Source organism: Manis pentadactyla, chromosome 4, assembly GCF_030020395.1.
Source record: "Manis pentadactyla isolate mManPen7 chromosome 4, mManPen7.hap1, whole genome shotgun sequence".
In the NCBI taxonomy this organism is placed as follows: Eukaryota; Metazoa; Chordata; class Mammalia; order Pholidota; family Manidae; genus Manis; species Manis pentadactyla.
The window spans coordinates 169,296,635-169,584,992 of record NC_080022.1 but is presented as its reverse complement, the minus strand read 5'-3'; the positions used below and the strand labels follow the sequence as shown (position 1 = coordinate 169,584,992).

The following is a 288,358-nucleotide window of genomic DNA, read 5'->3' as shown; positions in this document are numbered from 1 at the left end:
TTGATCACCTTGAGGCAATGTAAAGAATAAAAAAGGATTGCTGCTTCGAAGAGGTTTTAATCAATTCAGGGAAATGAAATATACATTTTAAAAAGTCAAATAGTACATAATATAAGCAATACAAGTATAGAAGTTATGCCAAAAATAGTTTAAAATAGTTGAAGTTTGGATAGGAAGAATTAACATTGTCAAAATGACCATCCTGCCTAAAGCAATCTATAGATTCAGGGCAATCCCTGTCAAAATATCAACAGCATTCTTCAACAAACTGTAACAAATTGTTCTAAAATTTCTAAAATTTATATGGAACCACAAAAGACCCCAAATAGATAGAGCAATCCTGAGAAGGAAGAAGAAAGCTGGGGGGATTATGCTCCCTAACTTCAAGCTGTACTACAAAGCTACAATAATCAAAACAATTTGGTACTGACACAAGAACAGACTCATAGATCAATAAAACAGAATAGGAGCCCAAATATAAACCCACACATACATGGTGAATTACTATACAATAAAGGACAATGGACATACAATGGGGAAATGATAAACTCTTCAATAACTGTTGCTGGCAAAGCCAGACAACTACATGTAAGAGAATGAAACTGGATTATTGTCTAACCCCATACACAAAAGTAAACTTGAAATGGATCAAAGACTTGAATGTAAGTCATGAAACAATAAAACTCACATTAGAAAACATAGGCAAAAATCATTTGACTACAAACATGAGCAACTTTTTCCTGAACACATCTCCTCAGGCAAGGGAAACAAAAGCAAAAATGAACAAGTGGGACTACATCAAACTAAAAAGCTTCTGTACAGCGAAAGACATCAGCAGCAGAACAGAAAGGCATCCAACAGTATGGGAGAACATATTCATAAATGGCTTATCTGATAAGGGGTTAACATCCAAAATACAGAAAAAGTTCACACACCTCAACACCCAAAAAACAAATAACCTGATTAAGAAAATGGGCGGAGGATCTGAACAGACACTTCTTCAAAGAAGAAATTCAGATGGCCAACAGGCACATGAAAAGATGCTCCACATCACTAATCATCAGGGAACTGCAAAGTAAACCTCAATGAGATTCCACCTCACACCAGTTAAGATGGTCAACATAGAAAAGACTAGGAACAACAAATGCTAGCGAGGATGCAGAGAAAGGGGAACCCTCCTACACTGTTGGTGGGAATGTAAATTAGTTCCACCATTGTGGAAAGCAATATGGAGGTTCCTCAAAAAACTAAAAATAGAAATACCATTTGACCCAGGAATTCCACTCCTAGGAATTTACCCAAAGAAAACAAGATCCTTGATTCAAAAAGACATATGCACCCCTATGTTTATCACAGCACTATTTGCAATAGCCGAGACATGGAAGCAATCTAAGTGTCCATCAGTAGATGAATGGAAAAAGACGATGTGCTACATATACACAATAGAATATTCATTCAGCCATAAAAAGAAAACAAATCCTATAATTTGCAAAACAACATGGATGGAGGTAGAGGGTTTTATGCTCAGTGAAATAAGCCAGGTGAAGAAAGACAAGTACCACATGATTTCACTCATTTGTGGAGTGTAACAACAAAGCAAAACTGAAGGAACAAAGTAGTGGCAGACTCACAGACTCCAAAAGGCACTAGTGGTTACCAAAGGGAAGGGGGTGGGGAGGGCGGGTGGGCAAGGAGGGAGAAGGGGATTGAGGGGGATTATAAGTAGCACTCACAACATAGGTAGGTCATGGGGAAGGCAGTATAACATGGAGAAGACAAGTAATGAGTCTATAGCATCTTACTACACTGATGGACAGTGACTGCAATGGGGTGGCAGCAGGGGGGGAGTTGATAATATGGGTGAATGTTGAAACCACAATATGGTTCATGTGAAACCTTCATAAGATTGTAAATCAATGACACCTTAATTAAAAAGGAAAATAAAAGAGATTAGGCAACTTGCCTGAGGCCACAGAGCCAGAGCAAAAGAGCTGTGCTCTAAAATACCTGTAGGCCTGCTGGGAAAGAGAATACAGGTATGCATAGGCACTCCCCATTCTCACACTCACGTGCTCAGCCAGGGTGGCTCCAAACTGTACAGAATACAAGGTCCCCTGCATGCTGTGAACAGGCCACGGCCTGGCCCTGACACCACCTCTGTGTCTGTCGCCTCTCCCGTCACTGTCCCATCTGTGCAGTGAAGGGCAGGATTTCTCTGGCTGCTGGGGCAGCAGAGGCTGGAGAAGGGCAGGTGGGAAGTGGAGAGACCAGTGAGGAGGCCATGGCAATGGCCCAGGTCAGTAAGATGGTGCTGTGACCCAGGGCGTGGCTTAAGAAGAGAGAGGAAGTATTCAGATTCTGGACAGGTTTTGAAGGAGGAGCTAACAGAATTGGATGTGTGGGTGTGAGAGAAATTGGTATTGTATGTAATAAAATATATTACATACATTCTGTATTAAAAAATAGCTGAAGATTGTAAACTTAGGAAACATCATGCAATTGTCTTGTGATATATTTAAGTAAAAAGTAAGTATGCTGTAAAATATTAAACTATTTTGTAAGGAGAAATATGTTCTGTGTGTCTATGTGTATTTATGCCTAAGAAATTATGTGGGACATCATGCAACAAAATCTAAGAGTAACTGGGGATAATATTCATTTGTTAAATATTTTTCTTAATACATAGTTTTTTTAATGAACATATTTTATTTTTAATGAAATGGACTTTCTAGAACCTACATCTATTTTGGGAAAAATATTTAAACCTTTCTCACAATTATCCTCTGCTTTTAAAAGCCTACCTATCAAAGTCTAAATGAATTTAAAGCAGATAGATAGCAGCTATTGGTATACCCCTAAAGAAGTCTTTCATTACATATAGAAGAGCATACCATTGTTACATATAGTGGACTTCTCTGATATCCTTCAAATGTCATCAAATTATATTTTAACATTTTAGTATCATCTCAATTGCTTAAAATAAGATGCCCTTTGGATGTGTTTCAAATTAAGTATTTTTTAAAACCAGTAGCTGTTTCGGATTACACATACCATTGTTTTTGTCCATTTGTACAGATAATTGAGAATTGAGAACACAAACAAGACAATATCTTTCAAGTTAAAACCTTTCCATAATGTTGAATACTGTTAAATAAAGCCCTTTATGCAAACCATGTTGCCCGTTACCAGTAGGAATCCATCTAAATTAGTCGTAAGCCTTTTTGTTTTTAGGAATATTTTCCTAAGATCCCACTCTGTGTTGCATGGGCTATAGAATTCAGTAGGGCTCATGCCAATATCCACAATTCTAACATTATCCTCCTTGTTGGTTCTACCGCAGCCTGACTCCTCTTTCAGAAGTTGGACTTCCTCCCAAAAAGTGGGGGCTCTCTATCTTCCTTCCAGATATTTTTATTTTATTTCATGCTATTAATGAAAGTCCTCACTGAACAGTCCTATTTAATATGTACTCTGGGGTGACTAAGCAAAGAACTGGCTATCTGCCATTTCAAATACACTCATCTTTGTTCTAAATTCAAAACTTAGAGTTTATAAGGCACCAAAGTAACATGACCTTTAAAAATGTATTTATTTACTTAACAAATATAAGACACTTCCTAAGAGCCAGGCACTGTTCTTAGTGCTTGACAAATATTAGATCACTTAATGCTCACAACAACCCTAGTATATATTATTATTATCCCCCATGGTACAAAGATACATGACCAGTTATGTGGCAATGTTTTAATGAGTGTTGTCTGGTTTTAGGATAAGTGGTGTCAGAAAATAGCATATGACTTGTCACCAGTGTCAATCACAGAACCTTGTGGCATGTATTACTGAAACATGACCAATATTTTCTCTGTCACGAAATGAAGTTTGGCTAAAGGGGGGATGAGTGCCTCAGCCTGAATAAATGCTAGAATTGCTTACTGAGGGACTCACGGATTCTCTGTGTTTGTGGATCTTTAAAAATTGGAGAGAAAAATCTCTTTGGAATGATTTCATATCAGAAGTGTCTAGAGCAGAGAAATTAGACTTGTTAACTTGAGGTTTTATCTATAATCTGAAGAGGTTCCCTCTGCACACAATGTGGTCATCATAAATACCTGTGGCAACATGAAAAATTGATAATGGGACAATGTGCCTTGAAAAGAGTAAAGCATGATGAGCAAAAGCAAAAATCAACAAGTGGAACCAATCAACATCAAACTGAAAAGCTTCTGCACAGCAAAAGAAATGACCAAGAAAATAAAATGGTAACCTACCAAATAGGAGAAAATATTTGCAATCCATATATCTGATAAGGGGGGGTTAATACCCAAAATATATAAGGAATTCCTACAAGCCAATAACAAAAACAAACCAAAAACAATCCAATTAAAAAGGGGCAGCAGACATGAACAGATATTTTTCCAAAGAAAACATACAGATGGCCAATAAATATACAAAAAGGTGCTCAACATCACTCACTGTCAGGGAAATGCAAATGAAAAACACAATGTGTTATCACCTCACACCTGTTAGAATGGCTATTATCAAAAAGCTAAGAGATAACAAATGCTGGTGAGGATGTAGAGAAAAAGGAACTTTGGTGCACTGTTAGTAAGAATGTAAACTGGTGCAGCCACTAAGGAAAACAGCACGAGACTTCTCCAAAAATTAAAAATCGGACTACCATAGGATCCAGCAATTCCACTTCTGGGTATACATCTGAAGGGGATGAAATCACTCTCTCCAAGAGATACCCCATGTTCATTACAGCATTATTCACAATAACCAAGAGGTCGAAACAACCTAATGTCCACTGATGGATAAATGGATAAAGAAAATGTGATGTCTGTACATACACAGTGGAATATTATTCAGCCATAAAGAAGAAGGAAATCCTGCCACTTGTGACAACCTAGATGAAACTTGAGGGCATTATGCTAAGTGAAATAAGTCAGACAAAGCAGACAAACATTGTATGATCTCACCTATAAGTGGAATCAAGAACACTGAACTCACAGAAACAGAGTAGAGAGGTGGTTGCCAGGGGCTAAGAGGTGGAAGAAATGGGAAGCTGTTGGTTGAAGGGTATAAACGTAAAGGTTTAAGATGAATGAGTTCTGAGGAGCCAGTGCATAGCATGGTAACTACAGTCACCTCACTGAATATTTGAAAGTTGTCAAGAGAGTAGAGCTTTAGTGTTCTCATCATAATAACAAAATAGTAGTTATGTGAGGTGAAGGATGTATTAACTAACCTTATTGCAATAAACATTTTGCCATATATATGTGTATCAAACCATCACAATGTACACCTTAAACTTACACAATGTTATATGTCAGTTATATTTCAATAAAGCTGAGGGAGGAAAGAGAGAAATATGCAAGTTTTTATCTACACTCTGGTTCCTGCTCTGAAAAAATCATGTGCGTCCACGGACAAGGGAAAGAATGTGAAACATGAGAGTCAAAGGTACCCACTGATGAGACTGCCCTTGATTTCTCTCTCCTCTGCTTCCCCAGTTGTGACTATACGTTCAGTTCAGTCCATTTACATTCCCTTTAAAGTTTTGAAATAATGTTTGAAATTCCATTTGGGGAGACTTAGCTCCTAGGGCCTGAGGCATATTCTTTTGAATGATGGGAATGATCCTAAAATCCTGTCTGGTAAATAACTGGAGGGGTAAAGCTGAAAAGTAATGAGACCATTTCCTCCATGCAATTCTTCAACTGCCTTGGCAATATTCCCTGAAGAAGCACATCCATCACGCTTCTAGCAATGCCATTGCAGAGCAGCTCTGCGGCCTCTGAACAATGTACTGTATTTGTTTGCAATGTTGGTTGGAAAAAAACCTCCATCTTGTCACTTCTTACTCATAGCCCCTGCACCCATGTCAAGGGATATGTTAAAAAAAAAACAAAACTTATCATTACATGATTCTTTATCACATATACAAAAAAGGTAAGTATAAAAAATGTCATGTCTCAGAGATAAAATCATCATTCTGTGACCAGAAGTACCAGAGTTGCATACAACCTGAACAGGAGAAGAGAAAAAAGAAAATGGATGGCAATCTTGGATGCTTTATTCCAATGTTTACAAAAATGAACTTTTGCCTTTCGCATGCAAGTATATAAGATGCAGTCATATTCAAGGCCTATGCATTCCATTACATCAGGTGATAAGTAAACATATTCCCAAGGAATCCAGCCCGAAGGACATGTTTGAAACCTGATTCACTTAGAGGCTTTTCAGGGGATCTCTTGAGGGTCAAGGATAGGACCTTCTCAGGGCTCTAGACACCCCTAGTTGTTTAACTTACTTTAAAAATTTCTGTTCCTTTAAGACCATTTTGCCCAGGACTCATCAGACTCTATCTACCAAAAATTAGTGTCAAGAGCTGCTATCACCTCAAATGGCTGTGAGAGCTTAGATGTTGATGAGCAACATGAATATATCCATATTTAGGGATGCAAGAAGAGTTCTTTAATGAGATCATGAGTATGTCACATGCAATACAACCATTAGTCAAAACAAAATTCTATTTAATTGGCTAAAAGATAAACAAGAGAGGTCATCAGCACCAGTGCAGAGTATATAAAGGGCCCAGAGCAGGAGGAAGACATTCACACCCAAGAACACCCAAATCCTCTCACCAGCCCAGCCCAGCCCAGCTCCAGACACCACCATGATCGACTCCTGTTGCGGCTCCGGCTTCTCCTCCCTGAGCTGTGGGGCAGGCTGCTACCGCGACCCCGGCTGCTGTCTCCCCGTGTCTCACCAGACCACCGTGTGCCGCCCCGTGACCTGCGTGCCCCGCTGCACACGCCCCATCTGCGAGCCCTGCCGGCGCCCCGTCTGCTGCGACCCATGCTCCGGGCAGGACGGCTGCTGCTGCCCCATCTTCTGCTGCCCCACGTCCTGCACGGCCGTGGTCTGCCGCCCCTGCTGCTGGGCCTCCACCCGCTGCCAGCCCATCTCTGTGCAGGCTCCCTGCTGCCGCCCCCCCTGCTGCCAGCCTGCCGCCTGCCACAGCACCTGCAGGACCTCCTGCTGCTGAGCAGTGCACTGACTGCCTAGAGCAAATAATCAACCTTCTGAAAAAGTCATACTCCCATTTATCTACCTAAAACACCTTCTGACCTGAGCCATCAAGACCCCAAGTCAACCAGGATTGAATGGAGGTCCAGACGCATCTTTGTAGCAGTAGCAACTTTCTTTTTCCCATCTTAGACCTTTAAACTTGTAACATGTTTATTTTCTAATAAACAAATCTTTGGCCTAGCAAACACAGATTTGGTATTACTTATTCATTGCAATAATTTTCATTAAATTTAAACATAACAAAAATTTATTGATTGCCAACCATCTTCAAGTCACAGACTGTGTGTAGTATACAATTGAAATTAAAATTGAGTTAAAAATGTTCCCCTCCATAAGAAACTCCTAAGGAGATGGATGAAATTCACAATAACTCAACTAAAAGTTAGAATATGAAAAGGAGACATACAACTTTTCCCCACTATCCTGTCAACAGAGAAGTCACTATTAATTGGGAAGAACAAGAAAGACTGAAAAAGAAGCTAGAATTGTATATGGGTTAAGATTTTGGTGTGCAGATCTAAGGGAAAACAGCATTCTCAAAAACAGAAACTATATACACAAAGGTATATAGAGAGGGGTTATTCAGAGGATAGTTTGGCTGGGAGCACTGTATATATGTAGAGTAACAGTGGAAGGTAAATTTGGGAAATGTGTATGCTTTGAATACTAGCCAAAGGAGTATGCCTTAATGCAATAGCACAAAGGAGCTATCAAAAGCCTCGGGGCAGGGGAATGGCATGACAGGCATCAGGCATGAATGGCTCGTATGGTAGCTAGTTATAAAAACAGAACGCCAAAGGTTAGACATATAACAACTACACATGAATAAATCAGGAGGCCATTACCCTGGTCCAAGCAATATACAGTAAGGGCTGGACTAAGATAATGGCCATAAAATAAAGAAAACGCAAAGAGTGTGGCAAATACAGAAACCCAGATGGTATATTAACTAATATGAATATAGGAAACAATTAGGAACCTAATGCGATTTATTGTAGTTCTAGGAGAAACTCTTCTGACCTTGAAAGAATTTTAACATATTGATGCTTATTTACTGTGTGTTTAAAGTCACTATTCTACAGTGTATTCTGCCCACCACTAATATCTCTATTCTTGAGCTACTGTAAATTTTTTTAAATATAAGAGACAAAGAGTTTTAATAACTCTAATTGATCTTGGAAAGCAGCATGGTATAAAGTAAAATGAACTGATCTAGGAAGGAAAGATAGGAGTTTTATATCCAACTCTTCTGGCTACATACTGTATTAATGGAGGAAGTTGCTAACCTCTCCAAAATGCAGCAATTCCTAAACTCAACGGTATTCTAAAATCAACTGATGCTGATAGGAAATTGAAAGTAGTACATACCACATCAGTGCTCCAATTGAGAACTCTGAAGCCAAATGGTTCTATAGTCAACTCTTTTCTTTCATTAATCCCTATCAGTACTATACTTATTTGTGCACAAGGGAAAGATATGAGGCAGACAGACCTTTAGTGCTTTGTATATAATAGAATTCAACAAACATATACTATTTATAAAAAGAATATTATCAGTGTCTACACTTACAAAATTAAATAGCTGGATAGGATGATTTATTAAGTTTTTTATCTCCAATATTTGATGATTCCTTTAACCATTTCTCAACTTCAAACCTATAGTCATGGTTATCATATAACATCAACATCTTTATGAATCATATTCTAATGTAATTCTATCACTGTACAAACCAATACCTCCACCTCATAAAAAAATTAACTATGTGCTTCCATTCATGATTGAAAAGGAGGAATAAACCTCCCATGAGTGGCAATAATATGTTCTTTTGGCCACCACTTTTTTTCATTCCTTCAATGTAAACCAAAATTCCAAATGGAAAATCACATTCTTTCTTTTACCAACCACCAGAAATTGTTTCAATTTTTGTTTTGCTGAAATTTATACCCAGCTCTTCTGGCTATGTACCATGTAAATGGAGCAAGTCACGTAACTTCTCTACAATGTAGCCACTCACAGATTCAACAGTATTTTAACATAAACTGATGTTGAGGGGAAATTAAAAGTGGTCCATACCATAACATCAATTTTCTTATACCTTAAGTATAAGATGTACTTAATCCCTTTGCACGTATGCCTATTGAATGATATCAGTCATCCTTTTCCTAACCTGCCATATAAACACTGTGATCCAGAAAATTATTTCCTAACTCCGTTTTCGTTTGTCAGTAAAAGAATTATGAATTCCTCTTCATGATTTCAATTGTCATGCTCTTCGGTGTAATATCTTCTCATAGGACACATAATGTAGTTACATAAAATGACATAAACTGAAAATAAATCTCATCTTTGAGAAATGGATACTGGCCAGGTAATCCATATAGCAGTGATTTTTATCTTTCATAGAGAAATAAAAATTACATAAAAATTTTTTGTGATTCTTTACTAATTACTGGATATAATTTTAAACACTTATTTCAAATTTGTGCTAATAAAATATCTACAGCAAATTGGAATGGAACAGTTTTTGTTCCCTATATCCTCCTGAGTGATAAATATTTCATCAAATTTGAATATGCGAGGCTCAGGGGAGATCACAGAAATCAGAGATACAATTTCTGGAAAGATCTGTAAGTTTCCATGAATGTGGAATTTATCAGAGTTTCTGTCTATCTGATTATACAGACTATAACCTTATTATCCTCAAAAATATAAAGATAGCCTTACATGAAGAGCAGTTAATGGTTAATAATTTTTTTCTGGAGACTTGAGTTTGGATAAACATGACTCTAAAGCAGTGTTGTCTTATGAGTGAGAGTCACTTTGTCAGGTGATCTGATCACAAGAACAGAACAGAGGCTTGAGGGGAAATTACAGCATTGTTTGAAAATGAAACATCAACATTTCTACCAAAGACAAACACATTTACGGAGTATTAGCTGAGCAATAAGGAAAAACCAATTTGGAGATATATTTAAAACAATTCACTATTTGAATAATCCGAGGGCCACAGAAAAGCTTGCTTAAAGAGTAACAGGATAAAAATGCTGTCCGTCACAAACACAGGCACTGGCCAAGGCCTATAAAAGGCCTGGGTAGAACAAGCAACCCTAACTCAGAAACTCCTCCAGCAACCCAACTCTCAGCCAGCTCCCCACACCATGGCCTGCTGCTCCACTAACTTCTGTGGGTTCCCCAGCTGCTCCACCGCTGGGACCTGTGGCTCCAGCTGCTGCCAGCCAACCTGCTGCCCGACCAGCTCCTGGGGAACCGGCTATGGCATCGGCTGTGGCACTGGCTATGGCACCGGCTATGGCACCGGCTATGGCCTGGAGGGTGGCTCCGGAGCTGTGAGCTGCCGCACCAGGTGGTGCCGCCCTGACTGCCGCGTGGAGGGCACTGTCCTGCCCCCCTGCTGTGTGGTGAGCTGCATACCCCCATCCTGCTGCCAGCTGCACCATGCCCAGGCCTCCTGCTGCCGCCCATCCTACTGCGGACAGTCCTCCTGCCGCCCCGCCTGCTGTGCCTACTGCTGTGAGCCCACCTGTTGAAAATCTCCTTCTGATGGAAATCCTGACAAAATGGCACTTCAAAACTAGCCCATGTAAAGTCCCCACCAACTTCTGAGCTCCAACACCCATAACTCAGCTTGCAATCTCTTGTCACATGGCTACATAATTTCCCCCAAATGTAAATTAATTTATAATGGAAGATCAAAAGTATTTCATAGAGCTGGATATCAACAGAAGTCCTACAACGTGAAAAGAGATATGTAAAGCTTTACTCTAAATATCATCTGAAATAGCTCAACAATTCACTGGATTTTGCATTTTTCAGTGACAAAGTCATTGTTAGAGCTTTCTTTTCTTTGGAATTTGTTATGGATATTGGGGTACTGGGGTTTTTTTAAGTATCAATAAATGTGTCATGGTACTATGATGTTTCTTTGTTTTTGTCCTTTTAATAATGGTCTTTAAGAAATGGCTTTCTTTTGTTTTGCCATTAAATGGTCCAATATTTTGCAACTAAAATGTATGATTAAAAAATACATCATACATTTTATTTAGGAACTATTTCCCAAGGTCCTCACATGTACAAATTGATTCAAAAGATCAATTGTACAGAAAGGATTTTTATGTCATTTAGCATCTGAGATATTGCCAAATCTATTCATTTCATTCACATGATTCTGTGTGCAATCCTTTCAATCATCAGTGGTATAAAAGGATAATACATAATTGGAAAGACAGTAAATACAAGATTTAACGTAACAGCATAAGATGCAAAGGCAGCCTGAGTTCTGGTCTCTACTTTGTAACTAACAATCCATGTATTCTTGAGTAAATCCCTTCACCTGCCTGTCACCAGCTAGAAAACCTAGAAAATTAGAGAGTTGAATTTTATTTCTTACACTCTCTCTTCCAAGCAGAGGATAGGAGATCAGCATCGTTTCCTACACAGGTGACTTACCAACAATTAGTCACTTCAGATGCCCAAAGGGGAAAAAATATTCATTGGTCAAATAATGTTGCATGCATTTTCACCATCTTGAAGTCCTGTAAACACATTAGAATATTAAAGGGACTAAGATGTCCTGCAATAAAGGAACCTCTATACCAATCACTCCCAAACTGATGTAATCAGGGCATCCCCTGTTCCTTTATTACCAACTAACAAAAGTGTTCCTCAAAATATACTTTAGAAAATGATGAAAGGAAATTTCAGCTGATCTTTTTATAACATCTATACAATTCCCTCACATACTGTGAAGTAGAAAATAAATGTTCATTATAAGGATGGATTTAAATAAATGATGTCAGCATACACTATCCCCATTCTTATTCTAATCTCCAGAGGGAGTTCTAGAATGAAGTAAGGATGAAATAAAAGACATAAGGGAGCTTCCACTCAAATGGATAAAATTTTTGGTCATAAAACTGAAGTGGTGAGCCAGTAGCTAGAGGTCAAGGGGAGTGGGGAGTGATTACTTAAAACTCATTAGATGCTCTTCCAGAGTGAAGAAGTTCTGCAACTATAGCGTGTGTGGTGGCTGCACAACATGATGAATGCACTACATGCCATTCAGTTGTACAATTTAAGATGGTTTGTTGTATTTTATGTGAATTTCACATTGGCTTTAAAAAAATCAAAGGACTGGGGTCTCCACTAGCACTATTTTATGAGAATTAGAAAAAGGCATCACCGCTGTGGGAGACACAGTCCAAGCCGTGCACGGCTGTTTGAGCTTCAGCGTCTTTTGTGTGAAGAGAGGTTCTCCTTCTCTGAGTGGACAGAGCCCCCCCGTCAGGGCACAACCTACACATTCATAGACTACGTCTCTAAAACATGGTCAACATTCTATTCCCCATCACAAATAAATCTCTTGTGAAAGATTAGGAAGATTTAGGTTGGATGTACCTTAGGACTTCAGCTCAGAAGAGCCAGGTTTGCATTCAGGAGACAAACATCCTGTTATTTGGTTTTGGATAAAAAGTTGCAGGTGTTTGATCAGTTGCTGCATCAACCATGTCTTATCTCTCAGGACTCTAAGGCAGATACAACTGAATGAGAGAGCTAGTAAAATGGAGTTTAAGGAATTGAGAGAACCCCCAAAACTAATAACAAGAAAACTAGAACCCTGACATCTTAAAGAAAGATTAACTTAAAACATTAGTATTTGTAAACAGAAGGCAAACATTCAAGAATTACAGACAAAAACATCCTGTCTTCTTATGGCTCTAGAATGGTCTGGGCTCCATGGCTTAAACAAAGTAAAGAAAACCAAAGAGAATAAGCACAGTAATAAAATAACTTTAAATGTAAAGGTACTGATATTTTTTTTCCCAAAGAAGATCACAGATAGAGGTATCTAGCATTTAAACAGGATAAGAAATCTACACAGAAAAACATCACAAGTAATTATAACTTCCTACTCTGTTTGTATGAGAACCAATCAAGAAGAAATGGATTTAAGTAGTAGAAGGAAAGAACTTAATTTTCTTGATTTATTTAGGGGAGGTAAGGGAATGTTCAGATTAGTCTTTATTCTGTGACAGAAGAGTAGAATTCTCAAATATTTACTGTCATACCTTATGTGATGGTTAATTTTATGTATCAACTTGACTGGGCTAAGGGATCCCCAGAGAGCTGGTAACATTATTTCTGGGTGTGTCTGTGAGGGGATTTTCAGAAGAGATTAGCATTTGAACCCACAGACTGAGTAGAGTGCCCTCACCGCGGTGGGTGGTCATAGTCAAATCCACCGAGACACCAAATAGAACAAAAAGGCAGAGTGAGGGAGAATTTGCTACCTTGCTTGAGCTGGGACACCCATCTTCTCCTGCCCTCAGACTTCAGTGCTGGTGGACTTCTCAATCTCCATAATTACATGAACTAGTCCCTCATAATAAATCTCTTCCTATGTATTTATACATAACCTATTGATTCTATTTCTCTGGAGAACTCTGACTAAAACACCTTATTCTTCATAATTCCTTAAGAGTAACTAAGGACCAGAAACGTGAAAATTGAGTTAAATTTACACTGAGATACTGAAAACACAGAAAGGGAGATCTGATAGCTAATGCTACTATCTCTAATGTCCTCATCGGTATGTATTGCAACACCTCAAACACCTGAATTTTTTGCAGGGAAAACTTTTTAGTATCAAAGATTCTACTGAACTTCGATATGAATAAACAACTCCTGAGATTGTAGTAATGACAAATCCACACATTTCAAACATCCATGGTAGAAAAATTAGCTAATTAAAGAATCGGTGATGTAGATTTGCTTAAGGAGAAGAAGCGAAAATTTCACAGAGAATCTTTTCATTCAAATTTGATGTAGGATTTGAAAATGTCTTAATTATGTCTTAGGAAGAGTTACGATCTAAATTCAAAACTGTCATTTCTAGAGCAGCAGCACCATTCTGGCTTAAACCCTGTAAGTGGCATTTTAACTTCCATTTCCCTGTAATAGAGCCCACACTCCACGGAGACCAGGTCACCTCTCATTGTACCTAAACAAAATTTTCATCTTCACCCTCAATCAGTTGCCTTATTTAAATTATGTAAATTTCCCAGTGAGTTGGACTGGTTTCTAACACCTGCAGTGAATGCATACTGCAAATCTAACGCATGATAGTGTGCCACATACTCCACTACTAATATGAGTGTGGTTTTTATGCCGTTCAGAACATTTCAATTTATAGGACATCCTAAGATCAAAGATTAGATGAAGTCACAAGTCAAGTAGGTTAACCTTTTTAGCACTTGAGATTTTCTTGAAGTGCAATTATGCAGTTAAAGAAAATAAAACATCCAGAGAAGTCTCTAATAAATAGCATTACTACCCTAAACTCTATTTTCCTTCCCTTCACTCTCAGAAAAGTCTGTAAGAAAGTGAATAAATTTTCACATCTTGCTCTTACCCTCTGATTTTCTCTAAATGGTTTACCTGGAAAAGAGGGAATTCACTGTAATGGTAAAAAGAGTTTAGTCTGGAGTCAGATGGCATGGGTTCAAATTTCAGATTCACCACTTGAATCTTAGTGTGAACCTGGGCAAATGACTTAAATCTCTTTGCAGCTCAGTTTCTTCACATAGATGATGGGAGTAGCAATGATACCTACCTGATAGGATTACAGTGAAAATTAAATGAACTGATACAAGCAAAGTAGTCGAAACTGTTTGAGCATATACATAGTGCTCCAAAAAGCTTATCAATAACAGTTTATTCACATTTCTTAGTCCCAAAGAAAGCATCCCTTTCTGGCCAAAGTGAAGATGAGGAATGCAAAGGGGCAGCAGTCAACACTGGCTGGGATCCTGGGAAGTAAACTGTCATGTGAGACCCAGGACCTCAATTATCAGGGTCAACATTGAGTAATCCTGACACTCCTTAAAGGTGAGGCACAAGGCAATTATTTTCAGGGCAATGAGCAAATTTTACACATACATGTGACAAGGGGTCAGGTAGTCAATGAACACTAATGACTACTTCACCACGGTCAAGACTCCTAATTGAAGACCATATTAAATCAACTTTTAAAGGCTTTTGGAGGTTCAACAAATAACTCAGGGACAGGTAATTATCATTCAGAGACAAATTTCTTAAACACAAACAAGGAAGAGACTTTGGGAATTATGTAAATAATAGCTGGTCAAGGCTTATAAAAGGCCCATTGTGGAAGTCATTGCCAAAACTCAAAAACTCCTCCCAGCAACCCAACTCTCAGCCAGCTCCCGACACCATGGCCTGCTGCTCCACTAACTTCTGTGGGTTCCCCAGCTGCTCCACCGCTGGGACCTGTGGCTCCAGCTGCTGCCAGCCAACCTGCTTCACTACCAGCTCCTGTGGAACCGGCTGTGGCACTGGCTATGGCACCGGCTATGGCACCGGCTACGGCCTGGAGGGTGGCTCCGGAGCTGTGAGCTGCCGCACCAGGTGGTGCCGCCCTGACTGCCGCGTGGAGGGCACCGTCCTGCCCCCCTGCTGTGTGGTGAGCTGCATACCCCCATCCTGCTGCCAGCTGCACCATGCCCAGGCCTCCTGCTGCCGCCCATCCTACTGTGGACAGTCCTCCTGCCGCCCCGCCTGCTGTGCCTACTGCTGTGAGCCCACCTGCTAAAAGCCAGGTTGCTGATTTTTAACTTGAAGTTTCAACTTCTAACTCAACTTATGAATATCTCAACTACCCTGGACCATTAGCAAAATCTTGAACTTTTACTGGGCTCTTTGTTGTGGGAGTTACCAAATATTTGGGCTTCACAGAGCTATCTGATTCCATTCTACACCAGAAAGACTTTGATCTCCCCCACTAAGGCTGCCAAAATACAAATTTGGTGCCAGAAATGGGAAAAGCAGTTTGCCTTGGAATTGACCTTCAGCAAACATTTGCTCCTACTCTCCGTGGTTCAGTGCTGCGAAGGCCATAGAAGAACCATCTGCCCTTCTCAGATACATTCACCTCTTATACTCCACTGTCCTGAAAATTGCACTTCCTATGAAAAAGGAATAAAATATCAATACCTAATAAACTATATATACTTGATACAGCAAACATATCTCTTTTTCATTGATTGTGTTCATGATGTATATTTCACAGAAAGTCACACAAAAGATTTCAGTTTGTTTTTGATATCCCACATGGCTCTTATATCATATGGAAATTTGATCAGATTCAGTGGAGGTTAATTCGCATAAAATGTTAGCACAAAGGCAGTTATCTGGGGCCTCAGAAGTGGTACGGGCTCTATTACTATATCTGACCTCACACAGTGCTTCACAACCAGAAAGTTACAGAAGTCAGGACCTCTGAATCAAGGGCCACCATATGACCTATTTTTTCATGTCTGTTAGAGGAATGCTTTTTTGGGCAATCTCCAATCAATGACAATGTATGCTAATAAGTTATTCTTTTCCATTTACATGTAGTCTTGCAGAGTAAAGCAAGAGAAGTGTAAGTTGGGGATGCATCTCTGATGAAATATGTTTTCAATTAAATGGAGATTTTTACTCCCAAAACTTTTTCTCCCAATTTCTCACCTGGAACTGAGGATAATAAATATTTTGTTCTATTTTTAGAATCAACATATCTACAGTTGATCCTTGAACAACTGGGGGCTTAGGGGTACTGACCCTTGGTACAGTTGAAAATCGACATATAACTTTTGACTCTCCAAAAACTTAATTACCAATAGTCTACTGTATTGTATAGTTCTGTTGGAAGCCTTACTGATAATGCAAACAGCTGATTAACACATATTTTGTACATTATCTGCATTAAGTGATATATTCTCACAATAAAGTAAGCTAGAGAAAATAAAATGTTTTTTCCAATTGACACAAATCCCAAAAAATGTTTCCAATATATTTATTGAAAAAAAATCCACATAGAGGTGGACCCATGCAGTTCAAATACATGTTGTTCAAGGGTCAATTGTACTATGTTTATGTTTTCACTTAGAACTACACACATGTTTACTATACATATACATGCATTTATATATAATACACATATACAAAGAATTTAAACATATTTAAACAGAAGTATCAGGAATGCTTCATAACTAAGGGTATTTTTTTAGACAAGGATCAGGATTAATTCCTGGCTCAGTGGACTTAGAACTGGAGGGTATTGAAGTTACTCTTTTTATTAACACTGTTACTTTGGTTAAAATTACAATTCATTATTCATTCAAGGGTTAAGGAAAATTAAGAAATTAGAAAGCATGAGTAAAAGATAATGTGTAAGCAAAGAACTGATTTTCATGACATATCTTCTAGAGACCTGATCCAATCCAAAAGACACTACTGACCACTTTCAGGTATCACTACCTAACAGCTCCTGCTGAGAAGAAAATATAAAATCAAATGGCAAGTGACTTTAGTAAAATGCAAATTTGGCTGCTTATCATTACCATATGCTACTAATCATTCATTCCCCCTTTTATTTAACAATCATTTACTGAGTGTCTAATGTAAGACGGTGCAGCAGGCACTCTGTAGGATACCCAGGTAATTCAGACACAGGCAGATCATGCCCTAAAGGAAGAATGATCTGGTAGAGCAATTACACAATTTTAGCCTTGGAGGTGTCTGGGAGGCCCTCTCATTTCAGAGATGAATAAACCAGTGTTCAGAGGAATTAAGTGACTTTTCTGAGGTCACACAGTCACTTAATGGTAGAAGCAGTTTGAGAAGCTTACTTAATTTAATTAGCTTAATTTAGTTCTCAGTTAAGGTCTCAGTCCCTTATACCATGTGACCATCCATAATCACCTAAAGCTAGTCCCACTTGAAGTCTTTTCAGCTTAAATTTTTTACTTTTTTTTTATTCAAAAGCACTAACTAAAATCAAGGGAGGATTTTCAACAGAGGGATGACTGAATGAAGTGTGCTTTGATTAAACCCCGGAATGTTTGCATCACTATTAAAATAATGAGTAATATGTATAGAATAGGCAAAAAATTTAGATAACTTAGATGAAAGGGATAAATTCCTAGAAACACACAACCTATGAAAACTCACTAATGAAGAAATATAAAGTCTAAACAGATCCACACTAACAAGAAGACTGAATTAGTAACAAAAAAAAACTTCCAAAAAAGAAAATTCCACTACTAGGAGGCTTCACTGGTGAATTCTACTAAATATTTGAAGAAAAAGTAACACCAATCTGCCTCAGACTCTTCCAAAAAAACCGAATAGGAGAGATCACTTCCAAACTCACTATATGAGATCAGCATTACCCTGATACCAAAGCCAGACAAAGACACTACAAAAAAGAAAACTACAGACCAATATCCCTGATGAATGTTGATGCAAAATTCCTCAACAAAATACTGTCAGACATAATTCAACAGCACACTAAAAGGATATATACCTGACCAAATGGGATTTTATACTAGAATGCAAGAATGTTACAACATATGGAAATCAATGAATGTAATACATCATGTAAGCAATGAAGGGAGGAAAATGCCCATGGTTATTTCTATAGATGTAGAAAAAGTACTTGATGAAATTCAACCTTCATTTAATTTTTTGAATTTCAACTTTCATGATTAAAAAAAACCCTCAACAAACTAAGAATAGAAGGAAACTACCTCAGCCTAATTAAAAGCCATATATGACAAGCCCACACTAAAATCATACTCAGTGGTAAAAGGCTGAAAACTTCCTCTCAGATCAGGAATAAGACAATAATACTCACTTTCACCTTTTCTATTTTTCACAGTACTGGAAGTCTTAGCCAGAGCAATTAGGCAAGAAAAAGAAATAAAAGGCATCCAAATCAGAAAGAAATAAGTAAAATTGTCTCTATTTGCTGATAACATTATATTATATATAGGAAACGTTAAAAACTACTTCAAAAACACTGTTAGAACTAGTAGACAAATTCAGTTAAGGCTGCAGGATAGAAAATCAGTTGCATTTCTATACTCTAACAACAATCTATCAGAAAGAGAAATTAAGAAAACAATCCCATTAACAATAGCATCAAAAAGAATAAAATACTTAGATATAGGTTTAACCAAGGATATGAAAGATCTGTACACTGAAAACTATAAGATGATAATGAAAGAAATTGAAGAATGGAAAGGAATTCTGTGCTCATGAACTTGAAGAAATAATATTGTTAAAATGTCTTTACTAGACTCACAGACACTAAGAAGTGACTGTTGGTTACCATGGAGGAGGGGTTGGTGGGTGGAAAGGGTGAGAGGGATAAAAGAACACAAAAATTCTCAATCATAATATAAGTTGGTCACAGGGATGGTAGTACAACATAGAGAATATAGTTAATGATTCTGCAATTTCTTCTTATGTTGACAGATAGTAACTGCACTAGTGGAGGTAAGGACTTAAAATAATATGGGTACTTATTGTACCACTGGGTTGTATATTTGAAACCAATATAAGACTGTATGTCAATGATACTTCAATTAAATAAATGTCTCTACTGCTAAAAGCAATCTACAGAGTCAGTTCAATTCCTATCAAAATTCCAGTGGCATTTTTCACAGAAATAGAAAAAACAGTCCTAAAATTTTTATGGAACCACAAAAGACACTGAATAGCTAAAGTAAGCTTGAGAAAGGAGAACAAAGTTGGAGGCATTGCACTTCCTGATTTCAAACTATATTACAAAGCTATAGTAATCAAAACAATACGGCACTGCCATAAAGGCAGTCATATAGACAAATAGAAGAGAGAGCCCAGAATTAAACCCTCACATATATAGTCAAATGATTTTCAACAGGGGTGAATGGAAAAGGCCAGTCTTCTCAATGAATGGTGTTGGTAAAACTGTATATACACATAAAAATGAATTATATTAGACTCTTACCTCATACCATATATAAAAATTAACTCAAAATGGATCCTAAATATAAGAGCTAAAATTATAGAACTCTTGGAAGAAAACATAAGGAAAGTTTAATGACATTGGATCCTGCAATGATTTCTTGTATATGACACCAAAAGCATAGGCAACAAGATTTAAAAATAGATAAATTGAACTACATCAAAAATTGAAAACTTCTATGCATAAAAGGATACAATAACAAAATGAAAAAGCAATCTATAGAATGGGAGAAAATGTTTGCAAATCACATATCCAGTAAGAGGTTAATATCCAGAACATAAAGAACTCCTAAAACTCAACAACAAGAACAACAAGAACAAAACAATTAAAAATTGGGTGAAATATATAAATGGACATTTCTACAAAGATTTACAATGACCAACAAGCATATGAAAAGATGTTCAATACCACTAATCATTAGGAAAATGCTACCAAAACCACAACGTCACCACCTCACACGTTTTAGAATGGTTACTCTCAAAAACCCAAAAAGTGTTCACAAGGATGTGCAGAAATTGGAACCCTTTACAGTGTTGATGGGAACATAAAATGGTACAGCTCTCATGGAAACAGTATGGCAGTTACTCAGAAACCTAAAAATAGACTTACCATATGATCCAGCAATTCCACTGCTAGATATATAGCCAAAAGAATTAAAAGCATAGTCTTGAAAAGATATTAGTATACTGATGTTTATGGCAGCCTTAGGCACAATAGCATAAAGGTGGAAGCCCCAAGTGTCCATCAGCTGATGAATGCATAAACAAACTATGGTATATACATACAACAGAATATTATTCAGCCTTAAAAATGGAGGACATTCTGGTACATTCTATAACATGCATAAACCTTGAGGACCTGATGCTAAGTAAAATAAGTCTACCACAAAAAGACAAGTACTGTATGATTCCACTTGTATGAAGAACCTAAAGTGGTGAAATTCATCAAGACACAATGTAGAATGGTGGTTGCCAAGGGCTTAGGGGGGACTGTGGGAAAATTGCTGTTTAATGGATACGGAATTTCAGTGCTGCAAGATAAAATGTTCTGGAAACTGACTACACAGTGATGTGAATGTACTTAATTCTTGTGAACTGTACACTTAAAAATGGTTAAGATGGTGGTTTTTATGTTATGTGTATTTTACAATTAAATTGTTAAAAATAAATATAGGAGACCCCAACTTTACTGAGCTAGAAGATGTATGTGTATATTTGCTGGTTCATATTTGCAAAAGCAGGGAGAGAAGTGTCAGATATATGCACCCAACTGTTAATACTGATGATTTCTGAAGTACTAGTTTGGGGAGGGATGTGTGTATTTGGGGCAAAAGAGGAAAAATATTAACTTTTCTCTATATGCCTGTGTACTGTTTGAATGTACTGTTAAAATGTGTATTCATAACTAGCATATATTTTTAATTTAGTAGAGTCAGAAAACAATCTTGTAGCTATGGAGGGAAGGAGGTTCCCTGCCCAGAGCAAGTTTCCTATGAATCCAATGAAACTGAAGGTAGACAGGGGAAAGGGCAGGGTGGGTTAAAGGGTTTTATTTCTCACAGCTCAGTCTCTCGGCTTCCCTTGGTGCACTCCCAAGTCTTTCCTCTCTGGCCCCCAACTGGCAAGCCTGCTGTGACCGTCCCTCTGGTCCCAGCACCAGATCACTTCCTCCTGCTTGCCCCTTCCAGGTGGAACTCCATGGGCAGGTCCTTGGTGACTGATGAGCACCAGACCACTTACATACCAGGAACGGAGGGGAGTAGAGAATGTCTATTTTCTCTCCACCCTTGGCCCAGCTGCAGTGCTGCCATGGCCTATTGATACGCAAATAGGGTGTGAAATTCTGGGGGCAAACTTCCGTTTACCCCACAACACACCTCTCCAGAATTCTTGCCTTACAATCTATGCACCCCCAGTCTTCCAAAACGGGCCCTGTGTGAGAAGGCTGATGCACTGTAACCAGAGTTCAAAGTCTGACTCGGATTAAACCAATAGCTTGCACATTCCACAGGAGGCCAGCAGCTGAACCAGCAGAGGGCTCCAGGCATACTCGGTAAACACCAGCTGTGGCTAGGGGGTGTGCCCAATCCGCAAAGACAGTAGAAGAGAATAACCTTAATGGCAATAAGATATATGTTTAATGACACCAACATAAGCAAATTCTGTCCGTCAGGTAGGATGTGTGCAGAGTGGTCCTGTGACAGGACAGTGCAAGTAGGATGCATGCAGAAAGGGTCCTGTGATGGGACAGTAGCAGGAACACGTAGATGTAGTGCTACTGGAGGCACAGGCACTGGCCACAATAATAAGACAAAACTTCTCTGTAAAGTGCTTTTACCTTCTGGCTGTTGGGTGCACTACTGTGATTATTGGGAGCCACTCTGCAGTTGCTCCAGGAACACACAGGAGGCCAGCTTCCAGGCCTTGTCCCCAAAGTGCCAGAACTGCCAGCCATCACTGCTGCATGTGCCGAGATGACCAAGGTCACACAGTCTCCGGGCTGCTGTGGGACTCGATCACACAATGCGTTCCTGCCATGCTCTACTGACTTCTCCAAATGTCAGAGGCAGGCCTCACTGATGGGCTACAGCCCACACTGTCTTCTTCCCTGGACCAAGTTGGCTGCTTCATCATTCCCTGGGGATGCCAAAGCAAAGGCCTGCAAGGTGCTGCCAGAGCCCAAGCCTCAAAGACACCCAGCTTGTCCATTTTGCAATGGCAGTGGGAAATGTACATGTTTTATCCCAGCCCCACCTGACACCCTTGCATGCCAAGGGGCACAGAGCCTCAGAATTTGTGCCAAGTGTGGGATAAACACTCTCCAGTAGCCTACAAGACCCAAAAACTCTTCTAATAATGCCACAGTTATCTCTAAGGGAATCAGAGGTGAACATAACATCATACACAACATCAGATTCCCCTATTCCCAAGGGGGTTCAGGCTTGTTCCACTCTGACAGCCCCACTCCTGCAACCATTTATAACAGAGGGAACCCAAGATTCCACTCAGAGTGACAGTAAATCAGGGAACATCCAGCTCCTGCGTCCACCAAAGCCAGGATATTACACATTCACTGGGGACTGATCTTTTACTCAACATGGGGTCTCTGTCACAAGAAGCCCCAGCCAGCCCCCTAGGGCAGGTGGCTTGACCCTCCCCTCAGTCAGATCGTAACACCCAATCATTATTCAGCAGGGGTCCAGCTGGGTTCTGCATGTCCTTCCCCAGGAAGTCCTGCAGACACACAAGGCTGGACATGGGGCTTTGCCTCTGGCTTCCATGTCTTGGACCTCAGTAGCTGGAAATGCTGCTCTGGCTTTAACTGGTGCCACAGCTCTAGCAAGATTCTATTGGGCTGTCTATCAAGTTTTTCTTTCACTGCACCTGCCTTTACCAAGTCAACCCACATCTGGGTCCTTGAGACCTTCCTGGGGCCCTTTGAACGTCTTCTCTCAGTAGCAGGCCGTATCTGCTTCCATGCTCTTATTGTTTCAACCTTCCCCAGATCTTCTATAGTATGAGTAACCTCACTTATGGGTTGTTCTAAGTGGGGGACAAGAATAGTCAGTAGGGACCCAAAAAGGGACTGGGGAGCTGTATGGAGCATCAGATTTCTCATCCCCACAGTGAGCAACTCCTCATCAGGGCCCATACTGTAGATGATATTTTTCATTCTCAACTCCCATAAAACCTGCAGGAGCTCTGCATACATTTGCCAGCTCATGGGGAAGTGTGGTAAATTGCCCTGATTCGGCCGTAGCATGCAGAGGGCCACAGTCAGCCAATCAATAAGCACGTGATTCCCTGGAGTCTGATGGGCATTTTGTAACCTCAGCCAGAGCAAGGGGTGAGTCATCAGGGAAGCCACTTTACCCATTTCTGACACAGACAAAACAATGCCATCTACTCCTGAATCCCAAAGACACAAAAGCCACGTGGGCAGAGGCTCTGAGGGCCTCTGCCAAAACTGGGGGCTCAAATTCACAGGAGCAGAGCATGGAGCACTCCACAACCTGGTGAGGGGGCTGCTACTCTCCTGAGGAACCCGTGGTTACTGTGTCTTTATTTTCTTAACTATAACCAGGCGGTCTTTCAATACAGGAGGGGCTGGTGCCTTAGGCAATGGCCTCAGGAACAGTTCCACCCTCAGCCTCACCCCCAACCTCCCCTGGCTCCTACTCCGCTGACTTTCCCTCTACCATTTCCAGAGCTAAAGGCATCACTCCTTCCTTCACCTCCTCCACAGACTCTTGCAGCCTGCGTCTTCCTGCTGTTCCTTCTGCACCACTAGCATGTCTCTGAGCAGTGCAATCTATTAAGCTTTCGTTCATTTTTCAGAGCATCCCACAACTTGTTCTCTTGTTTTGCCACTTGCTGCCAAAGTGCATCTCTCTACTTGGTAACTCTTTCCAATGCTGTGAGAAACAGCCCCACATTTCCCACAGCGCCACAGGCACTCAGTTCCTGTAAGGAGCCCCTGATTTTGCAGAGGGCCAACTCCACTGTCTCTGGCATCCCCATCCTTCTCCAGTTCTGAGGAGGGGCCCACTCCTCTAGGAGGCATCTAACCCAAGACCAAATCCCCACTGAGAAGTCTCAGGGTGAATCCCCACCACCCATAGAGAGGTCCCAGGGGGTCTCCCCACCACCCATAGGGGTGTTCAAGGGTTATTTCACCACCATCTATAGGGATATCCCATTGAAACATCATACCCATAAGAACAGATGTTGGGTTCACCAGATCCTGCCAACTCTTGCCAAAATGTAGCTCCAGAAGGAAGGGAGTTCCCCACCCAGGTAAAGTTTCCTATGAATAGGATGAAACTAAAGGAGGACAAGGGGACGGGCAAGGTGGGTTAAAGGGTTTTATTTCTCACACCTCAGTCTCTCGCTCGGCTTCCCCTTGGCGCACTCCCAAGTCTTTCCTCTCTGGCCACCAACTGGCAAGCCTGCTGCATCCATCCCTCCAGTCCCAGCACATGTTCGCTTTCCCCTCCTCACGCCTTCAATTCCATGGGTGGGTCCTTGGTGACTGGTGAGCACCAGACAAATTACATACCAGTAACATAAATGCGGTGCTGCAGTGACCTGCTGATATACAAATAGAGCAGAAATTCTGGGAGCAAACTTCCATTTACTTCACAAATCTACAGGTAAAAGTCATTAGAATTTCAGCTAGAAATATGTACCTTGACTACTGAAGGCAAAAATACCCATCAGAACTCTGAGGATCCTATAATTTGCACGAACTGATCATAGAAAGGCATACTTCTTTTGGATGTTGATGATTTAGGTGACAGCTCATGTTCTGATGACACAAATGTTAGTTATTCCAAGTCTGGACAAATTTGAAATGTATGAAATCATGATTCCTAATTGAATGACCACTTAGGAAGAAAATGTTCAGCTTAGATAAAATCTGCCTAAAAGTTATCAAAGGAAAGGGATGACAAACAAGCCGGAGCAATGGTTAGTCCAAGTCTAGTCCATCATGTGACCTGCATAAAAAGGTGATGTTGTGATTGGCCTCCATGATGAGCCTTTACTTGACCCAGGTAGCAAAGAATAAACAAAATGAGATTTAATTGAATGATGAACAAAGCAAGCTTTTGAAATGCTATTTATAACTTTCTAAACAACTCATTTACTAGCCAATCAGAGACTGACTTTGCAAATTATATCAAGGAAAGATGCTGTCAGGGTAATATGCCGCTCTAGGGAATATATAAAAGGCCAGATATGGAACGTGCAATCCAAAACTCAGAAACTTTTCTTAATAACCCAACTCTCAATCCAACTCCCGACACCATGGCCTGCTGCTCCACTAACTTCTGTGGGTTCCCCAGCTGCTCCACCGCTGGGACCTGTGGCTCCAGCTGCTGCCAGCCAACCTGCTTCACTACCAGCTCCTGTGGAACCGGCTGTGGCACTGGCTATGGCACTGGCTATGGCACCGGCTATGGCACCGGCTACGGCCTGGAGGGTGGCTCTGGAGCTGTGAGCTGCCGTACCAGGTGGTGCCGCCCTGACTGCCGCGTGGAGGGCACCGTCCTGCCCCCCTGCTGTGTGGTGAGCTGCATACCCCCATCCTGCTGCCAGCTGCACCATGCCCAGGCCTCCTGCTGTCGCCCATCCTACTGCGGACAGTCCTCCTGCCGCCCCGCCTGCTGTGCCTACTGCTGTGAGCCCACTTGTTAAAAGCCAGGTTGCTGATTACTTAAGAGTGAAAGGGGAAGTACAGCAAAACTACACTGCTCTCTAAAGAAATGTCCAATTTTGCTTAGGTACTAAGTGTCATGATGTTTCTAAGCCACTCAGAATACTTAGCCTTAGTCAGGAGCCTCTTGGATATGCAAAATTAGCACACTGAAAACATGTATCAGTTACACTGTAGATATCCTGCCTTGTGTGAGCAGATGCCAGACTGGGGTAGCTCTTCATTTCAGTGACATCTCTGGTCTCCTCCCTATCTCTTGGTCCCCATATTTTCGGACCTGTTTTCCCCCGAATATCCTGTTAATTTGAAATAAAATGTTTAAATGTGCAAAGCAAACTGAGTTATTTTTTCCTTCTACCTTTAATCTTGTCTATTTTTAGCTGGAACTCAAGAAGGGTGGATTTGTATTTTCATAATAATCCTAAGGCATAAACATAAAATCTAAACTAGAAAGATTAAAAACAAATTATATTATGCTTGAATCCATCAGTTAATACAATGCTCTGTGTGTTAGTAATCTGTGTGGTTATTCAAAACTTACATGCTCTAATGTTATGATTGGGTCTAGACCAATAATGCCACTTTCAGCTAAAATCTTCAGGTTGATCAAAAGTATGGGATTTCTACCCAGAGGTATTTCTACCAGTTTAATCTCCTCCTGTTTAATATTCTAGATGATCTCTTTCAGGTGTGCCCAATATCTAAAGATTGTATTACCTATTATGATTTTTAAATATCTACTGATACTGTCTATCAGACACTATTTATTTTCCAAGAGCATTTAGGTTTAATTCATATGCCTTAGCCTGTTAAATTCTTCCCATTGATCCCCAAATTGCTCTCTAAGCTTCAATTCCCACCACTCACTTCCATTTACTCTAAGTATGTATAAGGTTTATCTAAGGTCTAAGCAAGAGTAGAAAAAGGAGCTATGGAGATACCCAGTCATTTCCAACATTACCATTTGACAAACACATATATTAGAAATCTGAAACTGCTATTATTTTGCATTTTGTAACCCAATTTGAAAGATGTTCTCTTAAGAAGTTAACACAAATCCAGAACAAGAAATACATTTACCATTTAATTTTCAATTCTTCATCAAGTATCTGACTGCAATATACAAAGTACAATAGGACAAAATATAGAAAACACTTTAAGAAAAATATTTTCAGAGTTACAAGTTCTCAGCACTTACCTCTATCATTTAATTGGTATCAATAATAGATTCAAGTTCTCAGCACTTACCTCTATCATTTAATTGGTATCAATAATAGATTACACACAAGATCGTGTGTATCAGAGAAGACTAAAGTAGATGACGGTACATTCCTCAAAATGTAACTCTCAGATGTTCTTCCCTGAGCCTTGTCAACTATGAAATGCAGGGGGAAAATTCAGCATTTCCTAACCTCTTTTGACAGTAACAACGACTCCTTCGTGGGAGGTACTACAGCTTGAAAGTTCTATTTAGTCATTTATAAGTGGTACAGGCATCTATGAATCATACCTTTTACTCCACCCATTTAAAATCTGATTCAATAAACATTTATTAAGGTTCTCCAGAAGCTAAGCACTCTCCTAGATACATCCTATGCCCTTTGGGTCACAAGAAAAGGTTTCTGGACTGGAATATGAATAATTTACATATTTCAAATTGGTTGAAGTCAAAGGAACTATGATGGTAATCTGATTTGATGTTGGAGTAAATGACTTGGAAGATTTAACTATGCATGTCCAAAGGTACTCTTTCAATTCAGTGGATATCCTGATGTCCTAAATTCGAAAGAATTCAGTCTATAAATCCAGAAGGAAAAAATAATAGTTATAAATTAGGACACAATTATCTTTAGCCTTAGAGATTTGGACGGAGTGTCAGGTAGAATAACTACCTCTACAAAACGAGGGTGTTGACAAGGACTAAACCGGGAGGACTCTTTGAACAGGGGAGACCACAGACATTCCAGAGAGCAAAGGGCCAAGATGAGCAGTCCGAATGACACTATAAAACAAATTACTAAACTGTTGCTCACAATGTGTCATAAGTATTTCAATGCAAGCCAATCAGAGGACCACTGAAGAACAAATTTAAACAAAAACAAGGAAGATATGTTAAGAATTTTATAAATACCAGCTGGCCCAGATATATAAAAGGCGCCACATAGATGTCACCACCAAAACTCCTCCAACTACCCAACTCTCAGCCAACCCCTGACACCATGGCCTGCTGCTCCACTAGCTTCTGTGGGTTTCCCAGCTACTCCACCGCTGGGACCTGTGGCTCCAGCTGCTGCCAGCCAACCTGCTGCCCGACCAGCTCCTGTGGAACTGGCTGTGGCATTGGCTGTGGCACCGGCTATGGCATCGGCTATGGCACCGGCTACGGCCTGGAGGGTGGCTCCGGAGCTGTGAGCTGCCGCACCAGGTGGTGCCGCCCTGACTGCCATGTGGAGGGCACCGTCCTGCCCCCCTGCTGTGTGGTGAGCTGCATACCCCCTTCCTGCTGCCAGCTGCACCATGCCCAGGCCTCCTGCTGCCGCCCATCCTACTGCGGACAGTCCTCCTGCCGCCCTGCCTGCTGTGCCTACTGCTGTGAGCCCACCTGCTAAAAGCCAGGTTGCTGATTTTCAACTTCTAATTCAACTCATGAGTTAACTATCTCCTCAACCACCCCTGGACCACTAAGAAGTTCTTAGACTACAAGTTGGGTTTCTGTTATGGGACGACCAAATATAGAAGTCCTATCTGGTTCCATTTCTACAATGAATACCTTGAGTATGCACTATGGACACAGAAATGCTGTGACCCACCTGGTGATCATCAAATTGCTTTGGATATACTATGTCTGTTCTTCCTGCAGGGCTGAAGATTACTGACACATTATGGAATTCATCCTTGAGAACTGTCCACAAGTCTAATTTTTCCCTGCTTTATGATCTATTTTTAGCTTCTGTTTACCTAAAATTTTTCCAACATCAAAGTCAACTGACAGTCTTTAGATGTCATCAGAGAGAATGGAAGCTCCTTCCCCAACATTCAGCTTCTAAGAAGTAGTCTACACTTTTCCATATTTCAACATCTGATTCCATCTCTTTTCTTTGGATCATATAATGATCTTATCTGTTGGCTATTTCAATTATATCTGTGATACAGTGTCTTCTGTCATTTCTTAATAAATGTAATTTACTGGGCAAAGAAACAATGGTCTGTGTTCCACTTGTACATAAAATGGGTTAACTGCTGGTAATTCAAGAATGCCTACTTGAAAGAAATACATTTATTTCTTTTAAGAGATTGAAGACATATACAGTATATTCATTCATTTATTCATTTATTATAAGCATTTATTGACCACCAGTTCTAAAGCAGGGACTATGGAGATCAGAAAGTTGAAGAATTCTTATCCTTGATGATATCCTTATTAACCAGATAGAAAAAGTGTATTTGTGAAAATAGCTACATGCAATGTGACCAAGTAAGTTTTACTCTCTTAGAAGTTGGGAAAAGAAACATACTTCTAACTTAAGGATAGATGCCGTTGTGGCAATATGCCTTGATAGGTGCATCCATATTGGACATAAATGGTGGCAACCCCAAAAGGCTAAGAAGAGAAGGTTGTGAAACAATTACACATGAGATAAAGAGAGGAATATTTTTTACTCCAGAGAGGGAGTGACAAGAAAAAAGAAGGGAGAAGAGATCTACTCAAGAGGTCAAGAATAATACTTTATAATCCCTCCCCTCAGAAAAGAAAGAAATGCCTCAGAAACTCTCAGAAATAGTGGAAAGGCTTTGGATGGCTCCTACCATGGAAAGTAATATCTTGGTTATGTAGACTGCAAAGAAGATAGGAGGGCCAGAAACAGAACTTGGAAAGGGAAGAGATCACTTTAGGACCAGAAGGGCACATGCTGGGAGCAGCATCAGGGAAGGCTTTGCAAGGGAGGTTATCTTTGAAGTGAGCTTTGAAGGTCATTCTAAATGGAAAGAAAAGAGTGAGTAAAAAAATGTCCAACATTCACACCTATTAGAATGGCTAATATCCAAAGCAATGCCAACACCAAATGCTGATGAAACGTTGGTATAGCAAAAGGAATTCTCACTCATTGCTGGTGGGAAAGCAAAATGGTTTTGCCACTTTGGAAGACAATTGGGCTATTATTTACAAAGCCAAACATAAGTTTACCATACAGTCCCGCAGTTGTGCTTCTTATTATTTACCCAAAGAAGCTGAAAACTTATGTCTACACAAAAATCTGCATGTTTATAGCAACTTTATTTGTAATTGCCAAAAGTTGGAAGCAACTCAGATGTCCTTCGATAGCTGAATGAATAAACACACTGTATTACATCTATACAATGGAATATTATTCTGTGATAAAAAAGGAATGATTTACCAAGCCACAAAAGGACATGAGAAAATCTTAAATTCATATTGCTAAGCTAACCTGGAAAAGCTACATACTATATGATTCCAACTAGATGACATTCTGGAAAAGGCAAAACTAAAGAGATGAAAAAATTCTCAGTGCCTGCCTACTGTGCCCTGCAGACGTCTATAGTCCAACACTAAAATATAAGCTTATGAATAAAAAGAAATAAAGCTTAGAAATAGGCAGAGGACTGGCCTATGAAACCTAGACAGAAGCCATCTGAGGGCTTTGAAGAAAGCATTCCTTTGTTGATAAAAGGGGCACACATTGATGGCACTCCCCCTTCCTCTTCACCCTGACTCCTCTTTTCACTTTAAACACAGATTCCTGGAGCTACAAAACCCCAAGAGAATGGAAAAGACACTGATCCTGACGCAATTGAGCCCCTGAACCAATGTTAACAGCTGCCAACTTGTGAGAAAAATAAGTCCTTTGATCAGGTCAATAATTGTTGGCTTTTCCAAAAGTGAAAACTTAGAACATTCCTCACTGATACACTACACAATAAACTGCAGTAAGCTCTCGACTTAGGGGGGAAAAGATGGCGGCGTGAGAAGTGAGGCAGAAACCTCCTCCCAAAACCATATATAACACAAAAAGACAGCAAATATAACTAATCCTGAAAGAGCAACCTGAAGACTGAAGAACAGACTGCCTACATCTGGGGAAAAGAGAAGACCTCACAGAAAAAGGTAAAGTAGCAAAGCCATGATCCCGGAGGGCACAAGCCCTCCTCTCCCCAGTTCACAAGTGGGAGGAAGAGAAATGGAGTGGGGAGGGAATAGAAGCCCAGGGCTGCTAAACACCCCGCCCTGCAGATCTGCTCTTGTAGCACAAACCCACATTACATGGCACTCTGGAGATTAGTGGGGTTGCAAAGCAAAAATGGGCAGAACACTCAAGAGAGATGAGATTCCAGCTGCTTGTGGAAAACAGGAATACACAAACGGCTGCTCTGTGACAAAAGAAAGGCAGGCACTTTTAAAGACTTCCTAACAGTGAGAGGGGTGCTAAAGGGGCAAAGATTACACAGAGCTTGCAGATCAGGAGAAAGAGCAGGTGCACAAAAATCAAGTTACCAAGGGAAGGGGCTGGGGAGGGTGCGTGGGGAGGGAGGGAGAAGGGGATTAAGGGGCATTATAATTAGCACACACAATATAGGCAGGTCACAGGGAAGGGAGTACAGCATGGAGAAGGCAAGTAGTGACTCTTACAGCATCTTACTATGCTGATGGACAGTGATTGCAATGGGGTGGGGGGTGACTTGATAATATGGGTGAATGTTGAAACCACAATGTTGCTCACGTGTAACCTTCATAAGATTGTATATTAACGATACCTTAATTTTAAAAAAAACGCAGTAAGCTCTCAAAATGGTGACTTCCTATATATGACATTAAAGAGGACTTGAGGTGCATAAACAGTTCAGTGATGGCAAGAGGATATGAATTACAAATTCTAAGCAAATGTGGGGAGCACTTTTTATTGACATTCATAGACCATAATATGAGTTGATGGATATCAAAAGGGATAGTAGCAAATTGGGGGGCATATGGTAATAAATGATGTAGAAAAGAATGAAAAGGAAGAGAAAAGAACAAAACAGTGGAGAAAAAAACAGGAAGGCACAACGACAAAGATTAGGGACAAGAGGCAGAAATGAAGAGGAGTAATGATGGGGAAGATGCATGTAAAAGAGAAAGATGGGAACCAACATGGCCTTGTTTAGTCCATATGATGTGTCACACACAAAACATACTTCATGTGAACTTTACTTCATTTAACACTTAAGACAATCCTGTGAAATAGATATTGTTATTCTGGCTTGTCGATAGGAAAGCTAGTCAAAGTGAAACTAAACAACTTGTTTAAGACACATATTCTCATAAGTGAAAAACAAAACAGCTGAAACCTGAATCTAATTCTGACTCCAAAACTTATAAAGAATGAAATTAAGGAGCTATACATAAGGAAAAATATGGGGAGTTTCATCAGACTTAAAGATGCCTATGTAGGAAACTGTGGCCTTTGAATAAGTTCCTCTTTGTGCCAGTTAAGTTACTGTCCTGGCACAGTACTGTGCCCACCTGGATAAGTTAGGGTATTCTCCATATTTTAAAGTCCACTGATTAGTAACCTTAATTTTATCTGCAAAGTTCCTTTTGTCCTGTAAAATAACACACTTATAGGCATGACACCAGGGCTCAGAGGTCATAAGAGCCAAAATTCTGCCTACCATAGGGACTGTTGACACTGAGTCGGCATAATGCCTAAGACCCAAAATGTCACTCCAACCCACAAATGAAAGTGGTGGCTTATGGTGGCCAAGTGATAGTTGGGAATTGTAACCTGCATTTTAATTACAACAGACCCAGTAGGTCCAGATCAATTCCCCAAATTGTGAATGTATAATTGGAATAATCATGTTTAATAATTGGCAGAATCCCCATATTAGCACGCTGGCTTGAGGAATACTGTTCATATGATAGGAGGGCCAAGTAAAAGCCCCTGGGAGTGCCCCTCACTACAAGGGTAGCAAACTAGTAATGATACTATATCCCTAGGGGAATTTTAAAGGTAAGTGCCATTATTAGAGACCTGAATAAAGCTGGGGTGGTGATACATACCATTTTCCTACTTACTCACTTATTTGTCCTATGGAAAAAGCAGAGAAATCTTAGAGAATAACAGAATAATTATTCATTATTATCTTAAACTAATTTAGGCTGTGGAGCTGATGCTCCAGACAGAGTATCTTTAACAGAGGAAATCAGTATAGCTCCTGGTACCTGGTATGCAGCTTTTGACATGAAAAATGTCTTTTTCTCCATATCAGTTTGCAAGGACAATCCAGAATAATTTGCTTTTACCTGGTATGACTAACAGTAACTTTCCAAGTTTTGCCTCAAGGCTATGTCAACTCTCCTGCTTTCTGTCATAATATACTCAGGACAGATTATAATCATCCTGAAGTTCCACACACCCTCACATCAGTTCACTACACTGATGACATCATGCTAATTGTTTCTGATAAGCAAGAAGGAGCAAGTACTTTAGATGTCTTATTAAAACATATTTGATGCCCTCTTACAGCACTAAATTATGTTTTCTACCTTTATCTTGCATCTACCTACCACTTCAGTATTTTATTAAAAAAAAAATACAGGAGAAATGTGGGACTCATATAAATCAAGTATAAAAATCAAACGAATAATCATATCTGACCTGATTGTTTATAGTTCATGATGCGTGATCAAAACCGAAAGTTTCTGTGATGACTGCCCTTGCACTGTTCACCATGTAAGAACTTATTCACTATGTAAGAACGTGTTCACCATGTAAGAACTTGTTCGTTATGCTTCAGAAGATTGGAGACTGACGAGAATTAGGCTTGGGGTTGATTAATGATTGTGCATTGAGTCCTCTATACAGAATTTTATTGTTGTTAACAACCATTTGATCAATAAATATGAGAGATGCCCTCTCAAAAAAAAAAAAACATATTTGAATTCCAGGATAGGAGATAAACCTCACAAAAAGTAAGGAGTTCACCACCTCAGTGAACTTCCTTAGTGTCAGGCTGTCCAGAATGTCCTGAGATCTCCTTTCCAAGGTGAAAGAAAGACTGCTGCCCCTCGACCTATCTTCAGCTAGAAAAGAACAACTCTTGGCAGACTTTTTGTATTTTGAAGTCAATATATACTATATTTGAATGTGCTTCTTTAACCCATTTACTAATAATCTGAAAAAGATAAGACCAGTGCAGATTCAGACATCTCAGGAATGAAGATTTAAATCACTCACACCAGGTAAAGAGCTCCAATCAGGTGAGGTCCTGGGTCAGGGAATAGAAAACATGAAATGGGCAGAGAGAGAAGCAAGTTATAAATATCAGCTATAACTGATTGGTCATATATAGCCTTGTGACCAATTAGAAAGAAGGACAATAGAAACTATGTGTATTTTCTTCCTTATTTTTCTTCTTCCTTTGTGTAGTACCACATGTTGTACTATCGGCTTAGTAAACTTCATATGAACCCAATTTCATTTAATACTTACATCAATTCTGTAAAATATAATTGGTTTTGTAGATGAGTAAATTAAGTCTAAAAGAGGTTAAATTAACTGAAATCAGTATCTTCAAAAGATATCTATACTCCCATGTTCACTACATCATATTATTCAATATCTAAGAACATGTAAGCAAACTAGATGTCCATCAATGGATAATGGATAAAGAAAATGTGGCATTTACATACAACTGAATATTTTTCAGCCTTTAAAAATAAGGAAACCATGCCATTTGCAACAACATGGATGAACCCAGAGGACATTATGCTAAGTTAAATAAGCCAGACACAGAACAACAATTATCTAAATAGGCAGTGGGAGTGGTTAGAACAACAATGTGGGGCCCAGTCCACTGAGGCTTGAGGGGTCTTTTCTCCAATCTTTGACCCAGACTGAGTCCCCTACCTGGAAGGAATGTATTGGGGTCCCCAAGGAGATTGGGGCTCTTTCTATGGTATATTGTTGTAGCTCATTTAGGGTGGCTCCTAAGGCTTGGATCTGTTCTCTTGCCCCTTTATCCCCTATTTGGTGTAAGTTCCCTGAAAGGCTCCCCAGACATGGGGAGGAAGGGCGTCCATACACTAGTTCAAAAGGGGAAAACCTTTGTGCTCCGGGTGTGCAATGGGTACGCAGAAGGGCCAGAGGGAGATGAGTTTCCTGACAGAACTTGGCTAGGGTTCCCTTGAGGGTACGAGTCACTCACTTCACTTTCCCTGAACTCTGGGGCCTGTAGGTGGTGTGGAGTTTCCAGGTGACATTGAGAGATTTGGTTGAAATCTGTACTGCAAACTGCTACAAATGCAGGTCTGTTATCACTATGGATTGCAGACAGTAGGCCAAACTGGGGTACCATCTGCCTCAGGAGAGCTTTGGCTACCTCTTGACTACATTCTGTCCTGGTTGGGAAGGCTTCGACCCACCCAGAGTATGTACACACATCACTAGGAGGTATCTGAGTCCTCTGCTTGGCTGGATGTCTGGGAAGTCTATTTCTAGGGCTTCAAAGGGGGCAACTCCTGCTCTTTGGACACCTGGCAAGGGTCACAGAGCAGATCGAGCATTATTCCTGGCACAAGTCACGGTGTGACTGACACACTTGTTGCCTGACACAGTGCTGGCAACTGGCTGATGTAGTATTGCTTCTTGAGGCGGGCTTCCAATGCAGTCTTTCCTAGGTGGGTGAGCTGGTGGTACTTGCCGACTAGATGCCTTCCAGTTGCAGTTGGGACAAAGATGCGTCCATTGGGCAGCATCCACCACCCTCTCTTGGTTAGGGTGGCTCCTTCAGGCATGGCCCAGTCTTTCTCCTTTTCAGTGTACTTGGGTGGAGGGGCCTCCACTGGGGGCAGTAGGGTCGTGGGGAGGGAAGGAGCTTCACCTGTCTCCTTACTGGCTGCTGCTTCAGCTGCTTCGGCTGCCAAACCATTATTGGGTCATTTCCCTTTCGGTGTCCTCTGCAATGTAGAATTGCTACTTTTTGGGGGAGCCAAACAGCCTCAAGGAGTTTCAGTATCTCTTCCTTGTTCTTGATTGCTTTTCCTGCTGCAGTGAGGAGACCTCTTTCCTTGAAGGTTTCCCCATGAATGTGTACAGTGGCAAAAGTGTATCTGGAGTCGGTGTAGATATTGGCTCACTTGCTCTCGCTGATGGTGAGGTCTTGGATTAAGGCGTGTAATTCGGCCCATTGTGCTGACCATCCGGCCAGTAGGGCTTTAGCTTCTAAGATCTCAGTGGCAGTGGTCACTGCCTAATCTGCTCTCTGGATACCTTCTTGTAGGTAACTGCTGCCGGCACTGAATAGCGTGAGTTCTGGATTCTGTATTGCTTGATCCTACAGATATGGGCGACTTGCATAGACTTCGTCAGTTACCTCGGAACAGTCATGATCTGGTTTCCCCTCTTGGGTGGGGAGGAAGGTTGCTGGATTCAGTGTCCATACTGTTTCAAGAGGGACCTGCAGGTTTTCACAGAGGAGCAACTGGTACTATGCTAGCTGAGAACTGGAGAGGAAGGGGTGCTCCTATGTGTTCATGAGGGACACAACAGCATGGGGGACCTTGACATTCAGTTCTTGTCCCAGGTTAAGTTTGGCTGCCTCCTTAATGAGTAGAACTGTGGCTGCCAGAGCCCTGAGGCAGGGTGGCCATCCTGCCACAACTGGGTCCAGTCTCTTTGACAGGTATGTGACCAGCCACTGCCAGGGCCCAACAGTCTGTGTGAGAACCCTGAGGGCCACCTTTTCCTTTTCATGTATGAAGAGATTGAAGGGCTTTTCTTTATCTGGCAGGCCTAGAGCTGGTGCCTGTCCTAAAGCAGCCTTTATTTCCAGGAAGGTGGCTTTTGCCTCTTCTGTCCAGACAGGGGGCTCTGGTCTGGTCCCCCAGGAGGCTGTAGAGGGGTCTTGCCATTGCCGAGAATCCGGGAATCCAGATTCGGCAGAACCCTGCAGCCCCCAGGAATTCTCGTGGGCCCTTCTTTGCCTGGGGCTGGGACAAGGAGGTGATGACTCTTTTCCTCTCCGGCCCTAGAGCCCTTTCTCCCTGGGTGAGAAGGAAGCCCAAGTACCGGACTTGTCGCTGGCAGATTTGTGCCTTTTTCCATGAGACTAGGTATCCTGAGTCTGACAGGAGTCACAGGAGGGCCTTCATGCCCTCTGTACAGTTCTCTTGGGTGTCGTTGGCAAGGAGGCGGTACATACCACAGGAGGGCGCAGCGCATGGCTCCCCTCGGAAAGCTGGCAAGGGCTGCGGCCAATGCCTCTCCAAAGAGAGTGGGTGAGTTCTTGAGCCCTTGTGGAAGCCGCGTCCATGTTAACTGCATCTGCCGTCCCATATCCGGTTCAGTCCATCCGAAGGCAAACAAGAGCTGCCTCTGGGGGGCCAGCCAGAGGCAGAAAAAGCTATCTTTTAAGTCTAGGCAAGTGAACCATTTGGCAGATCCCAGGATCTGGCTGAGGAGGGTATATGGATTTGGGACCACTGGGTGCAAAAAAACCATCGCCTTGTTGATGGCTCACAGGTCTTGAACTGGCCGGTACCCTCCTCCTGGCTTTTTGACCGGTAGGAGCGGGGTGTTCCAGGGTGACTGGCACTCAACTAGAATGCCTGCTTTCACCTCTTCTGAAAGGGAGTATTGCCACTGTCTCTGTGGCTGCACCTCTGGAGTTAATTCTACAATGACAGGGGCTCAGTTATGAGCAAGTCCGGGTGGGTTGTCTTCAGCCTATACAGAGGGGAAGGCAGCTCTGAATTCAGGGGGGCTACTGGAGGGGTCCCGGGCACAAAACAGACTCCATTCCTCTTCCCTGGGTGTGGTTACTGCCAGTACGAGGGACCCTGGCTCTTCTTGCCCTGGATTTAGTTTCAGGCTGGTGCGTCCAGTTGGTTCAAAAGTTATTTGGTCTCTGAGTTTTGAGAGTATATGCCAGCCGAGGAGGGGAATGGGGCACTGGAGTAGGTAGAGAAATTCATGTCGGACCTTGTGGCCCCCAAGTTCACATTAACAGGGTTGGCAAACGTGCTGCTGGACTGCTTTTGTCCTGGTGGCTCCAAGAATAGTTGCAGTCCTTCCACTGAAGGGGCTACAGGGAGGGTGACCACAGAGTGCCCTGCCCCTGTGTCGACCATAAAAGTCATGTTTTGGTCCCCCACCTTCATTTTGACTGTGGGCTCATGGGAGCTGAGAGTGAGAGAGCCTGGTCCTTGTCGATCTGAGTCTGTTCCTGCCAAGCCTATGAGCTTCTCCCCGTGAGGCTCTTCCTGGCAGCGACTGGGCTTCGGGGCTTTCCCTCACTTGGGGCATTCGTTCTTCCAATGTCCCTTCTCTTTACGGTGAGCGCACTGGTCCCTGGCTAGGGGTGTCCCAGGCTTACCCCCTCTCAGCAGCCAGTTTCTTTCTACCTTTGGTCATCGCTTTCCTTTACAGCGACTGCCAGGAGGCTGACCTTTCTCTTCATTTGTTTTTCAGCCTCCCTGTCGGCCTGAACTTCTCTGTTCATATATATTTTGTTGGCAATTTCAGTCCATTGGGTGATGTTCATTCCGGCGAAGCCTTCAAGTTCCTGGAGTTTCTGTCTGATGTCCCGGGCAGCTTGGGCCACGAACGAGGTGCTGACCATTTGTTGGCTCTCTTGTGGCTCAGGGTTGAAGGGAGTGTAGTGCAGTAAGCTTCACACAGCCTCTCATAATAGTCCCCAGGAGACTCTCCTGGGTGTTGAGTGACTGAAGATGTTTTAGTCATGTTCATGGGCCTTCTGGACCCAGCTTTGATCCCTTGGAGGAGGGCTTCTGACATCGGGGGCGCTGTCCCTCAGTCATGGTGAAATCCTACCCGGAGTGCTCTTCAGGGACAGCGATTTCAGCCCACGCACCCTGATCAAGGACCCCAGGTGGCGCATGTTCTTCCAGGTATTCTGCCAGGTATTGGCAGGCCCCTCTGATAATCCACCTTCTTTCTTCCGGGTAGAATAGAGTGCAAAGAAGCTGCTGGCAGTCTTCCCGGGTCGATCTATGGGTTTAGAAGAGAGATTCCATAAGATCAATCAGGGCTTGTGGCTTCTCCGAGTATGACAGGGTGTTGTGTTTCCAGTGGAGGAGGTCAGTCGTGGAGAAGGGTTGATAGTAAAGCAGGGACCAGCCGGGCTGGATGGTCCCATTTCCATCATGCCTCTCAGGCTCCTGTGTCTCTTGTACTGGCATATGAAGGGTGCTTGCGCCCAGTCGAGGGGGCAGTCTGGCTGTTGGTCTGGGGGAGAGTGAGTCCGTGAGACCTAGAGGTGGTGAGGAGACTGACAGTGGCAGAGTGTCCGGGACCAAGGGACTGGATGCTGATGGCCTTGGGGGTGCATAAGGTGGGGTCAATACTGGTTCTTCCTCTGGATCACCAACAAGAATTTGTGGAGGCTCAGGCTTCTGTTGGTCTTTTGTAGGCTGTTTTGTTGAGGCAACTAAGACCCTACCTTGTCCCTGCCTGGGGGAAGGGTCTGGGCGACTCCTAATCAGGAGTCAATATACAGGAACTTATCAGGGTGACCTGGATCTCCAGTGATGACCCGCCAGACTCGGCGAACCATTGGGGCATCTAGAGTTCCTTCCCAAGGCCATCCTACACCAAAGGTGGGCCAAATTCAGATTCACACAGGGTTTTCAACTTGCCGGGGGTCATTTTTACTCCGTACTTCCCTGGAAATTTCTTCCCTAAATTTTTGATCATGGTTTTGAGAACTGTGGGTTTGCTGTGTCCTGACCCCATGACATATCTGTGAGACGGTGCCACGAAGACAGACAAGGGAAGGGGTGCCTCCTTAAGAGAGGAGACCAATCAGATGCCTTGTATTTGCTCCCCTTTCTGAGAATTTGGTCAGCTGTGACTAAGGTGCACCCGTATAAGTCCCGGGCCAGGTTAGCCGAAGCTGAATCACCATTATGTCGTGGTGGCCAACTGCAAATATGGCAAAGAGCCCACTCAGATTCTGTAGTGCAGGCTGTGGAATCACGGATTCGGTGCAAACTGAATAGTGTTAGTCACTCTACACAATCACACACACACTCAGACCAGATTGTAAACATTTCCCCCCGGCAATCCCTACCTGTGAGACCTCTAAGAGGTCTCCGGGAGGTGATCAGGCTCCCCTTTCACCCCGAAGGTGGTCTGACTGGGTCAGGTGCCCTAGGCCTTACCATAATCCGATGTCAGAACCGGGTCCTCACCTGCCAAGTCTCCTTGAGTCCGGCAGGAACAGTGGAGTGGGACTGGTCTGAGATTACCGGGTGGGAGACTGCCAAGAGATTAGGCAGGGCGCACCTTCTCCGTTACGATTTCTCATTCTTTCACTGCCCCACCATTACCCCAAACTGGTGGTAACAATGGGCCAGCGCAGTTGGGTTTCCCGGTCAGGGAAACAAATGTAACAGAACCTGGACTGGATTGCTTGACAGAAGAACCAAGCAGCACTCAGAGGTCTTGAAGGTGGGAGATTTATTTCACACCGGTGGGCTCAGAGGAGAGTGATCTCCAAAGATCTGAGCCCTGATGACAGCCAAAGGGAGCAATTTATACTTTTCTACTTCCGAATATGTGGCATTTTGGTGCACACAGCAAGCAGGGAGGAAGAAGAACCCAGAGGGGTCCCAAGGTGGGGGGGCTGAGATTCTCCTGTTAGCCCTATTGGCCATGTTGAAACATACTATTTTCCTTATCAAAATATGCACAGCTTTCTCTGTCAATCATATCTCTATAAAGTGATTTTTATAAATAAACAAATAAATGAGGTTAAGTAGTTCGCATATAGTTACACAGCTCCTAAGTAAAAATTGAAATATAAACCCAATTCTAACTCTAAAATCAGGAAGAGACAATGAAGTTAAGGAACTGGAAGTAAAGAATGGTGTGGGGAGGGTCCACTAATTTAAAGGTGGCTACCTTGGAAGCTGTGGGCTTCAGCATAAGTTTCTCCTGGTGCCAGCTGTTAACTTACAGTCTCACAGCTGCACACACTCCCTTCGGTTCTCGGTTTCATGATGTTGTGCTGGTGCTCTGCCAACCATGCTACAGCTTTGCCAGACACTCTGTTAGGCTGTGCCACAAGGGGGTGACAGAGGAAAACCACAACGCTAGAGGAGAAGAAGCCGCTCGTTTCTTACTTTTTGCTTCCTTCTACTGCATAGGGGCTTCCGTATGCTGCTGGTTCCCGGGATTATCACCACAGTAACACTTTTGACTCCAGCTGCAGATCCTTTCCACAGAAGCACTTAAATTTAGTCTGCCGTTTTCTCAACAGTTGTAGAACTACACAAACGCATGCACACACACACACACATATGCACACATGCATACATTCATGAGTTACCAGCACCAGCCAGGTTGCCCTAAAACATCTGAATTTCAGCTCTACAGAGCTACCCCCTCTCTAAAGTTCTCAGCGTGTAATTCCTTCCCTCTTGCCTTTAAAGAAAGGATCACTCCTAGGGCTTTCTGCTGTTCCTACATTTGTAATGTCTTTGGGTTCCCTTCTGTCCTTTTGGTTGCTGTGGGTAAAATTGTAATATTTCCAGAATCTCTTGTCTGGCCTTAGTGCATCTCCATGTCAATAGGTGTTTTCAAGGGGTGGAGAGTGTCATCTCCATTTCAATAGGTGATTGCAAGACGGTGGGGAGCAAGCGCATACCTGGACCAGAGAGGTTTGGGGGGTCTTTGCAGCCAGGTCGGGAGAGACATGAATGAGCAGAAGTGGGTGACTGCTTGTAAACAATAAATGGGTTTCTCCCACTTTATTTCTCCCTTTGACTGATTTCAGCTTCAAAGGTTTATCTGCCCTGGGCTGGAAACACATTTCCCCACCCACCCACCTCCCCCAAAACCTACCACCCCCATGCTCCCCCACCCCAGTGAGTTACAGTTACCTAGCTAACAAGTCAGTTTAAAATTCTGCCCATAAAATTCATTCAGTTCAAATACTGGGTGTGTCGTCTCTTGATGGAACCCTTACTTATACACTTGTTGCTTTTAAAAATTCAAGTCATTTAATCTGAGCCTTTCACTTACTCCCTTTGGTTAATCATAGAAGCTGACTATGGAAAGAATTAGTCTCCCGGCTTTGGAAGTGACAGTCAGAGAAATTACAACAATTTAGGCCTGCAAGAATCTGGCTGAGGAACTAGAAAGATATACTAAGCACCATTTAGCTCTGTAGTTAAGAAAGTTCCACCATTTCCATTAAAAACCTTCCAAAAGTTCCACCATTTCTATTAAAAACCTGCAAAATGGACTGTGCAGGAGACCTGACAGCAGACAGCCCCTTGTTAATCACTGACTTATCCCCAAACACCACAACTCTGGCTTAAGAAGATGCTTTCCCTCCTGATTTTTCTATTAAATGCCAAGGGGCAAATCAGTTTTAAAACTCAAATGATACAAAAGGATTTTGAGAAACTTCAAGGAAGAAAATGTTGAGTCATCCAATCAACTGAGGCATGAAAGCTTTGGGTGAGGCAGGTGACCTGGGAGTCGAGTAGAATTGTTTTTATGAGGTTGAGAGAGACTAACCCAAAGCACCACGTATTAGTCCATATTGGGACTAGTCATTTCTAAGCACATTCTTTTTTTCTCTTCTTTGTTTCTGAATTACAAATATGAGACAGAGAAATAGGATTGATACACTTGTGATCCTAAAATAAAAAATGTCTGGCTCTTAATAAACTAATGTTTAAAACACAGAATTTCAAGACTTTGGGTCTCTCAAATTTTTAATATAGTATTTATTTCAGGTTAGAAGAGACAAACCAAATCTTTTCCCAAAAGGATTAGAGAAATCTTGGTCTTAATGTGTACAAAGTAATATAATTATGTTATCTGTAAGAGAGCATTCATTTGTTCAAAAGATGAGGCCTGTAGACATAGAGAAAAGATTCTAATAGCTTTATAACATTGTAGGATGAAGTGTAGGATGAAATGATTTTCAGAGCAACTGAGGCCAGGAAGCAAGAGAAAAATTGAGAAGAGTCAGAGGTTTAGAGTAACAGCCACAAAGTTCTCAAAGCAAGAGGAATTCATGGTTCTCCACTGGAGGGCTGTGGGAGGTGGGGGGTGGCAGGAGACAATGTAATAGAATCCTAAATATAGAACTCAGAAAACTCTGAGTTAGTATTTTGAAACTTCACCCCAATGTTTATGCTTTATTGAACAGAAGAGACAAAAATGAGAATGGCACAAAGCTTAGGAGTGGAAATTAGTATGAGCCAGGAGCTGAGCCTGGAAGTAATACTAACACTCGTTTTATGTGTTAACATGTACTAAGCCAAACAAACAACTTGTTATGTTGCATATGAGTATATATTGCACACTTTGACCACTCTATAGACTTTTTAACTATAGGAGGGGACAGACAGTAGGATGAGAAAAGGAATCAGAAGACCTGAGTTGAAAATCCCAAATCTACCCACTGACTGACTGTGGCTACAAACAAATCTTGTAGCTTCTCAGAAGCTCAGTTTTTATCTTTTCTATCAAATGGGATTTCTAATATCTCACAGTGACCTGTGGGTATCAAATAAGTTTATCAATAGTACTATGTGTAAGATAAATTCTAGCCGAAATAAGCAGGCGAAGAGAGGCAACAAAGGGCCAGGTAGTTTATTTGAATGCATATTCCCAGGTGATGTTCCACAGTCTGGCTATCACAGGCTGGGGAAGTCACACTTAGCAGGGCAGGCAGCGAGTTTTTAAAGAAGGTAGGGGGAGGCAGAGCTTAGATTTACAGCGGCGCGAGGATTGGCTAGCCTAAGGCACATTTTTCAGGTTGGGAGCGGGCAGCAGCCGGGGACTTTGGCACATCATCAGGGTCTGATGTGCTCACTCCTGTCCCCAGTGCCTTCAACCTTACACTATGCCTGGCACATGGTAGGTGGTTAATAAATACTTTTTCTCTTCTTCCTCTCCATTCAACTGCACATCTTTAGGAGCAGAAATCCCGTTGACTCTTGGGAGGATGGCAATACCCAGATACTCGAGTGTGGGGAAAAGCTGAGAAAACTGGAAAGAGGACTGCCAGAGTGATGTTTTACTCCATTTGGGTCATTGGTCTTTTTCTTTATCCAATTCATCTGCACTCTTAAAAATCAAAGCACTCTTGATATATACTTTTTTGGTATCATTAATCTACAATTACATGAGGAACATTATGTTTACTAAACTCCCACCATCATCAAGTCCCCCCCCCACATACCCCATTACAATCACTGTCCATCAGTGCAGTAAGATGCTGTAGAATCACTACTTGTCTTCTCTGCATTGTACAGCCCTCCCTGTGCCCCCCAACATTATGTCTGCTAATAGTATTGCCCCCTTTTTTTTTTCCCCCTTCTCCCTGCCTTCCCACCCATCCTCCCCAGTCCCTTTCCCTTTGGTAACTGTTAGTTCATTCTTGGGATCTGTGAGTCTGCTGCTGTTTTGTTCCTTCGGTTTTTTTTAGTTTTTTTTTATTAAGGTATCATTGTTAGACACTCTTATGAAGGTTTCACATGAAAAACAATGTGGTCGCTACATTCACCCATGTTGAGTCTCCCCCCCACACCCCACTGCAGTCACCATCCATCAGGGTAGTAAGATGCCACAGAGTCACTACTTGTCTTCTCTGAAAACACTCTTAGTATTGGTGGGGATTTTTTCCTCACGTCATGCCCCTTCCTTCCTGTTCTTTTCTTTTCTTCACATAGTTATTCCCAACTGGACAAGAAGCCAAATTTCTGCTGAGGAATGCTGAACAACTGTGATTACAAACTGATCTAATATATCAGTCTCCAGCTAAAACTTCTGACTGGATTAAATGTAAACTTCCTCGTTTCACATAAACCACAGTTGATAATGACAAATACAGAGTGGGGAGAATCCCATACCCAAAGCTAACAGAGACTTGTTTTGGTCCCTCTACACGTAAATCTTCCTGGGAGTTTGTGATGCCTCCACGAAAAGGCACCTGGGCAGAAGGCACTGGAAAAGCAGGAGCTGCTTCCCAGTCACCTCAGAGTTGCAGCAAAGCAAGGCCGAGGGCCACTACTCCTTCCTTCATGGCCGTAGGGTCCCTACTGGTTACAAAAGTTATAGTGAAAACTATGAACAGGCAGAAGCCTTTCTAGGCACGACAGCCTAGAAAGCTGCACTCCTGGATTTACCCCTAGATCACCCTATTGCTGGATAGAAAGAAAACTTTAAATGATGGACAAAGAGCTCAACTCATTTAATAACTACCACATCTATTAGAACCATTTATTGAGCACGTATTATGTCCCAGACACTGTCTTAAACATTTTTAATGCATTATTTAGCTTATTCCTTCAACAACCTATCACTGTGATAGTAACATTGGCCATGTTTCACAAATGAGGGGCTTAATGAAGGAACTTCTCTGCTTTAGAAAACCATATACCAATGGCTTTCAATGGTACACCTAGTGAAGGCCTAGTGAAGTTCAAACTCCTCATCCTGGGAGTCAAGACTATGTCTAGTTTTTATTTTGGGTGATTGTTCTCTAGACACAGTGCACTATTCATCGCTTCCAAATGACAATTTGTTCTTTTCCACTTCACTACAGTGGAAATGACCTTCCCGCTTCTCTGACTTGTGTTCCAGTCCCTTGTGCCCACAGTAGAATCAAAACACTTAAGAGTGGGCCTGTGTCCTGCTCATCCTTGAATTCCTCAAATCTCCTAGCATGGTGCAAGGCAAATAGCAGGTGCTCAGCTCAGCAAATATTCATTGAAATGAACTAAATATTTTCTCTTGAAAAATATAATATTCAGTAATGGAGAGATTATGGATTAGTGTATACTGATTCAGAACACAGACCCTGGAGCCAGACAGCCATGGTTCAGATGCCAACTCTACTAGTCATCAGTGCTGACCTTGGGAAACTTATCTAACATTTCTATGTCTCAGTTTGCCTTACATGAATAACTTGTAATAATTAAATAACACATGTAAAACAACTAGAACTGTATCTGTTACATAGTAAATGCTGTATATGGATATGCTGTTATTATAAAACCAGCTGTATTTTCAGTAAACTAACAACTCAAAATCTTTTTTAAAGTCGTATTGTCAATATTTCATATATAAACACTTAACTCTCTTAATTTAAAATAAATTTCAATTGCTGCAGGAGCTCTTTGAAAATCCAGTAGCTATCTAATTCAGTCCTATAATCAGATTTGTTTAACTAATGGACAAAAACACCTCTGATTCGAGACAAAATTGTTAAGACACTACTATTGAGAGTAAATAATTCCAAGGATGAAAAACCCAAAGGTAACAATAAAATAATTAAGTTTAAATATCTCAATATTAGATTTCACAGAGTAAACAGCTGAAATTTTTATATTCCCAGTGCGTGGCATATAGAATGCATTCAAATTTTGTTGAACATCCATTTTCCCAAGCAGGTTAATTCTAATTAATACATATATTTCATACCTTACTTAACTGTGCATAACTCTCAGTGGCTATCTGCAGGTTCCACAGCCTACAGTAATCCATGAGGAAGAAACTGAAAGGCTAGGTTCCCCAAGAAAAATAGGCGACACTTCCAGCCAGCAGAAGCTGGGCTAAGCTTGTGGCTGCCGTACAGCTAAGTACTGTGAGATCCACTCTGGCATGTTGCAATGGGATCATACATGTCCACGTGAGACAGGGCAGAAGAGGTCACCCCATTTAGGTGATAAAAACGTACAAAACTACAACCGATATCAGCTGTCCTCAAGAAGCAAAATAACATTACTTCTGTTTGAAAGAGATCCAAGTTGAGAGTAATTTTCAGCGCAGGCTACTAAGCTGGCAAGAGTTATATCAGTCTTGACTATAACCACATTCTGGGAAGAAAAATCTCTTGATGCCACTTGGGAAAGACCCCCAAAATCTGCCACTCAACCCAAACCCAGGATCCTGTGCCTGCACGCTCAGCAAAGAGCAAAGTGGACATACTGCCATGGAAAGACTGATGTCAATGAGAGCAGCTACTCTTCATCTGTATTATAAAGGAGTTCACCAGAAATTGAAAGGATCGTGCAATTCAGGAAATGAAGACCAAATATTTTTACTTACAGGCATTTTTATTAGAATGACAAACTGAAAAGGCTCTCACAGCCTGCAGTTATAAAGGGATGAGGGCTCCATGAGGCTGGAAGAAAACTGAGTTGCAGTCAAGTGCGACGCCTCCTAGCAGTGGCCTTCCTGCTGACTCAGGAGGTGCCCTCATGGGAGGGTTTTCCCGACAGCAACCCTGAAATCCACTGAGTTACTGGGAGATGGACGCTGGTGAGGCACAGAGGCTTACAACAAACTGTGACTAACACACATAAAAACGATCTTTTATCTCAGTCAAGGAACTTGGCAGTGAGCACATGTTTCACCTGTGTATTGGAGCCTCCCAAATTTTCTGCCCTGCTCACACTCATGGGCTTTAGGCTGCTCACTCTCTACAGATCCTATACTGAACTCACCACCGACCCCTGCCATACCACGCCTCATGGCAGCTCTCTGGCTTGGGTGCCCTTTCACCTATGAGTACATCTGAGACCTCAACATGACCCTTGACCTCTCTCTCCATACACCCTCTTGATCAGCATGACCTACCATCTCTATTTTCAAAAATCTCCCAGACTTTACCACCTCTTACCAGGTCATCAACCATCGACGTCCCTGTCTGCCCCCTCACCTGGGCCGCTCCCACGTTCTGCCTGTGTGCACTTTGGCCCTGCTGCGGTTGCTTTTCCGTGGAACACACCTCACATCCTATCGCGCCTGCTGCAAATCATCCAGTGGGTTCTCAGTGCCCTGAGAATACAGCTGAAACACTGCCAAACAACCTACAAACTCCCCCATGGCCTGGCACCTGCCATCTCCTTGACCTCATCTCATTCCACACTTCTCTTTCACTATACTTCAGCCACCTGGCAAAGAATGTCCCTGGCCACTCTAACCAAAGTACGCACGCTCCCTGCACCACCTCCTAATCCTTCTCTGTCACATTACCCCGCTCTGCTTCCTGCTGGCACTTGTCACTGTCTGAAGTTCTTATTTATTCATTTGTTTACTTTTTTTAGTGTCTGTCTCCCCCACTAGAATGAACCCCTTGAGAACAAGGACCTCAACTGATGTTTCTTTTTTTTAACTTTTTCTAAATTTTAGTGTCATTAATATACAATTACATGAGCAACATTGTGGTTACTAGATACCCCCCATTATCAAGTCCCCACCACATACCCCATTACAGTCACTGTCCATCAGCATAATAAGATGCTGTAGAGTTACTACTTATCTTCTCTGTGCTATACTGCCTTCCCCGTGCCCCAACTACATTATGTGTGCTAATCATAATGCCCTTTATTCCCCTTCTCCCTCCCTTCTCACCCATCCTCCCCAGTCCCTTTCCCTTTGGTAACTGTTAGTCCATTCTTGGGTTCTGTGATTCTGCTCCTGTTTTGTTTCTTCAGTTTTTTCTTTGTTCTTATGCTCCACAGATGAGTGAAATCATTTGCTATTTATCTTTCTCCACCTGGCTTATTTCACTGAGCATAATACCCTCTAGCTCCATCCATGTTGTTGCAAATGGTAGGATTTGTTTTCTTCTTATGGCTGAATAATATTCCATTGTGTATATGTACCACATCTTCTTTATCCATTCATCTACTGATGGACACTTAGGTTGCTTCCATTTCTTGGCTATTGTAAATAGTGCTGCAATAAACATAGGGGTGCATATGTCTTTTTCAAACTGGGCTGCTGCATTCTTAGGGTAAATTCCTAGGAGTGGAATTCCTGGGTCAAATGGTATTTCTATTTTTAGTTTTTTGAGGAACCTCCATACTGCTTTCCACAATGGTTGAACTAATTTACATTCCCGCCAGCAGTGTAGGAGGGTTCCCCTTTCTCCACAACCTCACCAACATTTGTCGTTGTTTGTCTTTTGGATGTTGGCCATCCTAACTGGTGTGAGGTGATATCTCATTGTGGTTTTAATTTGCATTTCTCTGATGACTAGCGATGTGGAACACCTTTTCATGTGCCTGTTGGTCATCTGAATTTTTTCTTTGGAGAACTGTCTGTTCAGATCCTCTGCCCACTTTTTAATTGGATTATTTGCTTTTTGTTTGTTGAGGTGCATGAGCTCATTGTATATTTTGGATGTCAACCTCTTATTGGATCTGTCATTTATGAATATATTCTCTCATACTGTAGGATGCCTTTTTGTTCTACTGATGGTGTCCTGACCTCTTTATTTCTATATGCATAGTACCTAGCCTGGTGCTGGCATTTTGCTGAAAAATTTAATAAATTTTTAAAAAGAATGAACACAATTTATAGTCACATAAAATTCAACTCCAGAAAAATACTGAGTTTTATTGGTGAGTGTGAAGTACTACTGTTTGATGAGCCATATGACTTTAATCTATTATTTAATATCCTTACTCTCGGTTTGTCATCTGGGAAATGGGTATAGTAACTGTTTTTATCTTACAGGGCTATAAGAAATAAGGAAGAAGATGGGCATTAAATACTTAAGACCAGCTGGCATGTGGTGTGTAGTCAATAAATGCTAACTCTTAGTGGAAGATAAGATTATCATGCTCTAGGTATCTTAAAAAGAAGAATGTTAGTTTTATTGTGGAAACTGATGCACCACCAGTGTCCCCGGGAAACTGAATGATGTGATGAGATCCCAGTATGTCCCCTCTTCTCTATTCCCGCCCAACTACGATAGCCTCTAAGACAGAAATTACACTCTTCTCATCACTCCCATAAAATACACATCACATCCAAATAGTTTCCCAACCACTGTCGCTGCCTTCAAATTATCTCCTTCCTACAGCATAGTATTTTAGTAAGAGACTAGGCTTTAGATGGTAACTAGGCTTATCATGGGGATCATTTTGTAATATATGAAACTATCAAATCACTACAATACACATCTAAAACTAATAGAATATTGTATATCAATTAGACTTCAGGAAAGGAAGAAGGGGGAGGGGGGAGAGAGAGAGAAAAGAACTGAAGGAAGGACGGAAGGAAAAGGGGGGGAATGAGTGAGGAGAGAGAAACGAAGGGAGGGAGGGAGAGAGAGAGGATGGAAGGAAAAGAAAGAAAAAGAGAAGGAGGGAGGGAGGGAGGAAGGAAGGAGGGAAGGAGGGAAGGGAAGGAGGAAGAGAAGAAGGGAGGGAGGGAGGAAAATTGGTCGTAAAATCAATCACCTTACGGCCTCCAGACCTTCCATGACCTAGTCCCATCCTTCCAGCCAATCTTACATGCAGCTCATCTTGAGGGTCGTCTTCACTCTGGCCGCAGCAATTCCCCCTTGTGGTGTTAGAGAGGGTGTATGACATAGCACTTAAGAGCACAGGATCCGGAGCCAGGCTGCTTGGCTTCAAACGCCAGCTCCGTCGCTTACTCGCTTACTAGTTACTCAGCCTCTCTATGCCTCAGATTCCTCACCTGTAAGACTGCAAGGCACAATAAGCTGTGGTGAGAACAGCACAACACATAAAAGCACTCAGCACAAGGCCTAATACTTAGTAAGTGGCGGTGACGATGAGACTCCACTAAAACACTAGCCATCTTCCTAAATACAAATCTGATTGTGTCACATATCTGCTCAAAAACCCTCCATTAGTGTCCACTGCCAATGAGATGACCTTCAAAATTCTAAGCACAGAACAACCAAGCACAGTGCAAACTCTCCCTACTGCGGCACTGAAATGCCTTTCCAGCTTCATCTCTCATCATTCTCTTCCTCAGCCTCCCCGAGAGAGATCCAAAATCTGGCCTTAACCAATCAGCACTTTGACCGTCCCATCTATACTCCATGCCAGTTTGTATCTGCGCTTCACATGCTGAAATTCCTCTCTTAGTCCTTTCTACCTGCTGAGCTTCTGTTCATCCTTCAAGAACTACATGAATGTTTCTTTTTCATGAAATGTTCCCCACGTCAGTGGGGAGTTAAAGTCAGCGGCACCTTCCTCTAAGCTCCCACATCTTACCAGAAAACCTCAAAGGACAACCCTGTATTGCCATTTGCCAGTTTACTTGTCTGTGTCTCTTCTTCTCTATGACCTCCTCAAGGGCAGGAACATAATTGCTTCTGTTTTGCATTATGCCTGACTTATAGCAGATGCTCAACCACGAGTGCTTGACTAAACTAAGAGATATCTATTGAAGCAAGATGGACAAGTACAATTCTAGCAGACGAATCCAAAACCACAAAATCGTTGTAGCAAGAAGATGGCTGAAACGAGTGCAGTTTCAATGTTAAGCATCCTTTGGTTCCATCACCTTGTTGATCTGCATCTCTTGGCATCTGACTCCACTACACTCTGCAATTTTCTACATGTTATTAGAGCCTGAGCCATTTTATCTGCAGATTGGTCATGAAAACATACACATTTTTAAGACTTTCTAAGTAAGATGTTTCTAAAGGTTTACCAGTTTAAATGTTTTCCTACTCTAACATACTCTAAAATATCATACTAGGTTTTATAACTTTATTTACTTAAATAATTCTGTTATTAAGGTTTCAGTGGTTTAGATGTAATTTGGAAATCTCCACAGGTGTGTTCCATAGAACATGATCTATGAACACTAACACCAAAAAAATTATTCTATGGTCAAGTTTGGTAGAAAACACATAGCATATATCTTTGTTGAAAAGTCACAGAGCACTTTAGTATATTAAGGGCTCTGAAATGTCCACGAATGAAGAATTCACTGTTTCCCAAACTCGTTTACCAGAGAATTCTTTAATTGTTCCTTGGAGTGGGCATTCATGGAACTCATTTTGGGAAATACTGAACCATACAGTCTCTAATGGCAAAAAAAAAACAACTGGTCTTTAGGTCATAAGTAATTTTAATTTGTAACATGGTTGGACAGAGTTTTAAAATGCACGTGTCTCTGTCACCCATGCCGTTCTAAACTGCCATCTGTGGACCCTGCCAAGTTATCTTTCAAAGCATGTATAAAGGGAATGGAGAACAAATGATTTGTTACAGCTCTGTAAGAAAGTGCTTCTTTACACAGAACCAGAATCTCTTGTTCTATAGATTCCACCCATGCATCTAAGTTCAGCTTCTTGGAGCCACAAGGAATAAATTAAAGATATTATCTTTTTTTTTCAGCCAAAAGGCCTAAATTATCACATACAGTCTTTGGTTGCTGATAGAATAGCAGTTAAAAAGCCTACTTATCTCTTCATCTGAAAAGTGGACCAAAAATGTGGGGACGACTTGCAGATACTTGGCATACCAGGCCATCATCAGTGATGTGTAATGATTAGGGGACAATGACTTGGTGCCTTTGAAGACTGAAATGAAATGGTTGTGCAGTGACAAACAGCCAATGTGAGGAGTCCTGATTTGACAAAACAACCTAAACCCCTTTTATGAGGTAAGGAGTGTGTCTTAAGTAATAAACACTTAAGTAATTAGATGGTTTTTATGGAGATAACTATAAACTGAAACATGGGGGAAAAAAATCTTGGTAATAGGCTGACGCCCAGGGAGGCAGGTATATAAGAGCCAGAGCAGAAGGCAGAAGCATCGAGACACCAACAGACTTCTCTTCTCAACCCCACAAAAGCCCAACTCCTGACGCCATGGCTTGCTGTGCTTCCTACTGCTGCAGCGTCCCCACCGGCCCTGCCACCACCATCTGCTCCTCTGACAAGAGCTGCCGGTGCGGAGTCTGCCTGCCCAGCACCTGCCCACATGGGATCAGCCTCCTCCTGCCCACCTGCTGCGACACCTGCCCTGTGCCCTGCTGCCAGCCTGACACCTACGTGCCAACGTGCTGGCTGCTCAACTCTAACTACTCAGCTCCTGGCCTGAGTGGAATTGAGCTGAAGACCTTTGTTACGCCTTGCTGCCAGGGTCCCTGTGAGCCCGGCTGCTAAGCAGCCACATCCCTGCACATCTCAGCGATGGGCAGGTCAACATCCTGCCCGTCCTCACTGGGCCTTCAACATTCCCTACTACCTACATCAGGCTGAACCAGTCCCAGGTCTCCAGGCCATGTTTTCATGAACTTGCCCTTCTTAATTCTTTCCTCCTTTGGGTAGAGCTGGAGACCTTCTTTCTGTCTTTTAGGCTATTTCAGTGCTCTTTGAGAAATAACTGTTTGGACTATTCATTAATAAACTTCATTCTGGCTTAGCAAACAGCCTTGTGATTCTTTATTCCCCTATTTCCTCATAGGGAAAGCGGAAAGCCTACTAAACCTAATAGTGGGTCATTATACTGAGACTTACCCTGGCAGAATGAGAGCTTCTGTGGTGGAATCACTGAAAAATTATATGTGATAAGTTTGAAAAGCTCTTTGTGATAAGTTGAAAAGTGAAAAATTCAGTAGATCATTTTGTATCTTTTTATTCAATAAATATTTTTTGAAGACAACCGCTGTGCCAAGCATAAACTACAGTCTAGAGATTAATGCACCTTAAAAATATTTTAATTTCCACTACTCCTGAAACTGATTTTTTTTTCTCCCTTGGTTGACTAAAGAAGTTGATCACTTTGCTGGTGTGTAGAAATAATTTTGACTCCTTTGGTCATAGTCATCAATGAAATTCCAAGCTCAAAATGTGATGCAATTTTGGGAAGTACAGATATTCGTTTGATACACACTGACTTCTAGGGAAATCTATTTTAAGTGATTAGCATTTATTGAATGTCCCTTGCTCCATCAAATAAGACTTGGTTTACATTACTCGTAACTATGTTTAGAAGTTCACTAGCTCAAGTGACATATAAAATAACAGCAGTGAAATAAACTGAAAATATCAGGCTATAGAGCAGTATTATCTATACACCGGAAACAGGCACACGGTTCTTGGGAGCAAAAACATACAGTTCCTCTTTGAACAAAACTTTAATGATGACCATGAATTCATTTCTTTAGTTGCAAAAGGTTTTTGCAGGAAGCACCAGAAAGAGTACAATCTAGTTGTATATTTTCTCGAAATTGCCTTGGAACTTTGGGCCACTTACTTCCCTCTCAGCCTTGGTTTCCTTGTTATTACAGCAGAAACAATACTGCCTTCCTCGCTTACGTCTCAGGATTATGATGAGAATCCATTATAATGACCCAAACGCCAACGGTACTGCTCTGGACGTGAGAGTCTTGTGCCGTTACTGCCACACGGTGGTTCCCAGATTCCTCACCAAAAGGCACCCTTGTATTTCTTGAAATACGTATTTTTCCAAGTGAGTTTTTAAAATAATTTATTCATTCCTTCCTTTTTGCTCATAAAAACATTTATAAGTATCAGTGAGAATTTTGGGGTTAATGTAAGATAAACATTGTTACCATCCCAAGTTACCTCTTTTTCAGTCAAAAGCAAAGAAGTTTGATGTTTTCATATGTACTTGTAAGGTGTAAATGGACTTTATTTTTAATACTGAAATAACTGGAAGCATCCTATTACTATCACTGTGGGCCTTTAGACATGCATGGACCTAGTTAAAAAGCCCCAAATGGAAACTGGGAGATGTGCGTTCTAATTCTGGCTCTGCCCTAGGCTGCCTCTGTGACTCTGAGCAAGTCACTTGAGCCTCTTGGGTCTCAGGTCTTAAATCAGCAAAATGGGCTGGTGGACCAGATCCTCTGTAAAGTCACTTTCACTTTTAATATCCTATGGTTCTAGATTATCTAGAAACATTTTAACTAAAAGTACTCCATCCCGCTAACCAACCCCACCTCACCTTAATACTCTGACCTCTTTCATTCGTAATAGCTACCATTCAGTAAATATCTACTGGGCACTCTAATATGTGCTTTATGTGCCCTGTCTCCTTTACTTCTAACAAAAACACAAAGAGGTGGTTACCATTATTCTCTCCATTTTACAGGTGAGAAAACTGACACTGAAGAAGTTACTTGCAGAAGTTACACAACTAATAAGTGACAGAGGAGTGATTAAGCCTAAAACTGCCTGAACCCCAAATCCCTTTTCTTTCCACTACACCGAAGTGCCTGCCTCCTCTGGACACAGCAATGTGTCCGAGAGAATTATGATTACAGGTGCTGTCCTGATCCAGGAGAAAGCATATACCACTTGACCGTACATCCTCTACTATCTCTCTAAGTTGTATATTTGGTTATACATAGTGACTCAGCTTTCTCTGTGGTGATCATAGTTTAAGACAAAATGAGTGTGAACACTGAGTCTAGGATGAACTGTTTACATTTCTAAGGTGAAAACAAATCACCTTTTTTTAAGTCAGACTTTAAATACTGATTAGCAGCATCAGCCCAGGACAAATACTGACTGGGTCATCAACCTTGCATTGAAATGCAGAATGTTTGGCAACTCAAACATATTTTCAATTTTCTGATGAGCTTCAATAACCTAGTTCACAGTAAAAATAAACTACCCTTAAAGTTAGAAACTGTTTACCCTTGATAACAGCATAGAAAGCCAAGTCATTTCATTTCTCTTTCAGATTGTTCCTGGACTCCAGGCCTTCCCTTCCATCCTCACTGATTCTAGCCTGATTTAACTGCTGATCACCACAGCCCTAATCACAGCCAGTCTCCTAGATGACCTAGAGTCAAGTATCCCCTGCCTCTCTCTCCACCTAAACTCTACCACTGTCAGACCAGGCTTCTATCCCTCTAGGAATACTGGTTAAATGCAATTGCTCAAAACTCCAGGATAAGATCAAGATTTTTGTTTTTACTAAATCAAGGTTAAAGTCTTCATAGCGGCTCTCAAGACCCTCAATAACCTGGGACAGTCATTTTCACCAACTCCCATGCTACTGATCTTGGGGCAATGTGTCATCTACACTCTAGTCAAAGTGACGTCCCCTATACAATGGGCAAGAGAGTGGCCTCTGAAACTGGACTGTCTTGCTTTAAATCATATCTCTGTCACTTACTACTTATGTGTCCTTGGTCATGTCATTGAACTCAGGTGCCTCAGGTTCCTCAACTGTTAAATCAGATTACAATAGCATGCAACCTATAAAACACCAGCCCAGTACACCACCAAACTGTCCAGATCATGAAAAGCTAGGAAGCACTGAGAAAAAACTATCACAGGCCAGGGGAGACTAAGCAGATGTAACGACTAAATGTAATGTGGTGTCTCAGATTGGATGCTGGAACAGAAAAAGGACCTTAGTGGAAAAGCTAGTGATATGTGAACGACATCTTAAATTTAATGAATATCAATGCACCGGTGTGGGCTTCTTAGTTTTGACAAATGCACAATGGTATTGAAAATATTATTGTTGAGGGAACTTGAGTGAGGGGTGTACAGGAATGCTGTATTATCTCTGGAACCTTTCTACAGACCTAAAATTATTCAAAAATTAAAAGCTAATAAAAAAAAATATATTCCTCCTAAAACTGCAGTGAAGATTAAATTAATTAAAATAGGCACAGCCCTTACAACAGTGTGTGCTGACGGTCAACCTCTAAGTCCACCACTTTGTGCTCTATGATGCTGGGTAAGGACTGTTTCTCCTTCAGCTTGTTTTCTACTAGAGTCCAACAAAGGGCACTGGAAGGAGACTGCGAGGCCTGAGGAAGAAAGGGTCTTGTGCCCCAGCAACAGCCCTTTACCTGGCAGCAGCAGTAAGTTCTAGTTTCTAGCTTCTTCCCACACTCCATAAAACAGCCCACAAAGGTCCAAACCCTGGCCTCTCCTCTGAGTTTCTGAGGTTCGAGCACCAGCTGGCAGTACCTAAGGACCACTCTTTCAAGCTTCCAGTCCAGCTAACCTCTTCTCTTTGCTCCCAACAGCAGCCAGTAGCTGCTGCTTGTGTTCGTTACCTGAGCTGTCCTGTTTTACTTTTTCAGTCCTCTAATTCCTGTTTAACCAATTCCCTATCTTAAAATTCTCTGCTGAAATACTTTGTATGAGAATTTCTTTGTTTTCCTGACTGAACTTGAGTCAGAAGCATCCCATGAATGCTGGTTATCATTCTTGTCCAACCTTAAATATTTATCCCATGTGTCCCAGCCTCTAGGCTCCAGCCTAGGATCCAGGCTCTATGGCTAGGTACTGGAGAAACCAAGAAAAATAAGATACAGTCCCTGCTTCAAAGGAGATTACATTCTAGTAAAGAGAACCAACGTGTGTACAAAAATGCAGCAAAGTTTTATGGGTGGATATGGGATACAACTGAGGCACAGAGGAGGGCACGACCAGTTTTACTAGAGGCGGGGCCTGAAGTAGGGACAAAACAGCGTCACAGAGGAAGTTATGGTTTTCTTCACCCAAAAGGCATTTACCTCTTTCCTAAGCATTTGTAATTAAAACGACTTAACCCAAATCCTCCATGAAGGCTTCTTTGGCCATTTCAACCATCTTTCCCTCTTGTGGAAGTTCTCACTGTACCAAGAGGAGAAACTGCCATTTATTAGATAACTCCATTGTGCTACACACAATGGCAAATGATCTGAATAAGCAATTCTCATTTAATCTTTACTTAACTCTTACAATAAGATTATAGTAGGTGATTATCACTTTTCCCAAATTTGTCCTTGAGGAGATTTAAGACCCAAAATGATTAAGTACCTTGAGCTAGATCTCACACTGTATAAGTTTTAATCAGGTTTGAAACCTAGCTCTGAAGCTCTTCCCACTACTCCATCATGTACTTAATTCTACGTTGTTTGAATCCCACACAAAGGGATTCTAGCCTTTCCCATCAGACTACATACTCCCAGAGGACAGGCACTGTGTCTTCTCTTTTCTTATCTCTACCACACTGTTCACAATATGCTAGAGAGTCAATAGATACTTAAGTGGATTTTCTGACCAGTCTCCTTTACTGTTCTTATATCCTAGCTTTGGCCATGACATGTTAACACTACATGAATGAAAGTGGAAGGAAGGTACCTGTCTAAAGTTTGATAGGAGGTGATTATCAGCTTTGGCAGCAGTTTTGAAAAGTGGAATAGGCAGGCGGGCAGTTTGGTTTTACTGAACTGAAAGAACTTTTCATGCTGTTTTGCAAAGAAATACAAATTCATTTTTAATCTCATGAAACTATGTCTTAGTATGTTCTGACTTGTGGTTAAAGAAAATCATGTCCTTTGTCAAACTGAGGACTTACTTATATTTTCACATAACTGCATATATAGATAATGTAGTGGTTTAGTAAAGACAAACATCTAGCAGGCTCTGAACTTCCCAATCAAGATCATATTGCACATCTTCAATATTCATTCATTCCCTCAGCTCCATGAAAAAACAGCAAGGTTAATCTGGTAGAAAACAAGTCACAGATTTTGACTTCCCCAACATTTTCAGGGCACACATTTTCAGAGGGATCATTTCTTAGTGCTCAGGGAAATCACTCTTGATTCTTTATACTCAGCAGTGATTGTTGTAAGAACAAATTCTAGTTGGTTAAAAAAAAGGAAAGTCAGATTACATATTGATATATTTTCCTGTGATTGAGTAAGTGGAGAACCTTATACTGACACCATTTGGAAACTGCAACAGGAAGCAAGTTTGAATGCAACAACACAACCAAATAAAACTGAAGAGGAGCGCATCCTGTGGCTGATAAATAAGAAGTTAGGGAGGTATTCGTGTGGGATTATACAAACAACAACAGAGAACAATCTGTGTAAAGAAGCCACATTCCCTGAGACAAGTGTGTATAAAAGACCCACAGAGGACACTTAGTAGAAGAAAACCTCCCCAGGCAACAGATATCTGCCTGCTCCACAGTCACCATGTCATGCTGTCAGTCTGGTCCCCAAGGATGTGGCAGCGTCCCCACCAGCCCTGCTGCCACCATCTGCTCCTCTGACATATGCTGTCAGCACGGAGTCCGCCTGCCCAGCACCTGCCCCCATGAGATCAGCCTCCTTCAACCCACCTGCTGTGACACCTGCCCCGCGCCTTGCTTGGTGCCTGATTGCTACGTGCCATCATGTTGGCTGCTCAGCAGCTGCCACCCTACCCCAAACCTGAGCGGGGTTCCTGTCACAACCTGCGTCCAGCCCTATGAGTGTGAAACACCATCTGCTAGCCAAAGATGATGATTCAAGCAGCTTGCCTACATTGCCCTAAGGCTCTGCAATTGCCATTAAGTGCTGCGCAGCACATGGCCTGTAATGAGAAGCTGTGTAAGAAAATGTTCTGACCTTGGGCCTTCAGTTTTCCAGACCTATTCTTTCTATGTTTTGAACAGTATTTCAATTGAGAAGTGGGAAAAATGCTATCATGGGCCTCCCTACTTTAAAACTAAATAAACACCACTGTTTCCCAAACCAGGTACTGTCCCAGTGTTCAATGCTGTAATTACCAATGACTCCTCACACATGCATGCATCACGAACCTATAAATATGTCCAGTAGAATTACACTTTCTGATGACATCAACATAAATCTCATAGCCAAAAGGAGGCCTCACAGGGTTATGTAAATACTTGAAGAAAATTGCCTGGATAATAAAATACATTAAGCTCTAAGCTTAGAATCATTTTAAATTCCAAGATCAGCACCTACTTTTAATTTTTTTCCTGTCTCTTTAAGTACTTCACATACATCCTTAAAGAGGCTAAGAAACTGGCAATTGGACATCAAGATACTCACAGAAGGGACCCCAATGACTGATCCGAGCCATTTTTTTTCATTGTATCATTTAGGTGAAGATTTTACTGTAAAACTGTTTTGATAACTACAAAGCCCTTCACAAACTAAATAAATCACTCTGTGTATGTAAAGTGTTATTATAAGAAGTTATTCTAAGTACTATTCTAAAAGTAAATACATACCTTTTTTTAATTCTAATCTGTAACTCAATCCAATTCAATAAACATTTATGAACTGTGTACTGTGCTCCAGGCATTGTGCTACTGGTTGACAGAGACAAAGGTTAAGACATGATTGCCACTTTCAAGAAGTTTGCCTTTAAAGTGAGAAAGACAAATATAAATGATCAAGTATAATATACAGCAGAATGAAGTGAGGTCTAAGTGAAAAGACAGGCAGAACATTTTGTAAAAGCAAAGAAGGAGAATATCAAGAAGAACCACCTGAAGTTTCTTCATGGTCATCTGAGCTGAAACCTGAAGGGTGAGCAGGATTTGAGAGGTAGAGAACCAGGGAAGAACATTTTAAGAAATAATCTGATCACAGTCACAGAGGTGGAAAACATATAGAAAATGCTAACCTTCATTTTTATTTGATGTGCTTTATCTCACATATCGATATTTAAGTGAGAAGAAAGCCAACTTCACTAACAAGTTCTTCTCCTAACATGTAGGAGGCTCACTCACCAGTGACAGTTAGGATTTCCTACTGATTTGTTTTAGCCAGTTTTCTTTGCTTTGGAGCGAAGTCCCCTTACAAACAACCCACAAGGACTCTACACTTTGTTTATTCAACAGCCATTTGCCATCCACCACATTACACAATTCAGATCCTACTACCTGAATAGTTTTGTGCTGATCATACAGAATTATGTAAGGATGTGGAAATCATAGAATATGACGCACTGGGGAGTATTTGTTCCAAATTCCTCATCGGCCAAGGCAAATCAAGCCCGAATGAGGTGAAGAATGTTGTTCAAAGCATTCCTCAAAGGAATTTACAGCCTAACTGAACACTCGAGATATGAAAACAATTAAATATGCAAAGTAGGGAGTGAGTCAGTGAAAATTGATTTCCATAATGCTATAGTTCTAAGTCACATCGGGTCAGATCCCTTTCCAGAATCCACTGTTATTTTGTGTATCTTATTGTTTCATCTTTTAGTTCCTACTTCATCTTATTTTAAAATAAGTATATCATTCATGTGAAAATTAATGAAGACTAAGGTGACTTTCTTTTAATGGAACATTTAACAAAAGATAGCAACTGTGTGGACCTTTCCTTCCAGTGAATTTACACTTTGACTCACTACAGGATTGGCACAACTTTGAGAAATAGAAACTGTCTTTTATTTGAAAAAAAAAATAGAATAATACATCCTTTGGAAACTCACTATAGATATATCAAAGGTAACAAAAAGGGGTTTCCCTTTATTCCATTCTAGCTGTCCTTGCTTGCTCAATAGTACCTGAATTATATCATCAATAAATATGTCTTAGATGTATATAGTCATTTGCAACATTCATCTGTAAGTAGCCATGTCCTTGTTGACTTGAGTAGAAACAGTCCAATTATTCAGTGAGTTGCATATTAGTAATTAAAAATCACATCATGTGATGCTTATTATTTAAAACTAAAAGGAAATAAAAAATAAGGAGAAGAATTTAACTCCTGAAACTATAGCTGAAAGTATAAACTTGGCCTGATTATCCATAATTCACAAAAGGGTTGGCATTCCAATATCCTGTGAAAACAAAATGTGACCATCTTATGACAAAAATAACAAGTCAATGAGTCAAAAGCCTGATTAGTTAATAAGAGAAGAAAGTCTCAATGGACAAACAAATACCAAACTGATTAGAGAACCCAGTGGAAAAGGGTAGCATAAACAAAAAGGAGAGGAAGCCTTCTGGTTGGACCAACACCCCACTGGGGAGAGTATATAAGAGCTGCAAAGCAAGAGGAGGCATTTGCATCCCAAAAACCTCTCCTCTCTTTCCAAGGAACCAAAAGCAGACCAGATTCCCGACGCCATGGCTTGCTGTGCTTCCTACTGCTGCAGCGTCCCCACTGGCCCTGCCACCACCATCTGCTCCGCTGACAAGAGCTGCCGGTGCGGAGTCTGCCTGCCCAGCACCTGCTCACACACCACTTGGCTACTGGAGCCAACCTGCTGCGACACTTGCCCCCCACCCTGCTACATCCCTCAGCCCTGTGTGCCCACCTGCTTCCTGCTCAACTCTGCCCAGCCCACCCCAGGCCTGGAGACCCTCAACCTCACAACCTTCACCCAGCCCACCTGTGAGCCCTGCCTCCCAAGCTGCTGTTGACCGACGGCTGCTCTGCTCAGAGCCAGACCATGAAGAACCCAGAAGCTGTCTATTCAGTTTTCACTTGGCTCAGGCATAGATCAGACGTGGAGGCAGACCAAATGGCCTAAATAAGGAAAACCTACCTTTCATTATAATGGAAAAGAAATCAAGACTTTTTCACATTTATTTTGCTGAATGTCATCTATTATCAAAGTATTACAGAGAGCTGTAAGACCTCAGACTGCATGTTCTTGGTTATGTTGCTTCTGGGGTCCCATTTCTTGTATTGGGTATTTTCATAGAGGAAAAAAATTTCTTGATGGGTTTTCCAATAAACTTTATTTCTCTGGCAAGATGTGTTCTTTGTTTATGTTAGAGTTTTTAATATATGTCTTTCATTTAAAGAAAGGTAAAGATCATTATGTTATTTTTTTTTTAAATCTATCGAAGGAATGACTGGAATTTCCTTTGCTGCTTGAAATTGGTTCTTTTTTATGTTCACCTCCTCTCTTCCTCAGACAAATACAATGTTGGGGTGAGTCAACAGTTATTTACCTACACTTTGCCAGGTAAACCACATGAATTAACTCACAAAATCCTTAAAACAGCACTAGAGGATGAAAAAAATGAAGCTTTAAGTGTTTTTCAACATTCTCAAAGTCATCAAGTTAGTATATGCCTGACTTTAAAGCCCAATTATTTCTACCACATCACAGAGCCTCCACTACTAATGGAACCAGAAGCTTAATAAACCCCATTATATTAATTAAAAATATGCAAGAGAAACAAAGCATAATAAGAATCTTAACAAAAGCATCACATTCAGTTTTAATAGAAAAGGATATATTGGCTTACAGATTAAAAGTGGCATGTATTCAATTCTAAGATCTGGGTCACTTAGCAGGCATACCAATTTTAGCTTCATTTTCCCTTCATGAGAATTTAAAGTGGTCAACTCTTAACAGCAGGGCCCTAGAAATATAGCTCTATTACCACCATACCAAGCACAGAAGTTCTACCCAAGTAATAAATAGAATTTTGGGGTGATAGGCAGAGAACTGGAGCTAAACTCTGATTCAATATGATTTAATCTACTGCTTAATTTTACTCATATTACCAACCTACTTAGTTTAATCTTGAGCAGGCTGTCCTTTACACAGCCTTAGAGAGATTTTATACACACACACACACACACACACACACACACTATATACATAATATATATATATTACACCAATATGTAATATCATATGTATTCAATGCACTATATGTATAATACACATAAAAAGACAAGTCAAAATGTGACAAAAGTCAATGAGAAAGCATCAAGCTAAAACCAAAAGAATGCTGTGAAAGAGAAAAAGCAGGTCAAGGAAGGGGCAAAACAAATGTCTTTACACAAACATGTTTTTAAATGTTCTCCGTGTACCTGTCAGTCTCTCCAGAGAGGTTTCTCAGAGGATCTCATAGGCTTGTCAGTAGTTCAACTTTGAATGAACAGAACTTAGAAGCCATGGGGTAGATGGGATGCAACCTAGGATACTATCAACCAGGGATTTCATCCATCTAACTCATTCATTTGGCCAATGTTTCTCTAATTCTTGCCGTGTACCAGGCACTATATCTGTGCTAGGAGAATAAAGATAAAAGAAATGTTATTACCTAAAGCGCCCTCAAGTTTCTCTCAAATCTGGTGAAGAGGACAAGTTACTGTCATCACAACATATGTGCTCTACACAGGTCATGTGAATGTTACTGTAACGCTGTGTGATTTCCATTGTGGCCGGGATGGGGGCAGCATGCCATGCAAGCAGAAAAGGTAACTTAAACCCAGATGAAGTGATTCAGAGTCAGGGTGGGAGATGGTAATGAAAGCCTCCAAGCTGTCCCGGCTAAGCATTCAAAGGTGATGAGGCAGGAGAGGTGGAGAACGATTCTTCCAGACAGAACAGCAGTTTACGAACCACAAATCAGGGGCACTGAAGATGGGGAGAGAGGATGCAGGGAAGGGAAGAGAAGAAATGCAAAGACCCTGAGGTGGGGTCCCCAGGCAAAAGGAATTTAAACTGCAACCTCAAAGCAACAGGAGATTTGAAGCAAGAAACAGAGTCATATTTTGCTTTTAATTGTTTCTTTTCATTATCAATCTTTTAATTTACATCTTCCCCGTCACAGACAACCTCACTGGCTATAGAACTATATAATTAAAACTGGGCAAGTTCCTAGGTGTGTGGGTAGACTTTCAGCACTTTGAAAATCTGTCGTCTAATCAAGAAACACCATGTTTTTCCCACATTCGCTTAAAAGAAAAACATACCCTTTGTTTCTAAAAATAAAATGTTTAGTCATCTCTGACACATAATTTAAACTTACCTTTTGAACCACATAACAGGTAGCTCAGTCTCAACCAGTCCTACATTTGGTTTTTAACAATAATCTTCTGAATGGAAGAATGTAGACATCATTACCCTTACTTTGCAGAGGAGAAAGATGAGGCTCCAAAAAGTGAGTTACTTGCCGTGACGGGGAAGTTAGTCAGCAGCACTGGGACCACTAAGAGCTCTTCTGATTCTTAACGGGGTCCTCTGGAATCTATACATCCCCCACAGAAAACCACACAGATACGCCCACCATCAGGCACTGATGCACAAGTACCCTTAAGGCAGGAGGTGGGAAGACAGTGAGAAGAATCATAGCTTGAAGGACAAGGGAATCAAAGTTGAGTGGAAATGGTTTGATGCAGCAGGATGATCCTAGACAGGAGCCCTCCATGTTCCTTCTTAAAAACTGGGCCATGACTGAAGCTCAAACAGGGTACTGGAACTGAAGTCTTTTCTAGGGCAGACACATTTGATTTGGGGAGAAAATGCACTACATTGAGCAACAACAGAAAAACACTGAAAAAATCAAATGTGGACAAATTAGCATCAGCACACGACTTCACTTTCCACTGGAAGCGATTCATTTGCATAGAAGTATCATGGTCCTAAATTGTTCTTTGAGTTTGTACATGGACATAAGCTAAAACTTCAACTTTCCCACACTTAGCAGTGAAGAAAACAAAGCAGCCACTTTGTGGCTTGAAAGACAAAGGCCAATGGACATATGAACGACTCTTTTAACCTAACTACTTGTAAAAGAACTACAAATGCAACACTAATGAAATTCCATTTTTCACCCACCAAATTGGCTACCACTTTTCAAGTAAAATACACATCAAAAGTATAGGGAAACAGGGATTCTCAAACACAGCTGGTAGGAATAATAAATAGAAAGAAATAGGTAAATGGAACCATTCTGCAGTATGGCAAGGAATACTAAAGGCCTTAAAATATTGTTAAACAACACTTGCTTCAATAATTACTTCTGTGTCTGAAATGGTCAGAAATGTGCATAAAGATTTATATACACAATTGTTACTATTGTCAAAATTATAGGAAAAAAGGAAAATAATGTAAATGATTAATAACATGAAATTTTTAAGTAACTTAGCAAGTACCATTACATGATAAATGCTAGGAAACATGAAAAATAACATGCTTAAGCAAATTGCTAAGTTACAGAATAGAATGTAAAATATGATCCTAGAAATGTAATAAAATGATAAGTAATTTATAGAAAAATGACTAGAGGGATATTTATAAATATTAACAGAAAATTTCTCCTGATGATAACATTATGCTTGAGTTATTTTCCTTGTTCCTTTGTACTTTTCTATATTGCTCAAAATTTTAATGAATACATAATATTTTATAGTCAGAAATGGAAATAGGTGTTTTTTAAAATATGCCCATATTTCTCAATAGCATATGTCTCCATATTAATGCAAGTTTGATCTCAAAAGCCCCAAAACTACACTAATACAATGTTGTGTGTCAATTATATCTCAATTTTAAAAAGGCCCAAAGCTAAGGGACAGTTACTAAAATTAAGTTTAACACCTTAAAACAAGAATACTTTATCAGCCCAGTTAGTACAGATAAAAGTAAAAAGAATGAACACTGACAAGTGCTGGGAAGAGACCTGCATACTATAGTGTACACTTGTGCAATATTCCCCAGCATGGCTGCTGTTGGAATTATAATAGCACAAGCCTTTGGTGATAGCTCATAAAGCTTGGGTTCCAGTGACAAACAGCAAAAGTAATCAGTTCAGATTTAGCAAGGAACTCAAATAAATGTTAATTAGGAGAATAGAGACTCTTTAAAAGCATCTAAATGTCAAACCAATCAAAGGTTAATGGGCACACTAACATACACAAGAACCAGGAAAGAAGCCTTCTGGTTGGACCAACACCCCACTGGGGAGAGTATATAAGAGCTGCAAAGCAAGAGGAGGCATTTGCATCCCAAAAACCTCACCTCTCTTCCAAGGAACCAAAAGCAGACCAGTTTCCCGACGCCATGGCTTGCTGTGCTTCCTACTGCTGCAGCGTCCCCACCGGCCCTGCCACCACCATCTGCTCTGCTGACAAGAGCTGCCGGTGCGGAGTCTGCCTGCCCAGCACCTGCTCACACACCACTTGGCTACTGGAGCCAACCTGCTGCGACACCTGCCCCCCACCCTGCTACATCCCTCAGCCCTGTGTGCCCACCTGCTTCCTGCTCAACTCTGCCCAGCCCACCCCAGGCCTGGAGACCCTCAACCTCACAACCTTCACCCAGCCCACCTGTGAGCCCTGCCTCCCTAGCTGCTGCTGACTGATGGCTGCTTTTGACAGAGCGTGACATTGAAACAGTCAACCCAGAAGCTTTAGTGTTCACCTGTCTCAGTACCGGCAACTAATTAACTCAGCTTTCAAAACTGGAACAAGGATGGCACTCTCACTGACAACCCCCCACCAAAAGAAACCAAGAGATTTTCAATGGCCATGTAGTAGATATCAGTAACCAAGGGCAATTTGAGCAGGTAGACACCCATTAGCTTGCCAAAGTTGTTCACCTCCTTCATATCAAAGTATATCTTTCTTTGGGTGCTTTGGGAATTCTGTTTCCAGCTTTGGGTGGTATCTTTCTGGAAATTGAAGCACTTCTTCATGATAATCCTAATAAATTTTACATCTCTGGCATAGCACAAATGTCTATAATTATTTTATTTCTGTTAATTCATTCAATGTATTTCTTAATTCCAAAAGTCAGCATTTTAAGAAAATTTGAAAACACCTGCAAAACTGAAAACGGTGGTAGCAGTACAGATAAATATTTCTTGCTTTTGTTGTTCTTGCTGTTTTAATAAAACTAAACCACCTTGCATATAATATGGTCCAGTACATCAGTATACTTCAAAGTAGACTTTCCCTAACTTGTTCTCCCCCAAAAAAATGGTTTAAGGCAGGTTGGGAAATACTAAACATGATCCAGCGACTAAATGTGACATATATATCAAGTAATCCAGATGATCCGATCTATTAATGCAAAAAATTAACATAACACCATATTCATTTAGTATTTATTAAATGCTTATTATGTGCCCATATTTTATTTTCCTTGCTCTAAATAAGCTGACTGGCCGGTCAGGTGGATACATACAGTATATATTCATTGCTTCATAAAATTAACAATTATTTATTGAATGCTAGGCATTGTATTAAAATAAGAAATACAAGTATTCTGCTAGTAGTTTACTCAAGTGCTGTGGTACCACAAAATTGAAAATAATTAAGAAACTAAGATTGCTGCCATGCTGATAAAGAGGAGAAAGACATAATCAAAGATCAATTGACTAGAGCTCCTGGTCAAAAGGATATGAAAGGGAGAGACAGATTAGGCAGTAGGGCTATGGCACAATTAAGCATGGAAGCAGAGAAGAAAGAATTAAAAAAGGAAATACTGTGTTCTGCTCTAAATACATCATGTTTGAGGCACAAGTGGCATATTTAAAGGGTGTTTAGGCAGCTGGAATTTGCACAACAGTGTTAAAGAGTGGAAAATGTATGAGGGAAGGTACAGAAGTCTGTATAAAAGTTCTTACAAAGTACTTTTAGAGGGTTTGGTTGCATGCACATACTCATGTCCATGAGACTAGCAAAAAGGGGGATAAAGAGCTGAGTAGAGATACCAGAAGTCATTCAATTGAAGACATTGAAATTCTAACCCATCCAGAATGGAAAAGCTCTCTGAGGACCTCAGGTATTCAGTTGATGTGTCAGACACACCAAAAGAGTAAAAGATCATAACCTTGACTAAAGAACACTCCAAATTATACCTGCCCTTAAAAAGTCTAAAACCAAGCATGAGAGGACCAAGAGGATCTTCCAGTGATTATATTCCTGTGAGAACAAAACTCAACACTCAAAACACTCTTCAACATAATCAAGACTTCCTAAAATATATCATCCAGAATGAACAGCATACAATTGAAAATTTAAAGAGACATATGAAGCAAGGAAAAAAAGCACCCATAATCAAGAGAAAAAGCAGCCAATAAAAATAGGTCTACAGATACACAGCTGCTAGAATTGGCAGACAAGGATTTTAAAGCAATTATTAGAAATATTTTCATGGATATAAAGGAAAAGATGAACAAGATGTTAAAGGGAAAGAGTGGACAAGATGAGTAATCACACCAGAAAAGTGGAATTTTAAGTTTTCATTTAATGAATTAATGACAAATTAAATTGAGATTGAAATTATTTAAATTTAATAAGAAAGAAACAAATGCAAATTCTAGAATTAAGAGTACAATCTGAAATAAAAATTCAATAGAATGGCTTTAATATCACATTGGAAACTGCCAATTAGAGGTGAGGTCAAGGAATTAAGAGAGCTCAAAATAATCTTACTAGATCAAAATTATCAAAACTAAACACTGAAAAGGAAGATTGAAAAAAATGACCAGATCCTGAGCAGGCTGTGGGACAGTAGCAAGTGGCCCAACATACAAGAAATGGAGGTCCAGAAATAGGAGAGAGAAAGTGGGGCAGAAAAATTTGGGGAGAAAAGGCTGAAAATTTTCCAAATTGAATGATACATTTCTTTAACCTACAAATTCAAGAATTTCAACAAACCTCATTAAGGATAAATACAACCTAAACACAGACACATGTACCACCTAGACATATATCATAGTCAAACTCAATAACAGAATAAGTGAGTAACAAAGATTAAGACAATAAGGGGGAAAAATACACATTAAATCAAGTGTAGCAAAGAGAAAAAGGATATCTGACTTCTTTTCAGATGAAATGGAAGAGGACATTTTTAAGGTCCTAAAGGAAAAAAAAATATTAGCCCAGAGTTCTATAGTTTGCAAAAGAACTTCGAAAACTGAAAGGAAAATGAAAATACTTTTGGGTAAACAGAGCTGATACAAAATTGTCTGAAAGATCACTTCTGAGTTCCAGTTCAGAAGCGTGACTAGAAGATCCTGAGCTTACCTCCTCCCATGGACACTCTAAGTCTACACGTACAAATAGAACAATTTTCTCTTTAAAAAATGTAAAGTTATGGCTGAGTGACAACTACACATAGAGGAGAAACAAGAAGAAAACCACCTCAAAGTGGGTAGGAGAGCTGGGACACAGTCTCCCCATAAACTCCAGCCCCAGTCAGTGAAGCAACCCACAGTCGGGAGGAAATTCAAAACTCAGAGTTTCTCCCTGAGCAGGGAAGGGTTCAGACCGCACAATGGACACCCCAACTTTTAAAACATACATAAGAGCAAGGACTAACTAAAGCCCAGAGGGGTTGCAGGACTAGAAGACAATACAGTTGGTCAGTAACAGTATTGGAACTAGAATGTAAATATTATGACCACTAGGACAGTATTCTTTGTCCACCAATTTTCCTTGTCCTTCAGTGTTAAAGCGTTTTTATAAGAGTCATGTGTCAACACAGAAACCTCTGTAAGCCAAGTGGTTATATTTTTAGCAAACATTTATTAAGGGCCTATTATATTATGTTCCAAGTAGTGAGGGTAGGAATATAAATAAGACACACATGTCTGAAAAAGGACATTGTCCAAAAAGAAGACCAATAAACATAAAAATACTGAACACGTTAAAAGCAATGTAACAACTGCTATAGTGGAGGTATGTGCAAAGTGCTATGGAAAATGCCCCCATCTCAATGTGAGGTGGTTAAATGCCATTTCAGCTGAGCCACTTGACACCTGAGTTCATTCAGGAAAGGGATGGTAAAAGGGCATTAGACCAAGAATCAGCACCGACAAAGCCTGAAGGATGGCTGGAGTCTCGGGTTTGTGAAAGAAAAGATCCAGAAATTAGCCTAGAAATGTAAATTGGCACCAGATCAAGGAAGGCTACATTTACTAAGCCAGGAAGTTTGTATTTCATAAGTGGAGAGTGACAAACAACAGATGTGTATTTACAAAGACGGTCTGCCAGCAGTAAGTGGACCTTCTGAGGTAACAGCACATTATAAAAAGAAACAACCATGTCTTTGTACCATGACCTTTACGGCATCTTTTAATTTTTCTCTATTCCCAATGTTCTCTCTTCTTCTTAGGATGGTATGCCATAAGAATGAATTCTGGACAGTTTCCATATTCTAAGATGGAAACACAGTTTAGATCACCATACAACGTACTACTCATTAATTAAGCCCTAAATAAACAGTCCTGCCCTATGTATACATACAACCAGTAATGAACATTTTACGAATAGAAACTAGCTCAAGAAAAAAGGAAATTACCTGCACTTGCTTTAAAACAAAGACATATAGCTGCATCTTAAAGAACTGGAACATATGATGGACAATCAAGACACTGCTTCTCGTCAGAGAAATCTTTCCTTTGACTCACTAGGTGACTGTGGGATCATAAGGTTCCTTCAGAAATCTGTAATTTTCAAATATGTTTTTGAATCCTTGAATTCATGTCCTTTGCAGAACAACATAGATATAACATTGGCACTCTTAAGAACTTTTAGTCTAAATGTTCAAATGTAAAGAGAATCACTGAAATCAAACACAGTCCCACTCAACGAATAATAAATCCCAAGAGACAATTTTAACCCATGTACGGGTTCAAGGTCTCCTGGTTTGATTTCAGTTTTAGTTTGTTTTTGTTATCAGCTACCTACGGAGTCGTGCTCAGAATTAGAAAACAAAAAACTAAGTTTATTCTGAATCATGAAAATTTTAACTTTGTAAGAATAGGGGGGTTTTAATCTTGAAGATTCCAGAGGCAATTTGCTCTGCACACCTTTGAAAATGAAATAAATACCACAATTAAAGCCAAGCAAAGAGAAATGGATTCTGCTTCATAGAGGAGATGAAATTGAAGAGAGACCCCAGGAAGTTACATTGCAAATCCCTACCCACTTGGCACTGCACCAGGGATTTCATCCAATGGAACTACTGTTCTGGAACCCATATTGTAGAATTCTATTCCCCAGTTCTAATATTACTAATTTTCATGAAATTGGGACCTTCAAAAGTAAATAAGAGAAAACACTTTCTATATCTCAGAAGAAAAGTCTTCTGTCCCTTCCTTACCCCTAACCCTGAACTGTGATCAGTGAGGGTTTAGTTTCCCAAGAGACTGAAAGATTTTAACTTAGAATCTGTATTTCACTCTTATTAAAAATACAGGTAAAAAGTAGTATTGCTGATCTAAAAATGAGCATATGAAGGTGGAGAAAACAAGTTTCAGTAAATCAAAGATCAGAATTCCAGGTCTTGATAACCAGTTTATCAATTTATATTTTGGCCTGGAGGACAGAAATTATGCCTATCAGTTATGTATAGTGAATTGTCATTTTGCACACAGGCGGATATGGTACACACACACACACACACACACACACACACACACACACACACACACTTTAAGTCTTGTCACACCTCTCTCCTCCACCATGTGAGTTACAGCAAGACCACAAAAAGCATTGCAAAGATTGCTGATTCCATGGAACACTTTTATGGTGATGGCATGAGCAAATAAACGGCATTTAATGACTTGTAATATTCATTTTAAAAGGAGACATAATGAATGTTCAATGTACAGGGTCAAAATCTGTGGGAATATTATTTTCCTTATATATAATCAGTTGTACCTGTAATAACCACTGATTGGCCCAATTTTTCCCTCTTTCCTTATTCTGGTCAAAAGGACAATGCTTCCTATGAAGGTTTTCTGAAACAAGCATTTTATCCTACTGCACATAGAAATTGTGTCCTTATTTAGTAACCTGAAGTTATGCCTCTTTTATGAGGCATAAAACTCCTGCTCAACAAACAGCACTAATGAATGCTCATATGAAAACTGGCACCAACAGTGATAAAGAAAACATCTGGTGCATTCTGTAAATACCCATTTTGGGGGGCTATATAAGTCTCAGGAAGGAAGGAGATTTTTGGAGTTGGGCAACTGTAGTTTTCCAACTAGTCTTTGTTCTCCACTTCTAATAGGATGACTTCTGACCGTCCCCCACAATGCTGTTCCTCTGAATCCTGTTCCAGGGCTTCCAATTGTGCATTTGCTTCAACCTGTTCCATGGAAAACATTTGTCTCCCCAGCACCAGTGCTACATCCAGATGCCACACCCCTGGTTTCCTATCCAGGTCTCAGTTGCCAACCAGTTGCCTCGCACCATCCTCCTTTGCTGGGAATTGTAATGTTCCATGGTTGATGGGAAACTGTGCTTGGTATGAAGATGGGGTGTTCAACAGCAACGAGAAGGAGACAATGCATTTCCTGAATGACAGACTCGCCAACTATCTGGAGAAGGTGCGTGACCTGGAGGAGATGAATGCAGAGCTAGAATGCAGGATCCGAGAACAATGTGAAGAGGAAATCCCACTGGTGGGCCCCAATTATCAGTGCTACTTTGACACTATTGAGGATCTCCAACAAAAGGTTTGGTGTCTCACTGCCCTAATGCTTCACCTTCCCAATCTGTGCTGTGCTTTATCTTTATACTAGAAGAGGCTGTTCAATGGAAGGAAACCAGGGAAAGGGGATTTCCAAGAGGTCATGTGATGTAGGGGCACTGGTCTAAAAGTTAGGAAACAGCACTAGCCCCACTGCTGCCATTAATTACTGGGTGACCATAATAAACTCACTTACCTAGACTTCACTTTTATCATCTGTAGAATGAAGAAAATCTGTACTCTATCTGCTTTTGTATATAACACTGTCAATTTATATTATTTTTAACATAGATATGGAAATGTCATTTTTTAATCATATATATATATAATTTTGCCTAGTAATCACTGTCCTTTCTTACTAATGAATTTTTATTATCATGGATGGAGATAGCATCATAATACAAATTACTTATGGAGAAAAATCTGAGTTCAAATGCCATGGAATATTGCAAAATGTCTTAGGTCATTAAAAAACTAAACCTTTTTATTTCTCTATTTCATTTAAAATTGATACTGCTTTTTTCTCCATGAAGTGACATGGTTAATAAGAAAAGCAGGCTGCAAGCTATTTTACGTTTTCTTATAAAGACTTTCTAAAAGATAAATAATGGCATAGTTGTTAAATGAGTAGATAGATAGGTTTATTTCAAAGAGCCGTTTATTACATAATAACTTATTTCCTAGATCTTGTGCACGAAGGCAGAGAATTCTAGAATTGCTGTACAGCTTGACAACTGCAAACTGGCTGCCGATGACTTTAGGTCCAAGTAAGTTTAATTTGAATTTGAAAATAATCTATGGTTGCCATTCTCCCCACCACCCCCCACCCTCTCTCTTTCTCTCTCTCTCTCTCTCTCTTATACACACATACACACACACATACCACAAATATTCTCTACATAGTATTTTTTTCAAGCTAAGAATGTTCACACAGCTCAAATTTATCATTATCTGGGATGGGGAAGGAATTGCGGTGCGTGGCTTCCTTGAGTCCATGTAGCATTCATCAGTACGCCCAGCTCTTCCCACAGGGTCTAGCAAAGAAAGCACTGACTGCATCTCTTTTGCTGTGAAAGGTACGAGTCTGAACTCTCTCTTCGCCAGCTGGCAGAGACTGACACTGGTGGCCTGCGTGGGATCCTGGGTGAGCTGACCTTGTGCAGAGCTGATCTGGAGGCCCATGTGGAGTCTCTGAAGGAAGTTCTCCTTTGCCTTAAGAAAAACCATGAAGAGGTGAGAAAGTAGCGAAATCTCTGAAAGAACAGAAGAGTGACAAAGTTAAGCTGATAGATTTTGGGTTGTGTATATAAACTGAACTTGGGGAGAGGTTGCTAAAGCTAGAACAAGACTTCTCCAGGCACGATTAGTCTTCAGCCTGACCATTCTGGTGTGTCTCTGAAGTCGACATGAAACGATCCCTGGCCAGGGCCCAACGAAGGAACCAAACTCTTCACCTGCCATTGCTTTGCAGAGGAGGTTAACTCCACAAGTGGCCTACCTCGGGGCTTCGTGCCGTGCCTAACTCTAACCCGTAATGTATGAAAATCAGGCTGATGAACACAGGTGTGAAGGCCATTTCAGAAAGGGCATAAAAACTCATGCAAATTAGTCAAATAATTTGGACCAATATTTTTAAATATTCTGCATCTATAAACTTTTCAAAATCATAAAATATGAAGTGTATGATTATCCCATATTGATGAAGCTAAAAAGTGAAAAGCTGAATGGTGTATATTTATAGTATATTTTCCCTTTGAACATCCATTGATGGTAGTAATAGCTAGCTAGCATTTATTGAGACCTTACTGTGGGCCAAGGATTTTTATAAGTGCTTTGAGTATATTAACTCATATCTGTCACAATAACCTTCTGGAAAAGGTAAAATTATACTCATTTTGCTGATGAAGAAACTGAGGGATAGAAAGAGATTCAACCTAAATAATCTAAATCTGAATCCCACTTTTACTCACTACTCAAAAAAACAGAAGTGGGATGCCATTGGGATGTCAAATTGATTTTTTTCCCCATGACTGTGACATTCTTTACTCCATTTTCACTTTCAGGAGGTCAGCTTGCTTCGTGGACAGCTTGGTGACCGACTCAGTGTGGAGCTAGACACTGCCCCCACTGTCGATCTCAACAAGGTCCTGGATGAGATGCGCTGTCAGTATGAAACAGTGCTCGCCAACAACCGCAGAGATGCAGAAGAGTGGTTCGCTGTGCAGGTCAGCAACTGGTGCAATAAAATGACGGGCTTCCAGAACAAAACAGCAGCAGACTCACAGAACCCAACAATGGACTAACAGTTACCAAAGGGAAAGGAACTGGGGAGAATGGGAGGGAAGGGAGAGATAAGGGCGGGGAAGAAGAAAGGGGGTATTACGATTAGCATGTATAATGTGAGGGGGTGCATGGGGAGGGCTGTGCAACACAGAGAAGACAAGTAGTGATTTTACAGCATCTTACTACGCTGATGGACAGTGCCTGTAATGGGGTTTGTGGGGGGGACTTGGTGAAGGGGAGACCCTAGTAAACATAATGTTCTTCATGTAATTGTAGATTAATGATAACAAAATTTTTTTAAAAATTTAAGGCTTCCAGACTTCCACCTTACTGTGTTCTCTAATCATGCATGTGTTTCAGGCAGAGGAGCTGAATCAGCAGCAGCTGTCCAGCACAGAGCAGTTGCAGGGCTGCCAGATGGAGATCTTGGAACTGAAACGCACAGCCAATGCTCTGGAAATTGAGCTCCAAGCACAGCAAAGCCTGGTGTGTAAGGGCAAGACAGTTGTTTTGTCACTGAAGAATCAGGCCCTGAGATGTTATCCCTCTTCCTATCACACAAAAGAGAGAACCACAGTTCATTGGTAGAAAGTCTGAATGTCTAGTGTGCAAGGGTCACACATCCTCCCAAATACTGGTGTTCACCCAGCTAGAAGCAGAAGTAATGGGTCAAGAGCTTGTACTATCCGAACAGGATGCCCTGACCTTCCCTCCGGGGCTTGAGCATGATCCTCAGCACTCCCCAGAGACAGGGAAGAGAGGGAAGGGGCCAGAGCAGAGCAACAGAGGAGCCTCTGGGCCAAGGGCACCCAGGCACACTCCGGTGGGTTCTAACTCTTATGATTCAGGCCACTTTTCCAAGCTCGCCATCATATCTGAAACAAAGAACGGCATTCAGACTTTGCATTCTACCACTGTCTTACACTTTCTGAGGATCCACACCACCCAGACCTTTCACTGCATCCTACACCACCAAAGCAAAAAGAACACCACGATGTAAGATTACATTAACCAGTTCCAGTCCATCTGGAATGTGTGTGTCACATTATGCTCTGGAGAGAATACCTAGGTGACAACAGCTGAGCATTCACCCCAAGAGGGGCACAATGCTTATTGAAGCCTCACAATAACTTGATGGGTTAAATACCTCTACTAACCCCATTACACAGATGAGGAAAACTGAGGCTCAGATTAACTAATAGGGGGTCATACAATTTTTAACAGCAAAAGTAGAAGATGAATCCAGGTGTTTCAATCCCAAAGCCTCTTCTAACCACACTATACCACCACACCCCTCAACTCCATGTCACAAGCCCATATTTAACACTTCCTCTTAAATACACAAGTGATCCAGTACTGGTAGCAATAACACTTATATAGCTCCTAAAATTTTTCCAGGCACTAACCTAAGTGCTTTACTCATATTAATTCATTTAACCATCACCACCATCCTATGAGATAGGTACTTTACATTGGCCACTTCTTACTGAGTAAGACTGAGGCTCAGAGAAGCTAAGTAATTTTCCCAAAGTCACATTGCTAGAAAAGGGTAGACTAAGGATTTGAAAACAGACCTACTGGCCCCAGGGACTATGCTACAAGGGCCCTTTTTCACTCTTTTCTTTCTATAGACAGAATCTCTGGAATGCACTGTGGCAGAAACCAAGGCCCAATATAGCACCCAGTTGGCCCAGATGCAGTGCCTGATCGATAATGTGGAGAACCAGCTGGCTGAGGTCCGCCGCGACCTGGAGCGGCAGAACCAGGAGTACCAGGTGCTGCTGGACACAAAGGCCCGGCTGGAGGGTGAGATCACCAGGTACCAGGGTCTCCTTGAGAGTGAGGACTGCAGGCAAGTTCTACACAATTACTCTCAAAATAAGCCGAGTCACAAAGAGGCTCTCGCAGAAGAATCCTGCTTCCCCAAGATCTGGCCAAGGTCAAATCTCCCAAATGCATCAAAGGGTCTTCTTAAAGAGTACTGAAAAGCAGCTGAGGCTAATCACATGACAACAGAAATGTTAAAAAAAAATACATAGATATACCAAAGTTCTAAAGCAGAATAAACATCATATATAGCATTTCACACTGGGTTGGGGGTGGGGTGTTCCTTCGCTCCTATTTTCCATTAAAGTGAAGTCAGGTATGGACGTAAGATGGCACTGGCCAAGTGAAGAAAATACATAAAATTTTATTCACCTGCCACCGCTGCAGTGAACATGAAGGTTCAATGCTGGCTCCTGCGGTGACAAAAGCTTAGGCCCACTGTTATCCTACAGAACATAATTTTAGGGCAATTTTGGCATAATTTTTTTCTAGTTGTTATTTTATCCAGCTTTCCTTTGTTAAGCTTAGCTCAAAATGGATTTTCCACAGGCTTCCCTGTAACTCATGTTGTACAACGAGCACACCAAGCAACACCTGTAAGCCATGTGCAGCCTATGTAATCTGCACAGTCGAAAACTGCTGTGCATGAATGCTAGGCACCCAGCACAGCAGATGGAGGACTGAAACCAGCAGGATCCTGGAAGGAAGGTGGCGCTCCAATCAGGGACATCCAAACTGAAACTCAAGTGAAGAAGGCTTTCCTATCCTAACATTTGCCTCTGAACCTCCTCAGTACTTTTCTGCTTCATCATTTCGTCTCTGCCTGCCTATTTATAATATTCTAGGAGTCTATCAAACTTTCTTGCTAATCTCCACATAGAATGTGTTTCATTCCCTTTAGCATGGTAAATACAGCCTTTGGTTTATTGATATAATAACCATTTGGTATGAGGGTAATTGTCGAAAACCACACTGACAGTTTGATTTTGCATAAATACAAGCTAAAGATATTTTTAACTCCTTAAATAAAAAATACATTAACTAATCCATGAAAAATGTCATATATTATAGAAGATAGCTTCATGTACCTTTCTGAGATGAAATTTAGGAATAAAATGTATTTATTTTTAATTATAAAAGTACAAGGCCTTCTTTTTAATTTGGCACATGAAAGGGGAAAAAAAAATCAGTCATAATTCCATGCCTCAAATACCCATTGTCAGTATTTTGGGAATTTCCAGATTTCTTTCTTATAATAGGCTTTTCCATTTAGCAGTATCATAGTTATATTTCCATATAGTTGTTAACCTAACTTTTTTCATTATGTCATCTAAGCATTTTCAATCCTAATAAACATGTAAGATTGTCTTCTGACCATTATTTCAGTGGCTGTATAAAATACCAAAGGAACATTGGTTTGTTACTAGACATTTAGGGTATAATTATTCTCACACATTTAAAAAACAAAATAGAGAACTTCCACTTCGAGAAAGATGAAGTAGCTGTACATTTCCCCATTCTTTTTCCTAAGTATAGCTAAAAACCCTGGAAATCGGATATAAAACAAACATAAGTAGACTCTGGACGGTGGCAGGAGCAGCCAAACCGACAAGAGTCCTTTGACATCCAAGAAACACCACAGCGGTTCGCTCCCTGGGTTTTCTTTCTGCCTCATGTGTCCTGCAGTGGGAGCTGGAGAAACCAGCGGCCCGGGAACACCAGCAGGAGCAGACAGCGGGGAAGAAAAGCCCCAAGAAGAGAATAAAGAAACATCAACGGGGGTAAGGTTTCTGTACTTGACTTGAAGTGAAAACATGTCAACACTGGTAGTCTATGATAAGTTATGTACATTTAATGTTATACCTAGCACGACTACTTAAAAGCTATGAAATACACTTAAAAATGCTGTATCAAAATGGAATTCTAAAACATATTCAAGGAACCCAAACGAAGGCAGGTAAAGAGAATAGAGAAATGGAAAAACAGAAAGAACAAACAGAAAACAAAAAATAAAATGCAGATTTCAACCCCATCATATCAATGATTATAGCAAATGGAAATGGTCTAAATGCACTGATTAAAGGACAGAGATTGAACATAAAAAAAGCATGTCCAAATTATATGCTTTCTACAAGAAGGCTCACTTCAAATATAATGATATAAGTAGGTTAGAAGTAAAGGGATTGAAAAAAATACAGAATTATTCATAGCAATTTATTTGTAATAACCAAAAACTGGAAACAACCAGAATGTTCTCAAGATCTCAAGACCACTCTGCTGAGTGAAAAAAGGCAGTCTCAAAGGGTCACATGCTGTATGATTCCATTTATATGACATTCTCGAAATAACAGAATTACAGAGATGGAGAACGAATCAGGCACAGTAGGAAGGTTTGCTTAGTGGTGACTGAATAGTTACATTATCTTGGTTGCGGTGGTAGTTACATGAATTTACACTTGTGGAAAAAACTATATACACATTGTATCAATGTCAATTCCTGATTTTACAACAGTTCTATTAAGAAAAATATAATCATCGGAGAAAACTAGGATGTGTGGGACCTCTCTGTACTATTTTCGTAACTTCTTATGAATCTATAATTGCTTCAAAATTTAAAACTTTGTTCAAAAACACACAGTGGAAGCTGGAGAAAACTTCTCCCTTTACTTTTCTATTTCTGTTTTTTTGAGCACCCAGAAATAAAATACATAATAACAGTAATATTTAATACAGGATAGGTTTAAAGAAAAGTCAAGTTTCAGACCTCAAATTTTATTCTAGTTGTGTTTACATGGCACTTTCCTGATTTAACAATAAAAAGTAGTGAAAATACTTAAAATATTTTCAAGATAAACCCATGAAATATTGTTCAAACCCCATTACTCCTCTAATAATGAAATCATGAAGAAATTTAATACTGTAGTGTCATACAATCACAAATCTCAGCCACCTAGAAGTTGCTACCATATAAATCTCACTGTCTCTGTCTATTGTCTACCTGTTCTCTGCCTTTCCAATAGTTTCTTTCTGCCTTGGTTAAGACTGTGGCAAAAAAAAAAAAATGTTTTTATTTAACAGTTTCCTTCAGCATCTTTAGTAATTTCCAATGAGCTATATATCTAATTCCCTCTCAGAAAAGTACATATGACTACCCGCCATGATATACAACATTTTGCATGCACTAACTAGTCTATTTGTATTTTAGGAATTTAAAATATTTTCAGCCTGGGTTTATGCAAAATCAAACTGTAACTGAAGTAGGAAAAATCTTTAAGATAGCATGGCCACTTTGGGGGCTTTTATGTTATTTTTAGCCTTTCATTACAGTTTAAGACATAGGTTAAGTCTAGATCTGACCCCTTCTTGGGTTAGCTGTCCTGCTCTAAATGGTGGGAGGGTGGGAGGGTTCAAGCTTTGTAACAATAGTGCGCTTGGACTTGCCAAATGGTCTTTCCTTCACGCCTTCCGACAATGATCGATACTTCTAAAATCTGAAGGACATCAGATACATGTCTACTTTGCAGTAGTGTAGTAGATTTACACTTGCATAACAATGAATATATGCTTTTAACTCCGGTCACTGCAAAAGGATAGACCAAAATTATCAATGATACAAATCTAGATTACTGTGTACTATATAGCTAACCAAACAACCCAAAACAAATTAATTGATAATGATGATGGCTTAACTAAGAATAAATTATACATAAAAAGCAAAGATTTCAACCACTGAAAACAATGTCTGAACAATGGAAATGGGAAAATCAGCTGGTTAGAACAAAATAAAACATGATTTCTAAGTTTACCAACAATTATTAGATATGAATAGTTTCCCTTTTCTTGGGAAGAAAGGAAAAGAAGGATGGAGACTCATCCCTAATCAAGCACGATGCCAAGTAGAGAGGTCAGCAAGGACTCACTGAACTTAATACACTCACACCTCCTTAAAAATGGATGCTGTTAAAACTGAGATGACAGTTCCTTTTGAAGACGCAACATGAAGCTCTGGATCCAATGACAAGTAGTAGTTTCGATGGGTCATAACTTAGTAACAGCCTAAATGCACATTTTTATGAGACAAGTAACTCTTCTCAGGCAAGTAAAAAGCAGACTAATGAGATGTTCCTATGGAATTTGATATAAATATTAAAAGCAAAACATCCTGCCTGCTGTGACACCCCCAAGAGGAAAGGCTATAAAAGCACCTCCAAGAGGAAAAAGCCAGGAGCCTTGGAACTGACTCAGCGGTGGCTGCTTGAGCTTTCAATCCAGAGGACCACAGACTTTGACATAAACCAAAGCTGGGCACACACTATGGATACCAACAGCTGTATAACAACTATTTCTTCCACAGCCTGCCAAAGCTGCTCCAGGATTACAAATTTTAGGACCATCTCTTCCAACACCGGCTGCCAGAATGATGGTCTTGAAGCCAACTGCTGCCAACCAACTGGCCATGTTCTAAGAACTCCCCAGTGCCCAGGCTGCCAACCCACTTCTTGCTTCTGTCTCATGCCCATCTGCTTAATAAGTGATTTCAATACCTGCCCCTCTCCGGATGGTTGTGGCTGGTATTGCGAAGGCATCAACAGTCATGAGAAAGAGACCATGCAAGTCTTGAACAACCGCCTCGCTAACTACCTGGAAGAAGTGCGAATGCTGGAACAAGAAAACACTGAACTGGAGTGTAAAATCCAGGCAGAGTGTAACAGAGAGCTCCCTGTCATTTGTCCTGATTACCTGTCCTACTATGCTATCATTGAGGAGCTCCAGCAGAAGGTAAGATTCTGAGGAACCTGTCCCCAGCTTGATAGCTGTGAACCAGTGCTCTCCAAGCAATAATCATTTGCTAGACTTTAATTTTTTTAGTTCCTTTAATGCCTATTAAAACAACTTAAATGCCTATTAAAAATAACCATTTTGTAGAATAAGAAAATCTCTTGAATGAAACTGTCATCTTGAGGCAATATTTGGAGTTTCGTACTTTTTTATTTATCTGTCATAACCAGATCGCTCTAGACCACGATGTGCTAACAACCCATTGCTGTCATTTCTTTAAAAAAAAAAAACGGGAACAGGGATCCTGGAAACTGAGTTTTGTTTTGAAAAATTCCTGAACAATTTGGTTTTTATCCAATTTGCAAGTATCACCCCTGCTTTCTTTCCCCTTTTATGCTCATTTCATTGTTTGATTTCATTTCATCATCTCTAACCTGTTTAAATAGATTCTTCAAACACCAAACCTAAGTTTCTTATTCAGAGTGATATGCTGCTATTACACATGCTGGATTTATTCAGTTTTATTTGGTCAGCAATGTTTACGGAGCACCAACAAGGCACCAGACATTATTTAGGCTCTGAAACAACATTGGTGAACTAAAAACTCCCTGCCTTCACAGTGTTTACATTCCAAAGGATCGTGATATGTTACACAAACTTAGGATGGATTTTGTATTTTAGCAGTAAAACAAAAAAGTTTTTATTGAAGTAACTTTTGCTGGTCGTTTAGGAAAAGAACAAAAACTCTGACTTTCCAAAGTTTCTCCAGCTTCCTGAGCTTAGCTATGAAAGTCTAACTAGGCCTCCCGTTGGCCAAAACACACACACGCCCTTGGCTTTCAAAGGAGATCCTGGTGTTTGTCTCATTTGTGTGTGCAATTTCTTAATTCTAGATCTTGTGTACCAAGACTGAGAATTCCAGGCTGGTCTCACAAATTGACAACACCAAACTGGCTGCTGATGACTTGAGAGCCAAGTAAGCCCACCCAACACTGTCACGTGTGACAGAATTCACCCTGTGTCTGACGCTAAGCACTCCTAACAAGATCATCCCCAAATCTACTAACCCTTCACCCCCATACCATGTTGGCACTAGCCCAGAAAAGACCTTCAAATTCAATAAATGATTAATAACCACTCACATGTATATATATTTACCTATAGTTTCTAACCTACGAACCCATCTGCACGATAGGTAGGGCTAATACATTGTTACCTCATGTAGGGTGAGGAAACTGTGGTTTAACGGGCTTTGGTTACTTATCCAAAGATATACAACAGTACAAAAGACAGCTAAAACTTGGACGCAAGCTTTCTAAATCCTAATCCAGGGCTCTTCCCACTTCCACGCCATTTCCTCTAGGGCAGGAGGGGGATAAATCCCCTCATCTCAAGAACAGCAGCGTGTCATCAAGGTGGCAAACGAATTTAGGATTAATAATTAGGTGGTGATTTCATCAGATGGCTTCACCTCTAAAAGGAATAAAACCCACAATGGAAATACAAGAAATGAGATGCCTGGAGGAAAATGCACAAGGGAGCTCTGCCTGGCTTGATTTACACCGCCTACATCTTATGCCTCTCTTTTCACATCTCATTTTTACAGGTACGAAGCTGAGGTGTCTCTGCGCCAGCTAGTGGAGGCAGATGCCAACGGCCTACAGCAGATCCTGAACGCACTGAGCCTGGCCAAGGCTGACCTGGAAGCTCAAGCCCAGTCTCTGAAGGAGGAGCTCCTTTGCCTCCAAAACAACCATGAAGAGGTTAGAGAAGGAGCAAGGGAGTCCTTACAAGTTAAGCTTCTAGAAATAGGTGAATTCCTTTGAGTTGAACTTGACAAAGGATGTCTCCACAAATACTACTCTACTTTAGCCCTGATAATAACTACTGCTGCCGCCATGGGTTCAGTGTGTTTCAAATCCATGGTCTATACCACCGTATGTGACGCCTCCACTGCCCTCTCCAGCTCTTCCAAGAAAAGGGAGCTACCCAATTTTCTTGTCCTCACAGGTTTCCCATCTTCTCGGAGGCATCCTTTTACAGACTTTTGCCACTACTGGTGTAAATCACTATTAGCATAAGCATATATTGGCACTATAGACACTATGGCCTCTCATTATAAATTCTACTTCTCATTGTCCATCCCTGGAAATTATCTAAATTCTGTAAAATCCTGATCTTGCTAGACAATACCTCTCAGTGTTGCACATATTTATCATATTGTACACATAGTCATATTGGAAATACCCTTAAGTCATTTTAAAGCATCTCAAATAGCACCTATAAATCATGTTTTCCTTTATTGTGGGCTATATTTCAGATGCAATTAAGCTAAATTATTACTGTCAGACTGAAACAAGAACTCAAGGGGGGTCATCTGTTCACCAAGTGACTTCACATTCTTTCTTTTTCCAAAGGAAATCAATTCCTTACAGAGCCAGCTTGGGGACAGACTCAACATTGAAGTGACCACTGCCCCTTCTGTTGATCTAAACCGGGTTCTACAAGAAATGAGATGCCAGTATGAGTCCATCACAGAGACAAACCGCAGAGAAGTGGAGCAGTGGTTCAGCACACAGGTGGGGAGGATAGGAAAGCCAAAAACACAAAGTTGACATTGCATTTCCAAGGGTCCTTTGGTCTCTCACGTTTTCCTTCATTATATTCATGGTCTTCGACAATGTTTCAGATGGAGGAGCTGAACCACCAGGTGGTGACCAGCTCTCAACAGCAGCAGTGCTGCCAGAAAGAAGTCATTGAGCTGAGACGCACCATGAACGCTCTGGAGATTGAACTACAGGCCCTGCACCAAATGGTACCTGTCAAGCTGGCCAAGCCTAGGACAGCAATGATGGCAACAGCCTCTGACCTGTGTGTTATAATGTTTCCCAAGTTGTGTCCCTCAGAACAACAGCTCCTTTGTTTGTTATAAAGGGGCTATGGCCAAAAAAGAACTTTGTGGGGCTCAGAGAGCTAAGGTGATTTTCCCAAGCCAAATTAAATTTTATAGATGGAGAAGCTGAGATCCTGAGGCATTAAGTAACTTGTCAAAAGTCACAGAAAAAAATGAGCCTGAGCCAGAATTCAGGTTCCGAAGCTGGAATCAATTCTGCTTCAATGTATCACCTCCCTGAAGCAGGAAATTATTTAAGTGCTCTGGTATAAAGGGTGTTAGGAAGACCTTGCTCCCAAGCTGGTTTTGTTGCCAGCTAATCATGCAACTATGGGCATCTCTTTAACCTTCTGAACCTCAGTTTTCTCACCTATAAAAATTGGGAAAATCATGCAAGTAATAGGTTATGAAATCTAAAATTTCATTATCTATAAGCTTACAGAACAACAGATCAGGAAAGAACGTTAATTATAAAAGCTTCAACTCTCATATTGTACTTATACAGGTATTGATCTAGTGAAGGAATTGTTTATGGCTAAACGTTGCTCTTCCTTTTTAAGGTAAAAACATTCATAGAATGAGGTGCCATTTTCTAAAATGCCTGGTATGAAATAAGTTGGAATTTTTTTTTCTCTCCTAAGTAGGAGATTGTGGTAGGAGATTACCAGGTGATTAAGAAACAGAAAGAGAAGTAAAAACTTAAAGGGAGGCAAAAAAAAATAAAGAGGGCAAAGGGAACTACTGTTTCACATAGTTGATAATTTTGTTCTTGGATTTATTTATTTAGAAAGTAAAAAGAGGGCTTGGCAATTTCTGTCACAAAGAAACCATTGTTTAAAATGATACAGATCACAAGTGACCTGGGCTCAAAGGAGCCTCATTATAAATCCTACATTCTTCCCTCGTAGAGAGATTCCCAGGAATGCATCCTGGTGGAGACGGAGGCCTGCTACTCGGCCTTGCTGGCCCAGGTCCAGTGTCTGATTGATAACCTGGAGGCTCAGCTCACAGAGATCCGGTGTGCCCTGGAAAGACAGAACCAAGAATACGAGATTCTGCTGGATGTCAAGACCCGGCTGGAGTGTGAGATTGCCACATACCGCAGCCTCCTGGAGAGCTCGGATGTCGAGTACGTAAAATAAAAACAGCTTCTATGAGAAAGATACTCACACACGTATGTACTGCAACTGGCAACAGGGGGCACGTGCTTTGATCTTCTTGCCTGTGCTGGGGTCTCTGAATATATTCCACATACTCTCTCACGCTGGGCCGTTTGTAGACCCACAACCATAGCCTCATCCAAATTTGAGGTGTTAGCTGAGAGGAGTGGTTTGGAAGAGCCAATGCACCAGGTTAACTCCTTTTGGGTTGGTTTGCTCCTTACAGTTTTAAAAGTTACTAGGGAAAAAGTGGTTTTCCCAAACATTCAAACATACCCAGTGACTTACTGATTTTCCCTTACTGAGAAGAAAGCCTGAATTTCATGATATCGAACAGGACAAGCCTGCTCCCTTTGGAGGAACATTCTGCTCAGGCTGAAGCTCCTGATACTGTCCAGCCACCTGTTGTGATGCCGAAAGCAGCACAGAGACATGTGTTCTTCCGCATCATTTTTTCACACAAGTTGTAATGTTTTAAAGTGATAAGAAGCTCAGCAACCCATAAGGAAGTGACCTAGAGCATGAGCTTTTAAAGCATCTTAGTCCAAACTAACATGCCAAATTCAATTACAAGTCCCTCCCCAAAATAATCCATAAACTCTGTTCACAGCATTCTTTCAACACGTTATACTAGCACAATGCTAAACACTGCTGTCACCTTGAGGGGCTACAATACACCAAACTGCCCTGAACCAACAAAGGAAGATGATGCTTTTCTAAAAAGAGTTCTTACTCTTAACTGCCTCTAACTCCAATTCTCTACATTACTTATTTATAGACATCCAGAAAGCACTTGGGAACTTCCCAATGAAGCACAGAGGACTCTTCTGCAGATGGGGTTCAGGTCACCAGTAGTATTGTGACTAATTCTCTAATAAGAAAAATATCTGATTAACTTTCTTTCCTCAGATGAAAAAAGCCCCTAGACTTGTCCCTTATCACTGCTGATCCTATGAGTTTTGTTCCCATTCTGTCCATTCTACAAATGAAAAACTAAAGCTGGGGAGGGTGAACTGACTGACCTGAGATCACAGCAGGTGAACGTCGCAGCGGGACACCACCCCAGTCTGACTCTGGGCGCGATGCTCTCCCACAGTGCGGCGGCATTCACTACAATGGCAGCTCACGTAATCTAATACTTCTGAAACCTAGAATGCTGCTTTTCCATAGATCTGATCTGATCCTTTTTCTTCCACTAAAAACAGTACAAAATGAATGGATAAGCATTTGCAAGTACTTTTTCTGAGTGATGTGTGTTGAAAAACTAACCACTGCCATTTTTTCTCCATTGCCATTGTTGCCTTTGCTCAATCACAGGTAAAATTCTGTTTTCTTCTAGGCTTCCCTGTTACCCATGTGCCGCCAAATGTGAGCCTTCTATGTGCACATCCAGTAAAGCCAGGGCCATGGAATGCACAGCCCCAGTTGACATATCATCCTCAGGCCCCTGTGGGATACACAAGGCTTGCAATGTCTGCAGAGCCCTGCCTCGAATACTGGTTAAAATCTGCACCATCACCAAGGAGATTAAGGATGGGAAAGTCATTTCTTCTCACGAGCATGTGCAGCCTTGCTTCATCACCAGAGCTGCCTAAGTCTAACATCTCAAGGTGATGAGCGTGACCCTCATTCATGAAAGAGAGGTCAGTACTTGCTCCTGCCAGAAAGTCTTAAAAACTCCCCCGTCCCTTAAGGTACTTAGTTTCTTACTACTACAGGGGGTCCCCATGGCTAGATAGAATATCTTTTATTCTGATCCTTCCCTAAATCACTGCAGCCAATATAATAATAACTGACATTTCTCTGGAAGCACATTTCCCATTTATCTGAGGGACAGATGCTGACTTGTATGCCCAGGAAGGTGACCTACATCACTTGACTCGCTAGCGATGGGCAGGTTTCTCTTTTGTTTACTCAGCCCTTGTTTACTTATGTTCCTCATAAGAGCCAGTCAGACAAGTTCTAGGATTGTTTTTGGCCATGGCACATAAAGGTGAAAAGCTACAACCTTCCTTTCTAAACTCCCTCTTTGGATATTGAAAAAAGCCTATATGCAAACAGGATGAATAGGAGAAAAGAACTTTAATATTTCATTTCCTTGAATAGACAGTCATGACCCTGAATCCTGCTGTCTGTTTATCCATACTCTCCTACTGTATTTTTCTGAAGATATTTTTAAATAAGTCCATGTTCTTCGAAATTTTGTGAGTCATTAGGCTCTCCAAATATTTTCAAGAGTCAAGAATAGTTGTGAGGAGTCAATCTAGAGAATTCTGAAGAAATAGCATGGATCCTTTCATTAAATGTTTGCTATTTCTCTTTCTGTTCTTTAGAGAATGGGAGTTGGTTCAGAGTATTTGACAAGGCACATGTAGCCGGAATTCTCAAGACATAACCCACCCTGCAACTGGTGACCATGAAAATAATAGCTTAGATTCCTGCTTCAGTCTACCCATCAGAGAATGACAGAATTGATATCCACAGACTTCGCAGAAAAGTCATCACAAATGATCATTACTTATAAACATGAGGCAGTCCCAGTGTGAGAAGGCGTCGTTTACATACCAACCATCATCAAAGCTTCTTGTAGTAGGGTGAAAGAGTGTTTTAATCATTCCCTACAAAAATTATTTTCCAGAGGTTTCAGTAAATAATTCCAAACTGAACACAGAATGTGAAGTCAAAAGACCTGAAGCCCTAACTTTGTCACTTACAAACTGTGACCCTGTGCAAAACCTTTAGCCTTCATCAAACTTAATTTTCTTATTTGTTAAACAAGTATCATGACTACTTGACAGGGTTATTGTGAAGATCAAATGAAATCGTTTATGCTGCTTGGTACGCTGAAGAACACTATGCAAATGTTATTTTTATATAAGCTTTGCTTTTAGCTACAGTCTTCAACCTAATTATGCCATTTATTATCCCATATTAAAATTCTTTCTCCATGAATATAGTTATCCAGCCATGATTTTAAAGTTTTAATAGTGCTTGGCTTTCAGGGGAAAAAAAAGAACAGAACAAGATCTCCTATGATCAAGCCCACAATTCTACTCAATAAAGCATTTTTGAAGTTTCAGGGTATGCATCAGATATCAGTTGATGGCTGATGCCCACATCAAAGACAAAAGCATGATTTAGCTCATAGCTCAGCAATTCACTTCCTCCAGACACGTAGTAACTACACTAAGCCAGTGGAATGCAGCACTCCCAGACTGACCTCTTTTCTATCAATAATTTATCTCTTGTCTGAATGAACACCCAGATGACCCCTGGTCAGCACTTGATTGCATACTATCTCGGCTGAAGGATGGACATGTAGAAAGGGCATGGCGCTGGGACTCAGAAACCCCGGGAAAGAGTCTCAATCCAGCCTTTGTGTGACCTTGAGCAAAAGGACATAATAATATAGGCCCTGCCTGCCATGCTGGAAGGATTAAATAGAATAATGATGGTAATGAGTCTTGTAAACTGTAAAATGCTAGGTAGAAGGGAGCGTTTTCCCCCCTAAACTGAAAACCAGTCATATGTCATTTCCTTCCCTACCTTCTTCTCTTGTGGCTGGTGTAGTAACGGTCCCCAGCGGACCCCATACGGACCATCAAAGCTAATTGGGAAACCAACTGGTGAGAAGCCAGAGCTGCTCAGTCTGCTCTGTGTCTCAATTCCAACAAGATTCAGGGTTCGGGAACCTCACTGGACTCAGTCTAACCTCAAGCTGATGCAGCAATGCCATTCTCAGTTTATCCGAGAAATAGGATCTCTTCCTCCCACTCAGAGCCAAACATCTCACATGCCTTCCATGACAAAAGCAAGTTATAAGCTGCATGGAAGAGACAGGGTTTGACCACTTAAAGGCTTAGAGATATTTTTAAGTGTCTTCTCTGTACAAAGGAATGTAAAACCATATGCAGGACCTTGTCTATGAGTAGTCAAATGTTTGCAAGGCAATAAGAAGTCTGCATTTTTACCAGGAAGCTAAATCAGTATCCAACATAGCCAGAGGAGGGAGTTACAGCAAATGCCCTCTACAAATGAGAGGGAGGGAAAAGGAGATTAAAGTTTAGGGGAAGGGAAAAGTATCCCAGAAGAGAAGGAAGAGCACCATCCATGCCAGGAAGGATGTAGGCTGAGGCAACCAGCGTCCATGGCACAGAGCCGGGGGTTCACGTCAGAGCAAGCAAGCCTGAAATGCATTGTCCCAGTGCTGTAATCAAATGCTTCTTATAGGAAATAAATCTTTCGGCTATTGGTCTGGCTGGAAATACCTGGTCACTGTGGTCATGCATGATTCACAATCTTCATGGGCACAACCCACGCTCCCAGTTCTAATGGGAACAGCCCTATTTGTCAACATTGAAGAGGTTTATGTAACCAAATTATCATTTCAGGTTGAGCATTATATTTGGAGAGTTTTCTTAGGTGATGCTGTTAAGCCTCAGACCGCCATTTACATGCACATAAGAAAATATGGAATATGCCAATATTTCTAAATATCCTAATGAAGGTGTTGCCAATAGCGTCTTCTTGCTCCTCCCACTCTTCCCCTCTCTGCCTCCTTCTCTCCTCTTCTTCCTCTCTCTCTCTCTCCTCCCTCTCTATCTGGAACAACATAACTAAGGTGGACATACTGGTGGTACCTGGAGAAAATATCCGAAGCTAACATTTATCTCACTATTTCCTAGAAACAGAGCAGGTTTGGGACTCCCTTCTCTGCATCCTTCTCTAAAGAACAACAAAGAAATAAAGAAAGCCTTTCTTCTAAGCCAGGGGTAAAAATCTCATATTATAGCTCTTCATGGTGGCTCAGTGAACTCAGCAGGTGCTTGAGAGTTACCCTGGGGAGGACTGTACTTGCCCACTTGACATTTGCGGCTCTGGGAGAAACAGCTTAACTCTACTGAGCCAGCAGACCTAGAGAGAGACAGACTTGGGCTGTATTTTCTCCAAATCTGTGTAGTTGACTATAGAGAACTGCCTATCTTGTCTGTTAGAGTATAAAGGTCTTTTGTCTGCACCTCAGTGAGGAGTGTTTGTTCTCTGACTCATCAGAGAAAAGTAATGACGTCCTCCTCCTTTGCCCCACTGCCCAAAAGACTGTCTACCTCCCCAACCCCAGCAGAGCCTTTGCAGACGCAGACAGAAATCTCTCACTGGAAGGCAAATAAAAATTACAGCCCATTTAAGAAAACTCTGTAACTTGAGGCAGAAAAGGAGACCAGAATGAAAATTCAGAGCAAGTGGCCCCTACTAAGGTAGAAGACGCCAGAAGAGAATGTAAGCCATCTCTGGTCAAGCAGCAGAATCACATGGTGAGAAACATGCTTGAAGCTAGACCAGCTGGATCTGATTCCCTGCCCTGCCACCTACTGTAAGATTTTAGGCAAGTTACTTAACTCTCCACTTCCTCATCACTAAAACGGGACTATTAATGGCATCCACCTGGCAGAATTGAGATGATGACATCAGTTAATGCATGCAAAGCTCTTAGAGCACGCATCACCCAGTAACACTGTGTTACTCAGAAGTTCACACTCCATTAGCAAAATGATCACAGTCAAGCTAATAAAGTATTTCACTCACGCTGACAATGGCATAATCATGCCCAAAGCCATCCTGATAACTAACGAAAGTACTAGACTAAGGATGATAACTTTCCTTTTTATTTTACTTTTTTTAAAATAAAAATTGTATAGATTTAAATTGTTTTGATACACATGTACGTAGTGAAATTTTTACCATATGTAGGTCCAACTCTTCTATTTTCCAGAATGTTATGGAATTCAGTTGGAAAAGAACTCCCCATAATATATCAACCTTCATACTCTGACAGACAACAGGAAGAAGATGGCCCAAGAGAAGGAGGGGAACAGTGGGAAGCCAGCCAGCCCCGTAACTAGGGTCCCTTTTGTGGCGAATGGAAATGACAGCACAGTTCAGATAGGAGTGGCATTCAGATAGAACACTGTGGCCCCGATGTTTCCTGGAGTCAGGTTACGGGCTCAGTAGAGAAAGCAGCAGGAGGTCTCCCACAAAAATCTCAGAGTCGACATAGTATAGCCAATATACAAAGCAATTAGATTTGTGCAGAAGCCACAGGACCTCCTATGGCCAACAAGTAAAGGAGTAATACTTTTTCTAGTCAATTAAAAGTCAACTGAATATTATGCCTCAGACACTGTTAAGTGCTTTACATGAGTTATCTCACTCAATCCTCACAGAAACCTTAAAATATCATTACTATTCCTGTTTTAGTAATAAGTAAACCAAAGCTTACAGAAGTTAACTAACTTGCTCAGCATCACACAATTAGTAAACAGTCAAGTTAAAATTTGAACAAATTCATGTCCTCTAGCCTCCAAACACCCTGGTCTTAATCACTCAAATTTGACAATATAATATACATAGCCCAATCAGAAACACAAATAGTTTTGTCCAAAATAATGTGTTTGTCGTAAGTTCTGAAGACAGTGAGCCTTAAAGCAACTCATCAGGGTTTCCAGCCCAATCCAGGAAGAGGTAATAGTGAACACTCATATCAGCACAGGCTTCAGCAAAAATCAACCACTAGCATTCCTATTTGTATCTCTCTCTCTCTCTCTCTCTCTCTCTCTCTCTCTCTCTCTCTCACACACACACACACACACACACACACACACTTTTGCTGTGTTAATTTTCTATTGCTGCTGTAATGAATTAACACAAACTTAGTGGCTCAAAACATTAGCTTTTTATCTTATAGTTCTCTATTTCACAAGTCTGACAAGGTCTTCCTGGACTAAAATCAAGGTGTTGGCAGAACCGTGTCCCTTCCTGGGGGTGCTAGAGGAGAATCCATTTCCTTGAATTCTCCAGCTTTCCACACTCCTTAGCTTGTGTCCTCTTCCCATCATTAAAACGAGCAATCTCTCACTCCAAACACTCCTTTTACCACATCTCCTTCTCTGACCCTGACTAATTTTTCTACTCTCTCTTCTACTTTCAAAGACTTCTGATTATACACGTGCACCTGAACAATTCAAGATAATCTCCCTATTTTAAGGCCAGCTTGTTTGCAACCTTGACTCTTTCTGCAACCTTAATTTCCCTTCGCCATGGAACATAATCCATTCGCAGTTTCTGGGTATTAGGAGATGGACATCTCTGGGGAGTCACATTGTGCCCATCATTCTTGCCTACAATTAAACCAAATGAAAACCAGAGAGGTCTCATGTATTATCTTCATAAAACACCTAGACCAAAACGAGGTTGACACATACAGTAAAAAAGTCATGAGTGTTTAAATCCACCAACTGTTCAAGCTTCCATGTTGTACTTCAAGCCTCAGGGAACACAACTGATACAAAGACAGTGTATATGTAGGCTCATACATTAACTAATAGTTTGAAGATGTAAACATACTCCATAACATTCTGGGGCTAATCTTTTTACAGCAATAATAACAACAATTAACATTTACTGAGTTCTTCCAATGTGCCAGATGACGTGTTCAGTGTTCTCCGTGTGCATTATCTGCACCACTACTCATTTTACAGATGAGGAGCCTGAGGCATGAGGTATTTATGACTTACCATAGTCACACTGATAGTCAGCGTCAGAGCCAGGATTCAAACCCAGGTTGTGTGACTCCAGACCCTACATTTTTACTTATCATGCAAAACTGCCTCTTCCTTTTTTAACCAATAGACTCCTTGCAAGAATTTATTCCCTAATTGATTTATGATCTCGATGTTAAAGAAAAAGGACAACTAGCTAGAATGATTCTGTCCCTCCAGCCGTATGGCCACTCTCCTCTAACTTTGGGGGAGAAAGGAGAGAATAAAGTGGAAGAAAAAAAAGAGTCAGTCTATGGGGAAAACAAGGAAGATAGAGGGATGGGAGGAAAGGATGGGAATGGGATCTAACAAAGGCACTGAGGAATGGCTTTCACCTGCTCCAAAAACACAGGACAAATTCAAGCCTTCCTGCAAGAGAACTATAATTCTGGTCATGTGCTCCACCCTACCTTAAACCCCAGTTATGTAACACAAGAGAATTATAATTCTGGTCATGTGCTCCACCCTACCTTAAACCCCAGTTATATAGCACATCATAACATATAAAACATTCTGGTAACTTCCTCAGAGTGGAAACAGTGTCCACCCTAAAATACAAACAACTTTAAACAGATAATGTAGTAGGAGTAAAAATATACCAAACAAATTGGGAATTATATTTGGGATGTAATTTATACAGAAAACTGAGAATTTAAAAGGCACCAAAGATACTGAAATGAATTCTGTAAGTTTAAAGCATTCTATAAAAAATACATAACTTCCCAACAAACTGTATCCAAAGCCAGAAAATGGAGTGATATAGGATTATTTTACCTGACCAAAATAAAATATTCTAACACACACACATATTTTTAAAATGGCATCACTGAGTACTTCTTATGTGTAATGCATGGATTATCTAATTTAATTCCCACAAATAATCCTGTCAATTAGGGTATTAACCTGAGTTCACATTGTGGAATTGAAGCCTGAGGGGTTGGGCAGCAGTTGACAGAATCAAAATTTGAACTTAAAGCTGGTAACCAGAACATTCATCAGTGTAAATTTAGACTGACCTTTACATGGACTGTATTTATAAAATGCAAACTCTTACAGTTAATGTTTATTTCTGAATTCATCTGGAGACAGAAGTATGCCTGTTAGGCTAAGATATTTTATCTAACCGTTGTGACCTCCTGACAACTTCACTTCCTCTTTCTCCAGACCTATGGGATCATGGCTTCAGCACAGACAAGGGGTGCTTACAATCATCACCACTCTCTGCCCTCATTTGCACATTGCAGTTTACAGATGACAAAGCTCACATGTGCACAGCACATACTGATTACACAGCTCACTGTGTACATGGCAAAAAGTTATATAGTTCATGTGTATATACAACATACTGATTACATAGCTCATGTATGTACATTATATACAGATTACACAGCTCATATATGTACATTAACTTGCTCACTCCCCACAACAGCCCTATTAATTACAAGGAAGATTATTATTAGTCCCATTTCAGTGTTAAGAAAATTGAGACCAGAAGGTTAAAATCACCCAATAAGTTAACAGTAAGTATAGCAGGGACTTTACCCCCAGGCCAAAGTCCTTTCTGCTAATTCGCATGGTAACAAAGATACGGAAGAGGTACAGTATCATCAGGGTGATTTTTTAAGAGGGGTGAGAAATTCTTTGAAACTGGAAGCATGGAAAAAAGCAATCATTCTTTTTTTTTTAAGATTTTTTTTATTTTGTTATCATTAATCTACAATTACATGAAGAACATTATGTTTACTAGGCTCTCCCCTTCACCAAGTCCCCACACACACACCCCATTACAGTCACTGTCCATCAGCATAGTAAGATGTTGTAGAATCACTACTTGTCTTCTCTGTGTTGCACAACCCTCCCCATGCCCCCCCACATTATACATGCTAATCATAATACCCCCTTTAAAAGCAATCATTCTTAACCAAAAGAAAGGAGAATAGGAAAAGAATAAATCTAATTCCCCCAAACCAGGAGTCAAACCATGAACACTAACTAACAAGCAGGGAAACAGGTAATGAGAAGATCACCCAAAAATAGAGAAAGGAGCAACCTATAAATAAATCTGCAAAAATATTGTAAACACACATGAAGTTGCCGTAAACACATAGATGAAATATGAAGCCAGTGGTTATGTAGGGGTTGGGTTCCATGGCACCTCTGCCACTGACTCACTGAACAACCTTAAACAAGTCTTTCTCCTTCCACTACTTTAATTCTTTTATCTATACAAGAGAGTTCAACACAGTAGTTACTTACCCATAAACAAGTTAAGAGTCTTGAACAAAAGAATATCTTAACAAAATATATGATTACTCCCTGTCTAAAAGCATCCTGATTAGGTTATGTGTCAAACATGAACAGTTTAAGATAGAATAATTAACACTGTGTTCATTACATAAACCCTTAGAAAAGATGAATGCAACATATACATACTATAAATGTCATAAGAATCAATAATAAATTGTATTTTATCACCATGTCTTCTGTCTCACAGCAGAAAACTAATTAATGCTGTGCTACTACTCCAACATCCCTGCACATTTCACTAAATCATTCTCCTAAAAAAGCAATAAATAAGCCACCGTTGTCTCTCTTCTAGACAGGCACAACAGCCTCCCTGCTGACTCCCACAAATTCACTCTTGCTCTCATTCCCTCTCCACAAGGCAGCCAGGTCATCTTTTAAAAACACAAATATGATCATCACACACTCTCCTGTTTAAAAACATTCTGTGGTTTTCTGTGGCTCTTATGTTGAAGACCAAAATACTGAGAGTTGAGAAAGCCTGGAGTGTCCCAGCACCTGTGTGCATTACTAGCTTCATCTCCGCCTCCTTCTTCACTTGCTCTCCATGTTCCTGTCACTGAGATGAGGTATTCAGTATCTGTTGGATGGGTGGATGGATGCATGCATGAAAAGGTGAACAATACATTACATTTTTTTTAATAGGAAGCAATATTTTGGTGAACCAAACAAATAAATGGTTGAATTTCAGGCATCAACAACTGTCAAGTGGGGAAAAATTCTGGGGTGCAAGGCCCTTCCCAGAGCCCTCCATACACTGATGTTGCTACAACATGAACCACACTGGGCTAAAGGTAAAACTTACCAGGACAAGATTGCAGTAAATTGTATGAGATGATGTCTCAGCAAATCAACACCAGTTACTCAAAATGTCTCCTTAAATGGCAGAAGAAAGTAACACCCAGTGAGCACTAGGGCCAAAGTGCAGGTTACTTCAAGGATTATCAGTGGCAACAGCCTTTGTCTAGGGATTCATTAGATTGTCTATCATATTTCTTGGATTAAGATGATAAAAAGAAGAGAAAAAAAGAGAAGAATCATTTCAGTCTTGTGCTAGCACTCCCCACCCACTAGTGGGATCGGTTTTTCTTTTGTAGCCTTAAATGAACAAAATCACCCCAACAGATCTGGTGGCATGCCAAGGTAAAGCAAAAGGACTAAGGCTCTTTCTAAGACCAGGCTTATGCCACACCGCCCTGGCACTCCTTTCAAAGAAGTTATCTGGCTGGCACACCTCTTACCTTCTCAGAGAGGTTTGGTGTCAGTTGGAAAAGGAAGCTGGAAAAAGGGAGGAGATAGGCCTCCTCTTTTTTTTTTTTTAAGGAATTTTTCTTTTAATAGCTTTTTTGTTTGTTTGTTTGTTTGTTTGTAGATAATTATTTTTTATTGAAGGGTAGTTGACATACAGTATTACATTACATTAGTTTCAGGTGTACAACATAGTGATTCAACATTTATATACATGACAATTCTAGGTACCAGCTATCACCATACCAAGCTGTTACAATATCTTGACTATATTCATTACATCCCGGTCACTTATTATTTTACCATTGGAAGTGTGTACTTTTTTTTTTTTTTTTTTTTTTTGTGAGGGCATCTCTCATATTTATTGATCAAATGGTTGTTAACAACAATAAAATTCTGTATAGGGGAGTCAATGCTCAATGCACAATCATTAATCCACCCCAAGCCTAATTTTCGTCAGTCTCCAATCTTCTGAGGCATAACAAACAAGTTCTTACTTACATGGAGAACAAATTCTTACATACTGAATAAGTTCTTACATGGTGAACAGTACAAGGGCAGCCATCACAGAAACCTTCGGTTTTGCTCATGCATTATGAACTATAAACAGTCAGTTCAAATATGAATACTCATTTGATTTTTATATTTGATTTATATGTGGATACCACATTTCTCTCTTTATTATTATTATTTTTAATAAAATGCTGAAGTGGTAGGTAGATACAAGATAAAGGTAGAAAACATAGTTTAGTGTTGTAAGAGAGCAAATGTAGATGATCAGGTGTGTGCCTGTAGACTATGTGTTAATCCAAGCTAGACAAGGGCAATAAAACATCCACATATGCCGAAGATTTCTCTCAGAACAGGGGGGGTGAGGTTCTACGCCTCACCTCTGTTGATCCCCAATTTCTCACCTGATGACCCCCCTGCGACTGTGCCTGTCTTAGGTTGTTCCTCCCTTGAGGAATCTTACCCGTCTCTGGCTAACCAGTCATCTTCCGGGGCCATACAGGGAAATGTAAAGTTGGTAAGTGAGAGAGAAGGATAGGCCTCCTTTTTTAAAGGTGATAGTGATGAATGAGATTCAACTCCCAGTATCATAGGATAGGCCAATCCATTCTTCTCCAAACTTCACACTAAGGTACTGAATGACAGATGTGTCATTCAAATGATGACAACTTCATGGGTACCAGGTGAAAAGATCCTGACAACCAAGAAAATCGGTTTTCTCTGCTGCTGGTGATACTAAATTGCTGTGTCTCCCTGAAAACTGGCAACTCTAAATTAAGGTATTAATGGGTAAAGATCCATGGTAACTGCTCCTCAGCACCCCAGAACAGTGACCCTCACACAACAGTTGTGTTACTTGCAGAGCACTGTATTTGCAAACAAAACAAAACAAAACACCCATATCCGTAGACTGAAGGATCCTTGAGAAGGCAGGAAAGACATCATTAGTCTCTAGTCACAGAATCAGAGCTCCTCTAAAGAAAAGTCTCAATTAAAAAATAACTAAGTGAATTAAATTAGAGGATTGTAGCTCTCAATTATTTTTGGTTGTGGACTTTAACCAACAATGGAATCAGAAACAAAATGTATAATTTAGGGGTTGGAAAGAAAAGTAATAGAAACGTTTTCAACATAGCTGGCAAATGAACAGCCCACAACTGCAAACATTTCAGTAAACCTAAAGCATCATCTCTATATGTAAAAAAATAATAACAAAGTAGAGAGAATAAGTTGTTCCACAACAGTATCATAGACTCCTGCTGCCAATCCTAGCTCTGCTATTAACTGACCCCAGTCCCTTGCAGGAAGTACTTCCCTTTCATTTCCTGTCTGTAAAATGATGGGTATGAGACAAATAATAAATATAGTTCATTTTAAAGTCCAATTATTATGTTCCTATATAAACATTTTATTAGCAACTAGAGGTCAACAGAGAGAAGGAACCTTTAAAGTTTTACATCACTGGATCCTAACTTTTTCTTTTTACAGGCATCTTGGAGATACTGCAGGTTTAGCTCCAGACCACCACAATAAAGCAAGCCAAATGAATTTTTTGTTTCCTAGAGCATAAAAAAGTTATGTTTATACTAGGTTATTAAGTGTGCAACAGCACTATGTCTAAAAAACAATGTATATGCCTTAATTTAAAAGTACTTTATTGCCAAAAATGCTAACCATCATCTGAGCTTTCAGCAAGTCGTAAAAAATCACTGATCACAGATCACCATAACAAATATAATTATGATGAAAGTTTGAAATACTATGAGAATTACCAAAATGTGGCACAGAGACAGGAAGTGAACTGTGGGAAAAATGGCACCGACAGACTGGCCTGACACAGGGTTGGCACAAACCTTCAATTTGTAAAAAAAACGCAGTACCTGCAAAGCACAATAAAGCAAAACACAATGAAACAAGGCAGTTCTGCGTACAGTGGTCTCCCCTTATGCTCGGGGATATGTTGCAAGAACCCCAGTGGATGCTTCTAACCACAGATAGTACTGAACCCTATATATACTATGTTTTTTTCTATACATACACACCTATGATAAAGTTTAATAGATAAGCACAGTAAGAGATTAACAACAATAACTAATAAATAGAATAATTACAATATACTGCAATGAAAGTTATGGGGATATGGTCTCTCAAAATATCTTACTGCAGTGTACTCAACCTTCTTCTTGTGATGATGTGAGATAATAAAATGCCTACATGCTTAGATGAAATGAAGTGAATGACATAGTCATTGAGACATAGTGTTAGGCTACTACTGACCTTCTGACCATACATCAGAAGAAGGGTCATCTGCTTCCAGACCTCAGATAATAGAAACCACAGAAAGAGAAACCATGGGTAAAGCAGGACTACTGTATACTCCTTCGAAAAGTTAATGAAAGCTATAACCTCACCTCAGAAGAGTGAACATATGAACAGAGAAAATTTTGCCTCCAGTTTTAGAGATTTTACTAACTTCCAAGATTAAAAATTCAGCTTACATTGAAACACTGTCTTGTTTCTTCAGTTGGGAAATTTTCCCAATGGATAAAAAAGCTACAGGAGCTTAAGCATCTATGATCAAGTAAGTAAGGCTGATATAAGACTTTGTTAAACATGAAAGATAGGAAGTACAAACATGCCCTATGAAGCATTCTTGCCAAAAATGTCCAACCTGAATCTAACAAACCCTTTACATCTAACTACTACCTTACAAGAAATACAAGGGTGGGAGAACATGTAAAACAATAAAGTCAGCAGAACCCAGAATCTGGGAAATTCTAGAGAATGTGTCTTTCCTTCCCAGCCATTCTTCCTGATTTTATTTCCTGGGACCTCTTCCTCCTTCCCAACCAGGAAAGCCCCTAAGTACCCACTCCACTAGAGAGCTTATCTTTTTTAACTACACTTGCCCACAATCATCTCTCTTTTTCCTTCTCATTTCTATATAACTTAGCTATTCCACACATTTATACTCTTTATATTCTTCCCAAGACCAAGGCCAACAAACATTTGTGGAGGGCCTGCCACAGCCCTCTAGAAGCCAGAAGAATCATGGAATCAAAGCGAGTCGCCACAGCCTGGGCCTTTAGCTTCCTGGCAATTAAGTGCTGTGATGACTAGGCAGCTGCTTGACAAGCAGTTTGCTCAGCAAACATGCCTTTCATTTTTTATGTTCCCAATTGCTCCTAAGTATGCCAATACAGACTAGGACCTTAGACCTGTCAATACAGACCTTACTTACTTGATATTTGCTTTATATTTATTCTGATATCTTCTCTTCTTCAAATTTCCTAACCCTTCTCTTAAAGCCACCAGTGCCATTTACTTGTGGTCACTTAGAAGGCTCTGTCTACGTCTTCATTCTGTCAAACTCTTTCCCTCTTTGAAAAGTCAGATTAAGAAGGGTTTCCCACACAGATGTCTCATTACCTACCATTTGAGAAAACTTCCCTCTGTGATCTTAAAACTCTTTTTGCCTGTGTATTTTTTTTTAATTATTTGTCCTTGTGTTATCAGTCAATATATACAGATACTATCTGGAAGCAACTTTAAGTTGACTAGCTCTTGTCTTCTAGGTCGGAAATACTATATTGAGTATTTCTTAACTTAAACCTTCTATCTCTTGGCCCCTTTTTCCTGGAAAAATTAAATATGAGAAAATTTTATTTTTATTTGGCCATAGTTTGACACACTTAGGCACTTATAAAATGTCTGGCCTGGCAAAAGCTGGGTTTCATTTCTATAAATGTCTAATCTCTTCATGTGACCTTCAAATCATAGGATAATCGCATAGCAGATCTACTACTCACCTGTCCTGAAATGTCATACATTATAAAAATCTATCTGGGAATTGTTTGGGCCATTCTTCTCTCACTATAAAGAAGGGGGTACCTACAGTGATGGAACAACCATCTTTAAAAGGCACAAACACACTGTGCTCCAAGTTAATGACAAATAACTGTTGACAGGGCACCCTTCTGACCTCTTATACCCACATGTAACCCCATTAACTCACCACCCAACCTCTCCTGCAAAATACCCATTCCCTTTTAATGACAACATCTCAGTTTATCAGAAAGATGAATCAAATGTGAAACTTCCTAATCTTCTAGCTGATGTCATGCAAAAAAAGAATAATTTAGATTCTGAGCAATTGGAACTCCATACAAACACACACAAAAAAAAAATCAATGAAACTGTATCAGAGATGAATGCTCACCAACCAGAAGGGATGAGCAAATGTTGAGACTTTATCATTTGAGTTACTCAAAAACAGTTTTAAAATAAGCTCAGCAATTGTCAGCTGACCTACCTAAAAGCAGAAAGCTGCCACAAATGGCAGCTTCTTTCCAGTTGGACTTCTTTCCAGCTCTGTGGTTCCACAAATACTGACCCTGGCAGGTCATTTTATTCTCAATAAAAATTGTGAAATTAAAAGAACGTGATGAAAGTTTAAAATCCTACTGAAAATGTAACTAAAGTGAATTCATTTTAGTTTCTTGTCAATAAAATGTTTAATTAACTTAATTCTTCAGAAATAAACTGTATGAGCTCATTTTTCTAAAATTATTCTAACCATCCATATGTCTACCAATATATACAAATAAAGAGTATCTGAAATAATGTTCACCAAATTTTACCAATGGTGGAATTAGGAATTTTTTAAATCTTTTTTCTTAAATTTCATGCATTGTTTGTATTTTTTTATAATAAGCATGTATCTTTCTTATCAAAAACAAAAACCATTCCTTTTAAAATCCAGTGGAATTCCACACATTGAAAGTTACAAGGAAAATCACTATATGACAGTTCTGAAAGAAGTCACTTCTCCCCAATCCTCTCAAATATCACCACCAATTTTCTCCTACCCTGATCCAGTTCTAATACAAGAAATATTTTGCTCAAGGCCAACTCCTATAAATCCAAACTCCCACATACTGGTGTAAAATGATTCATGGACCAAATTCATGGGGCTAATAAGTCACTGCCACTCAAACATGCGCAGGGAAATGATCGATTCTTTGCAGGTTACTGTGAGAGAGTTCAGGAAAGCAGAGAGCAGCCAGCCCTTTCACGTCCCACAGATGGGCGTTCTCATGTGTGAGGCTGGGGTCATGTGAACAAAAACAGAATCGATCTTAACCTTGAGTCAAAACAAATGATCAGGAACCATCTGCATCCATCAGAACACTGCTTGCCAACACGTCTAAACAAATCTCTGTTACCTTCATTTGCTTTATTTTTATCTTGTTTTCCTTTTGTCTTTTTCTCATGTTCAGAGATGTAAGTGACGGTAGGACATTTCCAAAGGGCACACCCTAAAGCACCCACCCATATGGCTGCTTCCTTTAGCCTCAGCTAAATCTTTCCATCTTGCGCACAGTGAGATGAGGAAACTCCAGAGGACTTTTGCAACGTTTTGTTGCCAGACTTTGGTGCCTGAAAGAGGGAAGACAGGGAACCCCTGCTTTCAAGAAGCCTACAGTCCCAGATGAAACTAATAAAGGCAGTATAATGTGGTAAGTGACAGAATAGGGATGGACTCAGGTCCAGGAGGTGGCTGTGCCTAGCTGGGGGGCTCTGAGCTTCCATGGTGGGGCGGGGATACCGTGCTGTATATGCCCCTTCTGGAGGATCTTGGGACCGGAAAGAGGCAGTTTCCTCATAGAAAAGGCACCCAGCTCATTCGGGAAAATTCAGACAAAAATTGGTGAAGGAGGTAACCCCTAAACGATGCCTTGAAGGCATCGGTACAGGCAGGGGCAGCACGAGCAGACTCTGCAAGCAGCAGCAACAGCACAGACCAAGACTGTGACACCTGCAAATTCACTGGTTGAATTACACTGCACATGAAAATCAGCTCTGACTCATTCACCTCCATGAGCCTGATTCTTTATCTGTAGAATGGGAACAATAACCCTTGCCTGGCTACACCAACTGTTGTGCAAATTAAATTTAAAAATATTGAAGGCTATGTAAACTGGGAAGTCCCATTATCACCATTATAAAAGAGAAGTGCTGCACAGGCTCCATCGAGATTCAACTCAATGATAAAGTGCCATGTGGCAGAAAGAATCACCCCCTGGCTTTGCCACTAACCCACAATCTGTCCTCTGCCATAACCAAATTCAGTTTTCCTCATCTGTAAAATAGTGACTTGGACCAAGGAATACTGAAGTTTCTTTTGATACTGTCATCTTATTTCTAAGTCTCCTTTAAATCTAATTGCCAGTAACCCCAGCACATGGCTCCCCACCCCCAGAGTATTTCTTTATTTGTTCCTAATCTTTACCTTGGCAAACAAAGCGTAACATTCCTCAAGCACCTCAGACAACCCATGGCACGTTTCCTGTGTTCCTCCATCCCCTCTGCAGGTCACAGACACACAGAGCCCAACCTTCCCAGGGTTCAGCTGGGACGGGGCTGCTGGCCAGGTAACAAAGGCTGCGTTCCTCCCAGAAGCCCAGCGAAGTCCTGAGCGCAGACCAGGCTGTTTGGTTTTGAGGTGTGCTGGGGATGAAAGGCACCCTGGAAGTGGAAGGCTCATTCATTAATTAATTATAATTGAGGGTTTGTTCTTAAGAATGATTCCTTTGAAATTAATTTCCACCAAACAGGGACTGCCACAAAGGCATCAGATAATCAGAACATCCTTCATTTCCTCAGCATGAATATTTTTATTCTAGGACCTGAGATTCTGTTCTGATCTCAGTCTTCCCTTAGGAGTCTCTCCCACCCTCACTTTGCAGCTGGGGTTTACTTATTGGGGGGTCACCAGGGAATGGTGGGGGTCTGTTTGTTTAATGACGACTTCTTAAAAGGAAACCTTTGCTATACCAAATAAGTTTTTTATGGACTTTAATCTACCCTTTTCAGATAAATGGACAATGGAAAAATTCCACAGAAAGACTAGAAAGACACCTGAGACTAATACCCACCTAATGAATGTCACAAGCCACACCTCTGGGTTACAAATGGAAGGGAGAAGCAAACTGGTATATTGATGTGGCTCTAAACAACAATGTGTGTGAAGGCCCAGGGGCACTTCAGGATTGACCAAGAGGAAACACATGTTGCACAATGATACGATCTTGTTGGTACAGTTGTCAGAGGAGGGAACTCCCACAACGAAAGGCATAAAATCATCCAAGGCAGTCCGGGGCAGCTCAGTTCTGCGGTGCCAGGGAGTGAAGCAGCGCCCAGCTGTGCCCCACGGATGGGACCATGACCTCCAGACACAGCTTCCGCCAGACCCACTCGGGCTCCCTCCACGGCACGGGGGGCAGCCAGGGCAGGCCAGGGAGCTTGCCCAGAGCTCCCAGCGTCCATGGGGGAGCAGGAGGTGTCCGCATCTCCCTTTCCTTCACCTCGCCAAGCTGCCTGTCCCCTGGAGGGTCGTGGGGGTTTAGAAGAGGCAGTTCCCTCCTAGGTGGAAATGGGAAGGAGATGATGCAGAACCTCAATGACCGCCTGGCCTCCTACCTAGAAAAGGTACGTGCCCTGGAGGAGGCCAATGTGAAGCTTGAAAATCACATCCTGAAGTGGCATCAGCAGAGAGATCCTGGCAATAAGCAAGATTACTCCCAATATGAGGAAAACGTCAGTCGTTTACAGGAGGAGGTAAGATTGGTAAGATCCTGGGTGACTCTAGAACTGGAGGGGTGCTGCATTTCCAGGGGACCCAGAGGAGAAATCAGTAAAAAAGACAATTTCCAGGAAAATGGTAAAAGAGCTTAAAGTAACTGTAAATGAAGGTATTCGAGAATATTTTCTTATTATACCTTAAATTTGTACTTTGGAAAGTCTGTTTTGTATATTCAATTTCCTATACATAAATTATGTGGAAAATGTAAAAAATGTAAGGCAACCAGTGCTGTCCAGTATCATTTATGATCCAGTGATATAATAGTAATGATACAGGCTGATATTTCTTCCTCACATTCAGTGCACAAGGCACAAGAAAGCATTTACTTTCTCATTACATCAGTTCTGCTCCACCTGAAAATCCTGGTAATAGTGTGATTATCCATCAAAGAAAGGCTCAGTTAGACTAGACTGGAGATCACACCTGAAAGCTGTCACTCCACCAGCAGACACGTCATTGTGACATCCCTGGATATTTCCTCTTGGGGCTGCTAGAACTTCTGAGTTCTAGCTGCTCACAATTCTGAAAATGGTACATTGCTAGAAAAAATTAATAAATGAACATAACTTTTGGAATCTTAGAGTTAAGATGGGTTATGGAGATGTCTTAAAAAATAAGTAACATTTTTAACCAAACCTTAGAAAAACTAAACTTATACCTTCTGGGACATCAGATTAACATTGGTTAGAAGTAGAGAGAATCCAGTCTTGTCATAGGTTATTTTTTTAAAGCTCCATAACTTCCTCTCACATAAAACAGTCCCAAAAATCTCCTTGTAAGATTATGATTTAACATCTCCTAGAAAGGGCATCACAGATTTCAAAACCTAATGTGGTACCTTTTCTCAACACTCAGCCATCTTTGCTTGAATGTAGGAAGGACCAATCAAGATAACATAGATCTGTCCTCATAATGAACCCTAATTATTGAATAATCAACCTAATAACTGACTGTGTAACTACCTTAACTATATAGTACATGTTTGTCGTTATAAAAAAAAAAAACAAGGTGACTCAACAAACCTCACCATATTTTTGCATTCATATTAAGTTGCTTTGGTTTTAAAATGTTGAGAATAGGTGATTTTTGCAAATGGACCACTGAGAACATCACTCCCAAAGGAAATGTGAGGTTAGACCTGGTCAGGTAATTCACTACCTCACAGCAGAGGGAAAAGGGCAGAAAGGGAAAACAGTTATTGAGCATTTATTGTATGCCAGCCATCAGGTTGGGAAATTCATACACATGCCAGCACTGTCCAAAAGCTTTCTGCAACCACAGAAATGTTTTATATCACCTGATTTAATTCTCAAAACAATATTATAAAGAGACTGAAGCTCAGAAAAGTGAAGTAGCCATCCAAAACCACCAGCAAGAGACAGAAGTGGGATTCTAACCCAGGTCTGTTTCTAAAGGCCTTGCAATTTACACACAGCATGGCACCAACTGGCCTACCTCATATAAAAATAATACTGTTTATTAATAAAGATAAGGCATTACCTTAGCATTGCTAATCATATAGCACACATTTCATACACATGACCTCATTCTGTGAAGCAAGGATTTTTACCCCCAATTTATAGATAAGGAGACCAAGTGGTTGTCTATAAATTCTTTGGAACAGAATTGAGAAACGCGTGTGAGCGCAAAGACAAAGCGGAGGCGGCTTGCCCACCCTCCAGGTGGCCCCAAATTCTGATTCCGACCTTAAATAGGAAGCTTCTTCAGCTTCGCATTCCACTGTTTTCTGGATTTATTTCAGTTGTATTTTCTCTGTGTTTAACGAAAACAACTTTTTAAAGATGAGGTTGTCTATCCAGCCTGACGTCTCCTGTTTGCAGGTGAGAAAACAGAGGCGCAGAGAGGTGCCACAGGAACCCAGGGCTGGCCCTTCCTGGGACTTGATGAAATGCTCTGAGTAGATACGGCATTCTCCTGCCCCCACCTTAGGGATATTAAATGTTACTCAAAAAGTCTATAAGAAATTGAGTTAAAAAATTAATCCAATCCTTTAAAAACAGTTGGACATAGTCATAGGAATTTAGAATCGTTTTCTATAGTGCTATATTTGGCACCTTAGTGCCAATTTGACACTTTCGACCATAGTCAAAAATTCTATTTTCCTCTTCCTGGTATGAGATTACACACCCTGAAGCATCAATGCTTCACTAATGCACCAACTGGATTCTTTTTTTAAAAGAGTGAACTCAGGGCCTTGGGGAGAATCCAGGTGATTAATTACAACACACAGTGCAAAACCTATGCCTCATACATTATTTCTCAATCCATCCTCATCCATTCATTACCGTGAAGGATGTCTCAGAAATAGTGGCTCTATCATAATATTGTATCAAGTAAGCCCAAACAGGGGAAATAGTCTTGGTTTTCAAAGGTGCTCCATATCAAGTGTACTTCAGAACTCAATACTCATTGTACTATGAGAAGCCTGGCTGGGAGAATCAGACTTTCAATGTGCACTATGCAATGGATACATTACCAATTTAACTCAGAAAAGCCAAATGAGCCCACAAATGGGGCTCATTTCTGATTTTCTGGTTCTGTGGAATACATAATGTGTGGTTTCTCTGGATGTTAACCAACACCTCAGCGCACAAGTAAGGCTAACCGCAGGGTCCCCCAGGGCTTTTTGGATGGAGCTCCTTTTCATTTCCCATGAGCTGAGATGACACAGAGAATAAAGAGCCTGAGTTCCTAAGCAGCAGCACTGTGGAAGAGAGATGAGGAAATATCTATAGAATCCTTTTTTAGAGCAAAGAAAGAGTCACAGGGCCATCTGCAAGTCACCAAGGGAAGAAATCACAAACATCAAAAGTGTGAAGATGCATCTCAACACATAAAACCTGGGATCTGTCCAATGCAAACATTGGCTCTGACTACAAAAGAGATAGATTTTGAAAGAGGAAACTTAACACTTAAGATTTTTCTGAATTAATTTAGCTTCAACTGATTTTTCAGTGTCTACCGCAAGCTCAGAATATGCCAAGAATTTTACATTATTTTATTCAATCTCTTCTAATTCTTGTAACTCTTTGATAAAGTGGCTGTTATTATTACTGCCACTTTATGCATGAAGAAACTGAGATTTAGCAAGCTCACTCAGCTTGTGGGTGCTAGAGCAGCACCCCAGACCCTGCTCTTTGAATTCCAGACCATGTTATTACCACCTCTGAATCCTGCTATTGTGCATTCATGATACCAAATTCCAAGTAATCAGTGGAGCTTTAAATAGGACCATATTTTTGAAAGGTGCCTTTGTATTAAGGTATAACTTCATCCTAAGAAAATCCTTTCTAAATAAAGGAATTATCTGTATTAATACAATGGGAATATCATAGAATTCTCTGGATCCAAATTTTAAAAGTTTAAATTACAGAAGCTTAGAGGAAGGATCTCTAAGGCTACCCATTTTTAGTACAAACTCCTAATTTAACAGATGACGAAACTGAAGCTTGGGAAACAGAGTGGCCCAAGTTCATGCTGACGGTCAGTAACACGAAGTGAAAAGAAAATCTCCCGGTTCCTACTTCATTATAATTGGTACAAAAGTAGTATTACACTTTTGACATTGAGAGATCTTCCACTCAATTTTTCCAAAGACTGACATATATCAAATGTGCACTATTTCTCTGATTCCAACTACTTAAAATTGTTTACAAATCATAGATGTATACACAACTGCTCAGGTAGAAACTTGAACAATATTTTTATTTTAAAGTGAAAAGGTATATAAACATCTAGTAAAAGTCTTTAACCAGAGGCTTTAACACAGTTAAATTTCCTTAAGCTGCCACATTAGGTGATAAAGAACTATCTCAGCTAATACTTTAATAGCTACAGTTGGGGCATTCTCATCACGGAATAATTTATAAACACATACATACAAGTCTACAAGTTATGTGTATGGCTACTGTCACTTTGGACAAAAAATAATTGTGGTATGTGATGACTGTTATAAAATACTTCTAAAATTAGTTTGCCAAACTAATACCAGTGATACTTTATACCTGTGATATTTTGCTCAGTATCTGATTATTTTAGATAATCAGAAAATGAATGACATCACAAAGAAGAATTATGTTCATCTAAAATAATCACTGTATTTTAAGGGAGCCAAATTGTGGTCTAATCTGACCACAATTAGGATAGGGTCAGAACTTACACCTCCTTTAACATCTGCAGGTGTGAATGAGCTTCAGCCAAACACTAAGATATGTCCACAGGACTAGAAAGTTAGAAGTGTCTTGAACAATCACTCCCTCACCAGGTCCTATGCCATTCTTTCAGCGGTGGCATCACTCCTAGCCTGTCAAAGTTCCGTGTGAAAGAAAACAGTGAAGCTGGCTGCAGACCATAGCCTGACTGTAAAATCACTCTTATGCTTTGCACCTAGTAAGTGCTCAGTATTTACTGATTTGAATTTACATTGTTCCACTGCCAGAAAAAGAAGTCATCTATGCCACCAAGTCATAAATCCAGGAGCTAGAAGGCAGAAATATGGCTCTCCTGTGTGAGCATGTCGGACCCAAATGACTCTTGGTGTGTGTTTTACAGATAGTGAATGGCAAGCTGACCAATGCTCGGATCATTCTCCTCATTGACAACGCCAGGATGGCAATGGATGACTTCAGCCTCAAGTAAATTCCTTCTTGACAGTTTTGGGGTGGGGGAGATGTTTGGTGTTTTTGTTTTGTGTTTTGGCTTGCTCTTGTTTCTGTTTTGCAGCAGGAAAAGTTATTCACCATTACCCACATATATAATCTTATTTTATTAAATAAACAAGTCTTACTAAAACATAATTAAAAGGCATAGTAAAAAACAAATGCTCCCCTGGACCATAGTTAAACAAGTTTAGATATAAAGTATACTTTTTGGTATGGGGAAATCTAAATATGAACTGAGGATCAGAATCAAAGTGTTACTATTAATTTTTAGGGGTAATAATATTATTATGCTTATTTAAAAAACTATCTTTGTCTTAAAAAATCCCTTCTGAATTTAGGAGCAAAATGTCATAATAATGTGTATAATTTACTTTAAAATACAAAATAGGATACAGATGAAGCAAATAAGGCAAAATGTTAATGGGTGCTATATTTAAGTAATGTGTATATGGCTATTTATTATTTCATTCTTGCTAATTTAAAAAAATAGCATTGAACTGCCATAATAGAAAAACCTACATGAAAAAGACATATAGAAGATGCACAGCATGTATTCATCTGCTCCCATTAAACCTAAAAAGTAAGAGATTCACCTCAAAACTAAGATGAATCCTTACAAGGCTATGGCCTTCCAACAACAGAGGTCCTCTTCTCTTCCTTCTAACCAAGGTATGAAAATGAACACTCCTTCAAGAAAGATTTGGAAATTGAAGTTGAGGGACTCCGAAAGACCTTGGATGATCTGACCATTGTCACAACAGACCTGGAACAGGAGGTAGAGGGGTTGAGGAAAGAGCTCATCCTCATGAAGAAGCGTCATGAGCAGGTAGGATTTCCCAGGAGCTCCCAGTATCCAGCACAGCTCTTAACCTGCACATTTCAGGTGATTCAATAGCTGCAGAAGAAACCACCATCTGAATGCCAGTCCTACTGTCCTTCAATCTAAATAACCATAAGGAAGCATATAAATATCTAATTCTTCCAACCTAAAGATTATCTACTCAGATGTCAAATACAACAGCCAAAATATAATCACAATCAACAATGAATCAGTCAACAATTTTGTTAATATACAATGCTTACCTAGACTTGTTTGTTAATGATACCATAAGAATAAATGTATGAGACTGAACTTCCTTCAATGACCTGATGTGCACCAACCTGGGGAACAAATAAATAAAAAGAATCTGCCACCAACAAAAGTAAATAGAATTAGTGGCAAAAATGAAGAATCCTAATTTCCAGAAGCATTTGACTGACTAAGTTACCATCCATCTAAAGTCCCTGAGACTCTGATGAACTGATAGAAAAAAAACCCATTTTAGGCAAACAAAATTGCTTATGAACATCAAAGAGCCTCAGCTTCTGTACAGCTGGTTTGCCAATGGCTGTTAATTAGACCTTTCCTGTGGATTCTTGGTGTTCATGATATCCTGTGGGCATCAGCCCACACAGTCACAATGCATTGACAAAATTTAACTGTTTGTGTCATGTCTTCAGCCATGAACATTTGCTGAACAGTACTTTGCACACTTTGCACACTTTGTAAGTGTAATTCTTTGCGAAACACCTTCAACCAAGAATTATCACTAATCACACAGTTCATTTGATTACCTGTCTGGTACTATTCTTCATTTTATAAAATTGTAAGAGAAAAAGAAAGCACATAATGTTTTATCATTAACAAATAATAACTGAAAAACCAAACCAAACCAGTAAAAGAGTAGTAACCACAGAAGCTGAATTTTTTACAGATCTGTTAAATGCTGCTGACCAACACACTTCTGGCCTGTCACAGCAGATTCATTTTCTTTCTCCGTTACTAAACAGGAAATGGAGGAATGTCATGGGCCAAATGAACTCAAGGTCAATGTGAAGGTGGATACAACCCCAGGAGAAGATCTGATTAAGGTCCTGGATGATATGAGGCAGGAATACGAGGGTATAATACAAAAGAAGCATCAAGACTTGGATGCGTGGTATAAAGAGCAGGTAAAAGAAAGATGCCCTGACTTCTCCAAGGTTCCATTTCCATGTGGTCCTAATGCTAATGCCTCTGCCCTTTGCTTGGCCTCACAGTCGGCGACCATCGCCCAGGGCGCAGCCGCTCCAGTAGCTGTACAGAGCAACCAAAGTGACATCCACGAGCTGAAGCGCACTTTCCAGGCCCTGGAGATTGACCTGCAGACACAGTGCAGCAGTGTGAGTCTGAGCTGGGAATATCCTGGGTCCGGTACCACCTCCTCCACAAAGCCTTCCTTGGCTTGACCTATCTCTCGGGCCCATCTCCCCGATTCCCCGGGGCATCTCTCATGCCCCACTTTCCATCCAAATTGTTCATGGTATGAATGATAATAAGAGCTACCACTTAACAAGGTGTCCACATGTGCCACATGGTATGCAGGAGAGCTATTTCTATTAAATGTCATCAATCCTCACATTAACCTTTCCAGGTAGGTCTTAGGGTCCCCATTTTAGAGATGAGGAAACCAAAGCTCCAAATGCCTAAGTAAATTGGCCACGGTCACACAGCCAGTAAGCAGCAGTGGTGAAGCCATGTGGGATTTTGGGGGGTGCTCTAGATGCCCATAATGTCTATCAGTGCTGTCCCTACTTACCACCAAGCTGCCCACCAAACCACAATAAAGAGAAATTCTGGTAACAGCATGATTTGGTGGCAAACCCAGGGGCTGACTCTAAAGCACTGTTCCATTCATTATGTATATGTCTACCCTGCTGTGCACTGTAAGTTCACCATATAACTAATGTGTAAGTCATTTCTATAATCTCCATAGTTTTTTATAAAATGCTCTGTATGAGTATCATAGCACTCAAAATTCATTTTTAAAAATCTGTCATTTGGTTCCCTTTGTAGCCTATCTGCATCTTCTAATCATTCATCAATATCAGTCCTGAGTGCTTCATTCTGGGGGAGAAATAATCAGTCCATTTTGTTGCAGGTGCACGTGGTAAATTACTGTTACACTTTAGGAATCAGTAATGGTAAACAGACACTTAAAATGCACACTGTCAAGGTGATGACAGTGAGCACAGAAATAATTACAGTGTTGTATAGCTTTCAGAACATTTTAACATGCAGTGTTTCACAATAACCCTGTGAGGTCAGCAGAACATTTGTATCTATTTCCATGCATTATTATTATCTGACACTATTTTAAGTACTAAGGAATAAAAGACTACTTTAAGTACTAAGGACTACAGTAATAAAAGAATTTATATTCTACTGGGGATGACAAACAATAAATGCACAAAGCATCAAAATACATTAGATGTAGAATACATGCTACAAAGAAATAAAGCATTGGGGGGAGCGGGAGGTAAGGCATGCCCAGGGTGAAGAGCTGCCGTTTTTAAAAGGTGGCAGGTGGCAGTGTTAAGGTGACAGTTAAGCAAAAACCTAAAAATGGTAAGGAGGAGCATTATGCAGCTATAGGGAAGGGGACCTTAGCGGGAGGGAACAGCTACTGCAAAAGCTATGAAGCAAAGGTGTGTCCAAAGCATTGGAGGAACAGCAGGGAAGCCAGTGTGGTTGTAGTGAGTGAACAAAGGGAAGAAGAGGGAGAGGAGAGGAGAGGAGAGGAGGAGATGGGAGGGGAGGGGAGGAAAGGGGAAGGGAGAGGAGGGGAGGGGAGGGGAAGCCATGAGGTAACAATGGAGACAGACTATGTAACCTTGACCCTTGGAGGGAGGTCAAGAGAAACCTGAAACAGAAGGTATAGACAGCTCTTTGAGGGGCTTTGCTGTAGGTGATGGGGAGCAGAGAAACTGGGTGACAGTTGAAGGTAGACGGGGGTTTGAAAGAAAAATTTTAAGGTGGGACAAATCATTCTATTTGAAAGCTAATGGGAATAATCTAGTAGAGAGGAAAATATGAATGATGCAAGAAGGTGGGCATTTGCTGAAACGACCAGGGCACACAGACAGCTTACATTGCTTGGGACTAGCAAGCTTAGCCAAATTGAAATATAGGATACCCAGTTAAATTTGAATTTCAGATAAACAACAAAGTTTTTTATAGTTTAAGTATGTGCCATGCAATACTGGGGCAACAGTTGGGATATACTCGTACCAAAAAAAAATTATTCATTGCCTGTCTGAAATTTAAGTGTGACTAGGTGCCCTATGTGAGATCCTTCTCTAAAAATACAAAAAGACAGCAGCCCCCCTTGCTGTTTCCCCCCAGGAGCTCTCAGTCTGGCCAGAGACAAGTGCGAGCGTAAGGAGGTTAGGAGAGATCAGGGCAAGGCGCGGCGTACGCCCGACCCCGAACGAGTAAGGGGGACAACAAACACTACAGCAGTGCGGCCACGCCAAGCGCTCCCTGACACGGGTTTTATGCCCAGAGAATGGACTTCAAAAATGCTGACACTGCTGAATTTCCTCACCGCCCAAGCCCCAAACCTCTAAACCAGCCTTCTCTCATCTTTGCATCCCTAGCAGCCACCAAGATACCTAGCACAGTGCTCAGCATGTTCTAACTACTCAACAAGAGCATGTTAATGAATCAACCAAGCCATCAGCCAGTTCATAAGAGAAATATGTCCTTTTTCAGAAATCTGCTTTAGAAAACATGCTATTGGAGACCCAGTCTAGATACTCGTGCCAGCTCGGGGACATGCAACGGATCATCGCCCTCTATGAGGAGGAACTCATGCAGCTACGCCATGACCTGGAGCGTCAGAACAATGAATACAAGGTCCTCCTGGGCATCAAAACCCACCTAGAGAAGGAAATCTCCACCTACCGCCAGCTCCTGGAGGGAGAGAGCGAGGGGTAAGGCAACGCCTGGCAGGGGAGGAGGACGGAAGTGGCAGAAAGGGCACCCTGCGCTTGGGTATGTCCTCACATACCAGATGGCTCTGTTAGCAGCCATCACTCTAGAGCAAGAAAGGTTCTTATGTTGACTTTCTTCTAAAGATATTATATCAGGTTGTATTTCATTAAGTAGCAAGTGTGTAACTAACTGATCACTATCACTTCCAAGACACTAAGATTTGAGGTCAACAGTTAAAATTAACATATTAAAATCTCTAGAAAAAAATAACTAAGGAGGTTTGGCTGCAGTGTTTCCCAGTGGGAATGCATACAACTTTGGCTACAAAAAAAAAATAAATAAATAGAAGGTTGGGGGTAATATTTTAGCCTAACAGCAGGAAAAGGTTTGTAAAAGATTGAGATGTCTAAATTTCCAACCTGGTATTTCTGGCCACCTGGGGAAATGACAACAGCTGTCCACAAAAAGGGCACATACACTCTATGACTCAAGAGAAAGAGAAGGTTTTTTCTTAAGTACATAAATAAAATGTTAATAGACCAAGCTTTGAACAGCCTGAAAAGCCCAGGGATCCCAGACCCTAAAAAGGACCCCAGTGGATGCAAAGCCCACAGCCAGCTGAGAGGATGGTGGGGGTTTGGTACCCTTCCCTTGACCCCAGGGTCAGTGGGAGGCATACTCATTGCCCTCTGGATCTAGGACGGTTCTCCCAGGAACTTGTGACCTTGCGACTACAGAGCTCAGACAATTATCCTCATCAAAGAACTATGAATTCCAAGCAGGCAAAGGAAGTTAGTTCAGCTTGAGGAACTTTTGTGATTGTTGCTAATACTAAAATGAGCTTTACTCTTCGTCATTTTTATAGGACAGTGGAGGAATCTAAGTCAAGTGTGAAAGGTAAAAAAAATTTCTTTCATTGTTTGAATCCACTCTTTTTAAATCAATCAGTATGTTCAGCCATTCTGTAATACTCATAATCCTTACTGTACTCCCAGTGTCCTGTGTTTAATTTTATTTTACTCCCAAATGGTCAGGAATTTTTAATTAACAAATTAAATAATACAGAACAAAGTAAGCTCTCAAGATTGTCCTCACCAACACATATATGTGAAGGCTCTTTACAAGCATTCAAGTAAATAAAATGATCATTAATATTACTATCTCTGTATTAAGTTACAGAGTCTATTTACTAAAGTCCTAGGAAATTAAGAGGAAATGATTTCACATAGTTTCCCAAACCATATTCTATTGAACACTAGTGTTCCATGAGATTTTATAGATGTATTATGAAAGATGTGTTCTATAGGCAGAAACAGTTGGGAATACTATGCACCATTATCCTCTTGATGAAGAGTCATGTTGCATCTCAGTACGCTAAAGACAGAATAAGCACTGCAATCAGGAAGAAAAGGAACAAGAAAAAGAAAGAAACATAAAAGCTTTACTTTGTTTAACCCAGTGTTCCCAAATATCTCTGACCTGTGGACCCTATTTTCTCAGATTATCTCTAATATCTCACAGAAAAGTTCTAAGAAACCACAGTCTAAGACATGTGGCACTTTCTGATCATAAACATGTTCTAAGGCATTAGGGATTCAGAGAATCGTAGTTCTAGTAAACATCATAGAACAGCTGGTCTAACTGCTACTCCTCTGCAAGATCCCAACAGATAGTCCTCAGCCTCTCCTTACCCATATTCAATGATGGGGAACCCATTGCTTGATGGGGTGGCCCAATCTACTATTGGAAAAGTTTAATTTTAACAAAGTTCTCTGTGTATCTCTATTAGTGGCTTCATTTCTTCCCTCTGGTCTAAAATCAGCTTACTGATATGTCAACAAAGCATTTATTCAAATAAATCTTATATTTGGAAACAGTGACTATGATAAACACCCCTGGCTTCTCACCCATCCTCATGAGCATGCTTTTTAGATCTTACAATGAGGTTCCCAGAATGGCATTTAGAGCTCTGTGAACTCATAGAATCTGTGGCACAAGTGCTACAAAGCCCAGATTAGCAGAAAGGACTCCCCCAGTGCTTATTGTCAGAGACTAGATTCTGTATCAAGCATGCCAAGGATGAAGGTCTTGACCTCTAGAAGGTCTTAACTATCTAAAAGGTGACATGGTTTGGACACCCTCATTTCTTGGAGGGTGGGAGGACACATCTTCCTGGGTGAGATCCCTTTCCACTCCAGCAGAGCCCACCATATTGTTTAGTGGTCACTTTGTAAGGCATAGACAGTCTTCAGATGCTGACAGTGGGAACAACTCAAAATGGTGGAGGCATATGGCAGTGACCTTTCCATCGCTCTCTCCTTCAGCATCTGTGGCTCCAAAGATCAAGGCCATCACACAGGAGAGCATCAATGGAAAACTAATTCTTTCTCAAGTGAATGAGATCCAAAAGTTGGCATGAGGCCAACAGAAGATTCTGCCTATTGTGAAAACTGTTTTCCCCAATGGAAAGTCCGTGCCCAGACAAAACTGGGTGACTCCTACGAGGTATCCTTGGAGTCACCAAACTCAGAAACTTTCATTTTTTTCTCTGTAACTATCTCACCAAACATTCCATAATGATCTTAATATAATGCTGCATTTTTTGAATCAAAGTATGAGTTAATGAGCTGAAAGTTCTACTTTCCTACTCTAACCTTCAGATTCCCATCATTGTGTATCTGTTTTGTAACCAATAAAACTCCACACCAGTTGCATCATGTCTACTTTTTTTTTTTATTGTAAGTCAAGATAAGACCTCAAGGTCTCATCCTAATGAGGGATTCTCAGGGATTGTCCATGAAAGAGCTTTGAACATGTGCACAGCAGTCAAATACTCAGCAGAATTGTTATTGTGCAGCCATGCAACCAAGGGACAAGATGCAGCTCATGAGATTCTCCAAACTCCTGCCAGCAGGAAGGGGGAAAAAACAGAGAAAGGAAGACCTAGCTAGTCTCACTGAGAATGTGAGATGACCAAAAACTGTGCTGTCTCACATAAAAACAAGCAAACCTTAAGATCCGAAAAGAGAGTTAAAGCTAGAAAAGGAAAATAAGAAAAAATCCTCATTACAGATAGATATTAAGACCCTAAAGGGGAAGTGACTTGTCCAAGATCCAAACCGCAAACACTAGGATCCAGTATTACGTTGAGGTGTAGCAGGGACTAAAGCACAGGACTGTGCACCTCTGTCCCCTAAAGAAGATGCCATTTTCTCAAACTGTAGCAGTGTGAGCCATTGTCCCACGGGTGGCACAGAGGAGCAACGCTGGAGAAGAGGAAGATAGTATCCACATATCCACTAAGACATTATCAGTACGTTGTACATGGAACATAGGATTTTAACAATTTAAGGAACCATAGGCACAAGCTAGTCAAACACTCATTTTACAAATCAATGGAGGCCCAGAGCAATGAAGGCATTTACCTCTCATTCACTGGATTGCTGCAGCAGGGTCTAGATGTAGCCCTCGTGACTTCATTAACAGTTGTCAAACCAAAGGTGGTGTACTTGAGTTCCATTGTCATCTAACACATTGGCAATGCTCCATGTATTTTTGTCTCTATGTTTCAGCACTCTTTGGAAAGGACAGCTTTTGATATTGTCTGAACTGAGCACCTGTTAAAACTAGATTAGTCTTCCCTTAAGGCAATAATTGGTGTTTCTGATCCTTAATTACCAAAGAATTGAAAGCCAGCCCTAACTAACAATCTGAAAAGTAGGTGAAAGGACCCCAGGACAATCCTATCATTGCAAAAATGTGTCACTGGCTTAGCTGAAACATTATCTGGGGTAAAATCATAAATTTTTCTTTACTGTGGGATTATTTCAGAGTCTCAAAAATGACAAATACACAAACATCTTCAATGAGTGCCCTTAGAGCAGCATTTGTGGGGACTTCTGACATTTTGGGGGCAAGAATGGATCTATATTAGATTCTAGTTCTCATTCTACTTCATTTTACTGTAAGAACTTCTTTATGTTAATAGGTACTATACAGTCTCAAAGCAGACCTAAAAATTAACTTTTTCTCTATTTTAGCACCAATTCACTGCTATTTCATTCACTAGACATCATAATCTCTCTCTTGAAATTGGAAAGCTATGCATAAAATATACATATTTTTTCAAGGTGAAGTTTGAGCACTGTTAGCAAAATCTTTGGAAGAATATTCAAAAAAAAGTATGACAAGTTGAAGGGAAATTTATAATAATAGACCCAGAAAATAATCACTAACCTTCCATTTACCATCACAGTTTACATATGATTTGGCAATAGTAAATCATAAATGACACTGAGGTTCTTCTTTGTGGAGTCGATGAATGAACTTAGCAAACAGTCAAGGTAGGAAAGCCAGGGAGAGGCTTTTATTTAGAGATACAGTGAGAGAATAGAGCTCCTGGCTCACACCAGGAGGGGTGCGTTGTCTAGGGGATTTATAGGCGGTTGAGAGACAAAGAGCTAGGGATGCAGATCCACCAAACGGTCTCTAAATGTTTATCTTTAAAGAGATATTAAGTTTCTTATCAGTTTTCCAGACTATTTTGCAGAGTTAATATAAGAAATTTACTGTGTTGATTCTTTCTCAGAATAACAGTTTCTTGGTTTGGGAGCATATCAATCAAGGCTCCTTGTCTTGCTTTCAAGGTGAGCAGAGTTACTGTCTGTTTGTTAAATAGTAAATTAAGAATCTTACTTCTTAACTTCTTGGGTGTAAAAATGCAATCTTATCTTTAAGAAGGAATCCTTCCTGCACTTCACTGTGCTGTTTATGGCTGGGCCTGCTTGCCATATTAATTGCCCAGGTTATATATTACTTGATTAGGGGCTAGAGGAGGAAAAGCAGCATCTGGGTAAAGTTAAAGATAAACTGGGTCTTTTAGCAGGCTAAAGTAAATTTTACAATAGCCTCATTTATTTGACACAATGGAGACATGGGCCATGCTGAGGTACTTCCTTACCTGGGGCATGTTCAAACATTCCAGGCCAGGTTACTCCTGGCTTTTTTAGTTTTAACTAATCTTCACTGAAGAATGCTTATATTCCTAGTTTGATATTTTATTTTAGAGAATTAGTGTGACTTTGTCTTTGCTTAATTGTTTCATATGGAGTTTTGGTAGGGGTCTTTTTCCAGAGGCCCTCATCCTACTCTGACTATACCCACGATTCCTGTCTCAATAACACATGAATAATTTTTCATTCAAGGAGCTAAAATATCTTTAAATTCTTATTAATTTTCACTGTGTCAGTTAAGGTGACCAACTCATCCTAGTTTGCCTAGGAAACTCAGTCCCATGTAAACCAGGATGGTCAGTCACCCTATCAAAGAAGAATTACTCTTCTCTGAGTCCATGTGGGCTGCTATAACAGAGTACCCCAGACTGCGTGGCTTGCACATAGCAGAATTTTATTTCTCGGGGTTCTAGAGGCTGGGAAGTCCAAGATCAGAGCCCTGGCAGGGTAGCACTTGGTAAAGGCCCTCCCCCTGGTTCACTGCCTGTGTCCTTGCATGACGGAGGGACTGGGGAACTCCGTGAAGTCTCTTTTATGACAGCATTAATCTCCTTCATGAGGGTTCCACCCTCATGACCTAAGCACCTCTCAAAGGCCTCATCTCTTGAAACCATCACCTTTGGGAGTTAGGATTTCAACATATGAATTTTTCAAACTATAGCATCTCTATTTCACTGAAGTACAAGTACAGAGCAATCAAACCATCTGCCTGAAAAAGAGACAACCGAGTAAGCTTAGGCTCTAGGCAACAAAGAATAGCCTCTCTCCCCCAGCTAAATGGGCCCAAAAATCTTTCATAACATCCATTCTAATCTATGAGTGCCTGTCTGTTCAGGTGAGTTACCAACCAAAGTTTTCGTTTGTATTTGGTTTTGACCAACACACACCCAATCCTCTAAAGGAGTTAGTCATAAGTTCTACTGTTTTCATTACAGAAACACTTTGAGTAAACAGCAAGTATTCCATTACCCAAAATCCAATTAAACAAGTAGTTGGCTAATACAGACAGGTAAAAAGTATTCATTTAGAATTCAATATTTATGCCAACATATTTTCTGATGGTACCATAAATGATTAAGTAGACAGATCCATTTAATATTTTTCAATCCAATCAAATACATGCCTTTACTAAATGTTCATTTTTCCATTAATGTTTTTATACACCTACCCTGTTGGTGATGTGTGAAACTGGGAACTAAACTTCATAAAAATTCATTATTAAGAAATGCAGCAATTCTATGTTACAGGAAGAGGCCCTAAAGCTGAGAAGGAAGCAAGGACTCAAATTTTAGTAGGAAAAGGCAGTAAGACAAAGGGATCCAAGACAGCTTCTTTGGCACAAGAGTTCTCAAAGTTGGCTGCACCTCAGGATTACCTGTGTGCCCAGGCCACATTACAGGTCAATTAAATCAAGATTTCTGAAGGTTGAGACCCAGACATCAATATATTTTAAAGACTCCCAAGTAATTACCATGAACAGCCAAGTTTGAGAACCCACTGCTTTAGCAGCTTCAGGTGGGTGTGTTTTTATTTGTTTCTGTGTTCCCCATACTACTGATTTTCTATTACTCCTGTGAGAATTAATGACAGCTAATATAAAAATAAGAACCTCCTTCATTTCACTCCCAACTGTTTGTAAATAGAGTTTCATTTTACTGAATCGTACAGAACTGCTTTCAGGAAGGAAGCTGAATAAAAACTTAGAAGCAAGACAAACATGAGAGTATTTCACATAACTCTAACTTATTTCCTTTACTAGACTTACGTAGGTCTAGTAAAATCTCTTTCGGGGGCTTAATCACATACTTTACCAAGGGTTAGACTCCTGTAATGAATGAGTTTCTACAATGAAAATCTGCTGTGTTGTTTCAGCCTCTTCATTTCCTTTACCACTTACATTTTTTTCACAGCAAAGTAATATAGTAACATATGCAGATATGAGACTCCTAGAGAAAACATCTCTAAGCCAGGTGACTAATTTGGGGAACACCTAAGTACATTTTTCCTTCAAGTATCAGACTGTTTCAGTACTTCCCAAATGCACATTCTATATTTCTCAAGTAGTTAATCAGGCATCACACACAAGTTCAAATTTTAAAAATTTGCATTAGAAGAAAAAAGCAATCAACTGATTGAACTGCCTTGTTTAAGAAATGAGGAAGCTAAGGTCTAGGAAGGTCAGGCAAGCCCTCCAAGGACTCAGGTCCCATTTCGGCCTATTACATAGCATCCGTGACCTATGGAAGCATCAGAATTGAAGAAAGCATTACATAATTTTTAAAACTCATAGCAAATTAAAAATAACCACTCTAAATGTATGAACTACTAAAACACAAAAAAATAATCGAGGTATCAGCTTTTAAGCTGGAACCAATTTGTAAAAATGTCAGTAATTGCAAAAAAAAAAAAAGGAAGCCTAAGATAGGTACTAGAGGGTTGGATTTTTTTTTTTTACAGATGGTCTTAAATAAATTATTTAATACAGACTGTATGTAACATTGAGTTTTTTTAAGTTTACATTCTGATAAATAATGTAACATACCATTTCTTTGGGATAAAAATAATAAAATTCCAAGAATACCTTTTATGGACATTAGGCAATATTGAACCACAGGTAGACATACACCTATTTATTCTTTCACAGTAGAAAATGGACACTAAATAATGGCATTATTTTCTTAGTATACAATATTGGTGGCCCCAAAGAAGCCACACCAGCAGGACTCCTGCCTCTCTGCAGTCTCTCCCACATTCCTCTGGGGTTGGCCATATGGCTTGACTTGGCCAGGAGAACATCAGCGAACATAACACAAGCAGAGGCTGAATAAATGCTTACACACTGGGGCTTATCCTCTTTGAATGTTCCCTCTAGAAAGCAGCTCCTAACATAAGTTCATTTACCTGGAAACTGCCATGCTGTGAAGAAGTCTAAGCTAGCCTCGTGGAGGTGCCACATGAAGGATCCCAGCACATGGCCACAAATGAAGCTCCAGACGTGACTCCAGTCAAGTTATTCCAGCTGGTTTCCAGCCTTTCAAGCCAACCCAGCTGAGGCCTCAAACCTCACACAGCAGAGATAAGCCATCCCCATATCCTGAATCCAAAATTCTGACCTACAGAATCATGAACAAATGAAATGTTGTTCTAGGCCAGCACTTTCTGGGGTAGTTTTTCATGCAGCAATGGATAAGCAAAAAAAAAAAAAAAAGAGTATTTAAAATAGGAAAACCTATGATTTGCTCAGTGACATTAGCTGATTTAAGGTGATTCCATCAGGATTTTAGTCATTTTAACACTGAAATGGATCTCTACAGAAATCCTGGTCCAATAACCACAGATGAAGCACCAAAGCTTCCAAGAGAAAAGCCAAGGTCTTCCTTCTTCAAAGGTGGCAGAGAATAAAGCAAATGCTCATTTATGTTCACAGCTCCCCTCTCTGCTTCTGCACAATTGGAGGTCAAGCTGTGTCACCCCAACCCAGAGCGGAGAGCCATCTCCTGACCTTCATTAGAGCATGGCAGGACGACCAGGTAAATTCTTCTCCTTAGCTTTGAGTTTCAGTTCCTTTTGACTCTGTCTTTAAGTTCCTCATTCCAGGGACATTAACAACTTCTCTACAAATATTTATGCTTACAGTAAGTATCACAGAGATCAAGAGTTTCACTGAAAGGTGATCGGTTTTCACTGTAGGTAAGCGATGTTCTTCACCAAGAAACTATAAGGCCTTTAAAGATTAAGATGATCATGAATAGCAGATAGCTCTTAGTTACATGTTTAAGACTTAAGTCATTAAGACACTTAATTATATCCATTCATTCTAGGCATGTTTCTTTACAACATTATACATTAAATACTATACTCTTATATGGCCTTTAATCGGTAAACACTTTTAAGGTTTTTGTTGTTTATATATATCCCCTGAAGTGTTTTGTGGGTTATTTGTGTATCATAATGTTAGTTTCTCTGACTTACTGCATGCCTGAGGTCATCCCCATGTGTCTGATTCACTCCCCAACTCATTTATTCTATTACAACATCTACATGTCACCATCTTTTTGGAGAGGATTAGAGGGTTTCTCAAATATATTTGCAGTGAGGTCATGCAAAAAGGAAAAGAAAACAGTGTCTCTGACATACTTCATGATCTGATGACCTGACCATACTTTAGAGTTTTTCAGTTTTATGAAGAACTCCATGTGTATATGTGTGCATGTGCATGTTAGTCATATAAGTACATGGACTGTCCTACTCACCAAAACTTCACTTTGAAATTTAAATTAGAAGCCATCTAATAAAATTATCAGTCATCTAATAAAAACTACAAGCCAATCTATGCTCATTTTTAAAGTATGTATACACAACATAACACTCAGATATGTGACATACTCATGCACATATATACCAGAAGAAATTTTAACAATAAATGATGACCTTTGCATTCATTATCTCATTTAATATTTGTCACAGCAATGCAAGGTATTATTATCCTCATCTTACATATGAGGAAACTGGGGCTCAAATAGAATGAATTAATTGACCTGTGATCATATAGCTAAAAATTATGGAACCAGAATTTGTACCCAATGTACTTGCTCTTTCTACTGCAGCACACAAAACCAAAAGTGGTCGCTAAAGAGCTACGCAACTCCTAAACACAGGCAGCACATTTTGATGAACTCTTGCTAATGGCTTTTATCTAAGGTAAGAGTCCAAGGATGAGAAATCTGAATGTACATGGTACTGGAACAACACACAGGAATCAGAAATATATACTTAGGACTAGGGAGAGACAGACTTTGATGACCAGGAGCTACCATCCCATTACCCAAACCTCAAAGGATTCAATCCTCTGTGCACAGAGGTGTTCTCTCAACTTGCCACTCTTAGTCTAAAACTCTTCCCAGTCAAGACCAGGGAACAGCTTAGCGAGTTCCAAAATCAGAGGACCTCATCCCTTAGTCTGTCCAGTAGACCTTACACTCACTCCTAATTACTATGAAAAGTATCTCTCCTATACACTCGGAGAACAAGAAAGGAAAGAGAAGGACAAAGAGAAGATGGTAATGATAGACACTTTATAGTTACACAAAATACAGTTACACAGTTATAGTTACTCTGGAAATACTTTATCCAGAGTCTCATCCCAAAAACATCCTATGAAAATCTCCATTTATCATTTCCAACACTCTAAGAAGCACTCATTCAGTGTCAACATCTAATCCCAGGTCATATATTATATATGTATATAAATCAAATCTTACTGTGCATACATGTCACCTGGGGAGCTTGCTAAAAATGTAGGTTCTGGGTTTCTGGTAGGTCTGGGTTGGGGACCCCAAATTCTGCATTTCTAACAAGCTCCTAGATGATGCTGAGGCTGCTGATCCATGGCCCACACTTTGAGCAGCAAGATTATAGATGAGTTTGACCCTTTAGCCATTCAATGTATCCCCTAGACAAATGTCTTATCTGTAAGCCAGTCTCAACAGATTTCATACAGATTGAACTGGATGAGAAATACAGCAGGAAAGGGGGCATGCTAGGACCGCATTAGCACCGCCCTGCTCCTGGCCGGCAAAGCCTGCAAGAGCACTGATGAAGTAAGGCCCCAGAACAAGGTGTTTCTCGGTTCTGGTCCAGAGTGAAAAACAAAATGAGGTCTGGAAAGGAAGAGGATTGATCACCTTGTCCCAACTTATTCCTGGCCTCAATGCATCAGTACAAGACATGAAAAAGTTCACCACTAACCAGACTCACTGGAGGGAAGGAAAATCACCTGTCCAACATTGGCTATAGTGTTAGCTAACACAGCACTAAAAAGTATGCCACTAGGTACGTGTGAGTCCTCACTTAGAAAATTCTTCCCAGATTCTTTTTAAGGGCAATTTCTTTATTCAGTGAACCAAACAATGGCTGAAGTCTTAAGAAAAACAACAATAACTCTGTGAAATTAGGTCGTATTCCACATTAAATCAAACCAGCTTGGACTAGTTGCTTTCATTATTGCTACTGACCTTATTATTTCATTTGTTCTCAAGAAATTGACATAGGAGTTGGAGTTAAGAACAATCAAGAAGTATTTATTAAGCTACTAACACGGGTCTACTATGAAGCCAGTCACTATCAGGGAGACAAAATAAGGAAGTTCATCAAGTCAGAACTCCAGAGAAGCAAACTAAAATATACAAAACAGTCCCTTTGCCCAACTGCAATTCCTGTCATCCATAATCATAGTAAGTAGTCATAATAATTATACCTCTGCTGGTATTATGATAAGGAAATTTACTTGAGCTAAGAGACAAAAAGAAAACATATCTTTTCAGTAAAGCTCTTTCTTCCTTCTTGAAATTTTCTCCCACCCTCAATAAAAACTTCATAAAGCCATTCATGACCCTTTTGCCCAGTTCCGCCAAGTCAACTCCCCCGGCTGGCCTCACGCCCTTCTCAAGCATCTGGGCATTACCACATGGCCTTATACTGGAGTGAGGCCCCAGCTTGTTTTTCCAGAGGGCGGCAGTCATTACCTGAATGGCAGGTTTGAGATGTAAGCTGCCTTAATGTGGGGCTTTGTAGACATCGTGGGTTGTCATTAGTGTCCTCTGAAAATAACAATCAGCTGGCAGACCAAAAAAGGGCATTCCAGGAAAACTAATCAATGCAATTGGGAAAGTCATGGAAATCTAAATGTATTTATCTTTCAGTTATTCAAAGAAAGGTCTAACATACATACAAGAATAATAGTCATCTAAAAGTTTACGAACTACACTTGCTACAGTCCTGAGTTAGGAAAGCTTACACACCGCTGGGCGGGCAGCTCTGGGGAAGGAGGTGGCCTCTTTAATCACTCCTGCATGTACAGGGTACGGAACCACTCACTGTAAGAGACCTTATTACAGGGATATGGACGGTTCCATTTCCCACTCCATCCCTTCTTCTTGCTTCTACAGTGTCAGGTGGTTGGAAGATTCTGGAAGAGGCCTTTCTACAGAAGACAGACATCATCTGTCTTCCTCCTCTGCCCCCACCTCTACTGTGGATGCACTTAAGGCCACTATGTCCAAAGGGAAGAGATGACAGCTCTCAAGTTTTCCCTCTTCCACCCCAACTACACTGCCCCCGGGCCAACCGGAGGTCAGAGTGACCAGGACCACAGGATCAGCTTCTGTTGCAGACCACACTGGGGACACCTTTCAATAGCAGATGTCTAGTGTCAGTTTTTCCCCCATCACAGGAAGCGGAAGGAAGAAACAGGTTCCCCCCTGCTCCAGGGACAAGCACAGGCCTGCTAACTATTTTTATTGCAGGCGAAGGGTTAAAACCACAGCCTCCAAAAATACTCCTGCAGAGTCTTCAGCTGGTAGAAGGAAGCTGGCAAGCCAGAGACCCACCTAGAGGTCCAGACACTGGGCAGGCTGGGTGAGAGAGACCCCCAAAAACCTGCAGTGGGGTGTTTGCAGGAGATGGAGTCTGGGACTAGGAGTTCAATGCTTTGATACACAAATATGCTCTTCCAGTATCTTCCTGCTAATGCTTGGAACCAAATTTGCCCCACCTTGCCCCAAATTGTCTAAGGGGGACAATTCAGAGCCTACTGCCATAATTCTTCGGGCATAAAATTTCTAAGTGGTCTCTGCTACACTGAAAGGATCCAAATGCAATCTGAAAGGCACTCCTGTGTTTGTTTGGGTCCCACAGCAGGGGGAGCGATAGGGGGCCCCTCGGATATTCACTTCCTGCCCCCCAGCTTTGTTTTGGTGCCTCCAAGTGATCTCTGACATTCATATATTGATATAAAAGCATCTTTGATGTTATATAAATATCAATCACCAGTGCTTCTCCTCTTGGTCCCGTCTCATTTCCTCTTCTGTAGTCAGCCCCAGCTAAATGCTTCTTGAGGGGAGGGAAAGGCGCGGGTAACCTCTTGCTATCAGAAGAGGAGAGGGAATGGGGAAGTTAAGAGAAGGTGAAAAGAGACTAAAAACTGCAGGCAGCAGTCATGTTACCTCAGTTTCCCCCAAATCCCACCCAAACTGAAAGAAACAGAATCCACTCACAGAAAAGGTACAAAGATGGGTTTGACGTCAGGCAGTAAACCAAAAAGTTCCAGTTCCTGCCCTTACAATTATCCCTTCTCTGCATGCTGGCTCCCTTTACAACACAACTTATCAGAGTTTATTTCCATATTGGCATCTGTGTCTTCAAGGCATCCAAGAATCTTGTGTATCTTTCAACAGATCAAAAGGCATGACAAAAAATGTTCTTGGATCAACTCCTAGAAAAATCTTAAACCAGATTTCCCTGGGCTATTTCAGGCCAGTTGGTGCCTGCTATTTTACATTGTGGCATCTTCCTTTTTAAATATGGATTAAATGCCCCAGTGAATGAAAAGATTAAAAGTTTACTATTCCAGCAGCACTGGTGTATAAACTGATGTGTTACCTACTTAAAGACTTCTGTGGACTTTTATCACCCACTCTTACTCCTTGGGGCACCACGTTTTTTATGGGAAAAGCAAAGCCTGAGCTTTCCAAGCAGAGGGCAACGACACTTGTCAGAATGTTATGAGAGGCGGCACAAAACCCAGATAGGAGTGGAACCAAGATGGACATTCAGATTTGATTGTTTTTAGTTAATTGGAGTTTGAGTTTATAAACAATATGAAATAAAAGACCTATGTAAGATATAAACTTGTTTTTTAATATCTATAGACATGTTACAGCCTCTTTGCACTATGGCAGCAGAGTGGAGCAGTTGCAACAGAGTTTCTCTGGCCCAAAAGCCTAAAATATTTACTGTTTGGTCTTTACATAAAAAATTTGCCAACCCCATCTATAGATATTAGAGCAGGAGAAAAATGAGTTGAAATTAAGCAAGAACAGCCAAGCCCATCTACACCAACATTTCGGCCAGGGAGAGGGAATAGACTTATTATACCTTTCCTACAGTTGAGAAGGACCTTTAACCCTGTTGCACCCTATTAAACACGAACATGGCTAATTTAAAGAACACCTGGATAGTTTAGAAACTAGTGTGATAATTTAAGAGATTGAAAAATATCTGCTTTCCCCTGGGGTAATTCATGCTTATGGCAAAACTTTAAAATAAGGTAAAAGACATAGTTTGCTTTTTACTTTAGAAATTATAGTTTCCCAAGTGCTTTTCACGATGACTGGTCAACTGTTGCTCACCAAGAAGTAATGCTGCTCTTTGCAAAATGTCAATTTGAGCCGAGAAGGAAGGAAGGTACTGCTGACCAAGCCTGGGTTTGGTGAGGAGCGCTGGCACGGCTGCTGTAGCCTTAATTAGATATGAAGAGCAAGAGCGCCTCCTGCTGACCAGAGAGGCAACTTAGACCTGAACTCATTCTGGTCAGGGTTCTCAGTTTGGACAAGGATCTTGAGGGGTTTACCAAACATTCACAATGGTAGCAACTTTTATCTCAGCAGCTTGCATAACATGTATGGCAGCAAAGAACACCCACCAAAAAAGAATCGCCATGTTTTCACTTACCTCCCTTAAGCTTCCCTCCCTCTAAACATTAAAATTAAAATACAACCTTCTGCAACAGCAAATGGAACACAATTCCTTTAACAATGAACAAAGAATTTAATTCCTCACATGAAATAAGATACCAGCCAACAGTTTTGTTCAAAATTGGTTGAACCATATGAAATTGCCAATATGCCACTTGCTTGAAGCAAAATAAGGCCATTTCATCAGTTCAACCTGAATATGAGTCCATCAGCAATTGACAAAAATATACAAGACAGCCTGAAGGTAGGAAGTTGTGGAAATTCTTCCCTTCTTGACCGATGGACACAGTGATTAAAGGCTGGGGTTACAGGACATGAACCCTTGGGCCTCACAATTTTCCCCAGGGCATCCTCTGAATTCCTCTGACCAATAAAAGTAGAGGCTGAGAATTTAAGTTATTTTTTTTTTTGTCATTTAGGCAACGCTGCTCCATATGATACATAAATATTTTTTTAATTAGCCTTTTCTTTTTAACACAAGGGTCCTAATAAAGGAGGCCTTCAGGGAAAAGAGATTTTAAAATCATGTTCTCACCACTGTCTCACTCTCTGCAGTTCTATAGGACAGGAACATTTGCTAAAAGGTGACGTAAAATCCACACTGACTGTAACCATGGAGCTTTAGTGGTGAGTGTGCTACGGAGACCAGGGACAGTTGGTTCCGTGGGCCCATTTTTCAAGAGTATCAGCTACAAGAGTCACAAAAGCCATAAATTAAAGGGAGACTGTCAAGTAAAACAGCAATGAAAGAAGGGTGGGGCAGCACAGTCCCACAATAGTCTTAGAAGAGCTGGGCAGGACCTTGAAGGCAAGTTCCAAATAGACTTGCTTGAAGTTTAAGCCAGACATGACTGCCCATACCCTGAGCCACTCCAGTACTTTGATCCATTCCTTAAAATATCCACGACTATTTAAGGTAATGATCCTTACATTAAAAATGCAAAGAATCATGGCTTCTGATATCTCATATTTGAGGACACTGAGGCCAAATGTCATCCTCCAGGACAGAAACACTGAGCACAGTGAAAGCCTAAATTATATCCTTAGCCTGTGACATCAAGGCCCTGGTGAGTCCAGTGTGCAGCTTAGCGACGGAAACCACTGGGCTGGAGGGTTTCTCTTGAGTCTGATTATAATTCAATATAAGTTTGGGGATTTTCAAAAGGAAAAAAAAATCCAACAGCTACACACCATATTCATTCTAAGAGCAAAGCATAAAGCCAACCACCCAGCAGAGGGCGCAGGAGGGCAATAAATACTTCTAAAATCAACACGTAATTTAAGGCTTTAGAGCCCAAATGATTTTTATCTTCAACAATATTTTTTCCTGAAAGGTAAAGAAACTTGGTCACTAGCACTCCAGGTTCTGTGTTCTTCCCTAGGAATGAAGCTGATACAAAATAATTCTTTTATGTTTATTTTACCTACGAAGACATGCCATCAAATTCCTTAGAGTAAGGAACGTGGTAAAATACACTTTAACTGGTAGTCGACACCAAAAAACCAAAAGAATTTTTAAGGAAACTACAGAGAAATTTCTTCCTCTTTAAAACAGATAAATTGGACCCCTCATATTCATTCATTCACTTATTAACCATCAACTGTGTACTTAGTGGGTTAGACACTGCATCCAGACCTTGCATAGTAGGTCTTCATAGTCCTGGAGTGAGGTTTGGGACATTTAGCCGCTTCCTCAGATAGTCCTTTTGTGGGATACAATACTGGGTATTGTTGTGTCGTGTTTCCTTAAAGCTGCTGTCAGTGCCTCACTTATGGCTGCCGTTGTACATTTACACACTTGTGCTCACAGTGAGTAAGAGGGACACAATATTTCTGGATGAGTCACTGCACTTTATACGTTTACTCATTTAACATACGTTTGTTGGCAAAGGTCCAGTCCTCAAACTTGAAGGTTCAGAAATTTTATTTTACCAGCCCTCTCAAGGTTGATCAGGAGCTAAGAGAACAGAACCTCGTTAACAAGAGACCCCCATTCGTTTATAATCAAAGTGGTGTCGGTGTATATTTCCATTACCCAGTGTATCTTTGTCTCATGACCGATGTGCCTACAAACTAAATTAGGTATCAGGAAATTGGTGATTGTGGAATAAAGGCAAAAGCTATAAAAGGGCTCGAAAGGAATTCTTCTAAGCAACGTGAAAGCTGCTTCAATACGGAATAACAATCTGCCGTGATGAGAATACCATCTCTGCCAGATGGCGTCTGTTCTGGTCCCTGCCTATTCCCCACTTTGGCCAAGTGCTCCCACGGGCATCCACCTGCAAGCACTCAGCTTGCCTCTCCGCCTAGACTGAAACCGCAAGAGGGGAACCGGAGTACTCACATTTGCACCAAGATGACACGAGGCTCTCTGAATTTCTAATGATCAGATGGGTGGATGGAAGGAAGGAAAGGCACCCCGGTTACCCCGACTGCCGGGTTACCAGAGTCCTGAGCTCCTGGCCCCATTTGGGGGGTGTTGGGGTCTCACCCAGAACCACTACTAGTTTGTTCTTTAGCTTTTATTTTAATTTCTTTGCACTCAGAAATGTGTGTATGTGTGGGTGGGTGTGACCACTGATACTTTCAAATAATGATTGTAAAGAAAAAAGACACATTTGAGAAAGTGGGATATTGTCTATTCTGTTCATGTTAAATCAGTATTTATAAAATGTGGGCTATATACCTCTTAAAAATACAGATTACTCCAAAGACAAAGTTCAGTGGCTCCGCATATTACTCAGAGCAGGGCACCGCCACCTGCAGCCACCGCCACGGACCTCGGACCTCCCTCCCCACCACTCTCCCTTGCATCCCTCAGCACCAGCTCTGCGCTCCCACTGCCCCACCCACACTCACACCTCAGGACCTTTGTACCTGGAAGCTCCCTGCCCCAGATTTGTACAAGGCTCTTCCCTCCCTGCCCCACTAACTTTCAGTTTTCATTCAAATACCACCCGGAGACCTTTTGAAAATGCAGGTTCTTACTCATCAGGTCTGAGATGGGGCCCAAGATCTGCAGTTCTAACCACGGTGATGCTGATGCGCTGGTCCGTGGACCAAACTTGGGAGTTTAAGACATTACTGATTATACCAAGCAGATTAGTATGGAAATTAAATGACTATCTTAGGTCTCAAAGCTATGAGTTGGTTCAAAGTATTTGATTTCAGGTCTGAGCACTAAAACTACCAGTGCACTTCTACACTTTATTAAAAATTTTGACAAAACAGAAGCAAATTAACATTTCAATTTTCACCCATGTAAAACTTCTAACCTGAATGGGCCCAGCTGACTCACGGGCACTGCCCAGATGTGTCCAAGCTCTGTTCAAACAGTGCACGTCCTAGTAAACCTGGAGGAGATAGCTGAGAGGGTGGGGCTATTTATACATGATTTAGAAACTTAACTTTGTCCCCTGGTGATTAGTGTTTCGTTTACATAGTTACAGCATTTACTCTTTGTTGACATCTGCTTTAGGACACCATTATCTAATGCATTATTGAGCCAAATTTCCCCCAGGGCCTAGGTTATCTCTTTTTTATTTCTTAGGCTATAAAGAGATTATGACAATGGGGAAGTGAAAGGAGCATTAGCTCCTCCCTAAGCCTACCTAATCCACTTCCTCTCTTAAGGCTGCAGGGTAACATTAAGTACACACTTGGTGGAGGGCAGGACCGGCTGCTACATGATTGGCAGGGCCCAGTACAAAATGAAAACGAGGGACCTTTTGTTCAAAGCTGTTAAGAATCTGAACCCTGCAACAGCGCAGCATCAAGCCAAGTGCCAGGCCCTTCTAAAGTCATATGCTCATGAAGCCAACCCTGGCGGAGGGACTCACAAAATGAAAATCCCATGAATTAGGAAACTAACCAGATGCCCTCACTCTCTTCCCCTTTCTCCCTCTTAAAACATGTATCAGAAAAGAAGAGCTATGATGAGAATTGTGGTGTCATTCATTACATCATTGAATTAAAAACTGTCTTGCTCTCATCCTTGGCCAGCCTTTCCTTCATTTTTTGCTAAAATATCTCAACTTTCTGATTCCAACAAGGGCTAAACTTAACTCTACCTTTGGTCTGAGTAGGATAAGCTGGTTTACCTAATTTATGATAAGAAATCTACAGCACAAATATAATTAGAGGGCAGGGTGTGTAATCTCAGGAAACAAGCTTTTCAAGTCATCAGCAGCCCATCTCAAACTTCAATGTTTCACCAAGGATCTTGTTAAAATGCAGATCCTGATTCAGCAGGTGGGTACAGGACCCTGGGGACACCTACACAGCAAGACTGAGGACCACACGTTGAGTAGCTAAGCTCTAGAACTGCCCCATCCATTAAGGTAGCCATGAACCTCACCGATCTACTGAGCACTTGAAATTTGGTTTGTCCAAATGGAGAGGTACTGGGAGTGTAAAATGCACACCTCATTTCAAAAAAAAAAGATAAAATATCGTGAATAATTTTATATTGATTATATGTTTGGGATATACTAGCTTAAATAAAATATATTATTAAAATTGATTTCACCTGTGTTTTTTAAATCACCTAGAAATTTTTAAATTACATATGTAGCTTGCTGTTGGGCAGCACTGTTTTAGTTTAGTTGAAGCTTCACTTATCCATCATCTCCACTTGAGTATAAACCCCTTGGGATAGAAGCGTGAGATCGGCCCTAGACATCCCCAGGGAGGGAAAAATTTGATAGCTGAGTTCATCTCTCAAGGTATCACCACACCAAGTTTGCTTCTCTGGCCCCCTCCACCTACACACACACGCACACAGGTACATGAGAAAGTGGTGTAGACTTGAAGACACAAACCTCATCTTATGCATTGTTCCATGCCCAGTGCCCAACACAGAGCCTATTATCTAAGCAATTCATAAATATCTGTGTTGATACTCCATATAAATCATTCATAGCTCCTTCCCCTTATAAAACTTCTGGGTCGCTTACATATATTGCAAAGTTATCACATGCTTTCTCAACTATGTTTTCATCCAGAAGTTTGTCCTTCAGCTTATCTAGTACTAGTTATACATGGTTCAATCAACATCAGTGAAACAATGCCACCAGCCTAGTGCATACTGAATGGTAAATGTTAATGGCCCTTTCCTTGTCTCCATCACCACGTTTATAATTATTGCATTCCTACTATGATCATTGCTGCTACTAGTAGCTACAACTCACTGAATGCTTCCTGTATGTCGGGTCAGTGCTAAGCTCTCCAAACACACTTTTTCATTTAAAGCTCTTAACAATGCTATGCTGGGCGTCATTACCACCCTCCACTTGACATACAGGGAAAGTGAGGACGAGAGAGGATAAGAACCTTGCCGTTCAGATAGCAAGCAAGTAGCAGAGACATGATGCAAATTCAGAGCTCCAAAGTCAGGTTCTTTCAATCCTTGTTACCTATAATATTATCAGTATTGTTCAGGTTAGTGTGAACAGGTAGTCAGTGCAGCAAAAAGTCAAAAGTGATGTTCAATGGTTTTCAATAGTGCTTTTTAATATCCACACTAAGGCAAAGATACTCTTCAATTATTTTTCTGAGTCTATTTTTTAAATGTATATATTTCTCAATAAATAAGAAAACAGAAAAATATCATCAACCATTTTTCCTCCAAATCAGGGAACATGCAAATCTGACATTTCCTTTACACCAGAATGTTGTGAACACTTGTGTATACACATATATGTGGATTGTATACAAATATGTGTATATACACATTCACTGTACTACAATTATTAATATGGGGCACATGAGAATAACACGATGGGCAAATAGGCTTATAAGGAAAAAAATGGAAGAATAATTCCAAATCAATTATCAACAAGTTGTTTTATGATTAAGACACAAGCTTCAGAATGATCTTTGAAAGACAGATTTAAAATTCTGAATATGTTTCAGGTTTGAAATCATTTTTTTCCTAACCACTTTATTCTTTCCCCATCAAAAGAACTGGCTCATCCCAAAAGGAAGGTTTGATGATGGCAGTTTTACTTTGGGTATTATCACCTGTGTTTATAAAGATCTTAGTACAATTTTAAAACCCCAAGGCTTTAAAATAATACGCAAAGTACTTGCTCAATCCATCTTGACTGAACTGTAAAAAGGACAAAATCCTTAAAAGATTTCTTGTGGTTCTACCCAAAGAGATTTTCTTCAGGTCTCGGCATTAAAATGCTGGATAAAATGTGTGGAATACTAAAATGCAAAATGATGGAGTCAAAATTATCATAATTATTGTGACAAAGCATATGTAGGATGGTGCTTTTTAACTCAAAGTGGGACAGGCCAGGATAACTGGTCTCCATTTTACTCCTGGACTAACTGATCACTGCTTCTAGGGTCAGCTCTGCTGTGCAGTTGTCCCACTGTGACGAGGCTAAGGCGCTGTGCCAATGTAATCTAAGGGGGAAACAAGCATCTGAATTAGAGATTAAAAACCTTAACTCTGGCTGAATATCACGCTTATTATGTTCAATAAACGTTAACTGGCAACTAAACACACACCACAGTAAATATTGAGCTTTTATAAAGCCACCAGGTAAATCATTAATAAAGGCTGAAATGATCTAGGAACAAAATGAGTCCTGCAGTAGGAAACAACATGAATTATTAGTACAGATCAAATTGCCCAGAAGGATCATATGTCAACATTAATGTCAGTTCCTCAGAACCAATATATTGCTCCTTAGTTACTCCAGCCTTCCAAAACCTGTAGTCTTCCTGAGAGCTCATTTCGCAAAGATACATTTATTTTGAAAAACTGTGTGTTAGCTACCAGCCCATCCACTCTACAACATAAGACTTGGCCATCAAATCCTGTTATATTTTGCCCTGGGCAGCAATTATTAAGTATCCCTCAACATATGTGTCAAATATATAAGAAACTGCTCCAGGTTTTTCCTACTATTTCATTGCTTAAAAAAGTAGAAAATAGCAAACAAGGAGGCCTTTGTGGAACATGAAGCATCAAAAATATTAGTTGCACTGTGAGAGTTGAATAGTAGCAACTCATTCTTGAAAAAATATTAATAAACCAAGTTTCCACTGACACCTAGTAAGTCCCCAGAAAGGTGTAAAGGCCCTGGTTGCAGGGCCTGGAAACATACCACAGAAACAAAACACAAAACTACAGGAAGCTGCACTACCTGCAGTGGTTACTGTCACTAGGGACTCTTGTTGCAATGATACTGATTCTCTGCCTCCACTTTCCTAAATCAGGTTAAACAGGGCTCCTCACAGGGGGGCTGTTCCCTCCTGACCCTCTGACCCCAGAGGAGGATTACCTAAGGATTTATTATCTCATTACATCCTAGCATCCCAACACTACAATTAATACATAAGATGGACCCCAGAACCTGAAGACTGACTTAATTCATCCAATTCTTTGTCTTCAGGGTCCCTTGGGTCTGTGCTCTGCACTCACATTCTGCCCTTCCTCATCTTTCTTATCTGCCCACGTGAAAATGCAAATTCAAATTCCTGTCAGTGTTCCCTCTGCTGACCACAAGCTCCTTGAGAGCGGGGTCTGACCACCCGCTAAGCATTCAACACATACTTGTTGAAAAATAAATGATTTGGTTAATTTACCTGATCAGTTCTACTTTAAAAGTCAATTGTCAAAATTTCTTTCATGCTTTGCCAACTGCCTGGTTCAGAAAATGTTAATCTTTATAGACAATTTTCCTAAAACCTGTTTACAACTCCTCCTTCTAAAATATGTTAGGAAAAGCGTATTCTCTCTCAATCTCTTACCCTTGATCTCACTTTCTCTCTTTCACTCCCTAATTTCATGTATCCAGTACCCTGCAACAAATTTTCAACATAAGCATCTGCAGCTTCTTTATGACCAGTATTCTGCTTTGTATGGTTTTTTTAACTTAAATATGTGCACATTAAAAAGTAATGACACAAAACCTAATGGACTGAAATGTGTACACATATGCCGTTTGTGTTTGACAGCATTAATATTAATAATATATCTCATGTGGTTTGATGATCCATGTACACTGTGCTGTGCTCTAGGAGAATTCTGGGGCCAACGATCACTGCATCTATAAACAGATGCATTCTTAGAGCATCTATGTCAATTTTGTGCTGCTGGGGCAAACAAAAGAAGACGTTGAAAGAGTTGGTCTTCAAAGCCAGGAGAGTAGAATGTGTGAGGCATATACCCTATATTGCCTTTTAAGCAGTAATTTAATTGTTGAGAGTTTTGTTTATACATCAGGGTGGTGCTTGAAAGACAGCTTTCCTGGGCCAGGCAAACTTACTGTAAATCAATTTAGAGAGCAAACATGTTTTATCAATCTCATCTTTCTATATTTGTATTGTTGCTATGAGCAAGTCATTTAATCTATAAACACTTCGGCTTTCTTATTTGTAAAATGAGAGGGACGGCCCACAGAATTTTCAAGGTCTCTTCCAGATATGGCAGCCTATATTTCTTTATATTTAAAAAAGGAACACCATGAAAAATAAAAACATATGGTGAGTAATTGCCACTTGTTTACTTGTTTTCAAAAAGACTAAGTTCCAGTTGTTCAAATAACATAAAAGTACATAATAAAACTGAATCACTTATGACTTCTTTCCTTAAAATAGAGTCCAAAAAGTTCAGTGTTAATTGGTTATTACCATTTAGTTAGCTAAATCTAGGCAAGACTTTCTGGATCCTTCACAAACTGCACTCAAGCACCATAAATACTTGAGGTTATTGCAATGAATAACTCAGTCACTTGTGGTCTGTCAGTGCAGAGATTTGACTCTGAGATCTGAAAGACTGGGTGAACCAGAACTATGGTGGTAATTCATACATGAGAGATGATGTGAGAACCAACGAGGGAACCCTTCCTACCACCTTATGATACTACCTCCAACCCAGTCCTCTCCAGATCAGAATATTCAATAGTCATCTTCACTGAGACCTTCCCCAATTAGACCTAATAATGCAGGCATCACAAACTCAGCATGTCCTCTAGTGACCTCGCCATGTACCCTTTGCAACAATCCCTCCCAGACCCTCTCCCAGCACTGTCCCAATGCCCGCCTCAGTAAAGAGCCCCACCATCACTACCCCATCACCCAAGTCAGAACCCGGGGAGCCATCCTTCTAAGTCTCCCATGTGAAAGGCCCTCCATGCTCCCAGAGGGTAGAAGGCATCCCTATCACTTAGAGGCAGGCAATCTAGAGCCCGGAAGGCTGCATAAACAAATCTTGTTATTTTTCCACTGATTGACTACCACAGCCCAAATGCTGTTCGGAATTCCTTACTAATTGAAGCTCCCAAACATAAGTTTTCTTTGTCTTGTCAATTCTTCACAGATTTAGTCTCTTCATCTAAAAATGTATAAAAAATTGGCTGCCTTGGTCATTTCTTTGAGTCTCAATTTCATTATTGGGATTCCATGTGCATATAATTAAACTTCCGGGTTTTTCTCCTGTTTTTCTCTCTCATCAGCTTAGTTCTCTGACCAGCTAGAAGAATCTTGAAAGCACAGGAAAATTTTTCATCCTAAATAATGTTCTTTTACATGTCTTCAAATAAACATGTGTAAGTTTCTCTGGAATATATTCCTGGGAATGGAATTATTTAATGTTAGGTGTATGCACATTCACCTTTTTTTAAGATAATGTCAAACTGTTTTCCAAAGTAATTGTACCTATTTACACAGCCACTCTCAGTGGATGAGAATTTCCTTCAGCAACAACTGGTATCATCCAACTTTTCAACTTATCTCAGTTGGCAGGTGTAAAACGGGCTGTTCAGTTTTTCTTCTTCTGTGCAAGTCTGTTCATATTTTTGCCTGCTTTCTCACTGGGTTTTCTTTTTCTTATTGGTTTGCAGGCATTCTTTTCATATTCTAGAAACTAACTCATTGTCAGTTACATGTATTGTAAATATCTGCTTTATGGGGCTTTTTCTGTTATAACTATAGTGTCCTTTAATGTACAAAAATTGCTAAGTTGGTATCAATTTTGTACTTCCTAGTTTGTACTTTTTGCATCTTGTTTAAGATATACTCCTTCACTCTGAATCCTGGAGATATTATTCTGTATTTTCTTCTAAACATTGTATAGCTTTTACATTTCACATGTACATCTTTAATGAACTGAAATGCATTTTTGTAATTATAGTATATTTTGCTAAGTTACAATTTTCACTTTTTAAATATGCAAATACTCTATACCTTTCCATACTTATTTATAATGTCAAAGCAGTTGGAAATCATGTTTCCATATACAATGCATCTGTTTCTGAGCATTTTGCGCTGATTCACTGGTTTATTTGCAGATCAGTGCAGGAACCATTACTCATCCTGTGAAGGGAAAAACTATAAAATTAGAAAGTGTAATATGAATTCTCAACTTGTCCGTGTCTCAAGTTAATCCCTATCTTTACCCTTTTCCTAAGTCATAAGGGACATTAGAACAACTCGATGCTATCATCCCCTTCCAGCTCTCATCTACTTTAATTCTATATTGCTTTTCCTCCACAATACATGTATTATTTTATAGTCAATATTCATTTCAATTTTGTCACATATTTAGCACTTTATTTGTTCATTGTCCTTTTCTTCATCTCAGATCTTCCATCTGCAATCATCTTCCTTCTACCTAAAATACATTCTTTCAGACTGCATTTGGTGAAAAGTCTGCTGATGGCAAACTCAACTTGTTATCCTGAAAATGTCTTTATTTTACCTATTCTCAACACTGAGTAGGAAAATTCCACAATGGCAGTTATTTTCTCTCCACCCACTGAAGACACTGTTTCGTTTCCAGTGCCCACTGCTGTTCCAGAGGAGTCAGCCATCAGTTTAGTCACCATTCCTTTGCTGATGGTCTCTCGTGGCAATAAGTACTTCCTGCTTGGAAGTAATTGCTTATAATATCTTCTCATTATTATTTGGCTTTCTGCTCTGGTGCATATAAATGTAACTTATTTTCATTCATTTTGCCTAGAATTCATTAGGTTCCTTTAACCTGAGAGGTTGTTTCTTCAAACAATTCTAGAAACTTTCACTTCTTTCTCATCAAATGTCTTCTTTTCCCATTCTCCCTTGTCTCCTTCTGGAACTCTGATGAGACTAATCTAGATCTCCTGATACTTTAGCCTTCATGTCTCCTGACTCCTCTTTACCACTTAGCTGCATTCTGGATAATGTCTTCAGAGATAACTTTTGGTCCAGTAATTCTCCCTTTAGTTTTGCTTAATCCAGCATTAAACCCATCCACTGAACTTTTCATTTTAATTATATAGTTATTTCTCCTAGGTTATTTTCAAATCTTCTTGGTAAATTTTATAATCTCTTAGTACTTGCTCCAATTTCCAAGTCTTTTTACTGGTAAAAAAAAAAAAAAAATTTAATATGAGTATATTATGTTCTCCTTCCAATAATTCCACAGCTGAAGTCTTGGTAGATCCAATCCCACTGTTCGTTGGTGTGCTCATATTTCGCACAATTTTATCTGTAGGGATTCTTTGGAACCAGGTTGGAGTTGCACTGCATTACTTTAGAGAGGATTTGAGCTTCTTGCTGCCAGTTGGCTGAGAGCATCACTGATCTCAAGGAAGGTTTGTTTTTCCTCTGCACCAAGCACCACAGTTAACACAGAAAATTTTTCTTACTGTACCCTTCTGTGTGGTGGCTTTGTTTATCATGTGTCCTTACTCTGAAGGCATAGTTCTTCAGATACTAAGTTTCTGTGCAAGTTCCCTGTTAGCATTCCCCTTTTAGGCAGGTCCTAGACTCTGATCTCTCCTGTACCCTTATAAGACATCAGAAAGGAAGCTCAATATATCCATGACTGAGCAGAAACCCACAGGGTGCAAGCAGCTTTCTTACTTACTTCTCTCCTAAGTTTTCTGTTTTTATGCCCTTTTTCATCTCTGTGGAATCTTTCCTTTCATAATAGGTCTGCAATATGTTTGAAAAATTCTACACAGATAGAGAAAGGAAGAAAGGAAGGAAGAAAATAGATAATGCACTTTAGTTGTTTCCTTTGGGAACATTTGGAGCAGAGGAATTAGGGGTATCCAGTCTGCGACACTCATGACATTGAACTCCTGAGTTGCAACTCTTCTACTCTCTAACATGACTGGCAGAAACAGCAGTCAGCAGGCAGAGAGAACCACCCACACTGGCAAATGTTTCTCTTCTCAAAGCTGGGCCTCAGTACTTTTATTCATTCACTCATTTGTTGTTCATATGCAGGCGGATATAAAGTGCCTACTAGGTGTGAGCCACTTTGAGACAGCAAATCTGCCAACTCACTGAAGCACAGCAGAGCAGAATTACCAAATGAGTACAAATGAAAACCTGAATATGCTCGCTCAACTGTGTCAAATACAGTATCGTAAGTTTACTACATTAGCACCTTGACATGTTTCATTATAGAAATTTTCAAACAAATACTAGAATAGTTAGAGTAGTATAATAGTATAATAAATCCCTATATACCCATTTCCCAGTTTCAACAAATAACTCATAGCCAAACTTCCTTCTACATCCCATATTATTTTGAAGCAACTAGAAGACATTATATCATTTAATGCAACTATTTCATTAAGTACACCAGTTTTTAAAATACAGAAGCCATGATTTTTTTGGACTTAACTTTCTGTGATATCCAGAAGCACAATGCCTACAAACACCCACAGCTCCTATATGTCATCCTTCTCAACTAATCAGAGCAGCACATCATGACATGCTCCCCAGAGATTGCAGATTCCATTTGCATCACGTCGAGGCTACAGTAGCTTACCCATTGTGGGAAAAATAAAAATAGAAAATCCTCTGAAAATTACAGTGCTTACAACTCTCCAAATTACTGGCCATATTTAACATTAATCATGAACACCCTCAGCAGAGTCGGCCTCAGGGGTCAAAACGCATCTCCTTTAGCAGAAAGGAAGTTGTGATCTAATACACATTTATGTATACAAATGCAGTTACCCAATGACCTAGAGTATCAGGGGCTTTAAATTCATGACTTGTATATGAACAAGAGTCAACAGGACCTACCTGCACTAGTGGAGGTGTGAGTTTAATAATCTGGGTAACTGCTGAACCTCTGTGTTGAATACCTGAAACCAATATAAGATTGTGTATCAACAATACTTCAATTAAAAAAGTCAACAGGATCTGTATCTAGTCCTCAAGTGTAGTTTAGAAAAACTAACTGCTGTGAAATACTATCCTGATCTTTGTGGTCATATTACAAGATATAATAATCTACCAAACCATAAAGCTCAGTGTGATAGAGGAACTGGCAAATCCTTCTGCCTTTACATAAACATGTGGAAGTATTTACAACAGAAATGTTCCTACTCAAACAAATGAATAGATTGGATGACTGAATCCCATAATAATAGCCCTACTGTAACATATTTTGGTTTAAATGCAAAATCTAAAAAACCTATGAATACTAGCCAAAAATTGGGGGAGAAGCAGTTATTCCTCCAAAAAATTAAAAATTATTTTCATCATTTTAATGAGGTTTTAACTCTTTTCCACTTCAATGTAATTGGGTCTAGCCACAAGGAACAACTGTGCTAAAGAGAAGAACAAAAATGATCATGTTTAATAAGTAGATTTATATTCCTTTCTAGTTATAAAGCTACATCTTGATTTAAATAATGTTTTTACATACCATCACATGTGTGTTAGGGTATGAAACTCTAGCTGAAATGAACTGACTGCAAAACTTGTGCAAACAGTACAATTTTCCAATGATTTACCCTCCAGCTCCCCCATTAAAGAACAAAAACCACATTAATTTTGTGAATGCATATATAGAACATAGTCCATATGTTTATAAAAAGTTATTCACTTCAGGTTTCAGCTGTGACACCTATTTACAAAATACCTGCAGCTTTGTAATATTTAATGGCAAGGTCTGCTTCTTACAGGTTCAGTTATTGGTGGGAAGACTCAGTGAGTGTTGGCTGATGCATTTAAAGGACAAAGACATAAGAGCTGTCCACATGAAGTGCATGAATTAAGTTTAACTCTCTCGCAATTTTTATTTTCATCATATAAGTCTAATACCAAGTAGTGTACTGTTTGTAAGAATAATAGTCACTGCATTTTAGAAGAATGTTTGTAAAAACAAAAACAAAAAAAAATTAAACTTTTTTACCCAAAAGTAAAAACTCCACTGGTTTTCAGTGGAGCTACTAAAACAAGTAAATTCTAAACTCTTCAACTAGAAAGAATGTGCAGGGATTTTAGGGGTGGTTTTTTTGAGGTTTTTTTCTCTTTGGGTTTTTTGTTTGAGTGTTTGGCTTTAATTATATTATGGATCTCAATTCAATTTAAGTGTCAGGGTGAGAATTAATGAGGTGTTAGGATGAGAATTAATGGGGACTTTTCCAATTTCTTTGATTTAACTTGATTAAAGAAACAGTTTAAATGGTCCAGGATAGGAGTGAATTTTTGGTCAGGGGTATGAATGATAGAGAGCAAATGAATAAATTCCACTTGGTTCAACAATGTTTATCAGACCCCCACTGCGGAGATCACACCCGCAGCTCACCGTGTATCCGGAGGTCAGCACACCCCTGGAGGCCCGCAGCCCCACCACGGAGGTGGATGCGGTCCCAGTTCTGCACACACCCATTTCCTAGACCTGGAATTGCTCTGCTCTTGCTCTGAGTATGAGGACCTTTGGGGAAAATCAGGCTTCTGAGGAAGCTTCTGCCAGTGAAATCCATCGGGGATTCTAGGAGGCAGGAGCTGTGTGCTTCAGGATGGCTGGAGCCATCTGTCTCACACTGGGTGCTGAGGGGACCTTGCAGCAGGGCAGAGAGATGCCTCCATGCACCAGGTCAGGTGTGAAATAATCTGCTATTTATTCTAAGTTTCAGGCAGTGACAGAGAAATTTAAATACATTATCTAGTCTTAGACACTAGAATTCAGGGAAAATCATCTTCAAAACCATCTGTTTACCACTCCCCTACATTCACTTATTCACGTCCTCAAACTACAACTCCAAATGTATAAGTGTTTCATTACTGTTTTAAATATTCAAGGTTCTGTGTTTATACAAAATATTTTAATAGTCCTATAAAATAGAATCTCTAAACAGTGATAAACTTAAAAACAAAAGAAGCATGAAACAGAGATTCTGAAGAGTTTTTTAACAATACATATAAGCCATTATTCATATGCAAACCAAAACCACAATGAGATTATCACCTTGCACTGTTAGAATGGCTATCATCGAAAAGACAAAAGAAATGGTGGAGAGTATGTGGAGAAAAGGGAACCCTGGTGCACCATTGGCAGGAACATAAATTGGTACAGCCACTATGGAAAACATAATGCAAGCTCCTTGAAAAATTAAAAATAGAACTACCATATTGTTACCGAGTCCAAGCACACACCCTCACTGTACAACATGCCAATAAGTTGGGAGACAAGATGTTGGGGCAAGGAAAGCGACTATATTTGGAAAGCCATCAGACCAAGAAGTTGGTAGACTCATGTCCTAAAGAACCGTCTTAACTTAGGGTTGATTTCAAGCTTCTTTTATATTAGGGAAGGGGAGTGTGGCCAGAATGTGACGATCGACTCAGATGTCTGGACATCAGCAAGGGTCTGAAGAGGGTCGTGAAACTCCTTGTTCTTGGTTAGCTGACTTGTCGTTTTGCTGACATAGGCCATGATATTCCTGTAAGTACTTGACAATCCAGTCATCATTTCTGTACATACTTCTTTATCTCCTTGGCAGAGGTGAGTTTTACATAAGGGAGTGGTTTCATCAATTGTAAATCATGAGCAAGATTCCTTCTGATGAGTAACAAGCCTATGTGCAGGGCTGAAGAGTTGAGCAGAAGCTTTTTTTTTTTTTTTTTGAGAAGGCATCTCTCATATTTATTGATCAAATGGTTGGTAACAACAATAAAATTCTGTATAGGGGACTCAATGCACAATCATTAATCCACCCCAAGCCTAATTCTCATCAGTCTCCGCTCTGAGCACAAGCTTTTTGACACAAAAATTAAGGCAGCAAAGAAGACAAATACAATATGAAGGCAGAGATGCCTCTCTTCCACTCAGCTGCAGTATGCATTTCTGGGCATATATAAAAAAAGATGAAATCACTATTTATGAGATACTTGTTCTCCCATGTTCATCACAGCATTATTCACAGTAGCCAAGACATGGAAACCCAATTGTCCACCAGTGGATGAATGGATAAAGAAGATACAGATAAATGTGATGAAATATTATTCAGTCACGAAAAAGGAAATCTTGCCATTTGTAACAACATGGATGGACCTCAGTGATATTATGCTAAATGGAATTAAGCCAGACAGAGAAGGACAAACACAGCACAGAATCACTTATATGTGGAATGCTAGAGAAAAAAAGTCAAACTCATAGGAGCAGTGGTTGGCAGGGGCTGGGCTGGGAAAAGATGAAACAGGGAGAGTTTGGCAAAGGATATAACTTTCAGCTATAAGATGAATAAGGTCTGAGGATCTAATGTAAAAAAAGGTGACTATAGCTGATAACACTTACTGTGTAGAAATTCACAAAGAGAATAGAACTTAAATGTTCTCATCAAAAAGAAAGAGATAAATTTAAAAGGGTTTTTTAAACACTGTTCTTTATCACCAGTATACTATTACGTGTTCACATCTCTCTTTTAGGTACCTAAATTATTCATGGAGATTACAAATATTCTTTATGTGTATATTAGGATGAAAAAAATCTGCCAAAGCAGGTGTAAGAGCTAAAAGAATACACCTTCCTGTTTCCTTTTGTTGTCTCTGTTTAAAAAAAAGATATCACCCCTGAAGAAAGCCTCTAAGAAATGCCTCTAGTGGTAATTTCAGGAATGGGATTAAACAGATGCTGCACAAAGGGGAAAAGAAAAAAAAAAGGCAAGGCAAGGTGGACTGTGATGTCAATAATACCGTGAAATGTCAGCAGAGGAGGAGTTTCTTTCCTGTGAATTCTATAAAAGGTCAGGCTCATCCACCACCGAGAGACGAACTCTGCTCCACCCATCCTGAAGCTACAGGTGCTCCTGCCCAGAATCCCCAATGGAATTCACTCACAGAAGCTTCTACAGAAGCCTGAGTTCCTCCTCGCAGGGCTCTGCACTCAGCATGAGCGGCTCCCTGCCTTGGAAAGGAGGCATGCAGCACCTCGGGGCTGCACCCAGCGTCTATGGTGGAGCCGGAGGCCATGGCACCCGCATCTCAACCTCCAGACACATGATGAGCTACGGGAGCGATCTCACCAGAGGGGACCTGTCTGTTGGCAATGAGAAGATGACCATGCAGAACCTAAATGATCGCCTAGCAAGCTACCTAGAAAAAGTGCGGTCCCTGGAGCAGTCCAACTCCAAACTTGAAGCTCAGATCAAACACTGGTATGAAACAAACGTGCCTAGCGCCAGTCGGGACTACAGTGCGTATTACAAACAAATCACAGAGCTGCAAAATCAGGTGAGGGATGATGCCTGTGTTTTCTACTCCACTGTTTAGCTGCATGATGTATCAAGAGGGCATATACTTTAGGCGAGTCCAAATGGACAGTGTAAAGCAAATTAGGCTGAAATGCTACATCTATAAAAATGGCCAATTTTATCATCTAGCTTTAGTGTTGGAGTACCTGCTTACATAATAGAATGATTGTAAATCATACTTAAAATTTTTTAAATCTAATTGCATACAAAATACAAAAATTTTATATTCCAGGGTTATCAACTGTATTCTTGTCTGTTTACCAGAACAAACTAAGTAAATAGTAAACATTTTTTCTGAAAAGAGCTATATTTTGTATGTGATAATACATCTTTGCTTTTTCACCTAGTTCCCATCAACTTTCAAAACGCCAATTTGAGATTTTCCTCCTTTCATTTCTATAAATGTTGTAATACAAGTATTAGACTACTGCACACAGATTTCAATGATAACGTGATTCAGGGTGGAAATGAGGGGAAAGGATATAGGTATTGACGATATCTGCATTTCAAAATGTCCTTTTTAGTAATCTGATCATCATCAACAAGCAGTTAAGAAACTACTTCTGAGTAATAAAATGCTCTATTGCCCCCAATTCAGATTTGTTGCAATCATATCAGAACCTGCTCCCGCGTCATCCAGGAAAGGTCGAGTTCTCTGTTTTATCAGCTGTGTGGACTAGAAGTAGACTTTGCTCCCAAATGAAGATTTCAGATATGACACCAAGAACTTGCACGGCTTTAAAATTTTTATCTATTCAAGAAAAGTGGCCCTTTTGTTTTCATTTCTATTTTAACATTCATATTCTTTGAGAGCAAAGGCTACTTCCTTACCAGCAAGTCTCTTTTTTTCACATTGTACTGGACATCAGTGCAATTTGCCTCAGATTCCCAGGAAGTTACTTTGGGGTTTCAGGAACTATAGGCATGTGAGACAAAGGTGTTTAAATTGCCCTTTCTGCCAACAGGTCGTTTTCTTCAGGCTCCCACTAAAAACATTCAAAACCAGTCAACCACTCCCCTTACCTGTCTCTTGACTCAGGTTTCTGAATCTATGGGATCATCCCAAACATATAGGCACAGCCATCTGTTCCATTTAGCTGGGCAGAATCAGTATATGAAGGAAGGCAGCTCTCTCTAGAACTGGATCTGCTGAAAGAGATACATCATTGTACCATCTTCTATAAGCAGACTTCTGATTCATATGCATCTTGGAGAACTGACCCATTAGGTAACCTCTGAGTAAGATCAGGGGCTTATCCATCTTGATAGCCCCAGTTCTTAGCACAACTCCTACCACATAGCAGGAAGGTGTCCATTCATTCAGTCAATATTTAGTAGACACTAACCAGGTGCTGGGCACCATGCTAGGCACTGGGGAATATGATGTTAAACATTGACATGATTTACGGAAGTATGAGCATGGACAAAGACAACACTTACACAGACACATGGGGAAAATGTTAGCAAGAAGGGCTTTGTAGGGCAATGAGAACACAGGCGGTGCATCCAGTTCTGTCTTAGGGAAATTAGCGAAGGCTCTCTTGAAGCAATGATGTCTAACCTGAGATGTGAAGGAGGAGGAAGAGTTCACCAAGGGAGAGGAGCTAAGTGGAATATTCTAAGCAGGAAACAATATCAAAGGCAAGGCACTCAAAAAGGTTGGATGGCTCGAGATGAATTAACTTGAGATGAAATCACAAGAGCTGACTAAATCCTGGAAACTGAAATTGCATTTTATGACTCTATTAATGTTAAATACCATGTCATTATTCTTGTAATTTTCATGTGGAAATTCCTGAAATGAACAAACTAAAAGATATAATAGTGGTTTTAGCTGAAGATAAACTCAGTCATTTCAAACTCCTGTCCAGTTGAAAATATTCCTTCTCATATATGTTCTAGATTACAGATGCTCAACAGCAAAGAGGTCGGTGTGTCCTGCAAATTGATAATGCTAAGCTGGCTGCTGACGACTTCAGAATGAAGTAGGTTCTCTAGTAGCACAGGAAAACCTCCTGAAAAGGAACTCCTTTTAGCAGTCCTTCGTGACACTCAGCTTTCCACACTAATGTTGGTAAAGGAGCTCCCATTAAATATTTTCAGAATTACGGCATTTAAAGGGTGTTAGAAGCTATCTGGTCTAGTCCAGCAATCAGGGCTAGGCTTTCCTCTCCCACCATCCTAAGGTTTGGTCACCCAGTAGGCAAGTGAGCACGTCCAGAAACGACTACAGTTTTCACTGGTTAACTCTCGTTGCTAGAATGTCCTTTTGTAGTAACCTAGCATCTGCCTTTTCACCCACTGAAAGGAACTCTACCCTTTGGAGTAATAACAAGACAATTTACAACTCTGTGTAAGTGTCCCTCTGTTATCCAAAGAGCCATTTGGCTGCGATTCTCCAAGTGAGTCATCCATGTTCCTTCAAGTGCCTACAAGTGTGTGACCAAAGTTCCAAAGGTGGCCCTCGCTGCTGTCTAGCCTGCCAGTGTTTTACAGTATGGTCTGTGTGACCAAAGAACTAGGACCACGATTGAAGCAGTTCAACTGTGTTCACTCCCACGGTCATGTTACACGACGTGTGATCAGTTGTTCCTCATGAACTGCTTCTACACTAGGGCTGCCTTGTCCTGAATGTGTGCGGTGCACCGGCACTAAAAAGTCCCTTGTGGTTTAGAAGGGTAGCATTTGAATGCTACAACGGATCAAAAGAAGGAAATGGGAAAGCAGATCTGAAGATTAAAGAAGTAAATGTACATTATTTCAAATTTTACTAAGTCAGCATCTGCATGTTCCACTGTACTATCATTTTTCAAAGTTTGCTACTTTAATAAAAATGGGTATACACAACTGCAAACGAGAATGCATGAATTTTTAAGATAAATCACTTTGGATGCATCTGCTTACAAATAAAAATAAGTTGATCATGTACATACATTAAGTAAATCTGACCATTATTTAATATGCATAATGAGAACCTTTTGCTTACACAGTAGTTAAAGCAAATTTTTTTACCTCTTTTAAAGTACATATTCTAGAATTTAGGGACTTTTGAAAGGATTACTTCAGATTGCTTTTTTATCAATCACTCTAAATCACAGAGATTATATTCTGGAGAATATTATTTTATTCCTAGGCCCTCTTGAACATTTTTGGGATGTACAAATGGGGACACAGTAATGTACTGAAATTGATATCCTCATATACCACATAAAAAACCTATCTCATTAAGTTAGATGATCTCTTCTATAACATCTTCAGAAGGGCTCAATGATCTCTGCATACTAATTAACTCACAGGTATGAGATGGAGAGAGGGCTGCGCCTAGCAGTGGAGGCTGACATCCAAGGCCTGAGAAAGGTCTTCAGTGATCTAACCCTAAGTAAAACAGACTTGGAAACTCAAATTGCCGAACTGAAAAAAGACCTGGAGCTCCTCAGGAAAGAACATCAGGAGGTGAGGAAATATTCAAAAGTGGCCCTGGGAATGATAGAACAACTCTAACAGTGATCAGGAGGGGGATGAGGAGGACCTCGAGGAGGAGGAGGAGGAAGGGCTCATGGTGATAGTGACGGTGAAGAAGACGGCAGCAAGAATGACGTAAAAGCCTGAACTTCTCTTTCTAAGGCCACTGTGAGCATTAAATGCCTGAGGGCAGCACATGGACTGTAACAAGCCCTGAGCTCTGTTTCCTTTCTTTTTTTATTCATTCCCAGTGAAGGAAGCCATAAGACTTATTATGTCTTTTCTGCACAGCCTCAGCTGAGAATGTGCTTCAGACTATAACCAATCGTGATTTTCACTCTCGTAGGAGGTGGACATCCTACGCAGACAGCTGGGCAACACTGTCAGCGTAGAGGTGGACGCTGCTCCAGGCCAGAACCTCAGCAGCATCATGAATGAAATGAGGCAGAAATATGAAGCCTTGGCCCAGGAGAACCTCCAGAAAGCCAAAGAACAGTTCGAGATGCAGGTAACAGCACTAATTCTAAACAGTAAGCAATGTGTAGCTGTCCTCCAAAAAGAGAAAAACCCATTTTCTTTCCTTATTTTCTTCTTTCTTTCTCTCCTTACTTACATTTTTGTTTTGTTTCGTTTTGTTTTCATTTGGGGACCTCTAGACTCAAACTCTCCAGCAACAAGTCACAGTGAGCACTGAAGAGTTAAAAGGAACTGAGATTCAAATAAAGGAGCTGAGGCGCACCTACACGAGCCTGGAGATAGACCTCCAGTCCCATCTCAATATGGTAAAGCACATCTAACCCTCAACTCTCAGCGTAGTGTGTGTTTACTAAGTGCCCATATAAAGAACTCTGGAAATGCAAAGACTTACAAGAATTTTAACCCTCTTCCCCTGCACAGCTGGCAGAAAAACAGGCCAAACAACTGATTATAATTAAAAGACAGCAAGAACAAGGTAAAGGGCAATGTATTGCAAAGATACAGAGGAAAAAGGAGATCTGGAAGGCCTCACAGGGGAAGTGGCATTTACTCTAGATCTGAACACTTGAGATAAACTTTTTAAGCTGGAGAACTGGGGTAAAGACATTCCAGGCTAAGGAAATCAGTCAGCTCATGATAAATTATGATGTGGTAACAACCCCCAAATCACAGTGGCTTACAATAACACTACATCCATCACGGGTTAGCTGCAGCGCTGCTCCACGACATTTCCACTCCAGGAGTAAGGCCAAAGGAGTGAACCCCAGCTGGGGCACACCAGCGGCACAAAGAAGAGAGCGATGGCAGACCACATGAAGCTCCTAAAGCTTCTCAGAAAAGACATGTGTCAGTTTCACCTGCATTTCATTAGCCAAAGTCACATGACCAAACCTGGTGCCAAAAGGATGAAGAAATCTAGTCCTCCACGTGGAGGGACACCACAAATTGCAGGGAGGGGAAGCAAATATTGGGAATGATAATATACTGTACCACGGTAAGAGAACAGTTGAGTGCAAAGCTTAATTTAAACCAGCAAACAAAAGACCCCAAGAGCTACTGACCCTAATCAGCTGGCTGGGGATGCCCAGATGGAAAGAGTGACAGGCAAGGCTGGAAATATGCATGAGCCCACAATGACTAGCTGCAGGAGTTCTTCTCAAAAGATATAAAACTTGAGCCACCTCTTGAATCAAGCCCTCAAATAAGAAATGTCCACTTTTTTTGTGTGTGTGCTCACAGAAAGAATCTTTGGAGCAAACACTAGAGGACACCAAAGCTCGGTATGGAAGCCAGCTGGCCACCATCCAGGCCCTGCTAAATTCCCTAGAGTCCCAGCTGATGAAGATTTGGACTGATACTGAACGCCAGAACAACGAATACAATATTCTCCTTGACATAAAGACTCGGCTCGAGCAGGAAATTGCTACTTACCGCCGCCTTCTGGAAGGAGAAGATGTAAAGTAAGCCTCTTAGCATCAAGGGATATAAGTCAATGTCTATAGGCTGTGCTACTTTAATGTCTACACATTAAATTCTATCACTCATTCCCCAGCACCAATGCAATCAATCCCTAGCACAAAAGCAATTACACACACACACACAACCATTATCCAAACAAAAATATACCAAAAGGCATACACACCCCAAAAACACCAAGTTCAGCCAAGTGCTTGAGGTCATGGGCTGAGTTATAAGATTGTTGTACAGATGATACAAATTATGCTTAGGTTAATTCTTACAATTAATACATAATTGAAAGCACAACAACTTTCTAAAATTCTCACTGAGAGATCATGAACTGAACACAGGCCCCAGAGGTCTGTGGAACCAGTCTGAGAATCTTCAGTGTTGGAACAGTAATTGACTTCAAATACCACACCCAAGAAAGCACAGAAGAAAACACAAGACTTAAACTTCCATTGTAATTTCATAAATTTAACTATAACTTAATTGTAATTTTGTAATTCGATTACAAAAACTAGCGTATGTTAAACAGATTTTGAAGCTATGTGTTTTTCAAGTTAAAAAGTAAGATATTCAAGTTTGAAATAACAAGCACTGTAAAAGGGAAAAAAAATACAAACAGCTTTAAAACGCATATCACTTAGACTATTTTGAAACAAAAAGGCAGAACAGTGCTTCAGTTTTCAAAATGTTAATAACACTTTTATCTGTTTCTTTTCCTCTTCTTAAAAAAAAAAAACAGAACTACAGAATATCAGTTAAGCACCCTGGAAGAGAAAGGTAAGCGTTCTGGTTTTCATACATTTCCTGTAAGACTATATCCTCCCTCAGTAGCTTACCACTTAACACCTGCCACTGGTGAAAAGTAAAGGGAGATCAGTTCCCACGTGAGTGGGTGTTACCCTAGGGATTCTGAAACTCAGGCACATCACATAAAGAAACCCTCCACATGGCAACTGTCATATTCCTACGACAAGGTGATTTTCTTGGCCCATGCTCTTGCGGTCCTGAGACATCCTGAGATCCTGAAAGGGAAAATAAGATGAGAAAGTACATTTTACTTAATTCAATAGTGTATATTTCTCTTTGGAAATGGAGAGAGTAGAAAATTGTAAATTTGCAGAGGGTGGCACATTTTCTGCATTCATTTATAAAATGGACTTAAGATCCCTTAAGAAAGAGAATGGGTTCAACTTTTTTCTAAAATAAGAAGATACATACAAAATAATAATAAAATTGAATATTATAAACACCAGCAGAGGTATATATCTGAATTAACCTTTTATGTTTAAATTTAAATCCAGATATAAAGAAAACCAGGAAGATTAAGACAGTCGTACAAGAAGTAGTGGATGGCAAGGTTGTGTCATCTGAAGTCAAAGAAGTAGAAGAAAGTATATAAACAGCTGCTGGAAGGAGATGCTGCTGGTTTTGAAAGAAATGTAGCTGTAATTTTTACTCCCTACAAATGGTCATCAGAAAGCTCCAGTAATGCTTTGTATTGATTAGAAGTGGGAAAAGAAGCCCATTTATCAGTCTCTGTAATTGAATATAAATGCTTTACTCGGGAGCTGCAAACTGCCTGCAAAAATGAAATCCAATGAGCACTAGGATATTTAAAACATCATTACTGCCATCTTTACAACAACACACATTAATTACAAGCTATAGACCACGTAACATCACTTCATTACTGTTCCTGAAAATTATAGCACATTTCAATTACACTAAATCTCACAGATGCAAATTGCAAATAATCCACTCTAATTTTTCCTGTGTATGAATTGCAAAATATCCTTTCAGGAGATTTGGACTTGGGCCCCTGGATTTTTAATTGAGCCACTTTCTTGGTTAATTTCATTGTGTTTTTGATACTGGTATAATTCTGCTAGCTTTGAATTATATCTGCTTTTTTTCCATTGTCTCTACAACTTTTTAAAACTCAGCTCAGCTCTTAAAATAATTTGAGGGTCAAATTTCAATCATAAATGCTGAGCAGAATAAGAATGAAGCACATTATGCTTAAAATGATAGAAGATTAAAAGCAAAACCCTTCTCAAGGCAGAATGCTTCTCTTTATGATAAACTGCATAAATCATCAGGTGCTCTTTCTTTACATGGTGAACATGTGTTATGAAGTGTTCCTCACTATTTTTTCAATACCAGCTGTAATGAAATACAATTCACATACCATAAAATTCATCCCTGTAAAGTGTACAACTCAGTGGTTTTTATTTTAGTATGTTCATAGCAAGAAACCCCTTTAGCAGCCTCCCCCATTTTTCTTCCCTCAGACCCTGACAACCACTAATCGACTTCCTCTTCCATGGATTTGCCTAATCTGGACATTTCATATAAATGGAATCATACAATGTGTTCTTCTGTACACAAAAATCCATAATAGGATTATTCATAATAGACCAAAAGTGTAAACAATTCAAATGTCCATCTACTGATGAATGAATAAACAAAATTTTGTGTATCTATACAATAGAATATTATTCAGCAAGAAAAAGCAATGAAGTGCTTATACGTACTACAACATGGATGAACCTTGGAAACATTACACTGAGTGAATGAAGCCAGACACTAAGTCAAAGAATGTATTCTCACCCTTTTATTTAGTTTAGTGAGCAATAACTGCCTTGCAAATGTTTACAGGAAAAATTAATTTGCCCCCTATCATTATACTCTAGAACTGGGTGGCTTGACTTTAAATTTTGATATATGTTTATAAATAAATAGCATTTTAAGTGTGATACTTATATTGAAAATAATAAAGCAATTCAGTTAAAAATAATAATATCTACTATTTATTGAACACTTACTATGAGCTGAACAGTGTGCCAGGCATTTTATATGTATTTCTCAATCTTCCCAATATGCCATTGAGGTAGAAGCTATTCAGTGGAATCATGAACTTGTCAATACGTGATTATTTTTGATCGTCAAAAATAGCAATTTCATGTGGCTTGACCCCAGTTTACATATGTGAGAACAAATCAGGATTATATAGGAAGACATGAAATAAGTACTTCCCCAAAGTCACAGTTTCCAAGTAATGGAACGAGACTGAACCTCAGGGCTGCTTGTCTAAAGTCACGATACCCTTTTAAGCAGCTAATTATACAAAAACAAGTGCTGAGTCACACCAAAAAGAACATCTGCCTAGACTTAGTTGTTTTGTTGTTTTCTATCATTTTCACTAGCCAGACACTTAAAAACACCCAATTGTCACAAGTGTCCAGCTAACATCACACACAAAACTGGATTCAGTATAACTTTTGTCAGAAAAGATTATTTTCACCCATTCTCATGCCTTTGCTTTTCAAAGAAGTGAGGCAGTTTCACTCTCGTTTTTTTCTTAATTTCCTTCCAAGTCACTCAAGCTAAGTAAATTGCTTTTAAAGATGTTAAAACTTTCAGAAGTGAATTCTTTTGCATCTGCCAAGACACATTCCAGAATAGTCTGAAACTCTGACATGCAAATACCAGAGACTATGAGTCTGATTAATAAAAAACCTACAAGAGATGGGTCTGAAATTTACTAAGCATGACCATTATCATATGGCAGTAATGACGCTTTGTTAAAAAAGGTAGGATTATTGGTTTTACCTGAATTTCCTGTCATAAAAATGAAAATGAATCCTTGCCTTTTGGTCTATCTCTGGTTTCTTCCAAGTAATCTTTCAAAGAAAGTGAGACCGTACACGCATGTGGAGCCAGATGGTTCTGCCTCCACTTCTACCAACAGTTACTGTGTGAAAGTGAAGTGTTAGTCTTCATATCTATCTATACTTCTTCTATAAGCTAAAAAACAGAACAGCACAATCCTATTTCTAATAAGCATAGAGACCCACAGAAGATCAGCAGTCCTTAAATATAGGTCTCTTTATCACCCAGTAGAATCGTCATCAACATATTTCATGACTACAGGTGAGGTTAGGATAGAACTGTTATTTTGGGGGCTTTGGGGATTACTTCTACACAAAGCCTTACATCTAAAAAAAATTATGACTGGAATCATATAAAATCAAAACCTGACTAGAGGACACCTCCTGCTTTCACCCTTACTAACTTGGGGGCAGTCTCAGGTAACTGATTGCACCCTCAAATAACAATTCCAACTTAAAGTGCTGGTTAATGATTTCTGTTTTTTAAATTTCACTTCAAATATCTGTTTTATCTCCCCGAGACTCCTCCAAGATTCCCCATATGTGGATATTATTTTCTCTTCCTCCTCCTCTCTCTCATCACATACAAGATTCCCCTGCTTCTAAGAGCCACTGAGCTCTGAAGTCCGGAGTTCATCCTTAAGCACGACCCCCGCAGTGCCTGTTCATCCCCATCCCAAAATCACAGCAGGAAACATCAGTAACCCAAAATTCTTTCACTCACTCACAGAATCTTAAGAAGCTATTCAAAGTAAAGTGAAAGGTGTCATGGACCAAGTGATCAGTGAATTGCCGAAAGTAGGTGGAAAATCCCACAAAGACCAGGAAACTAAACAACCTAGCATGATAAGAGGAGCACATGTTAATAAAAATCTAAAGGTTTACAAATACCACATAAATAACTGTCTCCATCTTGAGTACTCCCTAAATTCCACAAAAAATGGAAGACATGCTTCTTTTGAACAGTTCACCCTAGGTTTAGTCATTTTCTTGGGTGCTTCAACTTACATAACCTCTTTGCAACCAAGCCCAAGATTGTTTCCATTTGATACATTCCCTTCTCCTTTATATTCTTACAGCTGTCATAAAAAATTATTTTCACTTCTAAAAACTCTAAAACAGAGGCTCGATTATTTAACTTAGCCCTCCCTCCCACTAAAAAAAAAGCCACTGAAGAAGAAATATTTATCTTCTCAACTTCTGGAAGCTGCTCCCCATTCATGACTGGATTCAAAATAAATCTTGGTCAAAGCATAGCAGTAAATTAAAGCAAAATCATTTTCAAATGAAATGAGTTTTAAATGACACTTTCTAACATATTAAGGATTCATTCAGTTCAAGCGAAGTAACTTCAGAAGTGCAAGGATGAAATTTAGCCAAACACTAAGCTAAGACTCAGGATAAAACATGAATTAGACATAGTCCACATCTGAGAAGCTTACAGTCGAGGATAATATATAACATGTATAGAAATATAAAGGTATGTCGGGTAAACAAAATTACTGAGCAAAATTACTTAAAATTTACATAAAGGCATTAAAGCTGGAAAGTATGCATTTCAGCACAAAATAGATTCCAAGTTCAAAAATTCAAGTTAATCACATTCCCATATTATGTGGTCATATCACCAAGTTACAACTCTGAATTTGGCACATTCCATAATTCTGACTCCATAAGCAGGTAATAGCCTGTTTTCACTTCCCTGGCATTAATAGTGGAATCCCTTTGCCTTGGGAGGGACACTGCTTGCAAGTGACCAATAATTAACAAACGTAAAGTCAAGTTCTTGTGCGGGAGGTACAAGTTTAACTAGTGCTTTATACGATCTCTGGAGATGCAGTTACATGGCAGAGGCATAACTAAAAACAATTTGCTTATGTGTTTGGAGAATTTTGTGTATAGTTTCATTTATTATAGGCAATAAAGAGTGGACCTCTGGGTTTCAGCCTGTACATTGAGAAATGAAATTCAAAGAGAAAGCTTCTTTGAAAAGGAAATTGCTAAAGCCCCTGATTGATGTGCAGGACAGAAGCCCAGTCTCACAATCAGGGGATCAGAGTGACTCTGTCAGTTTTGTTTTCACTGGAAGCAGCAAAGTTGTGTTGTCCATAGAAGGTACTGCAGAACTGAATCTTATCTTTGCCACCTCCTGGATGGGCGGCCTTGAATAAGTCATTTAATATCCTGACCCTCACATTACTCTTCTATAAAATGTAATAAAAGTATCCACCTTAAGAGGCTGTCACAAAGTTTAAAAATAATGTCTGGAGACAAGTACCCTATGATTTCACTTATATCTGGTATCTAAAAAATTTAACAAACAGATTCATAAATACAGAGAACAAACTGGTGGTTGGCAGAGGGGATGGGGGCTGGGTTAAGGAGATTAAGGGGTACAAACTTCCAATTATAAAATAAATAAGTCACGGGGATGAAAAGTACAGCCTACGAAATACAGTCAATAATACTGTAATAACTTTGTATGGTGACAGATGGTAACTACACTTACCACATGGTGAGCACTTTTTAATGTATATAATTGTTGAATCGCTCTGTTGTAGACCTGAAACTAATATTGTATATCAACTGTACTTCATTTAAAAATAATACTCTTTTTTAAATAAATGTGTATAGTTCACCTAGCCCAGTGTCCAGACATAATAAGTACACAATAACTATTAATGATTCATACAAGGGCAAGCTCAGACAGAAACTTTTACTACAGATTAAAGGAATCCTTGTTAAAAACCTCCTTAAGGCTGAGGACCCTGGCATTCCCACTTAACAAGTTTCCCTTCTCTCAAGAAATGAAACAAGTGGATGTGGCCTCTCTCCTGAAGCTGATTCTGGAGGAGATTGCTGCATCCTTCCTGTATCTACTGTGAATCTATGAGAACTTCTGTGAATCTCTTGCTTAAAACCCCTTTATTTAGAAATTCCACTTGCTTGTTTTTTAGTGATATGTATAGGTTGGGGAAAACATGTCCCTTCTACAATAGGGTAAAAAGTTGTAATTAGATTTCACCCTGGGTTCATCATTCCTGCCCCTGGCAAGTAATAGAAAGGGTCACACAGTCCCTCCATTTGCCAGAACTGATCATGGGTATTTCCAGTAGAGGTTTGACATGGGTTTCGGGTGTAACCTCTTTGCATTTGTCCTGAAATCACCTGGCAACTGCTGTCTCTGGCTCAGCCCTGTTCACAGGTTTGAAGAACCTCACCTCCTGAGAGACTCGAGTCAGGACAGATAATATCTGGATCTCTCAAGAGGCAGGGGTTGAGGGTGCAAGTGCCAATACAATTTCAACATACAAAAAATCTATTGTATTTTGATACACTATAGTAAACAATCAGATGAGGGTCTTTCTCATGCAGTTTACAAAGAAGGTAATTTTTAAGGTAAAGGAAGATAGTTGAAAATACTGCTCAAAAATAGAATTTCCAGTGTTTTAGAGGTCTTTCTGAATAAAAAAAAAGGCACGATGCAACATCCTAATAACAAGATTTTAAAATCCTTGCAAATTCAAATTCCAGTATCAATCTGGAAAATGCATTTATTCCACACCTTCCACCAGTGCATGTCACAACTGCTTCAGAAACTATATTCCACTAGAAGATAGACTAGACCATGATCAAATGGTTTATATGGAGTTTTCTAAAGGAAAGAAATGGAAAACATGAGTGAAGAACGTTAAGAAGCTTAAGGTTTAGGAAGAACTATTCATTAATTTATCCATTCAACAATCAGTCATTGCTTTCCAACTGTGCATAAGACACTGGCAGTGCTGAGAATACGAGCAATAGAATAATCTGGAGAAGAAAAAATTCCTTATGACAGCCTATCTCTACTCCACCCAGATTCCTTTTTTGTGTAACAAATGTGTAATGGGCACAATTATTCAATTATTTCTGTACCAATGAATTGTCAGTGTGCATAAGTCATTTACTTGTCGGGCTGGCCAAAAAGGGCAGGGGCGGTGGGGGGGGGCACTACATTTTGAATGGACTGAGTGAACTTTTCCACTGCAACACCCATGGCATGGCCTATAAAAGGTTAACCTTTCTGCCTTGCAACACGGCTCCTTCCCGGGTCGTTGCCAACTTCGCTGGGCTCTGGCTTCCTCCAGCAGCACCATGTCACTCTCAGCGCGCACCTCTGGGCTGCCCCGATGGCCGTCTTCGCAGAGTGGGACATCAGGCCAAGCCAGGGGCACATCCGTTTCCAGTGTTGGAAGTGCTTGTACAGGAAGGGCCTTTGGCTTTGGAGGCAGCTGTGGCGGAGGCTTTTCAGCTGCTTCCATGTTTGGTGCTGGTTCTAGCTTTGGGGGAGGCTCTGCAAGTTCCTTTGTTGGAGCACTGGGCTCAGCTTACGGGGGAGTCCTGGCAGGTGGCTTTGGAGGCCTGGGGATTGGATATGGGGGAAGCCCAACAGGTGGCTCTCCAGGTATCCTGTCTGGCAATGATGGAGGCCTTCTTTCTGGATCAGAAAAGGAAACCATGCAAAATCTTAATGATAGACTGGCTTCCTACCTGGATAAGGTTCGAGCTCTGGAAGAGGCTAATACTGAGCTAGAAAACAAAATTCGAGAATGGTATGAAACACAAGTATCTGGAACTGAAGACCCTGGGTCACAGAATGACTACAGTAAATATTATCCTTTGATTGAAGACCTGAGGAATAAGGTAACAATATGGATTTTGGAGAGGCTTTGGGAATTATTTTTTAGTTTTCTTTTTTGCTATGACAGTATTTTACAGGGATAAATCACCTAAAACTTAGATATGTTTCAAGTTGACTATATTTGGAACAGTTCCTCATCTCAAGATATTTAGCTTCATTTTATCATTTACCCTAAAGTGACTGGATTTCCACTACCTGTCCGTAGGAAATGCATGTTTCTTAATTTTTAAATAATATATTATAAATATAATTTCTTTTTAAAAAGTTAAGCTGCCTTAGACACCTTAAAAATTTCGTCAAAGATATAATATATTAACCTCACCTAAAAATTTCCTGTCATAGATATGATAATATATTATAATACAATTTGCCTAATACTAAGAGTTTACAACCTCATATTATGTCTTTGCCTATTTTGCCAGATCATTTCTGCCAGCATGGGAAATGCCCAGCTCATCTTGCAGATCGACAATGCAAGACTGGCAGCTGAAGACTTCAGGATGAAGTGAGTGGACTAAAAGACAGACTAATGATGATTGACATGCCCTACCATTTCTTGTTATTCTCTATTTTCCTGCCTTCATTAATAGCAAATATTTCAAACCTTCTGCAGTTTACATGTGCCACATATTCAGTGTTCTGGTAAATTCACATTCTGTAATCTAGAAAGTAACTAGGTTCTAACACAATTCACATTGCATGTCCTTAATTATAAATTGCTTAAACCTGGGGCTATGGATCACCATATTTGTAATTTGCCATTGACTCATGGTGCAACATAATTCTGCCAATGTCCTAAACCTCAATTGTCCATATATCAAAATGAATTCATAATGTTTTTGCCCAGGAGTTAAATGAAATCTTTCTCCTGATGACACAACTAAAATATTAGCCATGCACCTCTTTTGCTATTTCTTCCTCCTTTCCCATATTCCACCCTCCCACACATAAGGAAGAAATACGACTGTCCTTCCTGCCCCCACAAAATTTCCACACAAATGTTGCAGTGGTGATGATCCTGAACCTGTAAAATCTTGGTAAAACCTACTAAAGAAGTATTGATGTTTTAAATTAAACCATAAGTAAAAGTTAAGCAAAAAGACTATTTTCTTTTCAACTGCTTTTAGGATTCCATTAGACACCCCACCTGAGAGGGGCTGCGGCTATTCATAGTCAGAGCAGCCAGCCAGAGGGGAAATGATTCCCTGGGACAGAGTGCTGTTGGGGTTCACTGCTGGTAGAAAAGGATCACCTCCTAATTTTTTCACCTCTCTCCAACTGAGCAATAAACTATCATGAAAAAAAGGGGAAGGATAAAGTTACAAAAGCTAAAAACAGCATCATACATTACAATGCTGTCATTTTTAAATGGCCACACAGATGTAAGCACAAAATAGCCCTGAAGATGGCAGAGGCCTTATTCAAATGGGTGTGTTGAATCCCTAAACTGTTTGTACTCGATTTTCAGATATGAGAATGAGCTGGCCCTGCACCAGAGCGTGGAGGCCGACATCAACGGCCTGCGCAGGGTGCTGGACGAGCTGACCCTGGCCAGAGCTGACCTGGAGATGCAGATCGAGAACCTGAATGAGGAGCTGGCCTACCTGAAGAAGAACCACGAGGAGGTCAGTCAGAAAGAGGAGCTCTCTAAGCTGCTTTTTTCCTCCCAAACCAGAAAATTACAATTTCAAATTTAAGAATCCAGAGTTACAACAGATATGGAGGATACATTATCTCCTGGTTAAAATGGCCATTTGTTTTGAACTTCTAGGTCTGTGTGTGTATGTGTGTGTGTGTGTGGTGGGTACTGGTAGTAGTGGTGCTGGTGTTGATGGGGGGACCTATTAAAGTTTAATAGATTAGAGGCACTTTCTGATTTTGTCATTTTCATCATTAGGTAACAACAATCAGAATTTTAATGGAGTGCTTTTTTTTAAATACAGTGCTTCTAAAGTTTAAACACAAAAGTTTACCAACACTACATAGTGTTATGTATGTTAAGAGAGATTGGCTATAACCAGCGTAGTAACACACAACTCTGACATGCTGCGGCATATCCCAGAAGCTGGTGTAGAGAATGATCATTCATCTCTATAGGCTTCTAAGAGTGTTCTACTGGAAAGCAAGGACTCGCATACAAAGGCAGCAAGCCTATGCACTGCCTGCAAGCCCTGGGTTTGGCAGCCGTAGTGGAAACCCCGAGTGTACAGGTTTCCACCAGGCCCTCCCTGGACACGGTGATGCAAGGCCAATTCACCCATTAGGCAGGCAGGCACCACACCCAGGGCCTGTGGTAAGGTCAGGGGTCCATGAATATGTCTCAAGCTCTTTTAAAGTCAGAAGAAAAATATGAATATTTAGGTTAAAAAATGTCTTAACAATGTATTAAAAGGATTTAATACTAACACAGTCATAAAATATGTCCAATATTTTGTTGTTGAGGAAGAGGCCCAAAGAAGTCATAATGGGTCCCTGTGCCACTCTCTTTCACTCACTGTCCCCAGGAGCTCCAAAGCTTCCGGGCAGGCGGCCCAGGCCAGGTCAGCGTAGAAATGGACGCTGCCCCCGGAGTGGACCTCACCAGGCTCCTCAACGACATGAGGGCGCAGTATGAGACCATCGCTGAGCAGAATCGTAAGGACGCAGAAGCCTGGTTCATTGAAAAGGTACCGCAAACTCAAAACAAAAGGCTTTGCTACATAGGCAGAAACGCCCGGTGAGGGCGGCTCTCACTCACATCCCCTGCGTCTGTTTGCCGTGGCAGAGCGCGGAGCTCAGGAGGGAGATCAGCACCAACAATGAGCAGCTTCAGTTCAGCAAGAGCGAGGTCACCGACCTGAGGCGCTCACTGCAAAACCTGGACATCGAGCTCCAGAGCCAGCTCGCCATGGTACGGCGCACACAGAGACGCGGCACCACGCCCACTTCCAAAGACATTGCTGCATCCAAATTAGTAAGACCACTGACTGCCTTCCTCATTTCGGTCCCCTCCATTGTTACGTCTATGCCATTTCTCTCCCATGTGCAGAAGAAATCCCTGGAGGACTCGCTGGCCGAAGCCGAGGGCAACTACTGCGGCCAGCTGTCCCAGGTGCAGCAGCTCATCGGCAGCCTGGAGGAGCAGCTGCTCCAGGTGCGCGCAGACGCCGAGCGCCAGAACGCCGAACACGAGCGGCTGCTGAACGTCAAGGCCCGCCTGGAGCTGGAGATTGAGACCTACCGCTGCCTGCTGGACACCGAGGCCCCAAGGTAATGGATAACAGGCTGAAGATAATATCAGGGCTGACCAGCCGTGGACCCCTGATGCAGTCTGGAGGCAACAGAAGGAAGGGTTCTTTAGTTGACAGAATATAGCAAATCTGATAAAGACATGCTTTGGATCTATTATATGTTCTACACTTTGCAAAGTGTTGTTACCCATTATACTTGATAATAATTCATAAAATGCTGGGATGAGCAATGGCACCACAGATAACGGGCATAGAGCAAGCAAGTACTAGAAAGTCACTATTCGAGTTCCAAAATCGATGCTCCATGCCAAGAATGACACATCAAATAACAGGCACTTGAACCACCTCAGACCTCCTATACCAAACTTTCCAAAAGTAACAGCAGCCTAGACTAATGGGGAAAACTCAGAACTATAAATCAGGAAATTTAACTTCTGAAATCAGATCCTCCATTAATTGCCAGTTTGTTTTCTTTACAGTGATGGTTTGGATGAAAGTTCATCTGAGACAGGCTCCAAATCTCAAGCACAGTCAATTGATTCCTCTAAAGGTACGCAGATTCCCTAAGAATCACTTAGAATAAGTCAAAATTATATTGATTAATGACTAAACCTGTAAGATCTCATTCAATGTTGCAGTATTATAAGTATTATAAATAATTTAAAGTATATTTGTATTCTGAGCCAAGGAAAAACACACAATCCTGCAGAAAAATGACTAGCCTGTGCTGTAATAAACTTCTGGCAAGCCCAAGAAGGAAAGAAAATCTACTCTACAAACAGGCATTCTTAGCATCATAACCATTTTTTAAATGTTTAAAAAATATTTTTTCATATGTGCACACAACACTGAATACATTTCATTTTCATTCAGTAAAATGTGTTTTTTTTAGAATATAAAAGTCACTTCTGAAAGTTTAAATTTGATGGCTCATATCTGCCAATAACTAATTTAGGAGCTTAAGTTAAACAACCAATTTTGACTGAATATTTGAAGACACTAACTTTTGCCCCCTTTATTCCACTTTTATCTCCTAGACCCAAGCAAAACCCGAAAAATCAAGACTATTGTGCAGGAAGTGGTGAATGGTGAGGTGGTCGCATCCCAAGTTCAGGAGGTTGAAGAACTCATATAAAATTTCACAAGCTCTGCCCCATAATTGGTTCCTTAGGCACAAGAAATTTACAAGTAGAAATTATTCCTCTCAGAGTAAGATGCTATATTAGTTCACTCTCTATTTTTGCCTGTTTCATTTTCTTTGAATTCCCTCCTGGAGTCCTTTTGCCCTTTAATCACAAGTCATTGTGGTCATGTTAGTCTTTATAACAAACCAAAATTGCCTTATACCTTTCTGGACCTGGAGTAATCTTTTAGTTAACTTTCTTCTAGTGACCTGGAACATGTTTTTAATCACGGGACTTTGATCACATAGTATTGTCTCAATAAAGATGAATGGTAATCATGTGAAATGTGTACCCTCTTGATTCCAACAATCATATCAATGGCATAGAAAAAAGTCTGTGAAATCTTAATAAGAAAGTAGATAAACACTGGGATAAAGATACTGAGGTGAAGATTAAGTGAAGAAGATTCTTTTAGAGTTCTGTCCTTTTTATGTCAGCCCCTCAAGCAAAATTATATTATCCACAACAGGATATAACAGTTGTCCTGTTCATTTTCTAGGACCTTCTTTCATTCAGTCAAGATACACTTATTGAACCTCTACAGTGTGCCAGAATGGAGATTCAAAAATGAGTAAGATATGCTCCTTGCCTGGGAAAGCTCACCATTAAGGGCAGAGATAGGTATCTACCAGGAAAGGTGATATAGTAAGACAGAGCAAATCAAAGTTCAAAGGACACACTGAGGAAGAAGTGAACAATTTGTCAGGGGAGCAACTAAATGCTTCATACAGAGATCAACTAGGCAGAGATAGCAGAGAGGGAACAGAGGAAACAGATGTGAAAGGACAGAGGGGTGTGAACAAACAGTGCTTTGATGACCTTTCTCCTATCTAGCACCAAGGTGGGGTTTCTACTGGGTGGGTCAGACCCACAAGACAGTAAAAGATGCCATTCTCTGGGTTGGGGCAGAAGGTGGCCAAAGTGTAAGCCTGAGTAGATGATGGTTCAATCCAGGTTGCCAAATTCAAAACCCTAAAAGGAAAACAAGACCAGGATTTAATATTTGGGTTCTGAAGGCAGACTGGGTTCAAATCTTAGCTCTGCTACTTAATAACAAGTAACTTAACCTCTATGTGCCCCAGTTTACTGACCTTTAAAGACAGTGGGTTTTGTGAAGTTTAAATAAGTTAACATATAAAATAATACTAGGCACAGCCGCTGGCATATAGCAAGTACTCAATACTTGTGTCTTATTATTATATATAAAATGGGATGGAGAAACAGGGGAGCTGATGAGCAAGGAGTGTCAAAGGGAGCAGAAGGGAGAGGGAGTCCCACAGGCCTGAAGGAACTCCAGCACTGCACACAAAAGCCCACGGAAGGTTATCATGCAGCTAACTTGCTTCAACATGCAGCAGCCTTTAATATTTGCTAGTGATTTCAGGGGCTCCATTCATGCCACTTCATTATGCATAGCAATTCAATTCTCTGTCCAGCCTTCACCTTCCAGAACATGTCCTAGAAGAACCTCACCTTTCAGACCCAAAGAGATTATCAAGGTCTTTTCCTAAACACAGTCCATAGTCCCTAGGTAGTCAATGATGCCACTTCCCTGGTACTTAAAAGTGGTCGCAAATAGTTAATAATTTAAAATAATGTTTGTTTCCTTACAACTATGTCTGCATTGTGTGAGAGTCAAAGGACAATTGGGTTTTTGCACAAGTATAAATCCAGTGGTCATTTCTTAGCTATTATCTTAGTTTCTCAGCATCCCTTCTTTTAGAAATATTGTCTCCACTGGACTCCCAGAGGCATCACCTCACTGGAAACTTTTTCTCACACTCTGCTTTGTGACCTCTGAATGTTGGCTCAGTCCTCATCTTCTTTGACTACACTCATTTCCTAGACAATCTCATCTAATCCCATGGCCTTAAAGTAACCATCTGTGGATGAATGTTAACTACACTTATTGTGGTGACCACTTCACAATACTTACAAATATTGAATCACTGTGTCGTACATTTGAAACTAATATGTTATATGTCAACTATACCTCAAAATAAATAAATAAATAAGTAAAGTAACCATCTATATACTGCCTACTTCTTGCAGTAGCCTCCAAGGTGGCCCCAATGATCCTCACCTCCTGGTACTCATTTACCTTCCCTTGCCCTCCTATAAGGAATAGAGCAGACCCACTGAAGAAGTGACAGTGTGTGACTTCCAAGGTTAGGTCACATAAGCACTGAGTTCTGGCGTGGTCTCTGGGATTGCTCATTCTGGGGAAATCAGCTGCCTTTAAGGTTATGCAAAGTAGGGGAAAACTACCTGAGAAAAAATGGTGATTTCACAAAATTTCCCAGAAAAGCCCCAATGGCCAAGATCTCATGGAACAGCTAGGAAGTCCAAAATCAAAGTCCAATTCTGATACTATCTCAGACAGAATATTCTAGTGTTAAATTGGGAAAGGAAGCATTAGATTTCTTATTATTTATAAGTTCACTTCGCCCTAATCTCACTGCCAAGAAATGCAATTAGCAAGGTATTCTTATCATGAAGTTTCCATCCCTCATTCATCAGACCACAAGCCCTAATTTAACACAGACAAGAAAGGTCCTTTTGGTCTCAGCAGCTAATGAATTGTAGAAGTGAGACGACTATTTAAGGAAAATAACTCATAAAAAAGAAAAACCCAAGTATAGAATCTGACCACAAAAAGACAAAGAATATTGTTTCTGATTATTTTAAAATATAAAATTTTACTTTCATATGGATTTGTTGTGTGTATAGGCTAAAGAAAGGTCTGGAAAATATTGTATACACTAAATTGTGGTTATCTCTGGAGGATTAGGAATTTGATATTTATATTTCATTTTGTACATTTTTTAAATGCTTGACAGATAACACGTAACTCTGATAAATAGGGAAAAATGAACTTGAATTATCCAGAACAAATGCGTTTGCCAGCCGGTCACAGCAGTAAGGGAGCCATCTAGAAAACTTAGGTTGCCGAAGTAGTTCCTTCTTTAGGCTTTGTAAGAGTGCCACCTACTGGAATATCAGGAAATGAATTTGTAGAAAACTGCTTCCAAGCCACTTGAGATATGCTTAGTATTAGAAAGTTTTTTTTTAAGAAAGAAAAAAGCAAACATTTTTAAAAGCGTCAACTTAATAAACTAAAACTTTATTATTTAAATGATAAATGGTATTAGTTCCTGGAAAGTCCACCAGTAAGGAGGCAAGTTCTTACAAGGCATGAAGAAGAAAGCTAGTAATTATCTAAAAAACCACACAGCCAACCTGAACTAACTACTCAGAACTACCTAAGTTTTAAAAATATATTCAAACAATATCAAATGAAATTCTATTGCTGAGTAAATGGCTTTTTACGGGGTAGTAAATATTTCTTAAATCTTGTAATTGGATTAAGATTTAAGTGTCATTGTTTAATGTTAACATCATAAACTTAAAATCAAACTAAAAAATATTTGTGTCCCTATTGAATGTATCCTCATCATCACTACAGCTTTTTAATAAGAGCTATAGCTGCAACATTCAGTAACATGTTTATTAAAATATGTTATTATGACCAGAATTCACATTTGAAAAATAATCACTTGGTGCATCTATACGTTAGAATATGACTTACCAATAAACGGATGGAATTACTAACACAAAAATACCATGGATGCATGTCAAGACTACTATGCTAAAAAAAGGAAACAAACACAAAAAAACACAATCTGTATGATTTCATTTACATGAAACTCTAGGAAAAACAAATCTAATCTGTAGTGATGTATTGGTGGTTGCCTGGATTGAAGTGAATGGAGGAATGGGGACTAATCGGTTAAATGGAAAGGATCCCAAAAGAACCATTAATGAAAAAGTTCTGTATCTTGATTATGGTGATGGTTATGTGGGTATATCCATTTGTCAAAATTTTTCAAACTGTACACTTAAAATCGGTACATTTTATTATATGTAAATCATAATAAGGTTGATTTTTAAACGATAATAATAACTGAATAGCCTGTCTTCATGACGATGCTATGTGAAAGCATGAAGAGGCCATGTAGGAGAATCAGTGCTGTGCCACGACCAGCTTGCACCTGCTATTAAGTGCCGACTGACAAGCATTCAGGAATTTTTCAAGCTGGCTATTCAAACACAGGTAGCTTAAAACTGGCCATGATGGGAACAGTTACAATATGGAATTTGGTTCTATTTATATATTCCCCTGGAGAGTTGGTTCATGCCAGCACACTGCCGAACATAGTAGCTAAGAACACAGATGCAGAGGCTGATGGCCTGGGCTTGGGCTCCAGCTCTGCCACTTTCAAGCAGCTTTATTTACCCCTCTGTTCTTCAGTTCAGTCTGTAAACTCAAGGCAGTAAATAGTAGCTACCTCACACGACTGTTAAAAGGATTCAACAGGTTCAATTACTGCTGCACATAATAAGAATGAACAGCATTAGCTGTACTATTACAGAAAGAAAAACAAAGTCACTACAACTGAAGAATTATTTAATTTTCAGATTTCCTCCCAGACCCCTAGACTTTTTTATTCTTTTCCTTGTCTTCACACAAACTCCCTGACAATTCCAATTTGAAAAAGAAATGTGCAATTTTCTTTTTTGCCTTAAATATGTCTCCTTAGCTGATTGCTATGGGTTCAAATTTTCTCATCTGACCAATATTATTGGTGTAATAATTTTATCCTCCCTTCATCACAAGCTTTCCTGAACATCAAAAAAGCCAATTTCTATGAAAGAGCTTTTTAAGTTATACAGCACATCAGAATTGTAAGATGCTAAGGTAAATATAGCTTCTCAAATGGAGGGAGATATTCTACAAGTAAATATAGAGTATAGAAAACAGGCTAAGGAAAAACTTAGCACTACTGGGAAGTCAACAGAGAGGTAGTGGGTCAACAGACAGAAACCAGATGGTATTTCAGGCTTCACTCGGTGATTCATTATTTTACTTAGAGCAAGTTACTCAACTTGAGATGATTCACCTTTTACAAAAAGACAATAATAATTTCACATACAATCACATTAACCCAGCATTTTAGAATCCTCATAAAAACACACTGTAAACACAGGGTTCTATGAACTTGACTGGTGAGAATATGTCACTTTAGTTATCAGCTTGGAACCCACTTCCTAAAGTTATACATACATGAAGTTTCTGCTGAGAAAAGTATATCCATTTTTACATATTTCATTTATTTGTAAATACCATGTGATTTTTTTTTAATTATAAGGCTGAAATTTCACATTTCAAATAAACAGGGCTGAAATACAACACTTTTTAACCTGTTGAAGGGTAATTTTTTATAAATAATGCTCAGTTGGTATATTTATGTATACATGTGAACATCACATTAATTTATTTGTGTATTCATTAATTCAACAAACATATATTTGACACCAACTATATAGAAGTCTTTACATAATATATTCAAAATAACCTCAGTTTTTATAAACTAAAGGTAAATACATCATAGAGTTTCATACATTATTTTTCCTTTTTGCATTGGTGCAAGTGAAATAAGGTAAGTCATCATTTTTAATCAGCAAAATTATCAATTCTCCACACAGGGTGTATGCTGATTATTCAACAAAGGTGTGAGGAGGCTTAGCCAACTCCTTTGGAAAATATGACACCTCCTCATTCCACTGTATGAGTTTTATAAGTTTTAAAAAAGGAGCAGCCCATACTGTTAAACAGATATTTTCAGGGCATATTTTTTAATTATGATACTCTTAAATATTTAATTACATTTTATATTACACTTTTTATTATATAAAAGTACCTATAAGGTACTTTAAAAATGTTTTCACTGGACACCCATTTTAAACAACCTAAGTTGCTGATTCTGGCCGAGTAATTTCAATGTTAAACTTCCCTATCTTATTAGTGACTGAGTAGGGTGATAAAGAATAAGATATATTTTCATCTTCATTTAAAAAAAAAAGCAAACATATACAATCAGCATCTAATCAAGAGATAATCCTGGAAGAAAAACTGCAGAATTAGATCGAGGCTAGTAGAGAATTTGCTGTCAGGAGTGTTACAGATAAAGCAGAACAATGAAATCTAGTTTCCATGTCTCATTAACCAGAGGCTGGGGGTAAGAAGAAGCCCTCCAGTGGGTGATGTGAGGGTGGGAGAATTGGACTCACTTCCCCACTGGAGTCTTTAGTGGAAGACCTCCCTCCCCTTCGTGACTCTGGAAGGTGTTTTTATAGTTTGTAAAGCTGGAAGGAGCAAGGAAAACTGAATGCTAACCAGTGGGAGGATGAGAATTGCTTTAGGGGAAGGTAGGTCTCAGGAGGGAGGAGAGCCCAGTGAACATTTTAGTCATCATTGTCATCATCTGTCACCTCCAGGGTTCACCGCAAGCAGTTGCATGACAGAGATGATTTCTGAAGAGTTAAAGGACAATATGATATTGTAATTCCCAAGATATAAAGCTAAAGCAGTAGGTTACACAATTATGTGCTGATTTATCCAGAGATATTTTTAAGCTGCATTTGCCTAAGTACTGGCACTCTGAAAACTTAAATTATATAGAATTACATTCCAAAAATGCATAAATACACAGCATAAAACACTTGCTATATACACATATATCCAAGCAAATCATCACAATAACGTCTCTGTTTAGGATGTTTACAGGTCATTTATGTTTGGTTCAGTCAAAAAAATCACCAAATAAGAAAGTGGTTTTTTTAACAAATGTATACATCTCAGTCAAACTGAACTTTAGATAAACAATCCACCATCAAGCTTGGTCCAAAAAAGTCCTCAATTATCACTTTTCAACTAGGGCAAACTTCACGTCTCCTCAGTCCACTGATTTATTTATTCATTTACTCAACAAACACTGTAAGCGCGTCCTAGCCATGATGGGCATTTTGGCCTTCTAAACACCTGTCATCTACTTTCCTTCATCCTCTACCACCAGCACCCTGGTCCGGGCCGCCACTTACAGGCTCACGCCTGAACACCCACCCTTTTTCCACCTGCCCCTCCCTCCACTCCATTCACCCCACCACAGCCAGGGAGAGAGTGTTTTGAAAATAAAGATGACCCTATCACCCCAATGCTAAGAAAAAACCCTTCGGAGGCTTCCTACTGTCCTTGGAATAAAGACCCCAGTCTAGCAAGGTCTGGCCCGGCCCTTTCCCCTCTCAAGTCGTGTGCCACCTCCTCCCTTTCATTCCCCACTCTGGCCTCGTTCAGCTTTTCTACACCCTGCTCCTGCCACAGGCTTTTGCCCTTTGCCTGGTGTGTGCTTCCTTTCCATCTGGTCTGGCTAACTCCTACCCAGCCGTCAGGTTTCAACTCAAATGTCACCTCCTCTGAAAAGACTTGATTAGCCTCGGGCCCTCAGCCCCCACCACACTAACCAAGTCAGGTTCTCTCACTATTCATTCTGGTAGTTTGCCTTAGTCATCCTCCCTTCAAAGTGCTCAGCAAAATTTGCAATTATGTATTTATTTGCATGACTACTGAATTCATCTCAGTTTTCCCCACTGTAAGACCTGTAAGTCTCTATTCTTTTGCCCTCCACTGTAGCCCTGGTGTCTAGCACAGTGCATAAAACAGCATATCTAGCCCACTGCATAGGAGACTTGGAATATTTGTTGAATATATGTGTATGGAATTGTGTACAAGTGCTAGACTATTTACTCAACAAAAGCTAGAACAGTTCTATGGTGTCGCCAGTACTCAGCACAGGGCTAGCACATAACAGGCACTCAGTAAACATTTGCTGCATGAATATGAACAGTGGTGATACATTTCTTCTATTATTTGCTTGAAGCATTCATCAGATTTTTACGTATTTCCTTAGTAACTCTAAAATGTTCCACCACTCATTGTTAAGACTGAATGAACAGACTTAGCTTATCAATGCACAGCAGCTAAGCAGTGTCCCTCACATAGGAGGCATTAAGAGGAAATTTTAAATAAATTTAACTTGAATCTATTTATTTTGGTTACTTTATTTTTTTAAATGTTTGAGCCACGTGGAAATGAATTCCACTTACTTTATTCTCTTGAAATCTTAATAAAGGAATTATGCTGTCAAGAACTTAAACACCATTAAGAAGCTTTTTGCATTTTACTGAGAAATTCACTGAATTCAACTAACATTTTCGGAAAGCCTTCAAGACACTTGACAGTCTGTGGAGACATAAATTTTTTTTTACCTAAAATATACAAATCCTAACTCTGCAATTTCACAAGCATATTGATATGTGGTATTGCTCAATATACTGTGTCTGATGACTCAGTAGAAACTGATCTTCAGTTTCAGTAAGCAGTCTTTCAATTCATGACACTTTTTTTTTAAGGAAATTAACCTGAGGACTTTTTCCCATATATCTAAAAAGTCCTAGGAGCTGTCTTCACAAAACAGAGTAATTCGGTTTCTATGAAGTCTTTATAAGGAAGACTCTTTTAAGAGGGGGAAAAAATGTATCCATTTACATTCACATATAGATGCAACCCCAGAATCCTCTTATTCATCATTACAGTGTGCTATGTATATATATATAGGCAATCAACTAACTATGGATACAAACTGAGTTTTCTTAAAGCAGCTGATAGAAAAAAAGACTGGCTTTCCTTGGAAAAAATTGAATCCGAAACCTTAATACTCCCGGCAATCTAGACCAAAGCAGAACTTGTTCCCCTTAGTTAACCAAGATGTTGCCTCTAAAATGGACTTTTCTCTCAATCAAACTAATATTTACTGGGCATTATGGAAGGGGCTATTAGCAAACATAGATATAGAAGCAAACAACATTACCTTGAGATAATGAGAACTGTCTAGACCTGAGAGAAAGTGCAAACGAGGAGCTACAGAAGTTTGGGAGACGGAGAGAATATATAGGGCATGAGGACCAGCGCCACTCTTTTGGGAGAAGAAACATTTAGGCAGAGCCTTGGTAAGTATATAAAATCTCAATGTACGGTGTTAAGTGGAAGTGGGAAGGCGGGAACAGAACCAAAGAGCATCCCTCCAGCTTTCCCACAAGACTAAGTGACCTTCATCTAAGAACCTATGTTCTTTGACCATGGTGGCCTGAATTTTGTGTGTCTGATTCCTCTTCAAAGGCAGGAACATGTATTATTGGCCATCCAGAAATAAATTAATGCAGTGTCTGGCAGAATGTAGGTATGCCAAATACATGTTGGTTGAAATAATGTTTAGAAACATCATTTTCAGTTTACACATTGCCTAAATGATTGAAAAATCAGGGGAAAGGATTGGCTGAAATCCAAAATGAAAACTACTTATCAAGCCCATCCTTTGGTACAGTCCAAAATAAAAGCATACACTGATTGAATTTTTCATTTTGATACCAACCATGCCATCATATAGGTATGGCTCTAGTTCATGAGTCATCCAAAATTCTGTAACCTGGGAATAATAACATAGTGTATTTTAATCACTATATTACAACAAGTGGGACACAGGAAAACAGTACCAACAATATTGCAAAGTGCCCACTGACCATTCTTTGTTAGGAAGAATTTCCTACTCAGCAGTTATAAAACAACAACACCTAACAGTTGAACAACTGAGAAGAAAACTGAATTGTCAAGCAAAGTTTGCTTAGAGGGAAATACAAAATTCAATGTATATTATTAGATTTTGCAATAGTTCATGTTGTAATATAGAAATGTGATTTTAATTGAAGGAGGAATATAATTATAGCTTAGGAGCCAATTAGTTAATCAACACCACAATCAGAAATGTCTGAGTGACAAGACTTGGCCCCACACCCAAGAGGGTGAACCCAAAAGGTAAGTAAAACAAGTTTCCATTACAAATGCATTCAGAAACCTGATCCATCCTGAAACAAAGGTGGAAAGGTGTGTGTTTTGGGGGGGAAGGAGGGATGTTATTAATTATCATTAAATTTAAATAATTCCTATAAATTTAATAGGAAAACAAGAAATTCTCTTCTAGTATATCTCTGGAAATAACATTATGCTGGAGACTCATGCAATGGAATGCACAGCATGCATTCCTTAAAAAATATATATTCCTTGAACTCATACTAGAGACAGAAAAAAAATTAGATCAATCCTACAGATTCAGAAATGATCCAAGTAATGTCACAACCTAGATAACAATGGACGTCATGTCATCTAAGGAGCAATTGAACTAACTGGTGACCCCTTAGCCTTTGAAGGGTAGAATAATACTCTTCAAATATCCAAGAGACTCCAAAGCTAAGTTCTATATGGCAGAATGCAAGCTATACGGTGTGTGGCAGATTTCAATTCAATATAAAGACAAACTTTTTAGTAACTGGAGCAGCTCAAAAATGGAATGCCCTGTGAGACAGTGAGCTTTCCTTTCCCAGAAATATTCCAAGCAGAGACTGGAGATATTTGATTAAGGCAGTTCTGCTCGGTGTTGAATATTTTTAACAAGAGAAGTTGTGAGTACCTCCCATATGCAAGACACTTTGTATGTGTTATCTAATTGGTAGCCTCAAATTTATGAATTGGATATTATTTTCCTACTAGGATGCTAAGGCTCAGAGAGGTTAAGTAATTTACCACACACCCAATAAGAGGCTGATCTAGGATTTGAAATCTGGTAATGACCTCTAAGTTTCCTCATAAATTCTGTCCTGGTTGACACCATGACAGTGAATGTGTTAGTGGTCTAGATAACCCCATTCTGGTAATTTCCATCAATTTACCTAGTCTGGTATTATTTCTGTCAGAATATCCAGAGACTTTTGGTCAAAGACCATATTATATATTAGCTTTCCCATCAAAGTCAAAAGACAAACCATCCTTAGGCCATTTCCAGCTGAATCCTGAAATTCTGATGACCAGAATCCCAACCAACCTATCTGAACTAGAAAGGGTCAAGAGTTTTAGCTCACATGGGTCCAATCTTGTTGTGGCTTCCTGGATTGATGTTAATAACAAGAGTTCTACCGCCGGTCTAGGTTCAGTAGGAAAGAGTATCATCATCAATTTCAATGCCTGCCATGCATGCAAGACAGAAGAGGCAGCAAGAATGCTTTGTCATCTCTACACATTTTCCAAAATTTTTCTATTTTTCATCATCAATTCTTGCATTAATAGAAGCTCCACATTATTTTACCAACAAACTGTTGAAAGTAATGCTTTCTGTTATTATTCTTAAAACTACTAATGGAGGGAGTGGGAATACATAAGGAGGCAGACAGAAGGCAGCCCACAAGACTGATTATCAAGAGGACTTTTTTTTTAATACAAATTACAATAACTTTGAAATTTTACCTTGGTCCAGAATCTGTTCCTCTCAGCCTTTCATGTCCAGACACTGGACTTTACCAGTCTACCCAGAGGTGACCTGACACTTGATGGCAAATTTACAATGACTGTACTCGTACAACACTGAAGTGTAAATAGAATGCCAGTTTATTAATTAACAGTTAAGGGACATTTCTTTCCTGACGTTCAAGACCTCTTTCCTGAAAACTTGCTTTTCTGCTATAGGTGTACTTGGATGAAGTAGGAATGAGAACATTGCTGAATAAGCACAGAATCTGAGCCGAGATCAACAGACTTGAGGAACGTTTCCTAAGATCCAGAGGCCAGGTGAAACCTCTTTGCCCCAAACTAACCAATTCCTCTCTAGTGGCTGGACTGTCCATGTGCCCAAATTCAGCATCTCTCTCCCTAAGATGCAGCCAGAGGCAGCTTCCCTGAACCCCCTTTTGATATTCTCTGCTGACCACACTCCTTAACCAGCTGCTGGCCCTGGGAAATAAATTATATTTTGGTTTTATTAGTTTCTTTAGGAAGGCAACTATATTTTCTTTTCTCCCAAAGTTCATGGGGATAGCTCACTGTCACATCCATTATTTATAGCTGTAGCTACTACCTCTTTCAAGAGTCAGAGGGCAGCCTCTGGGTTCATGGTACATAAGGATGAAGTCTATCATTTTTAAAATACAAAGGAGAATGATACACAACTTCCAGGTTCAATGCACATTCATCACAGTGACGCTTCTAAATGCAGAACTTCTTCAGTCATTTTCTTAATGGCACCACATGTCCTTTCTTTGTTAAGTTCCCTGTGATGAAATTTTATCAACAGGTGGCTTCCTACATCATGGAGGCTTCACTGTACCTTGGATCACAGCTGACTTCTGATCACTCTTTCCTTCCAGGTACGTATCTCAGTCCAAGTGCTAGCTCACTTCTCAGCTCCCTTAGTGTTCTCCTTTTCTTTGTTTCCCAGAAGCTCTGAAGAACTCCAAAAGTCTAGTTGCTTCTGTCCTCGAGTGCATTCTACACCCGGCAATCTTGTCTTCACTCCACCCTTGCTTCCCTCCTCGTCATTCTTTTGTCTTTTAGGCCCACTCAGGCTGCTGCAGCAATACAAGACACACACACATGGCTGCATTCCCTCCCCATCCTTTCCTTTCCTAATGACAGACAGTCTGGTTTCTGTGCCCTAAGTTGTCCAGAAAATTCTTGCTGTCAGATCTCCAAGGGTCCTGTAGCAATACCATAGACATTTTTTCTAGCCTTCATTCTCCCTGATCTCTCTGCAGAATCTGAAACTCAGAACCCAAAAGAATCTCTGTGAGGTTCTGAAAACTCCAGCAGGTGAATCATCCAAGCTTCAACCCATGCTGCGATTTCCTGAGGCTTTTCCAACTTTCTGGATCACTCCTTACTCACCTCTTTTACCAGGTACACACTTCTCCTCTGTGCTAAAGCCTAACATTGAGGGTTTGTTCACCATTTAGTCTTAACCTTCTGCTCTTTTCTCCCTTGAAAAAAACTCAGTTGTTCTCAAGGCTTTGACTATCACCCCAATATGGATGATTCCTAGCCTTAAGCTCTCTCCTATATGCAATATCTTTTTCAAAGGAAATTAAAGTTTTCCTTTACTTTAGGCAAATGGTCATGTTCTATGATCCACAAACTATAACAACCGAGAATATGTAGGTATTCTAGTTAGCAGCATTGAAAGAATTCACTCCCCAGCGCTCATTGGACTTTTCAGAGCCCAAAACACCCCAATTGAAAAGTGACTTTGCAGTCCTAGTCCTGTTTGACATCTCTGAACGGTCAGTACTTCAACACTGCTGGCCATTCCATCTTCTCGAAATTCTCCTCTCCCTTGACTTTCTTGAAACTTCTGTCTCCTGGTTCTTTTTCCTTTGAGTGTTACCTTTCAAACTCTTCTGTTTCTCCTTAAATGTTACGGTACCGCAAGGTTTATCTTTGGTCCCCACCTCTGTCTATTCTCCCTAGGAAATCTCATCCAGTTTCATGATTGCTCTTTGCCAGTAACTTTAGCCACAGTTCCAGCTGCCTATGGAATAGCTGTGCCTGGGTGTTGTGGGTGCTTCATCCCCATCTTCTCTATTCTGAACTCAGTATCTTTCCTACAAAATCCACCCCCCCTTTGCATTCCCACATTAGTGAGTAGCACTCCCCAAAGTCCAAAACTGTAAACCTCTTGTATTTTAAGCCTCCTTCCCCCTCCTTCATCAACCTGTCACTAGTCAATAATCAAATGCTACCATTTTTATCTTCTATCTTCCCCTTCCTGCCACCCCACTGTGGCTTTCTTGAAATTATCTTTGTCTCTTCCCCCCCTACAGACTCTTGTGAATCCTCCTATCTCATCTCCCTGCCTTCAGTTTCCCTTCAATCCATCTAATACACTAAAAATGTTTTCTTTCTAAAAATTAAAATAATGTTCATCCCCTGATGAACCTTTAATGGCCCACACCCAACTACAGGACCTTGTTACTTAGAATGGATTTAAATCCTTCCACATTTGACCCCAACCTACTTTTCCAGTCTTATCTCTTGGCATTCACTCATGCAAATTTTATGCCCCAGCCAAACAAACTTTTCACAGTTCTTCAAATATGTCATGCATGTTTATACGTCCTTTATACTGGTCCTTCTCCTTACAGTATTTTTCTCTCACTCATTTTTTAAGACACCATTCAAATGTCATCTCCCTAAGTCCTCCAGACACACTGGTTTCTTTTTTCTTGGTGCTTCATATACTTTATATAAACCTGTATTATTAAAATATTCATCCTATTTGTAATTATTTGTGCTTTATCACTTACCCTCCACCCCACCCCCCAAATATGGCTTCTTTGAGAGCAAGAACCACATCTTCCCTATCTTTGCATCTTCAGGACCCCATAAACTTTCTTGCATATTATAAATATGCAGTGAGTGACTAGTACACAAAAACAGGTACTGCCCTTTCCCTCCAGAAGGTAAAGTAAGAAGGCCTAGAGACAAAAAGAACCCTCTTTACCCTCTGTCCTGTTAATCTAACAGTCAAGTTGCATTAATTGAAAGAATACAGAAACAGCTCTTCTCCAAAATTTTTATCACCACAATGCCTGAAATTCCACTTAAATAAAAGACATACTTTTTTATGAAAATAGTTTCAGTAACTACCTCTCAGCCTTTGTCAGAAGTTACACCTTAGACTGAACTAGACAAGCCAGATGGTTATCCTCCTAATGCCCATCCCCACAGCAGGCTGAGAAGTCTCAGAAGGGAGACAGGAGGAATTCAGGGAAAGGACTGATAAAACAAACTGCGGCACTAGGGAGCAACCTCAGAGCACAGACCGCTGGAGACGGGGAGGGCAGCAAAGCAAAGATCCCAGTTTGGTGATGGAAACTCTGGCAGCTACTGGCTCTTCTCCTCCCCACCAGAGTTGGGGTAACACCCTCTCCCACACTCGGCGACAGCAGCCCCACCTCTGCACTCACACTTGGCTCTCAGGTGAAGAGCTCCTCGCCCGCTGTTACTTAACTCCTGCTCACTCTTGTCACCTACCTCTTGCTCCCACCCACCGCCCCCACTACCCTGCCCGTCATCTAGTGAGGAGGCGAGGAAGAGAAGGGTGAGCCCGTTTCTGGAGTCCCGGGACACAGGCTGCCACAGAGGATTGGATCCCGGCTTATTCTAGAACCTGGTCCTGCGTGACATCTTGTCTTCCCTCCCACCACACTGCGGCAGTAAGCAGGCTCTCTGAGAGGAAGACTGGGAGGAAGAAGAACAGAAAGTTTCCATACAATGAACATTACATGCACCAAGGATGTGTTCTTCCCTATGACACCTGTGTGAATACACCCTAAAGAAACTGAAACCAAGAGCCGTCCATGAGGCTGCCCTGCTCGCACTGAATGCGTGACTAGCCCTCCAGAGCACGCCATTTCTGCCTGTCCTCCAAGCCCTGTTCTCCTGCCTTCCTTTGATTCTAGAAGTCACTGATACTCTCCCAGTAAATTCCCTTGTATAATGCAACCAATCCATCTCTGCCATAGTTAGCTGCACTGTCCAGCCTACCTAGATCCTCCTGGAGGAGTTACTCAACTCCATCATCCATTTCCCCGACCCTTTATACATATCTCTACCGTCCCACAATGGTTAACATCTGCTCTATACCAGCACTATGTTAAGTGTCAAGGAAGAAATAGGAACAATATGTGGTCTCCACCTTCAAAGAGCTTACCCTTTCGTAAGCATTTATTAAACTTTATTTCATGGCATTGCAATTATTCATTTTCCTATTAACTTCCTGGGGGGTAAGGACTTTCTGCAAGTCCTATCATACAGTAGAGTCTGAACAGGAAACAACTGGCATCCTTGAATTGGAGGAAATTGAGGAGTTTAATAAAAGGAGTACTTGCAAAGGTGTGCGCACAGTGTGGGGAAACCACCAAGGGCAGCTATTATTAACCCCAGGCCCAAAGGGACGAAAGGTGACTGAGAAGGGGAAAGTAATATAAAAGGCCATCCTAAGGAGAGCTGTGGCTTTTAATGAAAAAGCTTGTAGAGGAGGCCAGGGGAACAAACACCCTAAATTCATTCTCCTCCCTTCCTCCAATTCCTGATGAGGTCCCCACTGAGCAAATATAATGAAAGCCAGAGAGCTGCTATCCTAGAACAGAGGCAGGCTGGAGAAAGGGGAAAAGTGGATCTGGAGAGGCAAATGGCTTTGGAATGTCAGCATTCAATACAAACTTGTTGACTAGATTCTATATGCAGACAACTCATCTCTGGTGTCCGTTTTCTCATTTTATTACCCCTCAAGTAGCTGAGTTAGTGTTTTCATTCACAGTTTTCATGATACATGCAAGTTTATTTCTGATCATCCTCTCTGCTACAGAAATATATATATATATCCTAACATTAAAAGACAATTGTCCTGAATCTAACTTCCCAATAATCAATGGTGCCTACTCCTGAAACCCTTATGAAAGCTGAGACTCTTCTGTCTCTCTGTGCGTTTGTGCCCCCTCCACCCTGCGCACCTAAGTGTGACAGAATCACAGGCCCTTGGTGCAGGGACAGGCTGGCACAGAAAAGGCAGAACAAGCCCCCTGCTGTGAGGATGGGATGCAGTGGACTGAGGTGGAGACTGTGGCACAGGGAACAGAGTGGCAGAGCTTCCACTTACACACATTTTGTGTTCTTAGGAGGCTGGGAGATTAGAAAGGAAAGTGGCAGAGAGAAGGTCTAAAGAAGAGGCAACTTCCTGAAATTCAATGCAAGATCCAGGAACAGAATTCTAGGAAATGGGCAGGGGAGCAGGAAGAGACCTGTGTACTCCCCTCATGTAGTCTGACAGGTTAAATCCCATTTTTGTTTAAGGCTTGCCTTTTAAGTGGACAAGTGTGATTTCAACAGACTGCCCAAAATAGCCTCTCTTCTCCCTACGAAGGACTGAAATTCCTATCACAAGGAACAACCTCTCATTTCACATTTGAAGAGAAAACCCAAAATGCAAATGTTTGGGTGCCTGAAAAAACACACTGTGATTAAGGCTATATTTCTATTAGTGTAAATAAACAATATCATATATTTTCCTTGACAGAACAAAAGGAGTTATAGCACAAGAAAGCCCAAGTCTTCTGAGGAAGGGAAAGAAAGATCTCAACCTACACAAGAAAGGGTGATGACAGAAGAGAATAGAGTTGTCAATGACAAACTTTTAACTTCTTAATTTTGTCTGAAGTCAACTCTGTCCAGTTTAGTATATGCATGGGCATCTAGAATCAGCATACACTCAGAAGTTAAGCTTAGGAGGAACTCTGAAAAGAAGCATACATAATAACTGTCAAAACTCTAGGGCCCATAACTGTCCCATAAGAGTCCATGGCACCTACTAAGCAGTCAATAAATATGTCTTGAGTGAATGTGCAATATAATTAGGGTTATGAGTTTCGGAGACCACTACAGGCTAAAGTGGGAGAATAGTGGGACAGTAGGGCAAGGGAGAGAACGAGTATATATTAACAAGTGCCTACTAGGTGCCAGGCACTATTATTTGTTTCTCATTCATTTTCCCAATGTCTCTCAGAAGTTGTACAGACAAGAAACTCAAATGAGACTTGGAAGATAAGTAATTTTTATCCAATCTGGAAAACAGTAAGCCAGGACTCAAACACAGAGCTGTCAAACTCCAAAGTGTAATACACACTGCTCTACACAGACTCTCCCAGGAAAGGGACCTATTGTTGGCCTGAAAAGCTGTACAGAAGAGAGAGACCTAAGCTGGGCTCAAGAGCATGAGAGTGATATGAATATAAGGTCAGAAGGAAACAAAGATTTCCTGTTAGAGGAGTGCCTGCAGTATTTTATAAAATGACCATTCATCATGGTTCAAAAGACACAGTCTTGAAAGAATAGTTTTCTCTGTTTTTCCCTCTCACATATAGTTTTCCATCATATATAATCAATACCCTGAGGAGGCATCACTTGAGGATATGTGTCTCACTGGTCACTAAACTAAGGATTAAAATGAGGTTGACCAAAAAAAAAAAAAAAAAACTATACTTTTTTAAAAAGACACTAATTAAAGATGCTGTAATGTTACAGTGGTGTGTATATATATATATATATACAGAATATATATATACACATATATATATACATATATATACAATATATATACACAGAATAGAATGAGGGATCCATTATAGAATGAGGAATCTGACTCTCTCTCCATAAAGCTCTACACTGCTCTCGAGTACACCAACTCTGAGGCTGTCCTCCGACCCTAGTCCTCTGTCACACTCACACACATGGCTTGCTCCTCTCGGTTTCAGCAACGCAGCAGGCCTAGAAGTGGCTCCTGGTCTGTTAAGGCCTCGGGGAAGCTATGGCATTGTAGGGAGCTCAGAGAGGGTGCTGGGCTTGGCTTGGGTGCTGGCACAGGGTGGAGCAGCGTGAGTGCTGGACCAGTGGGAGCCTTCTAAATGCTGGGGGCTCTGAGGATGGTGAGCTTCATTCAAGTAATGAGAGGGCAAACAGGCAGAATTTAAACCACTGCCTAGACCCCTACCTTGTCAAGGTGCATCACCCAGAAAATGTCAACACTAATCTAGAATTCAAAATAAAAAGACAGTATGAGAATTTGGGAAAGAAAACATTGAATGTCAACCTCAAGACTATAGCAAATATCACACTACTATCAAGGGCCTTCAAATCCAAGTAAGTTGTTTACATGGAAACTGTTTTTCCTGGTCAACATACATCACTGTATCATATAAATTAATGCATTTAATGTAAAGAGAAAAATAGTGTGCATAAAAATTAGCATAAAATGGCTTGACACTCATTTGAAAGAGGAGCATTTGACTTATTTTTCTGCATTTCAGAAGTCCTTAAAGAAATCTCAGAAATATCTGAATTTACTGTTTATATAATTTATACAAAATAGTTATGATCAGCACACACTTATAATTATTGAGATATATTAAGTATATAATCTGGACTTAACAGCACCCAATGTATTTTGTTGAATAATATGATTCCTCCCTCAAAAGTCAACACAACTGTTACTTTGGAAAACATCAACACTGCTTCAGACTAACAGTCCCATGCTCACTGTGCATGACTTCAAGCTCAAGTCAGAAAACATGTAAAGGACTGACTGTCAAGGAAATATTTTCCCCATTCAAGTTAACTTGATTGTGTATACTTACTCAAACACAGAATATCAGGCCAAATAGCATTTGCCATAAAACAATATGCCACTGTGATTGACCCACCCCGACCCAGTCAAATCCATTACCCTCAAAGCATATCCCCATCACAAAGTGTTTGCAGAACACATTTGAAAATAACATTTTCAAATCATCTAAACAAAAAGGAACATTCTTCAAATCTGCTTACTTTAAAAATTCCATTTAGTTCATTTATAAGTAGGAAATGTAAGCCTTCCCTAAGACAGGACTGCTATAATAAAAAGGTTCCATCCTCAGCCCCGTAACTTAGTTTCTGGGACAGTCTTTGAAACCACAGAGCAAAGTTTAATTAAACATTTGGCAGTGACAGGTAGTGGTTAAGAGTATGGGATCTAGAGCAGACAGACCTGCTTTCAATTCTGGCTCAGCTACTAATTTGCTAGCTGCATTACCCTGTGCATGATATATAACACTCTAAGGTTCAGTTTCCTCCTCTGTAAAAAGGGTCTAATAATAGAATCTACCTAATAGGGTTGTTAAGTGGATTGCATGAGAAAACGTACTAAAGCCCTCAACAGTGTCTGGCACAGAGTAAGTGTTAAATAATGTTGATAATGAACAGTGGTGAAAGTTCTTATTATTCTTAATATTATTCTGCTTAGAGCAACCTGATGGCTATCAATGTGATTTCCTATCCCAACATACGTTGTGGGGTCCTCATCCCTGGATAGTTTGTTAAAAAAAAAAAAAGCAAGTCTACTAGATCATATTTAGATTTTAACATTTATATTCTAGATGTGAAGGAAAAAAATATTAAACATCTTACAGTTCTGCAAATATCCAATGATCTATATTCTAACCCTTAGTTTCACAATTTAACGAAAATGATCGATATGGAAAATATTTGTGAGAGATACCAAAAATCTTGACAGCTTTTGATCTATGGAAGTTGGAAAATCCCAAAGCAACAGAACCACTTCATGTCAGAGTTTACTATGGAATTAATTGAGATATACACCATTTGTTCAAGACTTATAAGTAAAAACCTGATAAAAAGCATTTAATCCCTATAATGGGTATTGGCTCTATCTGGAAAAGCCAGCTTTATAAAAGGATTAGGACTGCAATTACGCAAGGGTGACTAATTGCTCTAATTTGTTATTTTAATAACTGGTCCTAAATTCAGGACAATCCTGCCAAAGAGTTAGGAACCTCTAGAAACCCAAGCAGGAGGGACCCTCAAGAAGTAAGGGCAGAGTCTAGCCTGGGTAGATTAGACCTCCAACTCTGACCTCTTCAAGAGCAGAAATCTTGCCTCATTAATTCTTTTTCTTTTCAAATTAGTGTGTTTTTTGTATGATAAGTAATGATAATGAAAAGGTAATGTAATGATAATAAGGAAGGCTTACCAGTCTGACAAAGGAAATAAAATCCCTTATTGTCTTGCTAATTTCCTAAATCACAAGACTGGAAAATATAATTCCAGGTCACTTTAGGAGGAATTCAAGAGTTACTCATTGTGTTAAAGCAAAAGCTCTAAAGACAGATCTGTGTTCAAATCCCAGCTGAGTCCTTTTATTGACTAATTTGGGGAAAGCTACTTAATTTTTTAGTTAAAAGCTACCTCATACAGTCGCTATCAGAATTTGATGAGGTGGCTTTTAACTAAAAAATTAAGTAGCTTTCCCCAAATTAGTCATTTGATACAGTCGCTATCAACATTCAGGTCAAGTGCTTAAACTGGCCCTGAACATAGAAATGTCTCAGTAAGGTCCATACATTCTAATTATCTGAGAATTGACTGTAAATGTTACTTGCAAATTTATTTAAAGGGTTTAATCCAAGAAGTTAAAAATTCTTTAGGCATTATCAGTCTTCAACTAGAGAGAGGCCACAGAGTGGTTATAGTACATTTTCTCCATTATTATTGTGTGTTACATTTAAATCATTTTTTAACCCATTCCTTACCATTCCCACCACCAAAAAGAAAAGGTGATTCAGACAAAGAGCTATTCTTAATCTGTCATGAAACTGACAAGTTATTTGATCTTTTTTTTTTGGTCAAGTATTTTTAAAATATCTAAACAATAAAATTAAGAGACTAACTTCATAAAGATTTTTTTTTCTTTTGAAATTAAGCACATTACACATATTCACCTAAAATCGCTAGAGTGGGGATGGAGTTTACTGCTTTCATTACATTCTTTAACCTCTGTGTGTACCACATCCAATCCAAAATTTTCTCTATTCTTTTTAGATCTGCCCAGACTCTCTAAGTAAAAATAGCAAGACCCAGCAATACAGTTATTTTCTCTAATTAGCAGCCATCTTTGAGATGGTCAACTTTAATAACAACCACAACTATACATAGGCATTTTATTGGATTTATGAATGGGGGGCAGGGGAACGGCCACTGACTTTTTGACACTGTCCAGTTTCAATATCTTAAGATTAGAGTCCATAGGGGTTACAGTCAGTTGGTTAGGTACTTTCAGCTTTACTACCTTTCATGAAAATTAAAAGGGATATTACGTTTCTATTTCTGTTGTATATCAGTAAATTATCCTCCTAACGTACGTAATTCATGGTGAGCATCGTCTTTCACAGAAGGAAGTTAACTTGATCAAAAGGAAGAAACCAATGACATACTAATGAAACTTAAAAGCTAAGTCATGTTACATTTTATCCTTAAATTACACCATACTCATAAACTAGCTAACCAGAAAACCAACTAAGTCAATTCTCCTAATAAAAAAGTTAAGATTTTAGAAGGACAGTTATGTTTTAACAGTTGATTAGTACCAAGATCATCTCAACAGATCCAAGAACAAAAGAGGGGAAAAGTAAGGACCAAAATGTATTCTTAATACATAAAAAGTGTATATACATTCTAACATATACATCCTTATGTAGTTTAGGGATCTTAAACTTCCTATGCAGAATATTATATCTCTTCTCATTCTTACACAACGTTTTCGCCTCTAAAAGTATTATAGCTTGCTTTAAAGTAAAATTAGTCATCTTCAACTAGCTTTTATTTAAATTTTGAACTTGCACCAGTGCCAAAATATGAAAGAAAAGTTTAAGAACAAAATAAAGGCAAAGAAAAGAAAGCAGTAAAAGGCACTGCAGTGATACGAAAATATTTAGAGAACAGTAAGTATCCACAAGGTATATAGCAAGAATATAAGGCACGCTCCCTTCTCTATAGGAACTTAAATGGCATATTGTAAAATACTAGGTTGTACACACAGGCAGTGAAAAGAGACAGCCACGACTAGACTAATGGGGAGAAACCTCATGAAGATGACATGTAAGCTGGAGCTTGGAGTTGAGGTAGGATGACTTGAATAAGCAGCAAAGTATAAGAAGGACTTTCAAAACCAAGTGCAAGAAACCAAGGCCATAAACTGGGATAAAGCATAGTGTCGTGGCCAAGGTTAAAGAACAGGCTTGTTTATAATGAAAGAACTCCTTTTTTAAGGAAATGCTTACATATTTTTTCATTGGTTCATGGATTATGATTACCATACATATTTTAGCACTTTTTATCACAAGTATCTACTGCTCTTCAGAAGTTCACATCATTCCACTTAGTGTTTATGAAAGACTTACATTATTACTTGTTTTTGCTAACTAAAAGAAATCTGAAGAGGACTTTCACTTTTACAAAAAAAAAAGTCAAGAAGTGCAAACAGCCTTCAGCGTTTGTTTTGCAGGGAGACTTTAAAGGGGCAGAAAGCACCTGAATGGCACCAAGCTCCTTCCCTGGAAACCACACTCAGCATCTCAGCATCAAGCCGCCATGGCTTTCAACTGTATCTATGTGCATCTGTGCTTTACCTTAATTTATTCTGTGCATCTGTTATTAAGATGTGTCTGTTAGCACAGTATCAGGAAAGCCTAAGAGAGGCTGTTTTGGGGTCTGGAAATGCTCAAAAAGTTTCCCATGTAAATTAATGGTAATTGCTTCTTTAAGCCATTTCAACTTAGAAAAGTTTTCACAGGAATGTTCTACTCACAGAGAGCAGGGGAAACCTATATTATTATCCATACTTCCTAGTAGTGAAATGAGACAGAGAGGCTTAGTGTCTTGCCCAAAGCCACATAACCACTTTATGGGGAGATGCAGCATCCGCCACCCTCACTCACTGCGGGAAGCAGGAGGTTGGGCCAGGGAGCAGGGCAAGGCTGTTGAAAAGAATCCATCCACAGGAGAAATCCATTGCAGGTGTTTGAACATGTTGATGAAGTGATGACAGTACATTTTCAAAAACATTAATCTGGCAGCAGTGAACAGAGTAGATCTGAGGTGTCGTAGCATTCAGCCAAAAAAACCAACTTCAGAAGCTGGGGATGTAAGCCATGAGCAAAATGGATGAAACCTATGACAGCTGGAGTAGGGCAGTTGCAGTGGGACTAGACAAAAAGAAACAAATAACATCTGTTACGACAAAAGAGACAGTGACAAAACTGGTGACCTGGTGTACATAAGAGGTAAAGAAAAGACAGAAGTTAAAAATGCAAGCAACTATTGTGCAGAGGAAAACAGATGGCATGGTTTACTGTGAAGTCATCAGTGAAGCACCTTGCACCTGCCCTGTTCTCCTTCCCAGCCATTTTCTCCTCCTCACGAGCCATTTTCCAGCTTCTAATCTTTTTCTTTCATTCACTCCTGTTTTTCTGGCCTACTATGGGGCAGACAGCGGTTTTGGCTCTGAGAAACAGAGATCACAGTAATAGTAATAACAAAAAAAAAACACCTCCTATTAAGCACTTACTCTACATATTCTAGGCACTGTAAACGTTTCATATTTATTAACTCATTTAATTCCCACTATAATGCTACAGTGTAAGCAAAATTATTATTCCTACTTTAGTGATGAGAAAACTGTGACAGAGCCACCCAGTAAGCAGTAGGGCCTGGATTGTAGACCAAGCAGCCTGACTCCAGAGACCACCCACTTGACCATCTGCTACACTACACTGAAAACCCTCCATGAATGTCCATATTTTTGTGGCTCCCATCACAGTGCACTTCCAGAAGTTTTAGAAAAACCGTATAATATGAGAGTGTCAGATTTTACAGCTCAGCATTTTAGAAGTTTGCCAATGAGAAACATAGGCCTTATCAATATCTTAGTTGTCCTAATTGCTCAGTTAATCTGGGAGGAGGGAACCAAATCCATCAAACATTCGTACAACTTTCCATTTGGCTTTGACTCTACGGGTTGCATCACAAAGGCATGTCAGCAATTTGCACAGTCACAGAACATTCAAGCAAAACATGTGTACTTCACAAACTTTGATAAACAACAGAAAATTCTAAACATTCAGATCTTCAACCTTGCCACCCTGAGACATAACCTGCATTACCAGAGTCATCTTTCTGCAACTACATAAATTATTCATTATATCTCATTTACTCAATCAGAGAAATCTACAAACAGAATTTTCAACTAGAAACGTCAAAAAATAATTTGACTTGAAGCAAAATAAGGAAGACATAGGAAAGATCCAATCCCAACAATGAGACAAGGCATTCTGATAACAAAACTGTATCAACAACATGCTTCAAGAGCCCCAGCCAAATTAAGCCCATGTGAATAGCATTTATACCCATCCTAACCATGACCCAAAGTCCAGAAGAAATTGAAGAATTAATAAACTGGACTAGATGAAAACAGAACACCATAAGCAAGGTCATCAATTCCAATATTGGGTATACCTCATGGATTGTCCCACCATGATCTACTACCTGCCCTCTGGGAGGATGTCAATGGTTCTTAATCACCAAACCAACAATCTTTCTTCAGTCTTTCTCCAGACTGTCTCTGGAGCCAGACCAGCCTATCTGAGCTCTCTCCCCACTTGGCCTCCATGAGCCATCTCTCTCTCCCTTGTCCCAGGAGCCCTCCTTTTGTTTCATTCGCCAGCTCTTCTTCCTAGACCCTGAAGTGACCATCCCCAAAACTTCATGTTCATTTCTTTCTAAAGTCCTTTGCTTAGCGATCCTAACTATCCTGAACTGCACAGCTCTGAGCTTTCTCCTGAACAGTAGTGCTATGACTCTGCTTAAAAGATATTTTTACATGAATATCCTGGTATTTCTTCAGGTTCATGTCTTAAACCAAAATAATCTAATCTTCTCAAAACTTGACTTCACTATTTTTATTGCACCCCCACAGTTCACTCACATATCCACACACACACACACACACACACACCAGGCTGTTAGAACCCCTGTGTATTCCCTCAACACCCTGTCCATGCCTCAAATGTATCCTAGATTATCCTATATTAAAAAATCTGATTGGAGGGTATGTTTGCCTGACTCTCCAAGTAGACTGTAAATTCCTTCAGAGGCAGGAATTGTATCTTAGTCACCTATGTATCCCCAGGGAATATTACAGGTGTTCAATAACCTCTTAGAACAAATTAGTAAATATGGATGATCTGTTCCAACCAAATTGGTACATTTAGAGATTCTCCACCTGCCTAGCATTTTCAGAGTCTGAAACAACTTCCCAGAAGTTGTTGCACACATGGAAAAATCCTACCCATCTGTCTCAAGACTCAACTTAAATTTTACCTGCACCATGAATCTTTGTCAGGTGATTGCATTCCAGTAAGACTCCTTGCTCACCAGTCTTACAGCGGCAGTTCAGTGTCATGAAAACAGTATCATTTCTGAAGCCACACTGGCCTGATTCAAAAGCTTAATTTTTTCAGTTATTAAATGAGGTAAATAACACCTACCACAGAGAATTTAGGGGAGGATTTAAAGAGAGTAAACCATCTAGGACACAGCAGATGCTCAAGAAATGTTAACTCCTTTTCCCCAGCCCACCTCCCTCCCACTTAATTTGCCATTTACATAGCACTTAAATTGATAGTATATTTTTAGTCTTCTCAATGAGATTGCAACACTGTTAACATCTTTAAGAGCAGGAGCCGAATCTCATTCATCTTTGAATCTTCTAAACACCTACCAATGTGCCTTACATAGAGCCACAATAAAAACAGAGAACAATGCAATTATAGTTATAGTAGATTATGACACTTGGTATAAACGGTGTCTAGAACTGACAACCTTAAATTTTCATCCAGTTTAGCTTAGAATTATTACATGGCACCTGTATAATTTTACTCATGCCAAAGACTGATTTCAACAAATGACACTCAAATAAAAACAAATCAATTTCTAGGGTATACAAGTTAATAAGTAATCTTTGACAATAACATGAAAAGTGGCTTACATTAAATGTTAAGTTCCTGTGTACTTTCATGCAAAGGTTTTCTTTTACGTATTCCTCAGTTTAATATGACTGTAACAGATCTCTTCATACTACTTGTTAACTAACTGAAACTAGACGGAGATTTTTATATTTTCCAACCAAGGTAAAAAAATTAAAGGCTAATACTAAAGCAAAAATGATAAGATCAAGATCCAGAATTTGGGAATAATAGCAGGTAAAATCTATCAAAAGGTCTCTTTAATTACAGTGCTTTCTTTCCAAATTGCTTTCATTAATATCAAGGCTTCAACTTCCTGTCTGAACTTACTGCAATGTTTTTTTTTCCTACCCTGATTTAGCATAGCCTTCCTCTACTGCATGTTATCTTCTCAGGAATCAATTCCCATGGTTGGGTTTCATTTGTTTCGTTCAGCTACTGCCCCACTTTCATGTGCTAACAAGTTGGAGGAGCTGCAATCTGTTGGGTAGTAACCTTCACTCGAACAACCAAGTCTGCATTAATGCAACTAGCCACATCCCCTTTCCCTGCAGGAACTATTTCTATAGACTGTGCCCCTACAAACCTAATTTGAAAAAACAATCAGTAATGAAGAGCGTGTGTGCCAAACACCCTACCCTTTCAATATTTTCATACTTCAAAGTGTTTTTTGTTTTGTTTTATTTTTTCCCATGTTGAGAAGCTTATGGTAAGAAACAGAGGCATTCAATTATATCAGATCAAATCCACCAGAGCAGAGAATATATAAAGTTAGCAGAGCAGGAAAGAGCCAATAGCCAGGCATCAAAAGATCAAGTTTCTATTCTCAGTTCAACAACCTAGTTTATATCTTTAGGCAAAAGCATAACTCAACTTCAACTTGATCTTCTATAAACTAGAGATAATAACCACCAGCCCTATTTCAGCAGCTTGTTTCAGAGATTATAAAATCACAGCATCATAAACAGCACTGCATAGTTGTAAAACATGTGCATTTATGTATATAAATATATATGAAAATATACTTTTGAACAAGAGCCATTCATAGCCTATGGGCAGATAAAAAACTAACATGTATTAAAGTCCCAATTAAATACTCACCTAGATCAACTTTATGCCAAATTCTACAGACAGTATTATCCAAGGATTTTTTTTTTTTTTGAGAAACACAAACTAGCTTAGAAACATATTCACAGTCTAGTTCGTAATTTTGGAGTAAGTCCCATTCTCTAATCTGGATTTATAATCTTGCAAGCAAACTTTTACTCACAATCCTAACGTACCTAAATTCTCTTCTTTCAATTTATCAAATCTAGTGTAAAGAGCTAAGATTTTCTATATTATGGCCTTCACATAAACCTTCACTACAATGAATGTAAAAATTAAATCCAGAACAACTTCATGATTTCGGATATTTTTTTTCATGTCAAAAAGAATAGTACCATTGCCTAAATCAGTACTCACTTCTAATTTCCTAAGCAAAATATCAATATACTTTGATTCTCCAAATAAATTATGATTCCCTACAAGCATACACACACACATTTCCTAAACTGTGTTTCTATGGCTTTAATTTTTTACCTGCAGCAACTCTGGAATGCTAATTAAATGATTTAGTGTATGGTTTTTATCTTCTTTTTGGTTGCTTAGTTTTCTACAAGATCCCTAAAACAGCATGACTGTCTCACTACACTAACTTGTTCTGATGAATGAAAGCTGTTTAAAACATGAACTTGAAAAATCTTATTTCAACTGTAATTTTGTAGCTAAAATTCTTTTTCTGAACTTTGCAAATTGGTCTGTGCAACCCAAATTAGTGCTGAGAAAAAACTAGATAGACTTTAAGTTGCTCAATGGTCTTCAAAAGGTGAAAAAGCATAATGAAACATGCTCGTCTGAACTACACCCATTTTCAATTTCAACACAGTAAACTTCTTGTTTGTTCTTAAGGCAAATTCAAAACTGTACATATTGGAATTCGTTATTACCAAAGATAATTTATGCAATCAGAAGCCAAAGGTGCTAAGTCGGCAAAAAGAAAACCATGGAAGTAAGCAAACTCTAACACATGTGCAACACACCCTCTCAGTATATAAAGGCCTGTTCACTGTCCTTGATAGCAGGTGCTCCCTGGGCTGAAGAGCAGCAGCCATGTCTGTTAGATACAGCTCGAGCAAGCAGTACTCTTCCTCCCGCAGCGGAGGAGGAGGGGGAGGGGGAGGAGGGGCATGCTACAGAATTTCAAGCAGCAAAGGTTCCCTTGGTGGAGGAGTATGTGGCTCAGGAGGGTTCAGTAGTAGCTCTTTCAGCCGGGGAAGCTCTGGTGGAAGCTTCCTTATAGGCTCATCAGGTGGCTATGGAGGAGGATCAGGAGGAGGAGGAGGTTTTTGTGGCAGTAGCTTTGGCGGGGGCAGCTATGGGGGAGGCTATGGAGGCAGCAGCTATGGGGGAGGCTATGGAGGAGGCAGCTATGGGGGAGGCTATGGAGGAGGCAGCTTCGGAGGGGGCGGCTTCGGAGGGGGAGGCTTCAGTGGAGGCAGCTTTGGAGGGGGCTTTGGTGGTGGTGGTTTTGGAGGAGACGGTGGCCTCCTCTCCGGAAATGAAAAAGTTACCATGCAGAATCTGAATGACCGCCTGGCCTCCTACTTGGACAAAGTTCGGGCTCTGGAAGATTCAAATCATGAGCTAGAAAATAAAATCAAGGACTGGTATGACAAGCACAGCAGAACAGGCCAGGGAGAGCCTCATGACTACAGCAAATACTATCAAACCATCGACGATCTTAAAAATCAGGTAAGGGGAATTTTAAAAATCAACTTTAAGCCTGTTTTTTTCCCACTGAATTCAGATAGATGAATCTGGAAATGACCATGATGTAGTTGTTTACTGTGTTTGCCTATGTTACCTTCTTGCTTCCAAAAACAATCCAGTCTCATAAAAGGTAAATATCTCTGAGGGTATGGTTACTGCAATCTTAATCCAACATGTGTGCTGTGTGTCTTACAGGATGTGGGATTACTGAGAATTTTTTAGGTTTGAATGAGTGTATCATGAGTCCATGGTTAAAATACTCTAGATCGTTTTACAAATACAGGAACTGAAAGAACTATTAAATGAATCAGAACAAAATATTATTCAGGTTGACAACAAAGAAAATACTCATTAGCAACATTGCAAGAAACATGAATTCTCCAGTATGGAAATGGGATACTGCTTGCCTCTAGGAAATTTATGAATTACACCCACTGGGACAGTTCAGAGTATATTCATTTAGAATATATATTTATAACAAGTTAAACCAAATACAGGTATGAGTCAGTGAAATACATGAAATCACAGTATAAAAGAGGGACACAGGTGCAGGAACCCATATCAGGAACACAGCTATGTAATTCCAATTCGTTTTCAGAAAGGGATGACATAGAAATAGAAAAGTATAGAAACTTGAAGAGAATGAATGACTCAAATTTAACTATAAGAGTAAGCCTACAATATTCCATATTTAAAATAAAAACTTCCTGCAAGATTTTGGAAGAAAACCTAAAAATGCAATTTACCTATGCCATTATAAAAGCCATATCTGTATCTGATCTCTTTGTCTCTCCCTCCAGATCGTCAAGATAACAACAGATAATGCCAAAATACTGCTTCAAATCGACAATGCCAGGCTGGCAGCTGATGACTTCAGACTGAAGTGAGCTAAGTGAATGTGGTACAATATTGTAACAACAAGCACATGAGTTGTTTTTAACAATGACTCTGGATGTCCATGCTAGCATTTACATTTTCCTGAATTCATTCAAAGTTAAACAGTATTGGAGTTGTCAGAGAAATTTTCAACCTCAGTATTACCTTTTTGTCAAAATTAAAAGAAGAAAATGCATCTTAAGTGCTAAGCTTTTTTGGCATTAAACCACTAATATCCCTAATGAATTAGTATATGATAAATGTTGCATTTATATGATAAATGAAGTCAACTCTGTATTTGCCTTTTAAACAGTCTCTAGCCGGACACACCTCCCCTATATAAGTTATATCCAGCATTTGTGTCATGCTGTTTCAGGTATGAGAATGAACTGGCCCTGCGCCAGAGCGTGGAGGCCGACATCAATGGCCTGCGCAGGGTGCTGGACGAGCTGACCTTGGCCAAGAGTGACCTGGAGATGCAGATCGAGGGCCTGAATGAAGAGCTGGCCTACCTGAAGAAGAATCACGAAGAGGTGATGCAAAATGTCCCTCCCCCAGCCATAAAAGGGCTCAATGCAGTCACGGTGCTGTCATTAAATTTTTCTGTTTCCTCACATAGGAAATGAAAGACCTTGGAAACGTGTCCACTGGTGATGTGAATGTGGAAATGAATGCTGCCCCTGGTGTTGATCTGACTGAACTTCTGAATAACATGAGAAACCAGTATGAACAAATTGCTGAACGCAACCGCAAAGATGCTGAAGCGTGGTACAATGAAAAGGTAACTCATCTTCCTTCATAGTGAGGCCAACAGAAGTTTGGTTCAGATTTTTCTCATCTTTTCCCCTGTTTTTCATACTCTAGAGCAAGGAACTGACTACAGAAATCAACAGTAACATTGAACAAATGTCCAGCGTTAAATCTGAGATTACGGAATTGAGACGCAATGTTCAAAGTCTGGAGATCGAACTACAGTCCCAACTAGCCCTGGTATGTTAATAACTGGCGAAAGAACTTCATCATACATAAGAATATGCACCGTAAGAGAAAATGCAGAGTTGGGATAAGAAAGAAGCAAAACTGGAGCTCTTGTTAATGGGAGAAAAGCATTTCTGGCATTGATTTCAAAATGCTGAAATTAAAATGCTGCCATTAAACATGAAATAAATTCTATATATTTCCTCTATTCTACACGATGTCTTATTAAATCATGAAATAAGCTTCACTGTACTCTGCTGAACAGCGAGCTGGTTAACCCACAGCATATTCTCTCCTTTCTCAGAAACAGTCCCTGGAAGCCTCCTTGGCAGAAACAGAATGTCGCTACTCCATGCAGCTCTCACAGATTCAGGCCCAGGTCTCCTGCCTGGAGGAACAGCTGCAAGAGATTCGAGCTGAAACCGAGTGCCAGAATACTGAGTACCAACAACTCCTGGATATTAAGATCCGACTGGAGAATGAAATTCAAACCTACCGCAAACTGCTTTCAGAAGGAGAGTCAGGGTAAACCACAAAAATGTTTAAATTATCCCCACTGCTTTTATTTGACGTTCCAAATCGCAAGGCTTCTCCAAAGCCCAAGAAAGTGCCACAGGATGGGGCAAACGTCGGGGGAGAAAGGAGGAGACTAGAGTACAGGAAAGGGCGTGTGCAGCCGGTCTCAATTTCCCATGAACTTGGTCCAAGAATGTCTCTTAGGGCTGTGTGTATAAAAACTTGTTTTTTAAAGAGTGGGTTATTTAAAACACATACTCGGCAGTTTTGTTTTTTTTTCTCAAAACCCGTTTTGCTTATGTTCTACTAAAGTAACAGTCATCTGGAAAGCGACCCACCGTTTTCCAAAGTCAGACTTGACTGTGACCCTCACGACCTATAATTCCAGCGAGAGCCAGAAAGGCAGCGGGCGTGGCAGCAGCAGCTACGACAGCGGAAGCTTCGGCAGCGGCGGCGGCTACGGCGGCAGCTCCGGCGTTTACGGCGGCGGCAGCTCCGGCGGCGGTGGCGGAGGCGTCTACGGCGGCGGCAGCTCCGGCGTTTACGGCGGCGGCAGCTCCGGCGGCGGTGGCGGAGGCGTCTACGGCGGCGGCAGCTCCGGCGGCGGCGGCAGCTCCGGCGTCTACGGCGGCGGTAGTTCCGGCGGCGGCGGCACCTCCGGCGGTTACGGCGGCGGCGGCTCCGGCGGTTACGGCGGCGGCGGCTCCGGCGGCGGCGGCTCCAGCGGAGGCCTCAGCCCCGGGGAGTCCTCGGCTAAGGGACCAAGGTCAGCAGAAAGTCACAGGGGTGATGAGAATTAGTTGTAGCTTTCTCTGATGGCCCTGTTGCTTGGGAAGCCCTAGAGCTGTTTAAAAAATGAAAATCAGCGTTTTTGAACAAACCCCACCCTTGACTCCCAACTTGAAAGAAAAGTCGCATGGTCTACAATGCTGTAGCTTAAAAAGTGATCGTTTGTTGTTTTTTTTTTAAGAAACATAGAAATGTTGAGTTTTCTCTTTCAATGTGTTCTCCTTTTAGAAATTTTGCTTGTTAATTAGTAAGGACCCCCACAAACCGCTTGAGTCTAAATTCTTTTTTTTTTCTGTGATTCATACAGATATTAACAAAGCCAGAGTAATCAAGACAATTATTGAAGAGGTGGCACCTAATGGGAGAGTCCTTTCATCTATGGTCGAATCAGAAACCGCAACACACTACTATTGAGTCGCATCAAGAAGAAAGGGGCTCCCTTCACACAGGCCATGATGTGCAGATGTACAAAAAACAAAATCTCGAAACAGTTCAGTACTGGCCTATGGAAATAGGTTCCCTCTAAAAATAAGGTGTCTATAACAGGTGTTTTGTGGTTTCTGTATTTTCTTTTCACTTCACCAGAAAGTGTCCTTTGATGGAAAAAAAAAAAAGAAAACTTTCTATTCTCATTTACTAATGAATTTCAATAAACTTTCTTACTGATGCAAACTATCCAATTTAGTCATTGTCTTTATTTAAATCGGATAATATTTTTATAACCTTAAATGATTAGTAAACTGCATTTGAAGATTGATTTATCCAGAAATCCTAAAGACAGAATTATTATAAGACAGAATTATGAGTCATGGTTTCTTTGAGTAAAGGTTTAGTCTTGCAGGTATGTTGGACCAGTGTTAGTTTTCTCACTGAGTAAAATGTCTATGAGTCTCCAGTCTCACTCCTTTTTAAAGAAACATAATGTGTATAGAAAACTCCCAGTTCTCTGAGTTTGAATTAGTTCAATCATGGAAATTCTGCAGTATCTCAAGTAAGACCTCAAAGATAAAGTAAATTGGAAATCTTACATTTCTGATTATTTCTCACATTTACCTGTCCTTATTTTCTTCCCATTACTATATTACTTCTACCCAATTGCTATCCAGCTTACAAGATACTTTCCAACACTTGCCAGCCCAGTAAAATCATATCACCCCAACAAAATTACTTGGGTGTCTACCATGAACAGAAGAACCATCAAGACATGGTGATGCCAATTTGAGCGGAGGGACATCGTTAGGTCCCTGCCTTCACCAACCCTGCTGGTGATAAGTACTAAAGACCTGCTACTTGTAGAATCAACCCAACTGACATCACTTAGTGCTCTATTAGTGTATGGGTTAGGTGAGAGCTGGAGTTACTCCATGCCCTTAAGACTACCTTGAGTTCCCTGGTGGATTCCTGTGGATTATTCATTTCCACAAAATAGCAGCCTTCCTCAGTATCCTTCCTGATTTGAGCTACAGTTTTTCTAAGGACCTAAGTCCTAGTAATTTGCTTGGGACTCCTGGCAAAGCCTACCCTCTATATCCTAAATTGATGACTGAAGCCCTATTTTAAAGTGAATGGAAGTCCCTATAATCAAGGATCCATTACCTATATGGCACCAAATACCATAGTCCAGAAACTCTTCATCTTAGTTCACATGTCTTCTTATATGCGTACCAGCCCCTGTTCTTGGGGGCCAGTCTTCCAAAGTCCACCGTTGAAGTCCCTACATGCCACATTATAAAATTCTGAAACAGAGTTGTTGGCTGGTTAAGGACTCTGAGGTTCTACTGTGTATATACTGACTGCTGTTCAGAAACACTAACCTTTAAAAATACTAAAAAGCTAACCAAGTCACCAGAACCTAAAGCATTATAATCTAAAATGGCCACTTTCCTTATTCTGAAGAAGTGTTTTCATATTCAATATCACTAGTTTGAGACTAATATGTTATTATGAGATAGTTGTGTTTGTTATTAAGTTTTTTCTCTTCTGCCCATGCTTCACCCTCCTCCAAGCCAGGGTCTTAGCTGATCACAGCTGAGATCAGATTCTTTCTCTGGTTGGGTGGTGACCCAAACCTTCATTCTTGAGAAGTCTGAATCACAGTGGTACTACCTTACTTTGTCAATCTTCCAATATCTCCTTAAATAATTATTTATATTACATTCTCCCTGATAACACTTTACCTCTGATATAGTACTACATTCCTGATGGATGTTAAGTAAACTTATTGTGGTGATCATTTCACAATATATGTGTCAAGTCATTATGCTGTACACCTTAAATTCAAACAATGCTCTATGTCTTTATCTCAATAAAACTGAAAGAAAAAAATAGAACTACTTTCTTGACCAGGCTCTGAACTACAGTTTAATAAAGACAGTGTCTAAACAATTTGATTTTAACAAGGACATAGGTATTTACATTTTTTTTAAATCACCATTTTTACTATACAGATTTATCATGCAGCTATTAACCAAAAAATCCTGTACAGATTCTAAAGTTGTTATAGAGTCTTGCCTATTTAAGCAGGACAGTGTCCAATGAGACCAGCAGAGCCAATTCTGCTGCTCAGACTACACAGCTGTGTTTAAAAAGCTTGTTTCTCCAAAGATGTTGTTTCATGCTGCTCTAGGCCTTAAATGCACCATGACCCTGATGTCAATGATGGCTTGATTTTCCTTGGGCATGGAGAAGTAACTTTGTTTGGGTCAGTTCAATGGGGGAAACAGCTTGAGTAAGGTTAACTAAATAAGGTCCATCTGGAATTTCTCATCTAGATTGCATCTGGAGAGTGGGAATTAGGGAAAGAGATCATTTGTGGTTATAAGCATGCATTTCAAAGTGACTCCTGGACTTCATATCCTGGCACTGGTATTTACAAATCCTGTAGCTTTTGCTACAAGCTACTTCAATCTTCTGAGTCTCAGCTTTCCAATCTATGTACTAGGAATAGTAACTACCTTGTGTGAGATTACTGTGGGGATAAAATGGGTTAATTACCTACAAAGCCCTTAGAAAAATGCCCGCCATACAGTAGGTACTAAAAAAACAGTATTGTGTTCATCTTCAAGGAAATATGCTTATTGGTTAAATAAGCTAGTTTCTCCAAAGCTGGAAATGAACATCACAATAAGTTGTTGGGTAGGTGATCATTAACGCAGTTTATCAAAGAGTAGAGAACAAGGTCACGTTGCTGCAGGACTAGGACTGCAAAACAAATCCCAGACAACAGGAATAATGGTGAGAGTGTGTCACGAAGGGTTATGACTAACCTAGTCCTGTGAAGCTCAGTCCAATTAGTCCAACAAAACAGACCAAGAGGTTTGCAAAAGTAATTGGGAAGGACCAGATATTGTCCCAAAGGTTTGAGATACTGTCTTGCCAATGGGTTTCAGCCCCGGGCAAGTTTGCTATGGATTCAATGTGACCAAAGAAATTGATAGCAAAACATTCTTGGGGTGAAAGGGTTATACCCAACTTTATTTCCAGGTGGCAGGTCAGTTACTAAAATCCCATTCACTCAGAGCAAGTCTACATGCGGCAAGCCGGCCTCTACCTCTGGGCCCCTCTGTCCACACAGTCGTCCCGCACAACCATCCTCTGGGCCTCTGCTCTGCTCTCCTGCAGCCTTGCAGCCGTGCCACCGTGTCACACCCAGAGCACTGGGCGGGGCTCTTTATATAGAGTCAACAGCCATGTATTGCCTGCAGGTGTGTAGTGAGCTAGTCAACCAGGGCCAGGTGAGAATCCTAGCCACAGGAACTCTCATTTTATCCACAGATACTGACCATACCTAAAGGCGGCAGCTGTGATGGTCCTGATCATGATGCAAACTATCCAAGCTGTGTCCTCGGGTGAAAAAGAGAAACAAGTTATCGCAACAGAAACAAATCCAGGAGAGGGGCGGAAGATGGCGGTGTGAATAGAGCAGCGGAAATCTCCTCCCAAAACCACATATATCTATGAAAATATAACAAAGACAACCCTTCCTAGAATAAAGACCAGAGGACACAGGACAATATCCAGACCACATCCGCACCTGAGAGAACCCAGCGCCTCACGAAGGGGGTAAGATACAAGCCCCGGCCCGGCGGGAGCCGAGCGCCCATCCCCCCAACTCGCGGCGGGAGAAGAATAGGCAGAGCAGGAGGGAGACGGAGCCCAGGACTGCTGAACACCCAGCCCCAGCCATCCGGGCCAGAGTGCAGGGCCCTGGATACTAGGAAAACAGGGCAGCAAGAACAGTGAGCGGGCACCGGAGGCCGGGCGCCGGAGGACATAAGAAAAGCGAGCAACCATTTTTTTTTTTCTATTTTGTTTTGGCGAGCGCTTTTTGGAAGTCTTAAAGGGATAGGGACCCCAATACTAGGGAAATAGGGCAGCAAGACCGTTGAGCAGATGCCTGAGGCTGGCGCCGGAGAATAAAGAAAAACGAGCAGCCACCTTTTTTTTTTAATTTAAATTTTTTTTTTTTTTTTGTGGTCGTTGTTTTGTTTTGGCGGGTGCTTTTTGGAAGTCTTAAAGGGGCAGGGTGGGACACTTAATCCAGAGGTAGGGAATCCGGGGATCTCTGGGCACCCTAACCCCTGGGCTGCAGGGAACAGGGAGGCCCCTTACGGAGATAAATAGCCTCCAGGCCGCTCCCGCTCCAACGCGACTCTACCATTTTGGAGCAGCTGCCCGGCCAGGCCACGCCCACAGCAACAGCGGAGATAAACTCCATAGCAGCCGGGCAGGAAGCAGAAACCCTGTCTGCGCGCAGCTGCCCAGAAAAAGCCACTAGAGGTCGCTGTTCTCCCAGGAGAGGAGGGCCAAAAACCAACAAGAAGGGAAGTTCTTCCAGCCGTCACTCGTCCCAGCTCTGCAAACTATTCCTATCACCATGAAAAGGCAAAGCTACAGGCAGAAAAAGATCACACAGACAACACCAGAGAAGGAGACAGACTTAACCAGTCTTCCTGACAAAGAATTCAAAATAAGAATCATAAACATGCTGACAGAGATGCAGAGAAATACGCAAGAGATATGGGATGAAGTCCGGAGGGAGATCACAGATGCCAGAAAGGAGATTGCAGAAATGAAACAAACTATGGAAGGGTTTATAAGCAGAATGGATAGGATGCAAGAGGCCATTGATGGAATTGAAACCAGAGAACAGGAACGCATAGAAGCTGACATAGAGAGAGACAAAAGGATCTCCAGGAATGAAACAATGTTAAGAGAACTGTGTGACCAATCCAAAAGGAACAATATCCGTATTATAGGGGTTCCAGAAGAAGAAGAGAGAGGAAAAGAGATGGAAAGTATCTTAGAAGAAAATATTGCTGAAAACTTCCCCAAACTGGGGGAGGAACTAATCGAACAGACCACGGAAATACACAGAACCCCCAACAGAAAGGATCCAAGGAGGACAACACCAAGACACATAATAATTAAAATGGCAAAGATCAAGGACAAAGAAAGAGTTTTAAAGGCAGCTAGAGAGAAAAAGGTCACCTATAAAGGAAAACCCATCAGGCTAACATCAGACTTCTCCACAGAAACCCTACAGGCCAGAAGAGAATGGCATGATATATTTAATACAATGAAACAGAAGGGCCTTGAACCAAGGATACTGTATCCAGCACGACTATCATTCAAATATGACAGTGGGATTAAACAATTCCCAGACAAACAAAAGCTGAGGGAATTTGCTTCCCACAAACCACCTCTACAGAACATCTTACAGGGACTGCTCTAGATGGGAGCACTCCTAGAAAGAGCACAGCACAAAACACCCAACATATGAAGAATTGAGGAGGAGGAATAAGAAGGGAGAGAAGAAAAGAATCTCCAGACAGTGTATATAACAGCTCAATAAGCGAGCTAAGTTAGGCAGTAAGATACTAAAGAGGCTAACCTTGAACCTTTGGTAACCACGAATTTAAAGCCTGCAATGGCAATAAGTACATATCTTTCAATAGTCACCCTTAATGTTAATGGGCTGAATGCACCAATCAAAAGACATAGAGTAATAGAATGGATAAAAAAGCAAGACCCATCTATATGCTGCTTACAAGAAACTCACCTCAAACCCAAAGACATGTACAGAGTAAAAGTCAAGGGATGGAAAAACATATTTCAAGCAAACAACAGCGAGAAGAAAGCAGGGGTTGCAGTACTAATATCAGACAAAATAGACTTCAAAACAAAGAAAGTAACAAGAGATAAAGAAGGACACTACATAATGATAAAGGGCTCAGTCCAACAAGAGGATATAACCATTCTAAATATATATGCACGCAACACAGGAGCACCAGCATATGTGAAACAAATACTAACAGAACTAAAGGAGGAAATAGACTGCAATGCATTCATTCTAGGAGACTTCAACACACCACTCAACCCAAAGGATAGATCCACTGGGCAGAAAATAAGTAAGGACATGGAAGCACTGAACAACACAGTAGAGCAGATGGACCTAATAGACATCTACAGAACTCTACATCCAAAAGCAACAGGATATACATTCTTCTCAAGTGCACATGGAACATTCTCCAGAATAGACCACATACTAGGCCACAAAAAGAGCCTCAGAAAATTCCAAAAGATTGAAATCCTACCAAACAACTTTTCAGACCACAAAGGCATAAAACTAGAAATAAACTGTACAAAGAAAGCAAAGAGGCTCACAAACACATGGAGGCTTAACAACACGCTCCTAAATAATCAATGGATCAATGACCAAATCAAAATGGAGATCCAGCAATATATGGAAACAAATGACAACAACAACACTAAGCCCCAACTTCTGTGGGATGCAGCAAAAGCAGTCTTAAGAGGAAAGTATATAGCAATCCAAGCATATTTAAAACAGGAAGAACAATCCCAAATGAATGGTCTAATGTCACAATAATCGAAATTGGAAAAAGAAGAACAAATGAGGCCTAAGGTCAGCAGAAGGAGGGACATAATAAAGATCAGAGAAGAAATAAATAAAATTGAGAAGAATAAAACAATAGCAAAAATCAATGAAACCAAGAGCTGGTTCTTTGAGAAAATAAACAAAATAGATAAGCCTCTAGCCAGACTTATTAAGAAGAAAAGAGAGTCAACACAAATCAACAGTATCAGAAACGAGAAAGGAAAAATCACGACGGACCCCACAGAAATACAAAGAATTATTAGAGAATACTATGAAAACCTATATGCTAACAAGCTGGGAAACCTAGGAGAAATGGACAACTTCCTAGAAAAATACAACCTTCCACGATTGACCCAGAAAGAAACAGAAAATCTAAACAGACCAATTACCAGCAACGAAATTGAAGCGGTAATCAAAAAACTACCAAAGAACAAAACCCCCGGGCCAGAGGGATTTACCTCAAAATTTTATCAGACATACAGGGAAGACATAATACCCATTCTCCTTAGAGTTTTCCAAAAAATAGAGGAGGAGGGGATACTCCCAAACTCATTCTATGAAGCTAACATCACCCTAATACCAAAACCAGGCAAAGACCCCACCAAAAAAGAAAACTACAGACCAATATCCCTGATGAACATAGATGCAAAAATACTCAACAAAATATTAGCAAACCGAATTCAAAATACATCAAGAGGATCATACACCATGACCAAGTGGGATTCATCCCAGGGATGCAAGGATGGTACAACATTCGAAACTCCATCAACATCATCCACCACATCAACAAAAAGAAAGACAAAAACCACATGATCATCTCCATAGATGCTGAAAAAGCATTTGACAAAGTTCAACATCCATTCCTGATAAAAACTCTCAGCAAAATGGGAATAGAAGGCAAGTACCTCAACATAATAAAGGCCATCTATGATAAACCCACAGCCAACATTATATTGAACAGCGAGAAGCTGAAAGCATTTCCTCTGAGATCGGGAACTAGACAGGGATGCCCACTCTCTCCACTGTTATTTAACATAGTACTGGAGGTCCTAGCCACGGCAATCAGACAAAACAAAGAAATACAAGGAATCCAGATTGGTAAAGAAGAAGTTAAACTGTCACTATTTGCAGATGACATGATACTGTACATAAAAAACCCTAAAGACTCCACCCCAAAACTACTAGAACTGATATCAGAATACAGCAAAGTTGCAGAATACAAAATCAACACACAGAAATCTGTGGCTTTCCTATACACTAACAATGAACCAACAGAAAGAGAAATCAGGAAAACAACTCCATTCACAATTGCATCAAAAAAAATAAAATACCTAGGAATAAACCTAACCAAGGAAGTGAAAGACTTATACTCTGAAAACTACAAGTCACTCTTAAGAGAAATTAAAGGGGACACTAACAGATGGAAACTCATCCCATGCTCATGGCTAGGAAGAATTAATATCGTCAAAATGGCCATCCTGCCCAAAGCAATATACAGATTTGATGCAATCCCTATGAAACTACCAGCAACATTCTTCAATGAACTGGAACAAATAATTCAAAAATTCATATGGAAACACCAAAGACCCCGAATAGCCAAAGTAATCCTGAGAGAGAAGAATAAAGTAGGGGGGATCTCACTCCCCAACTTCAAGCTCTACTATAAAGCCATAGTAATCAAGACAATTTGGTACTGGCACAAGAACAGAGCCACAGACCAATGGAACAGACTAGAGAATCCAGACATTAACCCAGACATATATGGTCAATTAATATTTGATAAAGGAGCCATGGACATACAATGGCGAAATGACAGTCTCTTCAACAGATGGTGCTGGCAAAACTGGACAGCTACATGTAGGAGAATGAAACTGGACCATTGTCTAGCCCCATATACAAAAGTAAACTCCAAATGGATCAAAGACCTGAATGTAAGTCATGAAACCATTAAACTCTTGGAAGAAAACATAGGCAAAAACCTCTTAGACATAAACATGAGTGACCTCTTCTTGAACATATCTCCCCGGGCAAGGAAAACAACAGCAAAAATGAGTAAGTGGGACTATATTAAGCTGAAAAGCTTCTGTACAGCAAAAGACACCATCAATAGAACAAAAAGGAACCCTACAGTATGGGAGAATATATTTGAAAATGACACATCCGATAAAGGCTTGACGTCCAGAATATATAAAGAGCTCACACGCCTCAACAAACAAAAAACAAATAACCCAATTAAAAAATGGGCAGAGGAACTGAACAGACAGTTCTCCAAAAAAGAAATTCAGATGGCCAACAGACACATGAAAAGATGCACCACATCGCTAATTATCAGAGAAATGCAAATTAAAACTACAATGAGGTATCACCTCACACCAGTAAGGATGGCTGCCATCCAAAAGACAGAGAACAACAAATGTTGGCGAGGCTGTGGAGAAAGGGGAACCCTCCTACACTGCTGGTGGGAATGTAAGTTAGTTCAACCATTGTGGAAAGCAGTATGGAGGTACATCAAAATGCTCAAAACAGACCTTCCATTTGACCCAGGAATTGCACTCCTAGGAATTTACCCTAAGAATGCAGCAATCAAGTATGAGAAAGATCAGTGCACCCCTATGTTTATCGCAGCACTATTTACAATAGCCAGGAATTGGAAGCAACCTAAATGTCCATCGATAGATGAATGGATAAAGAAGATGTGGTACATATACACAATGGAATATTACTCAGCCATAAGAAAAGGGCAAATCCAACCATTTGCAGCAACATGGATGGAGCTGGAGGGTATTATGCTCAGTGAAACAAGCCAAGCGGAGAAAGAGAAATACCAAATGATTTCACTTATCTGTGGAGTATAAAAACAAAGGAAAAACTGAAGGAACAAAACAGCAGCAGAATCACAGAACTCAAGAATGGACTAACAGGTACCAAAGGGAAAGGGACTGGGGAGGATGGGTGGGTAGGGAGGGATAAGGGTGGGGGAGAAGTAGGGGGGTATTAAGATTAGCATGCATGGGGGGGTAGGAGAAAAGGGGGGGCTGTACAACACAGAGAAGCCAAGTAGTGATTCTACAACATTTTGCTATGCTGATGGATAGTGACTGTAAAGGGGTTTATAGGGGGGACCTGGTATAAGGGAGAGCCTAGTAAACATAATATTCGTCATGTAAGTGTAGATTAGTGATACCAAAAAAAAAAAAAAGGGCAGTTCCTGCGTGGTGACCTCCAATGAGTTCTACACAAGAGTATAAAGGGCATATAAAAGTGTAGGCAAAGGGTCTGTTTGTGTTTATACAGAGGATCAAAGCCTAATTGGGCTACCCCGAAAATGAACTAAGACATGTTATGAAAAAGAACTTCCAACATCTGCACTCTCTGGAAGACTCATGCCAGAAGATGATCATCAAAAAACCCCAACAAAGATCCACGCACTGCTACAGCTGTAGATGCACTCATCCCACCAGTTCCTGGACTTGCCATGGGAATGAGGAAGGAGATATCTAAGCTGGCCTGTGCATACAGTAAAACAATAAATTTGACTGGATCTATACTGTTGGAACTCAATCAAGAATTAGGAGAAGTGCAAATTGTAGCACTCCAAAATCTTACAACTACAGACTATTTACTGTTAAAAGAACATAAGGGATGTGAACATTCCCCAGGAATGGGTTGTTTTAATTTGTCTGATTTCTCTCAGACTGTTCACGTTCAGTTGGACAATATCCACCATATCATAGATAAGTTTTCACAAATGCCTAAGGTGCCTAACTGGTTTTCTTGGTTTCACTGGAGATGGCTGGTAATTACAGGTATGCTTTGGTTATGTAACTATACTCCTATTATGGTAATGTGTGTGCGCAATTTAAGTAGTAGCTTAAAACCTACACATGCTGAAGTTACTCTACAAGAAGATATGTCAAAGAAATAATCAATCTTCCCATGTTTTCTGCCGCCTGCTACTTCTATAGCTTTTCTTCTTCCTTCCTAATTACAACCCTTAAATAGAAATCGTGCCTCGTATCAAATTTACCGAGTATCATAATTCTTCCAAGTGGTAAAGATACCTCAAGACAAATGCTGGGCATAGAAGCTACAGGGCATAAATATGCAAAGAAATAAAAAGCTAACCATTTCAAACAATAAGGCTTCTCTCTCACTTACCAACTTTACAGTTCCCTGTATGGCCCCGGAAGATGACTGGTTAGCCAGAGACGGGTAAGATTCCTCAAGGGAGGAACAACCTAAGACAGACACAGTCGCAGGGGGGCCATCAGGTGAGAAATTGGGGATCAACAGAGGTGAGGCTTAGAACCTCACCCCCCCTGTTCTGAGAGAAATCTTCTGCATACGTGGATGTTTTATTGCCCTTGTCTAGCTTGGATTAACACATGGTCTACAGGCACACACCTGATCATCTACATTTGCTCTCTTACAACACTAAACTATGTTTTCTACCTTTATCTTGTATCTACCTACCACTTCAGCATCTTATTATTAAAAAAAATAATAATAAAGAGAAATGTGGTATCCACATATAAATCAAGTATAAAAATCAAATGAGTATTCATATTTGAACTGACTGTTTATAGTTCATAATGCATGAGCAAAACCAAAGGTTTCTGTGTTGGCTGCCCTTGTACTGTTCACCATGTAAGAACTTATTCACTATGTAAGAATTTGTTCTCCATGTAAGAACTTGTTTGTTATGCCTCAGAAGATTGGAGACTGACGAAAATTAGGCTTGGGGTGAATTAATGATTGTGCATTGAGCATTGGCTCTCCTATACAGAATTTTATTGTTGTTAACAACCATTTGATCAATAAATATAATAAATATGAGAGATGCCCTCACACACACACACAAAAAAAGTACACACTTCCAATGGTAAAATAATAAGTAACCGGGATGTAATGAATATAGTCAAGATATTGTAACAGCTTGGTATGGTGATAGCTGGTACCTAGAATTGTCATGTATATAAATGTTGAATCACTATGTTGTACACCTGAAACTAATGTAATGTAATACTGTGTGTCAACTACGCTTCAATAAAAAATAATTGTCTACAAAAAAAAAAAAAAACAGAAACAAATCCAGTCTGGAAACCAGGTATGAAGGATTTTTTCTTTTTTTTTTTGAAGGATCCTTTTTGAGCCCGGTTGTCCCACAGAAAGCCACACCAAAGGAAGAACTCCTTTTTGAGTTGTCATATTGCTCCTCAGTGTCTCCGGAGGAAAACACAAACACTGTCTACATCCCAACATGGATAAGAGATACCTCCGGCCTCGTCTCAAGTAAAAAAGAAAGGAATTATTGTGAATAGGTAAAAAAAAAAACAAAAAAAAAAACTGGACATGACCTTGGGGAAGAATTTGGGATGTGTCCTGAAAAGAGTATTGTCCTTCAGGATTTTAGCAAAGAAAAAATTACATATTTAAGCTTTTAATTAACCTATCGTACTTAGAATAAGTTATCTCAAGAGAAATGCTCAAAAAGAATAAATTAATTGGTTCAAAGGCTAGCTGAACTATAAGCAAGCTCATGACCCCTTTGGAAAAGAACTCTTGTTAAAAGATTTGATGTATAAAACCTCAGTAGGGTTTTGTAAAGTAAGAAATTTGAAGGGAAGACTAGAAAACAAAACGGCCCCCAAATGCATCTAGGTAAATTGAACAACAGTTACAAAGATAAAAGCAAGTGGGATATTGCCAATAAGCACATGGAAATATGCTCAATATCACTAATCATTAGGGAAATGCAAATCAAAACTACAATAAGATACCACCTGTCCTGCCAATGGGTTTCAGCCCCGGCGAGTTCTCTGTGGATTCAATGTGACCAAATAAATTGACAGCAAACGTTCTTTGGAGTGAAAGGGTTTATCACCTGGCTTGTTCTCCCTGTGGTAGGTGGAGCACTAGCGCCTCTGCCTCCGCCCAGAGCACTGGGCCGAGCTCTCTATATAGCGCAGTAATAGCTTATTGCCTAAAGGTGTGGAAGCGGTAGCCTAGCAACAGGCCAGTTACATCATCAGGTGGTTTAAGTTCAGTGAGGATCCTGGCCATAGGAACCCCAACTTCCCCACACCACCTCACACCCATTACGATGGTTACTATAAAAATAGAGAGAGAGAGAAAATAAGTATTTGCAAGACGTGGAGACATTATAACACTTGTGCTCTGTAGGTGGGAATGTTAAATGGTACAGCTGCTGTGGTAAACACAATGACAGTTCCTCAAAATATTCTAAATAAAATTACCATATGATCCAGCAACTGCTCTTGAGTTGAAATCAGGGTCTTGAAGAGATATATCTACACATGCCATCTTCACAGCAGCATTATTCACAATAAAAATTTGGAAGGCATTTGTTTCCTTCCCCTCTATATCCCCTGCTATAACAGCACCTGCCGCATAGTAGTTGCTCATTAAATATTTCTTGACTGAACAAAAAAATGAATAAATGGCATCAGATAGAAAGCATAACTGTAGTTTCAGTTTGCTGTTTACTAGAAATTCTGAGAAGAATTCTATAAAGAAATACATTTATGCTTTTCACAAAAGGAATTTTCACCCAGTTTTACTTTTCGGACCTTAAGATAATTACATACACTAAGGGGCCACCGCACTGAATCAGAACGCCCATACACCCAGTTTCATGCTGTGTATCCTTGAAAAGCCCTTTTCCTCGGTTCGCTCATCTTTAACTCAGAGGAAGGAAACCTCTCTTCCCAACTCCCAGATTTCTTCTAAGGTTCAAATGAGATAATATACAAGAAATCCCTTTGGAAGCTGTTAAGCACAATATAAATGTAAGAAAATGTTGTCTTTATACACATTATGCTCTGTAACTTTGAAAAGATAAATGTGGAGGTTGCTTCTTACTAGGATTTAACAATTTCCAGCTGAGAGCATGTGGGACCCAGGCTGAAGCAGCGGTTGGGATCCAGCAAATTGAAGGTGAGTGCTGCCACCTGGTGGAAAAAGGAGGTCAGGGACCGTGAGGTTAATGCAGGATCACCAGGGGCAATGCTGACTGAAAAAGAAAAGTCCCCTAATAGGCCCTTAACTTAATGTTTTTAAAGTTAGCTTCTTTCACAAAAAAGGCATCCTACAGTATGGGAGAATATATTCATAAACAACTTATTTGATAAGGAGCTAACACCCAAAATATATAAAGAACTCACACACCTCAAACCCAAAAAGCAAATTACCCGATTAAAAAATGGGCAGAGGAGATGAACAGACACTTCTCCAAAGAAGAAATTCAGATGGCCAACAGGCACATGAAAAGATGCTCCACATCACTAATCATCAGAGAAATGCAAATTAAAACCACAATGTGATACCACTTCATACCAGTTAGGATGGCCAACATCCAAAAGACAAACAACAACAAATGTTGGTGAGGTTGTGGAGAAAGGGGAACCCTCCTACACTGCTGGTGGGAATGTAAACTAGTTCAACCATTGTGGAAAGCAGTATGGAGGTTCCTCAAAAAACTTAAAATAGAAATACCATTTGACCCAGGAATTCCACTTGTAGGAATTTACCCTAAGAATGCAGGATCCCAGTTTCAAAAAGGCATATGCACCCCTACGTTTATTGCAGCACTATTTACAATAGCCAAGAAATGGAAGCAACCTAAGTGTCCATCAGTAGATGAATGGATAAAGAAGATGTGGTACATATATACAATGGAATAGTATTCAGCCATAAGAAGAAAACAAATCCTACCATTTGCAACAGCATGGTGGAACTAGAGGGTATTATGTTCAGTGAAATAAGCCAGGTGGAGAAAGACAAGTATCACATGATTTCACTCATATGTGGAGTATAACAACAAAGCAAAAACTGAAGGAACAAAACAGCAGCAGACTCACAGACTCCAAGAAGGGTGTAGTGGTTACCAAAGGGAAGGGGTTGGGAAGGGTGTGGGGGGAGGGAGAAGGGGATTCAGGGGCACAATAATTGGCAATCACAATATAGGCAGGTCACGGGGGAGGCAGTATAGCATGGAGAAGACAAGTAATGACTCTATAGCATCTTAACTACGCTGATGGACAGTGACCACAATGGTAGGGGGACTTGATAATATGGGTGAATGTTGAAACCACGATGTTGCTCATGTGAAACCTTAATAAGATTGTATATCAATGACACCTTGATTTAAAGGAAGAAAGAAATCATAATAAATGAGGCAAAAAAACTTTCTTTTTTTTGTTACAAAATTTTTTTACATATGTAGGATGTATACATTATACCAATAACTCACCTAGTTATTATTTACAGGTAAAAATCAGGCACTGAAGAGATTGATAATTCCTATATACTTTAATATTCTAATTCTTTAATATTTCCATTTCAATGATACAGTAATTTAAAAGAATAATTTTACAATTCACGTACCATGTTAAAACTGTTGATGACAATATATAAAGTAGGCATTACCGTTTGTAATTATTTATATCCAAAATATGCTTATGATGCCACACTCTCAAGGCCATCTGAACATATGCCAGGTCTTCACCAGGCACATGCCTGGTGACTCTGAGCAAATTGTTTGTTTCTGAGTCTCCATTGCCTCACCTGCCAATAAAGGCGCTGAGTTAGGTGCTAAGGCCCTTTGCAACTCTAAAAAGATCTTACAGCTTAGCCCAGAAAATGCATTTGAAGGCCATGCTGATGCCAGCCACAGCACCAGCTGACCAGGCTTCGGACTACCCATGCCAACACAGTTCCAGGAGACACTCGACTGTCCTGGTACGACTTTATACCTGTCTTCACCACAGAACCTGGAACCAGTCAAACCCAGCCAAGTCCCTCCTATCCCTCCTCTGTCTGTCCTCTCTGCCTTCTCCACCTGCCTCGCCCCTGCCTCAGGAGAAGGCTTCTCGGGCTCTTCCCCTTGCTAACATCTCCCTCGCTTTCAGCCTAACCTCCTCAGACCCCTATACTCAGTTGGCAACACCATCACAATAATAGTAACAGCTGCCACACATGGACAGTTCTCCACTCACCAGACCCTGTGCTGAGTGTGATCTCTGTTAGTGTCTCAACAAACAAATGAGGTGGAGACTCTTTCTGTTCACATTTGACAACTATCTAAACCCTTTCTGCAGGCTTCTCTGCACAGGAGTTTAATTGAAAAGATATTTTTATATCATTAACCACTTAATGTGTGTTCTCCTGAACTGGCCCAGCAACTTTTTCTTGGGAAACGGATCACCCACCCCCTATCTCCATCCCTACCTTTCTCACCACCCTATTTCCTCTCCCACATCCCTTCCCTCCATCCCGCACCCCATCACCATTCCTACCTCTCTCCTTCCTTCTGTCTCCCCATTACCTCATCTTCACTCCACTCCATATAGACAGGATCTGTATTCTTTAGATCCCCATGCTACATCCAGCATTGCCATTTAATTCTTAAGCTAAAGCTCTTCTTTTGAGGCTGATGCTATGCAGTTGTCCCTCGTCATACCCTCCCATTATCCAAGAACTTTGATGGCTAGATTGCGTCCACTTCGCTCCCATCTCCTGCCATCACAAGAGACATCATGCCTATGTAGATGGCCCATTTAACACCATAGTCTAAGGGTTCCTAGCCTCCTACTCCAGTGATTTTTTGGGGTTAGCCCACTTCTGACCTTTATTCCAGTAACTGTTGGGTCTAGTTCCCATGACATTTCACTGAACTTTGTCAAGATGTGGGGATGTGACCTCTGTCAGTCTCCTGCTCACAGTCTGCCTGCTCCATGACCTCAAAATAGATGCCCAATGACTCAATTTTTGTCTTTTTATTTCAGTGTATCTGTCCCTCTGGTCTTACTTCCCTTTTTATATATGACTAGTCACCTCAACCAATTTCTCAAGAGCACCATAAATACATCTGCTATTTTTTCCTTCTTCTGAACCTGCCTTCAAATCCCAAACTTCTATCACGCTGATGATCATCAACTTCCCTATTCCTACAACAGGGTAACTTCCAAATGCACATTGGAATGTCACTACCAGTGCAACTGGGCCCTCAGTTCTTCCTGACAATCCCTTTACTCATTATTAGTCAGGTATCTTTCCCAGTTCCATGTACTTTTTCAAAACATTCATTCTTTCTATTGGTCATCTTCTTGTAAGACATTCCACTAACCCCTCAAACCCAGTTGGTCCAAAACCAAACGCAGTATTGTTCTCCTCCTATAGTCCCTACCTCAGTTAATACTAAGGATTCCCAGCATCTGAAATCAATTACCTGAGAGTCATCCCCAACTCTTTCTTTTTCTTGATTTTCCAAATTCAATCAATGGCCATATCCTCTCAACTTTTTCTTTCCACCCCCGTGCCCTCGCCCTCCCTGCCTGGACCATTGTCCTAATCTTGTAATTGGCCTTTCTTATTTCATTTCAAGCTGATCATGCTGCTCTCTGCTTTTTAGTTAGAATTCACTCCAAATTTTTTAGCACAGAAGAAAAAGCATGACCCACCCCTATCTGGTCCTGATCATACATTTCTTAAAGACTGCAACAATATCTTTTTCATCTCTGCATTTACTTAGCATCATGTGTTCATATTTGCATTTAGCAGTGAATGCCAGGGAGTAGCTAGCTATACATGTCAAATAGAGGACTCAGTCAATGTTTGCTATTGTTCAGTGTAATAAATAGATAGTATGATCAAGGCAAGACAAGAGAAGTTAGCAGGATTGTATTTTTTTAATGACACTTTTTTTTTTTGGCTATGGTGAGATAAAATATATGTTTCTGAACTGAATGGCTCCTTATACAGCTCTCTGGTAATTAAGACCCTACTGCAGCTGATGGTTCCCTATCTCAATCTTACTTAACTTTTAAAACTTTCTAATATCCTGTTCCAGATAATGATAGTCTAGTCCTAGAGTAGAGATGAAAGCAAAGGATTACTCACCCAAAATTGGAAGTTAAAATAATGAACTTCATATAGAAAGGACCCTATTATATTTAAGATAACAAATATCCTGAAGCAACAGACAGGGATGTTAGACATTAATTTACCAAAAAAAAAAAAAATCACCCAATTATATGTAATTTCATGCTTCTCTGAACGATGCCATTTTTCCTTTGGCATGCATAACTCAAATAGAAACACCGCAAAGCTTGTGTATAAAAGTCCAAAGAAACCATCAGCACACAATATTCTGTTCTCCTTTCAAATTTCAGTATCCACAGACAAGGAGAACGTTTCTCATACTATCCTGTCTCTCCAGTTTTCTAGTGGGTCCAGGCATATTTGCTTACAGTCTGGAACTGGAGCTGCCAGACCGGCCAATGGAGGCCCAGGCTTTGCAGGCAGCAATGCATGTGGCAGCTTTGCCCCTGGAAGTGGATTTTCCTGTGCCTTTGGAGGGGGCTTAGGCAGTGTTCCTTGTGGGAACCATGCTGGTGGTGTCCGTGGAAGCGCTGCTTGTGCTGGCTTTGCTGGAAATGAAGGGGGAATCCTCTCTGGGAATGAGAAGGTGACCATGCAGAATCTTAATGACCGCTTGGCACCCTACCTGGATAACAGGAGAGCCCTGCAGGAGGCAAATGCTGAACTAGAGAGAAAAATCAAACATTGGTATGAAAAATCTTGCCACGAACTTGATTGTGACTATAGCAGTTATCACCTAACAATTGAAGATCTCAAGAATAAGGTGAGAAATCCCAAATTTGGAACTTCAAAGTATTTAAAACTAAGAATTACCTACCGAAAGACATAGAACTGTAACAGAAGATGCTTCATCACTGTCACCTGTAATTTATTGGTATGAGTTTATAACCTTGCTTCATGGCTATTACCTGTAATGTCATATTTATTTATTATTTATTCTGATAAATAACTCTTCCTATTAGGCAAAAATAGGCACTTTGATTCATGAATTTCAATATAGCATAAATGTTTACTAGTTTCATTATTTATTTTGAAATATATTCATTAAGAAAGCACTATATTCTAAAAGTTGTATGAGTATATGAAAAGAAATAAAACCTTACCTGTAATTTTTTAAAATTAAAATTTTAAACATTTGGGTTGTTAACTAAGATGGTAAGATTTTTATGCAAAAGCTAATTGTGTAACATTTTTTATTTCCTGAAATAATAAATTAGAACAGCACTTGATCATTGTGTTCTCCCTTTTGATATTTTCTAGATTATCTCTTCAACTACTGCTAATGCTAATGTACTTCTGCAGATTGATAATGTCAGACTGGCTGCTGATGACTTCTGGCTATAGTAAGTGATAGAAAATAACTCAGCTCTAGAAAAAGTTTCCTGTCTATTTAATATGTTAAATAAAATTTCAACTTCATCCCAAGTAAAATAAATCATAACCTAAAAGATTAGAGGAAGTAATACATTATAACACTTCAATACCATACCTTACAAAGAATGTTATAGTATTACAATCAAGTGTACTCACAATTTATAAGTATCTATTTATTATACTCTTGGGACAAAGTATCACTGTATTAGACAAAGTATGCCTGCCTCAAATAGTGCCAGGCACAAAGTAAATGCTCATAAATACTCATTAGCGAAGTAAAAATATTATCTGAGATAAAAACCTAAGGTGGCATGTTTTTATTTCATTGGGATGTGCTATTGGAATTTGTGTGACTAAATGTGACACAATTATGTTGCCCAGAAGATTATCTTGGGTCAGAGGAGCAGAGGAAGGCTTTCTTTATATATTTTTCTAATATTGAGGGTCTTAATTCAATTTTTAGTTTTCAGTTTAAAGAAATTGAGGTTTTATTTTTCCATCCCTTGAAGAAGTCTAATTTGGCTGAAATTCACTGAATGCCTCCCAAGGTATGAAAATGAGCTCGCCCTTCACCAAAACACAGAGGCTGACGTCAACGGGCTAAGGCGAGTCCTAGATCAACTGACCCTCGGCAGGACCGACCAGGAGCTGCAGCACGAATCCCTGAGTGAAGAGGGAACATATCCCAAGAACCATGAAGAGGAAGGCAAAGCTTCCAGTCAAATCACAATTGTGTACCTTTTAAATACTTGGGGAGGGGAAATTCAATTAATAGTAATTAATGCTCATCATAATAATTCAAAAAATGTTAAGGCATATAAAGAAAATTTCAGTTCTCCCATTCTGCCCTTCTAATCTCATCCCCAAGGTAACAAATATTAACAGTTTGATCTATACCTTTTAATTTTCTTAGGCAGATATATATTCTGAAAATAATTCATTACTTCTGCATTCATATAACCATCTTTCTTTCCCCTAGATTATTTATTTCATTCATCTAGGCCTATCTTGAGGTCAACCTTCTAACAAAAAACCTCTCTGACTAGGAAAAGACGTCAGTTTTCTCCACTTAATGAGCTTGGGTGACTTTAAAGTTGAACTCTGCACAATAAGAAACGTATCATTTGACCCATAACACTGATGCCAGGGTTCTTGTTCACGGAGTCAAAGAATGAACTTCGCAAACACTCAGAGTAGGAGAGCAAGTGAGAGGCTTTCATTCAGAGATAAAGTAAGAGGAAAGAGCTCCTGGCTTTTGCCAGGAGGGGACAAGAGAGTCCAAGGTGGTGTGTTGTCTAGGGGATTTACAGGCAGTTGAGACACAAAGGGCTAGGGATGCAGACCTACTGAATTGTCCCCAAATGTTTATCTTTGAAGAGACACTAAGTTTCTTATCAGTCCTCTGGGTTATTCTACAAAGTTAGCTTAACACAAGAAATTTATTGCTTTGATTCCTTCCCAGGATAACAGCTTCTGGGTCTAGGAGCATATTAAGACTGCCTGTCCTGTCCTGCTCCCAAGGTGGGCTGAGTTATTGTCTGTTTGTTAAAGAGTATGTTAAGAAACTTACTTTTTAACTTCTTGGGTTTTTAAATGCAATCTTATCTTTAAGATGGAATTCTTTCTTTTTTTTACTGTGTCATTTATGACTGGGCGTACTTGCTAAATTAATTGTCCAGGTTGCAGATTACCTGATTAGGGCTGGAGGAAGAAAAGCGGCACCTGGGTAAAGTTAAAGACAGTAAGCAGGCTAAAGTAAATCTTACAATAGCATGACTTAATTGACACAATGAAGACATGGGCTATGCTGAGGTTATTTTCTAATCTGGTGATATTCAAACATTCCATGCCAAATTACTCCTGGCTTTTTAGTTTTAACTAATCTCACTGAAGAATACCTATATTCCTAGTTTGATAGTTTTATTTTAGAGAATTAATGTGACTCTGGCTTTGCTTAATTGTTAAACATGGAGTTTTGGTAGGGGTCTTTTTCCAGAGGCCCTCACCCTACTGTCTCTAAACCCATAGTCCCTGTCTCAACACCAGGCAGTTTCAACCCCTTAAGAAAAAAAAAGGATTATCCCAGAATGAATTGCATGGGTCTCAAAAAAAAAAACAAACAAACACATCTTTCTTGCCCCAAAGGAACAAATCATGGGAGATGGAAAGAGTAAGAATATTAAAATAAAAGAGAAACAGGGAGAGAGAACAGAGTCACAGAGCAGAGGGCTGGAAGAGTGAGGCCACCAGAGAGGGTCAGCAGAAGAGTGAAACACCAAACCCATCCCTGGATGAGAGTGTGACATCGAGGAAGGAAGAGTCCCAGAAGAAAAGAAACAGCAGACACAGCAGCCTGGTCAGGGTAGAGTCAGGATCACAACAGGATTCACTGTCCCCCTAAAAGACATACCAACCCTAGAAGGTCCCTCTGAATTCACTGTAAGTAGGAACAAAGAACTGTTCACATTTCAGCATCCCCTGAGAGCGTCGTGCTTACCACACTCACCAGTGACAAGGGTGCCTAGGATGACTTCAAGCAATTCAATTTCCAAACTTTTATAGCAACAAGAATTCTTTTCACATGGAATGTTACACATCTCCCCCAGCCAAAAAAAAAAAAAGTAAATAATTTAATCAGAGGCTTCCCTGGGCAATGAAAATCTTTTGTTGTGGGTACATACTGGAAAGCCACTGATCTGAGGTCATAAAAAGATGGTTTAAGAAGTCAGAGATACTAGTCTATCAAAGCAATTAAAAATGAAAAAGGTTGGCTACCTAAAGGACTAAATTCATGTCATCCATAAACTGATTTGCCCAGAAATCCATTCTCAGACTAGGTCAGACTGCTTGATGGTTTGACCTGGGACACACCCTGGAATAGAGAGGCCGCAGACTGTAGTTGGTAAGAGCCAGAGTACCTACTGTGTTCAAATACCCATTCTTTCAAGTGCTGAATATCTTGGACAAGTTACTTTCCCTCTCTGTGCCTCTGTTTATCTGTAAAATAAGTCTAATAGTACCTACCACATAGAGATGTTAAAAGACTTGAACGAGTTAATGCACATAAACTGCTTAGAATAATGCCTGACATACAACAATCACTCACTCAATAAAAAATAGCTCGTCTCTAAAATGACAGTTCCATGAGGTGAGTGGTTTTAATTTGTGTTTCCCGCTGCTCTATTCCCATCAACAAGAAGCTACCTGACATTTAATCAACAATCATGTCTTTGTAGCCCTTCTCATTTAACAGAATAAACACTGCTCTTGAGATGCTGTGAATGTTTCTGTGGCGGTGTTGGCTGCGGTTGTCTTAATTAACAAATGACTAATTAAATAGATAGGAGTGACTGATGCATCGCAGAACTGACTCAAAACTCTTGTGCTTTAAATAAGACACTCGAATTTAAACCCAGTCTTTGACATCAAGCCCCACCTTTGAAAACCCGTCCGAGATTACAGTGGAACTTAAGCTGCCCGCCTCGCACACTCACGTTTCCCTCCAGAAAATGAAGGCTCTGCAGTGCGGGGGCGAAGGCCACATGAACGTGGAGATGAACGCGGTGCCCAGGGTGGACCTCACGGTTCTGCTGAACAACATGCGCACTGAGTAGGAAAGCCTGGCTGAGCAGAACCGCAGGGACGCGGAGGCCCGGCTCCACGAGCAGGTGAGCACGGCCCTGCCTTTGCTGCCCCCGGGCCGGCGGGTGCAGACCCGGTTAAGCCCATGCGCCCCGCCTTGCAGAGCGACACCTGCAGCAAGAGGTCTCAGACCACGCGGGCGCTGCCACCTCGGCCAGGGCCGAGCTGACCGAAATGAAGCGTGTGCTGCAGAGCCTGGACATCGAGCTGCAGTCCCTCCTGGCAGCGGTAGGTCCGAGCGGGCGGTGGGGGTCCTGGACCGGGGGCTTCTGGAAACCTAACCGAAACCCTCTGCTCCGTCCCTGTTGTAGTTTTACCTACAAATACTTAACAGAGAGAACAGAAGGGCTCAGGAAAGACAGGCACTGAGACGCCCAGAAAGAGAGACAGACTGGGCATTTCTTCCTGAGATCACGGAGGACTTCGTGACTGGTGCTCAGCGCCCATTTTATGAAAATAACCCACATTTCACAGCTGCTTCCTCGGCCCCGCAGAGCGAGCAAGCAAGCAGCTGTGTTCCTCCCCCTGAAAATTCCGTGTCAGGCCCGCGACAGGCCTAGTTAGTGTCACCAGCATCTCCTACTATTGAAGACCTTTTAAAAGCCACACTGTGCTCAGGGTCTGGCAGAGGAAAAGAGGGTACCTATCTGATTCCCCAGAGCACTGTCAGCCTCTTCCTCCCCACCCAGCCCACAGTGCCCCCCATTCAGCCCATGAGCACCTACTGCCTGTTCCCTCAGAGGTTACCATGGAGACAGCCCAGGATCATACCGCTTCCCTCCTGGCATGTGAGTTGGTGGCATCCAAAAGACTTATCTTTCAAAATTTTAGCACACACAGTGGGCCCGCAGGGTGCCTGTCCTCCACAGAGCCTTCATTCTGCCTGAGGACATCGCCTGTAACACAAACGAAAGAGCGGCTATTATGCAGATGAGTGCAGGGAGATGGGAAGGAAAAGATAACTCAGAACAACAGGAAGATTGCTTTGACTTCACCACCCTAGAAAGGTCCAGTGCTTTCGCGCCAGTGGTGTTTAGATTGGAGACTTGTTTTTTACCACTAACTCACCACAAGGTAACCAGCGTGTCCCCTTCTCCTCACCCTGGCCACCCCTGCTGGTACCCGGGACCCTCCTGCCACATTAAGCTCTTGGAACCCTCTTCTATTCCCCACTTCCTTCCTTCCTGCAGCTACAGCCCTGGTTGTAGGCCTGCTCCTCCTGCTGTTCCCTGAGCAGAATCTTCCTCTCATTTCTGAGCTATGTTCAAGGAAGTAAATTCCTGAGTTCCTCCCTCAGAATTCAAGCATGTTCATGGAGAAGCAATGATGTTAGAAATCACTGAATTCTGTACAGGCAGTAGTAACACAGTTTGGGCTCATGAGAGAATCCATCCAAAATGCCCATTTTAACACATAGCAAAACTGAATTATAGAAGGAAATGATGACATTATTTCCATCTAACTTCCATACCTAAGATTCTTTCATCATAAGGTACATTCTAAGCACGATCTTCTGTAGTTTAGTTTACAAATCGTATGTAAGTTGGGAGTTGTCAAAATACATAAATATTTCACTTGCGAGGGGCGGAAGATGGCGGCGTGAGTAGAGCAGCGGAAATCTCCTCCCAAAACAACATATATCTATGAAAATATAACAAAGACAACCCTTCCTAGAATAAAGACCAGAGGACACAGGACAACATCCAGACCACATCCGCACCTGAGAGAACCCAGCGCCTCGCGAAGGGGGTAAGATACAAGCCCCGGCCCCGCGGGAGCCGAGCGCCCCTCCCCCCAGCTCCCGGCGGGAGAAGAGCAGGCGGAGCAGGAGGGAGACGGAGGCCGGGACTGCCGAACACCCAGCCCCAGCCATCCGGGCCAGAGTGCAGGGCGCTCGATACTAGGAAAACAGGGCAGCAAGAACAGTGAGCAGGCACTGGAGGCTGGGCGACAGAGGACATAAGAAAAGCGCGCGACCAGTTTTTTTTTTTGCTTTTTTGCTGTTTTGTTCTGGCGAGCGCTTTTTGGAAGTCTTAAAGGGATAGGGACCCCAATACTAGGGAAACAGGGCAGAAAGACTGGTGAGCAGAGGCCTGAGGCTGGCACTGGAGAATAAAGAAAAACGAACGACCACCTTTTTTTTTTTTAATTTAAAAATTTTTTTTTCTTTTTTTTTTTGGTGGGCGTTGTTTGTTTTGGCGGGTGCTTTTTGGAAGGGGCAGGGTGGGTCACTTAATCCAGAGGTAGGGAATCCGGGATCTCTGGGCACCCTAACCCCTGGGCTGCAGGGAGCAGGGAGGCCCCTTACAGAGATAAATAGCCTCCCAGCAGCTCCTGCTCCAACGCGACTCCACCATTTTGGAGTAGCTGCCCGAGCCAGGCCACGCCCACAGCAACAGCGGAGATTAACTCCATAGCAGCCGGGCAGGAAGCAGAAACCCTGTCTGCGCGCAGCTGCGCAGCACAAGCCACTAGAGGCCGCTGTTCTCCCAGGAGAGGAGGGCCACAAACCAACAAGAAAGGAAGTCCTTCCAGCCGTCACTCGTCCCAGTTTTGCAGACTATTCCTATCACCATGAAAAGGCAAAGCTACAGGCAGACAAAGATCACAGAGACAACACCAGAGAATGAGACAGACCTAACCAGTCTCCCTGAAAAAGAATTCAAAATAAGAATCATAAACATGCTGACAGAGATGCAGAGAAATACGCAAGAGAAATGGGATGAAGTCCGGAAGGAGATCACAGATGCCAGAAAGGAGATCGCAGAAATGAAACAAACTCTGGAAGGGCTTATAAGCAGAATGGATAGGATGCAACAGGCCATTGATGGAATTGAAACCAGAGAACAGGAACGCATAGAAGCTGACAGAGAGAGAGACAAAAGGATCTCCAGGAATGAAACAATATTAAGAGAACTGTGTGACCAATCTAAAAGGAACAATATCCGTATTATAGGGGTCCCAGGAGAAGAAGAGAGAGGCAAAGAGATGAAAAGTATCTTAGAAGAAATAATTGCTGAAAACTTCCCCACACTGGGGGAGGAAGTAATCAAACAGACCACGGAAATACACAGAACCCCCAACAGAAAGGATCCAAGAAGGGCAACACCAAGACACATAATAATTAAAATGGCAAAGATCAAGGACAAGGAAAGAGTGTTAAAGGCAGCTAGAGAGAAAAAGGTCACCTATAAAGGGAAACCCATCAGGCTAACGTCAGATTTCTCAACAGAAACCCTACAGGCCAGAAGAGAATGTCATGATATATTTAATACAATGAAACAGAAGGGCCTTGAACCAAGGATACTGTATCCAGCACGACTATCATTCAAATATGACGGTGGGATTAAACAATTCCCAGACAAACAAAAGCTGAGGGAATTTGCTTCCCACAAACCACCTCTACAGAACATGTTACAGGGACTGCTCTAGATGGGAGCACTCCTAGAAAGAGCACAGCACAAAACACCCAACATATGAAGAATCGAGGAGGAGGAACAAGAAGGGAGAGAAGAAAAGAATCTCCAGACAGTGTATATAACAGCTCAATAAGCGAGCTAAGTTAGGCAGTAAGATACTAAAGAGGCTAACCTTGAACCTTTGGTAACGACGAATTTAAAGCCTGCAATGGCAATAAGTACATATCTTTCAATAGTCACCCTTAATGTTAATGGGCTGAATGCACCAATCAAAAGACATAGAGTAATAGAATGGATAAAAAAGCAAGACCCATCTATATGCTGCTTACAAGAAACTCACCTCAAACCCAAAGACATGTACAGAGTAAAAGTCAAGGATGGAAAAACATATTTCAAGCAAACAACAGCGAGAAGAAAGCAGGGGTTGCAGTACTAATATCAGACAAAATAGACTTCAAAACAAAGAAAGTAACAAGAGATAAAGAAGGACACTACATAATGATAAAGGGCTCAGTCAAACAAGACGATATAACCATTCTAAATATATATGCACCCAACACAGGAGCACCAGCATATGTGAAACAAATACTAACAGAACAAAAGGGGGTTATAGACTGCAATGCATTCATTCTAGGAGACTTCAACACACCACTCACCCCAAAGGATAGATCCACTGGGCAGAAAATAAGTAAGGACACGGAAGCACTGAACAACACAGTAGAGCAGATGGACCTAATAGACATCTATAGAACTCTACATCCAAAAGCAGCGGGATATACATTCTTCTCAAGTGCACATGGAACATTCTCCAGAATAGACCACATACTAGGCCACAAAAAGAGCCTCAGAAAATTCCAAAAGATTGAAATCCTACCAAACAACTTTTCAGACCACAAAGGCATAAAACTAGAAATAAACTGTACAAAGAAAGCAAAGAGGCTCACAAACACATGGAGGCTTAACAACACGCTCCTAAATAATCAATGGATCAATGACCAAATCAAAATGGAGATCCAGCAATATATGGAAACAAATGACAACAACAACACTAAGCCCCAACTTCTGTGGGATGCAGCAAAAGCAGTCTTAAGAGGAAAGTATATAGCAATCCAAGCATATTTAAAAGAAGAAGAGCAATCCCAAATGAATGGTCTAATGTCACAATTATCGAAATTGGAAAAAGAAGAACAGATGAGGCCTAAGGTCAGCAAAAGGAGGGACATAATAAAGATCAGAGAAGAAATAAATAAAATTGAGAAGAATAAAACAATAGCAAAAATCAATGAAACCAAGAGCTGGTTCTTCGAGAAAATAAACAAAATAGATAAGCCTCTAGCCAGACTTATTAAGAAGAAAAGAGAGTCAACACAAATCAACAGTATCAGAAACGAGAAAGGGAAAATCACGACGGACCCCACGGAAATGCAAAGAATTATTGGAGAATACTATGAAAACCTATATGCTAACAAGCTGGGAAACCTAGGAGAAATGGACAACTTCCTAGAAAAATATAACCTTCCAAGATTGACCCAGGAAGAAACAGAGAATCTAAACAGACCAATTACCAGCAACGAAATTGAAGCGGTAATCAAAAAACTACCAAAGAACAAAACCCCCGGGCCAGATGGATTTACCTCGGAATTTTATCAGACATACAGGGAAGACATAATACCCATTCTCCTTAAAGTTTTCCAAAAAATAGAGGAGGAGGGGATACTCCCAAACTCATTTTATGAAGCTAACATCACCCTAATACCAAAACCAGGCAAAGACCCCACCAAAAAAGAAAACTACAGACCAATATCCCTGATGAACGTAGATGCAAAAATACTCAACAAAATATTAGCAAACCGAATTCAAAAATACATCAAAAGGATCATACACCATGACCAAGTGGGATTCATCCCAGGGATGCAAGGATGGTACAACATTCGAAAGTCCATCAACATCATCCACCACATCAACAAAAAGAAAGACAAAAACCACATGATCATCTCCATAGATGCTGAAAAAGCATTTCACAAAGTTCAACATCCATTCATGTTAAAAACTCTCAGCAAAATGGGAATAGAGGGCAAGTACCTCAACATAATAAAGGCCATCTATGATAAACCCACAGCCAACATTATATTGAACAGCGAGAAGCTGAAAGCATTTCTGCTGAGATCGGGAACTAGACAGGGATGCCCACTCTCTCCACTGTTATTTAACATAGTACTGGAGGTCCTAGCCACGGCAATCAGACAAAACAAAGAAATACAAGGAATCCAGATTGGTAAAGAAGAAGTTAAACTGTCACTATTTGCAGATGACATGATACTGTACATAAAAAACCCTAAAGACTCCACCCCAAAACTACTAGAACTGATATCGGAATACAGCAAAGTTGTAGGATACAAAATCAACACACAGAAATCTGTGGCTTTCCTATATACTAACAATGAACCAACAGAAAGAGAAATCAGGAAAACAACTCCATTCACAATTGCATCAAAAAAAATAAAATACCTAGGAATAAACCTAACCAAAGAAGTGAAAGACTTATACTCTGAAAACTACAAGTCACTCCTAAGAGAAATTAAAGGGGACACTAACAGATGGAAACTCATCCCATGCTCGTGGCTAGGAAGAATTAATATCGTCAAAATGGCCATCCTGCCCAAAGCAATATACAGATTTGATGCAATCCCTATGAAACTACCAGCAACATTCTTCAATGAACTGGAACAAATAATTCAAAGTCATATGGAAACACCAAAGACCCCGAATAGCCAAAGCAATCCTGAGAAAGAAGAATAAAGTAGGGGGGATCTCACTCCCCAACTTCAAACTCTACTATAAAGCCATAGTAATCAAGACAATTTGGTACTGGCACAAGAGCAGAGCCACAGACCAATGGAACAGACTAGAGAATCCAGACATTAACCCAGACATATATGGTCAATTAATATTTGATAAAGGAGCCATGGACATACAATGGCGAAATGACAGTCTCTTCAACAGGTGGTCCTGGCAAAACTGGACAGCTACATGTAGGAGAATGAAACTGGACCATTGTCTAACCCCATATACAAAAGTAAACTCAAAATGGATCAAAGACCTGAATGTAAGCCATGAAACCATTAAACTCTTGGAAGAAAACATAGGCAAAAACCTCTTAGACATAAACATGAGTGACCTCTTCTTGAACATATCTCCCCGGGCAAGGAAAACAACAGCAAAACTGAGTAAGTGGGACTATATTAAGCTGAAAAGCTTCTGTACAGCAAAAGACACCATCAATAGAACAGGAATGATCCCTACAGTATGGGAGAATATATTTGAAAATGACACATCTGATAAAGGCTTGACGTCCAGAATATATAAGGAGCTCACACGCCTCAACAAACAAAAAACAAATAACCCAATTAAAAAATGGGCAGAGGAACTGAACAGACAGTTCTCCAAAAAAGAAATACAGATGGCCAACAGACACATGAAAAGATGCTCCACATCGCTAATTATCAGAGAAATGCAAATTAAAACTACAATGAGGTATCACCTCACACCAGTAAGGATGGCTGCCATCCAAAAGACAAACAACAACAAATGTTGGCGAGGCTGTGGAGAAAGGGGAACCCTCCTACACTGCTGGTGGGAATGTAAGTTAGTTCAACCATTGTGGAAAGCAGTATAGAGGTACATCAAAATGCTCAAAACAGACTTACCATTTGACCCAGGAATTCCACTCCTAGGAATTTACCCTAGAAACGCAGCAATTAAGTTTGAGAAAGACAGATGCACCCCTATGTTTATTGCAGCACTATTTACAATAGCCAAGAATTGGAAGCAACCTAAATGTCCATCAATAGATGAATGGATAAAGAAGATGTGGTACATATACACAATGGAATACTACTCAGCCATAAGAAAAGGGCAAATCCAATCATTTGCAGCAACATGGATGGAGCTGGAGGGTATTATGTTCAGTGAAACAAGCCAAGCAGAGAAAGAGAAATACCAAATGATTTCACTTATCTGTGGAATATAAGAACAAAGGAAAAACTGAAGGAACAAAACAGCAGCAGAATCACAGAACTCAAGAATGGACTAACAGGTACCAAAGGGAAAGGGACTGGGGAGGATGGGTGGGTAGGGAGGGATAAGGGGGGGAGAAGTAGGGGGGTATTAAGATTAACATGCATGGGAGGGTAGGAGAAAAGGGAGGGCTGTACGACACGGAGAAGGCAGGTGGTGATTCTACGGCATTTTGCTGTGCTGATGTACGGTGACTGTAGGGGGGTTTATAGGGGAGGCCTGGTATGGGGGAGGGCCTAGTAAACATAATATTCATCATGTAAGTGTAGATTAGTGATACCAAAAACAAAGCAAAAAAAAAAAAAAAGGGCAGTTCCTGTGTGGTAACCTCCAACGAGTTCTACACAAGGGTATAAAGGGCATATAAAAGTGTAGGCAAAGGGTCTGTTTGTGTTTATACAGAGGATCAAAGCCTAATTGGGCTACCCCGAAAATGAACTAAGATACGATATGAAAAAGAACTTCCAACATCTGCACTCTCTGGAAGACTCATGCCAGAAGATGATCATCAAAAAACCCCAACAAAGATCCACGCACTGCTACAGCTGTAGATGCACTCATCCCACCAGTTCCTGGACTTGCCATGGGAATGAGGAAGGAGATATCTAAGCTGGCCTGTGCATACAGTAAAACAACAAATTTGACTGGATCTATACTGTTGGAACTCAACCAAGAATTTGGAGAAGTGCAAATTGTAGCACTCCAAAGTCTTACAACTACAGACTATTTACTGTTAAAAGAACATATGGCATGTGAACAGTCCCCAGGAATGGGTTGTTTTAATTTGTCTGATTTCTCTCAGACTGTTCAAGTTCAGTTGGACAATATCCACCATATCATAGATAAGTTTTCACAAATGCCTAAGGTGCCTAACTGGTTTTCTTGGTTTCACTGGAGATGGCTGGTAATTACAGATATGCTTTGGTTATGTAACTATACTCCTATTATGTTAATGTGTGTGCGCAATTTAAGTAGTAGCTTAAAACCTATATATGCTGAAGTTACTCTACAAGAAGATATGTCAAAGAAATAATCAATCTTCCCATGTTTTCTTCCGCCTGCTACTTCTATAGCTTTTCTTCTTCCTTCCTAATTACAACCCTTAAATAGAATTCGTGCCTCGTATCAAATTTACCGAGTATCACAATTCTTCCAAGTGGTAAAGATACCTCAAGACAAATGCTGGGCATAGAAGCCACAGGGCATAAATATGTAAAGAAGTAAAAAGCTAACCTTTTCAAACAATAAGGCTTCCTTCTCACTTACCAACTTCACATTTCCCTGTATGGCCCTGGAAGATGACTGGTTAGCCAGAGACGGGTAAGATTCCTCAAGGGAGGAACAACCTAAGACAGGCACAGTCGCAGGGGGGCCATCAGGTGAGAAATTGGGGATCAACAGAGGTGAGGCTTAGAACCTCACCCCCCCTGTTCTGAGAGAAATCTTCTGCATACGTGGATGTTTTATTGCCCTGGTCTAGCTTGGATTAACACATAGTCTACAGGCACACACCTGATCATCTACATGTGCTCTCTTACAACACTAAACTATGTTTTCTACCTTTATCTTGTATCTACCTACCACTTCAGCATTTTATTAAAAATAATAATAATAAAGAGAGAAATGTGGTATCCACATATAAATCAAGTATAAAAACCAAATGAGTATTCATATTTGAACTGACTGTTTAGAGTTCATAATGCATGAGCAAAACCGAAAGTTTCTGTGATGACTGCCCTTGTACTGTTCACTATGTAACTTATTCATTATGTAAGAATTTGTTCTCCATGTAAGAACTTGTTTGTTATGCCTCAGAAGATTGGAGACTGACGAAAATTAGGCTTGGGGTGGATTAATGATTGTGCATTGAGCATTGACTCCCCTATACAGAATTTTATTGTCGTTAACAACCATTTGATCAATAAATATGAGAGATGCCCTCACAAAAAAAAAAAAAAAGGACAGACTTCCAATGGTAAAATAAATAAGTAACCGGGATGTAATGTATAGCATAAGGAATATAGTCAAGATATTGTAACAGCTTGGTAGGGTGATAGCTGGAACCTAGAATTATGTATATAAATGTTCTACCACTGTGTTGTACACTTGAAACTAATGTAATGTAATACTGTGCATCAACTACCCTTCAATAAAAAATAATTATTTAAAAAAAAAATATTTCACTTGCTTCCTGTAGTGTACAGACTCCAAGTTCATCTTGTCCTTCCTCAGCCACAAGCCAGCCTTTAGGGAGGAAGGCTGTGAGATAGAGGTGCTGTCCCCTCTGATGATTTAGGAGAGTATTAGCAACCTTAAAAAAGGAATAGCATATGAGAACACATCATCAGGGAAATTAAAGTTTAGACTAGCCGAGCACACACCTCACCGACCTCTTACCACTCGATGCCTCATCCTCCCCATTACTGCCTCATCACCTGCCCACCTCCGCTCCTGGAGGGCCCAGCACCACCCATGTAGTGCACCAGGCAGCCTGTTTATCTAAGTCAGTGGTTCTTAGCCCCAGCAGACCCAGTGTCCTCCTGTTACATGAATATTTTATAACTCCCTCTTTACAATCCTGGCATAAAGGCAATAGGTAATGTATTTAACAATACAAAAATTTTTTTAAAAAACAGTATGTCAGATCTGCAATAAAAAGGAAAAATTTAAATCTCTTAAAATAAAATCTATTTAATATGTAAACACTTGGGCCCAACCACCTTAGAACATGTAATGAAAGAGAACATGTCATGTAACAGGCTTACACCTTCCTTTAATAGGTAAGTTTTATTTTAAACAATGGAAGATTAGGAGTTGATCCACACGAGAAGAAAAGGAAAATGAAAGAGTCGAAGTGGGGTCAGGCACTCAGATAATAACTAATATCAAGAGAAGTAATAAGCACCCAGGTGTATCTACACATGATAAGGGAGAGAAGAAAATTACTTTAATTGAAGTGGGGATATATAATAAGACAAATTACAGACCATGGAAGCAGAAATGAAGAGGCATAATATTCCTAAGAGTAGTGTTGAAATTATGGCCTGCACTGTGTTGTGAAGTATATTTCTTGTCTTGAAATCCCACTCCTGCTCAGGCATTTATTCAGTCTCAAGTGCTTCATAAAAGGCCTTTGACTGATGACAGAAAATTGAGGACAGATCAGAAAAAGAAACAGCAGCACAAAAGGGCTTGAACAGTGGCAGAGCGGGTCCCTGGGGAGCAGCAGAATGAGACTGAAAAACAACAGCCCACCCCCCAAAAAAATACACAATTCCAAAATGCAAAATTTCCAATAATGACCTCTTACTGTGCTACCCCAAAAAAGTGTTCAAATATATACGTTGGTTATAATATGAAATATTACCTAAATATCATGGATGTCTGTTGGAATAGTCAAATGTCTCATGGGAAGAGGGTCATTCACCCCATGACAGTATTGGGCAGGCCTGGCCCCCACCCAGCAACTGCCAGTCACCCTCCCTTTCTCCCCACCTCCAGCTGGGTGGTGATGGGCCCCCACAAATGTCCGAAGCTCACCGAGGGAGCAGTCGTGCTGTTTGATGAGAAATACTGGCCTGCATTGTCCTCCAAGTGCTTCGTCCCCTGTTCTGACATCTCATAGGCCCTCAGAAACTCCCTGGAGTGCTCCCTGACCGAGACCGAAGGCAACTACTGCGCGCAGCTCGCCCAGATCCAGGCTCAGGTCAGCGCCCTGGAGAAGCAGCTGCACCAGGTCAGAACCGAGACCAAGGACCAGAAGCTCGAGTACGAGCAGCTCCTTGACATCAAGGTGCACCTGGAGAAAGAGATTGAGACCTACTGCCACCTGATAGAAAAAAATGCAAAGTTAAGTAACAGCATTTGAAAATCCAGGTTTTACCTACTTAAAACCACAGCCACACACTGCTCTCTCACCTTCCATGCCTCCAGCCCTTCCTTCCTTCATTCCCACTGCAGAAAAGCATGTCTGCCTCTTGCCTCTGTGGTCATCTCTTCCATATTTTGTACATCACAGCCTCTTCCTCATCTGCCTTGGATGACCATAACCATCCCTGCAGAAACCCCATTTGTTGCCCAAGTTAATCACTGTAGGTTTTAAGGTTCTTTCCACCCCACCCCCAACCCCAGGCTTTATCCCCCCCTTATTTCATTCCTAGTAACATTGAATTACACTCAGCTCCTACACACAACAACTTCAATGTTTTCCTTTATAGAAAACCCAGATCTGTTCTTGGCATACAGAGTTCTCTTGAGTTTATGTTCATCTGTTGATTCAATGAAAATTCTTTAAGAGATAAATAAAAATATCAAAGAATAAATTGTGTTTGGTTTTGTTTACAGCTCATTCTCCAAATCAAAGGGTTTTGGATCAGGAAGCTCAGGGAATTCAACTAAAGATAATAAAATCTAGTTCTATTTCTATTGCAGCAAGTACTTGTCCATGAATGTCTATGAAAATGGTCTATAATGAAGTACTTTTAATTAAAGTGTTCTGAACTTATTTGGTTGGATAAAATGAATCCAAATTATTTTGATTAACTCTATACTTACTCTCTCATCAAAAATGTACATAGTATATCATATTACAACCAGCAGTGAAATTCTTTGTCAGGTAATCTTTTAGGTTGAATGTGTGTGTTTGCATTTGTTTTATTCCCGGATTTATCCAAAACCACGCTGGTAAAGACAGTGCTTGGAGAGAGAGATCAACGTAGTAAAGTTCTTTCACCAAGGGTTCACTCCATTGAAGAAAAGACACCTAAAACAACCAATGGAAAGACAGAACAGAGGGTTCCTTTCTAGGTGTCATCATTGAGAAGAGAAAGGATTATTACTTAAGTATCAACTGCATTATTTTAAGTATCAAGGAGATAATAAAAAGCTTCCTACCCTTAAAGACAAGTTACTTAACAAAAATACCTGTTTTCTTAGTTAACCTTTACAGGATGTGGGGTGTTTGTGTTCAAATAAATTTTAAAAAGTTGATGTGCTTTCATTTCCATTTACTCATGACTAATAAATATTTGAGCTTTATTTTTCTACGTCTAATTCATAGGGAGACATTTAGGGACTAGGATTTGATTGCCTTTCACTCTAGGTTTAAGTAATAGTCAATGCCACATGGCATTTAAATCTTATACATGCACTGGCCATAATCTTTAACTCTCACCATTTCTGCATGGGCAAATTTATAAATACATAAATTCTCCTCTGATTGAAAAGTCCCGCCGCTAGATGGCACATTCCCGGTTTTTACCTTTGAGCCTAGCTCAAAATCGTCTGGAGATCAGGATACTTTTCCCAGGATGCATTCCCAATATAATCAGGATTATCCCGGGAAAGATCCACAGCAATGAGCCTCACGGTAATGGCTTTTTTTTCTAGAACAGAGATCAAAAACCTTTTTCTGTCAAGGCCCAGATAGTAAATATTTCAGGCTTTGCAGGACATAAGGTCTCTCCTTAACTACCCAACTCCGCTGTTTTGTAACAGAAAGCAGCCACAGACAGTAGATCAACGAGTAAGCATGACTGTGTTCGATAAAACTTCACTTGTGGACACTGAAATTGAAATTGCAAATAATTCTAATGTGTCATGAAATATTATTATTTTTTCGATTTTTTCCCCCAACCATTTAAAAATGTAAAAACCATTCTTAGTTTATACACTGTACAAAAACAGGTGGCAGATCAGCTTGAACCTACCAACACCTGTTCGAGACAATAAGATCTCCTGGGGTTAATGGACATTATGGTTATTGTGTTTTTTTATGTCTCTGGATCAAAATGTATGGCAGGGATTCCCAACAAATATTAAATTCCCTACCCTTCTGGAGAGTGTACTTCACTTTACTTAATAAATTCCTGCTGTTTAAAAATATATATATATTAAATTCCCTAAAAGGAAGGCAGCTCTCATGTTTCTTTAGTATGTGGCCTGATTCTAATGAGGAACTCCAGTGAAGGCAGGAATTCTACCCAACCACCCGACAGTTACAGAAGTGGCAAACGATGGGAAACTTAACAAAATCTTGAAGCAAAATTCCTCAGATGAAATAAATGCTAAAAACCCACGAAGAAATAATGTCCCAAATGTACAATGTGCAGAGTCAGCTGTATAATTTGCAGGGCTTTAGTGCAAGATGAAAATGTGGAGTCCCGTGTTCAAAAATCAGGAAAAAAGGGCATTAAATAAAAGCACTAAAAATAAAGTTTTCCCTTCCTTCTGCACTCATACTCTCAACTTGCCATAGGTTGTTGGGTTTTTTTTCTAATTTGCCATTTAATGTTCTAAGTAAATAAAATTAAAATTTTAAGTTATTGGAGTAAATATTACCACTCATTTTTATATTGTGCAATGCCAGTTTTATTTTGTGTGTGTGTGTGTGTGTGTGTGTGTGTGTGTTAAAAGGAACTTTATTGAGTAGTGCAATGCCAGTTTTAAATCCAAATATAAGCACATTTAACTTCAGTACAGAATAGCAGACATTATACATTGGTTTAAAAAAAAACACAGTCTTACTGGTAATCTGTTTTCCCTTGTGTAATATTGTGATTTATATTAAGAAATATGTATTTGGTCTTTCTCTCTCCCCCCTCCTCCCGCCCCACATAGTTCCCTAAAACCCTTGGAAAGTCCTGCTGAGAGTGATCAAAGTGTCTTTTGTGATGTTAATGAGGTGACATGTGGAGATCCCAAAGGGAACCTAAGGGTTGGGGGGAGCTGCCTGGGGAGCCAAGCATGGCTAAAGGGCTGCAACTTTCAGTCCCACCCCACCTCTTGGGAAGGAAGAGGGTCTAAGAGTGAGTTCAATCACTGAAGGCCAATGATTCAATCAATTATGCCTGTGTAGAGAAGCCTCCAATAAAACCCTAAAGGACAGCATTTGGAGAGCTTCAGATTGGCAAATACGTGGAGATTTGGGGAAAATGGCACCCACCAAGACTGCTTGGTCGCTCCTCACCCTTTCCCCATACCCTGCCCTGTGCACCTCTCCCGTCTGGCTGATCCTAAGTTATATCGTTTTATGATAAACCAGTAATCTGGTAAGTGAAATGTTTCTCTAAGCTCTGTGGGCTGCTCTAGCAAGTTAATCTAACGCAAGGAGGGAGTCATAGGAAATTTCAATCTGTAGTCAGTGGGTCAGAAGCACAGGTGACAACCTGGATTTGCTATTGGGCTGAGCTGGAGGTAAGGGGTGCAGTCTTGTAGGACTGAACCCTTAAACCTGTGGAATCTGATGCTGTCTCCAGGTGGACTGTCAGAGAATTGCTTGGTGTGGGGGAAAAAAACCCACATTGGAATTCGATGCAGAATTGTACTCCCGCTGTATATAATACAGGGAACACACATTGCACTTGCTGGTAAGGGTGCTGTTGATGTGACAAGATTAAAAATGAAGGCAACTCTGATGCATCATTTCTTGCCAAAGAAATAAACCTCAGTTCATTGTGTATCTGTATTTATTTAGCAAAGGAATGCAGGTAAAATCAAACTCTGGGTGTGTTTCCTTTATGTTCTGTTGAGGTCATAGGATGAAAGGAAATATCCCATCCTCAGACCTCAGAGTTGATAAGGAAAAAATTCAGAGATGTCCTTAAATGAAGTGACAGAAGCATCACAGAAGGAGGAGAGAAAGATGGTCAGTCAATAGCTGCAGGCTTTGGCCACCGACTCCACATTCCCAAATGCAGGCTGGCATTTTGTTCCAACCTCCAGGCAGCTAACCTGAGACTCCACGTTCCTGAGTGAAGTCATTTCAACAATTATCTAGAAGACCCCCAGAACCACCACATGCCCATCCAACAACAAATCCACGAGCCTTCTCTGCGGATTAACTACCTATCCCCAGACTTTTCCCACTTCAGGTCAGCCCACCTTCCTTATCTATACCCAATGTAAATACAAACAACTTATTTGGAGGCCCCTTATAATTGTCCCGTTTCTTGAGTCTGGAGGACAAGTTTTTTTTGTGAACTGGCCTTGCGGGTGAAGCAGAAACTTCTCATCCCAGGACTCAGTATTTTTTCTGGCTGCATCTGTAATGACTCAATGAACCCTTTTATTGCAGAGGTCTCTCAGTCACTAGAGTTTTGGATTTGGCAGAGTCTTAACTCTCTCCTTCCTTCTGGGGGAGTGAGAACTGACCAGGGCCCTTCAGTCTGTGACTTTCCTTGGCTCAGCAGAATTCTGGGGCTCCTTAGTTCTTTAGAAGGTCTGCTAATAACCCCGGGTTCTGCTCCAGTCCTTGAAGATCTACTTGGCTTGTGGCCGCAGGTGTTTTCTACACGAAGTTACATCCAAGGAAACAGTCTTCATCTGAAGAAGGAATTCAGGCCCTGCCTGGGTGGTTTGTGAAAGCAGAAACTACAAACTGCTATTCCTTCTTTTTCCAAATGCCCAAAATTTGTGGGAGCTCATTGCAAGGGAAGTAAATTACTGCTTATTGATCAGTGATAGAAATGTTTTTATATTGCTACTTTTATTTGCATTTCTTGTCATCATACAGCCTTTTATAATTCATTGTCATATTTATAAACACTTACATCATCGATTCTGAGTTTTATTATCTGCTAAGAAAAGTCTTTCATTTCCAACATGAGCATTTCCAACATGTTCCTCGACTTCTGGAATGAGTACAGTCCCACACAGCTGCTCTAACTCCCTTTTCTCTTGTTTTCATCCATGTTTCAAAAATATGTTGGCTTGATCTCTAAGTCTTTTCCTTCCCCCTACTTGACTCTGGACCTTCTCTTGCCTTCATCTCTGTTGACTCTATTTTGGTCAGTTCTGATTCGTCCGGCAGCTTCTTCCTGAGATAGAGCAGAGACAGAAGACAAGCACCATGGTCAGTTTTCCAAAAAACCTGAGATATAAACAGGATAGTAAGAACAGAAAGGATTCCATCTTAAGGCTAAGATCCCATTTTTAAAAACCAGGACGTTAGTACTTAAGATTCCTAACATATTCTTTAGCAAACAGATGACAACTCAATCCACTTTAGGGGCAGGGCAAGTGGTTGTGATTGATAGGTTCCCAGCGGGAAGCCACTATCCTGGGGAGGAATCAGATCAATAAGTTTCTTGTGTTAAATTTATTTTGCAAAACTAGCTAGAGGACTGATAACAAAGCAGAGGAGATACAGTGTCTCTCACCAGACATCAGCATCTTGAGACCAGTTGACAAGTTTATACCTCCTGGCCTTTTGTCATACTCCTGAAAAATGCTTAAAAGATGGAAATCACAGCCTTTTAGCACACCTCCTCTCTGAGGACGCCCTCACTTTCCTTTCTTTAAGTGCATAACTTTAAAGAAAGCTTTCTCACTGTTCAACTTAATTGCGTTTTGTCTCTCTGCACTTTTCCAGTGGTAAGCGTCTTTATTTCTTTGGTATTTCATTCTATTTCCAAGTCTTCACTTAGTCCCCACTTTACTCCTGATAAGTAGGGAGGGGCTGCTGAGAGCTCAGATTTGGGCCTGCAAGTGCCCGTTGCCTGGGTGACCCGGAGGGACCTGCAGCTGCAGGAACCTGCCTGAAAATCTTTCTTTGGGAAGTTTGCAGAATGGAATCTCGCTCCATCCCATGCTCCGCGGCTCTCCCAAATCTTGGGATGGTAGGGGCTAGCCTCCACACAGTGCAGATCCAAGCGGACACCGGACTCCAGGTGACCCTGGCCTCAGGAGCTGGCGAGGAGGGCTTCCCTATGGTGAGAAGGTCAGCAAGCTCCTGCTTCCTCCTTCTTCACTTTCCTGCCCTCAGCCGCCTGCAAGGCCACTGCCATTCATTACTACTTCCGTTCTAATGAATTTCTTCTTTACCTGCACTCTTCCAACCTGCCTGAGAATTCTTTCTTGTTCAGAGTCAAGAATCTTCCCCTGTCCAGGTTGAAGTTTCACCTAGTGCGCAGGGAGAGACCTCCCAGACGCAGCTGCCGGGAATATTCTCACTGTGAGACCCTCTCCTGGGAGGTAACCGGGCCGGCCAGTTGTTGAGAATTCTGTGTCTAATCTACTCCATTTCCTTCTGACCGCATGGAACACTGTTCTCACTCACCTGTTACCCTCCCAGTTGGCAAAATAGATGGACAAAACTCTCCCAGTTTCACCCACCCTCGTAAACGTACCTGTTGTTATTTTCGGTCAGCTGGAGGAATTCTCTTGTAATCAGAGCCCTTGGGTGCCTTTGGGTTCCCCCTTCATCCCGCAGGAATGTTTATCACATGCGCATTTTATGGCTAATAATAGTTTGTTCTACCAGCTTGTATTGTGCATTTTATGGTAATACCTTGTCACTTAGATTTGTTGCAAACGTTGTACATGCGTCTTTGGTTTTTCTGGTAGAATTGTTCTGTGTGATTTTTAAGGGAGGATTCAAGGTTCTGCCACCATGATTTCCCAGAATTTATAACTTATTCTTGAGAAAGAGTTTTGCTTGGTATTCAGTTTTAATGTGAAAATTATTTTCTCTTAATATTTTGTACAGATCCTTCCGACGTCTTCTGATTTCCATTGTTGCTCGTGGGAAGCACCTGACAGGCGAGTTATGGTTCCTTTGTAGATCTGTATTTTCTCTCTGGCTGCTTAAACTTTTTAAATGCATCTTAAATTGGAGGACTGACGTTTCTTATCTGTCCTTGAAAATTCTTACCCTGGGCCCCATTCTCTTAGTTTTGTCATTAGGGGATCTCCGGTGAAAAGTGTATTAGAACCTCTCTCCAATCTCTCCCCCGACCCTCTCTCTCTCTCCTCTCCCATTTATAATAACCTTTCATTTCTCCTACAGTTTACTTATTTTTTCAGTTTCTTCTTACCTATTGTTTCATCCCCAGTTCAGTTTTCAATTTAGTTTTTATATTTCCCATTTCTTTTTTAAGTTCACATGGTCATATTTGACAGTCACTGATTCATTTGCAACACTTCCAGTTCTCTTTCACGTCTCTAAACACTAAAACCACACTTGTTTATTATACACTTTCTTGTAATTTCATGTCTGATTCTGTAGACTAGTTAGTACTGACTCTCAGTCAAATGCGGTTTGTTTCCTGACATGTTTATTTTATCATGAGTGTGTATGTGGTTGGAATTCAACTTTGGGGATCCTACAGGATCTAGACTGAGATGATTTCTCCTGGGTACTAACTACTCTGAAGCTGTACCAGCCTGAAAACATCTTAAGTTAATTTCTTGGATTGGGGTTCTCAGACTGAGTAGGTACAATTTCAAACTACAAGAATGTATCAGATTAAGGCCATGATAGGTCATTAAATACCAATAGCATTAATATTATTGAATTTTTTCCCAGTACCATCAGAATGGCTTTCCGGTTTGTCCAGTTGTCAACATGCAGATTTTTCTAACTTCCCCTTTTCTAAGGAAAACACGGGCTTTTGAACTATAGCTTTAAGTGTGGCATCAAACTCAGCTACGACACTTGGTTTGGTTCAAGTCTTATTCCTCATCGCGGGGCTCAACCAGAAAATCTGTTTCTGTTCTGAGCACATTTCCAGGAGAGCTCAAGCTTCTGTTCGCTCACCGCTCAAGTTTCAGCTCTCTGTTTTTCATCTCTTTGTTACTTTCTTTTTTTTAATGACTTCCTTTATTTTCTTTTGAGCTTAGCAATGAATTTAAAGGACATTTACTATTAACTTATCCAACATGCAGTTATTTTGTGGTGGAAGGGCATTTCATAGTATCTAGACTTGTTTAACTGCCAGACATGAAAACAGAGTGTCTATTTTTCAAACTGGATTCTGTATCAACTTTATTTGTAAATTTTACAGTGAAACCTCTGATGTACATTTGGAATTTTTTTCTTGGCTATTTTTTTATTAATTTTTACTCTTTATCAAACTAATGAATGCACTGCTTTAAAAGTCAAATTGTGCTAAAAATAAAAACAAAACACAGCAGTCTCTTGTTCCCAACCTTCTCCTACCTGCTTTCCACAGACAACCACTTAAAACTCGTTAGCTACTGCTTACCATCTTTACTCCTATATATTTAAAGAATATGCTTTATTCTATAGTGTCTGACTTCCCTAGCACTGAATATAGTGATATTTACATTCCATATCAGTTTCGGACATTATTTATTGTCCTCTTACAAGGAAGTTGAGAGTTTAGCTTTTGCCACCTTTCTCCTCTTCCTAATATAGCTATCCCATAATATGCAGTCAAATCATGTTCAGTATTTTCATCATTACAACAAAGCAAATATTGTTCATCATTGTGTTGAGTGGTATAATCTAATGATGTCTTCTTGTACAACTTTTTGTTCACACAAGCAATGTTTTTTGAATTTTTTTACTCACCTGGTTTCCTATATATCTTAGTCTCTTTCCTACATGCCCAAAATCATCAGTCATTTTCATCTATCCCCTAAAGACCATACGCTTGGAATCCTCTAGCCTCCTATCAAATATGGACTGTGTTTTTTAGACCTGCTACCCCATTACCATGGGGGACATTCATTCACTGCCCTTTTGTATGGAGACCACATTTCTTTGATCCTAAGGTTTCCCATTTCTCGTCTGTGTTTCCCTCTAGCGGCTTCCTGACAAAGTGTGCAAGGAAGGTTTTTTTTTTTAGAGCATTCATGTCTGGAAAATATTTTTTTTCCACTCTCACACGTGATTAATTGTCAAAGTAGAGAATTTTAGGTTGGACATCCTTTTCAGTGAACACGCTGAAGGCACTCTTTACTGATGTCATGGCTTCTGGGGTGCTTCTGAGTCCAGAGCCCCCTGATTTCCCCATCCCTGGATGTGTGGTGTCTGCTCTCCTGACCCTTCAGGTGTCCTCTTTCTCTCCATGGTTCTCTGCAGGATCACAGGCACGGGCTTTCCTGTGGCTCTTTTTTGTTACTCACGGTTCTTGGTTGTCTCAATGTAGAAGCCCACTCCTTCTGTTCTGAGTAGTACTATCAAGCATGTTTATAAAATAATTCATTCATCACTTCTCCCTTCTCTCTTTCTGGGAGACCCACTTAAGGTTGTTCTTCTTGGACTAAGACTCTGATTTTCTAATCTTTTCTTTTACCTATCTGTTTGCCCTTTGTTCTACTCTTGGGAAGATTTTTTTTAAGTTTATTTGCCAACCCATCTGTTGAACGCTTATTATGGAAGTTGATTTTAATTCTAAGAGCACTTTCTTTGGTTCTGTTGTTCGATTGTAATGATATTCTACTCGTGTTTAAAATATGCAGAATTTTTGTCATTGCTAAGGATCTTCATTACTTAGCTTCTTTTTTAAAGTTTTCTTCACCTTCCTTTATTGTCTCTCTTTCCTGGATGCTGTTTTTTGCTGCTTTCTTTGAGTCTTTGTCTTTCATTTGGAAAGTCAGTGTTCTTTAATACACAGTGAGTTTTGAAATTCTGTTCACCTTCAAGAGTAAGGCCTTAAATATTTGGAGGCTTTGTATATGTGTGTATTTCACTCCAGGGTGGTTGTGTGCTGAGCTTCCTTTTGTGGGAGACACTCAAATATCTGCATCTGGAGATCTTTTCTCAGGATTCTTCACCCAACACCCAGAGCTGGCTACACAACTTTCAAGTCAAAATGTTGGGCCCTTTGTTCAAAAGTCAGAAAAAGGTTCATTATAGGTACCAAAACATAAATACTTATTCTTTAAAAACTTTTTAAAACTTTAAAAACATTTTATTACTTATGTGGTAGAGATAATAGTGGTACATATAATACAAATCTACAGATTGCAAAAAACACTTTTGATGTAACCTTATGTAATACAGTAAATTATAATGCTTTATTAATGTGATTTCTGAATGGATCGACAGACTTTCCTCACTTGCTTTTCTGCAAATTCAGAAAATTTATGTTGTTAGCAATTTTATTTTCTGTAATTGAAAGTGATGTCAGCTGTTCTTGGCCAATGCAAGATCTCAACTAATCACAAATGGAGAAAACAACATGAACAAAGACAAAAAGGGAGGGAAAAGAAGAGCAGTAAAACAAAAGAATGGACAAATCGGGTAGAGAGGACCTGCGTCATGGAAAGTCTTAAATGCCAAGCAAAGGAGCTTCAGTAGCCTATAGTCAATGAATTTCAACTGGGGGAGAGTAGAGAAAGGAAAGATGTATTTACTGACTACATGTTATTGACAAACATGTTTCTTTACATATTTAACGACCATTGAATAGCCTTACAACAACACAAGTTATGTCTCCATCTTAGAAATGAAAAAAACCAAGGCTCATTCAGAGAGAATGGACTTTTCATTGGTCCCACAGCTAGAAAATGGCAGAAATGGGGTATGAATGCTCATATATCAGATTCAAGAGCCCAAGTTCATTCAATTACACGAATGGTGTGGTACTTCAAGAATGGCACCTTGGCCTACTGACCATGGTGGAAAGGATAAAGACTTGAAGCCAAAAACCCAATTAAGGTTCTAGCAATTGAGCTGAAAGAAAATGATAGTAACAAGAAAAACAGAAAGGAGAAAAATGCTCCAAGAGACACTGCAGAAGGACATTCAGTTGGACCTAGTGACTTACTGGACGACAGCAAAGAAAGATTTCTTAGTAATCTGGAGAGTGATCATGGTAATTCTACCAGTGAGTAATGAAGAAAATGCAAAAGATCAAAGTTTGATGACATGGCAATTGAATATTGAGCTGGTAGTCATGACAGAACATCCAAGCAGAAATGTCTGGTGGGCAAGTAAGATGTGGGTGTAGAACGGAGAAGAAGCTGATGCTAAAGATGGGTATTTAGAAATACACAGAGAGCCAAAGCCTCAAGAAGGGACATCACCAAGGAAGCGTGTGCAGAAGACAAGGCCACCAAGCCCAAAACTGTAACATGATAAAATTCAGAGCACAGAAGCTATTCATGGAAGAATAAAGAGGAGCAAACAGAGATATACAAGTATTCTCAGAAGGCAGTTATTTAAAACTCAGTTAAGACTAGGGTGATCAGTATCAAATAGGTCCCAAGAGCGTGTAGGAGAGTAAGTATGAGAAATGGTGACTAGATTGGAGATGTCGGATAATTAGCAATCTCCGAGAGATTAATTTCAGTAATGTGGTGAGACCAAAATTCTGAAGTGAGTAGGATAGGAAGGGAAGAAGTGGAGGAAGTGAATGCAAAACAGTTTTCTAGAAATATGAAAGGAAGGAACGTAAAAATACAAGAAATCTAGAAATAGAGAGGGGACCTACAGGGCATAGTCTAGTCTTTTCATTTTACAGGTGAGGAAACTGAGGCCCAGAAAATTTAACCAATTTCACCTAATCTGGCTAGAAAGAGAACCTAGACAATCAGTACAGATGAAATGGTAACTGAGGAGAGATAAGGATTAAGGGAAGAATTTCTGTCTCCAAAGAAGAGTCCGTGTAATTCCTTAATTTTCATTCAGGACCTGGCCTCCTTTCTCTGGCGTCATGAGCCCTTGGTCTTGAAATTATTTTCAACATACCTGAAAGAAAGGGCATATTATCCTCTGAAAAGCATGAATATAATGCCTCAATTGCCAGAGAAAATGTAGTGTTGGTTTGGGCAAGGAAAAGAAATTTGTGTATCATACTTTTTATTCATAGGAATTTTATAGTCCTAAAGCCTGGAAGACAGGAAGGATTACGCATACTAAATTTGAAATGCATCACTATAATAATCTTGATAATACTCCTCCTTGTCCCATTTTGGAGATAACAAATAACCCCAAGGTAAGTATCCACCTACCAAAGTGGACACAGTAGGGTAAAGACATTCATTAAAAACAAAACAAAACACCCAATTACGAATAATTCATGATGAGCTGGCAAACACCATTTTGCTATGGGGAGCAAAGTTCATCACGGAACACCCTGATAATGTGTATATAAAGACAAACTGTCTGAGTAGGACATTCACCATCAGAGGTTCACTCCAGGAACAAGCTCTCCAGACAGGACACCATGTCTGTGCGCCTCTCTTCTGCATCCAGACGACTTGGCCCTTGCGGGGGAGCAGGCTCTGCGCGGCTTTCTAGTGGGGGAGCAGGTTTGGGGGCTGGAAACACATGCGGTATGCCAGGTATTGGAAGCAGTTTCTCTTGTGCCTTTGCGGGAAGCTCATCTGCAGGAGGCTATGGCGGGGCTCTGGGCACGGGGGGTGCCTCCTGTGCTGCCTACCTGGGCAGTGAACATGGCCTCCTCTCTGGCAACGAGAAGGCGACCATGCAGAACCTCAACGACCGCTTGGCCTCCTACTTGGAGAATGTGCGAGCCCTAGAGGAGGCCAACGCTGACCTGGAGCAGAAGATCAAGGGGTGGTATGAGAAGTTTGGGCCTGGTTCTTGCCGAGGTCTTGATCATGATTACAGTAGATTCTTCCCAATAATTGATGACCTTAGGAACCAGGTAAGAAACGATGTCATGAGGGTTAATGTTAAGAGTTTAGCCACACGTATCCATGCAAATGTAAAAGCTATCACACACAACAGGGCTTTGTTCTCAGCTTCGAATGTTTGGTAGTTCATTATTATTATTAAAATTCTCATCTTTGAACATGGCTCACCCATCATCTGGTATCTGGCATGTATGTTTATGCTTTTAGTAATATTAAAATATAAAAACGGCCAATGTCTCTAGCTATAGATTTATAAACTGTTCCATAGACAGATTTTTTTTGATGGGTGGGGTAGAGAGTAAAAAAAGCTATACTTAAATGTGTCATTTTCAAAAGAATCACATTATTGGATTCACAATATCAGAAATATTACTATAATTTCATAGGTGACTTATTTCAAGGAAATTAGACATTTAAAAAAAAATTCCTCTTAACTAACTCTCCATTTATCAGATAATTTCTGCAGCTACAAGTAATGCCAATGTGGTCCTACAAAACGATAATGCAAGACTAACAGCTGATGATTTCAGACTAAAGTAAGTAGAGATGGAGAGAAATCAACAACGTTATCTAAGCATTTCCTTCTTTTATTTAGGCTATTTGAGATCAACGCAACCCTTTGATTTTGTTTTAAACCAAGGGTAAGATTAGATGACTAGCTGAATTACATGTTTTACTCAGGAAAGTTGGAGGCTGACACAAATGTATGTCATAATCATATAAAAGAATGTTTTGAGTATTCCCACTCCCTTCAAAGATTTTTATTTATTGCATTTTGGTCGATCCAACTGAAGCTTTGAGTATATTTTAACAGTTCGACCTCAAAGCTTAGTTTGAGTGTTATGATGGCCTAAAATGGGTGTGAACAATGCGCTCAAACTCTCAAATGCTCCCTAAGGTTTGAAAATGAACAGGCCCTTCACCAGAGCGTTGACGCGGACGTGAGCGGTTTGCGCAGGGTCCTGGATGAGCTGACTCTGTGCAGAACCGACCTGGAGATCGAGCTGGAAACCCTGAGCGAGGAGCTGGCTTATCTCAAGAAGAATCATGAGGAGGTAGATGCTCTATCTCCCCCGATTTCACAATCCACCTCCCTCCTGAAAGTTAAGTCAATATTCAGGAAGGAACTTGTCTTTCTCTCCAAAAGGCTTAGATATTTGAAATGTTTCTGTTCATCCCCCTCCAAAGAACAAGCCGTAAGAAAAGTTTCTGACCATATGAACCATGTCTGCCTGGCTTCTTTAAACATACGCAGATCCTCACGTGGTAAACCAAACATTTTGCAGGACATGAAGGCTCTGCAGTGCGCGGCCGGAGGCCACGTGAACGTGGAGATGAACGCGGCGCCCGGGGTGGACCTCACGGTTCTGCTGAACAACATGCGGGCGGAGTACGAAGACCTGGCCGAGCAGAACCGCAGGGACGCGGAGGCCTGGTTCCACGAGAAGGTAAAACCAGGCTAGGCCACGCTTAGGTGGCACTGGGTTCCCGGGGAGTGCTTGGCCCTAATGGGGCTTCTAACGTTCCAGAGCGCTTCGCTGCAGCAGCAGATTTCTGACGACGCTGGTGCCACCACCTCAGCTCGGAATGAGCTGACTGAGATGAAGCGAACTCTTCAAACCCTGGAGATTGAACTTCAGTCCCTCTTAGCGATGGTAAGTCAATTACAGAGGCTTGCTTTAGAAGTGGATACAAAAAGTGATTTCTTCCACATGGCATTACTTATTTTCATTTTTATCCATTAATTATTGTGCTTGAAGTAAGATACGTTTGCATTTTGCACAGAAGCTTCCTCTTTGCCTGAAAATTATACCTAGGTGCCAATAATTGTGAAACATAGAAATGTTATCAAATACAATTATTTTTTGGTACTCGGAAAAAAAAAAAGCCTTTACCCTGAATCTTCTATCAAGTCAAAAGATCAGAAACCACCCTCCATGGAGTACAAAAATACATTTGCACTCCTCCTAGCCTCTTCATCTGGCATTCCTTCTGGCCACTTAATTAAGAGCACTTACAAGCTCCTTTTCAAGTGGCATGAACGAGAAGCAAAGGATAGGCATGAAGGTTGCCTATAAAGCCAAACACACATAATGATAATAACAACCTTCTTCATTAAGGGTTTGCCCATGACTTTCATCCCCATGAGTCCATAGTAACCCTGGGGCTTGGGCAGGCAGGCTTAATAATACATGTCATTATTTCCAAAAGAAGAATCTGAGATTCAAAGAAGTTAAGCAGTTTTCACAGAGTCCCACAATGGAATATGAAGGAACCAGAACTTCTCTCCCAAGTTTCTAACTCCCAAGTCTATATACTCTTTCCACTCTGGCTAAGAAACCTCCGCAATTTGCCCACAAAAGAAGTTATGAATGTATATACAATTAGGGCTTTCTATTAAAAATCTTGCAGATGAAAGGCTGACGCTGTCATCTTCATGCCATGTAAAATTACAGCCCACATCCCTCTGTTCTATGGGAAAAGTCCATGGTATTCATAAGCCAATGAGGCAAACCAAAGCCTAAAAATGTCATTTTTTTTGCTTTGGGTCATTCTGCTACTGGAAAGTTTATGCAGCTCACTATAGCATTAGTTTTTAACGGAAGAGCTACAATTCTCATGAGACACAGCTGTCACGTGATTAGAAATGAAGTAGCAAAGTGTAAGGGGACTTTTATTCCTGGGGAAAGTGGCAGATCATGTCAGATTCTACAAGCGCAGGCTGTATGGTTGAGGCCATGGGGCTTCTCCAAGCGGTGCTCTAGAAGAAGCAACTTCATCTTTGCTAATGGTCCTGGCATATGATAATATTCACCAACAACTGTATTGTTTTCAAATAGAAAAATAATATGACATCTAATAAAGGCAGCAATTAATATTGAGCAAGTGGAATCCTTTGGGTAAATATGATTATTTGCATTATGTAAAGATAACTCTTAAATATCTCTTGAGTGCAGTCACCTTATTCTAAAGCAACACTGAGGCATTTTCCACTAAACTATGTCTTAATCGTTCACAGAAAAACTCCCTGGAGTGCTCCCTGACCGAGACCGAAGGCAACTACTGCGCGCAGCTCGCCCAGATCCAGGCTCAGATCGGCGCCCTGGAGGAGCAGCTGCACCAGGTCAGAACCGAGACCGAGGGCCAGAAGCTCGAGTACGAGCAGCTCCTCGACATCAAGGTGCACCTGGAGAAAGAGATTGAGACCTACTGCCGCCTCATCGGTGGAGATGATGGGTAAGTACTACTTCCATTGAGAAAACAATGTAAGATAATTAAAGATTTTTTAAAATCAAGTACATAGTATTTATGAGCTACATCAAGCATACATAGTAAAACCACTTCTGGTGTTTAAGAATCTATTGATCTCCTAGCTTAAATCATTGGTTTTCAGTTTCTGCAGCCAAACAGAGTGAAATAATTAACACAAGCTTTCTATATTTTTACAGTTCTTGTGTTAAATCAAAAGGCTATGGAGGACTAGGAAATCAGATAAAAGGTAAACAAAAGCTATGTTGGGCATTCAGTGTTTATTTGCTTATGTTTCAAGTGATGAGTTAATTATTTCCCCATTACGTATTTGATAAATTCTAACACTCCATATGTATCATTTTAGATTCACCTAAAACCACCATGTTTAAAACAATTGTTGAAGAAATAGATCCTCGTGGCAAAGTTCTCTTATCCAGAGTTCACACTACGGAAGAGAAATCCACCAAAATCAACAACATGAAGAGTGAACAGAGGGTGCCTTCCTGAACCCCAAAAAAATGGCCCCTAAATTAAAATACCAAATTAAAACTAGGTTCCAAAATAAGGGCCCTCTTACTTTCCTGCTTTTCTTCCAATGAATTAAGACAATCTGTTTTAGAATAGTGACATTTCCTTGGCTTTTTCTATGGTGGTGTTTCAATAAAAGTTCTTCCTGTTGCAAGTCATCTTCACTGGTTCTGGTCAATCTTTGCATGTTAAACATACCCCACAATGGAAGCTGGATTTGTTTTAATTGCTTCTGTTTAATTCAGTTAGGATTAAGTTTTACAGGCAAACTACTTTTTCACATCTTTATAAAATTTTAAATCTTCTTTTCTTCTATAAATCCTTATTAAGCACACCTAAGTGCTCATAATGAGAATAAAAACAGTTAATATAATCTAATACCTGAGTGCAGCATGTTCATAGAAGTGGTAGTAAGGAAATGGGAATTAGAGAATCCAAAACATCCTAAAAATAAGGAAAAAACAACTATCACTATAAATGGTGATATTTGAAGGAAAAAGGGAAAAGAGAGAAATAGGGATTAGACAGGGCAAGTGTGGAATTTCGCATTAGGCCACAAAACAAGTCTTAACAATTAAGAAGACTGGAATCATATCAAGTATCTTTTCCAACCATAACAGTATGAATTAGAAACCAATAACAGGAGGAAAGCTGGGATGTTCAAAAATATGTAGAAATTAAGCACTCTCCTAAACAACCAACGGTGAAAGAAAAAATCAAAAGGAAGTAAAAAAATATCTTGAGACAATTGAAAATGAAAATAAAATATACCAAAACATAAAGGTTGCAGCAAAAGCAATACCAAAAGGGAACTTTATGATGAAAACTGCCTACATTAAGGAAGAAGAAAGATCTCAAATAAACAATCTAACTTTCCAAATCAGGGACCTATAAAAAGAATGAACTAAGCCCAAAGTTAGCAGACTATAGAAGGAAGTAATAAAAAACTAGAGAAGAAATAAAGAGACTAGAAAAAACACAGAAAACATTGGTTTTTTGCAAACTAAAAGTTGGTTTTTTGCAAAGATAAAATAAACAAATCTTTAGCTAGACTAACCAAGAAAAAAAGAAGATGCAAATAAAATCATAAATGAAAAAGAGATTACAACCAATACCAGAAATGTCGAGGATCATAAGAGAATACTAGAACATTTAGATGCCAACAAATTGGACAGTCTAGAAGACATGGATAAATTTCTAGAAACATGCAGCCAACCAAGACTAAATCATGAAGAAATAGAAATCTGAACAGACCAATAATGAGATGAATCAGTAATCAAAACCTTCTCGAAGAAAGCACAGGACCATGTGGTTTCACTGGTGCATTCTACCACTTAAAGAATTAATGCCAGTCCTTCTCAAGCTCTTCAAAAAAACTGAAGAGGAGGGAACATATTATAAGGTCAGCCTTACCATGATACCAAAGCCAGAAAAAGACACTACAAGAAAAGATTTATAGGCCAATATTCCTCATGATCATAGATGCAAAAATCTTCAAGAAAATTCTGGCAAATCAAATTCAACAGCACATTTAAAGGATCATACACCATGATCAAGTGGGATTTATCCCTGGGATGCAAGAACTGTTCAACATACACAAATCAATAAATGTGATACACCACATTAACAGAAGGAAGGGTAAAAATCATATGATTATCTCAATAAATACAGAAAAAGAATTTGACAAAATTCAACACCTTTTCATGACAAAAATGCTCAACAAATTAAGCATAGAAAGAATGTACCTCAACATAATAAAGGCTCTCTATGACAATCCTACAGATAATATCATACTCAAAGGTGAAAAACTGAAAGCTTTTCCTCTGTATCAGGAACAAGACAAGGATGTTCAATCTTGCCACTTCTATTCAATACAGTATGAGAAGTCCTAACCAGAGCGATTAGGCAAGAAAAAGAAGTAAAAGTCACCCAAATTAGAAAGGAAGAAGTCAAATTGTCTCTGTTTACAGATAACATGATAGAAAGCCCTAAAGACTTAACCAGAACTAATTAATTATGAACTAATAAATGAGTATGGCAAAGTTGCAGAATACAAAATCTTCATAAGCCAGTTGCATTTCTATACACTTACAACAAATTATCCAAAAGAGAAATTAAGAAAACAATCACATTTCCAATAGCATCAAAAAGAATGAAATATTAGGAATAAACTTAACCACAGAGGTGAGAGACATGTACATTGAAACACTAACAAAAGAATGTAAAGCACACACAAGTAAATGGAAAAGCATCCCATGTTCATGAATTAGAAGAATAAATATTGTTGAAATGTTGATACTACCAAAGTAATCTATAGATTGAATGTAATCCCTATCAAAGTCCTAATGGCATTTTTTACAGAAATAGGAAAAACAATCTTAAAATTCATATGGAAACACAAAAGGCCCTGAAGAGCCAAAGTGATTTTGAGAAAAAACAAATCATACTTCCTGGTTTCAAAATATATTGCATAGCTACATTAATTAAAACAGTACGGAAGAGACACAAATGGCCAATAAGCACATAAAAAGATGCTCAACATCATTATTCATCAGGTAAATGCAAAGCAAAACTACAGTGAGATACCACCTCATACCCATTAGAATGGCTACTATGAAAAATATAGAAAATAACAAGTGTTAGCCAGTATGTCGAGAAATTACAGTCCTGTGCACTATTGCTACTGTTGCTGTGAATGTAAAGTAGTATAGCCACTGCAGAAAATAGTTCTTCAAAAAATTAAAAATAGCACTACCACATAATAGAGAAATTCCATTTCTGGGTAAATACCCAAAAGAATTGAAAACAGGGTCTTGAAGAGATATTTGTATCATGTTCACACCAGCATTATTCACATTAACTAAAACATGGGAGCAACCCAATTAACCATCAATGGATGAATGGATAAGCAAAATATGGTCTATACAATGAAATGTCATCCAGTCTTTAAAAGGAAGGAAATCCTGACATATGCTACAACACAGATGAACCTTGAAGTCATTATATTAAGTAAAATAATCCAGTCATAAAAAGACAAACACTGTATGATCCCACTTAAATGAGGTTCCTAAAATAGTCAAATTCATAAAGAAAGTAGAATGGTGGTTGCCAGGGGCTGGGAGAGGAAGGAGTGGGGAGTTACTGTTTAGCGGGTATAGAATTTCAGTTTTACAAGATGAAAACAGTTACAGATATGGACAGTAGTTGCACAACATCATGAAAGTATTTAACATTACTGGATTGTACAATTAAAATTGGTTAAAGTAGTAATGTTATGTTCTGTGTATTTTACCATAATAAAAATTTTGAAAAAAAAGAAAACAGTATAATAGTGGCATAAAGACAGACACAGGCCAATGGAACAGAATCAATGGCCCAGAAGTAAACCCACACATACACAGTCAACTGATTTTGACAGGAGGGCCAAGCATACAAAATTGGGAAAGGATGGTCTCTTCAACAAAACAGAAAACTGAATATCCCCAAGTAAAAGGATGAAATCGGACTCCTATCAAACAGTATACACAAAAATCAACTCAGAATAAAGACCTAAACATGAGACCTGAAACTGTAAAACTCTTCAAAGAAAACATAAGAGAAAGCTTCTTGACACTGGTCTTGGCAGTGATTTCTTGGATTTGATACCAAAAGCAACAAACGACAAAACTGAAGATATATTCAGAACTTTTTAACATAACTTCCAGAAAAGAATAATAGTGATACTCAGCACTATTAGACTTACTCTAAGCATCATTTGTTTAATTCTCATAACAACCCTATGAGGTAAGTACTATAATCATCCTCTTTTTACAGATAAGGAAATTGAGGCAGAAAGTGGTTGGGTGATTTGCCCAGGATCACCCAGCTAATAACTGGAGCTGCTGGAATGCTAATCCAAGCAGTCTGGCTCGGAGTCTGTGTGCTCAGCCACAACATGGTATCGTGCTGGTGAGGACCTCATGATTCCACCTTCTTCTATCAAGAGAAGGGATACAAACACTAAGTGCATTCTAACTCCAATCAGTCTGAGATGAAGCAGTCACCGGAGTTTCCTTCCCAAACAAACCCAGGAAGCCATTTTGCAGGAGGGATTAGCACACCAGAATCTGATTCTCAGAAAAACTAGGGATCTAGTGACAAAACAAACCTCCTTCATGTTTAAGAAAAATACTTTTCTAAACTTGGCTAACAAAAATGGAGACTGAATTTTAAACAATGGCCAAAGATACTGAAGTATGTTTGAACTTACACCCTAAACTTAATAGGGGGAAAATTAGTGAATGATCATTAAAATAAAATAACATAATACAAACCTTTACCCTGAGATGAGCAGACATTAACGGGGCATCATTTAAAATTTAATTAAATTATTTTTCATACCTACAATATACACATTATGTAATGAATGTTCTAATATCTAACAGATTCTCAAGAAATGATGGTAGCTGAATACTTGTTTTTGACCATGCGTAAAATAACCACTCTTAGGGAAGAAATATATGGATAGAAATGGCCTGAGAATTTGTGAAGTCTATCCCCCATTTCCAGAAAGGACTAAAGCATACCTAAATGTTCATAGTATGTATTAGTTTGGAGGAAATCTATGATTAAGAAAAGTCAAGAGATTTGACCTTGTAAGTAAACAGATATGATTTAAGAGTTAAGCATCATACATTCCAGTCCTGCTTGATATAAAAATGCTTTGTGATCTGTGTGGCCACATAGCTTCAGAGCCAACTCATCTCCAAACTGGTTTTAATAATATATGCTTTGACTTATTTCACAAAAGATTATGCTAATTAGTATTTATAAACTAGAGATAAATAGCTTATGTTAATAATATTTTGCAGTCTCATAATACCTCTTTTCCAAGAAACTAAAGACTTACAATTACACAATATACTGAATTTTTATTTTATCCATGGACAAAAGATTAAAATTTTTCACAAGGTCACAACAAAATCAATAATAAGCTTTGAATATGAGCTGCATCTCTTAACTTACCGTGTATTGTTCTAAACATGTACCAACAGTCTGAATTACAGTTTTATATTATCTCTAAATATTTTGGGTCAAAAAAATACATGCATTCTAGCCCATCAAATGATATTTCATATCAGTTAGGGATAATAATTTTGGATTTTTTCAAAGTATTCAATATCCACAACATTGAAAAATCTCATTCAAAAAATCACTAAATCATTCAAAAAAATTCAAACTATCTAAATCCATAATCAGTTGTCACCAATCAATTTGTAACATTGTAAGTGATAGAGACCTGACCCTGTCTGACGTGTATACTTCATTATAATGATTTAAATAATTAACATTCACAAAGTGTTTCTGCCCTTTAGGCTGTTTTACAGTCGTTAATTATTGGAACTGTTCAACATTCATTTAAGACTGTTCAACGTTATTATGTCTCATTTGCCCAGGAGGGAAATGAAGCACAACGAGGAGGCATAACTTGCCAGGGCATCAAGGCAAGAGCACAAAGGCGCTGCTTACCTGGAACTACTCATTTTCAACCTAATGACTGGTTTCCTAAGCAGTCATGAAAACACCACTCTCCTTCATATGTTTTACTCCTCACTCATCCTATGAAGCTCAGTTCAACTGTGAAATAATGCATAACTGCCTTAAATACATAAACTGAAAGGCAGTAGACAGTATTTTGGAGGAAGAAGCATGAACAGTTTGGAGACTCAGAGGTTAGTTGAACGGACAGGTTCTGTTCTTGCTCTCAACAGAGAAATCTCAATACAAGTAATTTTCTGTCACCGCCACATAGCAATTTTTGTTAAATTGATATGCAAAGTATTTCAAGACTCCTCTGATTTCAGTTTTCGATTTTAAAAGTCAATTAAAGAACCCCCACTACCAAAGGATCACTAGATACTGAGAGTATCTGATTTTAATAAGAAAGAAAACAATAAAGCATGAATATAACATTACTCCATACCCATGTCCAGGATGAAGTCAGTATGCATTATTAATGCCGCATGTGAATTATTAATTCTTTGTTATTCAGGGGGGAAACCATAGCCTATTGCAGAGGTCAAAGAGACCTACATTTATTCATGTTTAATTTTGGTCTTTGAAACTATGATTTAGTATTACTCCACCTTGGCACCATTTTCATATATAAAGATATGCTTGGGGCACCATTACACCTACAGACTGGACACTATTAAAAAATAACCCAGTTAGGAAAGCCAATTACAGTGCGTGGAATATTACAGATTGGTGAGCTCGAGGCCAAAATGACCTACTAAAGTCTATAAAAAGCCAATGGAGGCAACTTCTAAGGCGGGGGCGCTTTGGCTTTGCTGCTCACTCTGAGGAGTCAGTCCGTGGTGCTGCGGCGGAGTCTGTACGACTTTCCAGCCCATTCAGGCGGCTCTGCGCGCAAGCTGGCTCTGCTTGGGCATTCCTGAGGAGGGCCAGGCTTTGGGGCTGGGACTGTGTGCTACAGTTCGGGAGCTGGAAGCAGCATTTCCTGTACTCTTGAGAGCATCCTTCCGGACAAGGTTTCTGTAATGTTGGCAGAGGGTTGGGAAGTGGCCTCTGGGCTGGTTTCTTTGGAAATGAATGCGGCCTCCTCTCTGGGAATGAAAAGGCGACTATGCAAAACCTCAAGAACCGCCTGACGCCCTACCTGGGCCATGTGCACGCTCTGGAGGAAGCAAATGCAGACGTTGAGCAGAAAATCGAGGAGTGGTTTGAAACTATGGGCCTGGTTCTTGCCCAGGACTGGATCATGACTATAGTAGATATTTCTCAGTCATCAAAGATCTTAAAAGGCAGGTAAGAAATATGGATTTTGCACACGTTCACTGCACATTTTGGGTGTGCATACTCTAAAAAAATTAAAAATATAAAATATGCTTCACAAATTTATGTGATACAGAATTTGCTCACTCTATATTCCCAGGGTTTAGGGCAGTGGCCGGCAACAAAACTGTGTGAAATTAATGAAAGAGAAATCGTTTCAAAATAGATGTAATCGATTTGCTGGTCTTTTATTTAGCATACACTTTTTGATCAAGAGTAATAAAAGTATCTATGACTGGAAAAGCTTACACTTTTGCTCTTAAATTCTGGAGCCATTTTATTACCTGGAGAAAATCCAGATTCCTTTAACAGAGACAAAATTAGACTAAGATAGATGCTTAATGGGTTTAGAAGATAAGAATCACACTTAAACCTGGAGTTTCCTTGACTTTTGGTACTTAGAATTTTGCACAATCTACCCTATTTAGATTATTTCTGTGACCACCTATAATGCCAGCACTCTTCTAGAAAATGACAAGGCCAGACTGACCGCTGATGACTTCAGGCTGAAGTAGGTGAAAATAAAGTAATTATTTATAATGATGGTAAAAAACACTACGTTGGAGTAAAGAACATATCTTTACTTTAAATAGCAACATGTTTTTATAGTCAGACTCGGTCACTGAAAAATTAAATATTCCCTTGTGAAAAGAGCTTTCATACATTTTAAGCAATATTTTATTCAACTGTTAAGCACACTAGATGACAAAAACCAACTCTGAAGAAACAACTCCTCCAAAATAATGATCATAAATCAGTAGGCATTCCAAAGTGTTTCATTGCTTTGCCACTGCGGTAAGTTCCCGAGCCCTGTATACACCACCAAATCTTTCTGTATATGAAATGTCTAGAAAGTTATGCTTTGCAGCTGCATATAGTTACAACTCTCAAGCACTTTACTACCTTTTCAGGCATGAAAATGAGCTTGCTCTGCACCGGGGTGTTGAGGCTCACAACAAAGGTCTTCACAGAGTTATGGATAAGCTGACCCTTTGTACAACAGACCCTCAGTCTGAAACATTCGGTGAGGAAGTGACATACCTCAAAAAAAAAATCACGAGGAGGTAAGCCACTCTGCAGAAGCGGCTTCGCCCAGTATCTGATTTCCTTCATCAAGTTCATGGTTCATTTCCTAGTGAAGTGTGACTGTCCATCAAAATTTTGCCTTGAGTATTAACACTGACCCCATTTCCAGGAAAGGAAAGCCCTGCAATGTGCATGGGTGGGGAAAGTGAATGTGAAGATGAGCGCAGCCCCAGGGGTGGACCTCACTCTGCTGCTGAACAATATGAGGGTCGAGTACGAGGACTTGGCCGAGCAGAACCGCAAAGACTCCAATGCCTGGTTTACTGAGCAGTGCATCTGTGGCAGATCACACACCAACAGCTTGTTTGGGAGACCACAGAGCTGGTCCCTAACCCTCCAACAATTAGGCTTCAGAGCACTTCGCTAAAACGGCAGATTTCTGACGATGCAGGGGCAGCCACGGCAGCCAGAAATGAACTATCAGAACTGAAACGCAATCTGCAAACATCAGAAATAGAATTTCAGTCCCTCACGGCCATGGTGCATAGGGTCCACCATCGACCTGAATATGCGTGTGTGTGCATAAGCAAATATACATTATAGGTAAATATGTATAACTAAGTATATGTAACTAAAAATATAAAATATACTAATTACATATAAATACGTTAATATCAAGAATTTTGTCGTAAACATTACTTCTGATTCACCAATCCCAAGAAACAAAAACTTTTTTCAATAGAGAGAAGATGGCTTCTTTTAAACCTTGCTAATGCTGATTTTCAGTTGAAAACCTACAATTTAGACTTTATACACATTTATTTCCACCTCAAGAATATTTATAATATAAGCATGTCATTTATCTGTTACACATACAGCCTTGTTTCATTCTTGTTTCAGAAACACTCCTGTGAGGGCTCCTTGGCTGAGATCGAAGGTAATTACTGCCTTCAGCTCCAGTAAATCCAGGATCAGATTGGGAGGAAGGACTTCAGCAGATTCTAACAGAAACAGAAGGCCAGAAGCTGGAGTATGGAACAGCTTCTAGACATCAAAATATTTTTCATAAAAGACATAGAAACTCATTTCTAATGAATAGGTGGAGAAGAAAGGTAAATATTAACCTGGGAACAAAACTAACCTCTCATCAACTTGGTTTTCTCAGCAGACACATATTCCAATGTTGCATCTAGAATTTCTTGCTCTAAGGATTGTACCCACATAAGGCTCAGGAATTTATTATTGCATCCAAGTGAAATGAGCCAGGCAGCAAAATCAAAATTCTAAGTACGTAAATGCATGTATCTACAATACTATATAGAACACTTGAGTACGGATTGCTGAACAATTCTTGTACTCCAATTCAGGGGCAAAACTTCTTTCTGTGATTTAGTATTGAAGCACATTTCTTACAATAACACACACTATTTTACTGTTATTTCACTAGTTACCACGCATGCTCCCTGTACTAAAGGGGTTATTAACATTTTCATCTGGAAGATGAGCAATGAAAAAAAACAGGAAGATTTCACTGTAGCTTGTTAGCCAAGAGCAACAGCCCTGGAATTGTACCCCTGGGTGCAGATTATACCATTAGATGAATTTGAACACATCGTTTAACCCTTTTTATACCCCCGTTTCCTTATTAGTAAAACAGTGGTAACACCAAAACTATACGCTTAACTGCTCTTGACTATAGTGCTTACCTATGTAAGGCGCTCTTGAGAGTGGCTTGCACTCGAAAAGGACTCAATTATCAGTGGCTCTAACTAAATGCTTGCCCACTGTCACATCATGAGTCAGCACCATCTGATGCAGCTTCCAAAGCTCGCATCACACCTCTACAACGTATTCTCATCGGGTCTCTGCAGGGCTTGCTCCCTCCTTTAAGCAAAGTGCTGATTGCACTGGTCATTTTTCACTTCTTTTATAGCACCTTCTATGCCATGGTACTGGTAACTTTTTACATGCATATACTTTATTTTCTACAGTATAAACTTCTTGTATCTTGACTCTGTTTTCTACAGCACCTGGCCCAATGCCTTCTGCATAGTAGGCAACCCTGTTACGTTCATTGACCAACTGATTGACTGAAAAGTCAGAATGAAAACTTGGAGTCCCCCTGTTGCTAGGTAAAAGGTCACAGCTGGTCACAAGAGAATTTCTGATCATAAACATTCATTTAATCTTTTCTTTCACTATACTGAAGTCATTGAAGGCTTACTAATGTCTCTTAAACATAAGAGGAATTTAATCTTATGGAAACTAAAACTCCAAAACTTTGATTCCCAATTCATAGTTATTTCGTGAAAGGAAAAAAATTTGCTCTTCTCTTCACAGAAGAAGGTTAGCATGTTACAAATCAAAAGCATGTGGGCCCATAACTGAAAATCAAGCCAAAGGTGTAGGTTTTTGAACTTGGGGTATGTCTTTCCAACAGCTGCAATCGTGTTAAATAAGTCACTTATAGGTAAACTGAACAAAATTGTTCCTAAGTTTAGTTCTCATGAATGAAGGACTGAGGATTCATTGTGATTCTTGCTCAAATTTAAATTTAATGGTATTTAATGATTACCTTTAAATATTCTTAATATTTGTGTTTTATATCCTGTAGAACAAATGCAGTTAAATTATGAAATTACTGAAAAGAGGAATCTGTCCCCCAACATCTTTCTCACCTAAAACCCATTATTTTCCCAGTTTCAATGCTTTGATAGACAAATTTTAAAGCACAAAAATAGGTCAAGTTGGTGTTTAAAAGAAGACATTGATTACTTTTCTGATACTTTACATTGTTTTAACCCATGTTTCTTTTACACTTTCCAATACCCATTGTTCTAGGAACAGTGGTAAATGTAACATAGTCTCAGACCTGACTAAGCATAAACTCCAAACACAGTATTGTATCTTAATTTACTGCAAATTTGCAAACACTATTGTTTAAAACCATACCCATTATGACTAAATGCCTCTCAACCTATTAAAAATGAGTACTAAACTTGCATTTATTTTATTTTTAGACTATAAAGAAGAAATTGTCAAAACAGTGGTTGAGGAACTAGATCAACTTAGCAATGTCCTTTCACTGAGGGTCCACTCAGTGGAAAAAAGATCCTCTAAAATAAAATCCTCTATTACAACGGAGCAACAGAGTACCTTCTAAGACACCATTATGAAACAAAGGTTTTTTTTTAAAGCCCACCTTTGCAAAATCCATTGGCCAAATAACCCAAGGAAATCATTCATTTCTGTTCTTAAAAATAAAAGGACTAAATTTGTTTTCCTTCTTTTCCTTTTCATGTTCTTTGCATGTAATCTTTTCAGGGTAGGAAAAATTTCCTCTGTCCTTAGTTTTTACTTTTATTTCAAGGAACTTTTTCCCACTTCATTAAAAATTTTTCTGTTGCAAGTTACTTTTTGATAAATCTGGTGCTGTTGAATTTCCGTTGAATCCCAATGTGACAATACTAAGGATATACTAATAAAATTAAGTGCTTCCCTTTAGAATCACATGGACTTCAATTCATGACAGGATAAATTGGAAAGAGCATGAGCCCTATTCTCTGGTCCCAAATCTGTCCCTGATTAACTATGTACTAAATACTAGATCTCTTTGGTTTGGGGCTTCTGAGGATGTAAAGGAAGATTATACCCATTGAACATTAGAATTTGTTCACCTTTATAACAGCTAGCCTGCATGGGAGATCAGCTATGTTAGTTTGTTGAATCTGAATCTGGATAGCTGTTTTTCTCTTTGGCAGTACATGTATCTCCTGGCAGGTACTCAAAGAGGATTTGAGGTAGTTCTCAATCTTGCTTGTATCCACCTGAATACACAAGGTTCTGCCTGGTATCCTCACCAAATTATTTTGAAAAGTGCAGCTGGGGCTAGACAGCAGCAAAATTCTAGGCTAAAGAGATTTGATTCATTTGGGGTGGAGTCAGGCAGGGAGCTCTGCAACCGTCTAGATTTCCAACTTGTATGACAGGGCATCACTAAAGAGTTTTGACCAACTGGTATACAGACAATGTGGAATTCAAATGGCCCATAAATGTAGCTCATAAACTGAATTGCACCATCTCCAGAGTGCTGGGCCCACTAAGGTTGCATCTCAAATTCCCAAAGACACTCTTGATTGCCACTGTTTCCTACTCCCACATAAGGTAGTTGACTTCAGCCCAGAGAGAGTTTCTTGAGATGTAATGACGCCATCCATGTATGAATGACGCCAGCCATGGTTATAGAGGCCGTAATTTCAGTGGTGTAGAGTTGGACTGAGTTGGGTTAAAAGTATTTTGAATTGCAGAACCATATGACCACTATGGCAGATATGGGGTCTGTATTTGGGCCCAATGAATAGAGTCACTCTCTCTAAGGCTGGTCAGCCTACTAACCTATCAGCAGCAGACATAGACACTGACACCTTGAGATGGTACCATTTTTCTAGGAGGAAAACTAATCACATGCTGGCAGGAGACTCTACTGGACCTCTTTACCCAGGAGGGAACAGCAATTTGTCCATAACAGAATTAACACTTCTTCAAATGTAGGTTGGTCTTTCAATTCCAATGTACCTCAGCTGGCACCACCAACTGAGGACCAACTGAGGACAGAACAAGCCCTGGATCTGCCCCTAGCGATTGGTTTGAAGTCAGAATAGAGAACAGTAAACCCTTTCTGGATTCCAGAATGACAAGAGAGAGAGAACTGGAGTAAGGCAATATTTGAAGAGATGAGAGCTGAAATTTTTGAAAGATACCAGCTCACAGATTTAAGAAGCCCCACACAACCCAATAAAATGAAATGCATGTTGAACAGGTCATAGTGAAACTAAAGACAAGACACAAAGAAGTCCCCATATAGATAAATCGTAGTGAAACCACAAAACAACAAAGATAAGAGAGTATCTTACAAATCAAGCTGATGGCAGACACTGATTACCTTCGAATGAGTGACAGCAAGAGTAAGTACTGACTTCTCAGCAGCAACAGTGGAACCAGAAGACAGTAGAATGTGTCATCCATGTGCTGAGAGAAACTCCAAATGGTTAGTAAATTTATGAAAAGTGTTCAGCTTAATTAGCAATCAGAGAAATACAAGCTGAAACCACACAAGAGGCCACCAGTTTGGAAAAAAAACTTTTAAAAATATTTGGCATGTTTTTCCCTTTTTGCTATTGAATTGCTTCTAGTTTGGGACAAGTATAAATGACACAGCCATAGACATTCTTATACATGTCACCTACTACATGTGCATGAGTTCTCTAGGGCAAAACCCAACTACTGAAATGCTGAACACAAGAGTCACTTAAAACTTAACAAATGCAGGTAGATTGAAAGTAAAAGAATAGGAAAAGATAAATCATGTAAACATTAACAAAAAAATTTTTTTAATTCTAACTAAGTGGGGTGATGGTTATCAACTAGACATATTGTGGTGATCATTTTGCAATATATACATATGCTGAATCATTATCTGACACCTGAAACTAATACAATATTGTATGTCAATTATATCTCACTTTTTTAAAATAAAATTTAATTTACTTTTAAAAAATCAAGAATGCTTCCCCTATGTTTATTGCAGCACTATTTACAATAGCCAAGAAATGGAAGCAACCTAAGTGTCCATCAGTAGATGAATGGATAAAGAAGATGTGGTACATACACACAATGGAATACTATTCAGCCATAAGAAGAAAACAAATCCTACCATTTGCAACAACATGGATGGAGCTAGAGGGTATTATGCTCAGTGAAATAAGCCAGGCAGAGAAAGACAAGTACCAAATGATTTCACTCATCTGTGGAGCATAACAACAAAGCAAAAACTGAAGGAACAAAACAGCAGCAGACTCATAGAACCCAAGAATGGACTAACAGTTGCCAAAGGGAAAGGAACTGGGGGTGGAGAGGGGAAGGGAGGGAAAAGGGGAATAAGGGGCATTACAATTAGCACACATAATGTAGGGGGGGACACGGGGAAGGCAGTATAGCACAGAGAAGACAAGTAGTGACTCTATAGCATCTTACTACACTGATGGACAGTGACTGTAATGGGGTATGTGGTGGGGACTTGATAATGGGGGGAATCTAGTAACCACAATGTTGCTCATGTAATTGTATATTAATGATACAAAAATTTTTTAAAGTCAAGAGTGCTTATATTAATGTCGGACAAAGAAGACTTTGGAGCAAAGACAATTCCTAGGAACAAAAGAAGTATTACATAACTATGAAAATATACATCCTCTAAGAAAGATACAGCAGTCCTAAATATACAAAAGAAAGCATCAAAATACATGAAGTAAAAACTGAGTGAGTGGAAAAGGGAAACAGACGAATCCAAAAGAATGCATATTGCATAACTGTATTTATATAACATTTGTGAAATAAAATATTATAGAGATGGAGAATAGATTCATGGTTGTCAGAGGTTATGGATTAGGACGAAGGACTGGGTACAGGGTGACATAGGAGCCTTATGAAAATGGTACAGTTAAGTACCTTGATTGTGGTGGCAGTTACTAAAAGCTACACATGTGATAAAATTACATAGAGTTACACATATGTGCACATGTGTGCACACACACAAATGAATGCATGTATAACTGGCAACATCTGAATAAACTGTATGAATTGTACCAATGTCAGCTTCCTGGTTTTGATACTGTGCTCTTGTTATATAGATGTTAACACTGAGGGGCACTGGGCGAAGGATGCACAGGACTTTCCTGTACATTTCTTTGCATATTTTATATTTTTGTGTATTTATGATTAACTCAAAAGAAATTTTTTAATTATAGGGGAAAGCCTGTGTACCCTTGGTTTAGATATAGATTGCTTAGATGTGACACCAAACAAGTGAATCAAAAAGAAAAAATTGTTCACTTGGACTTCATCAAATTAAAAATGTGTGCTCTTTGAGAGATACTCCTTAAGAAACTGAAAAGATGAGATACAGATTGAGAGAAATATCTGCAAATTACATATCTGATGAAGAACTTGTATCCAGAATTTATAAAGAATCATTACAACTCAATAACAACAAAGCAATACCAAGTGCTGGTGAGGATAAAGAGCACCTAGAAGTCTCATGTCATTAATGAGAATGTAAAGTGGTACAGCCACTTTGGAGAACAGTTTGCCAGTTTCTTATAATGTTAAATATACACCTATATATATGGCCCAGCAATCGCTCTTTGATATTAAGTAAAACACTTATGTTCACCTAAAAATCTGTATGCAAACATTTACCATGATTTCATTCATATTCATCAAAAACTGGAAATAACTCCAATGTCCTTCAACTAGTAAGTCAATAAACAGACTGTGGTATATCAAAAAATGGAAAACTACTCAGCAATAAAAATTAAACTTTTGATACACTCAACAGATGAATGCATCTCAATTGCATCATGCTAAGTGAAAGAAGTCAGATTCAAGGGGTACATACTATATGATCCCATTTATATGACATTCTGAATAGGCAAAATTATAGACATAGAAAACTGATAGTGTTTGTCTGGAACTGGGGCTTGAGGTGAGGCTGACTACAAAGGGATACAGAGGAATATGAGGGTAACAGAACTCTTCAATAACATTATTGTGCTCGTGGTTATATGACTATGCATTTGTCAAAACCCATACATAGAACTGTGTGTTTAAAAGTATGAATTTTCCTATATGTATATCAAAACTCAATAAATCTGAGTAAAAAGAAATGAGAAAAAAATGGAAGGAATCTAGCCTAAAGAAAAATGTGAATATGTTCAGCATTATTAATAATAGCAAAAACTTGGAAGCAATCTGAAGGTCTGTTAATAAGATATCGTGGTGAAACAAATTACTTAATATTAAGTTTGGCCCTAAGTAGCAGTAACAAAATAATAGGACTTTACCCAGAGAGAAGTTTCTTTCTTTTGCACATAAAAATCCAGAGGTAGACTATTCAGGGCTGGAATACAAGCTCTGCGCCAGACCGTCATCAGGGGTGCCCAGCTTCTTTCAGCTTCCCGCTCTGCCGCAGCTGCACGTGGTCCTGGCTCATGGCCCAAAGACGAAACTCCAGCCACCATGTTTGGCCATCACACCCACTTCAGCAGGGAGAAGGAATAGAAAAGGATGGGACAAAGACTTACGTCAGCTTCCTCTTAAAGTTTCTAGAACATACTACATATACTTCTGCTTACATTACACTGGCTAGCTTAATCATATGGCCACAGTTAGCTGCAAAGAATGCTGGAGAAAGTAGTCTTTATGGTGGACAGTTAATGCACAGTTAAAAATTGGGGGCCAACCAACAGTTTCCACACATTAGACACCTATTCATGCTCTAAGGCATATTATGTGAGGTGAATAAAGTAAGTTAAAGAAAAACACATATAACAGATGATTCATATATGGCATATGTGGGTTTACATGCTATATTTGGATGCAAATGAATATAAAACCTTGGAAGTGAGCAAACACCTGGAAAGTAAACTCTAGTTACCTGAGAAAGTAAGGAGGACAGAAAAGAGGGAAAGGTAAGGAAGGTCTTTAACATTTTACTCTCTACTCTTAGATATAGCTAGGTTTGTTTACATCACTAATGTTTTCATGCAGAGAATAGAATGGTGGTTACCAGAGGCTGGGAGATGGAGAAACTGGCACTGGTTGGTAAAAGGGTACAACATTTCAGTTATGAGAAGAGTTAAGTTGTGAGGGTCTAATGTGTAGCATGATGGCTAAAGTTAATTATATTGTATTGCATTACTTGAAATTTGCTGAGAGTAGTAGGGTTAAGGTATCTATGTGAGGTGATGAATGCTTTAATTAACTTAATTGCAAGATCACTTCACAATGTATACGTATGTTAAATCATCACATTGTAGCTTTATATTACAATTTTACTTGTCAGTTATGTCTCAATAAAACTGGAAAAATAAAATGGGGGAAAAGACCACTAGAATGTACCAAGGTTAATCAAGATCACTATAACATGCCAAGTGCATTTCTTTACATAGTAAAATTTGTCTAGAAAGTGTGATTTCTAAAAGATATCTTTAACAACAATACTATATAAATATCTGTAAATTACTCTAAAAAAAAAAGGTGTGGCAATGAGACATCACCTCACACCAGTAAGGATCACCACCATCCAGAAGACAAACAACAACAAATGTTGGCGAGGTTGTGGAGAAAGGGGAACCCTCCTACACTGCTGGTGGGAATGTAAATTAGTTCAACCATTGTGGAAAGCAGTATGGAGGCTCCTCAAAAAGCTCAAAATAGACATGCCATTTGACCCAGGAATTCCACTTCTAGGAATTTACCCTAAGAATGCAGCAGCCCAGCTTGAAAAAGACAGATGCACCCCTATGTTTATCTCAGCACTATTTACAATAGCCAAGAAATGGAAGCAACCAAAGTGTCCATCAGTAGATGAATGGATAAAGAAGATGTGGTACTTACACACAATGGAATATTATTCAGCCATAAGAAGAAAACAAATCCTACCATTTGCAACAACATGGATGGAGCTAGAGGGTATTATGCTCAGAAATAAGCCAGGCAGAGAAAGACAAGTACCAGATGATTTCACTCATATGTGGAGTATAAGAACAAAGAAAAACTGAAGGAACGAAACAGCAGCATAAACACAGAACCCAATGGACTAACAGTTACCAAAGGGAAAGGGACTGGGGAGGATGGGTGGGAAGGGAGGAATAAGGGCGGGAAAAAAGAAAGGGGGCAATAAGATTAGCATGTATAATGTGGGGGGTGGGGGCACGGGGAGGGCTGTGCAATACAGAGAAGACAAGTAGTGATTCTACAGCATCTTACTACACTGATGGACAGTGACTGTAATGGGGTTTGTCGGGGGGACTTGGTGAAGGGGGAGCCTAGTAAACATAATGTTCTTCATGTAATTGTAGATTAATGATATCAAAATAAAAAAATAAGGTGTGGAACCCCATTATGGTAAAATCTGTCACTTTTTACTGATGGACATTAAGAAACACCTAAACAAATGGAAAAAGGAATATTCGATCTCTTGGACAGACATACATAATCATAGAAATCAATTTTCCTCAAATAGCTTTATAGATTCAAGGCAAACCTTGGAATCTTAATTGTATTTGAGAAGCTGTTTTAAAATGTATATGATGAACAATAGAGAAAGAATATCCGACTTGACGGCAAATGAGAATACTTGTCTTGCCAAATACAAAGTTCTATCACGGAGCAATAGTAACTAAAATGATATTATTCTGGAACAGCTAGAAAAACAGCCCCAACTGAACCCTCACCAATATGAAGATTTTATTGAGGACAGAGGAGGCATTAGATACTTTCTTCATGACAAGGTGACATTGCAGGGAAATAATGGCACCAGTAAATAGCGCTGAAGTTATCATTACCCATATTGGAAAAAATGAAATTTGGTTCTATCCACAGAATAATAAAAAATCTTTCCAAACTACCAAAACCTTAAATGTGAAAGGCAAATGATTAAATGTTTAGAGAATAATACAGCAATTACTTTTATGGACTTGGAAAGTTAATCATTTCTTAAATAAGATAAGATAATGACAATCCAAAAATGAGAAGTGATTATTTCAACCTCTTTAAAAATAACATGATAATATTTTAATAACCAGAATATATAACAAGCTCCTTCAACTGAACAACATGACTTTTTAAATGGGCAAAGAACTTAAGTAGACATTTCTCCAGAAAAAATATTCATACAGCCAACAAGCACTTGAACAGATGCCCAGTTAAGGAAATGCAAATCAAAATTACAATGAGATCCTACCAGATACGCCTTAGGATAGCTACTATGAAAAAAAGGGAAATAACAAATGATGATGTGGAGAAACTGGAACCCTTGTGCACTATTGGTGGAAATGTGAAATAGTGCAGCTTCTATGGGAAACAGTATGGCATTTCCTCAAAATATTAAAAATAGAATTATCCTATGATCTAATAATTCCACTTTTGGATATATTCCCATGAGAAATGAAAGCAAGGACTCAAACACATATTTGTACATGCATGTTCATAGCAGCATTATTCACAATAGCCAAAAGGTGGGCATAAACCAAATGTCCATTGACTGATAAAGAGATAAATAAAAGATGGTATATACATTCAGCCTTTACAAGAAAGGAAATTCCGATACATGCTACAACATGGATGAACTTTGAAGACATTATGGTGAGTGAAATAAGACAATCACAAAAGAACAAAAAGAAGTATGACTCTACTTATCCCAAATGTCCAGAACAGTAACTGGCACAGAGTACGTGTTTAATAAATATTTGTTAAATAAATGAATGAATGAATCAGTATGTTCACAACAGCCTCACAAAATAGATATTCATGGAAATTTTGTCCACATGCCAATTACCAGACTTTTCCAAATTTTCCTTAATATGCAGAGTTTTTAATAAGTGTATGGGAATCCACACCCAGTAAATGGTCTACTGATGACTTTCACCTACGCTAAATCACAATGAAGTACAAACAGATGTAATATTTCCTTTTTGGTTTGCTTCAAATTGTGCAGGGTCAGGAAATAAGTTAATGTCCTTCCAAACCCCCACAAGGCGTAACAGCAGTCGGGGGTGTGTCCCTAATTGCCAAAATGGAGAGGAAATGACAACTATGCCTAGATGTAAGTATCAACAAAATATGATGCATGTCAGCCCAGATGGAAGTCAACTTCCCATCAGAAACAGGGGGCAAGAAGGAGAAAAAAACTGGTGGCTGAAGGACCATGTTGGGAGGAATAACGATTCCAGTTCTGTTCTCTACTTATGTGGAAAGAATTGTGAAAATATATAAAAGCTGAAAAAGTCTCGGGAAACATCAAAATCTGCCTTGGCATGATAGCCCAATACCATGACACCAGATTTTTACTGTGTGGTGGACTGGTGAGTTTTATCTTCTAAGGCTGAAAGTGAAGAATGAGTCATTTGCAATTTTAAAATGTAATAAGGAACCTGAAATTGCTCCACCCAGACCCATTTCACAGATAACCACCAACCTGAGGGCACCTGCCCTCCTACAGCAATGAGCCCAGCAGAGTTAGTTACTAATTAGGAAAAATCATCCAATTATGCTAAACTGCTGAGGCCAGCAAGCCTTGTTTTACTTCATGTAGGCAGAATTTCATCCAGAAGCCACTTGAGAATTGTCTATAAAAAGGCAAACAAACACTTGAGACGAGAAAGCAGTCCATTCTGGCTTCCACACACACAGCTCTGCAACACGCTTGCCCTGATACCATGTCTCTTCAGCTTCCCAGCGGTCCCAGGAGAGCCTGTCCCCGTTCGACCACAGGATCGCTCAGGCTCTCCACGGGAGCAGCCGGCTTTGGGGCTGGCAATGCTTGTAGCATGCCTGGAATCGGAAGCAGCTTCTCGTGTGCTTTCGGGGGCAGCTCATCGGGAGGAGTTGCAGGAGGAAGCAGTCCCTGTGCTGGCTTTACTGTGAACGAGGGGGGCCTCCTATCCGGCAATGAGAAGGTGACCATGCAGAACCTCAACGACCGCCTGGCCTCCTACCTGGAGAATGTACGAGCTCTGGAGGAGGCCAACTCAGACCTAGAGCAGAAGATCAAGGGCTGGTATGAGAAATACGGGCCTGGTTCTTGCCGGGGTCTTGATCACGATTATAGTAGATATTTCCCAGTAATCGATGATCTTAAAAATCAGGTAAGAAATTACACGTCATCACATTTGTATGTTCTTTTATTTCTAAATGTTCTTTTCACCAAATGCTAAAAACATTTACCATCCCTACTTCTAATTTCTCAAAGGGAAGTTCAGTTTCGCTTTGGAAATAAGCATTAAGTAGATTCAGGTGGTTAACCTCATGCTAAAAATATCACTGACCAATAACTATATTAATTTTTATTATTTCCATTTCCTAATCTAAAAAAAACCCCACTTTTTATTGTTTATTGGTTGTAATAAATTGCCTTTAAAAAGTCAAACTTCCCATTTCTAGATCATCATTTCCACCACCAGCAAGGCTAATGCTGTTCTACAGATCGATAATGCCAGGCTGACAGCTGATGATTTCAGGCTCAAGTAAGTAGACTCTCAGAGCGAAAAGAATTCATGGCGATTAATGCGAAGCATTAAGTTGGGTTTACTTTCTGACCCCTCCATTAAATATCACCAATTCTTATTCCAACACTACAAATAGACTTGGATTTAAAATGAACAAAATATTGTTACTTTTTTGTACTTGGGCTATGAACTGCATAAAAGTAGTACCCAGTATTCTTGTTCTGTTTCTGCCAAAGAACTACCTCGAAATAAGGAAAGTAATTGTTATTATACAAACTTTGAAAATGTCTCTTGTGGCCAAATCTGCCGCTTCAAAATTCCAGAACTCTAGCATTTGATCATTGATTGGTGACTCCCTCAGCCATATGACAAACTGGAAATACTTTAACACCCTTGAAGGTACGAAAACGAGCTGGCCCTTCACCAGAGTGTTGAGAGTGACGTCAACGGGCTGCGCAGAGTTCTGGATGAAATAACATTGTGCAGAACGGACCTGGAGATTCAGTATGAAACCCTGAGCGAGGAGATGACTTACCTCAAAAAGAATCACAAGGAGGTAGGAGCCGACGGTCTGTGTACATTTTGCTATCCCTCTGTAGATGCTAGCATCTGACAAGAGATAACATACTTGACGTCTTAAATTAGAAATTGGTCTTTAGAAATGGTGAAGCATTTGTACAGATTCATTGGTGCTGCCCCACGTTTCCCACAGGAAAAACAAGAGCAGTGTTTGGTTAGGTAATTATAGCTAAGTTGAAGTGGCCCATTTAGGAGATTACATCTAATTAGATACCATAAATACGCTTTAAGGACATCCTAAGAAAACTAAATGTAAATATCTATTTAGAAATTCAGCAGTGGCAGATTTAAAGCCCTTAAACATTTACTTCATGCATGCATTAAGTACAGATACTGAATACATATTCTTCAAAGGTACGGCCATAAAAATGAGACTGAAATTAAGTTGTTGTGTCAAAATTTACACCTGCAGATAAATAGTATGCTTCTAAAACGGTCAGCATTAGAAGCTGGATTTGAAACTGGATGCTCCAGCACTACTCCAGACACAGCTCTGGGATTATTTTCAGAATCGCTGTTTTCGGAGCAAATCTTTGTGCTTTGAAAATGAATTTGGTATTTTTGAACAGTCAAAAGACTTCTGTAGTCAAGCCAAATACTTAAAGCAAGAGATCAAGCTAAGAATGCTACCTGATAAGTCGTGAGGCTATCTTGTAAACACAACTACTTAAAGAAGAACATTTATATGGCTATACAGGTTCAAGTATGGTTATAGCCCATGGTAGTTATACTCAATACATTTTTGATGAATTGGATGCAACTGATTTTTTTTTAACGCCTCACTTACAGGCAAACCCACATGCGTCGTTTTTGTCTTTTTCTTTTTTCTACTTAAACTGGAGAAGTTTTCACTAAATCCTCAGAATAACCACATCTGGAGACAGAGTAGCTACAGGGACCAACAGGGAAGAAACTACCTGAGGGCCTTGGGGCAGGGATGAAAGAAAGCCTCATTTTCGCCTTCAGGACCAATCCAGGGCCAGGGACATGGGAGGGGGAGAGTCTCTGCAGCAGAGGCATCAGCTGATCAGCGCCACCCACAATCTCAGCTGATTCACGGGTCCCAGCAGCACACACCTCAGGTGGAATAATATGTAGACGTCAACTACAAACTGATTTCAGCTTCTATGATGGTGATGCTAATCATAGTAACTAGCAGTTATTTAGCATTTATATGCCAGGTTGTATGCTTGTCCTATTACTCATAGTAATTTCACATAAAATCCAAAAACAATCCAAGAAGGATTTTCTTTAGCCTCAGTTTTCAGATAAGAAAACCGAAACTTGAACAAGTTAAGCATCTTTCCCAAGTTCATCAGGACACAAAAAGAACCAGAATTCACTGAGATGCATCTGATATCAAAGACCATTACACTATAATGTCCCTACATAAGCTAAATAACTTAATAGGCAGCTAGAATTCTTTAGAGGGTGGTGTTCTTCTTTTACTAATTATAAATAAATAAATGTTTATAATTATAAATAATTGTAAATGTGTAAACATAAATATTTATTTCCAATCATTTAGAATGCTCAGACCCCACCCTTCCACCAGGCTCCTGCTGCATTCAGGATACAGCTGAGCCAAGAATACACCAGAGCTGGTCTGTAAGTGGAATGGAGACCAGTCCACCAAAGTGCAGTCATTTCAGCTATAAATGAATAGAATATGAGATTATGGAAAATTCATTTTAAATATCTTAAGGACTTTCATTTGGAAAAGGAATTAAGATATTTTCCGTGCAGCAGATGAATCAGGATTATAAAAGCAGGCGATTGCTCCACCATAAGGAAGAGCTCTGGAGCAATTAAAGCTCTTCCAGGTGACACAGGCCACTTCATGAGACGGGAAATAACAAAATGTTGCGGGGGTGCGGGTAACTACACAGCCAGGGAGGTGGAAACAGTTGAACTCTAAGAAGCCTTCCAAGGCTAAGCTTCCAGACTCTCTCTGTGGCCCCTGCATACCTGAGCTGAGAACTCTTCTGCCTCCAGGAAATGCAAGTTCTGCAGTGCGCGGCCGGAGGCAACGTGAACGTGGAGATGAACGCGGCGCCCGGGGTGGACCTCACGGTTCTGCTGAACAACATGCGCGCTGAGTACGAAGACCTGGCAGAGCAGAACCGCAGGGACGCGGAGGCCTGGTTCAACGAAAAGGTGAGTCTTGTCCATAAAACAACCCCGCTGCATCTTAGTGATGTTCACGAAGCTAAGATTTGCTCCCTCGCTTCTACCTTTTCAGAGCGCTTCACTGCAGCAGCAGATCTCCGAGGATGTTGGAGCCACAACCTCAGCCCGGAATGAGCTGACTGAGATGAAGCGCAACCTCCAAACCCTAGAAATTGAACTTCAGTCTCTCTTAGCCACGGTATGAAAAGGACTGTTTTTATACCATTATTACCGTCTCCTAGGCTACCATTTTAAATACTGTACATGCCAGTTGGTTGTAAAGCCCTTTAACCATGTTGAGAATATATCCATATGTATTTTTATGTAATTAACTTAAAACATAAAGGAAGAATAGATTTTATATAGAACAGCTAAAATAGCAACATCAACGACTTATGCTCATTCTACCAAAATGAAAGACTTGCTCATTTTTTAGTGTCATAGAGTTTTCTCAGTTAAGTGTGAAATCTTAAATATTCATAGGAAAAATTAACAAGAGGAGAAAGTCATATGGTCAAAGCAAATTTCTGCATATCTGTATGTCTGTCTCAGTTCCTTTATTGTTTCTGGACAGAAACACTCCCTGGAGTGCTCCCTGACCGAGACCGAAGGCAACTACTGCGCGCAGCTCGCCCAGATCCAGGCTCAGATCGGCGCCCTGGAAGAGCAGCTGCACCAGGTCAGAACCGAGACCGAGGGCCAGAAGCTCGAGTACGAGCAGCTCCTCGACATCAAGGTGCACCTGGAGAAAGAGATTGAGACCTACTGCCTCCTCATCGGTGGAGATGATGGGTAGGTAAAATAATTTACAGGGAAGGTGTAATGAAATCTGTTTGAACATAAATTCTCTCTGAATCACTGTCTGTCCTGATGTTTTAAAAAATATGTGTTCACAGCACTTGCAAGTCTGGAGGTTACAGGTCTAAAGATTATGGATCTGGAAATGTGGGAAATCAAGTCAAAGGTAATTAAAATGAAATTGTGTTTTTATGCTACAGTACTTCATTTTCAATGCATAGCTTGATTGTTTTCATATTCCCCCAGTTTAGTGAGGACACATATAGTAAAGATTTGTAGTAGATATCAATCTGTGATGGATGTCTAACTTCAATGATATATGCTAATTTTAAACAAAGTATAAATTCACCATGTTTTCAGCTAACCAAGAAATCAAAATTCACTAAAAATAAGACTAAGTATTTGTGCTTACTTTATTGTCCATCTTATATAAAAATTATATCATTCTTTTAATTGATATAATTCCTTATTCATCTTTTTTCAGTTTTTTATTGTAGCAAAATACACAGACCATAAAATTTACTATCTTAACCATTTTAAGTGTACAGTTTGGTGGCATTAAGTACATTCATAGTTATGCAACCATCACCACCATCCATCTCTAGAACTTTTTCATCTTGCAAAACTGAAACTCTATACCTACTAATAGCTCCCCACTCCCTCCTCCCCTAGTCCCTGGCAACCACCATTCTACTTTCTCTTTCTATGAATTTGACTACTTTAGGTACCTCATATAAGTGGAATCATACAATATTTATATTTTTGTGACTGACTTATTTCATTTAGCATAATATCCTCAAGATTCATCCACATTGTAGTATGTGTCAGATTTTCCTTCCTTTTTAAGGCTGAATAATATTCCATTGTGTGTATGTACCATATTTTTTTATCCATTCATCCATTGATGCACACTTGGGTTGCTTCCACATTTTAGCTATCTTACTCACCTTTTCCAACTCTCTAAAATCTCCTTTTAAATCTAATTTTTTAGATCTGGCCAAAGCCATAGTGGTTAAGAAAGTTCTTGAGGAAGTAGACCAACGCAGCAAAATACTTACCACCAGGCTCCACTCCCTGGAAGAGAAATCTCAAATCAATTAATCTGAGACACAAGAACGAGAATATGCTAAATAGTCTCCAAGAAGAGAAAGCATTATATATCTGTCTAGGAAAACGAGCAAGTCTAAGAAAAATGTCTGTCCTGTTGTCTTTCTTTTACTGAAATATAATCTCTATCTGGGCAATCAGTGGTGGAATATTTCCATTCATCTAGAAGAATGGCACATATAAATATGATGACCCATTTGATTACCCTACAGAAAATGTTGTCAATTCTTCGTATTCAATAAACCTTCTTCCTTTAGCAAGTTATCACTGTTGGTACTGTCTTATCTTTAAAATATCCACGTCTATGGTACAGATGCATGAACACCTAACAACTTATGATTTTTATGAAAACTTTAAAATAATTAACAGATTCCCCCTAGTTTTTCATGAAACTTTCCTAATAATTCAAAATGAGATAAATTCAGAAGAAATAAAAATACTTCCACTTATATCCCCAACCTGCCATAATTTGTCATAATGACAAGCGTATTCCCATTAGGAATAGCTAAAATGTATACCTTTCATGTTCATCTGTGAAATAATAGTACTTCTCTCAAGTGGTTATTGTGAAGATTAAACAAGCAATTATAAAGTACACTTATGGAGTAAGCACAGAATAAATCTGATTCTTATTTTTTAATACTTGATATTTACAATGATTAATTTTCAAATCTCATTTCCCTTTTGAATATACATTTAACCAATATTCCAAATGTAAGGGAAATTAAAGCAAAAGTTCCGATTTGGGATTCAAATTCTATTAACAGAATTATTTTGCAGATGACATGATATTGTACATAAAAAACCCTAAAGAATCTATTCCAAAACTACTAGATCTAATATCTGAATTCAGTAAAGTTCTGGGATACAAAATTAATACACAGAAATCTGTTGCATTCCTATATAATAATGATAAACTAGCAGAAAGAGAAATCAGGAAAACAGTTCCATAAAACACTTGTATTACAAAGTACAGTCGATGTTTATAACTCTCTTGATCAACAGATTCATTGCTAATAAAGGAAAATAAATTACATGAACTGAAAACATAATTTCCTCAATTCAAATATTACCCCTAGATACTTGTTACACTCTCAAACTTCTATAGGTGTATGATCCATGTTGTAATCCAGCCACAAAAATTTGATTTCAGGCTTTATCTGAAAAATACTAAGCAGAAAAGATAATCAGATCCTTCAAGGGCACTAGTATTATCCTTGAATTATTTGTATTGTCTTCTTTTAATGAACCTTAGCCAGAGACCAAAATGCTTAACTATGGTCCCCCACCAGGTTACGTGAAATAAAAACACAATCTTAGAGAAATTTCTGCTTAGACAAAATATCTTGTAATTGTTTAAAGCAATCAATACCACTTTTCCCACCTATCATCAAAATCTACCTTATTAGAAGGATGCTTCCAAATGTAAACATTTGTCAAAATTTGTAGACCTATACACCTAAAAAGGGTAAATTTTAATATATGCATGTAAATTACACCTAGTGGTGTGCAGACACTAACTTAAACTTCTATTATCTCACCAGAACCTGTTATGTACATCTCTTCCCATCTCTTCCCAGGGCCGTGTTGTATTCCATTTTATAAATGAACCACAACTTACACATCCACTCTGCTGTTGACAGGCACTTGGGTTGTATCTAGTTTCATATTGTGATGAGTAATGGTGCAATAAAACATTTGTATACATTTCATTGACTGAAAAACCAAAGGTAATGTTTTAGATTAAAAACACGTATCAGATCAGAGTTGGTCAGTGAGATCATAAAAAGTCATGACTGAGATGAGTCAGGTGTCTCCTGCTCCTTATCTACTCTGGAAGCTTTGAAAGGGAGGGGAGCTTACTTTACACATTTTCACCATCTCCCCACGATGCTGCAAAGCCCATGCCTTGCACCAGCTTGGTACCCAATCACTGTTCCATTAATAAGTTTTTGCAGACTGACAGTCTTGGCCTGAAAGGAGAGCCTGGGCCCCTGAGACATACCCATATTTCTCTGATGGCAGAGGAGGAAAGGAGAGGGGCAGAGATGGGTCCCTGAGGAGAGAAAGGGGGTATAATATAAAGCCCACTGGAAGCACCGAGGCCCTCTGCCCCCTGTCCTCCAAAGTGAGGGACCTGGGATGTCCCACCAAGGGCCAGTCTCCCATCTAAGATGAAGTACTTGTTATCTGCAGCAGATAGAAAGTTGATCAGCTTTGGTGAAGGAAAAATTGTATTAAAAGCAAATGAAAGTGATTAAGATGTGTGCTTGTAGCATAAAAAAAGAGAAGTAGGCTATAAAAAAATAACACTGGGAAATATCAACATTTAAGGAATAGGTGGAGAAATAAAAGTTGAAGAACAGTAAATAGGAACAGTAACAAAGGTAAAAAGGAGAATCAGGAGATGGTATGGGAGACTGTTTTGGCTGATTCTCCTATTAGAAACAACTAAAAATGCTGGGTAAAATCCTTTTATAATCTTTGTAAAAGTATTGACAAGGTGGTAGTAACTTAAAGAAAATTCAGATCAAATGCACTATGAAGGAGGGAATCCAGGAAGGTAAGCAGAAGCTGAGGCAGGCTTGGCTTGGAGGCACTCGCTGAAGCAGTGAACTGAGGCTTCAGTTTTTATGGCCCCACAGAGTACGCAGGACCAGAGATAAAGCAGAGCACCTGCCTACGGTGGGAAGAGTAAGCAGAGAGCCTCCCCTACAGGTGTGGGCCCCAAAGGGTCATGCATTGGGTGTAGATATGACTTAGAAATGAATTCACCCCGCTGCCAGCGACTCCAAGGGAAGTTTCCTTTCTCAACCATTGGCATAAGGAGAGGAGGGAAAAAATACCCTTGAGAATATATTTAGTTACAAGCCAAACTTCAGACAGGTTTGTAACCAACATTCACATTATCTGGCTGATCCAATAATGGATCAATCAAGCTGACAATTCAGTTTACGAGGATCCCGGTATACACTGGTACACTCCCAGTGACCTACTGAACATATACTACAATGTTGGGAAGAGAGTCTATCTTAAATGTTCTCACTGTAAAAAAGATACAGTAACTATGTGATGGGAAGGAGATGGCAGCTACTAGCGTGGTCATCATTTTGCAATTTGTAAATGTATTAAATCAACATGTTGTACAGATACCTTTAACTTACATAGTGTTATGTGTCAGTTACAACTCCATAAAGCTGGGAAAAAAGAAAAAGAATAAAACTCAGGATGGTGATGACATCTGAGCAGGAATAGGCAGGGAGACACGGTAGGGAGAATAGCAGGGTCTCTAAGGTATGGGCATATTTCATGTTATTCTTTAAACTACACAGACAATTTTTTAATCTTTTGCATGCAAGATACTTTACAACAAAAAAAAATTTTAAATAGATGCCAGAAATGATGCCAGGATTTTTAAGTGAACATAGCTAGAAAATGACGATGCTATTGGGAGAAGTAGCAAACTGCAGGGGAACGTCAGTGCCATGGAAAAATGATATTTTTTAAGAGTAGAGCTGACACATGACCCAGTAACTGCTGTGCTAGGAATTTACCTGAAGAAAACAAAATCTCTGATTTGAAAAAATATACACACCCCTATGTTTATTGCTGCCTTATTTACAATAGCCAAGATATGGAAGCAACCAAAGCATCCGTCAGTACATGGTGTAGTACATATACACAATGGAATATTATTCAGCCATAAAAAGAAAGAAATCCTGCCATTTTCAACAACATGAATGGACCTAGAGAGTATTATGCTCAGTGAAATAAGCCAGGCAGAGAAAGGTAAACATCATATGATCTCACTTATTTGTGGAATATAAAAATAAAATAAAATAAAATGAACTAAACAGCAGTGGACTCAGACTCTGAGAAGTGACTGGTGGTTACCATGGGGGAGGGGCGAGCTGGGTGGGTGAAGACGGTGGGGGAATAAAAGGGCACAAAGTTCTCATCGTAATATAAGTTGTTCGCAGGTATGGTAAGTACAGCATGGAGAACACAGCCAATGATTCTGTAACATCCTCCAATGTGGGCAGACAGTAACTGCTCTAGTTGGGGTGAGGGTTTAATAATGTGTGTAACTGCTGAACCACTGTGTTGTATATTTGAAACCCATATAATATTGCATATCAACTACACTTCAATAAAAAAAATTTTTTCATTGTTAAATGATAATTTTTTTAAACAGAAAGATGGTGAGTTGAGTTTGGAACATGGGCATTGAGGTGAGGACAAGTGAACGCATTTCTTAAAGGAAGAGAAAAAGCCAGAGCAGGAGACGAGGTTTTGGATTCCACAGGAGGGAGGTAACACTAGAGGCGCAAAATTAGATGCAAATGAAGAGCTCTTCCAAAAGTAAAGAGCAGAGGTCTGAGAAATACACTGAGCAGTGGAGAAGGTGCCCTTAAGCCTGCTTCCTCTGGAAACCTCAGAAAACCAGGAGGAGGCAGAGGGAGTAATGAAGCCAAGAAAGAGTATCATGAGCTTCCCAGAACAAACAATGCTGCCTTGATAAATGTGAATATAAAAGTTACTCCCTGCCAAACAGAAAGCACTTTTTTATTTCATGCCACTGCAGTTCTGTGCCACTGTTCCCATTCATTAAATAACAATAATCAATAATTTTCTCAGTAAAAAGACTCTTGTTCAGTAATACTACTTCATTTGGAAAGCATTCTTGAAATGTAATGAAAATTATGTCATAGAAAGAATACAGCTCTCCAGGAATATTTTCAGAATTTCTACTTATCTTCTGCCATCACCACCTCATTCCTGCCCGGTTCACTGGAGAGCTCGTTCACAGCAACTCTGAGAATTTTCTGATGTTTACATTGATATCTTCCCAGATAAAGTCTTGCTTCCTGAGGAAACCAAATCTTATAAAATTGCATCTGTCCTTTCTCAGGTATCCTCTCATATCCACACAGATGTGTACAGGCCATCAAACTGCCCAAAGGGTGATTTATATTCAGTTATAAGAATAATCCAAGTGGAAGGAGGGAGATGTTATTGAAACTGTTATGTAATAGTCTTAACCTTATCTGCAAACTTCTCTGATTTGTTCTTTTAAAACACATATCGCCATGCCACTTGGAGAATGCTAACAAATATTAGCTGTATTTGTAACTGGTGCTTTCATACGTTTTATGTGGAATAACTCCAACTAGGTCCCATTTCTCTTCTAATCTTCATAGAGGAAGGTAGATAGGTCAGTGCGAGCAAAGGCAATACTATTATCCATTGATTTGGTCCAAAAAAATCAAGTAAGTGCCCACTACAGTCCTAGGACCAGGATCTATGGGAATCCAGACAAATCCACTCCTGCTTTCATGGACCTTAATACTTAAAGAGGGAGAGAGAGTGAAGTGAAGAAATGAGAGCATTGGATGCTGCTGCTGGCCTTAGAGATGATAAATAAATTGGTAGTCTGTGGGCTGTATTAAAATTATACCACAACTGAGTGATGACACAGACAAGCCAATGCTGATGAAAGAACACTTTTATTACCTGTATTTCCCAAGAAGGGAAGGCATGTCACAGCACATGGGGCCACATGGGGAGTCCCAGTGTGGGTCCAGAAGCTGAAAGGAGTGAGGGGAAAGGTTTCTGCAGGAAAGGAAAGGCAGGGCTGAGTAAACAACTTAGAATTTGCTAGTTTGAGTAATTCCTTCCACTGGGCTTTGGGTGGAAGGGGTGGTCTCTAGTTGCCTGGTATCTGGCCCTGGGACGATTTATGGCAGGAGAAATGCTGGTTTGATGTGTGAAAGTTAGATAAGCAAATAGTTGAAGCTATAGTCTCCTGGTTGGTTGGTTGGCATTTGAAAGAGCATGCTCCCAGCTGAGCCCTTAGCAATCTCTAAGAATTGGCTACTCCAGGGCTAACAAGCTAGGATGTCAAAACATCAGAAAATACAGAAAATAAAAAGCAGGATGAATGTGGGAGCAGGGTGAATCTTTTAGATGAAGTGGTCATCGGAGACTTTTCAAAGGATGACATTTGAGCTGAGGCCTAAATGGATGAGAAGGAGCCAATCATGAGATGCCAGACAGGCAGCTACTGCACAGACCCTAACACGGGCCAGAGAGAGGTGAGTGTATTCCAGAAACAGAAGTATGGCTATGTGGCTGGAACAGTGAGCAGAGGAGCAAAGTTCAAATGAGGCCGTGGAGGAAACTGGACTTCATTCAAAGGTCAGTAGGAAGCCATAGAAGGTTCAGACCTGAGAATGCCATGATTCTAAAATATCACTCAGGTTGCTACCCATGGAGAATAGGTTCTAGGAAGATGTTTGCAGAAACCATGAGAGATGGTGGAGTGCGGGCTGGTGGCTGTGAAGACTCCTTCTCATTCTGGGCAGTCCTCCCAGAACACCACTCCCCAGCACCTTGGCCACTATCCTCAACTCCATCTATGTCATAATTTGGCAGATGGTAAGCTCTTGAGAGCAGGGGCTATTTCTATCATCTCTGAATCCTTAGCACCAGGCCCAGAACCAAACTCTGAGCTGAATGAAAGAATGATGTGACTCAGATTTGTACTAAAACAGTTTGACTCTACACCTAAGGCCTAAAAGGGATTTAAATAATTAGTCATTGAAACTGTTAAGCCCAAAATAAACTGGAATCACTCCACCCTGTACCATACTTAGTATAATAAATATCCAAAGGCCTCTATTAGAATGAGTGCAAGAGAATCAGATCATCAGTTTGAATTGGGGGCGGGGGGGAGTTAACAATAGTTTTTCATGGACAATTGAGGCAAAGATTGTGCCCATAATCTGTATTGTAGCAAGAAACTAGTTTACCGCAATGTGGCCAGATTACAATGAATGATAACTGCCTCACTAATGTTGCAAAGCAGTGAGCCTCAACTCTGTTCAATGTATGTAGGTTCCCACTGGGATAAACATGAAAACAGCATTCCAGCCCTCCAGAAAGTCTGATGTGCCCTCCCCCTGCAACAGCTGTGCAGGCCCAGTTGAGAACTGTTACTACAAAAGGTGGCCCGTGAGGCTATGGCAGGTTGTGCCCTGCATTGGGGTGCCCAGCCCACATTCCACTCTGCAAGCTGCGTGCCCAAGACAGGAGGCACCTTTTTCTCATTTGTACAGTTACAGCAAAGACCACAGCAGTGCTGGTACATGTCATCGAAATACCAAACATTTCACAGGACTGATAAGTAGCCATTGCCCAGAATCCCTTAAGTGCCTTCATATACAACCCCCCCAGGTCTTTCTCCACGACCTCCTCCCCGCCAGCCAGTAACTAAACCCACAAAGCACAGCAGGGCCTCTAGGAGCCCCCTCCAGACTTGCCAGCTGCTGGTGTTTATTCTGAATTATCAGTGCCCTTGCCATATGATTGTTAAATATTTTGCACATCACACCTGGTTTTATCCATGTTCCTTTGGTTTTGTTTTTTGTTGTCTTATTCGCATCCTTAAAAAGGCCTTAAGGAACAATTTATAGGCCCAGGAATTGTCTGGTGTATAAAACTATGTTCCACAGTTCCAGGTGGTTGGTTTCCTGGCCTCATCTGGCAGGTCAGAACACCGTGGCTTAGACTTTCTCCTCTAATTCATCTCCTTAATGAACAAACTAATAAAAATATACTCTCTAAGACAAGTAGTGATTCTACAGCATCTTACTACGCAGATGGACAGTGACTGTAATGGGGTTTGTGGGGGGGACTTGGTGATGGGAGGAGTTTAGTAAACATAATGTTCCTCAAAAGAAAATATATACGTATATATATATACTCTCTAACTCACTTGTTAGAAAAGGCAGCATTGAAAGGTGGTTAAGAGATCAGGCCCTGAACTGCCTGGATTTAAAATAACTTTTACCTCTTTCTAGCTGTGTGTCCTTGAGAAAGTTATCTAATTCTCTGCCCTTCAATTTCCTTACCTAAAAAATGGGAATAATAATGCAAATACCTCAGAGGGTTGTTTGAAGGATTAAATACCCAATCTGTGTTCTTAGAAAAGTGACTTGTTCATATTAAGCTCTCAATAAACATAGCTAATATGATGAAGAAATAAAAAGGGAAAAATTAAGTTGATATCAGAGAACTTTAAAAACACAGGAGAGTTTAGAGATTGTTGAGTCTATGCCAAGTGTCCTGGAAGGGTAATGAGGCCCCAAGAGATGAAGTGCTTGATTCAGAGTCATTCCTGGTACTCAGAAGGACATCTATTATCTCATCAATAGTGAATGACAATTCTCCCTATTTTGTAAGACTCAGGCAATGAAACTGAGTAAATCAGCCAACAAAAACTAAAGCACTCAGGAAGAAAATGATCTAATTCCAACGCATGTGTTACCAAAATGACAAGTCTAAAAAGAAAACAGAAAAAGCACAGCTCCTGATCCTATCCTTTGTGATGCTTAGGCCCGTGCCAACACGCACAAACATGGTCAAGCGTGGCCAAGATGTTCCTGCCTGGATGGGAGGTACAGCTGACAAGGTTGTTAACATGCTTGAACAAGTGTCTAAGGCAGGAAGTAACTGGAAGCCCTCCAGAAAGGGAAAAGGGACATGACTGCCTTAGCTCATGAGGGCCTTCTACCTGCTTGAAGTAAAAAGGGGTGTATTTATACACAGTACAGAGAGAACATGGCTATGATCTTTTAATTATCTAGAGGATTTAGTAACTTTGAAATATATCTGCAAGTATATAGGTATCAGTGAAGCCTTCTTAACATATATATGCTAGCTTTTCCAATTCTTTAATGCCTACATATAAAACTACACACAGAACCTCTGGCAACTAGCCTTTCCTGCTGTAATTTAATGCTCTACAGTAAGTCATTGATACTCTCAAGTCTCATGATGCTACAATGACTTGGAAGTTATCATCTGAAAAATTAGAAAAGAAACACCTTTTCCTCTCTTCTCTGAAGTCTGTTCCATAGAGGTATATTGGGGGACCTAAAACCATCCTCACATTCCATGATTCACCAGAAGGACTCAGAAGGCTGTTATATTCATGGTTATGGTTTATTACCATGCACAGATACAGATTAAAATGAGCAAATTTAAAAGGCACATAGGGCCAAGTACAGAAGAGACCAGGTACATACTTCCAATTGTCCTTTCACAGTGGAATCATCAAGAATGGTACTTATTTCTCCCAGAAATGATGTGTAACAATGCATCTACAGTACTGCCAATAAGGGAAGCTCATCCAAACCTTGGTGACAAGGGATTTTGGGGGTTCAGTCTTGAAGGCATGTGACACCTTTGTCAGTCAATCTCCAGCCCTTCAGAGGCCAAACTGATACAGTGTAGCTCAAAGACCCCTCCATAAATCACATTGTTAGCATACCTGTCATCTACAAAGACACTCTAATCAGACAGGATGTTCCAAGGATTAGAGGTTATCACTCAGGAGCTGGTAAAGGCTAGACCTTTCAGAATGTGCGGGATCTTCACATCCCAAGCCTACTGAGTGAACCCTTCACTTGCACAACATGGCACAAGGGCTCTCACAGCAAGGTCCAAGGGAGGACAGAGTTCAGCTTCAGCGCAGTCCTCCCCTGCAACCCTTACCCCTGAACTGCCAGGATAGATGAGCACTCCCTGCTCAAGACCTCCATGCTCCTTGGATGTTGTAGCTCTGGGGACGTAGCTCCAGAGGGAAGGGGGTTCCCCACCCGGAGCGAGTTCCCCGTAAATCTGATGAAACAGAATTAAGACAAGGGGAAGGGCAAGTTGGGTTAAAGGAATTTATTTCTCACAGCTTGCTGGGGTTCTCTAGCCAGGCCCCGCATCCTCCATCCCCTCTGGCCTCAGCACCCTCCCCTGCCCACCCCTTCCAGGAAGAACTCCATGAGTGGCATTTTCTCTCCACCCCTTGCCCCAGATCAACCAGAGCCTCTTCCATGGTAAACATCCATTGGTTTGTAAATGGACTAAGGCCAGGCAAGAAATTCTGTAAGCTCTGGGTGAAAACTTCCCTTTACCCCATAGATGTCCAGGCCCTAAAGTCAAGTGCAGTTCAGGATGGAGACCATCTTTCCTTCAAGTGAATTCTCTCTTAGAGACCTTCATTATAGTTAATATCTGTAGATCCCTGCCTATCTGCACATACATGTATCCAAAACCCAAAGGGAGAAGAGTTATGATCCTTGTACAGAAGGCCCCATATCCCCTACATAAAGCAGAAGATAAAAACAATTACTCCTGGGTGTACCTAAATCTCCACGCAGGATCAATGGGGTGTAATAGTGTTTGGACGCTTTATATAAGAGGGATAGATGTGTGCGTGTATGTGTGTGTGTGTGTGTGTGTGTGTGTGTGTGTGAAGAATAATTAAATCCAACAAGCTTAAGAAGATTTACATTCATTGAAACCATATTCCAGGTAACTAAAGCCAAAGTGGGAAATTCAATCAGTATGAATAGACATGTTTCAGATGTATTGGTAAACAATATTTTTCAACCTATTGCTACAATTAGGTTTTTAGGCTTAGAAATATAAAAAGAAAGAAAATGCAAATGGATACTCCCTTAAGGCTGACATAAAAAACTGATCTAACAGACATAAAATTCACTCCTCCCTTCTTTATCACTTCCAATATCAATTTTTCTTAAAGTCTGGAGACAGAACTCAAGAAAACAAACACTGGCATCTGTGGATAAAATGAGAGTTCCTGTGGCCAGGATTCTCACCTGGCCCTAGGTAACTACCTCACTGCACACCTGTGGGCAATACATGGCTGTTGACTCTATATAAAGAGCTCCGCCCAGTGCTCTGGGCGTGACATGGTGGCACGGCTGCAAGGCTGCAGGAGAGCAGAGGCTGGAGTGGTGGCAGCACCGAGGACAGAGGCCCAGAGGACGGCTGTGTGGGACGACTGTGCAGAGAGGCCCAGAGGACGGCTGTGTGGACAGAGGGGTAGAGGCAGAGACCGGCTTGCTGCCTGCAGACTCGCTCTGAGTGAACGGGATTTTAGTGACTGACCTGCCACCTGGAAATAAAGCTGGGTATAACCCTTTCACCCCAAGAACATTTGGCTGTCGATTTCTTTGGTCACATTGAATCCGTAGCGAACTTGCCCGGGGCTAAAACCCATTGGCAAGACAGCATCACAATTAATTGAATGGCAATTATAGTTTATGTTTATAGATCACTTTAGTATTTTAGTATACAGATAGATGACAAAAAAATTGATCTTGACAAAACCCTAGACGATAAGAAGTGTGATGTGACCATGTACAGATCAAGATCCAGATTCAGAGATGTTACCTGTTTTGTCCTTGGTCTCAGAGCAATTAATGACAGTGGAGGAACTGGACTCAGGTCTCCAGCCACCAGTCCCATGCTCTTCCCATGCAACACATGACCCTATGAATGTGGCAAGGATTTAAAAAACCACAGTCCCTTGAAACTTACTCCACAAAAAGAAACTTACTCCACAAAAAGTGATTTTACATAAAATGTTTTTAAAACATATGGGCAGACATAGAAACTAATCGATATAAATTTCTTCAACATGAACCTAACATGTTTAAGTTTAAGCTATTGATCAATGCCAAATACACAGAAAGTAAATTACGTTCACTTTGTTAAGAATTCACTAAAACAAAGACTGAATGCTTCTAGGTTAATGAAACAGTGTGACCGTCAGAATGTCATAGGAAGTTTGGTAGATTCCTTGGTAAGTTTTGCTTAATTATAACTTTCACCAAATGTGTTTCATGTGGAGCATCTGAAATCAAAGTTGATAGAATTCAAGTAAACGGTAAGAAAATGTTACTTGTCAAAAAGGATTAGAATTTTAATTTTTAAAAAACTGCTCTACCACACCTGTCACACACATATATACTCAGGTTCTTTCTTTCCTGAAGAAGTTAAATATTACAAAATTCAAAATAGCCAATATAATTTTTAAACTGCACTAATGGGACAGAATTTAAGGGGGGAACACTGAATTTCATGTATAAGGGATCCTAAAAGCTAGAAGATCCATGTTCTGTACTCATAAACTTCATCTCTTCAAGGTGACACCTGTCAGCCCAGGAGCTCTTCAAGGTTAACGGGTGGTGAGGGACACCCTCGCAAGGACACTCTGAGGGCAACAACCGTGAGGACTGTGCCAGCAGTGAACTGATTCTGATGTAATGAAATGAGTGCTGGGGGGAGTCAAAACAGTTCGGTTCTAAAAGTGGTGCTTGCACCAGTGAATTTTATTATATAAAGGAGAACGTAACTTTTGAGCTTCAGTTTCCTTCTCTGTAAAATTTCCTGACTGCCTCTCACAACACTAATAATTAATTATTGGATATGTACAAGTGAGGTTGAAAACTACAAAAGTCTTATAAAAATGCAAACATGAATAAGAGAAGAAATTAGACAAGAATATGATGTCTTATTTAAAGGAGCAGAAAGTCTTGAATCTCATGAATCATTAGAACAAACTTTTGAAAAAAATGACACTTGATGCAGAGTAGAGACAGTGGTGTAGGCGTAAATATAGGTTTCCGTGTTGATAAATATTCCTGCAGTTAAGGCAGTGTTGTGATGTTAGGGCTGTGATCTACAGGTGTGTTCCCAGGTGAAAAGCATACCTGGAACCTCAGTTACCAGGATATGGTATAAACAGCTGCTGATACGAAAATCAAAATCAATAGAGATTTGGTCCAACCAGAGATTACAACAAATATTATCCAGTAATTGAAGAACTGATGAGCCATGCAGGAAACCTATACTCCTCAACCTCTTTCTAATAAGTAACAGTTTTGCAGGATTTTTTAAAATAAAACTAATGTATGGCAATATGTACATCATCTTGCTTTTTATTTTCTAAGTAACTGCTGCCAGCAATTAAAATCCCAGAACCATCTTTAAGTGGGCAAGGATATAATGGCTATCAAATACATCAATTTATCATCTTAAAAAAAACAGAAGCAATCTTCAGTTCAAAAGGGGGTTGTATTCCAAGAGTGATTCATACATCTTTCTATTTAATGTATTTCACACTTGCCATATGCCAAGTATTACTCCTGGTCCTTTACAAATATAACCTGTTTAATTCTTACAAAACTGATGTGTTCATTTTACAGAAGAGGAAACCAGGGTACAGAGATGCTAAGTAACTTTCTCAGTGTCACACTGCTGGTAAATAGCCATATAACAACTAGGAAGCTAGAAGTGTAAATATGTGGCTCCAGGATTCTTCAGACACCAAGCCATCATGACCAAATAGAATGTGGATCTATTTTCCTACAGAAACAATGTTATAAAGAGTTATAAAATTCCACACTAGCCTCTTTTAACCACATGTAGCTGAGCTGAAATTCTGTAGATCTGTCAACATTCTCTCATGGTTCCCAGCACAGTATTTATCACAGAGTAAGTGCTCAATAAATGTTGGATTTAACATAGAACCGAGAGCCCACTTTTGACATTAACACTCTGAAACAACTTGGAGCACCCAGCAGCAGGAACAGAGGTGTTCTTCTCCTTTCCAGCACTTACCATGTTGATCCTAACAGCGTGGTGGTGGAAAGGTATTTGGGCAACGGGGCCTTACAAAGGTGGCGCAAATCTTTGGAAGCAGAAAACAGATGGAGTCTTGGTTTTAGCAGGAAGGCAGCAGCACAAAACTTCAGCAGCAAAACTGGGGAAAGAATCTGAGTTTCTATTGCTGGGCTGCAGGATACAGCTGCAAGCCTGTGACAGGTGTGAAGTACGTAGTGGGATTCCAAGGTGAGCTTCTAGGAACAAGCTACATGGAAACCGGGTCTCTAACTAGGGCAGCTGTTTGTAAGCAAGGGAAAATGATAAACCAGCCATCCAACACCTGATGTCTACAACTAGGTCAACCATTGCAACAATAAATAGTCTGTTTTGTTTCTCAGTAGGAGAAAATGTAAATCATTTTTCTGATGCTCTCTCAACATTGTGAAAAATACATAAGAGAACATCTGCTGTGATTATACAATATACAATGAAAATTAAATGTAAGTTCTTTAAGATCAGGATTACTAACTTAGCAATTTTATTCCCAATATCGAGCAAAGTGTTTTTTGCAAGATGCTCAATAATAATTGATAAAAGTTCACTTATTAATGGTGTGTCAAATATAAGCTATTAAGACAATAGAATGATAAAATAAATGACAAAGTAGTATAACAGAATGATAAATTACAGTTACATATAGAAAATAATAGAGCAAAAATTCATGTAATAATATATTGAATAATGAATAACAGAATCATAAGTGAATACAGGCAACCCTGCTTTTTGAAGATTCATGTTAGATTACCTCACTTTTGCAAAAGGCCTACCTCAGTGCCTGTTTTTGAAATTTGAAGAGCATTTCACTTTTACAAAAGCATGAAGAGATCTGTATCAAGAAAATAATACAGTAATAAGCATAACAAAATTAGAAGAAAACATTTTAAACCTTAATAAAATGTGGCAAAAATTCACTCCAATACCAAAGGGAATCTGCAACTAGCCAGCCCATGGACTCAAGCTTGGGCTGCACAACCTGATTCGTGTCCTAGCTGCAGTTTGGCCCCATCTGCTGGCTTCTGCCTTGTCTAAAATCAAGAGAGGCTTCTGGAACCAGTGGACTTCCAAAAAGCTGCAGTTCCAAGAATCCGCAGTACGTTTAGTTGGCCTGACTCATCCTCAGTGTCCTAACTCCCCTTCCTAACTGCCACACCCATCCTGCCTGCCCACCTGCCATATCTCCCCTCCTCACCCCAGAAGATGTGAACTTTAGCCACCTTCTTGAAGGCTGGGTGCAGAATGGGAGCCAACAGCCAGTCACTGGGCCTAAATTTCAGTAATGCCACATGGTACCAGGGATTCGCACTATACTTCCTTACATGGCCATCCAAGGGTACTGCACCAGAGGAGAACAATTGCTTTCTAGGACCTTTTCCTCACTAGATATAGTCACACCCTACGTCAGAGCTGTCTCGTTTCTTTTCTCCCTTCCTGGAAAGATCTGGCTTCATAGCTGATATTCCCATGAACTCAGAGAATGGGTTCCCTCCACACTCTGGTAACCATATCAGGTGGGCCCCTGGGTCCTAACCCCATAGCCAAACTTCCCGAGCCTGGTTCAGATCTACCACCTTTATACTCAGACTGGTCTTGTCCTGTGAGCCTTCCCATCTGAGGAAACAGCTCTGCCCCATTTCCTTGGCAGCTCTGTCCTACTGGAGTAAGCCCCATACCCGTTCTCTCCCAGCATGCCCCAGGGTCAGTGCAGGTTGACTGTGCACCTGAGCCTGCTCCAGTCCCTATCCCTGGGATGAGCCTTGGTGGGACTGGTCTGATGGGCACAAAGG

At 40.0% G+C, this 288,358-nt stretch overlaps 17 protein-coding genes and 1 long non-coding RNA gene across 20 annotated transcripts; 17 read left to right on the top strand and 1 right to left on the bottom strand.

The window, feature by feature from the left end:
- Positions 1–6,611: 6,611 nt before the first annotated feature.
- On the top strand, positions 6,612–7,284 carry LOC118911142 (keratin-associated protein 2-1). The gene has a single exon (XM_036882844.2). The coding sequence runs from the start codon at positions 6,680–6,682 to the stop codon at positions 7,049–7,051; it is 372 nt and encodes a 123-aa protein (XP_036738739.2). The 5' UTR covers positions 6,612–6,679; the 3' UTR covers positions 7,052–7,284.
- Positions 7,285–10,196: 2,912 nt separating this feature from the next.
- On the top strand, positions 10,197–11,026 carry LOC118911137 (keratin-associated protein 1-3-like). The gene has a single exon (XM_036882839.2). It carries the CDS (start codon positions 10,255–10,257, stop codon positions 10,642–10,644), a length of 390 nt encoding a protein of 129 aa, XP_036738734.2. The 5' UTR covers positions 10,197–10,254; the 3' UTR covers positions 10,645–11,026.
- A 4,219-nt stretch (positions 11,027–15,245) lies between these two features.
- On the top strand, positions 15,246–16,148 carry LOC118911140 (keratin-associated protein 1-3-like). The gene has a single exon (XM_036882842.2). It carries the CDS (start codon positions 15,348–15,350, stop codon positions 15,723–15,725), a length of 378 nt encoding a protein of 125 aa, XP_036738737.1. The 5' UTR covers positions 15,246–15,347; the 3' UTR covers positions 15,726–16,148.
- A 9,536-nt stretch (positions 16,149–25,684) lies between these two features.
- LOC118911139 (keratin-associated protein 1-4-like) lies at positions 25,685–27,310 on the top strand. Its single transcript, XM_057501473.1, has one exon. It carries the CDS (start codon positions 25,706–25,708, stop codon positions 26,162–26,164), a length of 459 nt encoding a protein of 152 aa, XP_057357456.1. The 5' UTR covers positions 25,685–25,705; the 3' UTR covers positions 26,165–27,310.
- A 189-nt stretch (positions 27,311–27,499) lies between these two features.
- Positions 27,500–29,385, top strand: LOC118911136 (keratin-associated protein 1-4-like). Its single transcript, XM_057501474.1, has one exon. It carries the CDS (start codon positions 28,349–28,351, stop codon positions 28,790–28,792), a length of 444 nt encoding a protein of 147 aa, XP_057357457.1. The 5' UTR covers positions 27,500–28,348; the 3' UTR covers positions 28,793–29,385.
- A 23,369-nt stretch (positions 29,386–52,754) lies between these two features.
- Positions 52,755–53,381, top strand: LOC118911147 (keratin-associated protein 3-1). The gene has a single exon (XM_036882848.2). The coding sequence runs from the start codon at positions 52,821–52,823 to the stop codon at positions 53,115–53,117; it is 297 nt and encodes a 98-aa protein (XP_036738743.1). The 5' UTR covers positions 52,755–52,820; the 3' UTR covers positions 53,118–53,381.
- An 8,368-nt stretch (positions 53,382–61,749) lies between these two features.
- Positions 61,750–62,447, top strand: LOC118911145 (keratin-associated protein 3-3). The gene has a single exon (XM_036882846.2). The coding sequence runs from the start codon at positions 61,816–61,818 to the stop codon at positions 62,110–62,112; it is 297 nt and encodes a 98-aa protein (XP_036738741.1). The 5' UTR covers positions 61,750–61,815; the 3' UTR covers positions 62,113–62,447.
- Positions 62,448–66,422: 3,975 nt separating this feature from the next.
- LOC118911146 (keratin-associated protein 3-3) lies at positions 66,423–67,164 on the top strand. Its single transcript, XM_036882847.2, has one exon. It carries the CDS (start codon positions 66,498–66,500, stop codon positions 66,792–66,794), a length of 297 nt encoding a protein of 98 aa, XP_036738742.1. The 5' UTR covers positions 66,423–66,497; the 3' UTR covers positions 66,795–67,164.
- Positions 67,165–72,297: 5,133 nt separating this feature from the next.
- Positions 72,298–79,356, top strand: KRT40 (keratin 40). Its single transcript, XM_036882853.2, has 7 exons — positions 72,298–72,912; positions 73,611–73,693; positions 74,003–74,159; positions 74,990–75,151; positions 75,570–75,695; positions 76,841–77,061; positions 77,586–79,356. Exons 1-7 carry the CDS (start codon positions 72,466–72,468, stop codon positions 77,683–77,685), a joined length of 1,296 nt encoding a protein of 431 aa, XP_036738748.2. The 5' UTR covers positions 72,298–72,465; the 3' UTR covers positions 77,686–79,356.
- On the bottom strand, positions 72,676–191,262 carry LOC118911155 (uncharacterized). Its single transcript, XR_008997384.1, has 5 exons — positions 191,073–191,262; positions 188,156–188,232; positions 147,717–147,839; positions 74,081–74,179; positions 72,676–72,792 (listed from the first exon to the last, which is right to left on the bottom strand). It is a non-coding gene; the product is annotated as an uncharacterized LOC118911155 (long non-coding RNA).
- KRT39 (keratin 39) lies at positions 79,498–92,499 on the top strand. The gene is made up of 8 exons (XM_036882824.2): positions 79,498–81,815; positions 82,709–82,791; positions 83,422–83,578; positions 84,233–84,394; positions 84,505–84,630; positions 85,617–85,837; positions 87,208–87,511; positions 88,202–92,499. The coding sequence occupies exons 1-7, from the start codon at positions 81,351–81,353 to the stop codon at positions 87,461–87,463; spliced, it is 1,470 nt and encodes a 489-aa protein (XP_036738719.2). The 5' UTR covers positions 79,498–81,350; the 3' UTR covers positions 87,464–87,511; positions 88,202–92,499.
- KRT23 (keratin 23) lies at positions 104,678–117,361 on the top strand. Of its 2 annotated transcripts, none has more exons than XM_036882829.2 (8): positions 104,678–105,145; positions 109,743–109,825; positions 110,522–110,678; positions 111,683–111,844; positions 111,932–112,054; positions 114,426–114,646; positions 115,513–115,544; positions 116,972–117,361. In XM_036882829.2, exons 1-8 carry the CDS (start codon positions 104,750–104,752, stop codon positions 117,064–117,066), a joined length of 1,269 nt encoding a protein of 422 aa, XP_036738724.2. In that variant the 5' UTR covers positions 104,678–104,749; the 3' UTR covers positions 117,067–117,361. The 2 variants fall into 2 exon arrangements, with proteins under 2 accessions (XP_036738724.2, XP_036738723.2); XM_036882828.2 differs by having other exon boundaries at positions 104,678–105,154.
- On the top strand, positions 146,187–154,580 carry KRT20 (keratin 20). The gene is made up of 8 exons (XM_036882827.2): positions 146,187–146,673; positions 148,596–148,678; positions 149,990–150,146; positions 150,502–150,663; positions 150,812–150,937; positions 151,872–152,092; positions 152,839–152,876; positions 153,401–154,580. The coding sequence occupies exons 1-8, from the start codon at positions 146,266–146,268 to the stop codon at positions 153,496–153,498; spliced, it is 1,293 nt and encodes a 430-aa protein (XP_036738722.1). The 5' UTR covers positions 146,187–146,265; the 3' UTR covers positions 153,499–154,580.
- Positions 159,832–165,143, top strand: KRT12 (keratin 12). The gene is made up of 8 exons (XM_036882820.2): positions 159,832–160,453; positions 160,874–160,956; positions 161,920–162,076; positions 162,956–163,117; positions 163,216–163,341; positions 163,480–163,700; positions 164,161–164,231; positions 164,719–165,143. Exons 1-8 carry the CDS (start codon positions 159,905–159,907, stop codon positions 164,814–164,816), a joined length of 1,467 nt encoding a protein of 488 aa, XP_036738715.2. The 5' UTR covers positions 159,832–159,904; the 3' UTR covers positions 164,817–165,143.
- Positions 191,263–193,168: 1,906 nt separating the features above from the next.
- Positions 193,169–197,694, top strand: KRT10 (keratin 10). 2 transcript variants are annotated; one of them, XM_057501470.1, is made up of 8 exons: positions 193,169–193,842; positions 194,661–194,743; positions 195,113–195,269; positions 195,356–195,517; positions 195,601–195,726; positions 196,019–196,239; positions 196,619–196,996; positions 197,327–197,694. In XM_057501470.1, exons 1-8 carry the CDS (start codon positions 193,201–193,203, stop codon positions 197,331–197,333), a joined length of 1,776 nt encoding a protein of 591 aa, XP_057357453.1. In that variant the 5' UTR covers positions 193,169–193,200; the 3' UTR covers positions 197,334–197,694. The 2 variants fall into 2 exon arrangements, with proteins under 2 accessions (XP_057357453.1, XP_057357454.1); XM_057501471.1 differs by having other exon boundaries at positions 196,619–197,016.
- A 14,946-nt stretch (positions 197,695–212,640) lies between these two features.
- LOC118934688 (keratin, type I cytoskeletal 28-like) lies at positions 212,641–232,137 on the top strand. Its single transcript, XM_036930357.2, is given in 9 exon segments — positions 212,641–212,677; positions 215,110–215,582; positions 216,080–216,162; positions 216,742–216,904; positions 219,709–219,861; positions 219,941–220,057; positions 230,957–231,180; positions 231,676–231,735; positions 231,999–232,137. Coding segments are annotated over 9 exon segments (1,449 nt in total).
- Positions 232,138–243,191: 11,054 nt separating this feature from the next.
- Positions 243,192–247,619, top strand: LOC118934756 (keratin, type I cytoskeletal 27). The gene is made up of 8 exons (XM_036930529.2): positions 243,192–243,692; positions 244,135–244,217; positions 244,580–244,736; positions 244,968–245,129; positions 245,211–245,336; positions 246,701–246,918; positions 247,131–247,180; positions 247,298–247,619. The coding sequence occupies exons 1-8, from the start codon at positions 243,249–243,251 to the stop codon at positions 247,438–247,440; spliced, it is 1,383 nt and encodes a 460-aa protein (XP_036786424.2). The 5' UTR covers positions 243,192–243,248; the 3' UTR covers positions 247,441–247,619.
- A 19,908-nt stretch (positions 247,620–267,527) lies between these two features.
- Positions 267,528–273,305, top strand: KRT25 (keratin 25). The gene is made up of 8 exons (XM_036930528.2): positions 267,528–268,028; positions 268,324–268,406; positions 268,788–268,944; positions 270,963–271,124; positions 271,210–271,335; positions 271,711–271,928; positions 272,033–272,100; positions 272,926–273,305. The coding sequence occupies exons 1-8, from the start codon at positions 267,600–267,602 to the stop codon at positions 273,033–273,035; spliced, it is 1,353 nt and encodes a 450-aa protein (XP_036786423.2). The 5' UTR covers positions 267,528–267,599; the 3' UTR covers positions 273,036–273,305.
- The last annotated feature ends 15,053 nt before the right edge of the window (positions 273,306–288,358 follow it).

Bases quoted from the DNA above. Each gene is read 5' to 3' on its own strand.
- LOC118911140 (XM_036882842.2), top strand. From the start codon at position 15,348: ATGGCCTGCTGCTCCACTAACTTCTGTGGGTTCCCCAGCTGCTCCACC.
- LOC118911142 (XM_036882844.2), top strand. From the start codon at position 6,680: ATGATCGACTCCTGTTGCGGCTCCGGCTTCTCCTCCCTGAGCTGTGGG.
- KRT25 (XM_036930528.2), top strand. From the start codon at position 267,600: ATGTCTCTTCAGCTTCCCAGCGGTCCCAGGAGAGCCTGTCCCCGTTCG. The intron at 268,407-268,787 runs GTAAGTAGACTC...ACACCCTTGAAG, and splicing joins GCTGATGATTTCAGGCTCAA to GTACGAAAACGAGCTGGCCC. The intron at 271,336-271,710 runs GTATGAAAAGGA...GTTTCTGGACAG, and splicing joins TTCAGTCTCTCTTAGCCACG to AAACACTCCCTGGAGTGCTC.
- KRT23 (XM_036882828.2), top strand. From the start codon at position 104,750: ATGACCTCCAGACACAGCTTCCGCCAGACCCACTCGGGCTCCCTCCAC. The intron at 112,055-114,425 runs GTGAGTCTGAGC...GTCCTTTTTCAG, and splicing joins TGCAGACACAGTGCAGCAGT to AAATCTGCTTTAGAAAACAT. The intron at 114,647-115,512 runs GTAAGGCAACGC...TCATTTTTATAG, and splicing joins CTGGAGGGAGAGAGCGAGGG to GACAGTGGAGGAATCTAAGT.
- LOC118911147 (XM_036882848.2), top strand. From the start codon at position 52,821: ATGGCTTGCTGTGCTTCCTACTGCTGCAGCGTCCCCACCGGCCCTGCC.
- LOC118911146 (XM_036882847.2), top strand. From the start codon at position 66,498: ATGGCTTGCTGTGCTTCCTACTGCTGCAGCGTCCCCACCGGCCCTGCC.
- KRT10 (XM_057501471.1), top strand. From the start codon at position 193,201: ATGTCTGTTAGATACAGCTCGAGCAAGCAGTACTCTTCCTCCCGCAGC. The intron at 195,518-195,600 runs GTAACTCATCTT...TTCATACTCTAG, and splicing joins AAGCGTGGTACAATGAAAAG to AGCAAGGAACTGACTACAGA. The intron at 197,017-197,326 runs GTGATGAGAATT...TGATTCATACAG, and splicing joins GTCAGCAGAAAGTCACAGGG to ATATTAACAAAGCCAGAGTA.
- LOC118934756 (XM_036930529.2), top strand. From the start codon at position 243,249: ATGTCTGTGCGCCTCTCTTCTGCATCCAGACGACTTGGCCCTTGCGGG. The intron at 245,130-245,210 runs GTAAAACCAGGC...CTAACGTTCCAG, and splicing joins AGGCCTGGTTCCACGAGAAG to AGCGCTTCGCTGCAGCAGCA. The intron at 247,181-247,297 runs GTAAACAAAAGC...GTATCATTTTAG, and splicing joins ACTAGGAAATCAGATAAAAG to ATTCACCTAAAACCACCATG.
- LOC118911145 (XM_036882846.2), top strand. From the start codon at position 61,816: ATGGCTTGCTGTGCTTCCTACTGCTGCAGCGTCCCCACTGGCCCTGCC.
- KRT12 (XM_036882820.2), top strand. From the start codon at position 159,905: ATGTCACTCTCAGCGCGCACCTCTGGGCTGCCCCGATGGCCGTCTTCG. The intron at 160,454-160,873 runs GTAACAATATGG...CTATTTTGCCAG, and splicing joins TTGAAGACCTGAGGAATAAG to ATCATTTCTGCCAGCATGGG. The intron at 163,701-164,160 runs GTAATGGATAAC...TTTTCTTTACAG, and splicing joins CTGGACACCGAGGCCCCAAG to TGATGGTTTGGATGAAAGTT.
- KRT39 (XM_036882824.2), top strand. From the start codon at position 81,351: ATGGATACCAACAGCTGTATAACAACTATTTCTTCCACAGCCTGCCAA. The intron at 82,792-83,421 runs GTAAGCCCACCC...TCATTTTTACAG, and splicing joins GCTGATGACTTGAGAGCCAA to GTACGAAGCTGAGGTGTCTC. The intron at 85,838-87,207 runs GTACGTAAAATA...GTTTTCTTCTAG, and splicing joins CTGGAGAGCTCGGATGTCGA to GCTTCCCTGTTACCCATGTG.
- LOC118911137 (XM_036882839.2), top strand. From the start codon at position 10,255: ATGGCCTGCTGCTCCACTAACTTCTGTGGGTTCCCCAGCTGCTCCACC.
- LOC118911139 (XM_057501473.1), top strand. From the start codon at position 25,706: ATGGAACGTGCAATCCAAAACTCAGAAACTTTTCTTAATAACCCAACT.
- KRT20 (XM_036882827.2), top strand. From the start codon at position 146,266: ATGGAATTCACTCACAGAAGCTTCTACAGAAGCCTGAGTTCCTCCTCG. The intron at 150,938-151,871 runs GTAAAGCACATC...GTGTGCTCACAG, and splicing joins TCCAGTCCCATCTCAATATG to AAAGAATCTTTGGAGCAAAC. The intron at 152,877-153,400 runs GTAAGCGTTCTG...ATTTAAATCCAG, and splicing joins AAGCACCCTGGAAGAGAAAG to ATATAAAGAAAACCAGGAAG.
- KRT40 (XM_036882853.2), top strand. From the start codon at position 72,466: ATGACTTCTGACCGTCCCCCACAATGCTGTTCCTCTGAATCCTGTTCC. The intron at 75,152-75,569 runs GTCAGCAACTGG...CATGTGTTTCAG, and splicing joins AAGAGTGGTTCGCTGTGCAG to GCAGAGGAGCTGAATCAGCA. The intron at 77,062-77,585 runs GCAAGTTCTACA...GATTTTCCACAG, and splicing joins CTTGAGAGTGAGGACTGCAG to GCTTCCCTGTAACTCATGTT.
- LOC118911136 (XM_057501474.1), top strand. From the start codon at position 28,349: ATGTCACCACCAAAACTCCTCCAACTACCCAACTCTCAGCCAACCCCT.